Source organism: Sarcophilus harrisii, chromosome 4, assembly GCF_902635505.1.
Source record: "Sarcophilus harrisii chromosome 4, mSarHar1.11, whole genome shotgun sequence".
Lineage (NCBI taxonomy): Eukaryota > Metazoa > Chordata > Mammalia > Dasyuromorphia > Dasyuridae > Sarcophilus > Sarcophilus harrisii.
Window position 1 is genome coordinate 245,323,036 of NC_045429.1, and position 288,358 is coordinate 245,611,393.

General features: G+C 32.4%; 1 protein-coding gene across 1 annotated transcript; it reads left to right on the forward strand.

Moving 5' to 3' along the window:
• Positions 1-13,178: 13,178 nt before the first annotated feature.
• On the forward strand, positions 13,179-212,896 carry EYS (eyes shut homolog). The gene is made up of 5 exons (XM_031968612.1): positions 13,179-13,938; positions 34,073-34,184; positions 187,521-187,716; positions 189,057-189,184; positions 212,764-212,896. The coding sequence occupies exons 1-5, from the start codon at positions 13,185-13,187 to the stop codon at positions 212,894-212,896; spliced, it is 1,323 nt and encodes a 440-aa protein (XP_031824472.1). The 5' UTR covers positions 13,179-13,184.
• Positions 212,897-288,358: the final 75,462 nt, after the last annotated feature.

The following is a 288,358-nucleotide window of genomic DNA, read 5'->3' on the forward strand; positions in this document are numbered from 1 at the left end:
AAAAGAACTAAACAAAATTTGATCTCCAAAGAATAGAACTCAAGAGATGCAGAAAAAAAATAACTCTTGAGTTGTATTTTTTTTGGATATCAAAAGAATACAATTTTTGATTGTCGATAAACAAAAAAAAGGAATTGGAAAAGGGATGATGGCAGAATAAGGTGGGAAGGAGGGATGGAAACCACATCCCACAAAGAGGCTAAGAAACTTATCTTCGGGGAATTTAGAGGGGGAGGAACATTGTGTGTCTTCCTCATCAAGTTGCTCAAAAAAAATAATTGACATTTGTTTTGGAAAATTCCTCTGCCCATTAAAAAGGGGAGGAAAAGGGAAAAGAAAAAGAGTAATAAGGGAAGGAAGGGAAAGACTCGGGGGAGGAGGGATTATAAAGAGGATAATATCGTATCAAGAGGGTTTATGTTTAAAAGGGGAAAGAGGGTTGGGGAGGCAAAATAAGTAAAGCACAATCTGGAGTTATTAGGATGGCAGGAAATAAGATTTATAATTCTAACCAAATGTAAATGGGATGAACTCCCCCATAAAGAGGGGCAATGAGACTGGTCAAAGTCAGAACCCTACAATATTTGTTTACAAAAACACATTTAAAAGAGGGGCATCATATAGGAAAAAGTAAAAGGCTGGAAAAATCATTTCTTGGGAGTCAAAAAAGGGGTACCATCCATCTCAGATCAAGCAAAGTAAAAAAATTAAAAGAATAAGGAAGGTAACTACATCCGCTGTTTAAATAAACAACGAAGCAATTAATATTAAACATATATGCCCAAGTGGTTGGCCTCAACTTCCTAAAGGAAAGTTAAGAGGTTCAAGAAGAAATGACAACAAAACGTAAAAGTAGGAGATCTCAACCTTGCCTCTAGATTAGAAAAACAAACCCAAAAAAATAAGAAAGAAATTAAAAAGTAAATAGAATATTGAAAATTGGGTATGTTGGATCTTTGGAGAAAATTGAATGGAGATGAAAAGAATATACTTTCTTTCACGTTCATGGAACCTATTCAAAAATTGACCCATATAAGGACAAAGACCCAAATTAAATCGAAAGCAGAAATAGTAAATCTTTCTTTTCCATGATGCAATAAAACTACATTCAAACAAAAGTTGGGGAAATAGACCAAAAGTAATTGGAAACAAACAACCCATCTTAAAGAATGATTGGGTGAACAGCAAATTAAGATACAATTAATAATTTCCTAAAGAAATGATGAGACATCATACCCAAAATTTGTGGGATGCAGCCAAAGCGTAATGGGGAATTTTATTCTAAGGCTTACTTGAATCAGAGAAAAAGATTAATGAATTGGGCCAAACTAAAAGAACTAAAAAGACCAAATTAAAACCCCAATCAAATATAAATTGGAAATTCTAAATTAAAAGGAAAAATTTATTGGTAAAAACTATTGAACTAATTAATAAAACTAAGGTTGGTTCTATGAAAAACCAATAAAATAAAAACCTTTGGTAAATCTGATTAGAAAAAGGAGGGGGAAAATAAATTAGTATTTAAAATGAAAAGGAGAACTTTCCACCAATGAAGAAAAGAAATAATAAGGAGTTATTTTTTCAACTTTACCAATAAAATTTGATAACCTAATGAAATGGATGACCTCCAAAAATACAGACTTCCCAGACTAACAGAGGAGGAAAATTGGAATAGTCCCATTTCAGAAAAAGAAATAGAACAGGCAATTAAACAACTCTGAAAAATCCCCAGGACCAGATGGATTTAATGTGAATTTTTTAAAACATTTAAAGCAATTGGGAAGGTATTATTATTTGTAAAATAGGGAATGAAGGGTCCTACCTTCCTTCTATGAACAGACATGCTACGATACCCCTAAACCAGGTGGCTGAAAACAGAGAAAGAAAATTATGACCCTCCCTAATGAATTGATGTAAAATCTTAAATAAGATAGCAAAAGACTAAAAATCATCTCAAATAAAACACTATAATCAAGTAGGTTTATACCAGGAATGAGGGTGGTTCAAATTAGGAAAACTATCAATATAATTGGCCGTTAACCAAATTAACAAAACCATATGATCATCTCTGTCAGAAAAAGCATTTGATAAAACCAACATCCATTCCTATTAAAAAACACTTGGAGTATAGGGTAAATGGACTTTTCTAAAATAATCAGCAGCATCTATTTAAAACCATCAAAGCATCATATTAATGGAGACAAACCAACCATTTCCAAAAGATCTGGGGAAACAAGGTTCCCACCGTTACTTTTATTTTAAAATATCAAAATAAAAATTTAAAAACAATAAACTTTTCCTTTGGTAATAAAACCGAAAAATTAAAAAAATTAAATTTACAAAGTTGCTGGTTATAAAAAACCCATAAGTCTACTTCTTATATATCAAAACAAAATCCACATCAGGTTACAAAGAAATTCCATTTAAAGTAACTACTGATAATATAAAATATTTGGAATCTACTAAGGGAAAATCAAACTTTAGAGCAAATTTGACCACTTTTCACAAATTAAGTCTGATCTACAATTGGAAAATATTAAATGTTTGGATGGGCAAAAATAAAAAGATGACAATTTACAAATTTTATTTGGCTTACCAATCAGACTCCCAAAAATCTATTTTAATGACCAGGGAAAAATAACAAGTTCATATGGAAAATAAAAGGTCAAAATTTCAAGGGAATTAATAAAAAAAAAATCAAATGTGGTGGCTTAGCTGTACCAGATTAAAAACAAATAAAAGGGATTCCAAAACTTTGGTATTGGCTAAGGAATGATTAGTTGATCAGTGGAATAGATTAGGTTCAAGGGATAAAACATAAAAATATACAACCTGTCTTTGACAAACCCAAAGATCCCAGCTTTTGGGATAAGAACTTACTGTTTGATAAAAATTGCTGGGAAAATTGGAAACTAATATGGCAGAAACAGGCATTGATCCATTTAAATCCTACACCAAGATAAGGTCAAAATGGGTTCCATGACCTAGGCATAAATAATGAAATTATTAATAAATTAGAGGAACATGGTTTTACCTCTAACCTTTGCAAGGGAAGGTTTTTGACCAAAGCAGAACTAGAATCTTACGATCACAAAATAGAAAATTTCATTATACCAAACTGAAAGTTTTTGTACAAACAAAACAATGCAGACAAGATTGAAGGAAGCAAAATGGGAAAATATTTTTACAGTCAAAAGGTTCGATAAACCCTCATTTCCAAAATATAGAAATTAACCAATTTATAAAAAATAAGCCTTCTCCAATTGAAAAATGGTACGGATATGAACAACAATTTCAGATGAAGAAATTGAAACATTTCATATATGAAAAGATCCAAGTCAATTAATGGAAATGCAAATTAAGACCCTGAATCCACTACACACCTGTCAGATTGGAAGTGAGGAAAAAATAATGATGATTGTTGGAGGGATGTGGGAAAACTGGGACATTGATTCATTGTTGGTGGAGTTGTGAACGAATCCAACCATTTTGGAGAGTGTTTGGAATATGCTCAAAAAGTGATCAAACTGTGCATCCCTGATCCACAGTTTTTACGGGTTATATCCCAAAAGTTATAAAAAGGAAAGGGACCTTATGTGCACGAATTTTTGGGAGCCCTTTTTGAGTGGTAGAAACTGGAAACTGAATGGATGTCCATCAGTTGGAGAATGGCTGAATAAATTGTGGTATATAGAAATTGGAATATTACTGTTCTGTAAGAAATGAAACAGGATGATTTCAGAAAGGCCTGGAGGACTTAAAGAACTGATGCTAAGTGAAATAGCGGACCGGGAATCATTATACTTCAACAAAATATGATATACCAGTCCTGATGGACGGCCATCCCCAAAATCAACCAAATCATTTCAATGGGAGAATGAACAACTAAATACCCAGAAAGAATTAATCTAAAACCATTACTTGAATTCCCAGTCCCCTTATTTAACCCACTTTTTCCTTCACCAATTGTCAATAATTCGAGTCTGATTCTTTTGTCACAAAATAAATTTTTGCATACTTATTTGTATTAAGTTATATTTTAAAATTTAACACCATCCTGCCATTTAGGGAAAAGGGGGGAAGGTAAAAAATGGAACAAGAGGTTTGGCAATTGTTTGCTGTAAAGTTACCCATTATATATCCCAAATTAAAGGCTATTAAATTTAAAAAAAAAAAAAAAAAAAAAAGATAAAAAAAAAAAAGCTAAAAAAAAGAACAAATTAAAACCTTCAAATAAATGCCAAATTTGACATTCTGAAAACAAAAGGGGAGATTAATAAAAATGAAAGTAAGAAGACAATTATTAAATTAATAAATACAACTAAGAGTTGGTTTTATGAAAAAACAATAAAATTAATAAACCTTTAGTTAATTTGATCAGAAAAAGAAAAGAAGAAAATCAAATTGTTAGTTTTGAAAATTAAAAAGGAGAACTTTCCACCAATGAAATTAGAGCAATAATTAAGAGTTATTTTGCCCCACTTTTTGTCAACAAATTTAATAATCTAATAGAAGTAGAGTAATTTAAAAATATAAATTGCCCAGGTTAACAGAAAAGGAAATAAATTGTTTAAATAGTCTTATTTTAGAAAAGAAATAGAACACGCTAAAAATCATCTCCCTAAGAAAAAAATGTCCAGGGCCAGATAGAATTAAATGTGAATTCTACCAAACATTTAAAGAACAATTAATTCCTTTTTTTTCTACATGACCAAACCGTTATTTTGCTGTACAAAAAGAATCAGACTCTGAAATATTGTACAATTAGCTTGTGAAGGAAATCAAAAATGCAGGTGGGCATAAATAAGGGATTGGGGTTCAATGTTGGTTTAGTATCACCCAGAGTTCTTTCTTGGCAGCTGTTCAGTTCATTACTCCCATTGGAAATAATTTGGTTGATCTCCTTGCTGAGGATGGCCAGGTCCATCAGAACTGGTCATCATATAGTATTGTTTTAAGTATATAATGATCTCCTGGTCCTCTCATTTCACTCAGCATCAGTTCGTTAATCTCCAGGCCTTTCTGAAATCATCCTTTGGTCATTTCTACGAACAATAATATTCCTTAAATTCATATAACAATTTATTCAGCCATTCTCCAACTGTGGGCATCCATTTCGTTGCCGCCTAACCACTCAAAGAGGGCTGCCAAACACCTACTACGGTCCCTTTCCCTTCTTTATAATTTCTTTGGGATATAAGCCCAGTAGTAACACTGCTGGATCAAAGGGTCTGGTTTGATAACCCGAGCATAGTTCCAAACTGTTCCAGAATGGTTGGATTCTTCACAACTCCACCAACAATGCATCAGTGTCCCAGTTCCCCATCCTCCAACAATCATTTTTTTTTCCTTTCCCTTACCAACCAGGTGTGTGGTATCTTGGTTGTCTTAATTTGCATTTTCTGATTAATAATGACTTGGGCATCTTTTTTAAGCTAGAAATAGTTTCAATTTCTTCATCGGGTTGTCTGTTCAATCCGAATTTTTTCAATTGGGAATGGCAATTTTTTTATAAATTAGGTTTTTCTTATATTTTAAATAGGCCTTTTAAATCTTTTGACTGTAAAAAATATTTTAGTTTTGCTTCCTTCTAATCTTGTCTGCATTGTTTTGTTTTCAAAACTTTTCAGTTTGGTATAATCGAAATTTTCTTTTTGGATATAATGATCTCTAATTCTCTTTGGTCATAAAGTCCTTCCCCTTCCACAGGTCGGGTAAACATCCTGTGTTCCTTTTATTAATAATTTCTTCTTTATCCTAGGTCATGAACCCATTTTGACCTTATCTTGGTTTACGGTGTTAAATGTGGATCAATGCCTAGTTTCTGCCATATTAGTTTCCATTGTTCCCAGAAATTTTTATCGAACAGTAAGTTCTAAAGAACAATTAATTCCAATTCTATATAAACTATTTGAAAAAAATAGGGAAAGAAAGACTCCTACCAAATTCCTTTTATGACACAGATATGCTAATGATACCTAAACCAGGTAGGGTAAAAATAGATAAGGAAAATTATAAACCAATTTCCCTAATGGATATTGATGCAAAAATCTTAAATAAAATATTAGCAATGATATTACAGAAAGTCATCCCCAAGATAATACATTATGACCAAGTAGTATTTATACCAGGAATGCAGAGCTTGTTCAATATTAGAAAAACTATTAGCATAATTTATTATATCAATAACTAAACTAACAAAAATCATACAATTATCTCAATAGATGCAGAAAAAACATTTCATGTTTGGTCAATAGCATCTATTTAAAACCATCAGCAAGTATCATATGTAATGTCAACAAACTAGAATCATTCGCAGTAAGATCAGGAGTGAAACAAGATTGCCCACTATCATCACCATTACTATTCAATAGTGTTTTAGAAATGTTATCTTTGGCAATAAGAGAAAAAAAAAGAGATTAAAGGAATTAGAATAGGTAATGAGGAAACCAAATTATCACTCTTTGCACATGATGTGAGGCATTCTTAGACAACTGTAGTGAATCAACTAAAAAATTACAAGAAACAATACAGACATTTAGAAAAGTAAATCCACATAAATTATCTACATTTTTATATATTAACAACAAAGTCCAGCATCAAAAGATACAAGGAAAAATTCCATTCAAAATAACTGTCAAAAATATAAAATATCTGGGAATCTAATTGGCAAGAGAACACCAGGAACTATATGAACACAATTTCATACAGATAAAGTCAGATCTAATCATCTTGAAAAAGATAAAGTGCTCATGAGTAGTCTGAAGCAATATAATAAAATGATAATACTACCCAAATTAATGTGTTTATTTAGTGTCATACCAGTCAAATTCCCAAGGAATTATTTTACAGATCCAGAAAAAAAAATAATAACAAAGTAATCTGAAAGAACAAAAGGTCAAGAATTTCTAGGGAATTAAAGAAAAATGAATACCAATGAAGGTGGCCTACCTACCAGATCTAATACTATATTACATATTTTCAGGTATTTCAATTTTCAAAAAATTAAAAACATTTCTAGTAATATGAAAAGGTACTCTAAATCATTATTGATCAGAAAAATACAAACTAAGACAACTCTAAGATTCCACTATACACCTCTCAGATTGGCTAAAATGACAGGAAAAGATAATGACAAATGTTTGAGGGGATATGAAAAACTGGAACAAGTTGGAATTGTGAATAGATCCAGTCATTCTGGAGATAAATTTAAAACTATGCTAAAAAAAGTTATCAAACTGTGTATGCCCTTTGATCCAACAATGTTTCTTATATACTAAATGGGCTTATATACTAAATGGGCTTATATACTAAAGAGAGGGAGAGGGACCCACATGTTAAAAAATGTTTGTGGCAGCCTTTTTGTAGTGGCTAGAAACTGGAAGTGGATGCCCATCAGTTGAAGAATGGCTGAATAAGTTATGGTATATGTATGTTATGGAATATTATTTTTGTATAAGAAACAATAAGCAGGATGATTTTAGAGAGGCCTGGAGAGACTAATATGAACTAATGTTAAGTAAAATGAGCAGAACCAGTATATCATTATATGTGGCAGCAAGAAGATTATATGTTCATCAATTCTGATAGAAGTGACTTTTTCCAATAATGGGATGATTTAGGCCAGTTGTAATGATTTTGTGATAAAAAGAGCCATCTACATCCAGAGACAGTACTATGGGGACCAACATAGCATTTTCACTTTTACTGTTATTGTTTGCTTGCATTTTGTTTTCTTTCTCATTTATTCCTTTTTGATCCAATTTTTCTTGTACAGAAAGGTAATTGCATATATATATATATATATATATATATATATATATATATACATACATACATACATATATTGGATTTAACACATAGTTTAACATGTTAATAAACATATTGGATTGCCTGCTGTCTAGGAGAGGTGTTGAGAGGGAGATGGTGAGGGGAAGTAGGAGAAAATTTGGAATACAGGGTGTTGCAAGAATCAATATTGACAATATATCCATGCATATGTTTTGAAAATAAAAAAGCATTAATAATAAAGGAACCAAGTGGTTGATTAGTGGAAAAATTATATACACATTACACAATAACCAAAGCCTATAGCAGTCTAGTATTTGATAATCCCTCAAACTCCAGCTTCTGGAATAAGAACTCACTACTTGACAAAAATTGCTGAGAAAATTGGAAAATATTTCAGAAACTCTGCACATTTCACACCTCATACAAAAATAAGATCAAAATGATACATGATTTGGGGATAACAGATGATACCATAAGCAAATTAGGAGAACAAGGGATAATTTACCTATAAGAGCTTTCTAGAAGGAGGGATTTATAACCAAAGAATAACTAGAGAATATTATGAAAATTAAAATGGAGTGCTTTGATTACATTAAACTTAATTTTTTTTACACAAACAAAACCAACAGAAATAAGATTAAAAGGGAAACACAAAGCTAGAAACAATCTTTACAGCCAGTATTTCTGATAAAGGTCTAATTTCTTAAATTTATGAAGAACTGAGTCAAATTTATAAGAATACAAGTCATTCCCCAATTGATAAATGGTTAAAGGATATGAATAGATAATTTTCAAATGATAAAATTAAAGCCATCTGTAATCATATGAAAAAATGCTCTAAATCACTAATGATTAGAGAAATGCAAATTAAAAGAACTCTGAGATACTACCTCACAAATTGCATATTGTCTAGGATTTCAGGAAGTGCTGATTTGGGAAAACTGGGATACTAATTCATTTTTAGGGGAGTTGTGAAATGATCCAAATATTCTAAAGAGCATTCTGGAGCTATGCCCAAGGTCTATCAAATTGTATATACCCTTTGACCCAGTACTGAGTCTGTAATCCAAGGAAATCATAAAGGAAGAAAAGTGATTTAAAAAATGGCTGTAGCAGCTCTTTTTGTGGTAGCAAAGAATTGGAAAATGATTTGTGCCCATCAATTAGGTATGTCTGAACAAGATGTAGTATATGAAAGTAATGTTATATGAATTTTGTTCTACAAAAATGGTGAACAAGCTCATTTTAGAAAGGCCTGGAAAGATTTAAAAGAACTGATTCTGACCGAAACAAAAAGAACCAGGAATACATTGTATACAATATCATTAAGAATGTTCAATGATCAATTATGAAAAACCTGCTTCTTCTTAGAGGTTTAGTGATTCAGAACAATTTTAATAGATTTTGAACAGAAAATCCCATCTGTATCCAGAAAAAGATGTAAAGAGACTGAATTCTTTTTTCTTTTTTTTTTAAATCTCTCACATGGATTTTTCCTTTTGCTCTGATTTTTCTCTCCCAACATGATTCATAAAGCAGCATGTGTCCAAAAACAAATAAATAAATTTTTATAAAAGAAAATAGATTCCTCAATGTTTATTATAATGTTAATATTGTTAAAATAAATAATGTTAAGACTTTTTTTATAAACTAATGAAATGAGAACCAGAGAAGAATTTCCAGATATAACCATATAGTAGAGATAAACAGTCTTAGAGCTATGAAAATCTATGATCCCAAAGGACAGATGATGAAATATATTATCTACTTCCTGACAAAGAGGCAAAAAATTTAAGGTATACAATTAGATCTGTGTCTCTATGTCTCTATCTATCTACCTATCAATCAACTATCAACATAATCAATTGTCCAAATAGATAGATAATTGAAAAAAGTAGATAAATATAAATATATTTGTATAATTAATGAGGAAATTTGTTTTACTTGTATTTCCCTTATCAAAAATATGTTACATAATGTGTTTTTACATGTATATAATTTTATAAGAAATATCTTTCTTTCTTTTTGTTTAATAAATAGGAAGGAGACATTATTAATTAATAATAAGAATGGAGAGATAGAAGGTGCTATAGATGCATAATAATGCATTTGCTTCCAGATGAATTTTGGTCAACCTGCCATCTGGGGGAGGGGGTAGGAAGAAGGGGAAGAAAAATTGGAACAAAAGGTCTGGCAATTGTCAATGCTGTAAAATTACCCATGCATAACTTGTAAATAAAAAGCTATAAAAATTTTTAAAAATTAAAAAATTCAATTTTGATCACATATTTACTAAGAAATTTTTAATATTTTCAGTTATAGTGGCATTATGAAGACATTTATGCAATCAAAATTGTTGAGTTTTTCCTTTAACAGTTAAATTCTGTTCAGATTCCAAGCTTGTTTGTTTGTTTGTTTAGTTTTACTCTCCTACAAATTAATACTGGATTTATCTCTCCTTAATTCACTTTGCTCTGCCAGTAACATTAGCAGAAATTAGGGGCAAAGAATCTTTTTTATTAATGTTTTAGTACAAAGCTTAATATTTTCTTGGTATATCTGACATAGAGATTTTGAAAGATCTGTAATTATATTAGTCTGGCTACATTCTCCACCAATGCAGATTATGATAATTTCTTGTTTTTATTTTTTTAATCCATTGTAATACATGTATTTTCTCTCATAACTCATCTTAGAACTTATACTGAACATCCTGGAATCTTATCTCTGACACTTACAACTTTTATCAACTTATTACTTAGCCTTCCTGAGCTTCAGTTTCATCTTTAAAATGTGGATTTGGACAAGATGACTTCTGATATCAACTTAATATCAGTGATTTCTTTAATTTATGATATGTTATCCATATACTCTTATATGCATACATATATATGTAAATGTACATTGGTAGATATACAATATATCCCCAAAGGCTTAATGTATTTTTAACCTTTAAAAAAGTAAAAATAAGTTGTTAATTTTAGTTTACTAGATTAAATCTATTATGTATCCTTGTTATCTCATTCAATTTAAAGGCTACCTTGTAATCTTTCTGTAGTTCTCTGACTGATATGGATGGGCTAATTCAATGACATACAATCAAAGGCATGTTTAACGTATGCAATATTCATTTTTAATCCACTTTGTTTTTTTAAGCATGAATTACTATAGATGTTTGATAAGTGTCTACTCTCTGGTTGATAGTTTTTTGATGGTGTCCATTTATATGATTTAAGTTTTAATTGTTATTAGATATTATTATTATTAATTAAATATTTAAATTAAATTAAATAATTAAAATATTAATCATTTTAGCAGAGGTAAAATTGAATTAAGAAAATAAAGAAATGAAGTAATAACTATGTTTCCTAGTTAACTCATTAAATGCATTATTTATAATATTCAAATAAACATTTCATCTTAGAATCATAGTTATGCGTTGTAAAGAACCTTAGAGGCAATTAAGCCAATCCTTTTATTTTGTGGATGAAAAAGTTGAGGTAATGGTGGATTCATAAATACAAATATTTGTATTATATATACACATATTTATATATGTACAAACTCACATAATATTTACAATATCCAAGTGCATATATACAAATACATCTTTGTGTACTTATCAATAATATTTAAACAATTACACTCAAAGATAAAAATATATTTAAATATAAACAACATTTTAATAGATTGAAGTTTTATATTACAACATAGCATTTTAAAGCTATTTCTAAATTGATGGATGATATGCAAATATTACATATAATGTTATATATATATTATAGTCAATTATATTCATTAAGTTAGTAAACAGTTTAAACACCTCTTACAGAATATTTGTATATGATAGAGGATAATAAAAATGTTTAAATAAGACACCATATTTCTTCCCTTATATTCTTGGATCTCTCACTCTCCATCTCCTTTTCCCCTTCATTTGATTATTATCCCAAATCACTCCACTCTTCTCATTCTCCCTAGATATGTGTTTATAGCTTGGTGATTAAACAACATTTCATTTGTGAAATTATGATATGCTTTTAGTGCCCCCCAAACTGATATTTTAAAAGCCCATATCTTTAACAAAAATATTTTGGTTTAATTATGTCATATTATAATTTTTAAAATGTTGAAATTCCCTAATGAGCATTGAAATATTATATACTAGAAACACATGTGCTTATTTGGTTTTGTATTCACCTAAGTTCAAAATTGATTATATTAATGTCATATCAATAAATCTTAGAGTATGTCTTTTATTGAGGGATACAAGATGCAGGCATATATGTAAGAGAAATGTAAAGCAAAATAAAAGAGATTTTGATGAGGATAGAGATTATTAAGATTTGACTAAGGAATGATGAAACATAAAATGTATATGTATGTATATATCTATATCTATCTATATATTAGCATCTTTATGGAGTTTGGAATTCAAGAAGATAGAGTTGAAGGTGGAGAGCATTCTAAGTGTAATAATAAACTATGAAAAAGAATGGAGGTAATCAACTGAATGTAATATACACAGAACAGATAACAGGCCAATATTATGAAATCTAAGATTGTGAGAGAAAATGCTATGAAATATAAGTAGAAATTAGATGAGATCCAGATTGTGAAGTTTATTAAACATCAAGTTGAAGATTTTCTGTTTTAACCTGTAAATCAAAGGGAGCCGCTGAAGATTAAGCAATATAATTTGATCTGTGTTTCAGAAAAAAAAAATAATTTACAAACTTTCTGTAGATGGGATTGAATAAAGGAAAGACTAGAAAAAAGTAACCAAATAGATAATACCAACTTACCCCCAGGAAAAAAAAAAAAAAAAAAAAAAGATCTGAAAAGAGTATGATATAATGGATCAAGTCAAAGCTACCTTAATTCAAGGCCTTTTCCTAACATTTGTGACTTTGCAGAACATTATTTAATTTTTAATTTTTTCTAAATAATTCTCTATCACTGAAATGTCTGGATAAGTTGCCAGTTTGCATCTTTAGAGAGAGAAATTTCAATTGAGAAGCTCTTTTTACTAACTATAATTACTAATTTAGTTGCTACCCACCAAAATAAAATAAAATATATAATTGATGATAATGATGAACATAATATAGGATGCAGAAATATTAGCAATGTTGATATTTCTCTAAGATAGATTCAAAGTATTAATTGATTAATTTGATCTGAAATATAATATTTCATGTGTTTGTTCTATTTAAGCATATAATTTCATTAACATCAGTTCGAATACTTGTTTTGTTTTTATCCTGAAGGTGGATTTCTAAAAGCATCAATATCAGTGCTCATCTCTGAAGAAAATTGAAGTCATAGCCACAGAAAATAACGTGATTTCTGAACATTTTCAAAGACTGTTTTTTTAAATACATTGACCAACAATGCTAATCAAACCTGCAGTTGTTGCAATTCTATTTTTTCTGAAAACCTCTGTTACTAGTGAACATATAGTATGTAAGAGAGAGAAAATTATAGAATGGTATCCAGAACCTAAAATGGTTACAGTGAATTGGACTCTAAAAGAAAATATCTGCATTGATTTTTATAAAGAATGTTGGACAAATAGTTCTAACACTCAAAATACTTCTTCATCCCATCAAGGACTTAATATTCCACAAATTTGTCCCTTGCAGCTTCAAGTTGGGGACACACTTATTATTTCTTATGAACCATTTTCTCAATTTCTTGGAATGAATCTGATTAATGTTTCCAAAGAGGCTTTCATTAACTGTCTGCAAAATGACAGTACTCAAGATCAGCTGCTTTTTAACTGCAAACTAAAAGGAACACATGAGGTTAACTCTCAATGGCTTAGCATTGGAACACATTACTTCCTCACAAAAATGAAAGGAGACCCATTACTCTGCAAACTTGGCCTTCGTTTGAATGTAACAGTTAAACAACAATTTTGTCAGGCATCTCAGAATGCAACAGTTTGCTCTGGACATGGCAGATGTCTAACTGAAGTGTGGAACAAGACATATGTCTGTCATTGTCACCCTCCATACTCAGGGGAGTTTTGCCAGGAGGTTGATGAATGCTTTCAAAACCCATGTCATAACAATGGAACTTGCATTAATAAAAGAGAAGAACTTGGGGATTCCTATGATTGTATCTGTTATCAAGAATTCACAGGTCAGTATTGTGGATGTGTGTGTGTTTTTTCCCTAATAAACTAAATTCATAAATTAATAATTACAAATGGAGATGTATTTTCTTCATAAAAAAGGATATATTCTACTGAAAATTGAATTTGCAAGAGTCACATAGTATAAAGGGTAGAATTTGTTTTATAACATGACCCTATTTATGTATTCTAACATGACCCTTTATATATTACATTTAACTTACATCTTTTATATCATTTCTGACAAAATATGCTAAGACGTACCATGGTTGACAGTATATGTAGCATTCTATTCGTATAGTTAGTCCACTAACTCACAAACAAAACAAAATGGTAAGAGTAGTATTTCTATAAAGTTCAAAATGGATGGTTACAATTATTCACTGTGAGGCATTTTTCTCTTATTTCTTTAGTTTTTCTTGTAGTCATTATGCATATTATTTGGGTTCTGATTATTCCATTTGGCATCACTTCATCCAAGACACTTCATTTTATAATCATATTTTTTCTAAAAAGAAGAAAGAATCTACTTGGTCAGGAAGTAAATGAGAGGTGTATGTATTATATGTTTACATATGTGTGTTTGTGTGTATGTGATATGTTGGACACACAGGTATTTTGATAAATAATTTGAATAATAAGTGTGATGTTTCCATTATTACTTAGAACTTTAGCTCTCTTGAGAAGACCTATATAAAGTTGCTTTAAATCTTTCAATACTTTTTGTTTGCCTATCTATCATTTCTCTGAGTAATATTTGATGTGTCAGGGACAATGTGGATAAAGAGGATGTTTTCCTTTGGCCCAGAAAAAGAAGGTATAAAAAGAAAAAAATGATAAGCTCATTGAAGTTTACTTGTTAAAAATAGTTAAGGAAGCAGTGAGCACTTAAAGTATGTTAACTTAAACAATGAGAAAATGTGCTAAGCAAGGATAAGTCCTATTAAGGAATGTATAGCTGTTCTACCCATTTCTACATTTCTCTTTGTAGACATTTTCTTTGGTATAATGCCCAACATCTAGCAATCATTTAATTGTACAAGCTTGCGGATTTGACTATAATTCATATGTTTAATTATTGTAATATATTTCATTGCCATAATTTATTAAAAATTAAAAATAAGTCTTATATTTCTTGGCTTGATTCAGAATTCTTTTTGAGAGAAGTCAGCTACTGCAAAGTCTTAAGATCTTTCCCAAATTTTGTTTTCTCTTTTCTATTCTAAACTACCTTTAATCCTAGATGAACATAAAAATCATTAAATCTACATTATATCCATAATGTTCTCTAAATTTGTTATCTCTGACAGAATAACACATTGTATAAGTCAATATTTTATAACTTAAAAGAAACAGAACAATTTGCAGCATGATAAAACAATTTACAACTAAAATTCAATTAAGGCATCAAGTACCACAAATATAAACTAGGCAAATATATATGTATATATTACAAAAATTATGTGAATCATTTGTCTTTTGTACCTGGCTGTTTCCAGAATTAGAAAATGATTATAACTCTTTTGCTTCAGAATATATTCATACTTTCAATTAGTACTTTGCAAGTTATATTCCGCAATTTATTGAGAGTTTTCTCATTTACATCTCTATTTAAAATTATTGCTTGAAAGATATTTTATATAAAATTTTTAGCTATCTTTAAATGGACACATAATTTAACAGTAAAATAATTACATAATGCCCTATGGTGACGTATTAACTCATCATGACATCAAAAAATGATCTTTATGATAACCAAACAAAACTTTTGGACTTCTGTGTGTTGGGAAAGTTTAACAAGCATTTGATAAATTCATGAGAAAAGCATCTGAAGATTTTGGTGGTCTATTAGATTAATTTGAGTCAATAGCATAATATAGCATCAAAAAGATAAAATGATATTAATCTCTGTAGCGGAAAATTTAGTCCCCTGAAAAGGAGTGCTTTTGTCTTGGGAGATATTATCTGAATTTATTTAATCAGTTCTAGGTGCCACATTATATATAAGCTATTGTTTGGCATCATATTGAAACCATTAATATGAGGTGAGCATGGAAGTAAAAGCATTTGAATACATGTAATATGTGAATTGTTTGAAGAAAAAGGCAAATTTTGTATTCTATGAAGATAAATTTTGTTTGTCCTAACTTCCTATAGTCATGATAAGCATTCATAAAAAAAATCAATAAGTTAATTCTCCAATATTAGTTGAAGAAGCTAATAAACAACATTATTAACTCTTTGGACTTTGCCTTTAAGTTACTGCAAAACTATGCAAGTGACAAGGAGACATAGAAAATTTTGATTATTTTATATATTAATAAGTAAACTGATAATAGGCTACTTTATATAAACTTATCAAAATTAACATAGAAAATGAACAAACCCAAATATCAAGGAAAAAATAAAAAAGGAGAATCTAAATGGTTCTGTATAAATATATTATAATAAAATATGTGATTATATGAAGATATGATTGAATGTATCATGTTAAATATACAAATAATAATGTCAATCAAACTGATGTTAATCCAGAAATAGAAATGATTATGCTCCAATATAACAAACATAAAGTAACAGAAATGTCATTAAGAAAAGTTTAGAAAAGTATGTAGGGTTGTGATAAAAATGGAGTTCTACTGTACTTAGTTACCATGTGATTAGTTACCACCATTCCAAATAAACAGTGATCTAAATTTAAAAACTGCAAATGAAACATAAGAATAAGGTAAAATATATTCTTATAATTTGAGAGTGGAATAGCACTATTAATAAGCTGAATTTCTTGTAAGATTCATTTATTCATATTATAATAAACAACAAAAGAAAATTTAATTTAGAATAATAGGAAAATCAACAAGATTTTTGAAAAGTGTTATCTTTTATTTAAGAAGAAAAATAATCCTTTATCTACAAAAGAATCATTAAAAACAAAAAAAAAAAAAATAGAAAAGACATATTTAAGAGATATTTGAGCTTTCCAAACACCAGATAATCTTTTTTAGATATTTTTTACCTACTCAGATTTCCCCTTACCTCCAAAATAAGATGTCTAAATTTACACACAACCTGCTTGATGGATTTCTAAACATTTTTTTACACTTAATAATCATGAACTATGTATGATACAGTCAAAGAAAGAGGATTTGTTTAAGAAACTGGAAGCTTTTGACTGAAAACATATATTCACATATAATTTAAGACTTTAGTAACAAAACAGCTATGGTTTTGTGGATGTAATTTTAAGAGTAAAGTCTGCTATTACCTTACTAGTTCTGGATATTATGAGTGTCTTATAGAGGCCACCGTGTGTGTGTGTGTGTGTGTGTGTGTGTGTGTGTACATGCATATGTATATTCACATATATGCATATATGTGTATATATATAAACTATATTTATTTAAGGTGTATATTCATTTTTAACATTTATAGATTTTTAAAATGTTGAATTCCAAATTTTCTACATGTTTCTCTTCCATACTCTTTTATTGGGAAGACAAGTAATTTGATTTAGAGTATACAGATACAATTATGCAAAATATATTTTTATATTGGTCATTTGGTAATGAAAATACAGATGAAAGAAAAAATAAAAACACAAGAAAAATTATGTTGTCTTTGTTAAAATTATTCTTTAAACTGCTTTTAGACTATCAATTTTTCTCTGGAGATGGATAGAATTTTCACCATCATTTTCATTTTTTGATTGAAATTGTCTTTTATAATTGCATTGCAGCTAAGTTACTTACAGTTGATTATTATACAGTAGTGTCATTATTGTGTATAACATCCTCCTGGTTCTGCTCATTTTGCTCATTTATCTTTTTATCATTTCATGTAAGATTTCCCAGGTTTTCCTGAGAATACCCTGTTCCTCATTTCTTATAGCACAAGAGTGTTCTATCACAATCTTACAACACAACTTTTTCAGTCATTCTCCAATTGATGGGAAGGCCTCTCCCCTTCCTTCCTTCCTCTCCCCTCCCCTCCCCTGCCATCTTCTCTTCTCTTGTCTTTTATCTTCTCTTCTCTTTTCTTTCATCTTCTTTTCTTTTCTTTCCTTTTCTTTTTGTCTCTTTGGTACATGGATTTAGTAGTGCTACTGCTGCCTAAAAGGGTAAACCATTTATTCTTAATTCCAAAACGCTGTATAGAATGTTTGAATCAGTTCACAACTCCACCAGACAGTGAACTGTCTCAGTGTATCTCACTATTCCTACATCCCCTCCAACATTTATTATTTTTAGCTTTAGTATTAGCCAATCTGATAGTTTTGTAGTGGTACATCAGAATTCAATTAATTTGTATTTATCTAATTAATAGCCATTTAAAACTTTGTTGTATTATTATTGATAGTTTTTGATTACTTTGTCCAAAAGCTGCCTGTTCATATGCTTTGACAATTTATTAATTGGGAAACACTTCTAATTTTTTTTAATAAATTTGACTCATTACTACATCATGAGGTCTCTATGAAAAAAAACTTACTTTAATTTATCTTCAACTGGGGCATCTAGTTGGTGTAATGGATGGAGCACTCCAGCTTTCTTTTGATTTAGAACATAGGTGGTCATGACCTCCCTGACTTCTCAAGGAGGTGAGAATCCCTAAAAAGAAGGTGATCACACCTTCCCAGACTGCTCAAAAAAGAAGTGAAAATACCATAAAAAGAAGGTGGTTACACCCTCCTTGACACCTCAGCAATGGAGATGAAAACACCAAAGGAAATAGGAAATCAAATCAGATTAGCAGGTTTCTAAAGGGGCTCACTTGAAACAGGTATACATAAATCCATCAATATGATAGGCATTACACATAATTTACATAAGCACATACACAATATAGCACAGGCTAGTAGTAATGTAACAAATAACATGAATAAACATGAGAATTTATACATGTCCATAAGTCCTAGAAATAGTCCAAAAGGATCCATTGTCCATTAGTTCAAGTGCCAGGAATCCAATAATTCCTGTAAGCTTTGAAGTACTGCAATAGTCTCATCAACAATTTTTCATCTCAAGGAATCCAATGATTCCTGCTGGTTTTTGTTCATCTTGTATTAGGGAATCCAATGATTCCTGAAGATTTTAAAGTTCTTTTGACAGTCTCATTGTCAGCCACACTCTTTCAGTGTCAGATGTTTCTTAAATCTTCTCCTTTGTTTTGAAGTTTTTCTGCTTTTTCTGTTTCTCTCTGATAGACAAGGTGAATATGGCTCATTGGCACCCATCTGATTCCTTCTCCATCTGTAGAAATACAAGCAAACCCTCTCTGCCAGGAAGTTAATCTATCTCACTCCCTTCTACTTACCACTTTGGGATTTCTCCTAATCATCTGGTAATTACATTGGAGCTGTTTGCACTGGACACTTCTATAGTGGGTTAAAAAGCCTGTATTCTCCCCAACTGTAATCCTGATTGTTTTTCTGTTGGCTGATCACATCAGAGTCCTCAACTTCTAAAGACTCTCTGGGTGTAACCTCAGCTGCTATTATGCCCCATCTGTCTTTTGATTGATATCTTGAGGCTGGGCCCTGCCTCTCATTTTGCTGGGTCAATCTACATTCTGAGGCCCAGTGGAAGCCCTTGTGGCATTTTGGGCATGGGGTCTTGGGTTTTATTCTCTCAACCTGTCCTCTCACTCTATTTCTATATCTACACTGAGCTCTCAAATGTCCAACTTTTCCACACTGAAAACATCGACAATTTTCTCTAGAATTCCCTTGCCAACAGGGACCTTGTCTTTCCATGTTCGTCATAGTTTGGGTATAATAAACATTTGTGGCCACTGTGGCACAGCACCTTATGATTTCCTCTAACGAAGTATCTTTGTGTAGTCCCCATATAATTCTTTTGCAAGCCTCATTGCCATTTTCCTTAGTCAGACATCTGGTCATTATTTTTATAGCTGCATTATCTTCAATGGTTGTTATTACAGCTGTTTACAAATGTCCCACAAAAGCCGCAAAAGGTTCATTGAGACCTTGCTCTATTTTTGTGAAGGCTTTACATCCATCTTTCTGTCCAGGGAGAGAACTCCAAGCTTTTATTGGTCTTAGTAATTTGTTCATACACTGGTATGGGAAAACAAATCTGTTCTGAATTCTCTTTATACTGACCTTCACCAGCTAGTTGGTCAAAAGCTATTTGTACATTAGCTCCTGTTTGCCTATTTCATTGGGTTTGAATCCTACATAATTCATGAAACTCTGAAAGCCACAACACATTTTGTCCAGGTTCTAAACATGTTCTAGGTATGGATTTCCAATCATTCATTATGAAATAATTAATATTTCATAAGACAAATTATCTAGTAACAGCTTAATATAAGAGGATGTAGCCCCATAAAGAGTGCAACCTTTTTTCAAATCTTTAATTTTGTCCAAATTAAAAGGAGTGTATTTTCTCTCTTTTTGACCTAAAGAGTCAAGCTTTTCAATCACAGGATATGCATTTATAAAATCAGATATATCTTCTCCTTCATTTTTTGCCTTAATTAATGCTTTTTTAAATCTTGTCATATTCTGCTTCACAGGAGATGCTGATTGTGTTTTTGCCTCTCTCCCTCCCTCTTCTTCCTCTACCCATAAAGGGTTAATTGAGGGGGGAGGGTCATGACATGTGGAATGATCTAATTTCTCCTGCTGTGAAGTATCACACTCAGAATTGTACTTAACTCCATTCTTCTCTGTTCCTCCTTTTCACCTAGTTTAGTTGGCACCTCTCCTTCTTGCTCTTTCTTCTTTTTCTTCATTCTAACACTTAAATAATTTCTTATAGCCGGTTGTATTAAATTGTATATATAAAGTATATTTTGGAAATTGAATTTGGATGAGAATTGTATTCACCCAGTTGCTCTCCTATTAATTTCCATTCATCTAGATCCAATTCTTTTTCCATAGAGAACCAAGAACATATATGCTTTACAGTTTCTAAAGGTTCAGTGATCTTTTCCAAAATTCTAACCAAACCTTGGCTTTCCATAACCTTGACAATGCTCTCTAAACATTTTCCTTGAACAGAAACAGAAGCCTGTTTTCTAAACATCTGCATATTTTAGCTGAAATTCTACTTTAACTCTTAACAAAATTTCTTGGTTGTACTCACCCTAATTTCCAGGTTGAGGAGACTTTTCTACTAGATTCAGGATCAGAGATTTTTCCACTGAGATCAGAATTTATCAGCCCCACGTTGAGCACCAAAATGTGGTGTTCTCTTCTTTAAGATATAATGGTTCTCTCTGAGAGCAGGTTTCTCGGGGTGGTTTCTAGAGGCAGCCTTAGTTTCAGTTCCTAGTAATTATCACTCCAAACACAGCCAGCTGATAAAATCCAGATGTTTATTTTCTCCTTCCTTGGGCCCGGTTAGCTTTAATAGAGACCTATCTCTCTCTTTGGTTCTAAGAGTTCCCTCCAAATGTCTCCAAATCCAAAGGTTTGTCCTTCAAACTCCAGCCAGCACAAAGGTGGAAGATGGAATGAATCTGACTCACCTCCAAGAGTGGGCTTGTGGGCTTCCTCCCAGAGTGCTCCTCTCCAACTCCTGGCAATGTTCCATACTGACTCTGACTGATTCACTGAAGCTCTTTTTATGTTTGGTGTAAAAGGTTGACTCCTCCTCCAAGAGTGGGATTATGGGATCTGAGAGTGGGATTATGGGTTTCTAACTTGTGAATCTCATACTGAATACTGAATTGTGAATCTCCCAAAAGTGTGAACTCCAATGAGTACTTAAATACATTAGTGAGCTAGAGGATTTGCTAAGTACCATGCTAAATTAGGCAACTGATTTATCACTTTGTAAGGATTCGCTCTAAGGTGTGAACCAATAAGCATTGTATCAATTCTATTGAGTTAACACTAAGTTTCTAACATCTCCCTTGAATTATCACCTTATTTCAAGTTCGGGCTCATAACAAAGCATCTGTCCTAAATTCAAGAGGAACTGAGTTCAAGTCTGGCCTCAGATATTTAACATTTACTGACTGTGTGACCCTGGGTAAGTCACTTAACTCCAATTGCCTCAGCAAAAAAAAAAAAAAGAAAGAAAGAAAAAAAAAAGAAAAAAAAAACTTCATTTATGATAACTAAGTATTTCCACTATCCTGTCCCCTCACCCCATTTATCTTCCTCATTTCAAATTTATATCCTCAAAAATATTTTGCTTCTAACTACCACCTTTCCAAATCTATTCTTCCTTCTATTATACTATCTTTCTCTTACACCATCTCACTCTTTCTTTCCATTAAGCTAAGACAAATTTATATGTAAACCAATTTTGGTGAGAATAATATTCAAGTGCTAACTCCCAAAAAGGCAGGCACAAGTGCTCAGTGTGTCCATGTATATCTGTGGAAATGCAGTGTAACTTCATTGTAAAAGCTCTTTAGCACCTCATTTATATGAAATAGTATACTCCATTCTACTTATCCCTTGACATTTCTCTTAATACATTTTAATTTCTCACATTCTATTTTTTTTTACATTATACTATTATATTCAACTCACACCCATAACCTCTGTTTATGTATACTCCCTTTAACTGCGCTAAGTGTGCCTAAAGTTGTTAGGAATTGCAAATATCATCTTCCAGTGAATGATTGTAAACAGTTTAAATTTGTCAAATCCCTTATTTCCCTTTCTTTCTTTCTTTCTTTCTTTCTTTCTTTTTTTTTTTTTTTTTTTTGTTTCTCTTGAATTTTGTATTATATGTTAGATTTTCTATTCAGCTCTGGTCTTTTCATCATAAATGCTTAAACGTTCTCTTTCATTTTTGCCTACAAGGATTATGCTCAGTGATTCTAGTAGGTGATTTTGGTTGTAATTTTAGTTGCTTTGCTTTCTGAAATATCATTCCATGCCTTCCAATACTTTAATGTGGAAACTGCTAAATACTATTTTATCCTGAATATTGATCTATTATATTTTTATTATTCCTTTCTGGATGCTCGTAATATTTTCTCCTTGACCAGAAAATTAATATTATAACAACAGAAACAGCAAAAAAATTGGCTGAAAAAATCTTTTGAGTCTAATTAACTTGCAAAAAAGATAATAAAAGTTCATCTCATTTTTGTAAAAGGAGAACATAGTGCAGCGCAGGAAGCAGCTCTGCAAGATAGCAGCAAACAACATCTTAACAAACTACTGGGGGATTCTGAGTTTCAATATGTAGTACAGGCAAATGCCAACAATATCACCCCCTTATGCCTCAGCATGGCAAGAGGAATGAGCAGACTACAGCTCTGAGATCCACCACCTATTTCAGAACAGCTCCTGGCAAAATGCATTCTCCAGTGGCTAGACTTCCACATGTTTCATCATAGTCTGGAGAAAATAGGCAGTTCTTAGGGGGCATAACTCTATGTGCTGTTTCAATGTAGCCTTGGGAAACAAGCAGCCAACTGTGATCAGACCACTAAGTTTCTTTTTTTATATATTATAGCTTTTTATTTACAAGATATATGCATGGGTATTTTTTCAGCATTGACAATTGCAAAACCTTTTGTTCCAACTTTTCCTCTCCTTCTCCCCACCCCTTCCCCCAGATGGCAGGTTGACCAATGCATGTTAAATATGTTGAAGTATAAATTAAATACAACATATGTATACATGTCCAAACAGTTATTTTGCTATACAAAAAGAATCAGACTTTGAAATAGTGTACAATTAGCTTGTGAAGGAAATAAAAAATGCAAGCAAACAAAAATAGAGGGATTGGGAATTCTATGTAGTAATTCATAGTCATTTCCCAGAGTTCTTTCATTGGGTGTAGCTGGTTCAGTTCATTACTGATCTGTTGGAACTGATTTGGTTCATCTCATTTTTGAAGAGGGCCATGTCCATTAGGATTGATCATCATATAGTAGTGTTGTTGAAGTATATAATGATCTCCTGGTCTTGCTCATTTCACTCAGCATCAGTTTATATAAGTCTCTCCAGGCCTTTCTGAAATCATCCTGCTGCTCATTTCTTACAGAACAATAATATTCCATAATATTCATAAACCACAATTTATTCAGCCATTCTCCAATTGAAGGGCATCCACTCAGTTTCCAGTTTCTGGCCACTACAAAGAGCCGCCAAGTGTTTCAATGAGTACATGCAGAAATGCAGAAATACTCTACTGGCCTCAATATAAACCAGACAACATGACTATGACCTTGACTTAGCACCAGTTAAGCTGACAGACATTCAGGATCTCGAGCAGTTCCAGTCACTCCTCAAATGCATCCCCTTAGCAAAGAAATAAACTTGAAGGTCCCAGGAAATCCTCAACCAATGCAGTATCAGCTAAATAGTAAAAACCTACAACCACTGACTCCAGAAACCTGAGACAATATCCCTTCTATTTTAGGAGTTCAGCTCAACTTTTTTTTTTTTAAAGGTGTAAAAAGATTTAAAAATGATGACAAAAAAAATTTGACTATAGAAAGTTAAAATGATAACAGAGAAAATCAAATTAAACTCAAAAAAGATCAAAACTTTTGAAATACTTATCAGCAACCCCCCCCCCCCAAGAGGAAGTGGTCTCAAACTCAGAAAGAAATTATGAAAGAACTCAAAAGGAGTTTAAATATGACAGATTAAATTACAATGGGAAATGAAATGACAGTCATGGAAAAGAATTATATAAAAATGTCAGCAGTTTTGAAAAAGAAAATAACTGCTTAAAAAGTAGAGTTTTCCATATGAAAAAATTATATACAGAAATCACTGCAAAAAAATCAACTCATTAAAAAGTACAATTATTCAAATAGAAAAGAAAGTTGTTTTTTTTTAACAGCCAATTAAAAATGCAACTCCTTAAAAATTAGAATTTGACAAGTAGGAGACTAATGACTCAAAAATACATCAAAAAACAATCAAACAAATTCATATAAAAAAACATATAAAAAATATAAAATACCTGATTAAAAAAAATCTGACCAGGAAAAAAGATCCAACAGAAATACTGCCAGAATTATGGAACCACCTGAAAACCATAATCAACAAGAGGACCTGGACAAAACTTATAAGCTTATAAGTTTTAAGAACTTATGAAAGAAAATTGTCCCCATGACCTGGTATCAGATGGCAACATAGGCATTGAGAAGATCCACTGATCATCTCAGGAAAGAAATCTTCCCATATAGGGATGTAAATATTTAAACCTTTAAATAGTAATTTTTTTTTCTTTCTTGTTTACCTTTCTATGCTTCTTTTGAATTTTGTATTTGTAGATCAAATTTTCTTTTTAGTTCTGTACTTTTCAATAGAAATGATTGAAAGTCACCTAGTTTACTAAAGATCCTTCTCCTCACCTGAAAGATAATGCTCAGTCTTACTGGTAATTGATTCTTAATTCTTTGTCTTCAAAAATATGGTATTTCAGACTCTCTGATACTTTATTGTAGAAAGGGCCAAATTCTGGGCAATCCTGATTGTGGTTACAAGAGATTTGATTTTGCGTGTGTGTGTGTGTGTGTGTGTGTGTGTGTGTGTGGTTTTTCCTGGCAGTCTTCATGCTCTTTTCCTTGAAATTATAGTTCTGAAATTTTGCAACATTGTTTCTTGGAGTTTTCCTTGTGTTATCTCTTTCCAGAAGTGATTACTACATTCTTTCAAGTCTATTTTGCCCTCTGCTTCTACTATGTCAGGATAATGTTCCTTGGTCTTTTGAAAATTGGTGTCTAAAATCTTTCTTTGTGACCTTTAAGTAGTTGAATAATTTTAAAATTGTCTCTCCTGTATCTATTTTCAAGTTCAACTGTTTTTCCACTAAGGAATTTTATATTTTCTTCCATTTAATTTTTTTTTTTTAGTTTCTTTGACTGATGCATAGTTAAACATCCATTTATCCAGTTTTAATTTTTAATGTATCATTTTTCAGTTAGTTTTTTATCTACTTTTCAATTTGATTAATTATAATTTTAAAGGTATTGTTTTCTTCAGTGGTCATTTTGTTGTTGTTGCATTTTTTAAGAAATTAATTTCTTAATATCAAGTGACTTGGATAGATCGAGCAAATATAATAAAGATGACAATACTCCCTAGACTAATGTATTTGTTTAGTGATATACCAATCAAACTCCCAAGAAACTATTTTACTGACCTAAAAAAAATAACAACAAAATTCATATGAAAGAACAAAAGATCAAGAATTTCAAAGGAATTAATGAAGAGAAAAGCAAATAAAGGTGGCATAGCTGTACCAGATCTAAAACTATATTATAAAGCAGTTATCAAAACCATTTGGTACTAGCTAAGAAATAGAGAAGTTGATCAGTGAAATAGGTTAGGTTCACAGAACAAAATAGTTAATGACTACAGCAATCTAGTATTTGACAAACTTAAAGGCCCCAGCTTTCAGGATAAACATTCACTATTTGACAAAAAACTGCTGGGAAAATTGGAAACTAGTATGGCAGAAAGTAGATTTAGACCCACACCTAACACCATATACCACGATAAGGTCAAAATTGGTTCATGAGCTAGACATAAAGAATGATATGGTAAACAAATTAGAAGAACATAGGGTAGTTTACCTCTCAGATTAGTGGAGGAAGAAGGAATTTGTGATTAAAGAAGAGCTAGAGATCGTTACTGATCACAAAATAGATAATTTTGATTATATTAAAATGTTTTTGTACAAACAAAACTAATGCAGACAAGATTAGAAGGGAAGCAATAAATTGGGAAAATATTTTTACATCCAAAGGATCTGATAAAGGCCTTATTTCTAAAACATATAGAGAATTGGCTCAAATTTATAATAGTTCAAGCTATTGTCCAAGTGATAAATGGTCAAAATATATGAAGAATTTTCAGATGAAGAAATTGAAACTATATGTAGTCATATGAAAAGGTGCTCCAAATCACTATTGATCAGAGAAATATAAATTAAGACAACTCTGAGATACCACTACACACCTGTCACATTGGGTAAGATGACAGAAAAAGATAATGACAAATGTTGGAGGGGATGTGGGAAAACTGCGACAATGCTACATTGTTGGTGGAACTATGAATGGATCCAACCATTCTGGAGAGCAGTTTGGAATTATGTTCAAAAAGTTATCAAACTGGACATATCCTTTGATCCAGCAATGTTTCTACTAGGTTTATATCCCAAAGAGAGGGAAAAGGGACTCATATGTGCAAAAATGTTTGTGGCAGCCCTTTTTGTGGTGGTTAGAAAATGGAAACTAAATGGATGCCCAAAAATTGGAGAATGGCTGAGTAAATTATGATATATTAATGTTATGCAATATTATTATTATGTAAGAAAACGATTAGCAAGATGATTTTGGAGAGGCCTGGAGAGACTTTCATGAAATGATGCTAAGTGAAATGAGCAGAACCAGAAGATCATCATACACGGCAACAACATGATTATACAATGATTAATTCTGAATGATGCTCTTCAATAATAAGATGATTCAAAGCAGTTCCAATTGTTCAGTGATGAAGAGAGCCATAGAGAGAGAGGACTGCAGGCATTTTCAATCATTCTGTTGATTTTTGCTTGCATTTTGTTTACTTTCTCAGTTCTTTTTTCCCTTCTTGATCTGATTTTTCTTGTGCAACAAAATAACTGTATAAATATGTATGCATATATATGATTTAACATGTATTTCAACATATTTAACATGTATTGGACTATCTGCCAGCTAGGGGAGGAGGTTGGAGTAAAGAGGGGAAAATTTCTTTTGCAAGGATCAATTTTGGAAAAATTCCCCATTTACATGCTTTGCAAATAAATAAATAAATACATTTAAAAAATAAAATGAAAATAGGGGAAAAAAGAAATAAAAAAAAAAAGAAATTGATTTCTTGGCCTCAGGGCTGGTGCTTTATTCACTGTGCCATTTAGCTGCCCCAAATTTTCATGTCCAAGATTTCAGCTGAAGCCTAATTTCTAAAACATACAGAGAATAAACTCAAATTTATATAAAAAATACAAACCATTCTACAATAGATAGTCAAAAGACATGAATAGATAATTTTCAGATGAAAAAATTAAATCCATTTCTAGCCATGAAAAATGCTCTAAAACACTATTGATCAGAGAAATTCAAATTAAGACAACTCTGAGGTTCTATTTCACACTTCTCAAATTGGCTAAGAGGACAGGAAATAGTAATGATAAATGTTAGAAGGGATGTGGGAAAACTAGGACACTAATACCTCGTTGGTGGAATTGTGAAGTGATCCAACCGTTCTGGAACTAGTTTCAAAGGGCTATCAAACACTGTATATCCTTTGATCCAGCAATATTTCTATTGGATCTGTGACCCAAAAAGATGATATAAAAAGGAAAAGGACCCACATGTGCAAAAAATGTTTGTGGCAGCCCTTTTTTGTAGTCAAGGAATTGGAAACTAAGTGGATGCCCATCAATTGAGGAATGACTGAATAAGTTATGGTATGTAAATTTAATGGAATACTATTGTTCTATGAGAAATGAGCAATGGGATGATTTCAGAAAGGCCTAGAGAGACTTACATGAACTGATGCTAATTGAAAGGAGCAGAACCAGGAGATCATTGTACATGGCAAAAAACAATATTATGTGTTGACCAACTTTGATGGATGTAACTCTTTTCATCAATGAAGTGATTTAGCACAATTTCAATAGTCATGATGGAGAGAGCTATCTGCATCCAGAGAGAAGACTATGGGGACTGACTGTGTATTCCAATAAAGTATTTTTTACTTTTGTTGTTGTTCTTTGCTCACATTTTTTTTCTTTCTTTCTAATTTTTCTGATTATTTTTATGATCTGATTATTTTTATGCAATATGTTAAATGTAGAAATATGTTTAGAAGAATTGCACAAGTTTAATCTATACTTGTTCTCTCTGAGGGATGGGAAAGGAAAGAGAAAAATTTGGAACACAAGGTTTTACAAGTGTGAATGTTGAAAATTATCTTTGCATATATTTCTTTTTTTTTGTTGCTGAGGTAATTGGGATTAAGTGACTTGTCCAGAGTCACACAGTCAGGAAGTGTTAAGTGTCTGAGGTCAGATTTGAACTCAGGTCCAGCTGATTTCAGGGCTAGTGCTCTATCCACTACACCAACAAGCTTCCCCTTTTTGTATTTATTTCAAAAAATAAAAAGTTATTATTATAAAAAATTAAAAAAAATTAAAGACCAGATTGGAGAAGAATGGCAAGATCAGATCATATAAGGTTTAAAGTACTGGGAATGTTTAGTCTGGAAAAAATAAAAAATATAAGCTTAAAGGAATATGTATTATAGCTCTCTTTTTAGAATTTGAAAAGTTGTTATATGGAAGAGGGATTAGAACTGCTGTTATAGTTCTTAGAGGGGAAAATTGGTAGGTTCAAAATTGTAAATAAGTTTTATTAGTCTTTGTGAAGGTTTTCTGGAGGCAGCCTTAGTTTCAGTTATAATCAATAATTACTCCAAAATGCAGCCAGTTGGTAAAAATGCAAACGTTTATTTCTCCTTCCAAAATAGCATGGTTAGTTGAGGCCTAACTCTCTACTTGCTTCCAAGAGATCTTGCAGCTTTGTCCTTGGCTTCTGCCTCTGCTTTCTTCAGCCTCCAGCCAGCACCAAGTTGGAAGATGCAATGAATCTCTTGCCTCGAAGATAGGGCTTGAGGGTTCCAAGAGCTCTCTCTGACTCCAAATAAAACTCTCTTGAGGTCCCAGATTTTCTAGTAACTCCTGAAGTAACTAACTCAAATCTGTCACCAAGCTCCAAGAGCTTCCTCTATATATGTGATCTCCCAAAGGTTAACTTCGCCTTCTGGAGGGAGAGGGATTTTGGGTTATTTCCCAGAGTGCTCTTTGGCCCTAAGGGAGGTGTGAATTTGATTATCTCATTCTAAACCCTGACTTTCCCAAACGTGTGAACTCCATTGAGTACTTAGATACTTATGAGCTCTCTAAAGGTGTGAACACAAGCAATATTTTTGTCAGTTCCACTTAGTACCTTGTTTCAAGTTCTGGCCTAAAATCTCTCTTTCTAAAATCAAATCAATCACACTGAACCATGCCAAAGCAGATAACTATTGTCTCTATCAACTCCAATGTCTTAACACTTTGTAAAGATTCCAACAAGTCTTGATGGAGAAGAATACAAGAAAATTAAGAAACAAACCCTAACATTCTATCAAGTACATAGTTATACAAAAGTGAAATGGCATGACTGAAAAAAAGTAATGGTTCTCTCTTACCACAGACATTAAAGTGAAAACAAAATGATCATTTTTTCAAGTATGTTAAATGGAAGAATAATTGTCCACTTTCTAATATGTATACTAAGATATGCTTTTGAGAATCTTTGATTTGGGAATATTTCTGTCTTGATTACTCTAATATTAATCAAGAAACACCTGTTTTTCTCAAGCACAAATTTTTTTAGTAAAGTATGGACACAAATAATATTTAGAGTAAACCAAAATGATGATAAAAAAAAGAAAGTGATTTCTTTAGTACTTTTTTGTTTGTTTTGCTTTTGACCCTTGTATTTCTTAAAGAATTCTTCTTCTTTTTTTTTTTTTGTTGTTGTTACAAAATTTTTTTTTTTTAAATCTGGTTTATGTAATACATTTTCTCCTGTTTTTCTCATGATATGAGAAAGTAAAAGGTAGGTAATTAATTCTAAAATACAATCTTGCTCTACTATTCTTGATCCTGCTTCCCTTACACAAATTATTCACTGATAATCTTTCCTAGTTTACTCAAACCTATTATGCATCCTTCCATTGATGCTTTGGTTATTGTAAACTTTGCCATCTATATCCTTAAGAAATAACATAATATATAATTTTTGTAACTTGACAAAGATAATATTTTAATTACATCACAGCCATAATGAAGGAGACCTAGCACAGACAGAAACTAATTATTCAGAATATTCTCACCAATCTTTTTAAAAGAAAAAAAATCTTCATAATCTTTGGGAAAAATAATGGTGACTATGAAGTATTAAAATCCCCCTGAAATATTTTAAAGGGAAATACTAATGTATCACTGTAAAAATTGTAAAAATTTGATTGTAAAAATTTACAAAAGCAAATTAAACAAGATAGCAAATTATTTCATTAACTTTTATGGAAAGAAATATCTAGCCTTCATATAATCATTTGCAGGGATTACATGCCTTTAGAATTACCACAAAATTTGTTCTAGGATTTTAAAGTACTAAAATCATAATTCTATGGATATTTAGACTTGTAGATATATTAGCAGTTTGATTGATTGATGGTATTTTTAAATAAGAAAATCTAATATTAACAGTGTTTTGGATAAAAGCCATTCATTTATATAATGCATCAAGATGTGAATGTATAGAATATTTTGTTAAACCCCCAAATATATTTAAAACTAGTCATACTGTTTAAATCTATTATCTGTTTTCTACAATTAGATCATTAAACATTAAAAGGAAAATGCAGTTACATAAACCAGATTAAAAAAAAAAAACTTTTTTGTAACAACAAAAATGAGGACAAATTTCATGTTTCCAGTGGTTGGGGAATTAACAGATTGTGCATATTAGTTTATAAACACAGGAATACAGAAAATAGTATGAACTATTAGTAAAGTATAAACCAAGCTTTCTCTCTCTTTTCTTTCACTCTTGCTCTTACTTTACTTATTAGATATAGATATGGAGAGAGAAATATATATACTATATATATATACACACACATATAGAAATGGAGATAGATATATATTTCTATATAAATATCAAGGGAGGGTGCTCAACTATAGATAAATACATATATATATATATGAATAGATATAGATAGATTGATCTATCTGCCTATCTATTTATCTATCTATCAAATGTTCCAAAAAATCTTGAGAAGAAAAAACTTCTTAATAATGGCACATGGGGGAAATGTGACATTTCCCCCTTTCTTGTGAGCACTAATATGTCTTATCCTCTTTCTTTTAAATAAACTATATACAATATCAATTTATGTTTTCATATATGTTTATTTCAATTATTTTTAGTGAAGCTGAGTTCATATTTTTGAAAGTTATTTTGTTTGGAAAATTCTTTTCAAATATCTGAGCATCATAAAAAGTATCTTATGTCAAAACATGAAAAGAAAAAAAATGCTTACCTCTAAAGATTTTGCTTTTGACCCTTGTATTTCTTAAAGAATTCTTCTTCTTTTTTTTTTTTTGTTGTTGTTACAAAAAAGTTTTTTTTTTTTTAAATCTGGTTTATGTAACACATTTTCTCCTGTTTTTCTCATGATTTGAGAAAGTAAAAGGTAATTAATTCTAAAATACAATCTTGCTTTGCTATTCTTAATCCTGCTTCTCTTACACAAATTATTCACTGATAATCTTTTCTAGTTTACTCACACCTATTATGCATCCTTCCATTGATGCTTTGGTTATTGTAAACTTTGCCATCTATATCCTTAGGAAATAATATAACATAACATATTTTTAAAATTACATATCTTATTTAGTAGATAGTATGAAATCTTCTGTTCTTTGTATTTTAGATTGGTCTTGCTAAAATAAAATTCAGTTTCAAAGGCTTTCCTTATAAAAGGTAATGACACATGTTAAAATTAAATTAATTTCTAAAATGGCTTGAAATATCAAAACAATTTAATTTAGTAATTCACTGAATATTGTTTTAAATTAATGTTAACTTGAACTCCAAAGAACACTGGTATGGAACTCTTTTTCAATGGCAGAAATAAATGCCCTGACTCTGAATGAGGTAGAGTTAGGGAAATGAGAAGATTCTGTATTTTGAATTTTTTTGGATCTCTTGAGTTGTTCTGGTTTCCAGTTTCCAGGGAGGAAATGAATCATAATGGGTAGCTTATGAGGAAAAAGACTCTAGGAAGAAGCTCACATGAGGAAGTGGAAATTTTCCTCTTGTCCATTTGCACAGCATTTTATGCAAAACATTTAGGGAAATTTCTCTTTTTGTGAGTTACAATATTCTTTCTTGGTTGAACTGATTTAGTTTTCTCCTGTGATGGATGAATATTCTTTGTATTGCATGGCATTTATTCCTATAGGTATATTTACCTGATTTTAATTTTGTTGATTTCTTTGGTTTTACTTGTGATTGCTCATTACAAATCTAATGTTTAGTGGAAGGGAGTCAAGCCTTTGTTACAAAACTTAACAGTTTTCCTTTTGTCATTAATGAATTGCAATCAGAGTTTAGTTTGGATTTAAAAATATATATCACTTAAAATAATAATGCTGAATGGAAAAGACTGATATTACAGTAGTCTGGTACCCCCTCTCTTTGAGGAAAATAAATGGTAAATCTCTGCCCTCTACCAGTAGCTTTTCTTTCTGGAAAAATTAAGTTATTCTTTGGAGAACAATTGAGGAAGATAAGGCTAAAAATATCTATTATTTCTTTTCCATGAGTCATACATGATTCCCCATGCTACTTGTGGGAGACAGTTTTGCTATATGAGCATTACAATAGTATTATCCTGTCATAAAATAAGTCCTGCTAAACAGAAGAACTGGAAAAAGTAAAGTTCTCTAAATCCCTTAGAGATATCATTACACTAATTGAAGAAATTTTTAATTCACTAAGAAAGTATTTCAAGTAAAATGAGTGAACTTTTATAAGCAACTTAGTTTTTTGTCTTTCTCCTCTACTTTCCCTGGAATAGAAACACTCCCTGTCATCCATATATGTGAATATAAGATTGAAAACCTTTGGTGAATCTTAAATTATCTTGTTACCTTATGATAGCTAAGGAGAAGTCTGACTTAACAACCTTGAGAGTCATATCTACTTTAACTCAGGGTCAGGTATTTTTTTCTCCTTTTTCTTTATTTTTCTCTGCATAATTCTTCTGACAAGTAGGAAATCAACATTTGTTTTTCCAAAGAAGGCAGCATTATGCTAATGACAAATATGTGTATTTCTTATAATCTGTTGTATTAATTTTTACAAAAAAATCAGATATCTTATATTTCTTAAGTTTGTTCCTAAAGTTTACTTTTATAATGTAGAAATAATTCATATAAATACTGGTTCTTTAAAACCCTTTTGAATTTTCTTAATTTGGACTTTAGAAAACCTTGTGATATGCCTTTACATAACTTAAACTAGTGACACATAATTATAAATAACCGATTGTCTTAAAAAACTATTTTATTTCATTTTCAATAGGCAAAAATTGTGCAGAAATAATTGGACAATGTCAACCACATCTCTGTCTCTATGGGAACTGCAGAAATGTGACACCAAATACATTCATTTGTGAATGTGATGAACAATTTACAGGAAAAACAAATGATTTTTTATTTTTAACACTATTTTTGACTTTTCAGCCTTTGTCTTTTATTTTAGAATGTTTATGTTTAGAATGTTGGAATTCTGTTGAATATTGAATCATAGCATTTTAATACTAAAAGTAAATTTACCACCTCATTCAGTGTTGGTTTTATTCCTTGGATTAACATAATTGAACACCTATTTTTTTAATAGATAATTTAAGAATTAGTTGTTGTTATTTTAAAGGTACTTTCCCCAAAATTTAAAACTTTATTGTGAGTTTAATAATAACATATTCTAAAATTTATTAAGAATCATGTAGGGCGGAGCCAAGATGGCGGAGAAGACTCACGCGACTTTCTAAGCTCTTCTCTTACCCTCTTTATCAATATTATATCGAGCCTCAAAAATAGTCTTGACTGCTACAATTCGTAAAGATAAGAAATAGAACAACTCACCGGCCGAAGAAAATCGCAGTCTCGCCAAAAAAGGTTGGTTCCGGGGCCAGGGAGATCGGGCAGAAGGGAGAGAAATTAGGGTTCCGAGGAGAGTCTCAAACCGAGGGAGAAAGCACAGATCTCAGCACGCGCGCAGGCCCCAACCCGCAAGGGCTTTTCCTTGGGGCAGTTGGATCCTGCACCGCAGGAGGACGCAGCCCGGGTTAGCCTTCCATTCTGCACAGTGGGGAGCCTCGGCTTGCCATAGAGCTTTTCCAGGGCCGAGGATTGGGCAGAGACACTGGGGCAGAGTTCCAGGCGGTCTGCAGTCTGTGCTCAGCTGCTAATACTCACAGTCCCACAAGAGGCTCCGGCCTGGGCAGGACACTTCACCACTTAATTCTAGCCGAGGGCAATCGATAATCCACTCAGCCCTACTAAGCCAGTTTGATAGCTCGGCCAGTGCTGAATCCACTTCCTGTTGGGGAAGGGAAAACTCTCACCTGGGCACTCCCATACCTTGGAGCCGGAAATCGGTTTACATCTCCCTGCCTGCAGAGGAAGCTGGTAACCCCTGCCTAGGAGACCTCCCCTAAGGCTTTAAAACATGAATAAAAGATGAAAAGAACGATAGACAGCTTCTATGCAGAAAAAGAGCAGGTCAGCAAACCTGAAGAGACCTCAAACAGCAAAAATGCATCAGACTGTCCCTTTAAAATGCCTCATAGAAGAGACCATTAAAAGTCTCCAAAGAGAGTTAGAAGATAAATGGGAAAGGAAAGAGAAGCCAAAGAGCAACAACTTCCTGAAATACGAATTGGAAAAGTTAAAAATTCTGGAAGTGCAGGGAAACAAAATTGTGAATTGAAAAATAAAAATCTCAGGAAAGTAAGAATTATGAATTGAAAAATAAAGAATTACTAGAAAGTAGGATTTGTGGAATTGGAAAAGACAAAGAACCTGCAAGAAAGTAGGATCCGTGAATTGAAAGACAAAGAACACGCAAGAAAGTAGGATCTGTGAATTGAAAAAGAAAATAATTCACTAAAAAAAAAATTAGTGAAATGGAAAAATTCCACAGACCAAAAAATCATTCAAAAACTCAATTGGACATATACAGAAAGAAGTAAAAAAGCTAATGAAGAAAATAATTCTTTAAAAAATTAGAACTGAACAAATTGAAACTAATGATGCATTGAGACAGCAAGAATCAGTCAAGCAAAACCAAAAAATGACAAACTGGAAAAACCATGAATTATCTATTGCTAAAATGACAGACTTGGAAAATAGATCTAGGAGAGATAATTTGAGGATTATTGGACTTCCGAAAACTATGATGAAAAGAGCCTAGATACATTTTACAAGAAATCATCAAAGAGAACTGCCCAGATGTAATAGAATCAGAAGGTAAAATAGGATTGAAAGAATTATCGAACACCTTCTGAAAGAAACCCAAAATAAAAACCCCAAGGAATATTGTGGCAAAATTTCAGAACTATCAGATTAAGGAAAAATTTTACAAGCAGCCAAAACCATTTAAATACCGAGGTGCCACAATAGGATCACCCAAGATCTGGCTGCTCTACATTAAAGAAAGAAGGGCCTGGAATATGATATTCGAAAGGCAAGAACTTGGGATGCAGCCAAGAATAAACTACCTCAGCTGAGCATTTTCTTCCAGGGAAGAAGATGGACATTTAATGAAACAAATGAATTCCATTTGTTTCTGAAGAAAACCAGAACTAAACAAAAAATTTGATCTCCAAGAATAGAACCCAAGAGATGCAGAAAAAGGTAAAATAACTCTTGAGAATTGTATTTCTGTTGTGGATATACAAAAAATACATGTAAAATTTGATAGTATTGATATAACATAAAAAAGGGAAGTAGATATGGAAAAGGATGATGGCAGAATAAGGTGGGAAGGAGGGATAAAAAGAGGGAACCAATCCCACAAAAGAGGCTAAGGAAACTTATCATATCTGAGGGAATTTAGAGGGGAGGAACATTGTGTGAATCTTACTCTCATCAGAGTTGGCTCAAAGGAAAAATAATTGACATTTGTTTTAGAGAAAATTCCTCTCGCCTCATTAAAAACGGGGAGAGGAAAAGGGAAAAAGAGTAATAAGGGAAGGAAGGGGAAAGACTCAAGGGGGGAGGGGGATTATAAAGAGGATAAGTATCGTGATACAAGAGGGGTACATAAGTTTAAAAGGGGAAAGAGGGTTGGGGAGGCAAGAATAAGTAAAGCACAATCTGGGGGTTATTAGGGATGGCAGGAAATACAGATTTAGTAATTCTAACGAAAGTGAATGGGATGAACTCCCCCAAAAGAGGAGACAGATAGCAGACTGGATCAAAGTCAGAACCTACAATATGTTGTTTACAAGAAACACATTTAAAGCAGGGGGATACATATAGAGTAAAGGTAAAAGGCTGGAGCAAAATCTATTATGCTTCAGGTGAATCAAAAAGAGGGTAGCCCTCCATTCAGATCAAGCAAAAGAAAATTGATCTAATTAAAAGAGAAAGGAAGGAAACTACATCCCGCTAAAGGGAGCATAAACAACGAAGCAATATCAATATTAATATATATGCACCAAGTGGTATGGCACTCAGCTTCCTAAAGGAGAAGTTAAGAGAGTTGCAAGAAGAAATAGACAACAAAACTGTAATAGTAGGAGATCTCAACCTTGCACTCTAGGAATTAGACAACCAAACCACAAAACAAATAAGAAAGAAATTAAAGAAGTAAACAGAATATTAGAAAAATTAGGTATGTTGGATCTTGAGAAAATTGAACGGAGATAGAAGGAATATACTTTCTTCTCAGCAGTTCATGGAACCTATTCAAAAATTGACCATATATTAGGACATAAAGACCCAAATTAAATGCAAGAAGCAGAAATAGTAAATGCTTTCTTTCAGATCATGATGCAATAAAAACCACATTCAACAAAAAATTAGGGGAAATAGACCAGAAAGTAATTGGAAACTAAACAACTTCATCTTAAAGAATGATTGGTGAAGCAGCAAATTATAGATACAAATTAATAATTTCACTCAAGATAACAATGATGAGACATCATACCAAAATTTGTGGATGCAGCCAAAGCGGTAATAAGAGGGAATTTTATCCTTAGAGGCTTACTTGAATAAAACAGAAAAGAAAAGATTAATGAATTGGCTTGCAATAAAAAACTAAAAAGACCAAATTAAAACCCCAATCAAATACTAAATTGGAAATTCTAAAATTAAAAGGAGAAATTAAAAATATTGAAAGTAAAAAATCTATTGAACTAATTAATAAAACTAAGAGTTGGTTCAGAAAAGCCAATAAAATAGATAAGCCTTTGGTAAATCTGATTAGAAAAAGGAGGGAGGAAAATGAAATTAGTAGTCTTAAAATGAAAAGGGAGAACTTTCCACGAAGAGGAAATTAGAGAAATAATAAGAGTTATTTTGCTCAACTTTATGCCAATAAATTTGATAACCTAAGTGAAATGGATGACTACCTCCAAAATATAGACTTCCAGATTAACAGAGGAGGAAGTAAATTGCTTGAATAGTCCCATTTCAGAAAAAGAAATAGAACAGGCAATTAAACAACTCCCTAAGAAAAATTCAGGACCAGATGGGATTTACTGAATTTTACCAAACATTTAAAGAACAATTGGCCCTAATGGTATATAAATTATTTGATAAAATAGGGAATGAAGGAGTCCTACCAAATTCCTTCTATGACACAGGCATTAATACCTTAAACCAGGTAGGCTGAAAACAGAAAGAAAATTATAGACCAATCTTCCTAATGAATATTGATGCTAAAATCTTAAATAAGATATTAGCAAAAAGACTACAGAAAATCATCTCCAAGATAATACACTATGATCAAGTGGATTTATACCAGGAATGCAGGGTGGTTCAATATTAGAAAACTATCAATATAATTGCTATGTTAATAACCAAATTAACAAAAACCATATGATCATCCTCAATAGATGCAGAAAAGCATTTGATAAAATCCAACATCCATTCCTATTAAAAACACTTGAGGTTGAAAAATGGACTTTTCCTTAAAATAATCAGCAGCATCATTTAAAACCATCAGTAAGCATCATATGTTTGAGACAAACTGCAACCCAATAAGATCTGGAGTGAAACAAGGTTGCCCACTATCACCGTTACTATTTAATATTGTTTAGAAACGCTAGCTATAGCAATAAGAGCTGAGAAAAGGATTAAAGGAATAAGAATAGGCAATGAGGAAGCCAAATTATCCTTTTGCCGATGACATGATGGTATACTTAGAGAACCCCAGAGATTCTGCTAAAAGTTATTAGAAATAATCCACAACTTTAGCAAAGTTGCTGGTTATAAATAAACCCACATAAGTCATCAGCATTCTTATATATCACTAACAAATCCAACAGTCAGAGTTACAAAGAAATTCATTTAAAGTAACTACTGATAATATAAAATATTTAGGAATCCATCTGCCAAGGAAAATCAGAAACTTTATGAGCAAAATTACAGACCACTTTAACACAAATTAAGTCTGATCTAACCAATTGGAAAATATTAAATGCTCTTGGATAGGGCGAGCAAAATAATAAAGATGACAATACCTAAACTAATCTATTTATTTAGCGCTTACCAATCAGACTCCCAAAAACTATTTTAATGACCTAGAAAAATAAAAACAAAGTTCATATGGAAAACAAAAGGTCAAGAATTTCAAGGAATTAATGAAAAAAAATCAAATGATGGTGGCTTAGCTGTACCAGATCTAAAACTATACTATAGAGCAGCAGTTACCAAAACTATTTGTATTGGCTAAGGAATAGATTAGTTGATCAGTGGAATAGATAGGTTAAGGGATAAAACAGTCAACAAATATAGCAACCTAGTCTTTGAAAATCCCAAAGATCCCAGCTTTGGGATAAGAACTTACTGTTTGATAAAATTGCTGGGAAAATTGGAAACTAATAGGCAGAAACTAGGCATTGATCCATACTTAACGCCGTACACCAAGATAAGGTCAAAATGGGTTCATGACCTAGGCATAAAGAATAATTATTAATAAATTAGAGGAACATAGGATAGTTTAATCCTCAGACCTGTGGAAGGGGAAGGTTTTATGACCAAAGAGAACTAGAGATCATTACGATCACAAAATAGAAAATTTGATTATACCAAATGAAAGTTTTGTACAAACAAAACTAATGCAGACAAGATTAGAAGGGAAGCAATAAACTGGGAAAATATTTTACAGTCAAAGGTTCTGATAAAAGGCCTCATTTCAAAATATATAGAGAATTAACTCTAATTTATAAAAAATCAGCCATTCTCCAATTGAAAAATGGTCAAAGGATATGAACAGACAATTCTCAGATGAAGAAATTGAAACTATTTCTAGTCATAAAAGATGCTCCAAGTCATTATTAATCAGAGAAATGCAAATTAAGACAACTCTAAGATACCTACCACACACCGTCGATTGGCTAAGATGACAGGAAAAATAATGATGATTGTTGGAGGGGATGTGGGAAAACTTGGGACATTGATTCATTGTTGGTGGAGTTGGAACGAATCCAACCATTTTGGAGAGAAGTTTGAACTATGCTCAAAAAGATCAAACTGTGCATACCCTTTGATCCAGCAGTGTTACTACTGGGATTATATCCCAAAGAGATTATAAAGAAGGGAAAGGGACCTGTATGTGCACGAATGTTTGTGGCAGCCTTTGTAGTGGCTGAAACTGGAAACTGAATGGATGTCCATCAGTTGGAGAAGCTGAATAAATTGTGGTATATGAAAATTATGGAATATTACTGTTCTGTAAGAAATGACCAACAGGATGATTTCAGAAAGGCCTGAGAGACTTACGAACTGATGCTAAGTGAAATGAGCAGGACCAGGAGATCATTATATACTTCAAACAATAATAGATGATGACCAGTCCCTGATGGATCAGGCCATCCTCAGCAACAGATCAACCAAATCATTTCTAATGGAGCAGTAATGAACTGAACTAGCTATACCCAGAAAAGAACTCTGGGAGATGACTAAAACCACTACATTGAATTCTAGTCCCTATATTTATGCACACCTGCATCTTTGATTTCCTTCACAAGCTAATTGTACAATAATTCAGAGTCTGATTCTTTTGTAAGCAAAATAATGTTGTGGTCATGTATACTTATTGTGTATCTAAGTTATATTTTAATATATTTAACATCTACTGGTCATCCTGCCATTTAGGGAGGGGTGGGGGTGGGTAAGAGGTGAAAAATTGAACAAGAGGTTTGGCAATTGCTGTAAAGTTACCCATGTATATATATCCTGTAAATTAAAGGCTATTAAATAAAAAAAAAAAAAAAGAAAAAAAAAAAAAAAAAAAAGAATCATGTAAGTTATACACACAATTCTCATCTAACCTGTCAGATGATGACAATTCTGTTCTATTATTCATATTAGCCAAAACAATTTTTCACATATACTCCTCCCCCCTCAACACACAAATACCACCTGGGTTTATTCTAAAGTATTACCACTACTATTTACTTAGCCTAGAAAAAAAATAATTGATTATATTTTTTAAAATACTGTGAATTATTATTAGAATAGTGACGCCCATTCATTGTTTGGCAATACCTCAAGTATAAGTAACTTTTTTTCTTTAAAAGACAGATCTAGTTCATACTTTACAACCATTACCAAATAAACTCCAACCTCTCTCCCCCCTATTTTTTAGAGATAAATTACAAAAAACTCTATTTGGCATTTACACCTCTTCATAGTGGTTCCTCTTATTACATTTCCAGTCTTCTTCCTCATAGTAATGTAAAAACTCCCTCCTCTCACTATGTGATTTACTACTGCTTTGCAGACATGATGCTTCCTTTTCTCTATGCTTTTGCATAGGTGCTCTTATTCTCTAATATAACTTTTCCTTATCAGTTCCACTTGGAAATCCTGAATCTTTTTTTTTAAGATTCAGTTTATGTCACCTTTTATTTGAAATTTTTCTTGATCTCTACCAACCCCAGTGGCTATCATCCACAAGTCTACATATGCATTTATTTTGTATACTTAATGTATATACTTATATGTGTCCATGTTGTCTCCAAAATTAGGTTGAAATTTCCTTTGGATTAGAGACTATTTCACTTGTATCCTTGCTTTCTCACTACTACCACATAGTAACTGTTTAAACATATATGGAATGATGGGGGAAAAATATGCACATAGATATACTCAAACTCTTTCAAATACATATCTACACAATGAAAATGGAGAAAATGTCAAATAATTAAAATAAAACTTATATCACATGCTTTGCTGATAGTAGGTTTGGTTCCAAAATGGGTTCAGTAGAAATCTCATTTCATTCCTTCCATTGGAGTTTAAACATGAGCAATAACACTATATAACAATAGTCTAGGAGATATTCCTAGTGAAAAAGAAATCATATAATGTGGTTTTACTTAAGTCAGAGTATGTGGTAGGGGAAAAGGAAACAGGTTCAAGTCTCTCCTTTGACACATACTAATTGTGTTCTCTAGAAAACTTTCTGAGACTATAAGTTGCAAGAGAAGGTAAAGGGAATTTCCTCATCCCAAAACAATAAAATAGTAGTTTCGATCTCTATTGCTTATCTCTTTAAATCATTCCAGAATGTCTCCAGTGAGGATTGTTTTCAACCAGCAAGAAAAAATAACTCTCCTTCATCTCAAAAGTTACTGCATTTCCTAATGCAGTATTTCCTAATAAAATGTAGAAATAGAAGTAAGTTAAACATGTTGCTACAACAGCAGGGAAACTGCTATTCTTAATAACAGAGCAGGATAGTCTGATAGTTTTGAGACCAAATAAGAATGATTATAGCTATTCCACAATTCAAATCTGAGGAGACAAACAAAGATGGTGTGTGTGTGTGTGTGTTTGTGTGTGTTACTGATTTTTGATATCCAACTATATTATAAGGGTTCTTGGAATACCAGAAACTAAGAAGGTTTTTATGATCTTATAAATATAATAGGGACAGCTAGGTGGCACAGTGGATAGAGCATCAACTCTGAAGTCAGGAGGACCTGAGTTAAAATCTGGTCTTAGACACTTAACACTTCCTAGCTTTTGTGACCGTGGGCAAGTTACTTAACCCTAATTGCCTCAGCAATATAATAGATATAATTGGGACTTCAAGAAGTGACATAAAAAGTTTAAGAAATAAGATTTTATTTAGTATTTTCTTTATTATTAATTAAAATAGCCAGAAAGTATGACTGAATATAACAAAGTCATGTTAAATAATAAGATTTAATATATAGAGCTAAGGGGAGAAAACCATGGAAGAAAACTTCAGTGTGCAAAAGTGGTATCACAAAAGAATGAAGAAGGGAATGCAGAAAACAGTGGTTCACTGGCTTTAAATGTGAGTCACTGAATTACATTAGGATTCACTAACATAGTTAAATTAGATGCCTTTAATAGAAATCTAGTATTTAGGGTGAAATACAATAGTTGATATGGCAAACAGAATACAGGAATTGGGAATTAGGGAAATCTGAGATCAAATCCTCTGTCAGATATAGGCTAGCTATGTCACCCTCACAAGTTAAAATTTCTTGTAGTCTCAGTTTCTTTCTATATAAAATAAGGAAAATAAAAGCATGCACCTTATAGAATTTTTGAAGGGTTACAAAATAAAGTACTTTGAAAACTTTAAAAACTGTATTATTATTATTATTATTATTATAAATTATTATTAAAATTGCACTGATACCTCCTCCTTAGAACACATTTAAATGTTCTTTTGTCTAATTCTGGCATCAATTTTCAAAATATTTTTTGGCAAAGGAGAGGTTACTGTAATATGGAAAGGTAGCATGTAAAGAAAACAAGAAATCACCCCATGATAATAAATTTAAAGATCTAGAAATAGTTAATCTTGAGAAGGGGGAACATTGAAAGGATTATAATAGATGTCTTTTAAAGTGGGGAAGAGATTAGATTCATTCTACTTGGACTTGGGAGAAGAAGTACAATGAAAATATTACAGGGATAAATATTATAGCTCTACATTAGGAAAAATTACCTAATGATATGGAACAAAACTAAGGTGATATATATCAGATTGATAATGAATTCTGTGTTACTATATTTTTTCTAAATAATTATATGTACTTATTTGTCTGAGGAATTTGTAAATTTACTTGGGATAAGGTTGGTTGAATTTTGAGTTTATATCATTATTTTATGTCTGCGAAATCTTTATTTACTTTTCAACTACAAAAAAAAATTGAAAATATTTGTCCTGACAGAAACAACAATATTGTATTCATTTAGATAAATATAATGTTATTGGCAGCCATAATATCTGTGTAGCCACAAGGCCGTAGTCAATTAAAAAAAAAAGTGATTTTTTTATCTTCCCCTACAAATTTTAGTGTAGTCTTATTATAACATTTATAAGAGGCATAATATATTCATGAAATATTGTCAATTTTTGGTTTAATTTTCTGTTTTTTGAAGGAATGGTATCCGTTTGTTCAGTTAGGTAGGGGAAAAAATAGATGAAGGGAAAAGGCCATTTCCAAATCTTACATTCAGGCAACTGACCAGGGAAAGGGGGAATGGAAGGGAATAAGTATTTATTAAAACTATCTGTCATGCACTGTGTTAAGTGTTTCACAAGGCAAATATTGTTATAATTCCCATTTTTACAATTGAAATGATATGCTCAGGATCATGCAATTGAGTTTGTACACGTGCCTTCTATACTCCAGACCTCATTCGATCTACTGTGCCAACAAACTGCCTAAATGTTCTTCATCTTGATAGTCAAAGTAAATCCATTTTCAGGACTCAAAAATCAACTTAAAATTTATTGCCTTCCTATTGTCTGGTAGCTTCTCTGTATGAAAATACAGTGCTTTAAAAATCAGTAGAAATAGTAGTTTAATAATTATTAATCTTACTTTAAATTAATTTTAGCTTTTTTTCAAGAGTATCCTTTAAATTATGTATTAGATTTTTTATTAGATTTATTGCTTTATAACTCTTGAGTATTAATGAGAAGTACTGAGTCCTTAATTATCTGTACAAGAAAGTAGAAATAATGATTCTAATGTCTAGTAAAACTCTTTTTTCCTCTCCTTCACTCTCTTAACTCTCTCTCTCTCTCTCTCCCCCAAGCCCCTCTGTCTTCATATATATCTGACTGTGTGTGTGTATACCCATACATACGTCAAAGAATTATCTTTAGAATTTGATTTAGAAATGAGTTAATTAGATGAAAGAACTTTAAAAAGTGCCCATTGTTACTTGGGATAAACTCATTTCTGATGTGTTATTAAAGCTATCAAGCCAGAACAAACTTTCATGACCTATAACTAACCTTCGAGGTATCTTAGAGGTATCAGTTAGACATAATATTGACCCACCAATTCAAAATGAAAATTAGTAGGCTTTTTGGATGATAAATTCCACAATTTTTGGGAAGATCCATCTCATTAGTTAATGAAATGAAAATGGGATAATTAGTCACAAAATCAGAAAGTGACTTGTAACATTATAAAAATACAATGAAAGTGTCATTGTTAATCAAAGATATTATAAAAATATATTCCTCCTTGGAGCTCTGAAATAATTTTTTTTGTATAAGATCATATTTCCAAGAGAAAATGAATAGCTCTATTTTTCTACCTTCATAAGATGTAGTTCAAGAGACAACATTTATTATCTTTCAGACAGTGGGTGAAACCATTCAGTTTCAGATATAAATGTAATCATTTCCTGTCATACATTTTCTAAACTTTTTCAATGTGAATTTAAGCAGGATAAAAGGGATTATGTAATAAAAAACATTCTCTTAGTCCTAATATTTATTAACATTAAAAATGTATGATATTTTTAAAGCTTGGCATCAATTAGTGAAATATAAACAATAATAACAATATCCTCAGGGAAGGGAATAAGCATTTGCAGGACACTTGGTACTTTTCAAACATTGTACTAAGAACTTATCAAATGTTATATCAGTTGATACAACAACCTTGAATTTAGATGCTGTTATAATCCCTATTTACAGTTCAGGGAAAAGATGCAAACAGAGATTAAGTGATTTACCTATGATTATAGCTATTTAAATATTTCAGGATGAATTCGAACTCAGGTCTTCCAGAATAGGATAGGGTAGGGTAGGGTAAGATAAGATAAGGCAAAGTAGAGAAGGATAGGATGGTATAGGACCAGATAGGATGGATAGAAATTAGAGTAGAATAGACATGAGAAGAGAGGAGAAGGGATGGGTGGAGAAGAGGAGAGGGAAGAAAAGGGGAGGGGAAGGAAAGAGAAAAGAAGAGAAAACAAAATTAGAATACAAAGGAATCAAGAAAAAACATGACAAACAATAAATATGATTGGATGTCATAAGATCTGCATTTAAATATCAGTTCTGTCACTGTGTCTTTGTAACCTTGGACAAATTATTTGAGCACTAAAAATTCCATATTCCTCAATTGCAAAATAATTCTATTAATGTCTAGAATGTCAGAATTGTTTTAGAAAGAACACTTTACAAAATTTGATACATATTACCTTTTTGACTATATGTGAAAATGTCATATTAGATCCTTTTCTATTTTAATAGTAAGATAACAGGAAAGCAGAAGTTCCAGGAAAAGAGGATGAAAATTCAGGATAAATAGAAAAGAGAGTATGAGACATATAAGAGTAAAATAAATGTATGATCAAATACATTGGATTGAATTGAATTTTGTATAGTGAAAGTAAAACTGTATATAGAATTCATCCTAAATGTCAGATAAACCTTAGATGATATCCTGGTAGCAGACCTCAGTATCAGGTTTGGAGATGATGTCAATAAAATAGATAATTCAATAAGAATTTCTTCAACTCTTATTTCTATAAAAAATCAGTTATATTTATGCATTCTAATGGGAAGGAAGTACAATCCAGGGCAAAGAGTATGAAGACAGATATTTTAAGGGATGTATGATAAAGAATCAATCAGACTGGTTGGTATGGAGGTTGAACAAGGAACAAAGAAAAAACTTGAACTTTGCTTTTTGTTAATTTGGTTATTGATTGTTGGAAGGGATGTGGGAAAACAGGGACACTAATACATTGTTGGTGGAACTGTGAATACATCCAACCATTCTGGAGAGCAATTTGGAACTATGCTCAAAAAGTTATCAAACTGTGCATACCCTTTGATCCAGCAGTGTTACTACTGGGTTTACTTCCCAAAGAGATCATAAAGAAGGGAAAGGGACCTGTATGTGCAAGAATGTTTGTGGCAGCCCTCTTTGTAGTGGCTAGAAACTGGAAACTGAATGGATGCCCATCAGTTGGAGAATGGCTGAATAAATTGTGGTATATGAATATTATGGAATATTATTGTTCTGTAAAAAATGACCAACAGGATGATTTCAAAAAGGCCTGGAGAGACTTACACGAACTGATACTGAGTGAAACGAACAGGGCCAAGAGATCATTATATACTTCAATAACAATTCTATATAATGACCAATTCTGATGGACTTGGCCATCCTCAGCAATGAGATCAACCAAATCATTTCCAATGGAGCAGTAATGAACTGAACCAGCTACACTCAGCGAAAGAACTCTGGGAGATGACTAAAAACCATTACATTGAATTCCCAATCCCTATATTTTTGCCCACCTGCATTTTGGATTTCCTTCACAGGCTAATTGTACAATATTTCAGAGTCTGATTCTTTTTCTACAGCAAAATAACAGTTTGGTCATGTATATTTATTGTGTATCTAATTTATATTTTAATATATTTAACATCTACTGATCATCCTGCCATTTGGGGATGGGGGTGGAGGAAAAGAGGGGAAAAATTAGAACAAGAGGTTTGACAATTGTCAATGCTGTAAAATTACCCATACATATAACCTGTAAATAAAAGGCTATTAAATAAATTTAAAAAAATGGTTATTGATATAGTCAATTATACCAATAGTTTTTCTAATATTGAAGTAGCCCTGCATTCTTGCTATAAATCCTATGTGGTCATAGTGTAGTATTCTGGGGATGATTATCTGTAATCTCTTTACTAATATTTATTTAAGCTTTTTTATCAATATTCATTAGGGTAATTGGTCTATAATGTTATTTCCCTGTTTTCATCCAGCCTGGTTTAGGTATCAATACCATATCTGTGTCATAAAAAGAATTTGGTAGAAGTTCTTTATTCCCTATTTTTTTTCCAATAGATTTTATAGTATTGGAGTTAATTGTTCTTTAAACATTTGGTCGAATTCACATGTAAATCCATCTTACCCTGGGGATTTTTTCTTAGGGAGTTTTAATAGCTTTTTCTATTTCTTTTTCTGAAACAGAACTATTTATGTAATGTATTTCCTTTTCTGTTAATCTGGGTAATCTATATTTTATAGGTATTTCTCCATTTCCCTTAAGTTATCAAATTTATTGGCATAAAGTTGGGCAAAATAACTCTCACTTTTCGTTGTTTGCATTTTTCCTTCTATTTAGCCTATCTCTTCCCTTTTTCCCTTTCCCTTCCCACTTTTCTATAAGGCAAAAGAAGTTTCTCTATGAAACCAAATATGTCTAATATTCTTGCTTTGAACTAAATATGACAGGAATAAGATTCTACCAATGTTCATTGCCCTTTTTTACCCTCAATTTTAATAGGTTTTCTTTGCCTCTTCATGAGATGTAATTTCCCTCATTTTACCTCACTTTCCTCTTTTTCCAGTACAATCACCTTTCCACGTTTAATTTCTTTTTTATATTAAAACAGTAAAATCAAACTATACATGTGATCTTTATTTATACCTATAGTAGAAATACAGTTCTTAAGAGTTTTTTTTTTTCATTTTACTTTTTTATATTTCTCTTGAGTTCTATATTTGGAGGTCAAATTTTTTGTTTAGCTCTGGACTTTTAATCAGAAATAAGTGGAAATCACTTGTTTTGTTGAATTCCCATCTTCTTCCCTGAAAGAAAAATGCTAAGTTTTATGGGGTAATTTGTTCTTGGCTGCATTCCAAGTTTCTTACCCTTCAAAATATCATATTTTGGATCCTTCAGTCTTTTAAGGTGGAAGCTATTAGGTTCTGGCAATCTTTTTTTGTAGCTCCTCAATATGTGAATTGGTTTTTTTTTTTTCCCCCAGCTGCTTGCAATATTTTTTCCTTCGTCTGATAGTTCTGAAATTTAGCCACAGTATTTTTTGGAGTTTTAATTTTGGGGTTTCTTCCAAGAGATGTTTGGTGAATTTCTTCAATGATTATTTTAACTTCTGATTCTATGACATCCATGTAGTTCTCTTTGATGATTTCCTGAAAAATAGTGTCTAGGCTCTTTTTTTCATCATGGTTTTCAGGAAATCCAATAATCCTTAGATTGTCTCTCCTAGATCTATTTTACACGTCAGCTGTTTTTCCAACTTTTTTTTTCTATTTTTTTCTTTTTTCTTTTTTTGATTTTGCTTGACTTATTCTATTTGTTTCATTGAATCATTCATTTCCATTTGTTCAATTCTGATTTTTAGTGAATTATTTTCTTAGCTTATTACTTTTTACTTCTTTTTGTATTTGTCCAATTGAATTTTTAGATGAGTTGTTTTGTTCAATGGATTTTTTCCCCCATTTCACAAATTCTGTTTTCAGGGAGTTGTTTTCTCTTTCCATTTTGTCAAATCTATCTTTTAATGAGTTATATGCTTTTTCCATTTCACTAAGTCTATTTTATAGTGAATTTTCTTCAGATAATTTCTGTGTTGTCTTTTTGTAATCCCCTTGCAAAGTTTTCATTTCCTTTCCCTATTTTTCTTCTAGGTGTCTTTTAATTTCTTCTAGGAGAGCCTTGTATGATGGGGACCAATTTATGTAACCCTATGGGGCAACATCTGGAGACAATCTCTATTTAGTTTCCTCAGGGTTTGAAATTACTTCTTCTCTTTCACTCTAAAAAATATCTATGGTCAGAGTTCTTTTTGATTTCTTACTCACTTTTTTTTTTAAATTTAAGATCTGCTTTTAGGACATGGGATGTTGTCCAAGTTTTCTCTCCAAGAAGCAGAGGCTGTGCTGGGTCAGTGCTAATTCACTTTTGGTGCTGGGTGAATGTGACCAGGTCCCATAAAATTCTGGCATTTCAGGATTCATTATTTATCTTTTGTGTTTTTGTTGGATGTTTTATAATTTCTTTGGTGATCTTCTGGATTGCAGCTGAGACAGAGTAGCCAACAATGCTGTAGATTCCTCCTTGTAGATTCTCAGTATGCAGAGACCTCACCTCCAGGTCTGCACTGTTTGCACTGGAGTCTGTGATTGGCCTACTTGCATTTGGCCCACCTCCTTCTGAGCCCAATTTAAAGAGACCTTTTCTGGAGAGCTTTGAAATTATCTTCTGCTGGTAATTTGTTACACTCCCAATATTCATGGATTCTGCCAGTCCAGAATTAATTCAAAGGTTGGATTTGCTAATTAGTTTAAGGGACATGGGATGAGGTTAGAAAGAAATGTGTGTCCTGTCCACCATCTTGGCTCCACCCATCTCTATTTCATACTGGGATTTTCAAATGTGATTTTTTTGAATAAAATAAATAACATATATATGTGTATATATATATATATATATATATATATATATATATATATATATATCAACTCAGAGTGATCTCTAAAAGTAAATAGTTTCAAGTTTTATTGGGCATCCAAAAATATTTATTTTACCTAAAAATTGAAATACATACTTTTAAATTTTTCATGTTACAGCTCAACAAAAGAGAACCCTAATGTAATTTCTACAAACAGTGAAAAATTCACTAGAGATTAATTGTAGCCATACATTTCAGGATTGGGAATGTTTGTGATTTTTATATAAACATATTTAAATTTTCTGAAAAAAAAAGTTTCTGGAGTTTCAGATTATTGGAGTTGGTCAGAGAATTCTGTTAGCATATATGTAATAAATTTGTGCCCTGAGAGTTTGCTTCAGTAGATTGTCTAGGGATATGGCTAATTATTGTCAGTAGCAGAATTTGAAAGCATGTTTACCTGATAATAAACAAAGTATTATTCTATATTCCAAGTTATGCTAGCTTTCTCAAAGTTTAATTAATCCAAACAATATTCCAAGCCCTCTTTTTTGTTGTTTTCTAAGTGAACATTTTTGTTAAGATTTGGTTGAAATGCTCCTGAAAGATTTCAATAATTTGGTTTATATGTTAATGTACACATTTCTTAGATTTTTTTTCCAATGAAAAAATATTTTCTTTGCTTCCACTTATTCTCTAAAACTCATTCTGGAAAAGGGGAAACAACTTTAAAAAATGCATTATTAAGCCAAATTTTGTCTTATGCTTTCTGAAATCATGGGTGGTTATTGTCATGATAAGAGTTATAAAGTCTTTCAAATTTGTCATTTTAGACATTATTCTTCTAGTTCTGTTCACTTCAGTCTAGTACACTTCATTTGAGTGTTTCAAGGTTCCTTTTATATTGTTCATTTCTTTGTTTTTATGCTATGATAATATCCCATTACATTTATATACCAATATTTCTTTTGGTATTACTCTACTGAATGGACACTTGGTATCCAGTTCTGTGCCATCACAGAAAAAAAAAAAAAAAAGAATTGGTTGTAATTTTTTTTTGGTTGTTTGTTTACCTATGGGTCTCCATCTGCTAACTTGATTTCTTTAGGATACAAATATGTTGGTGATATTCCTTAATAAAACAATATGTACAACATAGTAAGGTTTTGTCCCAAGGATGCATATTATAGTAATAATCTTTCTACTCAGTATCAGAGGAGAAATGACTACTTGTTAATTAGATTTAAATATTTAATACTATCACATAGCTGGAATAGCATCTAAAAAATTGAGAGGAGTAAAAGTTTTAAAGGAAATTTTGTGAGTGTGGGACTTAGAAGGGAGACAATTCCTGGATTTTGTTTTCACTGACATATGACACTATTCTGTGTACATTGGGGCAAAGATATATACATATAAACTCAATGTATGATATTTGTTTATATGTTTTATATAAAAAAATTGTACAATAGACAGTTATAAAAATATCAGCTGTATGTATTTCTTTTTCTCATTCAATGAAAGTAAGGAGAATGATTTAAATTTTGCATGTATAAATTATAAAATTGCAATTATCTAAGATTCCTGCCAGCATTAATAACTGAAAAGAAAGGATGCCTCTGATTGGCAACCTTATCTGTATCAGTTTTCTCATGACATCCTAAGTGTGTATTCCCAGAAGAACAAATTTTAGAGTTTGAACTAAGAATAAAAATCCATAAAATATAGCTATAACCAAAAACAAAATTGTCTCTCCAATATACTGGACAAATGGTTGTTCATAAACAGCTTCACTGAAAACTCTTAAAATTAAACTTTGATATTTTCTCTCTCTCTCTCTCTCTCTCTTTTTCTTAAGCAATTGGAGTTGAGTGACTTGCCCAGGGTCACACAACTAGGAAGTGTTAAGTGTCTGTTTGAGACCTGATTTGACCTCAGGTCTTTCTCACTTAAAGACTGGTGCTCTATCCAGTGTGAGATGTAGATGCCCCTTTCATTGTATCTTGATGCTACTTGATTCATTTTAAGTGTTTCTTCTTAGGAAGATTTCCTTTTTTTCCTTCTCATTTTGACATTAAATCTAAATATGATGATTTCAAATTTTTATACAATGTTTACAGTTTTGATTTTCAAAACAAACAAAACCCATCTATTAATATTTTCAGATGACATAATATTTCAGTTTACACTCCAAATGGTTTGTTTTGGTCTGTATGGATATCCAAGTCACATAAGAATAAGTTGGAATTAGAGATATTTAAATTAGAAAAAAAAAAGGAAAAATGTAGAGGATATATCTTTGTTCAACCAAATAAAAGAAATATTGAATGTAATATAGAAAGGATATTAGGTGGTTTGTGATTAGCTCTAGAGGGTAAAACTTTGAGCCTTGTGTAGAAGTTTCAGAGTTTCAGTATGTGTGCGTATATATATATATATATATGTGTGTGTGTGTGTGTGTGTGTGTGTGTGTGTATGTGTGTGGGTATATATATATATATATATATATATATATATATGTGCGTATTAATGTAAATATGCATGTTTGCATATTTATACATAAATAATATGAAGGTTTAATCACAAATTTATTTCTTCCTATAATACACTAAAAAAGAATCTTGCCAATTGAATCTTTTTATATTACATAAAGCTTCATTTTTCAAAATGGCTTGTAAATAACCTAGAATTCCTCTTCCTAAAATTTCTTACATAATAAGTATTATATTTTCCATAAATACCTTCACTTTGACCATTTCATCATATATCATAAGATATAGTCTTCAGAATATTGATGTCAGTGCTGAAGACGAAATTCTATAACTTTGGAAAGCAACATGATTCATTTTTCCTATGCAGAAAGATGTATTTCTAGGAATTCAATTTAGCTATTCTGTTGTGGTTCCTTCCTTCCTTCCTTCCTTCCTTCCTTCCTTCCTTCCTTCCTTCCTTCCTTCCTTCCTTCTTTCCTTCCTTCCTTCCTTCTTTCCTTCCTTCCTTCCTTCCTTCCTTCCTTCCTTCCTTCCTTCTCAAATTTCTCTCTGTTTCTTTCTATATCTTTCTTTCCTTTTCACTTTTTCTTTTTCCTTCTGAAGAATTTCAGTTTAATAGTACCAAATGAAACTATTCCTTAAAAATAATCATCTGTGTTTTATCTCAAAATTAATCCCCCTATTCTGTCTTATTTTTATGTATTCCATGAACCAATGATGGGTTTTGTTATTGTTTATAATGTTATTAGAAAATAATAAGATGAACTCTAAGTAATTTAGCTTATATTTACCTTTTGAGTTTAGATTTACAAAATTATTTTTATGGAAAAGAACGTTTTTTAAATTTTTATTTACTAACTTATTATAGCTTTTTATTTACAAGATAAATGCATGGGTAAATTTTCAGCATTGACAATTGCAAAACCTTTTGTTCCAAATTTTCCCCTCCTTCCCCCACCCTTTCCCCAGATGGCAGATTGACCAATACATGTAAAATAGCTTAAAGTATAAGTTAAATACTATATATATATATATATATATATATATATATATGTGTGTGTGTGTATGTGTGTGTGTGTGTGTGTGTATACATGTCCATACAGTTATTTTGCTGTACAAAAGAAATCGGACTACAATGAGCCTGTGAAGGAAATCAAAAATGCAGGTAGACAAAAACAGATGGATTGGGAATTCTATGTAGTAGTTCATAGTAATCTCCCAGATTTCTTTCACTAGGTGTAGATGGTTCAATTTATTACTGCTCTATTGGAAATGATTTGGTTCATCTCATTGTTGAAGAGGGTCAAGCCCATCAGAATTGATCATCATATAGTATTGCTGTTGAAGTATACAATGATCTCCTGGTCCTGCTCATTTCACTCAGCATCAGTTCATGTAAGTCTCTCCAGGCCTGGAAAAGAATATTTTTTTTTAAATGAGCAATGGAAACTAAGTTAACATATAATGTTGATTAAATAAAATCTTCTAAATATAAAGGGAAATGTCAAATAATTATAACACAAGGCATTATAACGAAAAGAGTATAATTCAATAAGAGTACTGTTTTACCATTTTTGCTGGTCACATTTTGCGTCTTTAAATGCACTATTTTTCTCCTTTGACCTAAAAATTGTAAAAAAAATTATATTTTTCTATTGTTTTTCTAAAAAAATATCAAGGTTTTAGACACTATCTTGAGATGTCTAAATATCATGGCAATTATCTCCATTCAAGTTTCTGAGAGTATATAAAAATATTTCATATACTCAAATTTGAGTTTCTCCTTTTTCTCTCAGTATATAATGTGGAATGGGTATGTCTGTTTCTGTAAGTTGAATATAAAAGAGATGTTATAATTAATATTCCTCTAAACCTAAGAAAAACTTTGCCTCTTGTCTGTCCAAGGCAATTTTAGAAGGTATTTTTTTTATTCCCTTGAATTTTTTATTTCCTTGAAATTTTTCTCTTTGTTACATTTATTATAAAGTCAGCATTCTTCAACTAAAAAACAAGAGTAATGTCAGGTGAAATTTAAATTGTAATCTTCCAAAAAAGAAATGAAAATTCATCATTAAGGCTGATTCTGTAAGGAGAAATGACTAATTTCCCCCATATATCTCATAATGTTCTCCTTCCATTAGTTCTAACTCAATATTGAAGGAATAAGTTATTTAATCCTTTTTGAATTTCACAATACTTTTTCCAGACTATCAAGCCACTATATACCTTTTAAAGTCCATGTTAGTTTCATATGTTCATTAATCATTTTGACTCTTCTCTCCTTTTGTGTATTCAATTTCCCAGTTAATTTCAGATCCTAAGCTGAAATTTTCCTTCCAACCTTACATTCTGGCAAATTCTGGAGCTTCACCAGTCATTCATTTTTATCCAACAGGGCCTTATTCTAGAGCTTATCAGCATTTTGACTCTATACCTGTTCCAATCTGATCTGCTACTCCCCTCCCCCCATTTTCCTAAGCCATTTGTATCTGTTTCTTGAATATACTGAGCCATTCAAAATCTCTACTCAAACCATAACTCACATTCATTACATAATTAGCTCCATTTTGGGGGTAAATTTTTAATATTGTTTTTAAGAGTATAATCCAGGTGTTAAATAATTAAGGGAAATGAAATACTAACCTGGAGATAGAAATAAGCAACAAGATCAGGATAATATAAAGTCATTAGATCATAGATTTAGTTTTCAAGTGACCCTATAGAATATAGTCTTTTTTAACTGTATGTCAAAATCTTTTTTGAGGCCTCCAAATAGCAAAGGACATAGTTTCAAAGGGTGGTTTTGACAATTAGTGTGTGTGTGTGTGTGTGTGTGTGTGTGTGTGTGTGAGAGAGAGAGAGAGAGAGAGAGAGAGAGAGAGAGAGAGAGAGAGAGAGAGAGAGATTGGGGGAAAGTCATTTAATCTCCTGGCTCTTGTTTTCCTTACCTATAAAATAGGAAAATTAGAGGGGATTTTAATAGTTGGTCTTCAAATTATTTCTGGTTCTACATCTAGGAATGCTATGCTTTGATTCTAGGACTTAATTTATGCCATACTTAAGACCTAAAATAGCTTTCTTCCCTCTTTGTTTTTGTTTTTTCCTGATGAATTTATGTTCATAATTTAATTTCTATTTTAATACATCATCCTCTGTAACTCCATAAATCATTCCTTGAACAAGATATAGTATTTAAAAGTTACTTCCACTCTTCTTTCCTCCCTCCCTCACTTCCCTCCTTCCTCTTCCTTTCTCTCTCCTACTTTCTCTCCCTTGATCCTTCTCTCTCTCCCCATCCCTCTTTCCCTTCTTCCTTCCTTCCTTCCATCCTTCCTTCCTTCCTTTCTTTCTTTTTCTTAAAGAGTACTCCAATTCTTTCTTCTAAAACCATTTTATTTGTTATGTGATGCTATAGTGCCCAACATTATACAAGACAACTGGAAGGTAGCAGAGAATAATGATTGAATCTTAAACTTATAATCAGGAAGACCTGTGTCTATAATCTGCTTCTGATATATAATTATGTGTAGGTGGAGATGTATTATCAGCTATGAAACAAAACCAAAACCACAACAAAACCACCTTTGCAGACTTAGGTCAACATTATTCAGCTATTATTTCTGATTTTTTTTATAATGCTTATAACTGCTACTAGGTATTGTCATTGACATTTCATACTGTGGTCTACACTTTAATATGGTTGTTTTAAGAAGAATGAGAATTTTGAGATATTTAGTTGCAATGCTAGCAAGAGTTTAGAACCATATACCTTGAAAAGAAACCGAGCACATAGTATGCACTTAATAAATTTTGTGCAATTGTGATTTTAAAACTATGTACATTGGAAATTATTTTCCATTATTAAATATTGATATACAAATGAGAGAGCTATAATATAGCTCTTCTCTTAATAGAGAAGCTTAAATAATTTGTCTTTTTCATCTCTTCATAAATATATTTCCTAAGTAAAATTATAAAAGTATTTTAGCCAAGAAATATAATGAAAAACATTTAATTAGTCTTTTAAAGAGGCATAAAGATTTAAAATTAAAAAGTCAGATTAGGGAATTAAACAGGAAGATCAACTTTTCCATATCTTACCCATTAATACCTAATTGACTGTTGTATTTCCTCAGACATTTTTACCAAAGATTTCACTTACTTAGCCAAAAACTTATTGGAGGAAAAAGATTATTTCCATAACCTCATCTTCTAATAATTTACATTATTTACTATCTTTTCCTTTGCTTATCTATGTACAAACAGGAAATACGATGGTATCTCAATATCCATCATAAATTGGGTCTAAAAGGCATGATTAGTGTTCAAATTTATGAGTAGTGAAAAAAATTTTCCCACAAGGAGTACATCATCCTTTCCACAGCTTAACCATCCTTCCCCACCAAAAACTCCAAAGGCATAAGCGGGGTTTCCAGCAGCTGAGAAAAAAGCCAATTGAGCCTAGCCCACCCTTCTTGATTCAACTCACTTTCTAAGAGAAACCATTATCTTTATATTCTCCCCTTATCTCAAGCTATCCAAGTTTCCTTGGGGTGGAAGGTGAGAGGGAAGATGTGGATATGGAGGCACAAGTTAAACTCTCATATCCTCTGGCCCTACCCTGGCTTGGAATTGATTGCCAGAAGTCCTGAGTCCTCTGGGGTTCTTGCCTCTGCTTTTTATGCTACTGCTCATGTTATTGCTGTGATTCCTGCTCCTGCTCCAGCTGATTCTCTTGCTAATGAGCACATTGGCCTCTCTGTTCCACTTCAAGTACTACTGTTTGGGATGGTAGGAGACTATATGCTGCAGTACATTGTCCTGAAAGAGCTGCTCTACTACCTACCCATTGATACGCAACCATAGCTTCATGGACTACTTTAACTTATAGACCTGCATACCACTGCCTTCATTGTGGAAGAACTTCCATGGCCAAGGGCTAATAACAGAAGCAGAGAAGGCTGGATGATATTCTTTGCCAACATCACATTTCTAATGCTCAATCAAGACAATAACTAAGTTCTTCAGGTGCTGAGAAATATGATAAAGCATATTTTTTCCCTCATAAAAATGCATGAAGCACCAAGTTTGATGAGTTTTTCAACAGGTACTGCCAAGGTACCAGTGCTTCAAATTTTTAATTCATATTATCTTACCAAATGATACAACTCACTGAGCACCTTTTTTCTATCTTAAAAAAGAAAAACAATACCAATCATTTACAATAAAAACATCATGTTACAACATTGAAATATACATCCAAGAGAGAGAAATACTTTTAATGTCAAAATTTTGTTATTTATATATATTATATATATATATATATAATATTATATATTAAATTATAAATATAAATTAAAAAATTAAAATTAAAATATATATATATAAATTAAATGTAATATATATTAAATTTAAATCAGTATATTCGTCGATTTATCTATACTTTTTTGTGTTTCAAGGAAGGTGTTTTTTTTGTTTTGTTTTGTTTTTATTTTTGTTTTTCCTCAGTTCAGATTTGAACTCAGGTCTTCCCAACTTCAGGGCTGGTGCTCTATCCACTGTACCACCTAACTGTCCTTCAAAAAGTTTTTTTTTTAAATAATGATAATTTTGCTATGGAGACTGACTGTGGATCAAAGCACCGTATTTTCATGTTTGTTGTTATTTGCTTACTTGGTTTTTTTTTTTCCTTGTGTTTTCTTTTTCCCTCTTGATCTGATTTTTCTTGTTCATCATGATGAATATGGTTATATTTAGGAGAATTGTACTTTTAATGTATATAAGATTTCTTGCTGTATTGGGAAGGGAGAGGAAGGGAAAGGGAGAAAAAATGTGGAACCCAAGATTTTGCAGAGAAGAATGTTGAAAATTAATTTGCATATATTTGGAAAAAATAAAAATGCTATTAAAAAGAGGTTAACTCTTCACCAAGAAAGAAAATAATGAAACTTTTAATTTTTCAAAATAAGATAGTTTTTAACATTCACCCTTGCAAAACCTCATTTTTAATCTTTTCTCTTTACCTTCTCTCTTTCCCCTATTTCTCTAGACTGCAAGGAATCCAATATAGGTTAAACAAGTTCAGTTCCTCTAAACATATTTCCACATTTGTCATGCTGCAAAAGAAAAATCAAATCAAAAGGGGAAAAATCCCCAAGAAACAAACTATAGCAACAAAAAAGTGAAAATACTGTACCTAGATTTACATTCAGTCTCCACAGTTCTCTCTCTGGATGTGGATGGCTGTTTGTAGCTCAAATCTATTGGAATTGTCTTGGATCAAAACATGTTGAAAAGAGCAGAATCCAGCACAACTGTTCATTACATAACCTAGCTGTTACTGTGTATGATATCCTCTTGATTCTAGTCACTCCATTTAGGTTCAGTTCATATAAGTCTTTCTAGGTTTTTCTGAAAAAAATTCCTTCTCATCATTTCATATAGAGCAATAATATTCCATTACATTCTTAAATCATAACTTGTTCAGCTATTCCACAGCTGATAGGAATCCACTTAGTTTTAGTTCCTTGCCAGTATAATTAGGGTTTCAACAAACATTTTTGTGCACATGGTTTTCTCTTTTTTATGATCTCTTTGGGTTACAAACCTAGGAGAGACAAACCTGGATACAAAGTATGCAAAGTTTGATAGCCATTTGGTCATACTTCCAAAACAGTCTCCAGAATGGTTTTATCAGTTCACAACTCCACCAATAACATATCAATGTCACAGTTTTCCCACATCCTCTCACACAATTATAATTATTTGTTCCTGTCATTTTAGCTAATCCGAGAGGTATGTAGTGATACCTCAGAATTTTCTTAATTCATATTTCTCTAATAAATAGTGATTTAGATCCTTTTCTTTTTTCATATGAGTAGAAATGGTTTTGATCAGTGCTGCTTTAGAATGGTGTGGTACACCTGGGCCACTTTTGTTTGCTTTTTTTTTCTTTTTTTCTTTTTCATTAATTCCCTTGAAATTCTTCAACTTTTGTTTTTCCAGATGAACTTTACTAGATTTTCTAGCTCTATAAAGCAATTTTTTGGCAATTTGACTGGTATAACACTGAATAATTGGTTAATTTAGGTGGAATTGTCGTTTTTATTTTATTAGCTCAACTTAACCATGAGGACATGATATTCTTCCAGTTATTTAGGTCTAACTTTATTTGTGTGAAAAGTGTTTTGTAATTGTTCATGTAATTTCTGGCTTTGTCTTTGCAGATAGACACCAAAATATTTTATTTTGTCTACAGTTATTTTTTTTTATTTTTTTAGTAAAGCATTTTTATTTACAAAATATATGCATGGGTAATTGTTCAACAATGACCCTTGCAAAACTTTGTTTCAAATTTTTCCCTCCTTTCCCCCACTCCTCCCTAGATTGCAGGCAGTCTAAAACATGTTAAATATGTTAAAATATATGTTAAATCCAACATATGTATACATATTTAAACAGTTAACTTGCTGCACAAGATAAAAATTATATCTAGAAAGAAAATAAACCTGAGAAGGAAAACAAAATTCAAGCAAACATCAACAGAAAACATGGAAATGCTATCTTGTGATTCATACTCAGTTTCCACAGGCCTCTCTTGCTCTCTTCATCATTGAACAATTGGAACTGGTTTGAATTATTTCACTATTAAAGACAGCCATGTCCATCAGAATTGTTCATCATTTAGTCTTGTTGCCGTGTATAATGATCTCCTGGATCTGCTCATTTTACTTGGCATTAGTTCAAATAGGTCTCTCCAAGACTCTCTGAAATCACCTTGCTCATTGTTTCTTACAGAACAACAATATTCCACAACATTCATATACCAAAATTTATTCAGCCATTTTCCAATTGATGGGCATCCATTCAGTTTCCAGTTTCTAGCCACTACAAAAAAGGGCCAACACAAACATTTTTGCTCATGTGGCTTCCTTTCCCTCCTTTAAGATCGCTTTGGGATATAAGCTCAGTAGAAACATTGCTGGATCAAGGGATATGTGCAGTTTGATAACTTTTTGAGCATAGTCAGAATTGCTCTCCAGAATGGCTGGATCTGTTTACAGTTCCAATGACAATGTATTAGTGTCCCAGTTTTCCCACATTCCCTCTAACATTCACCATTGTCTTTTCCTGTCATCTTAGCCAATGTGACGGGTGTGTAGGGGCATCTCAAAGTTGTCTTAATTCACATTACTCTGATCAATAATGATTTGGAGCACCTTTTCATGTGGCTACAAATCGTTTAAATTTCTTCATTGGAAAATTGTCTGTTCATGTCCTTTGACCATTTATCAAGTGGAGAAAGGCTTGAATTCTTATAACTTTGAGTTAATTCTCTATGTATTTTAGATTTGATTACTTCAAGAAGTAATCAGTGGATTTTTTCAATGGCTGTTTTATACTCTGTTTCTGGGATGTCAGTTTTCCTTGATGATTTATTTAAAGATGTTGTCCAACTAATACATTTTTGGTGGAATTGTGAATACATCCAGCCATTCTGGAGAGCAATTTGGAACTATGCTCAAAAAGTTGTCAAACTGTGCATACCCTTTGACCAGCAGTGTTACTACTGGGCTTATATCCCAAAGAGATCTTAAAAAAGGGAAAGGGACCTGTATGTGCAAGAATGTTTGTGGCAGCCCTGTTTATAATGGCCAGAAACTGGAAACTGAGTAGATGCCCATCAGTTGGAGAATGGCTGAATAAATTGTGGTATATGAATATTATGCAATATTATTGTTTGGTAAGGATGATTTCAGAAAGACCTGGAGAGACTTAAATGAACTGATGCTGAGTAAAATGAGTAGGACCAGGAGATCATTGTATACTTCAACAACAATACTATATGAGGATCAATTCTGATGGACCTGCCCATCTTCAGCAATGAGATGAACCAAATCAGTTCTAATGGAGCAGTAATGAAGTGAACCAGCTACACCCAATGAAAGAACTCTGGGAGATGACTAAAGAACCATTACATTGAATTCCCAATCCCTATATTTTTGCCCGCCTGCATTGTTGATTTCCTTCACACGCTAGTTGTACAATATTTCGGAGTCCAATTCTTTTTGTGTAGCAAAATAATGGTTTGGACATGTATACTTATTTTGTATTTAATTAATACTTTAATATATTTAACATGTATTGGTCATCCTGCCATCAAGGGGAGAAGGTGAGGGGAAGGAGAGGAAAAATTGGAACAAAAGGTTTGGCAATTGTCAATGCTACAAAATTACCCATGCATATAACTTGTAAATAAAAAGCTATTGAAATTAAAAAAAAAAAAGATGTCCAATTTTTTTTTCATTGTGACTTTCAGATAGTCAAATAATTTGATTGTATCTCTTGGATATATTTTTGAGGTCAGTTGTTTTTCCATTGAGATATTTTAAATCTCCTTCAATTTTTATTTTTTTTTGTTTTGTTTGACTGATGTTATTTACTTCCATTTTTCCAATTTTAATTTTTATTGAATTATTTTCTTTAGTTAACCTTTTTAACCTCTTTTGTATTTGTCCAATAGTACTTTTAAAGGAGTTTTTTATTCATTAAAGATTTTTTTTTTGTTTTTGCTTTTTTACATTTCACCAATTCTACTTTTCAAGTGGGTTGTTTTCTTTTTCCATTTCACCAAATTGATTTTTAAATAAATTGTTTTCTTCAGTACATTTTTTTTTCTATTTCAACATTTTAAAAAATGTTTTCTTTAGTCAGGTTCTGTTTACTTTTCCACTCTCCAGCAAAACTCTCTTTTCTTTTCTTTTCTTTTTTTTTTCATTTTTCTTCTAATTCTCTTTTAAGATTCTTTTTGACAAGAAGTTGGAGACCTGCTCATGTCCCACTTTGAGGCTTCTTGTGAAGGTGTTTTCCCTGTTCTATTTTCATTCTGGGTTTATATTCTATTCTTCCCTGTCTTCATAGTAGCTCTCTATGGTCAAAGCTCTTTTTGCTTTTTTCCTCATTTTAAAAGGTTGATGTTTGCTCCTAGGGCACAAGGGAGATTATTCTGAACTTTATCTACAGGCAAACCTGAAGTTTCTCATTGATTACACTGGGGCTGGCAATGCTACACTCTTCCTCACTGCACTGAGTGGGCCTTTCCAAGCTCCACTTTTTATGCTAGGGCTCACTGGTTCACACCAATGTAGTTGCATTGGAGGTCTCACACCTAGTTTGTCAATCTGCTGGTCTTCTGTACCAGGACATAGTTGCTTATTTTGGCTAAAAGTCTCCTACTACATTCCCTTTGTAGAACCTGTCTGCCTTGGGCTTCCCTAGGCTGAGTCATTTCCCTCTGCCCAATGGAGAAATATTTTTCCTGAATTCCTATTTATCGGCATGTTTGTAGAAGCTATAAACAAAGATGAGGACATAGTGATTGATGATCAATGTAGAGATAATATAAGTGGAAATCTACTAGATAAGTTACATTGATATATGATATCATGTGTATGAAGAGGACATTGTCAGGGTGAGAGACAAAAGGGAAAGGGGTAGATTGAATGAAGAACAGCAATGCTACATACAGATATTATTTAATAAAATTTTATTGCTACTCATAAAGAGAGCAAGACATGTCAACAGAAGTATAGCTATGCAGGCCCCATTTCCACACAATAAAATAGCATTTGAAGAGTGGTTTGGATACATAGTGGTGTGCATACCCTTGCTAAAGGGACAGAACTACTCAGAGCTTAAATGTAAATAGAAGTTATTTATTTGTTTTTGTTTTTGTTAACAAAGAACTGTGATGTAACCAACATAACTGTTCTGTCATCATAAGAACAAGTCAAAGTATGAGTGTGGGCTAGTCAGATTAGGTAATCTGAGTTTTCTGATAAGGAGAAAGGAATGAGTGGTAAGGAGTCATGAAATATTTCTGTCACAACATGCAACCAGATGTAGGAATGGGGAGGGAGAATAATCCTTAGTCTTTAAATTGGTTAAATCTTAATATACATAATTCACAAGCTTTATTAGGGAATGGGGTAAATTAATCAAAACAAGTTTGTTAGCTTTATAACAATAAGGATTAATTCTTCATGTAAAGCATGAAAAATAGTGAGATAAATGAAATAGTGAGATAGTGAAGGAAGCATTCCAATGATAGGAGATAAAGAGGAAATGATGAAAGACAAATGTCCTCCATTTTTCTTCTGGAGCAAGAAGCAGGGTACTCAGCAGAGTAAGTTAAGGGAAAGGAAGCTTGAGAAGATATGGAAAAGTTATGTAAATATTTTGATAACTGAACAAATAAACTCCATCTAAAAAGATTATATTAAGTGAGTCACATACATTCCTGCATTTGGGTTCATGATATTAATTGTACAAGAGAGAATGGGGGCAACATGGTTAGAAAACAACTTACAGAATAATCACCTTGAGTTTTTGATGGACTTGATCAGAATTATCTAATAGTATAATGGAACAGACAAAATTTATATAGAAAATATGGCAGCTATTTGAATATAGAAATTATGATGATTAGAAATCCAATATGTTATGGCAATGATAATATATTTATAGCATTTTTAAGATTTGTAAAGAAAGTTTCATATGGTATCTAGTTTGACCCTTACAACAAGCCTGTATCAAAGTTATTGCAAGATTTCTGCTATCTTAAAGATAGAAAAGAAATCCAAAAATAAGGTTCAAAGAAGTAGAGGGACCTGTTGTGTCCATATAACTTGCAAATATCATAGGAGGTAGGATTATATTTCAAACATGACTTAATCCAATAGTAGAAAACTATTTTCTTAAATAGTTTTCTGAATCCTAAAGCCTCCCCAAAAAAGCTTTAAAATTTCAATTGGATTTTTTGTATGGGTGCAGTTGATATACATAATCATTACATTAAAATGACTCAGAACTTCAGTTAACTACTGATGGGTCCATGATGTCATTTTTTCAATCATCACAGTAGGATAGAAATCCCAGGTTGAAAAACAATAAGGTTGAATGCATAATAAATTAGAAAATGTGCCAAGTCTGAAAGATTAAGAGAAGCAATAAAGAAGAATTAAGAGAAGCAATATTGCATACAATATACAGGAAAATATATTTTCCTATATTTTCCAAACCATAGGATGTTCTTCTCTATTCTTTCCCTTTTCTCTTTCAGCTTTAAGTGCTCTATTACTTTCCTTGAAAACTGAAAAAATAGCATCACTCATTAGGACATGGAAAATAACAATGCAAGAACATATTGCATTTTTAATGTTAGATTTGTAAGAGCTTTTTAAAAAAATAACTTACATATGAAATGATTGGATAGTGGCACCACCACCATGTCTCAAGGGTTACCTATAAAATAGGTGAAATAGAAGTGTGAATATAAATAGGATATCTGATATATACATATTCCCCAATATATATGAGAACTTCCCAAGTGCCATGTGAGGAAAGCATGTGTGGCATTATTTTATGTGATAAAAAGCAGCGATACAATCTGGCATTTTCTAAACTTAGGCTGGAAGCTAAAGTTTTAAATCGTTGTAAAATTACTTAAATCATTTCCTTAGCAGATGCTTGGCAGAAGAGGTATCTATGTATAGCTAAGGAGGCAAGTACTTTGAGAAGAGTGTGATATTATTCAGATATGGATGCCTCAGTCTTATTCCAAGCCAAATTCTTCTGTTTTTTGAAAATGTTCAGTAGGGCTCATGAAAGAACCATTTTTTCTCCTAAAACTCTTAAGTAGATGTTTTTGTCACTAAAACTGCATAAATTGGGAAAAGATTTTGAAACAGAAAAAAGAAGTAATTTTGCAGAATGGAAAGCTGATTTAGAATCAGTAAGAGATGGGTTTAAGTATTATCTTTGACACATACATGATGAGTGACCCTGCACAAATCAGTTAACTTTTCAGTCCTCCCATGCTTTTAATACAATGAATTGTTAACTGCCATTCTGCAAGTTTAGAAGTCATCTCACCATGGAAATCTTTGGTTCTACACTGGTCCAAATTCAGAAATTTCACATTCAACTGGATCTGCAAAGGGCTCTCATTGTTCTCTATAGGGTATGGGTTATCTCTCTGGACGACTTTGGGGTCAGCCAGACTCAGGGTTAAAGTCCTTGGTCTTTAGGGGGAGAAGTGAAAGAGGCAGACAACCAGAATCCTGGATTTGGGAGTCTGGAGTCACCAACTTCTCTCCTCCCTGTCCTGCTACAAGTGAGTGCCTCTCTGGTCCCTCTCCCTCTTCCCTCCACTCCTTGCCTATTATTATCTTAACACCAACCATTCAGCAAGCATCAATAGTGAGAAGAGCCATTTATCCAAACATATGCTAATAGAGCTGTTGTCTCACATCAAATAAATAATCAGCCATAAGTGCTCAGTTGTCTGATTCAAGCATATCTTTTTGGAGTTTTAGCTCTCTACAATTCTCTAGTTGGCAATTAGATGGCAAATTTTAGGCTAGAATTTCAGCACTCAACACCACCTGAATGACACAAGAAGAAACCAGAGTCAGACTTTAGTGAAGGGCCTATATATGAAACAGAGGATAATGAAAACCAAATTCCATACATTCCTGTTAATTCCCCTGATATTTCATTTTAATTGGGAATATATTATAAATAATTGATCTTTCTCTTTAAGGAAATGACTGACAAGTTTCATATAGAATCTGTAATTTTTTTTTCCAGTAAGATTTCTAGTGTCACTTTTAACCAAAAACAAAACAAAGCAAACAAACAAACAAGCGCCCTTAGAAACATAGATATTTGGAGTGGAGGCAAAATGATGGAGAGGAAACATCTTTATTTGAGCTCTTCTTGATGTCCCTCAGATCAATACCAAATCAAGCCTCTAAATCGGTTTTGGAATGAGAGAATATGCAAATATTTGAAGTGTAACACATTTCCAGTAGAAGATATTTTGGAAAAAACTTCAGAAAAGGTCTTTTTCAATCAGGCACTGTGGGGAGGTAGGCAAGTGCAGGTGTAACACAGGGAGCCAGAGTGGTGTAGCAACTGCAGACCAGGCGAATTTACTGGGATACATTTATCCAAAATAGAGCAGAATTAACTACTTTCTCCTGGTTACAAGCCAGTTGATCAGCTGATTACCTATGATATATCCAACACAAAAACAAAAAGCAAATAATGAGGCTCTGAACAACAGAGTAAGGCAAGATCTAGCCATGCCCACCCAGTACCAGCAACCCAGTGTAGCCTATCACCTGTAGAGGAATTTTGGGATTATCTCCCCATTTGCCCTAAGAGTAGACCTCAATCTTTTTTAAAAAATGAGCAAAAAGGCAAAAAGAACTCTGAACATAGATAGTGTTTTATGGAGAGAGAGAAAAACATTTCAAACCCTAAGGACACTGAAAGCAAATCATCTCCAGATGAAGCCCCAAAGATTGATATGAGTTGGTTCCCATCTCACAAGGCGCTCTTTGAAGGATTCAAAAAGGGTCTGAAAAGAGATTTAGAAGAAAAATGGGGAAAGAAAATTAGAGCATTGCAGTAGATTTTAGGAGAGGAAACAGAAATTATCAAAAGAAATCTCCTTATAAAATAGATTGAATGAAATGGGAAAAGCATATGATTCCTTACAAAACAGATTTGACAAAATAGAAAAAGAAAACAAGTCTTTGAAAAAACAGAATTTGTGAAATAGAAAAAAATAGCATTGAGCAAAGCAACTCACTTCAATTCAACTGGCCAAATGCAAAAGGAGCTAAAAAAGGTAACTGAAGAAAATAATTCACTAAAAATTAGAATTGAACAAATGAAAGTGAATATCAGTGAGATATCAAGAATCAGTCAAATAAAACCAAAAAGAAAAAAGAAAAAAATAGAAGAAAATGTAAGAGCATTTGAATAGAAGTAGTAGGTTTAAGGTATAAAAAAGTGGGGGAGCTGAAAAAGGGGAGGACTGTCTGAGGGAGGTAGTGGTCAAAAGCAAATACTGGGGAGGATGGAAAGGGGGAAAGGAAGGATAAAGTACAACTTAGGGAAAACAAGATGACAGAAAATATAGAATTAGTAATTTTAACTGTAAATGTGAATGGAATGAACTCTCCCATAAAATTGAAATTGACATCAGGCTTGATTAAAAGCTAGAACCCTACAATATGTTTTATACAAGAAACATATTTAAAGCACTGTGATACAAATGGAGTAAAGGTAAAGGGATGGAGCAGAAATATCAATACTAAACATATATACACCAAGTGGTAGCATCATTGGGGTTAGATAAATTTCTATACATCAAGTTTCAGACAATGCTCATGCACCTCTGTTTTTTTTCCCTCCATTATTATAGGTATTTTGAGCTTCTTGTGGTGAACTAATTGTCCCTTTATAGCTCTTATTTCTTCTTTTTTTTCCCCAGAACACACTTTTCCCCACCACTTAATGTATTTTACTTTGATGTCATCACATCAGAATCCATTCATAATTGCACCCTTAGTCTATGTGATGTCCCTCTCTGTCTACCTCAATGACAGATATTGTTCTAAAGGGTTACAGATATCATTTTCTTGTCTAGAGATGTAAATATTTTAACCATTAAATAATATATATTTCCCCTCTTTAACTTTCTATGAGTCACTGGAGTCCTGTATTGTAGAGTTAATTTTCTGTTTAGTTCTGGTTTTTCAATAGAAATGATTGAAAATCTCTTATCTCATTGAAATTCTATTGTTTCCCTTGAAAATTTATACTGAGTCTAGCTGGGTAGTTTATTAATGGTTGTAATCTTAGGTCCTTTATCTTCCAGAATATGGTATTCCAGGCCCTCTAATCCTTTATTGTAGAAGCTGCCAGATCCTGGGTAATCCTGATTATTTCCCCCCTTTATTTCAATTGTTTTTCTCTGGCAGCTTGCAATATTTTTTCCTTGAGATTGTAGTTCTGGAGTTTTGCAACCATTTTGGGATTTTTTCCTGTGGAATCTCTTTCTGAAGATGATTGATATATTCTTTAAATAAGCATTTCCCCTTCTGTTTCTAGAAAATTGAGGCAGTTTTCTTTAATGATCTCTTGAAGAATGATATCCAGACTCTTTTTCAGTCATGACCTTGATGTAGAACAATAATTTTTAAATTGTGTCTGCATATATTTTTTAAGTTGACTATTTTCCCAACGAGATATTTTACATTTTCTTCTCTTTTTTTCATTCTTTTTAGTTTGACATTTTCTTACTGTCTCACAAACTCATTAGCTTCTATTTACCCTGTTCTAGTTTTTAGTGTGTGGTCTTTTTCAGTTAGCTTTTGTATCTTTTTTTTCTATTTGGTTAATTCTATTTTTTAAGAAATTGTTTTCTTCAGACAATATTTTCCTTTCATTTTCAAAGCTGTTTACTATCTCATGCTTACCTCTCAGTTCCTTTCTCATTTTTTTTTCTTCTACTTCTATTATATGCCTTTTAAAGTCTTTTATGAACACTTCTAAGAAGTCTTTTTGGGCATGAGACCAAGTAATATCACTCTTTGAGATGTCTTCTGTGAATATTTTGTCCTCATCTGAGTTGTTTTGTTCTGTCCTGTCACCATAATAACTTGCTTTGGTCTGGGTACTTTTTATTTCTTGCTCCTTTTCTTTCCTTTACTTTTGGTATTTCCTCTTTTTAAATTTTATGGTTGAGTTCTGCTCCTGCAGCAAAATGCAGAGCTTCCTATATGGCTCTGAGCCTTGACATTAAATGCAGGGATCCCCTGTGTTTGCGGGAGGTATCATTGCCTGCTCTTTTCAGGAAACAGCCAGGTTTCCCAGAGTTTGCCTTCTGGGGTCTGAAAGCTGCCCCACTAATTCGCTTCTCTCCTGAGGCAGGATTGAGGATTTTAGTTATTGATTTTCTGTGATTAAAATCCTCTCACTGGCTTTCCCAGAATATATCTGAGCTGGGATGAACACGCTTTATATCCCAGTAAGACTGGACTTTCTTGAATTTTTTTTCCATTCTCTCTTGATTTAGAACATAGTTTTGTCCAACTCTTCATCATCCCATTTGGGGTTTTCTTGGCAAAGATACTATAGTGGTTTGCCAATTCTTTAACCAGCTCATTTTACAGGTGAGGAACTGAAGTATACAGGCTTAAATGACTTGCTCTGGGTCACTTTCATAGTGAAGTATCTAAAGCTAAATTTGAATTTAGGAAGATGTGTCTTCCTGACTTCAGACCTGGTACCCTATCTATTAAGTCACTAGAAGGAGTTACATACATCAACACTATTGCCAATCCATTGGGATATTGGGAAGAGCTTTAGGTGCAGAAAAATCCCTTATCTAAATAGCTCTACAGCTTCATTCTGATGGTATAGGAAATTTGCCCAGGAAAGGGAAAAGTGAAGTGACTTTTGTCAGTCCCCTAATAGTCAATATCCTTAAAATTAATGACTTGACTTCAAGCCTTCCAAAATGCCTTTATAGGTCCACTGATCTGTATTCCAAGGTACTTTTATATCTATATCTATATAAAGCCTCACTTTTTATACACATAGAAATCTGTAGGCACTGGAATGAAAAGATCTGGGTGTAAATGTGACTTCTTACACTCATTAGACAAGTCACTTCCTTGTGCCTCAATAGCTTTATATATACAAATGAAGGGGTTACATTAATTGGTTCTTTCCAGCTCTAATTCTTCTATGCTATGATTATACATGATGGTACAATTCACTGTTATATATCATCTCTAAAATGTGGAGCATTATTAATGATATTTGGCATCTTTATGTACTATTTTTTCTTCTTCCCACTTTGTAAGGGGCCCTATCTAATTAATTAGAAACATATTCATGGAGAAATTAGCTTGCAAGTCAAGCCTTTGCTGTCTAAGATACAAGTTAATTATTGAATAATAGAAAATAAACATTCAGAATAATAAACAAAAAATAAGATGTTAAATTGGATAAAGTGGATACATGATGCTTAATTCTGACAGATTGACAAACCAAATATTAAGTATAGGTAAAGAGCAAAAGAGTAGTAATATATTGTAATATATAAATTGAAGTTGTGACAATATAAAAATCTTTTCTCAGAAAATAGCTCTCATGGTTCTAAATTATACACATAAAAGGTGCTGCAAAATTTTAGCAAGCCCTGGTGTGAAATTTTATCTATGGCTTTCTTTTTCCACTGTATTTGAGCAGCTGGTTTATGAAGGAGGGGGCATTAAATTTGTAATGGTGAAACAGAATTCAGAGAGAGGGAAAAAGCTATGGCTATATTTGATGACTGCAATAATGCTACTTTTCACCTACTTTGTCAAAATATTTTGCAAAATTTTCTTAAACCGTGGAAAACTGTCAAGGAAAGTAAGGTGCAGAAGAAAATTCATGCAGACAAGAATGAGTAATAACTGGAAAAGATGACATTATGGAGACATTCTTCAGAAGATTTCAATACCTTTCTACCACCTGTTACAACAAGAATCTTTTATAAAGAAGACCATTAGAACATACAAACTTTTTTATTGTCGTGTTTTGAAAGTTCTTTGAACACAATCTATCATTCATTTAAAATGGCTATTTTTCCAATGCATGATAGATTACAAAATATGTAAATTGTCACATTTTTATACAGAAAAGAAGATGCCCTTATTAACCTAATTTGAATTGTTTTTCTAGCTATGGTAATAAATTTGTATTGAGATAACTATATATCATTCTGACCCTTCTCCTGAAAACTGTCTTCCAGATGCTGTACTGATGTAATTTATATTTAACATTTTAAAAAGATAAAGAAAATGTAAAATCACAAAGCAACAATAGAAAACACATGCAAAATTTAATTTGGCAGCAAGCAAAGCTGCTAAAAGGAAGTGTGTGTAGGAAAACAAGGGAGTAGAGTAAAGACAGGAGCTCACCAGAGTTCTCTCTCAAACCCCTCCAAATAAATTTAAATAAGGATTCTAAATAAATTCTACAGTGGCAAATCCAGCAAAAAGATAGAATGAAACAATTTTCCAGTGCAAGACAACTTATAACACAGGTCTGGCAAGAGCGCACTGGACCCCAAAAACAGATATCTGGAAGACTGAATCAGTGGCAGCAGAAGTGGTTTCTAGGATTCTCAGGCCACAGAAGCCAAAGGCAACTTAGAAAATCAACAGAAAAGATCTGAATTACCAGGTTGAAAGTGGAACACAGTCTATCACAAGTCCACTTTGATGATCCTAGCCCCATCAAAACAGGAGAAGGCTCTAGAAGCCACTGAAACAAAAGTGGCACTGGCTGTTTCTGGAGCTTTCAGCCCATAGATAAGTAAAAATGTCAGACAGGTGGTCAAAAGGAGATTACAAGGGTCTCTTTCCTAGCAATGTGGCAAGACTCAGTTTCTTTGCCCATATTCAATTCTAGGTCAAAGTCCTTGGCAGCAGTTTCAGAATGAGGAGAAGCACTAGTTACACCAGAGCTTCCAGTCAGAGTGAAGTATGGACCCTCTTTCTTATTCCAACATAAAAAGAGTACTTGTGGTCGCTTATAAGCCAGAGGCCAGCAGAATAGTAAACACCTTTCCTTAGATCACACTACTTTAAGAGAAGTGAACACTTATAGGTCCTTAGAAAAATCTCTAAAAACAGTTGGACAAAATCCCTGAAGCTTGTAAAGGTGCACCCTTCACCATGGAAATAGAGTACTACTTTAGCAATGAGTAAAAAGCCAAGAAATAAACTGAGTAAATGAGTAAACAACAAGGGAAAAGATTCTGGTCATAGAAAGTTACTATTGTCATAATGAAGGTCAAAACATACACTCGGAAAAAAGATAACAAAGTCAAAACTCCTCCATTCAAATCGTCAAGAAAAATATGACTTGGTCTCAGGCCATGGAAAAGCTCAAAAAGGATTTTGAAAAGTAAGAGAGGTGAAAAAATTGGGAAGAGGAATGAGTGATACAAGAAAATCGGGGCGGAGCCAAGATGGCGGAGAAGACACACGCGTCTTTCTAAGCTCTTCTCTTACCCTCTTTATCAATATTATATCGAGCCCTCAAAATAGTCTTGATTGCTACAACGTAAAGATAAGAGCTAGAACAACCACCGGCCGAAGAAAATCTGCAGTCTCGCCAAAAAGGTTGGTTCCGGGCCAGGGGAGATCGGCGCAGACGGGAGAGAAATTAGTTCCGAGGAGAGTCTCAAACCGAGGGTGAAGGCACAGATCTCAGCACAAGCGCGAATCCCCAACCCGCAAGGGCTTCTTGGGTTGTGATCCCGCACGGCAGGAGGACGCCCGGTTAGCCTCCAATCTGGCAGGGGAGCTCGGCTTGGGGCCAAGAGCTTTTCCAGGGCTGATTTGCTTCGCAGGAGAGCGCTGGCAGAGTTTGTGGCTGTCTGCATTCCGCGGTCTGCACCTCAGCGCATACTCACAGTCCCACAAGAGGCTCCGGCTCAGGTGACACTTCACCACTTATCCTAGCCGAGGGCAATCGATAACCACCCAGCACTAAGCAGTTTGATAGCTCGGCCAGTGCTGAACCACTTCCTGTTGGGTGAAGGGAAAACCCCACCCAGAGCACCCCATACTCGGAGCCGGAAATCGGTTTACATCTTCCCGTTCTCAGAGGAAGCTGGTAACCCCTGCCTAGGAGAACCCACCAAAGGCTTTAAAACATGAATAAAAGATGAAAAGAACCATCGACAGCTTCATGCAGAAAGAGAAGGTCAAAACCTGAAGAGACATCAAACAGCAAAATGCATCAGACTGTCCCTCTTACATAATGTTCTCATAGAAGAGACCATTAAAAGTCCAAAAGAGAGTTAGAAGATAAATGGGGAAAGGAAAGAGAAGCTCTTAAAGAGAGCAAACAACTTCCTGAAATACGAATTGAAAAGTTAAAAATCCAGGAAGTGCAGGAAACAAAATTGTGAATTGAAAAATAAAAAATCAGGAAAGTAAGAATTGTGAATTGAAAAAAAAGAATTCACTAGAAAGAGGATCTGTGAATTGGAAAACAAAGAACCTGCAAGAAAGTAGGATCCGTGAATTGAAAAGACAAAGAACACGCAAGAAAGTAGGATCGGAATTGGAAAGAAAAATAATTCACTAAAAAAAATTAGTGAAATGGAAAAATCTACAGACCAAAAACAATACATTCAAAACTCAATTGACATATACAAAAGAAGTAAAAAAGCTATTGAAGAAAATAATTTTAAAAATTAGAACTGAACAAATTGAAACTTAATGATTCATTGAGACAGCAAGAACAGTCAACAAAAAAAAAAAATGACAAACTGAAAACCACGAATTATCTACTTGAAAACGACAGACTTGGAAAATAGATCTAGGAGAGACAATCTAAGCTTTTTTGGACTTCTGGAAAACTATGACAAAAAAAGAGCCTAGCCATTATTTTCCAAGAAATTATTAAAGAGAACTGCCCAGATGTCATAGAATAAGAAGGTAAAATAGGCATTGAAAGAATTCATCGAACACCTTCTGAAAGAAACCCTAAAATAAAAACCCCAAGGAATATTGTGGCAAAATTTCAGAACTATAAGATTAAGGAAAAAATTTTACAAGCAGCCAAAACCATTTAAATACCGAGGTGCCACAATAAGGATCACCAAGATCTGGCTGCCTCTTACATTAAAGGAAAGAAGGCCCTGAATATGATATCTGAAAGGCAAAGAACTTGAGATGCAGCCAAGAATAAACTACCCAGCTAAGCTGAGCATTTTCTTCCAGGGAAGAAGATGGAATTTTAATGAAACAAATGAATTCCATTTGTTTCTGAAGAAAAACCAGAAACTAAACAAAAATTGATCTCCAAGAATAGAACTCAAGAGATGCAGAAAAGGTAAAATAACTCTTGAGAATTGTATTTCTGTTGTGGATATAAAAAGAATACATGTATAATTTGATTGTACTGATATAAATAAAAAAGGGAAGTAGATATGGAAAAGGATGATGGCAGAAGAAGGTGGGAAGGAGGGATAAAAAGAGGGAACCAAATCCCACAAAGAGGCTAAGGAAACTTATCATATCTGAGGGAATTTAGAGGGGGAGGAACATTGTGAATCTTACTCCTCATCAGAGTTGGCTCAAAGAAAAAATAATTGACATTTGTTTTAGAGAAAATTCTCTCGCCTCATTAAAAAAAGGGGAGAGGAAAAAGGGAAAAAAGAGTAATAAGGAAGGAAGGGGAAAAGACTCAAAGGGGGAGGGAGGGATTACAAAGAGGATAAGATCGTGAACAAGAGGGTACATAAGTTTAAAGGGAAAGAGGGTTGGGGGAGGCAAGAATAAGTAAGGCACAATCTGGGGTTATTAGGATGGCAGGAAATACAGATTTAGTAATTCTAACTGAAATGTAAATGGATGAACTCCCACAAAGAGGAGGCAGATAGCAGACTGGATCAAAAGTCAGAACCCACAATATGTTGTTTACAAGAAACACATTTAAAGCAGGGATGCTATAGAGTAAAAGTAAAAGGCTGAGCAAAATCTATTATGCTTCAGGTGAAGTCAAAAAGAGGTAGCCATCCATCTCAGATCAAGCAAAAGTAAAATTGATCTAATTAAAAGAGATAAGGAAGGTAACTACATCCTGCTAAAGGGTAGCATAAACAACGAAGCAATATCAATATTAAACATATATGCACCAAGGAATGGCACTCAACTTCCTAAAGGAGAAGTTAAGAGAGTTGCAAGAAGAAATAGACAACAAAACTGTAATAGTAGGAGATCCTCAACCTGCACCTAGAATTAGACAAATCAAACCACAAACAAATAAGAAAGAAATTAAAGAAGTAAATATAATATTAGAAAAATTAGGTATGTTGGATCTTTGGAGAAAATTGAATGGAGATAGAAGAGAATATACTTTTCCTTCAGCAGTTCATGGAACCTATTCAAAATTGACCATATATTAGGACATAAAGACTAAATTAAATGCAAGAAAGCAGAAATAGTAAATGCTTTCTTTTCCAGATCATGATGCAATAAAACTACATTCAACAAAAGTTAGGGGGAAGACCAAAAAGTAATTGAAACTAAACAATCTCATCTTAAAGAATGATTGGGTGAAGCAGCAAATTATAGATACAATTAATAATTTCACTCAAGATAATGACAATGATGAGACATCATACCAAAATTTGTGGATGCAGCCAAAGCGTAATAAGAGGGAATTTTATATCCTTAGAGGCTTACTTGAATAAAACAGAGAAAGAAAAGATTAATGAATTGGCTTGCAACTAAAAACTAAAAAGACCAAATTAAAACCCCAATCAAATACTAAATTGGAAATTTAAAATTAAAAGGAGAAATTAAAAATATTGAAAGTAAAAACTATTGAACTAATTAATAAAACTAAGAGTTGGTTCTATGAAAAGCCAATAAAATAGATGTTTGTAAATCTGATTAGAAAAAGGAGGGAGGAAATGAAATTAGTAGTCTTAAAAATGAAAAGGGAGAACTTTCCACCAATGAAGAGGAAATTAAGAAATAATAATGGTATTTTGCTCAACTTTATGCCAATAAATTTGATAACCCTAAATGAAATGGATGACTACCTCAAAAATACAGACTTCCCAGACTAAAGAGGAAGAAATTGTTTGAATAGTCCCATTTTCAGAAAAGAAATAGAACAGGATTAAACAACTCCCTAAGAAAACCCCAGGACCAGATGGATTTACATGTGAATTTTACCAAACATTTAAAGAACAATTATCCCAACTATATAAATTATTTGATAAAATAGGGAATGAAGGAGTCCTACCAAATCCTTCTATGAACAGACATGGTACTGATACCTAAACCGGTAGGCTGGAAAAAGAGAAAGAAAATTATAGACCAATCTCCCTAATGAATATTGATGCAAAACTTAAATAAGATATTAGCAAAAGACTTGAAAATCATCTCCAAGATAATACACTATGATCATAGGATTTATACCAGGAATGCAGACTGGTTCAATATTAGGAAAACTATCAATATAATTGGCCATGTCAAAACCAAATTAAAAAACCATATGATCATCCTTAATAGATGCAGAAAAGCATTTGATAAAAATCCAACATCCATTCCTATTAAAACACTTGAGAGTATAGGAAAAATGGACTCTTCCCTTAAAATAATCAGCAGCATCTATTTAAAACCATCAGTAAGCATCATAGTAATGGAGAAAACTGCAAACCATTCCTAATAAGATCTGAGGAAACAAGGTTTCCCACTATCACCGTTATTATTTAATATTGTATTAGAAACGCTAGCTATAGCAAAAGAGCTGAGAAAGATTAAAGGAATAAGAATAGGCAATGAGGAAGCCAATTATCACTCTTTGCTGATGACATGATGGTATACTTTTAGAAACCCCAGAGATTCTAAAAAGTTATTAGAAATAATCCACAACTTTAGCAAAGTTGTTATAAATAAAACCCACAAAGTCACCAGCATTCTTATATATCACTAATAAAATCCAACAGTCAGAGTTACAAAGAGAAATTCCATTTAAAGTAACTACGATAATATAAAATATTTAGGAATCCATCTGCCAAGGGAAAATCGAAACTTTTATGAGCAAAATTAAGACCACTTTTCACACAAATTAAGTCTGATCTAACCAATTGAAAATATTAAATGCTCTTGGATAGGCGAGCAAAATAATAAAGATGACAATATTACCTAAACTCATCTATTTATTTAGCGCCATACCAATCAGAGACCCCAAAAACTATTTTAATGACCTAGAAAAAATAACAACAAAGTTCATATGGAAAACAAAAGGTCAAGAATTTCAAGGGAATTAATAAAAAAAAATCAAATGATGGTGGCTTAGCTGTACCAGATCTAAAACTATACTAGAGCAGCAGTTAACAAAACTATTTGGTATTGGCTAAGGAATAGATTAGTTGATCAGTGGAATAGATTAGGTTCAAGGGATAAAACAGTCAACAAATATAGCAACCTAGTTCTTGATAAACCCAAAGATCCCAGCTTTTGGATAAGAACTTAATGTTTGATAAAATTGCTGGGAAAATTGGAAACTAATGGCAGAAACTAGTATTGAATCCATACTTAACGCCACACCAAGATAAGGTCAAAATGGGTTCATGACCTAGGCATAAAGAATGAAATTATTAATAAATTAGAGGAACACAGGATAGTTTACCTCTCAGACCTGTGGAAGGGGAAGGTCTTTATGACCAAAGTAGAACAGAGATCATTATACACAAATAGAAAATTTGATTATACTAAACTGAAAAGTTTTGTACAAACAAAACTAATGCAGACAAGATTAGAAGGGAAGCAAATAAACTGGGAAAATATTTTCAGTGGTTCTGATAAAGGCCCCATTTCCAAAATATATAGAGAATTAACTCTAATTTATAAAAATCAAGCCATTCTCCAATTGAAAATGGTCAGTGATATGAACAGACAACTCAGATGAAGAAATTGAAACTATTTCTAGTCATATGAAAAGATGCCCAAGTCATTATTAATCGAGAAATGCAAATTAAGACAACTCTAAGATACCATTTACACACCCGTCAGATTTAAGATGACAGGAAAAATAATGATGATTGTTGAGGGATGGGAAAACGGGACATTGATTATTGTTGGTGGAGTTGTGAACGAATCCAACCATTTGAGAGAAGTTTGAACTATGCTCAAAAGTTATCAAACTGTGCATACCCTTGATCCAGCAGTGTTACCACTGGATTATATCCCAAAGAGATTATAAAGAAGGGAAAGGGACCTGTATGTGCACGAATGTTTGTGGCGCCCTTTTAGTGGCTAGAAACTGGAAACTGAATGGATGTCCATCAGTTGAGAATGGCTGAATAAATTGTGGTATATGAAAATTATGGAATATTACTGTTCTGTAAGAAATGACCAACAGGATGATTTCAGAAAGGCCTGGAGAGACCTTAAGAACTGATGCTAAGTGAAATGAGCAGGACCAGAGATCATTATATACTTAAAACAATACTAGATGATGACCAGTCCTGATGGATCAGGCCATCCTCAGCAACGAGATCAACCAAACCATTTCTAATGGAGCAGGAAATGAACTGAACCAGCTATACCCAGAAAAAGAACTCTGGGAGATGACTAAAAATTACATTGAATTCTAGTCCCTATATTTATGCACACCTGCATCTTTGATTTCCTTCACAAGCTTAATTGTACAATAATTCAGAGTCTGATTCTTTTGTACAGCAAAATAATGTTTTGGTCATGTATACTATTGTGTATCTAAGTTATATTTTAATATATTTAACATCTACTGGTCATCCTGCCATTTAGGGAGGGGTGGGGGAAGAGGTGAAAATTGGAACAAGAGGTTTGCAATTGTTAAGCTGTAAAGTTACCCATGTATATATCCTGTAAATTAAAGCATAAATAAATAAAAAAAAAAAAAAAAAAAAAAAAAAAAAAGATACAAGAAAATCATGAAAAATAAGTCAACAAAACTATAAAGGAAAAATACATAGAGAGAAATAAACAGAAATACTAAAGAAAATAACACCTTAAAAAGATCAGGTTTAATGGTGAAAAGAAATAAAAAAATAATAAGAAGAATCCCTTAAAAAAACAGAATTGGCCAAATGGAAAGGGATGTACAAAACTTAATTGAATGAAAAATAAAATAAAACTACTCGTGGAATTGGCCAAGTGAAAAGGAAGATGCATGAGCTTATGTCAAAAAACAAAATTCCTAAAAAGTTACAATTAACCAAATGGAAGCTAATGGCTTTATGAGAAATCAAAAAACAATAAAAAAATGAAAAGAATGAAAACAAAATATGATATATTGTAAAATATCTCTATGGAAAAATAAGTAACCTGGAAAATGGATATGAGGCAAATAATTTATAAACTAGCAGTACATGATATCCATGATACAAAAGAAAGCCTAAACATTATCTTTCAAATAATAATCAAGAAAAAACTCTCCTGATACTCTAGAACCAGACGATAAAACAGAAATTGAAAAAAATCCAGCCATTATTTCTTGAAAGAGATCCCAAGAAGAAAACATCCAGAAAATTTATGGCAGGTAAATAAAAAATATTGCAAGTATCCAGAAAGAAACAAGTCAACTATACTGGAGCCACAGTTAGAATAAGGCAAGCTTCCAAAGGGCTGGAGGGCTTGGATGATATTATGAAGAGCAAAGTAGGTAGCATTACAACTCACCTATGCAACAAAGTTGAGCATAGTCCTTCAGAAGAAAAGATGGAGATTCAATTAAATAGAGAACTTTCAAGCATTTGTGTTCAAAAGCCCACAGCTCAATAGAAAATCTGACTTTCAAATATAGGGCTCCAATAAAGTATAAGAAGGTAATCAGGAAAATAATATTATAAGGGCCTTAATAAGATATTTTTAATATTCCTATATGGAAGTATGACATTTGTAACTTATAAAAACATCCTTGTTATTACAGCACTTAGAAGGAGTATATATATAGATAGAGCACACATATGTGAGTTTAATAGTAAGGGATAATATCTAAAAAATAAAATTAAGGAATAGGAAAGGAATATACTAAGAGAAAGGGAAAGAGAGGGGTAGAATGCCATAATTAATATACCACAACAAAGCAAGAAAAAGCTTTTAAAGTGGTGGAGAATGGGGTAAGTGAATCTTCCTCTCATCAGAATTGACTCAAAGAGGAAATAACAAACACATTGAATATGGGTATTGAAGTCAATCTTACCTTGAAGTTAGAGAGGAAACAAGGAAAGTGATAGAAGAAAAGACATATTGGGAAGGGGTGATGAGAATCAAAATAATTTTGAGGAAGGAGACAGTGAGAGGAGAGAATGGTAAATTTGGGGGGAGGGAGATATAGTTAGCAATAGTAATTATGAAAACAATTTTGAAACAAGTTTCTTTCATTAAAGCATCATTTCTTAAACATATAGGAAACTTTGAAATATATGGCAAATAAGAGCCTTTTCCTACTGATAAATGATCAAAACAAAGAATGATTGGATGAAACAGCAAATCAAAGGCATAATTAATAACTTCCTCCAAGAAAATGACAATAATGAAATGTCATACCAAAATGTGTGGGATGCAGCCAAAGCAATATTAAGGGGAAATTTCATATCTCTAGAGGCCTACTTGCATAAAATAGAGAAGGAGAAGGTCAATGAATTGGATTTGCAACTAAAAATGCTAGAAAATGAGCAAATTAAAAATCCCCAGTCAAACACTAAACTTGAAATTGTAAAAATGAAAGGAGAGATCAATAAAATTAAAAGTAAAAAAAAAAAAAAAAAAACCTATTGAATTAATTAATAAATTAAGAGTTGGTTCAATGAAAAAACCAACAAAATAGACAAACCCTTAGTAAATCTGATTAAAAAAAGGAAAGAGGAAAATCAAATTGTTAGTCATAAAAATGAAAAGGGAGAACTCACCACTAATGAAGAGGAAATTAGAGCAATAATAAGGAGTAATTTTGCCCAACTTGATGCCAATAAATTTGACAACTTAAATGGAATGGAAAAATACTTTCAAAAATATAGCTTGCCCAGATTAACAGAGGAAGAAGAAAATAGACTAAACAGTCCCATTTTAGAAAAAAGAAATAGAACAAGCTATTAACCAACTCCCGAAGAAAAAATCCCCAGGACCAGATGAATTTATATGTAAATTCTACCATTAATTCCAATTCTATATAAACTATTTGAAAAAATAGGGATTGAAGGAGTCCTACCAAAATCCTTTTATGACACAGACATGGTATTGATACCTAAACCAGGTAGGTTGAAAACAGAGAAAGAAAATTATTGACCAATCTCCCTAATGAATATTGATGTTAAAATCTTAAATAAAATATTAGCAAAAAGATTACAGAAAATCATCCCCAGGATAATACACTACCTCCAAGTAGGATTTATACCAGGAATGCAGGGCTGGTTCAATATTACAAAAACTATTAGCACAATTGAATATATCAATAACCAAATTAACAAAAACCATATGATCATCTCAATAGATGCAGAAAAAGCATTTGATAAAATCCAACACCCATTCCTAATAAAAACACTTAAGAGGATAGGACTAAATGGACTTTTCCTCAAAATAGTCAGTAGCATATATTTAAAATCATCAGTAAGCATCATATGCAATGGGGAAAAACTGGAACCTTTCCTAGTAAGATCAGGAGTGAAACAAGGTTGCCCACTATAATCATTATTGTTCAATATTGTATTAGAAATGCTAGCCTCAGCAATAAGAGTCAAGGAAGAAATTAAAGGAATTAGAGTAGGTAATGAGAAACCAAACTATCACTCTTTGCAGATGATATGATGGTATAGTTAGAGAATCCCAGAAATTCTACTAAAAAGCTATTAGAAATAATTCATAACATTAGCAAAGTTGCAGGATACAAAATAAATTCACATAAATCCTCAGCATTTTTATACATCACCAAAAAAATCCAACAGTAAGAGATACAAAGAGAAATTCCATTCAAAATAACTGTTGACAGCATAAAGTATTTGGGAATCTAACTCTCCAAAGGAAAGTCAGCAATGAGCAAACTTACAATGAGCAAAATTACAAAACATTTTCCACACAAATAAAGTCAGATTTAAATAACTGGAAAAAAATTAAGTGCTCTTGGATAGGTCGAGAGAATATAATAAAGATGACAACACTCCCTAAACTAATCTATTTATTTAGTGCTATATCAATCAAACTCCCAAGAAAATATTTTAATGACACAGAAAAAAATAACAACAAAATTCATATGGAAGAAAAAAATTTCAAGAATCTCAAAGGAATTAATGAAAAAAAAGTCAAATGAAGGTGGCCTAGCTGTACCTGATGTAAAACTGTATTATAAAGCAGCAGTCACCAAAACCATTTGGTATTGGCTAAGAAATAGACTACTTAATCAGTGGAATAGGTTAGTTTCACAAGACAAAATAGTCAACTACAGCAATCTAGTGTTTGACAAACCCAAAGATCCTAACTTTTAGGATAAGAATTCATTATTTGGCAAAAACTGCTGGGAAAACTGGAAATTAGATGGCAGAAATTAGGCATGGACCCACACTTTAACACTGTGCACCAAAATAAGATCAAAATGGGTCCATGATTTAGGCATAAAGAACAAGATTATAAATAAATTAGAGGAACATAAGATAGTTTATCTCTCAGACCTGTGGAGGAGGAAGCAATATGTGACCAAAGATGAACTAGAGACCATTATTGATCACAAAACAGAAAATATTGATTACATCAAATTAAAAAGCCTTTGTACAAACAAACATAATGCAAATAAGATTAGAAGGGAAGCAACAAACTCAGAAAACATTTTCACAGTTAAAAGTTCTGATAAAAGCCTCATTTCCAAAATATATAAAGAATTGACTCTAATTTATAAGAAATCAAGCCATTCTCTAATTTATAAAAGGTCAAAGGATATGAACAGACAATTTTCAGATGGAAACTGAAACTATTTCCACCAATGAAAAAACCCAAATACCATTAATCAGAGAAATGGAAATTAAAACAATCCTGAGATACTACTACACCTGGATTCTAAGACAGGAAAAAAAGTGAATGTTGAGGGGATGGGGAAAAATGAGACTGAGCATTATTGTGAGTTGGAACGAATGCAACCTTCTGGAGAGAATCTGAATTATGCCCCAAAAGTTATCAAATTGTATACCCTTTGATCCAGAGGATTGGGTTTATATCCCAAAGAGATACAAAGAAGGAAAGGAACCTGTTGCAAAATGGGCTGCCCTTTAAATAGTGGCAGAAATGGAAAATTTAATGTGCCCATAATCAAGAATGTTTGATAAAGGGATATGAAATAAATTGGACATAGAAATGACCACAGAACTGGAGGGTTAAACTTACGAACTGTTCTAGAAATGCCAGAACCAGGAGATCATTATTCACCTCAACAACGACACTGTATGAGAATGTATTCTGATGAAAGTAAATTTATTTGACAAAGAGAAGATCTAACTCAATTTCAATTGATTAATGATGTACAGAAACAGCTATACCCAAAGAAAGAACACTGGGAAATGAATGTAAATTGTTTGCATGCTGAAACTTACAGGAATAAGAAACACAGGGGCATAGAACAAAAAATCACTTCATTTGAAAATATGATGTAATCCAAGTCAATTTCCTAAAATTCTAACGACCTTGTAGCAAACTTAGGACCGGCGGACAAGATGGCGGAGAAGTCGAATGAGACTCTCTAAGCTTCTCTACCCTCTTTATCAATAATTATATCGAGCCCCCCAAAAAGTCTCTTGATGCTACAATCTGTAAAGATAAAGAGAACAACTCACCGCAAAGAAAATCTGCAGTCCGCCAAAAAGGTGGTTCTGGGGCCAGGGGGATCGGCAGACGGGGGAGAAAATTAGGTTCCGAGGAGGTCTCAAAACTGAGGGTGAAGGCACAACCAGCACAAGGCACAGCCCCAACCTGCAACAGGGCTTCCCCTTGGGCACTGGATCCTGTAAGCAAGGAGGACGCACGGTTACCTCCAATCCGCAGGGGACCTGGCTTGGTTAAGAGCTTTTCCAGGGCCATGTATGGCAGAGACACTAGGCAGAGTTTGTGGCGGTCGCATTCCAGCCTGGGCCACACACCAAAGTCCCACAAGAGCTTAGGCCTGGGGCAGTGACACTTCACATTTAGTTCTAGCCAAGGGCAATCGATAATCCACCCAGCCCACTAACAGTTTGATAGCTTGGCCAGTGCTGAATCCAACTTCCTGTTGGGGAAAGGGGAAAACCTCACCCAGAGCACCCCATACCCGGAGCGAAATCGGTTTACATCTTTCCCTGCTCTGCAAGAGGAAGCTGGTAACCCCTGCCTAGGAGACCTACCCTAAAAGCTTTAAAACATGAATCAAAAAGATGAAAAGAACAATTGACAGCTTCTATGCAAAAAGAGCAGTAGCAAACCTGAAGAGACCTCAAACAAGCAAAATGCATCAGACTTCCTCCCTTTAATTAATGTCCTAAGAGAGACCATTAAAAGTCTCAAAAGGAGTTAGAAGATAAATGGGGAAAGGAAAGAGAAGCCTACAAGAGAGCAACAACTTCCTGAATACGAATTGAAAAGTAAAAATCTCAGGAAAGTAAGAATTGTGAATTGGAAAAATAAAGAATCATAGAAAGTAGGATTTGTGAATTGAAAAGACAAAGAACCTGCAAGAAGTAATCCGTGGAATTGGAAAAGACAAAGAACAAGAAAGTAGGATCTTGAATTGAAAAAGAAATAATCTACCAAAAAATTAGTGAAATGGAAAAAAAATTCACAGACCAAAACAATACATTCAAAAAACCAATTGGCCACATACAGAAAGAAGTAAAAAGCATTGAAGAAAATAATTTTTAAAAAATTAGAACTGAAACAAATTGAAACTAATGATCATTGAGACACAAGAACCAGTCAAGCAAAACAAAATGACAAACTGAAAAAAACCACGAATTATCTATTGCAAAACGACAGACTTGGAAAATAGATCTAGGAGAGTAATTGAGGATTTTGACTTCTGAAAACTATGATGAAAAAGAGCCTAGATATTTTTAAAAAGAAACATCAAAGAGAACTGCCCAGATGAATAGAATCAGAAGGTAAAATAGGCATTGAAAGAATTCTGAACACCTCTGAAAGATACCCTAAAAATAAAAACCCGGCCATATGTCAAAATTCAGAACTATAAGATTAAGGAAAAAAATTTTTAAACAGCCAAAACCATTTAAAATACCGAGGTGCCACAATAAGGATCACCCAAGATCTGGTGCCCTACAAAAGGAAAGAAGGCCTGAATATGATATTGAAAGGCACAAGAACTTGAGATGCACAAGAATAAACTACCCAGCTAATTGAGCATTTTCTTCCAGGAAGAAGATGAATTTAATGAACAAATGAATTCCATTTGTTTCTGAAGAAAAAACAGAACTAAACAAAAATTTGATTCAAGAATAGAACCCAAGAGATCAGAAAGGTAAAATAACTCTTTGAGAATTTTTCTTGTGGATATACAAAAGAATACATGTATAATTTGATTGTACTGATATAACATAAAAAGGGAAGTAGATAAGGAAAAGGGATGATGGCAGAATAAGGTGGAAGGAGGGATAAAAAGAGGGAAACCATCCACAAAGAGGCTAAAGGAAACTTATAAATCTGAGGGAATTTAGAGAGGGGAGGAACATTTGTGAATCTTACTCCTCATCAGAGTTGGCTCAAAGAAAAAAATAATTGACATTTGTTTTGAGAAAATTTTCTCGCCTCATTAAAAACGGGGAGAGGAAAAGGGAAAAGAAAAGAGTAATAAGGAAGGAAGGGAAAAGAACTCAAAGGGGAGGGAGGGATGAAAAGAGGGATAAGCACGTGATACAAGAGGGGCAAATAAGTTGGGGAAAGAGGGTTGGGGGAGGCAAGAATAAGTAAAGCACAATCTGGGGTTATTAGGATGGCAAAGAAATACAGATTTAGTAATCTAACTGAAATGTGAATGGGATGAACCCCCAAAAAGAGGAGGGATAGCAGACTGGATCAAGTCAGAACCTACAATATGTTGTTTACAAGAAACACATTTAAAGCAGGATGCATAGAGTAAAAGTAAATGGCTGGAGCAAAATCTATTATGCTTCAGGTGAAGTCAAAAAGAGGGTAGCCATCCTTATCTCAGATCAAGCAAAAGTAAAAATTGATCTAATTAAAGAGATAAGGAAGGTAACTACATCCTGTTAAAGGGTAGATAAAAACGAAGCAATATCAATATTAAACATATATGCACCAAGTGGTATGGCACTCAACTTCCTAAAGGAGAAGTTAAGAGGTTGCAAGACGAAATACAAACAAAACTGTAATAGTAGGAGATCTCATCCTTGCACCTCAGAATTAGGACAAATCAAACCACAAACAAATAAGAAAAAATTAAAGAAGTAAATAGAATATTAGAAAAATTAGGTATGTTGGATCTTTGGAGAAAATTGAATGGAGAAGAAGGGAATAACTTTCTCTCAGCAGTTCATGGAACCTATTCAAAAATTGACCATATATTAGGACATAAAGACTCTAAAATTAAATGCAAGAAAGCAGAAATAGTAAATGCTTTCTTTTCAGATCATGGATGCAATAAAACTACATTAACAAAAAGTTAGGGGAAATAGACCAAAAGTAATTGAAACTAAAACAACTTCATCTTAAAATGATTGGTGAAGCAGCAAATTATAGATACAATTAATAATTTCACTCAAGATAATGACAATGATGAGACATCATACCAAAATTTGTGGGATGCAGCCAAAGGTAATAAGAGGGAATTTTATATCCTTAGAGGCTTATTTGAATAAAACAGAGAAAGAAGAGATTAATGAATTGGGCTTTGAAATAAAAAACTAAAAAAGACCAAATTAAAACCCCAATCAAAATACTAAATTGGAAATTTAAAATTAAAGGAGAAATTAAAATATTGAAAGTAAAAAAACTATTGAACTAATTAATAAAACTAAGAGTTGGTTCTATGAAAAGCCAATAAAATAGATACGCCTTTGGTAAATCCTGATTAGAAAAATGAGGGAGGAAAATGAAATTAGTAGTCTTAAAATGAAAAGGAGAACTTTCCACCAATGAAAGGAAATTAGAGAAATAATAAGGAGTTATTTTGCTCAACTTTATGCCAATAAATTTGATAACCTAAGTGAAATGGATGACTACCTCCAAAAACAGACTTCCAGACTAACAGAGGGAGAAGAATTTTGAATAGTCCCATTTCAGAAAAAGAAATAGAACAGGCAATTAAACAACTCCCAAGAAAAACCCTAGACTAGATGGATTTACATGTGAATTTTACCAAACATTTAAAGAACAATTCCCTAATGCTATATAAATTATTTGATAAAATGGAATGAAGGAGTCCTACCAAATTCCTTCTAATGACACAAGACATGGTAATTGATTCCAAACCAGGTAGGCTGAAAACAGAGAAAGAAAATTATAGACCAATCTCCTAATGAATATTGATGCTAAAAATCTTAAATAAGATATTAGCAAAAAGACTACAGAAAATCATCTCCAAGATAATACACTATGATCAAGTAGATTTATACCAGGAAATGAGGTTTTAATATTAGAAAACTATCAATATAATTGGCCATGTTAAAACCAAATTAACAAAACCATATGATCATCTCAATAGATGCAGAAAAGCATTTGATAAAATCCAACATCCATTCCTATTAAAAACACTTGAGAGTATAGGAATAAATGGACTTTTCCTTAAAATAATCAGCAGCATCTATTTAAAACCATCAGTAAGCATCATATGTAATGGAGACAAACTGCAACCATTCCCAATAAGATCTGAGTGAAACAAGGTTGCCCACTATCACCGTTACTATTTAATATTGTATTAGAAACGCTAGCTATAGCAATAAGAGCTGAGAAAGAGATTAAAGGAATAAGAATAGGCAATGAGGAAGCCAAATTATCACTCTTTGCCGATGACATGATGGTATACTTAGAGAACCCCAGAGATTCTGCTAAAAAGTTATTAGAAATAATCCACAACTTTAGCAAAGTTGCTGGTTATAAAATAAACCCACATAAGTCATCAGCATTCTTATATATCACTAACAAAATCCAACAGTCAGAGTTACAAAGAGAAATTCCATTTAAAGTAACTACTGATAATATAAAATATTTAGGAATTATCTGCCAAGGGAAATTCAGAAACTTTATGAGCAAAATTACAGACCACTTTTCACAAAATTAAGTCTGATCTAACCAATTGAAAATATTAAATGCTTTTGGATAGGGCGAGCAAAATATAATAAAGATGAAATATTACCTAAACTAATCTATTTATTTAAGGCCATACCAATCAGACTCCCAAAAACTATTTTAATGACCTAGAAAAAATAACAACAAAGTTCATATGGAAAAACAAAAGGTCAAGAATTTCAAGGGAATTAATGAAAAAAAAATCAAATGATGGTGGCTTAGCTGTACCAGATAAAAATTATATTATAGAGCAGCAGTTACCAAAACTATTTGGTATTGGCTAAGGAATAGATTAGTTGATCAGTGGAATAGATTAGGTTCAAGGGATAAAACAGTAAACAAATATAGCAACCTAGTCTTTGACAAACCCAAAGATCCCAGCTTTTGGGATAAGAACTTACTGTTTGATAAAAATTGCTGGGAAAATTGGAAACTAATATGGCAGAAACTAGGCATTGATCCATACTTAACGCCGTACACCAAGATAAGGTCAAAATGGGTTCATGACCTAGGCATAAAGAATGAAATTATTAATAAATTAGAGGAACATAGGATAGTTTACCTCTCAGACCTGTGGAAGGGGAAGGTCTTTATGACCAAAGCAGAACTAGAGATCATTACTGATCACAAAATAGAAAATTTCGATTATACCAAACTGAAAAGTTTTTGTACAAACAAAACTAATGCAGACAAGATTAGAAGGGAAGCAATAAACTGGGAAAATATTTTTACAGTCAAAGGTTCTGATAAAGGCCTCATTTCCAAAATATATAGAGAATTAACTCTAATTTATAAAAAATCAAGCCATTCTCCAATTGAAAAATGGTCAAAGGATATGAACAGACAATTCTCAGATGAAGAAATTGAAACTATTTCTAGTCATATGAAAAGATGCTCCAAGTCATTATTAATCAGAGAAATGCAAATTAAGACAACTCTAAGATACCACTACACACCTGTCAGATTGGCTAAGATGACAGGAAAAAATAATGATGATTGTTGGAGGGGATGCGGGAAAACTGGGACATTGATGCATTGTTGGTGGAGTTGTGAACGAATCCAACCATTTTGGAGAGTAGTTTGGAACTATGCTCAAAAAGTTATCAAACTGTGCATACCCTTTGATCCAGCAGTGTTACTACTGGGATTATATCCCAAAGAGATTATAAAGAAGGGAAAGGGACCTGTATGTGCACGAATGTTTGTGGCAGCCCTTTTTGTAGTGGCTAGAAACTGGAAACTGAATGGATGTCCATCAGTTGGAGAATGGCTGAATAAATTGTGGTATATGAAAATTATGGAATATTACTGTTCTGTAAGAAATGACCAACAGGATGATTTCAGAAAGGCCTGGAGAGACTTACACGAACTGATGCTAAGTGAAATGAGCAGGACCAGGAGATCATTATATACTTCAACAACAATACTAGATGATGACCAGTCCTGATGGATCAGGCCATCCTCAGCAACGAGATCAACCAAATCATTTCTAATGGAGCAGTAATGAACTGAACTAGCTATACCCAGAAAAAGAACTCTGGGAGATGACTAAAAAACCACTACATTGAATTCCCAGTCCCTATATTTATGCACACCTGCATCTTTGATTTCCTTCACAAGCTAATTGTACAATAATTCAGAGTCTGATTCTTTTTGTACAGCAAAATAATGTTTTGGTCATGTATACTTATTGTGTATCTAAGTTATATTTTAATATATTTAACATCTACTGGTCATCCTGCCATTTAGGGGAGGGGGTGGGGGGGTAAGAGGTGAAAAATTGGAACAAGAGGTTTGGCAATTGTTAATGCTGTAAAGTTACCCATGTATATATCCTGTAAATAAAAGGCTATTAAATAAAAAAAAAAAAAAAACTTGGGACCTCAATATTGGAGGTGAATTCAGGAAGCATCTTGTTTAAAATATAACTAGATGCCATCTCCTCTCTGATAATTATAATGGAATTTTGATTTCATCTATTTGGGAGTTCTCTCCATGGTTACATATATTTTATTGTTACATTTATTATATCCTTGACAAATGAATGGTCTCTATATCAAGCTACATTATTTGTAGTGGCCAGAAACTGGAAACAGAGTGGATGCCAATCAATTGGAGAATGGCTGAATAAATTGTGGTATATGAATATTATGAAATATGATTGTTCTGTAAGAAATGACCAGTGGGGTGATTTCAGAAAGGCCTGGAGAGATTTACATGAATTGATGCTGAGTGAAATGAGCAGGACCAGGAGATCATTATATACTTCAAGAACAATACTATATGATGATCAATTGTGACAGACATAGCCCTCTTCAACAATGAGATGAACCAAATTAGTTCCAATAGGTTAGTAATGAATTGAACCAGCTACACATCAGTGAAAGAACTCTAGGAGATGACTATGAACCAATACATAGAAGTCCTAATCCCTCTATTTTTGTCTGCCTGTATTTTTTATTTCCTTCACAGATTAATTGTACACTATTTCAAAGTCTTTCTTTTTGTACGGCAAAATAACTATATGGACATGTATACAATATATGTTTTGCAAAAGTAATATGTATTATATATGTAAATCAATATATTTTATTTATACTTTTACATATTTAACATCTATTGGTCAACCTGCCATCTAGGAGAGGGTATGGGGGAAGGAGGGGAAAAATTGGAACAAAAGATTTTGCAGTTGTCAATGCTGAAAAATTACCCATGCATATATCTTGTCAATAAAAAAGCTATAATAAAAAAGTATATCTCAATTTCTCCTCAAAAAGGCCATTTCAATTTTTGATAAATTTCTCAATAGTCAAATTATATTACCATTTATTTATTTATAGGCATATGCCTGTGTAAACCTGCAACCTTCTACTCATATATACACACACACTCAAGTTCTCTTCCCTTCTCTTTTGAGTTTGTCTTACAGTCTTTTCCTCCTTAACCTCAAGGTACAATGACTCAAATGGAGTGGAATTTGAGTTTTTCTTATTGATTGTATAATTAACATAAATCAGTTGATATAGCAGTTAAAAACAGTGATTAGGTAATATAACAAGTGATGTGTAGAAAGGAGATAATAATCTATCTGTATTCTGACTTGACAAAAACTCAATATTGACTTATGTTCTTTTTAAATTTTTAATTTAAAACCAAAATAGGAAATGGAAAGGAATTAATAGAAAAACAAAAATAAAACAAAGACAAAAATAAAAAAAATACTGTCACATACACAGCACAACACATGGGAAAATTCAAAATACATAACAATAAATTTCCATTTAAAATAAGCACATATAATGATTAAGCACATTTGTTTTTCAAAACTGTCCATCTCTTCTTTGCTTTCTTGTACATTTTCTTTTTTGTCTTCTGTGTACTTTTTTTTATTATTTTTCCCCTTTTTTTTAATCTTGCCTCCCCCCAACAGACTATAGTTTAAATAGTATACGTACACACACTTGCACATATGCAAACATACATGCACACAAATACATTCACGCTTTTTTCCCCCTATTTCTTCTAACTCTTCTACTTTATTTATATCCATTCACTTGCTTTCCTATCTTCTCTCACCACCAGAACAAAAATCCCTGCTATATCCCTTCTTCTACTAATTGGTGACCTTTCTCACTAATCTATATGCATTATCCCACTTCTGCAAATCTACATACCTTTCAATACTCAATCTTATCCTATTCCCTCCTCCTCTAATTTCTCTACACTTTTGTCATATATATGTATGTATATGTATTGTTCCTTCTTTAATCCATTCCTGCTGTGAGTAGAATTTCAGAACTAATAGACCTGGTTTACCAGGTAATTCCTCTGTGACAATTCATTTGAGTAAGCATTTTGACCTTTTCTTAAATGGTTCTGCTTTTTATAATCACATCACATTCAATTCTACCCCAATTTTTCTGTTGGACTAACCAATTACAAATGACAGTCTTAGAGAGATGGTTTACATTCTCATATTTGAAACATAAACAATTTATCTTTTTTGAATCCTTTGAAATTAATCCTTGATGTTGTCTCATATATGTTAAATTTTCTATTGTAGTCTAATTTAATTTTTTTTTTTTGGTAACAAAATCTTGAAAATCTAACTATTTGTTAAATATCCCTTTCACTTAATATTGTGCTTAATTTTTCTGGATATAATATTTTTGGCTGCAACCTCATTTCTTTTGATTGTTGACATATAATATTCCTGGATCTGTAGTTTTTTTATTGTAGCTGGTGGTAGATCTTATGTGACTCTAATTGTACCTCCAGCAAATATGTTTTTGTTGCTGTTGCTTATAAAATTACCTTTCTGATCTGGGGGTTTCAAAACTTAAGATTGCTATTCCTCTATATTTTGCTTACAGTATCTCAAGTGGTGATCAGTGCATTTTATCTATTTTTATTTTCTCATTTTATTCTATCATTTCAGAATGATTTTATTTGATAATTTCTTATATTATTATATCAAGGCATTTTTATTTTTTCAAACATTTTATACAGTCTACTTTTTCTTATATTTTCTTTCCCTGATTTGTTTGTCAGATGTAAGGGTTTTCTTATGATATAACTCATATTCTCTTCCAATTTTTCTCATTCTTTATTGTTTGTTTTATTATTTCTTGGTCTTTTAGAACTACAAAAGTTTTATCTTGCCCAATCCTAATTTTCAAAGATTTATTTTCTTCTTTAAGAGTCTGCATCTCTTTTTATACTTGATTGTTTATTTTTATTCTCAGAATCTTATTGTTTTTCTTGGATTGCTCTTTTTTGTTTCAATTTTTCCTCATTCTCTCTTATTTGATTTTCAAAATCTTTTTTGAATTCTTATATGAATTGCTTTTGGTCTTCTACATCCCTCACATGAGTAACTAAACATTTAAGTTTCTCTTTGGGGTAGAATTGTTTTTTTTTTTTTATTAATCAATTATTTATTTATTTATTTACTTATTCATCCCTTCTTTCATTTATTTACTTATTTATTCATTTTGTACATCATCATCTTCCTCTGAAGATAAACCCACATCTGAGTTCCCCTATCCCTATTCCCAAAGTAACTATCTATAGTGGGATTTTTTTCTCCTTTTCCTGTTCACTAAAAAACAAAACAAAACAAAAAGATCTTATTATTGTAATTCCTTCTAATTTTGGTGTAGGGAAATCATACTTCTAGTTTCTGGTCTTTCTTCAGTTCCCCTCTGGTCTGAAACCCCAACTAAACACTTCACTCTGCTATAAGTGCCCACATACAGAAGCTTTCTTACCCCACTGCTTCTGTATTTATCACACAGACATATCTTGATTCCCTTTTGCCCAGAGCCACATTTCCACATCACTTCTGAGCTTGACATTCCTTATCAGCAGATCTTCCTTTATGCTTTATAGATTCAAATCCCTGACTATCCACCCTGTGTGGAAAATAAAAATTTCTATGGTAAAGGCTGAGGCTACCTCTGAAACACACAAGGCTCTCTGCTTGGCTTTTCAAAGGAACAAACCTGGAGGTGTTTACATTTCACTTTGGCCAAACTTTTGTGTCAATACTTTTCTGTATCTTCTTCTGTTGTCCCAGCTAGAACTCTGTTCTGCCCCATCTTATTTGTTTTCCCTGGTCTACATTCACCCCAAGGTCCAGTTTGTTTGTTTTTTTTTCTTATTTTGTGGGGAAAATCTGGATAGCTTGGAATTTCCTCATCTATTCTGCCATCTTTTCAGAATCTTCTTCCCTTGGCTTATGGTCTGACACCCACATTGGATAAATGACATTGACAAGAAGTCACCCAAGAGCTGTGGAGGAAGAGAGAAAGTTCAATCTGGAGTTAGAAAAACAAGGTTCAATCCTTGGATCTCTGATCTACATATTAAGTTCTTTTCCCTAATCTGTAATATATTGTTGGACTAGATTATTCTTAGATTTCTTTCCAACTCTATATCTGTATTTCTAAACTGGAACACATTTAAAGGAGAGTAATCAAGATTAAAAAAAATTTAAAGACATATTTTATATATATCTACTTGCATATAGTAAATCTTTTCAAGTATTTAAGGACTGAGAAAGGATAATGATTATATTTCTGGTTTCCAGAGTGAAAGTTTAGGAAAAATAAGAAAAATAATTTAAATCTAGACAATGGCTCATTATGAGTCAATATGAGAAATTAAAAGCTATCTAAGAATTTTAGGTATCCAAGAGTATAATGATTATGTGGACATCTTTCTTTATTTAACATTTTTATTATTTCCAGTTTCTCTACAATTTTTAATATTTTTTTTAAACTTTGAGTTCCAGGTTCTCTCCCTTCCTCCCTGCACTAAACCTCCATTAACAAGACATATGTGAAGTTATGCAAAAGTCATGTTATGAAAGAATGCATAGATTGCAACCCCCTTAAAAAAATTGAGAAAAATAAAATTTTAAAAATTTGTTTCCGTTTTAGATATAATTCCTTTCTCACACCTTACTTTTATTTTTAATATATTTTCCCTTCATATATAACTCAGACCTGTACCCTCTATCTATATATACTTCTTGTAACATCCATAATAATAAGAATATTCTTATGAGTTACAAGTGCATACTTACATTGAGGAATGTAAGCAGACAAATATAATTAATCCCTTATGATAGCACTTTTTGGATTACCTCTTTATGCTTCTCCTGAGATCTGCATTTGAAAATCAAATTTTCTTTTCAGCTCTGGTCTTTTCATCATGAATGCTTAAAAGTTCTCTTTTTCACTGAATATTTGCATTCTCCTCTGAAGAATAACACACATTTATTCTGGGTAGGTGATCTTGGTAGTAAGCCTATATTCCTTGCCCTCTAGAATATCATATTCTAAGCCCTCGGTCTTTAATGTAGAAGATACTAAATCTTCTGTTATCATGGCTATGACTCCATTATATTTGAATTGTTACTTTCTAGATGCTTGCAATATTTTCATCTTGACCTGGGAGTTCTGGAATTTGGCTATAATAGTCTTGAGAGTTTTCATCTTTTAGAAAGAGATATTTGATGAATTCTTTCAATTTCCATTTGACTCTGATTCTAAAATATCAGGTCATTGTTTTCTTGATGATTTCTTGAAGAGTGATGTCTAGGTTATTTTTTTTATCATGACTTTCAGATAGATTAATACTTTTAAAATTATCTCTCCTGGATTTATATTCCAGGTCAGTTGTTTTTCCAATGACATTATAGTTTTCTATATTTTGATTCTTTTGGTTTTGTTTCATTGTTTCTTGATTTGCCATGAAGTCATCAGCTTTTATTTGCTCAATTCTCATTTTCAGGGAATCATTTTTCAGAGTGAATTTTAGTGCCTCCTTTCCCATTTCACCAGTTTTGCTTTTTGTGGCATTCTTTTCCTCATTAGCTATTTGTATTTCTTTTTAGAAATAAAATATCACTCTCATTTCTCTTCTTAATTTTTCCTCTCTCATTTTTGTTGTTGTTGTTGTTGTTTTGTTTGGTATTGTGAATTCTTCTTTTAAGCTTTTTATTTTCAAAACATAGGTATGGATAATTTGTCAACATTGACCCTTACATAGCCTCATGTTTCAGATTCTCCACTCCTTCCCCCACTCCCTCTCCTCGATGGCCAGCAGTCTAATATAAATTATACATGTTAAAATATGTGCTAAATCCAATATGTGTGAAAATATTTATACAATTATCTTGCTGTACAAGAAAAATCACATCAAAAAGGAAAGAAAATGAGTAAGAAAACAAAATGAAAGTGAACAACAAAAAGAATGAGAATTATATGTTGTGATCCATATTCAGTTCCTACAATCCTTTCTTTGGGTGTAGATGGTTCTCTTCATCACAAGATCATTGGAATTGGCATCAATCATCTAATTGTTGAAAAGACAATCACATTTACCAGAATTGATTTTCCTATAATATTGATGTTGTCATTTATAATGATCTACTGGTTCTGCTCATTTCACTTAGCATCAGTTTACTTTAGCCTTCCAGGACTCTCTAAAATCATCCTCCTGATTGCTTCTTATAGAACAATAACATTCCATAACATTCATATACCATAATTTGTTCAATCATTCTCCAACTGTTGGTCATCCACTCAATTTCCAGTTTCTTGCCACTATGAAAAGGGCTGCCACAAACATTTTTGCACGTGTGGGTCAATTTCTTTCCTTAAAGATCTCTTTGGGATATAGGCCCAGTAAAACAGTGTTGGGTCACAAGATATGCACTATTTGATAACTTTTAAAACATAGTTTTAAATTGTTCTCCAAATTGGCTGGATCCATTCACAGTTCCATCAATAATATATTATTGTCCCAGTTTTCCCACATCCCCTCCAACATTAGTCATTTTCTTTTCCTGTCATCTTTGTCAATCTTAGAAGTATGTAATAGTATCTCAGAATTCTCTTAATTTGCATTTCTCTGATCAATAGTGATTTAGAACATTTTTCATATCATTAGAAATGGTTTTAATTTCTTCATCTTAAAACTGTCTGTTCATATCCTTTGACCATTTAGCAGTTGGATAATAGCTTGAATTCTTATAAATTTGAGTCAATTCTCTATATGTGTTAGAAATGAGGTCTTTATCAGAACCCTTAAATGTAATTTTTTTCCAATTTATTGTTTTCCATCTAATCTTTTCTGTATTAGCTTTGTTTGTACAAAACCTTTTTAACTCAATATAATCAAAATTATCTATCTGGTCTTCAACTATGAGTTCCATTTGTTCTTTGGACACAAAGTTCTTCCTTTTCAACAGATCTGAGAGGTAAAGTATCCTATATCCTTTTAATTTGCTTATAATATCACTCTTTATGTCTGAATCATGAACCCATTTTGACCTTATCTTGGTATATGGTGTTAATTGTGGGTCAATGCATAATTTCTTTCACACTACTTTCCAATTTTCCAAGCAGTTTTTGTCAAATAGTGAGTTCTTACCCCAAATGCTGGGGTCTTTGGATTTTTCAAATAATAGATTGCTATAGTTATTGACTATTTTGTACTGTGATCTTAAGGTATTCCACTAATCAACTTCTCAATTTCTTAGCCAGTAACAAATGGGTTTGATGATGCAGCTTTATAATATAGTTTTAGGTCTAGCACAGGTAGGCCACATTTAATGGCATTAATTCCCTTGAAATTCTTGACTTTTGTTCTTCCAGATGAACTTTGTAATTATATTTTCTAGATCTGTAAAATAATTTCTTGGGAGTTTTATTGGTATGGCAATAAATAAGTAGATTAATTTTGGTAGTATTGTAATTTTTATTATATTCTCTTAGCTTATTCATTAGCACTTGATAGTTTTCCAATTGATAAGATCTGACTTTATTTGTATGGAAACAGTTTTGTAGTTGTGTTCCTATAGTTCCTGACTTTGTTTTTATTTTATGTTTTATACTATTGACAGTTATTTTGAATGGAAATCTTTTTGTATCTCTTGCTGCTGAACTTTATTGATAATATGTAAAAATGCTGATAATTTATGTGGATTTGTTTTATAGACAGCAACTTTGCTAGTTGTGAATTGTTTCTAGTAGGTTTTTATTTGATTCTCTAGGGTTCTCTAAGTATATCATCATATCATCTGCAAAAAGTGATAATTTGATTTTCTTTAATCTTTCTTCTCTTACTGCCAAACCTAAAATTTGTAATATAATATTTAATAGTAATAGTGATAGTGCGCAACCTTGTTTCACTCCTGATTTTTTTCATAATAGTTCTAGTTTGTCTCCATTACATATGATACTTTCTCATGATTTTAAACATATGCTACTCATCATTTTAAGGAAAAGCCCCTTTATTCCTATATTCTCTAGTGTTTTTAATAGTAATGGGTGTTGAATTTTATCAAATTTTTTCTGCCTCTATTGAGATAATTATATGATTTTTGTTAGCTTAGTTATTGATATAGTCAATTATGCTAATAGTTTTAATAATATAGAACCAGCCTTGCATTCCTGAATCTCATTGATAATATTTTATTTAAGAATTTTTCATTAATATTCATTTGGGAAATTGGTTTATAAATTTCTTTCTCTGTTTTCACCCTACTTGCGTTAGCTAGCAGCACCATATCTGTGTCATAAAAGGAATTTGGGTAGTATTACTTTCCCTGTTTTTTGAAATGGTTTATATAATATTGTAATTAATTGTTCTTTAAATTTTGGGTAGAATTCATATGCAAATCCATCTGGCCCTAGAGGTTCTTTTTTGTTGTTGTTGTTGTTAATGGAGTTGATTAATAGCTTGTTCTATTTCTTTTTTTTTTCTAAAATAGTTATTTAAACAATTCATTTCCTCTTCTATTAAGTTGGATAACCTATATTTTTGTAGATATACCTCCATTTCACTTAGATTATAAGATTTATTGGCATATAGTTGGGCAAAATAACTCCTATTTATTGCTCTAATTTTCTTTTCATTGGTGGAAAATTCTCCTTTTTCACTTTTGAGACTAACAGTTGTGATACAGGAGCCACCTGCCAGTGGCTGCTGGAGATGCAACTCAGCCCAGGAGAACTAACTTTTTAATTTTCTTCTTTCCTTTTTTTAATCAAATTAACTAAAATTTTATCTATTTGTTGTTTTTTTTATAGAACCAATTCTTAGTTTTATTTATTAATTCAATAATCTTTTTTATCAGTTTTATTAATCTTCCTTTTCTTTTCAGAATTTCAAATTTGTTATTTAATTGATGGTTTTTATTTTTTTTATATATATATCTAGTTTATTTAGTTGAAAGACCAGTTCATTTATCTTCTCTTTCTCTACTTTATGCAAATAAGCATCTAGAGATATAAAATTTCCCCTAATAACTGCTGTAGCTGCATCCCACAAAATTTGGTATGTTATCTCATTATTGTCATTTTCTTGGATGAAGTTGTTGATTGTGCCTATGATTTGTTATTTCACCCATTCTTTCTTTTGGATTAGATTATTTAATTTCCAATCAATTTTTGGACAATTTTCTCCTGGCCTTATATTGCATGCAATTTTTATTGCATCATGATTTGAAAAAATGCATTTATTATTTCTTCCTTTCTACATTTTATTTTGAGGTTTTTGTGCCCTAATACATAGTCAATTTTTGTATAGGTTCCATGAACCACTGAGAAAAAGGTAAATTTCTTTCTGTCTCTTCAATTTTCTCCAAAGATCTATTATACCTAAGTTGTCTAGCATTCTATTTATCTCCTTAATTTCTTTCTTTTTTATTTTGTGGTTCAATTTATCTAGCTCTGAGAGAGCAAGGTTGAGATCCCCGACTGGTATAATTTTGCCATCTATTTCTTCTTGCATTTCTCTTAACTTCTCTAGCAATTTGGATGCTATGCCACTTGGTGGATATATGTTTGGTATTGATATTGCTTCATTATGTGTGATTCCCTTTAGTAAAATATAGTTTCATTTCTTATCTCTTTAAATTAGATCTGCCTTTGCCTGTACTTGATCTGAGATCAGGATTGTTACCCCTGTTTTCTTTTTTTTTTTTTTTTTTTTTTTTTTTGTTCTTCACCTGAAACATAGTAGATTTGGCTCCAGTTCTTTATTTTCACTCAGTATGTATCACTCTGCTTTAAAATGTTTTTCTTATAAGCCATATTTAGGATTCTGGCTTTTAATCCAGTCTGCTATCTGCTTCTGTTTTATGGGAGAATTCATCCTAGTCATATTTCCATGAAACAACTAATTCTATATTTCCTGCCATCTCAGGATTTGAGGTTTGTTCTTCTCTTTCTAGATAAAATCTGTTTATGGTTAGAGGCTTTTTGCTCATTTTTTTTAAGGCTTGGGATCTGCTCTCAATGAAAAAAATGGATTGATGCTTTAGTTTGTCCTGTGTAATGCTCTAGTTAGCTTTCTAGAGGTCCTCCTAATGGACCTTGGTCTATTCTGTCTATCTCTGAGTCTGTTTTCTTTCTCAGACCTCTTAGCTTTTATATAGTCTAAGTACATCATCATAGGTGTCAATCTTGTAGAATAGGTATCAACTTCTAGATCTGTACTAAGTACTAAGTATATGCAAACTAGAGAATCATTATCTTAATTCCACTGAGTTAATACCTTGTTGTAAGATTACTTGTTTCAAGTACACTTGGCCCTGGGGTAGTTCTGGTGCTGAGTAAGCATGGCTAGGTATCATGTTCTTCTGGGGCTCCCTGGTTTACAATTTGCCTTTTATAGCAAATGTGCTGGACTACTTGTTTGCAGCCAGGACAGAATAGCCTAAGAGGCTCAGAGCAGATTCCCAGGTGTGTGGAAGCTGCAAAGCTCTGACTTCCAGTCCCAGCTCTTTGCCCTGTCTCCCTATGCTTCGGTCTGGGCTTGACAGATGGACATGTCCCTCTGTCCATTTGAAAAAGACCTTTTCTTAAGTTCTTCCAAGGTATCTTCTTCTGGAAATGTGTTGTACTCTGAATATTTGTGGGTTTTTTACTCCAAAACTAATTTAGAAGTTTAATCTATTGTTGGTTTGAGAGAAAGTCAGAGAAGGTTACAGAAAGTTGTGTCTGCTCTCTGCCATCTTGGCTACACTCCCTTTTCCTCCATTTTTCTTAGTAATTTTCAAAATCCTTTTTCCATAATCTGAGATCAATTCCTATTTTTCTTGGAGGGTTTGGAAATAGGAGCTTTGATTTTGTTATGTTCTACTGAGTGTGTGCTTTAATCTTTCCCATCACAATAGTTATTTTCTATGATCAGAATCTTTTTTTCCCCTATTTTTTACTCATTTCTCCAATCTATTACTTGACTTTTAACTCTGATCAAGTAGGCTTCTTTTTCCAAAATGAAGGGTTTAAAGTTCCAAGACTCAATGGTTTTGTACAGCAGTTTTAAGAGATCATTCTATGAATTTGATCACAAACATTCTTCCCTATTCTGGAATTGAGAGGAGGTTCTCCATTCCACTGTGGATGTAAGTTCTAGTGTGTTAAAACAACAGAATCCATGTCGATGTTAATAAAGGAGACCTCCTATGAGCTGAGGTCTCTGGATGCTGCAACTGTCACTGACTGCTCCTGCTGTGGCGGTTTTGCCTTCTTACCCCTAGTTAAGACAAACCTTCCTTCAGACCTGACAAGTTTTATTTGATATCTATAGGCTGAGAAGTATGAAACCTGCCAATACTGACTGATGTATCAGTCTCAGGATCCACTCTGCTTTACTAGTGACCTATTCAGGACTAGGAGCAGGACTGTGCTGGTGTGGCCTGTGTCAGCATTGTACTTGACTCCCATCCTAATGCCAAAGTCCTTTCCTATTTATCTTTTAAGTTCTTTTTGGCTGGAAAATTTTTTCTCTTCATATTTTTGCCTATTATAACAGTAAAATTTATGTAGATTCATTATTTAAAAGAATTTGGAGGTGTTTGGGGAGAGCTCAAGCATGTACCTACTTTTATTTTGTTATCTTGTCTCTGTCTCCCCAGTAATTTTGATAAATAATAACTATCTCCACATAGTAAAGTTTCAAATTGACTTTTCAAAAAAAAATGAGCAATTATTGTCTTGCAATGTTTTCCCATAATAAATTTGTGATTTAAAAAAAATCTTAATTTGGATATTTAAATAGAAATTTTGCACATGGAGTCTAACTTAAATGGATTTCATGCCTCATTACTTTTTTACTTCTTTCTGGATCCCAATTCTATTTTCCAAAATTCTACCAATCACATTAAATTTATTTTTATCTGCACATTTGATATTTTTTCATCTACTTTAGGTCATTAATTGATAAACATTAAAAAATGGCACCGAATAAAGTAAAAATTGTATACTAGAATTTTTCCCAAATATATTTCCTACAGTTAGATATTAACTCATTATTTTTTTTTCTTTAGGTCTACATTTTCTAAGACTTTTGAAATCTGATTAAATATGGAATAAACCTGCCTATATCTTATCTTCTCCAAAGGGACATAAAAAATAACTGATTATGATAAATGTTTCTCTTATTTCAAAGTATACTACAACTATAGATTTCCCTTTATCTGGGTGCCTAATAAAATAAGGCTTATGATTATTGCTTTTCTCTTTTAATTATCTCTTAAGAAGACAATGTCATTAAAATGCATCAAATATGAACATCAGGTTCTTGCTATCCATTATTCTCTTTATAAAAAATTGCTTGCATTTGATATATAACAATGGAAATGAAGCCTTATCCAACAAGAACTATTTTTTTTCAGAGTAATGAGCAAAATTATGGAGTTGTAATACATATGAACAAACATGTAAATATGGGTCCGGAAAAGCAAATATTTCATAATTTCTCCTAAGTGGAATGTTATTTGAAGGTCCTCAGTCATTTCTGACATAGAATTCAAAGCATCGGTTTTTCATGAAATTATACACTTTTATACCTGGCCTTTCAAACTTTTTTCATGATCTAGTTTTACAAATTCATTAATGGCAGAATTTAATTGTTACAGAGAGAAAAAAATAACAATATATTCAAGCTTTTTATTTAATTTTTTTTTACAAATACGTATATGTGTACATAAAGTGTATACATAAGCATATTCAGGTAAGTTTGAATAAAATCCTTGAAACTGTTTGTATTTCTTTTTTATGGTTTTTATAGCTTTTTGTTTACAAGATATATGCATAGGTAATTTTTCAGCATTGACAATTGCAAATCCTTTTATTCCAATTTTTTCCCTTCTTTCTCCCACCTTTTTCCCCAGATGGCAAGTTGACCAATACATGTTAAATATGTTAAAGTATCAATTAAATACAATATATGTAAACATATCCAAACAGTTATTTTGTTGTATAAAAAAGAGTCGGACTTTGAAATAGTGTACAGTTAGACTGTGAAGGAAATCAAAAACGCAGGTGGACAAAAATAGAGGGATTGAGAATTCTACGTAGTGATTCATAGTCATCTCCCAGAGTTCTTTCCCTGGGTGTAGCAGGTTCAGTTCATTACTGCTCTATTGGAAGTGATTTGGTTCATCTTCATTGTTAAAGAATGACACATCCATCAGAATTGATCATCATGTAATATTGTTGTTGAAATATATAATGATCTTCTGGTCCTGCTCATTTCACTCAGCATCAGTTCATGGAAGTCTCTCCAGGCCTTTCTGAAATCATCCTGTTGGTCATTTCTTACAGAAAAATAATATTCCATAATATTGATAAACCACAATTTATTCAGCCATTCTCCAATTGATGGGCATCCAATCAGTTTCCTGTTTCTGGCCACTACAAAGAGGGCTGCCACAAACATTCGTGCACATACAGCTCCCTTTCCCTTCTTTAAAAATGTCTTTGGGATATAAGCCCAATAATAGCACTGCTGGATCAAAAGGTATGCGCAGTTTGATAGCTCTTTGAGCATAGTTCCAAATTGCTCTCCAGAATGGCTGAATGTATTCACAATTCCACCAACAATGTATCAGTGTCCCTGTTTTCCCACATCCCTGCCAACATACCACATTATCTTTCCCTGTCATTCTAGCCAAGCTGACAGGTGTGTAGTGGTATCTCAGAGTTGTCTTAATTTGCATTTCTCTGATTAATAATGATTTGGAGCATCTTTTCATATGGCTAAAAATAGTTTCAATTTCTTCATCTGAGAATTGTCTGTTCCTATGTTTTGACCATTTATCAATTGGAGAATGGCTTGATTTCTTATAAATTAGAGTCAGTTCTCTATATATTCTGGAAATGAGGCCTTTATCAGAACTTTTGACTGCAAAAATGTTTTCCCAGTTTATTGTTTCCCTTCTAATCTTGTCTGCATTAGTTTTGTTTGTACAAAAACTTTTCAATTTGATATAATCAAAATTTTGTATTTTGTAGTCAATAGTGATCTCTAGTTCTTCTTTGATCATAAATTCCTTCCTCTTCCACAGGTCTGAGAGGTAAACTATACTATGCTCTTCCAGTTTATTTATAATTTCATTCGTTATGCCTAGGTCATGAACCTATTTTGACCTTATTTTCGTGTACAGTATTAAGTGTGTCAATGCCTAATTTCTGCCATACTAATTTCCAATTTTCCCACCAATTTTTTCAAACAGTGAGTCCTTATCCCAAAAGCAGGGGTCATTGGGTTACAACTCTTTGTAACTCTAACTGTTGGATTTTGTTAGTGATATATAAAAATGTTGTTGACTTATGTGGATTTATTTTGTATCCTGCAACTGTGGTAAAGGTGTGGATTATTTCTAATAGCTTTTTAGTAGAATCTCTTGGGTTCTCTAAGTATACCATCATATCATCAGCAAAGAGTGATAATTTGGTTTCCTCATGACCTAGTCTAATTCCTTTAATCTCTTTCTTGACTTATTGCCAAAGCTAGCATTTCTAATATAATATTGAATAGTAATGGTCACAGTGGGCAAGCTTGTTTCACTCCTGATCTTATTGAGAATGGTTGCAGTTTATCCCCATTACATATGATGCTTACTGATGGTTTTAAAATAGATACTACAGATTATTTTAAGGGAAAGACCATTTATTCCTATACTCTTAAGGTTTTTTTTTTTAATAGGAATGGATGTTGGATATAATCAAATGCTTTTTCTGCATCTATTGAGATGATCATATGGTTTTTGTTATTTTGGTTATTGATATGGTCAATTATACTAATACTTTTCCTAATATTGAACCAGCTCTGCATTCCTGGTATAAATCCTACTTGATCATGGTGTATTATCCTGAGGATGATTTTCTGTAGCCTTTTTGCTAATGTGTTATTTAAGATTTTAGCATCAATATTCATTAGGGGGATTGGTTTATAATTTTCTTTCTCTTTTTTCAACCTATCTGGTTTAGGTATCAGTACCATGTCTGTGTCATAAAAGGAATTTGGTAGGACTCCTTCATTCCCTATTTTTTCAAATAGTTTATATAGCATTGGGACTAATTGTCTTTAAATATTTCGAATTCACATGTAAATCCATCTGGTGCTTGGGATTTTTTCTTAGGGAGATAGGTCTATTGTTCTATTTATTTTTCTGAGATGGGACTATTTAAGCAATTTATTTCCTCCTTTGTTAATCTGGGAAGCCTATATTTTTGGAGGTAATCATCATTTTACTTAGGTTATCAAAAATATTGGCATAAAGTTGGGCAAAGTAACTCCTAATTATTGCTCTAATTTCCTCTTCATTGGTGGAAAGTTCTGTCTTTTCATTTTTAAAACTAACAATTTGATTTGCCTCTTTCCTCTTTCTAATCAGATTTACCAAAGGTTTATCTACTTTATTGGTTTTTTCATAAAACCATCTCTTAGTTTTATTTATTAATTCTATAGTTTTTTTTAACTTGCATTATCATTAATTTCTCCTTTTAATTTTAGAATTTCACATTTAGTATTTGATTGGGGGTTTTTAATTTGGTCTTTTTCCAGCTTTTTTAGTTGGAAGCCCAATTCATTGATTTTCTTTTTCTCTATTTTATTCAAGTAAGCCTCTAAAGATATAAAATTTCCCCTTATTCCTGCTTTGGCTTCATCCCACAAATTTTGGTATGATATCATTGGCATTATCTTGAATGAAGTTATTAATTGTGTCTATAATTTGCTGTTTCACCCAATCCTTCTTTAAGATAAATTATTTACATTTTCCAATTCATATTTGAGGAAGTTGTTGCTCTCTTGCAAAGTTTCTCTTTCCTTTCCTCATTTTTCTTCTAACTCTTTTTTGAGACTTTAATGGTCTCTTCTATGAGAGCATTATGTAAAAGGGGACAGGCAATATTCCCCTTTGGGATATTGTCTGATGCCTGTTTGCTATTAGTGTCTTTGGGGTTGCAGACCTGCTTTTTTCTGTATAGAAGCTTTTGATCATCCTTTTCATTTTTTTATTCATTTTTTGAAGCCTTTAGGGTATGCCTTCAGGTCAAGAGGGTTACCAGCTTCCTCTGCAGAGCAGGGAGAGTTGTAAACCGTCTTCTGGCTCTGAGGTATAGGAGTGCTCTGAGTGAAAGTTTCCCCTTCCCCCAACTGGAGGAGATTTAGCACTGGCTGAGCTATCCAAGGGCCCAGTTGAACTGAGTGGTTTAGCAACTGCCCTAAAGCTAGAGACTAAGAGGTGAAAGTGTCACTTCCCCAGGCCAGAGCCCCATGTGGGGCTGTGGGTATTAGCAGCTGACCAGTGAATAGACTGGCTGGGACCAGAAGCCTCTGCCTGGAGGCAAATTGCCTTGCAAAAGCTCTATTGCCCCAAGCTGAGCCCTCTACTATGCAGATTAGAGACTGCACTGGGCTGTGCCCCCCTGCCATGCAGGTTCACAATTACCCCAAGGAAAGCCCAGTACTGCGGGGTGGGGCTGTGAGCTTGTGCTGTGATCTGTGCTCTCACCTCTGGTTTGGGCTCCACTGGTCCAGTCCTCTCCCTGTTTGTGTTGATCTTCTTTCTGGCCCTGAGGACAAACCTTTTCTGGCAAGACTCCAAATTATTTTTGGTTGGTGAGTTGTTATACTTCTAATCTTTATGAGTTGTAGCAGTGAAGCCTATTTTTGAGGCTGAATATAATATTGATAGTGAGGGTAAGAGAAGAGCTTAGAAAGTCTTGTGTGCCTTCTTCGCCATCTTGGCTCTGCCCCCTAGCCTGCAATATTTTTTCCCTTGTGATTATACTTCTGGAGTTTTACAACAGTGTTTCTTGAAGTTTGCCTTGTGAGATATCTTTCAGAAAGTGAATGATGGATTCTTTCAATGACTATTTTGCCTTCTGCTATTAGTGTTCCAGGAAAATTTTCCTTGATGATCTCTTGAAGAATGCTGTCCTGACTCTTTTTTGTTCATGAGCTTTAGGTAGCCCAATTGTCTCTCCTGAAACTATTTTCTAGGTCATCTCTTTGGTCAATGAGATATTTTACATTTTTTTTTTTATTCTTTTACATTTATTTGACTGATTCTTGATATCTCTTAAATTCATTGGCTTCCATTTGCCCAGTTCTAGTTTTTAATGTATAATTGTCCTTAGTTAGCATTGGTATTTCCTTATCCATCTGATTAATTCTACTTTTATATGTAAAGTTTTCTTCAATGGAATTTTTTTTTTGTATTTGACCTATTGTATTTTAAAGGAATTGTTCACTTCCCCAAGTCATTGACTCTCTCTTGAATACCTCTCATTTCCCAATTTTTATCCCACCTCTTTAATTTGATTTACACTATCCTTTATGACCTTTTCCAAGAAAATTCTTTCAGCTTGAGACCCATTCATATTCCTCTTTGAGAGTTCATACATTGGAATTTTGTCATCTTCTCAGTTGGAATTCTGACCTTTTCTATCATCATATTAGCTTTCTATGGTCAAGATTCTTTTTTGTTTCATCCTTCCTTCTTTCCTTCCTTCCTTCCTTCCTTCTTTCCTTCCTTCCTTCCTTTGTTCTTTCCTTCCTTCCTTCCTTCCTTCTTTTCTTCCCTCTCTTCCTTCCTTCCTTCTTTCCTTCCTTCCTTCTTTTCTTCCTTCTCTTCCTTCCTTCCTTCCTTCCTTCCCTTTCTTCTTTTCTTCCTTCCTTCCCTCCCTCCCTCCCTCCCTCCCTTCGTTCCTTCCTTCTTTCATTCTTTCCTTCTTTCCTTTGTAGGCTGTCATTCTAGACTCTGGTCAGAGTTTTAGTTTCATGTGGTTTTATAGGGAACCTGGGAGGGCTTTCGGGCTTAACTGTGCCATCTTGGTTCTGCCTCTCTCAGGCTTATACTTTTACTCAATACTCCATAGTATTCATTGGCTTTATACCTTTGACTAACCTTTAAAAAACAACAAAAAGCAATATAGCTTCACCAATTCTCTTACATTTCTGAATGGGATTAAACTACTTAAAACACTGTGTGAACTAAAACAAATCAACCTACTACAGACACATACCTATAAAACATTTATTTCCTAATGTCATGTGTGATTGAGATTTTACACTATAAAGTAAATCTTAGGTGCACACCTCACTCTTAATATTCAGGGGAATTCCAATGGCAAAAATGTTTGTTCACATTTTCTAAAAAGTTCCATATTCCTTCCTTCTGATTCTTGTCTGTGGCATACATAGTCAAGGATGTGTATGATCTTTCAGAAGACAAAAGAACCAGGATCAGCTATCTCATATTCTTAATCTAGAAAATGAAGGCATAATTTACACAACTCAGAGATATCATCACACACCTCTCACACTGGCTAAGATGACAGGAAAATATAATGATGAATGATGAAGGAAATATGAGAAAACTATGACACTAATACAATGTTGGTGGAATTGTGAATGGATTCAACCATGCTGGAGAACATTTTAGAATTATGTCCAAAGAATTATCAAACTTTGCACACCCTTTGATAGAGCAGTGTTTCTAGTAGGCTTTTATTTCAAAGAGATCTTAAAAGAGGGAAAGGGACACACATGTGCACAAATATTTGTGGCACCTTTTTGTAGTGGCTAGAAACTGGAAAGTGAGTGGATGTTCATCAGTTGGAAAATGGCTGACTAAGTTATGGTATATGAATGTTATGGAATATTATTGTTCTGTAAGAAATGATTAGCAGGATCATTTCAGAGAAGATTGGAAAGACTTGCCCTCTGATAAATGAAATGAGCAGAACCAGGAGATCATTGAACACAGAAATACAAATATTATACAGTGATCAGTTCTGATAGATGTGATTCTCTTCAACCATGAGTTGAGTTGATTCCTACCAGTTCCAATGATCTTGTGATGAAGAGAGCCATGTGCACCCAGAAAAAGGAATGTGGAAACTGATTGTGGTTCATTACATAGCATTTTAAGTCTTTTTATTGTTGTTTGCTTGTATTTTTTCCTCATTTTTCCCAGTTTGATTTGATTTTTCTTGTTCAGCAAGATAATTGTATAAATGTGTACAGATATATTGTATTTAACATATATTTCTAGCATGTTTAACATATATTGGATTACTTGGCATCTGGCCAGGGAGTTGGGGAAGGAGTGAAAAAATGGAACACCAGGTTTTGAAAATGTTAATGTTGAAAAATTATCCATGCATAGTTTTTTTTTTTTAAATAGCTTTTTATTTACAAGATATATGTGTGTAGTGATATCTCAGAGTTGTCATAATTTGCATATCTCTGATTAATAATGACTTGGAGCATCTTTTCATATGGCTAGAAATTATTTCAATTTCTTCATCTGAGAATTGCCTGTTCATATCCTTTGACCATTTATCAATTGGAGAATGCATGCATATGTTTTGAAAATAAAAAAAAGCTTTAATCAAAAAAAAATAATAAAAAAGACTGATCAACTGCTAAAAAAAGAAAATAAAGGCATGAAATTTCTTAGTAATCAGACATTGTAGTCCTATGTAATGTGTATGGCAAAGAATTGATATGAAATAGGGGAAAATTAAAAGGTAAAGATAATTCAAAAATGTACAGCGGAGGGAATTGCATCTTAAGTATATAATTTAATCTTTTTATATCTTGAACAATTAATGACTCATGATTTTTCCTATCTTGCAGTTCTAATAGTATTCTTATTTTTATTTACATTTCTGATATCTGTAGTAAACTATCTTTTGGACCTCAAGAAAGGTATTCACTAATATCATCAACAAGGACAGCATGGTTATAACTAACATCTGGAATATTTATAAGTGCCTTTGAAGTTGAAAATATTAAGAAGATCCAGCTCTAATAACCTTTATCAGACAAGAAAGGAAATTAACAAAAGCTAGCAATGTTTTCAAATCATATTAGAATGGCATAATTAGATATGCACTGTGAGAATAAAATAAGTGTAAAATGTAGACACATATCTTGTTTTTCACACATCCATTAAAAGATAGCAAAATCCTCAGCATATTCAGTTCTACAATTGAACTATTGTCAAATCTGCCTGGAATTACAGAATTTTTTTAATGTGTTAAAGTGTTAATAATACTCAACTTTTAAATTTTCAATTAGCAAGTGTTAATTGGCATCTGAAATGAGGAAATAGATCCAAAAAGATTGTAAAAGTAATTCAGGATAGAAAGGAATAGAATGATGGAAACAAATGAAGATTTTCTTTTAAAAGCAGGGAATATAAGGATAGGCAGATAGAGTATATATGGAAGGGGGGAAGAGAAGTCAAAAGGAGATAAAGTAGAAGGAAACATAGAATGAGTTAAGAGAATGGGACAAAGAGATAGAAGCATGAATGAAGAAAAGAAGAGAGAGCAAAGAAAAGAGGAGTGAAGAAAGAAGAAATTCATTTAATCTAAACACAAATATGTGTGTATGCACATATATACATACATATGTATAATCTAATTATACATAATTTATTAGTGTTTTAAATAATAAATTTTAATTTCAAAATACATGCAAAGATAGTTTTTCAGTATTCATCTTTGCAAAACATTTTGTTCCAAAATGTTTTTGCCTCTCTTCCCCACAAACTTTCCCTTAGACAGCAAGAAACCTAATATATGTTAAACATGTACAGTTATTCTATATATATTTCCACATTTATCATGGTGCTTAAGAAACATCAGATCAAAAAGGAGGAAAAATGAGAAAGAAAACCAAAAACAAACAAAAAGAACAAAAAAGATGAAAATACTCAGTTGTGATCCACATTCAGTCCCCACAGTCATCTTTTTAGATACAGATGACTCTCTCCAACACAAATCTATTGGAATTTGTCTGAATCATCTCATTGTTGAAAAGGATTACTATCATCAGAATTGAAATTCAGGTAATCTTGTTACCGTGTATAATGTTCTCTTGGTTCTACTCAATTTACTTCGCATCAGTTCAAGTAAGTCTCTGCAGATCTCTCTGAAATTATCCTACTGATTGTTTCTTAAATAATAATAATATTCTGTAACATTCACATACCATAACTTATTCAGCCATTACCTAACTGAGAGACATCCACTCAATTTCAGTTTTTTTGCCACTACAAAAAGGACTGCTACAAACATTTTTACAATGTGGGTACTTTTCTCATTTTTCTTATCTCTTTGTGATTCAGGCCCAGTGATAGCCTTTTGAGCATACTTCCAAATTCCTCTCCAAAATAGTTGGATCAGGTCACAACTCCACCAGTAATGTATTAGTTTCCCAATTTTCCCATATTCCCTTCAACATTTATCATTATCTTTACCTGCCATGTTAGCCAATCTGGGAAATGTATAGTGCTTCTTCAAAGTTGTCTTAATTTGCATTCTCTGATCAATAGTGATTTATAGCATTTTAATATGACTAAAATGGTTTTAATTGATTCATCTGAAAATTGTTTACATCCTTTGACTATCAATGGAGAATGGCTTGAATTCTTATAAATTTGAGTTAGTTCTCTATATATGTGAGAAATGAGGCTTTTACCAGAATGTTTGAATATAAAAAAAATTCCCCCCAGTTACCTGCTTCTCTTATAATCTTGTCTACATTAGTTTTGTTTGTACAAAAACTTTTTAATTTAGTATCATCAAAATTATCCATTGTGCATTTCATAATGACCTCTAGATATTCTTGGCCAGAAATTATTTCTTTCTTCAAAGATCTTAGAAGTAGTCCATTTTTATTCTTCTAATTTGCTTATAGTATCCCTTTTTATGTCTAAATCATGAATCCATTTAGACATTATTTTGGTATAAAGTGCTAGGTGTTGTTCAATGCCTAGTTTCTGTCACATTATTTTCGAATTTTTCCATCAATTTTTTTCAAATAATGAAACCATAATCACAGGAGCTTGGGTCTTTGGATTTATCAACTACTAGATTGTTATAGTTAGTAACTATTGTGTCTTGTTAAACTAACCTATTCCACCAATCAAATACACATTTAGCCAATACCAAATGGTTTTCACAATGGTTGCTTTATAATAGAGCTTTAGGTCTGATACAGGTAGGTCATATTCATTTGCATTTTTTATCATTAATTTTATTGAAATTTTGGATCTTTTGTCCTTCCAGATAAACTTTGTCTTTTAGCTCTGTAAAGTAATTTCTTGGCAGTTTGATTGGCATGGAAATTAATAGATACATTAATTTAGGTAGAATTGTCATTTTTATTATATTAAGTTGGCCCATCCATGAATACAAGATATTATTCTAGTTGTTTAAATCTGACACTATTTGTGTATAAAATATTTTGTAATTGTGCTCATATAGTTCCTATCTTTGTCTTGACAAGTAGTCTCCCAAATATTTTCTATTATCTACAATTCATTTAAATAGAATTCTCATTGTATTTCTTATGACTGGATGATGGTAATATATAGCAATGTTGATTATTTGTGTGGATTTATTTTGTATCTTCCAACTCTGGTAAAATTGTGAATTGTTTCTACTAGTTTTTTTTTTTTTTTTTTAACTTAATCTCTAAGATTCTCTAAGTATACCACTATAACATCTGCAAAGATAACTTGGTTTCCCCATTACTTACTCTAATTCCTTTGATTCCTTTTTCTTTTATTATTGCTAAAACTAACACTTCTAATATGATATTGAAAAGTAATGGTGATACTGGCAAATTTGTTTCACCCCTAATCTTATTGGGAATGGTTCTATTTTTTCCCCATTACATATTATGCTACTGATCATTTTGAGGAAAACTCCATTTATTCCTATTATCTCTAATGTTTTTATAGGAGTGGATATTGATTTTTGTCAAAATTTTTTTCTGTCTCTGGAGACAACCATAAAATTTGTGTTAGTTTGGTTCTTGATATAGTCAATTACGCTAATAGTTTCTCTAATATTGAACCAGCCTTGCATTCCTGGTGTAAATCCTATTTGGTCATGGTATATTTTATCCTGGTGATAATCTTTTTGTTATTATGTTACTAAAGATTTTTGCATCAATATTCACAAAAGATATTGGTCTATAATTTTCTTTTTCTGTTTTGTCCCTACTTGGTTTAGGGATCAGTGCCATATATGTGTCATAAAAAGAATTTGGTAGGAATCCTTCTTAACCTATTTTTTTCAAAATATTTGCATAGTATTAGAATTTATTGTTCTTAAAATGTTTAGTAAAATTCACGTGTAAATCTATCTAGTCCTAGAGATTTATTCTTAGGGAACGTGATTAATAGCTTGTTCAAATTCTTTTTCCTAAAATGGGACCATTTAAGTAATCCATCTCTTCTGTCAATATGGACAATCTATATTTTTGTAACTATTAATTCATTTCACTTAAATTATCATATTTATTGGCATATAGCTAAGCAAAATAGCTCCTAAATATTGCTCTAATTTCCTTTTGATTGGTGGAAAGTTCACCCTTTCCATTTTTTATACTAGCACTTTGATTTTTTATTTTTTTTCTAATCAAATTACCTAAAGGTTTATCTATTTTGTTTTTTTTTTTCTTTTCATAAAAGTTAATTTTTTTATTTGTTCCATAGTTTTCCTACTTTCAATTTACTAATCTCCCCTTTTATTTTTAGAATTTCAAATTTGGTATTTAATTATGGGTTTTTAATTTGTTCTTTTTGGGGGGTTTTGTTGTTGTTGTTGTTGTTTTTTATTATTATACCTTTTTATTTACAAGTTATATGCATTTGTAATTTTATAGCATTGACAATTGCCAAAGCTTTTGTTCCAATTTTTCCCTCCTTCCCCCCACCCTTTCCCCAGATAGTAGGTTGACCAATACATGTTAAATATGTTAAAGTATAAATTAAATACAATATTAGTATACATGTCTGAACAGTTATTTTGCTGTTCAAAAAGAATCGGCCATTAGCCTATGAAGGAAATAAAAAATGCAGGCAGACAAAGGTCGAGGAAATGGGAATTCTATGCAATGGTTCATAGTCATCTCTCAAAGTTCTTTTGCTGGGTGTAGCTGGTTCAATTCATTAATGCTCTATTGGAGTTGATTTCGTTCATCTCATTGTTGAAGATGGCCATGTCCATCAGAATTGATCATCATATAGTATTGTTGTTGAAATGTATAATGATCTCCTGGTCCTGCTCATTTCACTCAGCATCAGTTCATGGAAGTCTCTCCAGGCTTTTCTGAAATCAATCTGTTGGTCATTTCTTACCGAACAATAATATTCCATAATATTGATAAACCACAATTTTTTCAGCCATTGTCCAATTGATGGACATCCACTCAGTTTCCAGTTTCTGGCCACTACAAGGAGGGCTGCCACAAATATTCTTGCATACACAGGTCTCTTTCCCTTCTTTAAAATCTCTTTGGGATATAAGCCCAGTAATAACACTGCTGGATCAAAGGGTATGCACAGTTTGATAGCTTTTTGAGCATTGTTCAAAATTGCTCTCCAGAATGGCTGAATGTATTCACAATTCCACCAACAATGTATCAGTGTCTCTGTTTTCCCACATCCCCTCCAACATTTTGCATTATCTTTCCCTGTCATTCTAGCCAATCTGACAGGTGTGTAGTGGTATCTCAGAGTTGTCTTAATTTGCATTTCTCTGATTAATTATGACTTGCAGCATCTTTTCATATGGCTAGAAATAGTTTCAATTTATTTGTCTGAGAATTGTCTGTTCATATCCTTTGACCATTTATCAATTGGAGAATGCCTTGCTTTCTTATAAATTAGAGTCAATTTTCTATATATTTTGGAAATGAGGCCTTTATCAGAACTTTTGACTGCCAAAATGTTTTCCCAGTTTATTGCTTCCCTTCTAATCTTGTCTGCATTAGTTTTGTTTGTACAAAAACTTTTCAATTTGATATAATCAAAATTTTCTATTTTGTAATCAATAATTATCTCTAATTCTTCTTTGGTCATAAAATCCCTCATCTTCCACAGGTCTGAGAGGTAAACTATCCTATGTTCTTCTAATTTATTTATAATCTCATTCTTTATGCCTAGTTCATGAACCCATTTTGACCTTATCTTCGTGGATAAAGGCCTAATTACAAGCTTCCTCTGCAAAGTAGAAATAAGTGTAGGACTTGTAAGGAATTGTAGCTGTCCTGCTAATCAGCTAAAAGAGCAGTAAGTTATGAGAGTGCTCTGGGAAAGAATTTTCCCCCTCCCCCAAGTAACTCAGTCCTGCACAGGTGAGCTGTGGAAGTGCCCTGCTAAGAACCCTGCTTTGCAGATTAGCAACTGCCCTGAGGCTAGAAGCTATGTGGTGAAAGTGTCACTACCCCAAGCCAAAGCCCACTTTGGGTCTATGGATATTAGCAGCTGACCAGCAAAGAGCCTGCACAGACCAGAACTGTCTCTGCCCCAGGAAGCACAGTCTTGCTGTGGAAGTTCTATTGCCCCAGGATTAGCCCCACACTGTGCAGGTTAGAGCCTCCCTTGGGCTGTGCCCAACTGCTATGTTGATTTGTAACTGCCCTGAGCAAGCTCTAAAGCTGCAGAGCTGTGTTACAGTCTGCATTGAGTCATTTCTGATTTTGGGTGGGTATAGCCAGATCCTGTTAAATTCTGGCATTTTTTAGAGTACCCTCTATCTTTGGCTTTGATTTCTCTGCTGATCTGTTGTTTTGCAAGCAGAGCAGAGCAATCAGCCTATGCCAGAGTCATCTCTGTAACTTTTCTGACCACAGAGGCCACCTCCTCCCCCACCTGCTCTGTTTGGTACCCTCTCTTATTTCCTGTTTGTGCTGATCTGCTCTGGCCCCTCAGGACAAAATTTTTTTGACAAACTTCCAGATTATCCTTGGCTAGTAAGTTGTTGTACTTCTAATCTTCCTGGGTTTTACCAGTCCAATGCTATTTTTGAGGATGAATTTAATAATTGGTTATGAGGGTATGAGAGAGCTTAGAAAATCAACTGTGCCTTCTCTGCCATCTTGGTTCTGTCCCCCCTGCTGTCTTTTTTTGTTTGTTTGTTTTTTTGTTTGCCCAATTAATTGAGCTTTTTTTATTTTATTCAAGCGAGCATCTAGAGGTATAAAATTTCCCCTAAAACTCTTTTGTATAAATTTTAATATGCTGTTTCATTATTGTCATTCTCTTGGATGAAATTATTGATTATTTCTATGATTTGTTGTTCACTCACTTATTCATTAAGTTTACATTATGAAGTTTTGAATTTATTTTTGTTCTGTTTTTTTCCCTGGTCCTTTATTACATGTAATTTTTATTGCACCACAGATGTTTGTTGCAGGTCTCTTTGTAGTGGCCAGAAACTGGAAGCTGAGTGGATGTCCACCAAATGGAGAATGGCTGAACAAATTGTGGTATATGAATAATATGGAATATTATTGTTCAGTAAGAAATGACCAGCAGGAGGATTTCAGAAAGGCCTGGAGAGACTTATGTGAACTGATGCTGAGTAAAATGAGCAGGACCAGAAGATCATTATATAATTCAACAACAGTACTATATGATGATAAATTCTGATGGACGTGGCCATCTTCAGTAATGAGATGAACCAAATCAGTTCCAATAGAGCAGTAATGAACTGAACACATTACACCCAATGAAAGAACTCTGGGAGATGATTATGAACCATCACATAGAATTCCCAACCCCTCTCTTTTTGTCCACTTACATTTATTATTTCCTTCACGGGCTAATAGTACACTATTTTAAACTCCAATTCTTTTTGTACAGCAAAATAAATGTTAGGACATATATGCTTTAACATACTTAACATGTATTGATCAACCTGCCATCTGGGGGAGTGGATGGGAAAGAAGGAGGGGAAAAATTGGAACAAAAGGTTTGGCAATTGTCAATGCTGTAAAATTACCCATGCATACACCTTGTAAATAAAAAGCTATAATTAAAAAAAAAATAAGCAGGATGTGTGTTCATATCGCAAAGCAGTGTAGAATCAAGTCATCATCTCCTAACCCTCCGGGAGAACTGCAAGAGCTGTCCTCATGCTTTGAAGCCAAAAAGAAAATAATCTAAAGGAAAGGATGGCTCTTTTAGTATATCCGTTAAGTTCTGGTCCAAAGAGAAGTCACATTTGGCCAGAAGTCACATCACTTTCAAACTTCCATGTAGTCATGTGGACTAGTGACTGAACATACTTCCAAAAAAGAAGGAAGTATCTGCTGCACATAAAACCATATGATCATCTCAATAGATGCAGAAAAAAAACATTTGATAATAATCCAACATCCATTCCTAATAAAATACTTGAGAGGATAGGAATAAATGGACTTTTCCATAAAATAGTCAGGAGCACATATTTAAAACCATCAGTAAGCATCATATGCAATGGGGAAAAACTGGAATCTTTCCCAATAAGATCTGGAGTGAAGCAAGATTGCCCATTATCACCATTATTATTCAATATTGTATTAGAAACGCTAGCCTCAGCAATAAGAGCTAAGAACGAGATTAAATGAATTAGAGTAAGTAATGAGGAAACCAAACTATCACTCTTTGCAGATGATATGACAGTATACTTAGAGAACCCCAGAGATTCTACTAAAAAGCTAATAGAAATAATTCATAACTTTAGCAAAGTTGCAGGATACAAAATAAATCCCCATAAATCCTTAGCATTTTTATATATCACCAAGAAAATCCGACAGGAAGAGTTACAAAGAGAAATTCCATTTAAAATAACTGTTGATACCATAAAATATTTGGGAATCTATCTACCAAAGGGAAGTCAGGAATTATATGAGCAAAATTACAAAAAAAAAACTTTTACACACAAATAAAGTCAGATTTAAATAATTGGAAAAATATTAAGTCCTCTTGGATAGGCCGAGTGAATATAATAAAGATGACAATACTCCCTAAACTAATCTATTTATTTAGTGCTATACCAATCAATTTAGTGCTATCCCAAGAAAATATTTTAATGATCTAGAAAAAATAACAACAAAATTCATATGGAAGAACAAAAGGTCGAAAATCTCAAGAGAATTAATGAAAAAAAAATTAAATGAAGGTGACCTAGCTGTACCTGATCTAAAACTATATTATAAAGCAGCAGTCACCAAAACCATTTAGTATTGGCTAAGACATAGATTAGTTGATCAGTGGAATAGGTTAGGTTCACAAAACAGAATAGTCAACTATAGCAATCTAGTGTTTGACATACCCAAAGATCCTAACTTTTGGGAGAAGAATTCATTATTTGGCAGAAACTGCTGGGAAAACTGGAAATTAGTATGGCAGAAATTAGGTATGGACACCCACTTAACACCGTATACCAAGAGAAGATCAAAATGGGTCCATGATTAAGCATAAAGAACGAAATTATAAATAAATTAGAGGAAAATAGGATAGTTTATCTCTCAGACTTGTGGAGGAAGAAGAAATATGTGACCAAAGATGAACTAGAGATCATTATTGACACAAAATAAAAAATTTTGATTATAACAAATTAAAAAGCCTTTGTACAAACAAAGCTAATACAAACAAGATTAGAAGGGAAGCACCAAACTGGGAAAACATCTTCACAGTTAAAGGTTTTGATAAAGGCCTCATTTACAAAATATATAGAGAATTGACTCTAATTTATAAGAAATCAAGCCATTCTCCAATTGATAAATGGTCAAAGGATATGAACAGACAATTTTCAGATGATGAAATTGAAACTATTACCACTCATATGAAAGAGTGATCCAAAACACTATTGATCAGAGAAATGAAAATTAAGACAACTCTGAGATACCATTACATACCTGTCAGATTGGCTAAGATGACAGGAAAAATAATGGTGAACGTTGGAGGGGATGCTGGAAAACTGGGATATTGATGCATTGTTGGTGGAGTTGTGAAAGAATCCAACCATTCTGGAGAACAATCTGGAATTATGCCCAAAAAGTTATCACATTGTGCATACCCTTTGATCCAGCAGTGCTACTACTGGGCTTATACCCCAAAGAGATACTAAAGAAGAGAAAGAGATTGTGCCAAAATGTTTGTGGCAGCCCTGTTTATAATGTCTAGAAACTGGGAAATGAATGAATGCCCATCAACTGGAAAATGGTTGGGTAAATTGTGGTATATGAATGTTATGGAATATTATTGTTCTATAAGAAATGACCAGCAAGATGAATACAGAGAGGCTTGTAGAGATTTACATGAACTTATGCTAAGTGAAATGAACAGAACCAGGAGATCATTATATACTTCAACAATACTGTATTGAGGATGTATTGTGATGGAAGTGGATTTTTTTCAATAAAGAGAAGATGTAATTCACTTCCAATTGATCAATGATCGACAGAAGCAGCTACAACCAAAGAAAGAACACTTGGAAATGAGTGTAAACTGTTTGCATTTTTTTTTCTTCCCGGGTTATTTTTAACCTTCTGAATCCAATTCTTCCTGTGCAACAAGAGAGCTGTTTTGGCTCTGTATTGTATCTAGGATACACTGAGACATATTTAACATGTATAGAATTGCTTGCCATCTGGGCAAGGGGGTGGAAGGAGGGATGCGAAAAGTCGGAACAGAAGTGAGTGCAAGGAATAATGTTGTAAAAAAATTACCTAGGCATGGGTTCTGTCAATAAATAGTTACAATTATTAAAAAAAAATAAAAATAAAAAATAAAAAAATAAAAATAAAATTGTGCACTATTAAAAAAATAAAAAAAAAATATTTGATTACTTGCCATCCATGGGAGATGGTTAGTGGAAGGGCCAATGTTGAAAAATTATCCATACATGTGTTTTGAAATAAAAAAGTTTTTTTTTTTTTTTTTTGAAAAAAGAAAGATGTGGCCTAAGCTCTTTTTTTCATCATGGTTTTCAGGTAGTCCCATAAATCTTATATTATATCTTCAGAATCTATTTTTCAGAATCATTATTTTTCACATAGTGTATTTTACATTTTCTTCATTTTTTTCATTCGTTTTGTTTTGTTTCATTAATTCTTTATTCCTCAGTCACTATTCACTTCCAATTGTTTAATTCTAATTTTTAGTGAATTATTTTCTTCAGTTAGCTTTTTCATCTTCTGCATTTGAACAATTGAACTTTTAATTGATTTTTTTCCCATTTCACAAATCAGGAATTGTTTTCTTTTTCCATTTCATTAACACCATTTTGAAGGAGTGACTTTCTTCAAAAAATATTCCTGTCTCCTTTTCCAAAGTTCTCACTTTCTTTCTCCATTTTTCTTCTAGCTCTCTTTTGACACCTTTTTGATTTCTTCCAAGAGAGCTTTTTGAGGTGGAGATCAACTTGTGAAGTTTGGACGAGTTCCTTGGAGGGCCTTGGGGTCAGCCAAAGTCAGGATAAATTAAAGGCCTTGGTTTTTAGAGGGAGAAGTGAATGAGACGACAGTCACTAGGCTTGCCAAAGATGTATCCTGGATTTTTCATTCCAAAGGCACCAGCTTCTCCCCTCCTCATCACTCCCTCTCCATCACAAAATGACTCTCTACCTCCCTCTCCTCCAATCCTTGCCTATGATTATCTTAATACCAAATATTCAGGTAGCACTCAATAGCCAGAAGAGCCATTTATCCAAACATATGATAATAGAGTCATTGTCTCACATCGAATAGGCATCTTGTCTGATTCAAGCATACCTTTCCGGAGTTTCAGCCCTATACACTCTTTGATGCTTCATCTGGAGACTTTTTGCCTTTAATATCCTCAGGGTTTGAAGTCTATTCTTCTCTTTCTCCATAAAATCTTATTATTATCAGAACTTTACTTTTGATTTTTTTTGCACATTTCTAGAAGTTGAGATCTGCTCTAAAGATAAGTAGAAGTCACAGCAAAATTTAAGCATGGCCTATACATCTTCTTGGACAGTAATTTATACTAAAGGAATATTTGTTGTGTGACCAAAGCAAAAATACTTTTGTTTAAATGGCTCATTCTGAATATTTGTAACAATACTATTATTAGGACAATTGCAGAAACCTTCAAGACATGACAGATCAATTCTATGAAAGACACAATAAGACCATGCAAATTAAATATTAAAATATTTAAAACATAGTTCTTTAAAATGTAAATAAAGGATTTCAAAACATTAACGAAAATTTCCAGAAACTTCTATTGTGAAATGGCATATTTTAAAATTTTGTACCTTTGTGGTATGGTGAATACAATGATGAACTTCACATCAGAAAAAAATCTGAATTCAAATCTTGTTCTGATATTTCTTAGCTGTGGGTCCATGGACAATTCATTAATTATTGTTTTTTCCCCAGTTTTCTCAGATGTTAAAGGAGTATAATAATAATAACAATTATAATTATAATAATTTTCATACCTACCTGACAGAATTGTTCTGAGGATCAAATGAGATGTTTGTAAAATGTTTATGCAAGTCAGTGGCACAGGGTAGGTTCATAATTAATCCTCATTTCCTCCCCTACTTTTCACATCAGTATGGTTTTAAAATTAGATGAAAGGATAATAGAGCCAAGAGCCAGTTTCTTACAAAATAATAAACAAAGTGAAATAGAAAGATGAATTCAGGACTAACCATTCAGTAGAAGATGAATACCTGGAAATTAAGAAGATCAAGGTGTCTTTTAAGTAATAATTTTGTTTATTTAGTGATCATTAAACATTAAACAAAGGCCCTTTTTAAATGACATCATTATACTGTATAACATAGCTTTGATAACTGCATGTATATGTACATGGATAACTACACTTTTTAAGAATTATTATTATAGATTGGTTCCTTTTGTGGGTGAATAGAATTCATTATTGACATAAAATATGTTATTAAAAATGTAAGACTTAAAAGGGAGATACATCACAAAAAAGAAAGTTAAGGAAACCTGATTGGCAAGCTCCCTTAGTTTTAATTATTTGAGACACAACATGAATATATTATCTACTTTGGAATATTTATGAGAACTTATAAAAAAAAAAAAGATAAAGCCTCAGATGGTGTACATTGGTTTTTATTTGTGCACATTTATTTATACATGAGTATGTATGTATATATATATCTATGTGTATATATACATAAACATATACATATATATATATATAGAAAGGAGATTTAATTTAATTTTTATTTCATCTTACAGTTGAAATTTTCATTTCAATATGCATTTAATCAAAATCATATAATCCATAACTATAACTTTTCAGTCCTCATTGTCAAATATGTATCAGCAATTAATGACACAATCTGTACTCAATGTTCCTGCCCAGGGAAGTGATGATCGTTAGTTTTCTTTATTTATTAAAACAAAATATGCAGATACATTTGATAATTCCAGGAATTGTCATGATTAAACAGATCTGAAAATGAACCTACAACCATTTACTCTCTTCTCTTTGCCTATATCTCTTAAGACTTAACAAAACTTTCATAGACCACATGTGAACCCAATAAGGTTAAAGTCATAACAATTCCCGTAAGCAATTTTAAACAATCAGCTAATCCTTCAAAGGAAGAAATTCAAAATTAACTGGAGAAAAACAGTACATCACCAAGGACGTCATTTTAGCTGGTTTGATAACAGAATAAAGTCTAAATTTCATAAGGCGAAATAGAGCAGATGGCCCTAGAATCCTATGAGCTGTTATTTTTGTTCTGAGTCCATTTCTTGGAGATAGAAGGCAAACACTTTGGGAATGAAGTAACTATAGTGCATATGGATGTGGGTGTTAGTTTCTTAAGGTGGAATCATATTCATAGTCTAACAGTCAATTCTGTTATTTCTAACTAGTTTTTTGACTTAAAACTCCAATATGGCCTCTTAGAAAAAGCATTTTTTTCAAAGAAAACGTGTTGAGATTTCATGTCAAATGCAAAGGAAGAATAAACTTTAAGATTGAAAAAGAAAGAGTTATTCTAGAACCCCTTTCCAAATGTCAAAAATAAGATTTTTAAGTTAGGATATTGAAATTGAAATCATTGTGGTTATTTTTCAGTTGTAAGTTTTTTTTCAGCTGTATTCACCTCTTTGTGACTGCATGACTGCATGTGAGTTTTTCTTATTAAAGATACTGAAATTGCCTTTACTCTGAGATGGCCCTGAAACCAAGAAAGAATTGCTTTTCTCCTCTCCCCTCATTATAACAGAAGCCAAACTAAGGCTTTGAAGACCTAGAAGGTAATTTTTAAATATGTGCATAGCCATAAAAAGAAGATCCAAACATCCCCCATTTTATGGAGATGTAAAATACTAAGACTTTGAACACAGTCTAAATACCTTCAGAAAAGTGTGCCTCAGAGAAACAAGCTTGACCACTATGCCACCATAAAGTTTCCCTTGAACACTGAATCTACTATAAAGAAGATTGAGAAAAATAACACCCTCATCTCTATTGTGGAAATCAAAGCCAACAAGCATAAGATCAAGTAGCAGTAAAGAAGTTCTACAACATCAGAATGAGCAAGGTCAATACACTGATGCAGTCTGATGGGGAGAAGAAGACCTATATCTGCTTTGCTCTAGACTAGGGTGCCCTATATATTGCCAACAAAATTGGAATCATCTAAACTATGTCTAGTTCTCCAATTTCACCTACAATAAAGTTATCCAGTATAAAAAGTAAAGATGCTGAAATACTTTACCACTTTTTTCTCTAGCTCATTTTTATAGATGACAACCTGAAATAACATTATTAAGTGACTTGCTCAGGGTCACATAGCTAGTAAGAGTCTGAGGTCAGATTTTAATCTAAGAAAAATCTCCCAGACACCAAGCCTAATGCTCTATTCACTGTGTCACCTAGTTGCTTTAAAATAGTTATGGGACCTGTAATTTTATTAGTCTAAGATACTCTTAATGATATGCCTCCCTCTTTGAAGACAAATGAGCACCAACTTGCAACTTATATCCTAATTATTGAAAAGATAAATGTAGGGCTTTGTAGTGGCAGCACTAATGTTTATGTCTACTTGCCTAATGGAATTTTTTCATCTACAAAAAGGAAATTATTATTTTTTATTTTCTTGCTTTTCTTTTCTTATTTTTTCTATTCTTATTTTTATTTTCACATCACGTTCATGTGTAGATGCAACTAATGTGACACTTCGAAATTCTAACTTTGGTGATAAGAACAATTGTCACTTTAAAAAATAAATAGTATTTTATTTCTTCAATTACATATTAAGAGAGTTTTCAACAATAGTTTGCACAAGATTTTAAGTTCCAAATATTTCTCTCCCTCCCTCGTTTATATACCTCCACTCTAAGAAAGTGGTCAATCTGGTCTAGATTATACATGCATAGAATTTTAAACACATTTCCTTATTAATCATTTTGTGAAAGAAAAATCAGAATAAAAGGCAGGTGCAAATGAGAAAAAAAGCAAACAAGCAAACAAACAAACAATAAACAAAGGTGAAAAGAGTATGTTTTGAAGAACATTAAGTTTCCATAGATCTCTCACTGAATGCAGATGGCATTTTCCATCCCAAGTCTATTGGAATTGTCTTAGAATACAATATTGCTTAGAAAAGCCAAAGCTATCACAGTTGATCATGAAATTATCTTGCTACTACTATGTACACCGTTCTCCTGGTTCAGCTTACCTTACTTAGCACCAGTTAATGTAAATCTTTCCAGGCTTTCTGAAATCATCCTAATCATTCTTTCTTACAAAACAATAATAATTAATTCAACCATTCCCCAATTGATGGGCATCCACTCATTTTCCAGTTCTTTGCCACCACAAAAGAAGCTGCTACACATTTTTTTTTGCTCATGTCAGATATTTTCCTCTCTTTTATGATATCTTTGGGATAAAGAACCAGTAAAGATATTGCTGCATCAAAGTGTATGCATAGTTTTATAGCCCTAGGCGCTCTTTAGAATGACTACATCACTTTATCACTTGACCAACAATGCATTGGTGTCCAAGTTTTCCCTTCCAACATTCATCATTATTTTTCCCATTCATCTTACCCAATCTGAAAGGTTTGAGGTGGTATCTCAGAGTTGTTTTAATTTGAAATTCGATAATCAATATTTTCTGAAAAAAATTATGACTTTTTAAAATTTTGTAATAACTTTTCATTTATGTTATATGCATAAGTAATTTTAAATATATGATTTTAAGTGGCTTTAATTACTTCCTCTGAAAATTGTCTATTCATATCCTTTGACCATTTATCATTGGCAAATGGCTTGTATTTGTATAAATTTTAGTCAGTTCAATATGCATTTTAGAAATTAAGCCTTTATAAGACTGTAAGACTATAAAAATTGTTTCCAGTTGACTGCTTCTCTTGTAATCTTGGTTTCTTTGGTTTTGTTTGTGCAAAAAATAATTTAATATAATCAACATTATAAATTTTGCATTTTATAATGTTCTCTATTTTTTGTTTTGTCATAAATTCCTCCCTTCTACAAAGGTCCATCAGGTACATTATCCCTTGCTGTCCTAATTTTCTATATCTTTTATGTCTACATCATGTAGTCATTTTGACCTTATCTCAGTATAGGATGTGAGATATTGGTCTATGCCTAATTTCTGCCATTCTGTTTTCCAATATTATCAGCAATTTTTGTTAAATGCTGAGTTCTAGTCCCAGAAGCTATAGTCTTTGAGTTTTATTAAATGTTAGTTTACAATATTCATTGGCTTTTGAGAATTGTGCACATAACCTATTCCACTGATCCAATAATCTATTTCTTAGCCAGTACCAAATTGATAACAGACATTTTATAATATATTTTTACATCTGGTACATAAAGATCATCATTCTTTGATTCTTTGTATTTTTTTAAACTAATCCCCTTGATATTCTTGATCTTTTCTTCTTCCAGATGAATTTTGTTGTTATTTTTTTCTTGCTCTATATAAATATTTTTGGCAGTTTGATTGGTATGGTACTGATTAAGTTGATTATTTATGTAGAAATGTCATTTTTATTATATCAGTATGACCAACCCATGTGCACTTGATACTTTTTCAATTTATAGATCTGATTTTATCCACATGAAAAGTGTTCTGAAATTGTGTTCATAAAATTCCTGAGTTTGTCTTGGCAGATAGACTCCCAAATATTTTATATTAGCTATAGTTGTTTTAAATGGAAGTTCTTTATCTCTTGTTATTAAGTTTTGCTGATAAAATACATAAATGGCCATGCTTTATGTGGGTTTATTTTATAGCCTACAACTTTGATAAAGTTGATAAAAGTTTCAAATAACTTTTTAACTTCATTCTCTAGCATGCTCAAAATATACAATTTTGCCATTTGCAAAGAGTGATTTTTGTTTTCTCATTAGATAACATTTATAGCAAAATATTGAATAATAGTGGTGATAGTCTGTGATGACCACATTAGCACCCAGGATACTTTAGAATCAGCAGGAGTCAGGATCAGCAAAAGTCCTTGATCTTTATTCTTTTTGCACATGAACAGAATGGCAATTCCAAGTGAAAGCAATCACTACACAAATCTGGCCAGGAGTCACTCTGGCTTTCTCACTCCACCCTTTTTTACCTCCTCAAAAAATCTCTCTATAAGCCAACAAATCAAGCCAGCACAGAATGGTGGGGCAGGTCATTTTCCAAACAACTGCTAATAGAGTATTATCCAATTGGTAATTAGCCTTAAGTGCTCAGACCTCAGTGCATCTGCTCATTTTCAGCCCATTAAATTAGTCAAACCAACTGTCATTTACCAACTGGTAATGATTCTTCTTATTATTATTTTTTAATTGTTTTTAGCATTTTATTTTCAAAATATATGCATAGACAGTTTTCAACATTTAGCCTTGAAAAACTTTGTGTTTCAATTTTTTCTCCTTCCCTTCCTCCAACTCTTTCCTTTTGACAGCAAATAATCCAACATATGTTAAACATGTGTAATTCTTCTATGCAAATTTCCAAAATTATCATGTGGCATAAGAAAAATCAAATCAAAAAGAAAAGAAAATGAGAAAGAAAACAAAAAGGCAAGTAAAAATAACAACAAAAATGTGAAAATATTATGTTGTGATCCACATTCAGTCCCCTTTACAAATGTGAGAAGTAAATTATCCTATATTTTTCTAATTTGTTTATAATATCATTTGATATGTTTAGATCACTTAATCTAGACATAAACTATGATCTATGTCACCTATTTTTAGATAACCTGATCTTGGTATATAATATTAGGTGTGAGTCCAATCCTTTTTATTTGTTTCTTTTATTTTGTTTTTTTGTTTTTGTAACTTTTTATTGACAGTACATATGCATGCATAATTTTTTTGCAACATCATCACTTGCACTCACTTCTGTTCTGATTTTTGCCTTCCCACTCTCTACCCCCTCCTCTAAATGGCAGGAAGTCTTATACATGTTAAATAAGTTATAGTATATCCTAGATACAATATATATGTGCAGAACCAAATAGTTCTGTTATTGTACAGGAAGAATTGGATTCAGAAGGTAAAAATAACCTGGAAAGAAAAACAAAAATGCAAACAGTTTTCACTCATTTCCCAGTTTTCCTTCTCTGGGTATAGCTGCTTCTGTCCAAATTGATCAATTGGAACTGAATTAGATATTCTCTTTGTTGAAGATATCCACTTCCATCAGAATCCATACTCATACAATATTGTTGTTAAAGTATATAATGATCTCCTGGTTCTGCTCATGTCACTTAGCATCAGTTCAAGTAAGTCATTCCAAACCATGCTAAATTCATCCTGCTGGTCATTTCTTACAGAAAAATATTATTCCATAATATTCATATACCACAATTTACCCAATCATTCTCCAGTTGTTGGACATCCATTCATTTTCCAGTTTCTGGCCACTACAAACAGGACTGCCATAAACATTCTTGCACATACAGATCCTTTTCCCTTCTTTAGTATCTCTTTGGGATATAAGTCCAGTAGTGACACTGTTAGATCAAAGGGTATGCACAGTTTGATATCTTTTTGAGCATGATTCCAAATTGCTTTCCAGAATAGTTAGATTTGTTCACAACTCCACCAACAATGGATTAACGTCCCTGTTTTCCCAAATCCCCGCCAACATTTATCATTATTCTTTCATGTCATCTCAGTCAATCTGACAGGTGTGTAGTGGTATCTCAGAATTTTCTTAATTTGCATTTATCTGATTAATAATGACTTGGACCATCTTTTCATATGGCTAAAAATAGTTTCAATTTCTTCATCTGAGAATTATCTTTTCATATCCTTTGACCATTTATCAGTTGGAGAATGACTTGATTTATTATAAATTAGTCAATTCTCTCTATATTTTGGAAATCAGGCCTTTTTCAGAACCTTTCACTGTAAAAATACTTTCCCAGTTTATTGCTTCCCTTTTAATCTTCTCTGCATTACTTTTGTTTGTACAAAAACTTTTCAATTTGCTGTAATCAAATTTATCTCTTTTGTGATCAATAACGATATATAGTTCTTCTTTGGTCATAAATTCCTTCCTCTTCCACAGGTCTGAGAGATAAACTATCATATGTTCTTCCAATTTATTTATAATCTCACTCTTTATGCCTACATCATGACCCCATTTTGACCTTATCTTGGTGTATGGTGTTAAGTGTGGGTCAATGCCTAGTTTCTGCCATACAACTTTCTAATTTTCCCAGCATTTTTTGTCAAACAGTGAGTTCTTATCCCAAAAGGTGGGGTCTTTGGCTTTATCAAACATTAGAGTATTAAAGTTATTGAATGTTTTGTCGTTTGAACCTAACCTATTCCACTGATCAACTGGTCTATTTCTTAGCCAATACCAAATGCTTTTGGTAACCGCTGCTCTATAATATAGTTTTAGATTTGGTACAGCTAAGCCATCTTCATTTGATTTTTTTTTCATTAATTCCCTTGAAATTCTTGACCTTTTGCTTTATTGTTATTTTTTATTTTATTTTATTTTATTTATTTTGTTATATTTTCTAAGTCATTAAACTAGTTTTTTGGGAGTCTAATTGGTGTAGTGCTAAATCAATAGATTAGTTTAGGTAGTATTGTCATCTTTATTATATTTGTTCACCCTATCCAAGAGCATTTAATATGTTTCCAATTGGTTAGATAAGACTTAATTTGCATGCAAAATGTTTTGTAGTTTTGCTCATAAAGTTTCTGATTTCCCCTTGGCAGACAGATTCTTAAGTATTTTATACTATCAGTAGTTACTTTAAATGAAATTTCTCTTTGTAACTCTAACTGTTGGACTTTGTTAGTGATGCATAGGAATGCTGATGATTTATGTGGGTTTATTTTGTATCCTGCAACTTTGCTAAAAGTATGGATTATTTCTAATAACTTTTTAGTAGAATCTCCGGGGTTCTCTAAGTATACCATCATATCACCAGCAAAGAGTTATAATTGTGTTTCCTCGTGACTTACTCTAATTCCTTTAATCCCTTTCTTGACTCTTATTGCCAAAGCTAGCCTTTCTAATACAACATTGAATGGTACTGGTGATAGTGGGACACCTTGTTTCACTCCTGTTCTTATTGGGAATGGTTGCAGTTTGTTCCCATTGCCTATGATGCTTACTGTTGGTTTTAAATAGATGTTACTGATTATTTTAAGGAAAAGTTCATTTATTCCTTTACTCTCAAGTGTTTTTAATAGGAATTGATGTTGGATTTTATCAAATGCTTTCTCTGCATCTATTGAGATGATCATATGTTTTTTGTTAAATTGGTTATTAACATGGCCAATTATATTGATCGTTTTCCTAATATTGAGCCAGCCCTGAATTCCTGGTATAAATCCCACTTGATCCTACTTGTATTATACTGGGGATGATTTTCTGTAGTCTTTTTGCTAATATCTCATTTAAGATTTTAGCATCAATATTCATTAGGGAGATTGGTCTGTAATTTTCTTTATCTGCTTTCAACCTACCTCATTTACATATCAATACCATGTATGTGTCATAAAAGGAATTTGATAGGATTCCTTCATTCCCTACTTTTTTCAAATAGTTTATATAGCATTGGGACTAATTGTTCTTTAAATGTTTGGTAGAATTCACATGTAAATCCATCTAGTGCTGGGGATTTTTTCTTAGGGAGTTGATTAATAGCTTGTTCTATTTATTTTTCTTAAATAGGATTATTTAAGCAATTTACTTCCTCCTCTGTTGATCTGGCAAGCCTATATTTTTGGAGGTAGTCATCCATTTCACTTAGATTATCAAATTAATTTACATAAAGTTGGGCAAAGTAACTCCTTATTATTGCTCTAATTTCCTCTTCATTGGTGGAAAGTTCTCCTTTTTCATTTTTAAGACTACTAATTTGAGTTTTCTCTCCCTTTTTTCTAATCAGATTTACCAAAGGCTTATCTATTTTATTATTTTTTCCATAAAACGAACTCTTAGTTTTGTTTGTTAGTTCAATAGTTTTTTTTTTAATTTTCAATATTATTAATTTCTCCTTTTAATTTTAGAATTTCAAATTTAGTATTTGATTGGGGGTTTTTAATTTGGTCTTTTTTTAGTTTTTTTTTAGTTGCAAGCCCAATTCATTGATCTTCTCTTTCTCTGTTTTATTCAAGTAAGCCACTAAGGATATAAAATTTCCTCTTATTACTGTTTTGGCTGCATCCCACAAATTTTGGTATGATGTCTCATCGTTGTCATTATCTTGAGTGAAATTAATTGTATCTATAATTTGCTGTTTCACCCAATCATTCTTTAACATGAGATTGTTTAGTTTCCAATTACTTTTTGGTCTATTTACCCCTAACTTTTTGTTGAATGTAGTTTTTATTGCATTGTGATCTGAAAAGAAAGCATTTACTATTTCTGCCTTCTTGCTTTTTAATTTTGAGGTCTTTATGTCCTAATGTATGGTCAATTTTTATATAGGTTCCATGAATTGCTGACAAGTAAGTATACTCCTTTCTGTCACCATTCACCTTTCTCCAAAGACCTATCATACCTAATTTTTCTAATATTCTATTTACCTCTTTAATTTCTTTCTTATTTGTTTTGTGGTTTGATCTGTCTAATTCTGAGAGTGCAAGGTTGAGATCCCCCACTATTATAGTTTTGCTATTTCTTCTTGCAATTCTCTTAACTTCTTCTTTAGGAATTTAGATGCTATACCACTTGATGCATATATGTTTCCTTTTGATATTGCTTCATTGTCTATGCTACCCTTTAGCAAGATATAGTTTCCTTCCTTATCTCTTTGAATTAGATAAATTTTTGCTTTTGCTTGATCTGAGATAAGGATGGCTACTCCTGTTTTTTTTTTTTGTTTTTTGGTTTTTTTTTAACCTCACCTGAAGCATAATAGATTCTGTTCCAGCCTTTTACCTTTACTCTATATGGATCTCCCTGCTTTAAATGTTTTTACTGTAAACAATATATTGTAGAGTTCTGACTTTTGATCCAGTCTGCTATCTACCTCCTCTTTATGGGAGAGTTTATCCCATTCACATTTAGTTAAAATTACTAATTCTGTATTTCCTGCCATCTTATTATCCCCAGATTATGCTTTTCTTTTTCTTGCCACCCCCCCTTACCCCCTTTCCCAGTATTAAACTTATGGGCACCACTTGTGTCATGCAGCTCTCCTTCCTTGGGATCCCTCCCACCTCGTTTGAATCCCTTCCCCTTTCTTGTACCTTTCCCTTATTACTCTTTAACTTTTCCCTTTTCCTCTCCCACTTTTTAATGAGGTGAAAGGAGTTTCTCTGTTAATCAAATGTGTCAAATTTTTTCTCTTTGAGCCAAGTCTGATGAGAGTAAGATTTTCACAATATTCCTCCCACTCTCTAAATTCCCTCAGATACGATAGGTTTCCTTTGCCTCTTCATGGGAGGTAGTTTCCCTCTTTTTATTTCTCCTTCCCCACCCCCTTTTATTTTTGACACTTATTCCCTTTCCATTTTTACTTCCCTTTTTATGTTATATCAGTAAACTCAAATTATACATGTACTCTTTTTGTATATCCACAACAGAAATAGAGTTCTCAAGAGTTCTTTTTACCTTTTTCTGCTTCTTTTGAGTCCTATGGTTGGAGATCAAATTTTTTGTTAAGTTCTAGTTTTTTTTCTTAGAAACAAATGGAATCCATCTATTTCATTAAATGTCCATCTTCTTCCATGGAAGAAAATACTCAACTTAGCTGGGTAGTGTATGCTTGGCTACATTCCAAGTTCTTTTGCCTTTTTTCTGGCTGCTTGTAACACTTTTTTCATTATTATGATCATTCTGAAATTTAGCCATAATATTTCTTGAAGTTTTTATTTTGGGGTCTTTTTCAGAAGGTGTTTGATGAATTCTTTCAATGATTATTTTACCTTCTGATTCTATTCTATCTGGGCAGTTCTCTTTGATGATTTCCTGTAAAATAGTCTCTAATCTCTTTTTTTCATCATAATTTTCAGGAAGTCCAATAATCTTCAGATTATTTCTCCTAGATCTTTTTTCCTAGTCTTTTATTTTTCCAAGTAGATATTTAACATTTTTTCTAATTTTTCATTTTTTTTGGTTTTGCTTCACTGATTCCTGATCTTTCAATGAATCATTCATTTCTATTTGTTCAGTTCTGATTTTTAATGATTATTTTATTCATTAGCTTTTTTACTTCTTTTTTTTTTTACATGTCCAATTGAGGTTTTAAATGAGTTGTTTTGCTCTATGGAATTTTTTCTATTTCATTATTTTTTTTTATTGAGTTATTTTCTTTTTCCAATTCACAAATCCTACTTTTCTGGGAGTTCTTTACCTTTTTCAATTCACATTTCAGGAATTTGTTACCTCTTGCATAGCTTCTTCTTCCTTTCCCCATTTTTCTTCTCATTCTCTTTTAAGATTTTATTTTTATAGTTTCTTCTAGGAGAGCCTTGTGTGATGTGGATTAGGTTACATCCCCCTTTGGGATATTGTCTGGAGACTGTTTGCTATTAGTCTCCTTGGGGTTAAAAATTCCTCTCTTTCTGTATAGCAGGTATCAATCATCCTTTTGATTTTTTAACTTATTTTTTTAAACCCTTAGGATCTGCCTTTAGGGCATGGAGGTTGCCAGCTTCCTCTGCAGAGCAGAGATAGTTATATGGACAGTAGCTATGCTGCCAATGGGCTTCAAAGAGCTGCTGAGCTGCGGGGGGGCTCTGGGAAAAGTTCTACACTGGAAGTGACTCAGGCCTGCCTCCCATGGCTGAGCTGTGAAAGTGCCCTCTGAGGAGCCCCACTGTGAGCATTGGCAACAACTGCCTTGGGGCTAGAGGCTGAGCAGCAAAAGTATCACTGTCCCCTTCTCCCCCCACAAAAAAAAAAAAAAAAAAATCCTGCTTTAGGTATTAGCAGCTGCCCTTCCCCTCATGGCTCCAGAAGTGTCTCTTCCTCTGGATCACAGTCAGTGCTGAAAAAATTCTGTTGCCTCAGGTTGAGCCCCACACTGTGCAGATTTGAGACTGACCCGGGTTGCAGCCCCCTGCTGTACAGATTTGTGACTGCCCCTGAGAAAGTGTCTGCTACATGATGTTGCTGCATAGCTGTGTTTTGGCCTGTGCTAGTTCATTTACTTCTGGTTTTGGGTAGGTATAGTCAGATTCTGTTAGGTTCTGGCATTATTTTGAGTACCCTCTACCTTTGGCTTTCATTTCTCTGCTGGCCTACTGCTTTGCAATAAAAGCAGAACAGTCCAATCTATTGTAGAGTCCTCTCTGTAAATTTTCAAACCACAGAGATCATCCCTGTGCCTGGTCCCCTCCAGACGCTAGCCTCTGGTTGTATCCCAGCTTGCCCTGCTCTACTCCTGCCTACTTAGGGCAAACCTTTTCTGGTGATCTTCCAGATTATTTTTGGCTGGTAAATTGTTTTACTTCCAATCTTTGTGAATATTACCAATCAAGCTCTATGTTTGAGGATGATTTTAATAATTGGTAATGAGGGTATGAGAGAAGCAAAGAATGTCACATGTGCCTTCTCCACCATCTTGGCTCCACCCTCGTTAGTGTTCTTAATAGTGTTCTCTAATAGAAATGGGTGCTGTATTTTGTCAAAAAAAAAAATTTCTTTTTGTGTTGAGATTATTATATGATTTCTCTTTGGTTTTGTTATTGATATGGATGATTATGATAACAGTTTTCGTGATATTAATACAGCCCTGCATTCCTGCTATAAATCCTATTTGGTCATAATGTATTATCTTTCTGATAAATTGCTATAATCTCTTTGTTAATATTTTATTTAAAATTTTGTATCAATATCCGTTAGGGAGATTGGCCTATAATTTCCTGTGTTTTGATCCTTTTTTAGTTAAGTGTCAGTGCCATATTTCTGTCATAAAAAGGAATCCGGCAGTATTCCTTCTTTGCCCATTTTCCCAAATAGTTTACATAGTATTAGAATTAATTGTTCTTTAAATATTTGGTAGAATTAACAAGAATCCATCTGAGTAGTGCATTCCTGTTATTGAATGAGTTCTGCATTCATGGGATAAATTCCATTCGGTCATAGTGTATTATAACTTGTGGTAATCTCTTTGCTAATATATATATATATATATATATATATTTAATTTTGCATCAGCATTCATTAGGGAAATTGGTCTGTACTCCTCTTCGTTTTAGCTCTTCCTATTTTAGTTATCAGTATTATAACTCTGTCATAGAAGGAATATGATAGTACTCCTTTACCTATTTTTCCAAATAGTTCACATCATATTAGAATTAATTATTTTTAAATGTTTGGTAGAATTCACTTGTGAATTTAGCTCACCCTGGAGAATTTTTCTTGTTCAATTTCTCTTAGTAAAATAGTACTATTTAAGTAATTTATTTCCTCTTCTGTTAATTTAGACAATTTCTATTCCTGCAAATATTCATTTAGTTAGTTAGACTTGCTGCCATATACTTGGCATCCTAATTATTGTTTAACTTCTTTTGCATTGGTGGTAAGTTTGCCCCTTTCATTTCTGATGCTGGTGATTTGATTTTTTTTCTTTCCTTTTTCTGATCAAATTAACCAATTTGTTATCTATTTTGTTAGTTTTTTTTTTCTTTTATAAAACCAACTCTTAGTGTTTTTATTATTTAATAGTTTTCTTTGTCTATAGTTTTTGAGTTTCAAAATTTCTCATTAGATATTTAATTGTGAGTTTTTATTTTTTTATTTTTTAGCTTTTTAGTTGCATGCCCAATTCATCAATTTCCTCTTTCTCTATTTTCTTTATGGGGGTATTTAGAGATATAAAATTTCCCCTAAGAACAGTTTTGGCTGCATTCTACAGGTTTTTGGTATGCTGTTTCTTATTTTAATTTTCTTGGATAAAATTATAAATTGTATCTATGATTTGTTGCTCTTGCTTGACCCATTCTTTCTTTTGAATTATTTAATTACCAGTTAGTTCTTAGTCTATTTTTCCTTACCATTTATTGAATGTTATTTTATTGCATTGTGGTATGAATAGGAAGCATTTTACATTTCTGCCTTTTTGCATTTTATTGTGAGGTCTGTATTTCCTAATACATGGTTAATTTTTGGGTTATGTCATATACTGTTTGAGAAAAAAAGGTGTATTCTTTTCTGTCCTTCAATTTTCTCTGGAAGTCTATCATCTGTAGGTTATCTGGGATCCTATTAATGTCCTTAGTTTTTTTCTTGTTTATTTTGTGGTTAGATGTGTCTGATTTTGAGAGGGGAAGATTAAGGTTCCCCACTAGAATAATTTTGCTGTCTATTTCTTCCTCTAACTGGCTTAAAATGATCTCTAGGATTTTGGCTCTCTACCACTTGGGGCATACATATTTAGTATTATTAATACTTCATTCTTTACTGTAGACTTTATCAAGATGTATTTTCCTCCTTATCTCTGTTAATAAGATCTATTGTTACTTTTGCTTTATCTGAGATCAGCATTGCTGCTCCTTCCTTTTTTTTTTTTTTTTTATTGCATCTGAAGCATAATGCATTCTGTTCCAGCCTTTTACTTTACAGTCTATGTGTCTCTTTGTGTCAAATGTGTTTCTTGTAAATAGCATATTGTACCATTCTGTTTTTTAGTCTACTCTGCTATTTGCTTGGGTTTTATGGGAGAGTTCATCTCATTCACATTCTCAATTATGATTACCAGCACTGTATTTCCCTTCATCCTATTTTCTCCCCTGTATATACTTTTATTCTCTCTTTCCACCCTCTCTTTAATTGTGTTTTCTTTTATCCACCCCACCTATTATCTATATACTATCATCTTTCCTCCTTCTCTTAGTAGTGATTTTTTAAAACTCACTTCCCCCCCAAAAAAATACCTTGTATTCTATCAACCCTTTCCCCCCTCTCTTATCTTTTTCACTAGTGTTTCTGCCCTCCTTTCAATCCTGTCTCTCTTTTTCTTTTCCTCTTTCTCCTCCTACTTCTTTTTAGGATTAGATAAATTTCTACATCAAACTGAATGTTTGTTATGCCCTCTCAGAGCCAGAACTGATGAGATCAATCTTCAGACAATACTCGTTTCCCTCCCTTTACCCCCCTGGATTGTAAGAGGTCTTTTGAGCCTCTTGATATGAACTAATTGTTTCATTATACCTCCCCTTTTGTCTTTTTCTTGTACAGGCCATTTTCTACCCCTTGTCTTTTTCTTTGATATCATCACATCATAATCTATTCATAACCACACCCTTCTTCCATGTGATGCCTGCCTCTTTTTGCCCAGTGACAAATACAATTCTCAAGATTTACAGATATTATTTTCCCATCTAGTGATGTAAACATTTTAACCTTCAAATACACATACACACACACACACACACACACACACACACACATATCCTTTCTATTTGCCTTTCTGTGGTTCTCTTGAGTCTTATGATGGTAGATAAAATTTTCTGTTTAGTTCTGTTTTTTCACTAGAAATGATTGAAAGTTTCTCATTTCATTGAAGTTCTATCTCCTCTCCTGAAAGATAATCCTGAATCTCTCTGGGTAGTTAATTCTTAGTTGTAACCCCAGATCCTTTTTCTTCTGGAATATGTTATTCCAGGCCCTCTGATCCATTATCGTAGAACTTGACAGATCCTGGGTAATTCTGACTGTTGCTCTTTGCTATTTGAATTATTTTTGTCTGTCAACTTGCAGTATTTTTTCCTTTGAGATTATCCTTTTGGGATTTTGCAATAATGTGCCTTGAGATTTTCCTTGTGGGAATTTTTTCCAAAGGTGATCTACAGATTCTTTCAATGAATACTTCCCCCTCATTTTTTAGAATTTGGGAGCAGTTTTCCTTAATGATCTTTTGAAGAATGCTATCCAAGTTCAATTTTTCATCATAACCTTCAAATAAGCCCAATTTTAAAATTGTTTCTTCTGTATCTATGTTCCAGGTTGACTGTTTTGTCAATAAGGTATGTCACATTTTTGTCCATTTTTTTCATCCTTTTTAGTTTGTTTTGATTGATTTCTGCTGTCTCACAAAGCTTCCATTTGCCCTGTTCTAGTTTTTAATATATGATTTTCTTCAGTTATCTTTTTTCCCAATTTGGTTTATTCTATTGTTCACGTAGTTGGTTTTTTCAGGCAATTTTTTTCCTTTCTTTTCCAAGCTGTTGACTCTCTCATTCATACCTTTCATTTCATTTCTCATGTTTTTTCTATATCTCTTAATTGCCTTTTGGAATATTTTTTGAGCATTACTAAGAAGTCTCTTTGAACTTGAGACCAATTTATTTCACTCTTTGAGATTTATTCTGAGGATATTCTTTCTTCATATGAGTTTGTGTTTTGGTCTGCCATGTTACCGGAGTAGTTTTCTGTGGTCAAGAGTCTTTTCTGTTTCTTGTTCATTTTCTTTCTTTCTTTTTTGCTATTCTTCTTCTTCTTCTTCTCTTCTTCTTCTTCTTCTTCTTCTTCTTCTTCTTCTTCTTCTTCTTCTTCTTCTTCTTCTTCTTCTTCTTCTCCTTCTTCTTCTTCTTCTTCTTCTTCTTCTTCTTCTTCTTCTTCTTCTTCTTCTTCTCCTTCTCCTCTTTTACTTTTATGGTTGCACTCTGCTCCTGAAGCAAAGGGGGCACTGTCCCATGCTTCCTGTGCAGCTCTCAGCCTTGGCTTTGATAATTTCTTGAAGGATGATGTCTAGGCTCTTTTTTTTTTTTTTTTTTTTCCGATCACTTTCAAATTTCAGGGTTTCAGGTAGATCAACAAGTCTTAAATTATATCTCCTGGATCTATTTTCCCAGTAAGTTGCTTTTCCAGTGAGATATATACATACATACATATATATATATATATATATATATATATATATAGAGAGAGAGAGAGAGAGAGAGAGAGAGAGAAAGACACACACACACACACACAGAGACAGAGAGAGACAGAGACAGGGACAGACACACACACATACGAGAGAGAGAGAGAGAGAGAGAGAGATCTCTACATATATATATATATATTTAATTTTTTAATTTTTCTGGGTTTTGTTTTATTGTTTCTTAATTTTTCATAATGTCATTAGATTCCATTTGCTCAATTGTAATTTATAAGGAATCATTTTCTTCAGTGAGATTTTGTATTTTTTTTCCTCTTTGAGACAATTTTGCTTTTCCAGACATTTTTCTTCTCATTATTATATATATTTTTTACCCTTTTTCCTCTACCTCTCTTACTTATTTTCAAAATCCCTTTTGAACTCTACTTTAGCCTGAGACAAATTCCTATTTTTCTTGGAGGCTTTGGATATAGAAATATTGCTTTTAGTATCATCTTCAGAAAGTGTGTTCTAAGCATGTATCTTCCTTGTCACTATAGTACTTTTCTGTGGTCATAATTTTTTTTTAATAATATTTATCCATTTTAGTTATCTTCTCAGATTTATTGACATAATGTTGGATAAAATAGCTCTGAATTTTTGTTTTAATTTCCTCTTCTTTGGAGGCAAGTTCATTCTTTTCATTTTTGGTACTGGTAATTTATTCTTTTTTCCTTTTTCTAGTCAAATTAATCAAAATGGTATCTAATTGGTTTAGTTTTCATAAAAATAAGAGGATTTTATTTATTATTTCAGTAATTATCTAACTTTTGGCATCATTAAGCTCTCCTTTTATTTTCAAAATTTCTAATTTGGTGTTTAATTAGGAGTTTAAAATTTGTCCCTTTTCTAGATTTTTTTCATTGCATGACAAATTCATTGATTTTTTTTCCTTCTTTTATTCATGTAAGCATTTAGAGATATAAGATTTGCTCTAGAAATTCTTTGCTGCATCCCATAACTTTTGGTATGTTGTGTCATTATTGTTGTTGTCTTTAATGAACTTATTGTTTTGTCTCTATGATTTGTTCTTTAACTCACTCATTCTTTGGTATTGATCAGTTTTCAACTTATATTTTGTCTATCTTTCCATGGCCCTTTTTTTGCATGTAATCTTTATTATATTGAGATCAGAAAAGAATATATTTACTATTTCTGCCTTTATGAAATTTTTTGTGAGGTCATTATGTTTTAATATGTAGTTAATTGTTTAGGTTCCATGTACCACTCAGAAAAGATGCATTTCTTTCTGTTCCCATTAATTTTCTTCAGAGATTTTTAATACCTAACATTTTTAAAATTCGATCTGTCTCTTTAACTTCTGTCTTGTTTATTTTGTAGTTAGATGTATCTAATTCTGAGGGAGGTAGTAAAGTTTTCCAGCTAGTAAAGTTTTGCTGTCTATTTCTTCCTACGATATATTTAATTTCCACTCTAAGTGTTTGGATGCCATACTATTTTGTGAATATATGTTTACTATTGATAATACTTTATTATCTCAGGTACTCTTTAATAAAATGTACATTCCTTCTTTGATATAGTGCCTTATTTATACAAAAGATCAAGTTTATTTTAATAAAAACAAAAAAGTATATTATTTGTTTTTTTAAGATTTTTCATTTCTAGTTTCTCTCCCTGATCCCCAGTCACAAATAAGAAAATACATGTGAAATTATGTAAAACATTTCCATAAATTTCAAGTTATCAAAGAATCATAGATCTCTCACCCTAATCAAAATAAAAACCTTCAAAAAGTTAAATTAAAAATAAAGATATAAATGGAAAGAGAAAGTGAGAATGCTTCATTCTGTATTCAGACTCGATTAATTTCTTCTCTGAGTATGCAGTGATTTATCATCATAAATCCTTCAGAAAAGTTTTGGATGATTGCATTACTGAGAATAATACAATAATTTACTTTTTTATTCCTAATATTACTATTACTTTGTAAATAGTATATTTCACCTTGTTCATGTAAGACTTTCAGTTTTTATTTTTCTTGAGTGCTCTCTGATCATTAATTTCCAGAGAACTCTAATATTCCATCAGAGAAACTTGCTTCAACAATTTTTTAAAAATAATTATTATTGCTAATTATATTTCCCCCATTTATTCTCTTTCTCCTTTCACCATGTTACTCCACAGAAGCAGTTTATTACTGATTACTCCCTCCCCCAAAATCTCCTTTTTTATCACCCACTTCCATTCCCATATGCCATTCACTTCTTATTTTCCTGCAGGGCAAAATAGATTTTTTTAAATTTTAATAGTCTTTTATTTACAGGTCATATATATGGGTAACTTTACAGCACTGACAATTGCCAAACCTCTTGTTCCAATTTTTCCCCTCCTTTCCCCCACCCCCTTACCCAGATGACTGGATGACCAGTAGATGTTAAATATATTAAAATATAAATTAGATACACAATAATTATACATGACCAAACCGTTATGTAAAATAGATTTATATACCCCTATTCAGTATGTATGTTATTTCCTATTTGAACTATTTCAGATAAGAGTAAAGTTTATTCATGCACTCTCTCCTCCCCCACTTCTTCTCAAGAGCAAAATTTTTTTTCTTCCCTCTTTTTATTGAAAATAATTTGCATCATTTCACTTTTCCCTTTACCTTTCTCCCAGTACATTTCTCTCTCAACCCTTAATTTCATCATTTAAAAAAATATTATTCCTTCATATTCAACTCACACTCACATTCTACTGTCCATATAGACTCTTTCTAACTGCCATAATAATGAAAACGTTCTGAGTTGCAAGTGTCACACTTCCATTTAGAAATGTAAACAGATATAACCTTATTAAGTCCTTTGTGATATCACTTTCCTGATTACCTCTTTATGTTTCTCCAAAGTCCTTTATTTGAAAATGAAAATTTTCATTCAATTCTTATCTTTTCATTATGAATGCTTGAAAATCTTCTGTTTCATTGAATGACCACTTTTTACTCTGAAGGATTATTTCAGTTTTGCTGGGTATGTGATTCTTCATTTCAATTCTAAGTCCATTACTCTTAACAATATTATATTCTAAGTCCTCTGATCCTTTAATGTCGAAAATGCCAGATCTTGTATTTTCCTGACTGTGACTCCACCGTACTTGAATTGTTTCTTTCTGAATGCTTGAAATATTTTCTCCTTGATCTGAGAGTTCTGGAATTTGGCTATAATATTCCTGGGAATTTTTATTTTGTGATCTCTTTCAGGTGCTGATCAGTGGATTCTTTCAATTTCTATTTTACTCTTTGGTTCTAGCATATCAGGACAGTTTTCCTTGATACTTTTTTGAAAGATAATTTCCAGGCTCTTTTTTTGATCTTGACTTTCAGGTAGACCAATATTTTTTACATGATTTCATCTGGATTTATTTTCCGGGTTAGTTGTTTTTTTCTAAAGAGATAATTTATATTTTTCTTATTTATTTCATTTTTTGCTTTTCCTTATTGTATCTTGATTTCTCATAAAGTCATTAGCTTCTATTTCCTCAGTTCTATTTTTAAGGAAATATTTTCCTCAGTGAGCTTTTGTATCTAGGTCCTTTCCCAATTGGTCAATTTTACTTTTTAAGGCATTTTTCTCTTTATTATCTTTCTGCATTTTCTTTTGCACCTCTCTCAGTTATTTCCCTATTTTTTCCTCTATTTATCTTACTTGATTTTCAAATTCCCTTTTGAGCTCTTCCATAGTCTGAGCGCAATTCTTATTTTTCTTAGAGGCTTTGGATGTAGGAGCTTCAACTTTGTTATTTTCTGAGTGTGTGTTTTGATCTTCTTGTCATCATAATAACTTTCAACAGTCAAATTTTATTTTGTTTTGTTTTGTTTTCTATTCATTTTCCTAACCTATTCTTCTGTTTTCAACTCTTTGTTAAAGTAGGGCTCTATTTCTAGGGTGGAGAATGCATTGTCCCAAACTTCAGGGGTTTTATGAAGCTATTTTCAGAGATACTTCTAGGATTACAAGCGTTCTTTTCTGCTTTGGAGGTGTTAGATGTGTCCATCTCCACCGCAGCTGTAAGATCAAGTGTGCTGACTGGGACCAGGCCTCTGGTGACTACTGACTGGGGCTGCCATCCCACCTCTTCTGCTGGCTGAACTTTTAAATTGCCTTATGCTGGAAAATGTTCTACTCAATCTTTTTGAATGTTCTGATGCTTCAAAATTTGTTTAGAGTCATTATTCAAAGAAATTTGGAGCAGTTTGGGGGAGAGGTTTGGCAAGTTCCTGCCTTTACTCTGTCATGTTGGCTCTGCTTACTTTCCTCCTTTTTCCGTTTTAATTAGAACTATTTTTGCTTTTGGTTTGTCTGAGATCTGGATCACTACCACTACCTTTTTGTTTTGTTGTAGTTTTTTACTTAGCTGAAACACAATATATTCTGTTCCAATATTTTACATTTTTTCTATGTGTATCTCTCTGCTTTAGATGTGTTTCTTGTAAATGGCATATTATAAGAGTCTGGCTTTTATTTCAGTCTGCTATCTGATTCTTGTTTATAGGACAATTTCTCCCACTTATATTCACAGTAATGATACTAACTCTTTATTTCCCTCCATTCTATTTTCCCTAATTATAGTTTGTTCTCTCCTTTTACCTTTTCTTCTTCACCAGCTTTCTTCTCCCTACCTCCTTTCTATTAGTACTCCCTTTTATAACCCCTTTTTTTCCCCTTCTACTTATGTTCTTCCTTCTATCAACTTTCCCTCTTCCCTTTTTTTTCCCTCCTTTTTCCTCCTATTTCCCCATAAGGTAAGATACATTTTTATACCTAATTGAGTGTGTATATTATTCACTCTTTTAATCAAATGCAATACGATCAATGTTCAAACAATGCTCATCTTTCTCTCTTCTTTCCCACTACTATCATAAGTCTTTTATACCTCTTCATGTGATGTAATTTACCCCATTTCACTTTTTTTTTTACTCTTCTCTCATTATAAAGTTTTTTTCCTACTTCTTTTTTATATCATCACAAAACCCATTCCCTCTGTCTGTGAATACTCCTGCGAACTGTCCTAACAAAGACACACTTCTTCTTAAGAGTCACAAGTATTATTTTACTTATACGAGTATAAATTGTTTAACTTTTAAATAGCATTTTTTACTTTTCTCTTTGTCTTTTTATGTTTCTCTTGAGTCTCATATTTTAAGATCAATTCTCTGTTCAGTTTTGGAAATTTCTTCAGAAGTCTTTGAAAATCCCCTATTTAATTGAATGACCATCTTTTCTCCTTAAAGATTCACAAGTGTAGCCTGTGGGTTATATATTAATTTGAGCCTTTATGAATCTGACAATATAATATTTTAAATCACAATGTAAACTTTATAAACTTTTCCAAGATAAGATTATATGGCATGGTGGAAAGAGCACAAATTAGGTTCAAAATTGCATATCATTTAACTACTGTGGGCCTCAGTTTTCTCAACTGAAAAAAAGTGGGTAGGTGTCCTACTAGATGGTTTCCATAATTCCTACCAACTCTACATCTTTGAGATATGAGATAATTTTTTAAATGTATTCTATTTTTACTTATTGCTTACATAGAAAAGAGAAAATACACACTGATTTAGGAATAAGATCTTTGGGACAGTTGTGCAGATTTTATACTTGAATCTGGAGCAGATATAGTTAAGTCACATCAACAAGCATTTATTATGTTTTGCTATGGTTTTATTACTGTGCTAATAATTGCAGAGAATACAAATACAAATGGAAAATAGTCTCTGATCTCAAAGATTTAATGTTCTAGAGTGGGAAGACAACACATAAAATAAAAGAAGAGAGGTAATAGGGTATAAACACAGAGGCATGTTGGAGAAAAGTACAGAAAATGAAAAGGACACCATAGAGAGAGGAAAACATATATTTGACCTAGATGTTCTTTTCAAAATGGAGATACTAAAAGGAACCAAATACTAAAAGGAATCAGAGGAAAAGGCAAATGATATTTCCTTGTTGTTAAGTGCAGGGGTGATCTGTTTTCTTGGTGAAAAGGTTTCTTTGGCTTGGAAGTGAATGAAAATCTTGAGTATCCAGAATACAGCTTAGAGAGGAATGAAAACTTTACTGGTCTGGATCTGAAAATAGTAATGTTAGAAGAACTAGGAATTCAGAGGAAGAGCCTTCAGGGATTGTGAGTACTTGTAGTATGAAGTTGTGATATCTTCTTTGGGTAAAAAATGTTTCTTTGGCATGGTCAAAGAAATATGGAGAGTAAGAAGTGTAGACTGGAAAGAAATGCAAAAGGGCAAAGTACAAACACCGTATTTGACTTTATTGAACTTGAGTTTGGCAATCTGTTGCAAATAACTGCAATAACTTTCTGATAGCTTTAGCAAAATCTTCAGATGTGGCACTTCCATCTTTTAAAAAAAAAAAACTCTGCATTCTAAGAATTCCTTCAGTGAAATAATTCTGAAAAATCACATATGGACCAGAATTTTTTAATCTATCCCTCCTGAACACTGTGCCAGGTATGGAAAGTTTTGCTACAGGTTTTCTAATCTTTTCAATATCAAATTTAAATCCTGACCACTAAACCAATTTTGTAAATTGTTTTTCTGCGAATATTTATTGCACTATTGAAACAAGAAGGAATTTAAATAATGTCTGGTATAAACCATCATTTAAGAGAAGTGAAATGAGCAATTAAGGGATTCATCCTTACAAAGTCAAGACCCATATCCAGTTATCATTCTAGTCAAATGTTTAACTATTTCCTACATTTATACATAAGATATATTTGACTATAAATTGCCCAAGTGAAAGGATTTAAACATTTTAAACATACATGGACAGGGAACCTCAAGTCATTTTTTGAAGCATTTCACATACCAACAGTATTGTTCTGCATTTAAATACTTGTGTTGAGCATCTGATAATTTTAATTCTTCCATAACTCATCTTTGATTTCAAAATTTCCACCTTTGCAAATGTGATTATTAACATAAACATAATGTTCTATCAAACTTGTCATGACTCATCTACTTTCTTCAATTATAGAATAACTTTTATTGTCTGTTACAATCATTGACTATTTTCTTCTGTATCATGTAAAATACTTGTTCCCTTTTTGCATTCCAGAATTCTCCCTATAATCAACTGTTGTTCCACTGTTATGTCATATTTATTCTCATACCTGACTTTTGGTTGACCCTAGTTGACATTAACAGCACTACTTCATGTCAACTTTTGTAATACTTGTAGTAATAATACAGAAGATGTAATGTGAGGAAGACAAAATGATCAACTTCTGGAATAATGTGATTTTCTTAAAAAGGCACTATTTGTGTGCAGGATAGTAAGTTGGAAAACTGTGAACATCTTGATTTCTTTGAACAGTTGAGATTTTGCCTATTTATTTCATACCTAATTTATTTTTTTGTTCTACCTAGATCAAGTGCATTTATACAATTTAATTATTAATAACAGGTAGATCATAAAGATTCCAAAATTTCTTATTCAAATGGTAAAACTTACCTTGAATTTTGTGATTGATGAAATTTGATATCTTGATTTTATCAAGGACAACCTTATCTAATGAGGATGTCAATTACCCTCTTTAAATATATTATTTTTTTCTTAATTTCACTGATTTTTTTCACTTCCCATTTGACTCCCTGTGTCTAGCTTTTCCCGCAGCCATTGATAAAACAATGAATTTGGTATCCATTCTACATATGAAGATATACAAAGCATATTTTTACATTAGCCCCCCTCAAAAAAAGTTCCTGCCCTCCTCAAAAAAGTAAAGAGAATTTAAAAATTTAAGAAAATTTTAAAAAATTACTTCTGTAAACATTTTGGTTATTTCAGTTCTCTATCAGGAAATGGATGATATTTTCTATTATGTGTCCTATTTATTAGATTATTCTTTTGATAAGTTCTTTAGTCCTTCACAGTTAATCATCTTTACAGTGTTGCTAGTAGTATGTAGCTGTCTTCCTATTTTACTTTGGATTGGTTCATGATATTCTTCCCAGGTTTTTTTCTGAAACTATTGCAGTCATCATTTCTAATAACCCAAGAGTATCCCTTCATATTCATATGCCATAACTTGTTCAGGTATTCCCCAATTAATGGGTATCCTTTCAGTTTCCAACTTTTTGCCAACACAAAGAGCTGTTATAAATATTTTTATGCATATACATACTTTCTTTTTTTTTCCTTTGACCTTTTTGGTATCTGTACCTAGTAATGATTTTGCTGGCCCAAAGGTACACACAATGTAATACTCCTTTGGGAATAGTTTCAAATTGTTCCTCAAAATGATTAAATGAGTTAAAAACTCCATCATTAGTGGATTACTATACCAATTTTCCCATTCTGTAATTTTCTTACTCTGTCATGTAAGTCAATATGATAGGTGGGAAATGATATTTCCAAGTTGTTTTAATCTGTATTTAATTAGTAGTGATTTTATATTACTAGTGATAGCATTTCTGAAAATAGCCTGTTCATATCTTTTGACCATCTCTAATTTGGAGAATGACTCCAATTTGTTAAAAAACAATGGCTCAGTTCTTTATATAGCTGTAAAATTAGATATTTAACAGGGAAATTCGATGCAAAAATTGTCCCCCAGTTTCATACTTGAATTGCTAATTAATTTAGGAAATTACCAATTAAATCACAAATGAGACCACAGTGAGGTGCTGATTTAGTTGAGTTGGATTTAGATGGATGGATGTAGATGGATTTAGTTGAGACAGGGTACTCAGCAGAAGAGACTATGATGGCAAATGTTAAAAAATTGTCTTTAAAATAAGACTTTTTCCCTTCCCCAAATCATTTGAAACAATAGATTCTCCTCCAGTTTCTTATTTTAACTCTGTCTTTATGTTTCAAGTGTGTCCCTTATAATCATCATTATTTTGAATTGTTGTTTCCAATAGATTCTGCTGTCTGTGTCTATTTTGTGGGTCAGTTCATCTACTCCTCAAAAATATGTTTAGCTTGTAATCACTCTCTCCCTTGACCTACCCACTCTTTTAACTCTACTGCCTCTAAATATGTATATGTGCATTTTTTTTTCACTTTGAACCAAGTTAGATGAGAATTCTGTGTAAAATCACCCCAACATAATAGATTTATATCCATGCTAAGTAGTTTCCTTCTCTCATGATAATGACAGATTTCCTAAGAGTAACATATATTATCTTTCCATCTGAAAATGTAAATAATTTTTCCTTACTACCTTATAATTCTCATTAATATTTAGCTTTTATATTTCAGTTGGTGCTTATGTTTGAAAATCAAATATCTTTTTTTCTTATGCAGGATTATACTCTATTTAGCTGGGTAGATTATTGTGAGGCATAAATTTTAATTCCTTTGCTTTCTGAAACATCATATTCCAAGTCTTTTACTCCTTTTTGGAAGTAATTGTTCAATCTTGTGTGATCCTAATCAGCTCCATGACATTTCTTTCTATCTATATGCAGTGTCTTTTTCTTTGACATGGTAACTTGGAAATTTACATAATATACTCCTGTGACTTTGCATTTTGGGATCTCTTTCACAAGATGATTCATAAACTTTTACATTCTTATTCTATCTTCCAGTTCTAAGATAGCTGCGTACTTTTCCTCTATAATAATTTGATATATAATATTTAGGCTTTTTATCATAACTTTCAGGTAGTCTAATAGTCATTAAAATATCTGTCCTCAATCTATTTTCTAGATTAGTTGTTTCTCCTATGACATAATTCACATTTTCTTTTATTTTTCTTGGTCTTTTGAGCTTTTTTCTCCCTAAATGTTTTATGAAGTCATAAATTTTCGTTTGACCATTTATAATTTTAAGGATTTATTTGCAGAAATATTTTAAATCTCTTTTAACATTTTTCCAATTCATAATTAAAAATATTTACTTTAATATTTCTGTAACTCTTTTTTCAAGCTATTAAACTGTGCTTTTGCATTGTGCTCACTTTTAATTTTTTTTCCCATTATTATATTTTAATTTTTAAATTTTTTCTTTGTTCTTTTTTATGTCTTATTTTTAAAAACACTCTTCTTTGACTTAGTTCCAATCTGCATTTGTTCTTTGAGGTTTTTGCTTACAAATTATGTCAATTCATTTTTTTTTCCTTCTGGGTTTCTGTCTTGAGATTCTATATTGGCTTTTTTGGTCACATTATTATTATTATTATTATTTTGTAGTTGTTGTTTGCTCATGTATCTACTCTTTTTTTTTTCTTGTATTTGGACTATTTAGAGTTGAGATCTGTTCAACTCACTTGAGGATCTATAGCTTAATCTGTGGAGATTTCTGGTCACTCCCCTCCTGCGTTTTTATAAAAAATGTTTTTGTATGATTGCAAGCACTGTTTTCCGTCCAGAAACTGCTCTGCCCAGTAACGCATAATAGATGAAACAGGTGAAATGGTTCCCACTCCTGTTCCTGATATCAACAAAGAGCCCCAACATGCTCCTTCTTACAAGATGTCAGTCTCCTTGCTATACTTGGTTACTGGATAGCAGCATTGCCACTGTAGCTGTTTTCAATTTCAATTTAAAACCCCATTTATTTAATTTTAATTTCAAACCTCATGGCCATGAAATTTGAGCCATGCTCCCAGCCAGCCCTCACTCCAGTGGGCAAACTTACATTTTTTTGAATTCTTAAATTGTCCTGTGCTCTAAAAAGAGTTACTGTGACTCTTTCTTTTTTGGAATCCCAGCCAGAAGTTATTTTAATGCACTTTTAAAGTTATTGAAAGGACTAAGTTATAACTCCACAGAAATGCTGCGTTCATTCTGCTGTCTTAGTTCTGTCTCTTTATATCCTTTATAATAGCATATTTTAATATTAATAAAGTTCTATCTCATCATTAGTATCAGCACAATTGCAATCGCACATTGATGATACGTGATTCAAATATATATTATTGAAAAATGTCCAGGTTGTTATTTTTCTTCTTAAAGAAGATGTTAAATTTATAGCTTACAAATCAATAATTCTAATCTCTCAAATAAGAGCAAAGCATACTGCTCATAGGCAGATTTATAGAAAATACTTCCTCTTACAAACATATTCTTAGTTCCTTAAACTATTTCTTATATTTTAACATTGGCTTACAAAAAATGGGTTTTGTTTAAGCTATTATTCTTCTTGGTCTTTTGAATATCTTCTGGGGCTATGGTATGATTAAAATAATTATTTTGTTAGCCTTTTCTCTTTTAAAAATATTAAATTACCCTCAAATTTAAAGAACTTTAAGCTCAACATTTCAAAATGACATTTGTATGTATTAGAAATTTAATATATGTATGTTTAAATAAATGTATAACTGTAGAGGTAGATAGAAATATTTAGACCAGAAATGTGATTTCCTTGATTATATCGTCATAGGGAGTTTTCTCAAATTATCTCTGCTCTTTTGTCAATCAATGAATCAGTAATCATTGATTAAGCAGCTACTATGTGTCAGACAGTGGATTAAACACGGTCTTTTATCCAATTTATCAATGTACTTTAAAATATATTCTGAATATAATAAATATATTATGAAATGGGGATAACTGAGAAAGAAGAAACATACCCCAAATTGAAGACTTATGCTTTATGTACTTTAATGATTTAATAATTTTAACTTGTACTTTTCAAAATAATCTTATCATCTTTTTGATGCTGTAATTGCAATATTTTTGTCATCTCTCCCTCATTTCCTTGTAGCAAAAATAAGATAAAATTACATAATTATTTTTGGAAAATGCATTTCTCATTATGTTCCTTGATTTTGTCACATTATTGACTAGACTTCTTTTAGATTCTTATTGCAGTTTGTCTAGAAATATTTTTGTAGGTAGTTGTTGAAAATGAATGGCTTATCCAGGATTCCACTGTCAGTGTGTGTGTGTGTGTGTGTGTGTATATATATATATAGTATATTTTAGAAGTGTGGCATGACTTGAACTCTGATTTTTCTCATTCCAAAGTAATCCTGTTAAGGTACTGACACATTTACATTTATAAAGTCCCTGTGATTTTATGAACAACTCTATTTTGAGAAAGCCCTTCTTCTTGCTAATCCCATTCTAACAATTACATATTAAATGAATGCTAAGAAGTTATTTGTGTCTGATATAAGTTATGACCACCAGAACAACAGATCTATTGATTGTCAGAAGTAGGAATTGAGTTCAAATTTTCCTGAACATGAGCTTGGTATAGATATACTGTTTTACATAACTGGAAACATTTTTTTTACCACAGTTAGTTCATTGTATCCCTGGAATCTAAGGTCCACTCCAATTTATGTATATATGGTTATGTATATATGGTTATGTATATATGTCTGTATGTATGTACATACATATGCACATACATAATTTGTATAGTGTTTCTCAGGGCTATGTTGACCTATCTTCCTATTTTTATTCCCCTAGAGTATCAACAAGGTCAAGCTTCTCTTTCATTCTGTGCCCCTAAAGACATAGTTTTTAATCCCCAACTAGTACATGTAATTTAGCCAATTTAAATAATTAGTTCAAGTGAATGACATTTATTAAAATGATAAAAATGAGTAGATATCTCTTCCTTATATATACACACACATATATAATACATACACACATATGCTACTTGAGAAGTGCACATAAATTCAATAAACACAATAAAGGAAACTTCCATTTCCAACATTGCATTTCACTACTTTATTTTATCTTCCTATGTTTTTCTCCTGCTGGGTGCAGCATTATTGATTGCAAATTTCTTCACTGGGATTTTTGAAATGCTCATCTTTATTGCTCAACTTGAGTTCAGCTGAAGATATCAAGATTTTTGTTCACAGAGTCTTATCCAAGGAGAGTTTCTTCTCTGTAAGGAATGTTTTTCAATGAGGTGGGAGTGAGCAATTAGATGAGGTCTAGCAGAATACTAATCTTATTTAGTATTTACAACACTATGGAAGAGTTTTAAAAGACAAAGATGCATTCTCTTTCAAGAACTGTGTTCTTTCTCCACAATTCTTTTTTAAACTCTTTTCTTTTTCTTTCTTTCTTTTTCTTCCTTCCTTCCTCCCTCCCTCCCTTCCTTCCTTCCTTCCTTCCTTCCTTCCTTCCTTCCTTCCTTCCTTCCTTCCTTCCTTCCTTTCTTTTTTTCTTTCTTTTCTTTTCTTTTCTCTCTCTCTCTTTCTCTGTCTCTCTCTCTCTCTCTCTCTCTCTCTCTTTCTCTTTCCCCCTCCCTCCCTTCCTCCCTTGATATTTTTTAATGCCAGAGATAAAACTCTCACTATTTTTTTTTAGAAAATATGATATATACAGATGCATTTAGGTTTTAAAATGTCTTTCCTTTAAAAATTCCCTTGAATATCTTTATAAATAAGCTATAAATATGTTACTGGCCATTTTCTAGTTTTTACAGCCTGCAAATATGTCAGTCAAAATGCAAGTCAATGTTTCACCCCGTTACAAGCTGTGATGGTAATTAATCATGGTCTCAAAAAGAAAAACATTGACTTTTTTACCTTTAAAACTCTGTTGTCTGACTCTTACATCCTGCCAGTTTATCAAACAGGTTGATGAACTGTGAGAGAACTCAATGAATCAGCAGTCCTCTGATCAACTCCCTATAATATAAATACACAGAATATACATAATTCTCAAAATCTCCATTCTCTAATTTCTGTCTATCTGTCTGTCTCTGTCTGTCTGTCTCTGTTTCTTTTGAAAACTATATCTAAATATATATATGCATATATATATATATATATATACACATACATCTATATAGATATATATTTATAGGGAGAACATAATTAAAATTTGGAACAGAAACATTTAATAACAACAAATATTTAATAACAGTAAATATATCTTACCCAAATGGAATAAATGCATTCAGTGAATAGTTGCTTTTACCCTTTTAAGAAACTCTCCTCAATTCCCAGTGTATTTTTTGGTAAAATCTTTTTACTCATCTTTTCTATTAGGTAAGTAACAATTTAGGAAGAAGTTGTATAATCTCACATCAATTATTTTGTGTAAAGCAATAATAGGCCAAAAATAACTAGGAATATGACAGAAACAACACTTACAAATGAATGGCTAATGGATTCTTATTAGGAAACTGGAGATAACCTAAAACAATTCAGTGACAAAATTTTCTTCCTTTGGATACACAGATCTTATTACTATCTGGGAGGTGAATTGAGTTTTAGGTTTGTAAACTAAACTACACTTTTTTGATGTTATGTGATCTAAAAAGGAAATCTTGTTGGAAGTGAGTAAAAGATATAGTACCTCAATCAAGAAATTTTCCACTGAAACAGAAGAAGGTAGAATTATAAACAAACATTGAAAAGGAAAAAATGCAGTAGCAATGCTAAAAAACAAGGTGTGTATCTATATTCATATATATTCAGCCTGAAATACAACTAAATAAATATTGAAGAATAATTTATTTTTTTAATCAACATTAAAAGTATATTGTTTTATCTTATACTAGAGAGACTTTAGAGTCAAGGAGACAAAAGTTTAAAACCTAACATTTACTCATACAAGACATGTGACCAAGGGCAAGTAAACTCTCAGGGATTATGACTATTAGGTAAAAAATGAGTGTAGATAAAATTTCATCTTTAAAGAAAGTTTTTGCAAGAGAGATTCCTTTTACAGAAAAAAATACAAGATTCAAGACAAAATAACCATATCAAAAGAGGGATAAAAGAATATTTAAGATATATTTATTAGCTTTATTCCTATGTACATCTTATTATATAAATCACTGATTCTTGAAATTTCAGTTAAGTTTTAATATTTATTTTGAAATATTTATTTTTTTAAAGAAGAGCAAGCTAGCAACTTGTCACAAAACTTATTTATTATCTATTCTCTCCTATTTAAAGTCATCATTCATATTTCATATACTAGATAAATAAAGTTGCATCCATCTATATAATTATTTCTGTTGCATTTTCTTTATGCTTGTTTTATTTTGTCTGTATATGAAGTCCTAGAAAACAGGAGAAGTACTTTGAAATTCCTTTTGACACTTCCATATGGCTTCAGGAACACATCAAACTCCAATCAAGAAGAGTGCATCGCTTTCTTCCGCTCCTTTTGTTACTGTGACTTATTCTTTCCCTCTGGCTTTTTCAGCTTTCTCCTAAGTTAATGGGTTCTCAACTCTTAGATGCCTGATATCTTGTCTTGCCATTAATCACTGTGAAGTTAACAGCTCCTGCACCTTTCAGGACTATGTTGAGCTTAACTCTGTCCACACAGTAATGAATCAAAGTCATGAAAATATAGGATAGTACCTCTTCGAATGAAATCCCTTTTACTCTTTCATATCACTCAAATTCCACATTTAGAAAATCATTTTGATCAAAATGTATTCTCTTGGACTTAGAAAATTCCACTTTAAAATAACTTTAAAGACAAAAATAATTAGCTATATCCTTTGGAACCTGCTTTAATAAAGATAAAAAATGTTATTTATACATTTATTGTAAAAAAATTCATTCTGTATTTGTGTTTTCTTCTAATAATATGATTACTGCAAAACATTTTTTTCTTTCTATGTAGATATCCAGAATTAGAGTTCTAATGAAAAGTTAGAAAAAAGTTCATGAGAAATTGCTGATTCTGACTTGAAATTATTTTATATGTAAAAAAGCCAAACATTTAATCAATTATGTCATTCATATGGACTATTTGTCAATATGAATTATTAGCATCAGAATTCAACTATTCCTGCTAATGAATTTACACAGTCTTTCTACTCTAGATAAATGCTGCTCAACAAGTTGGCCTGAATAAAGTTTACTTCTGTCCTGAACTGATAGATAGTATTAACGGTAGAACAACATAAAATCTGACAAACAATTAGGAGGATTTTGCTTAGAAAACTTTTTTTGTATGTATGGAAGAGTAAAGCCTGAACAGGGGAAAAAAAAAACAAGGATAAAACTGTTTTGGGAATTAAGGCTAACCATTCTATATAAATTGCTTATTAGTAATACTTTATCAATTTCTCTGTTTAAAAAGTTAATAGAGTATGGAGCATAAAGTATGACTGATTTGAAAGCTGACATGAATGAGAAAACATCATATTTCAAGTCTACAGGACTTTGATTCATAAGATGTAGGTTAAAGTTTATCTGCTTCCCAAATATGATAAGTCATACAACCTCTTTGAGCTGTAATTTCTTCTCATATAAAGTTAGGGGATTGAACCAGATCATCTCTAAGTCTTCTTAAGGCTGTAAATGAAAGCCATTATACAGAAAACAAGAAAAGGAGTTTGCAAAAATACTGCTTCATATGCACTGATTTTTCTACATTTCTTGATAAGTTAGGTATAATGTTAAGTTCTATAGATTCACAAACTCAGCCAGAATCAGAATGAGGGAAGACAGAGAAGTGGTAGTGGTCCGCCTGCCTCCCCCACGGAAACCAAGACACATTCAGGAACTTTTAACTTATTAAATTATTTCCAAAATGTCTGTTCCTTCTTGAATAGAATTGGATTTAATGACATTTGAAATTGAATGAGTCAAATATGATAGCAGCATTAAAAATGTTAGCTGTAGACAGGTAAGAAAAATATTAAATTGAAAAAAATAACACATTATTTGGAATGTAACATTACTAGAATGTAGTAACTTTTTATATAAAGCTAAATTTAATGTTAATATAGTTATATCTAAAGAAAATGAGGAAAGAGATTTGCTTTTAATGATAAAAGTATAAACAATTCTGTTGGGAAAAATATTAGGATCGACATAATGTTTCTTTTTGTAAGACAAAATAAAAAGTAAAAATTGAGTTACATTGTGGGGCTAATACATTGGTCTTGGTTCTAAAGTTACCAAAAGTCCTATTTCATCTATGTTCACCAAGTAGGTAAAGAACTGTGGTTAATCAGGTTAAGTGGCAAAGCATCTAGTGCTGATACTATTCGAGCGGAGATTTAGAAGGCATGAAGTCCCCTGCTCATACAAAAGCTGACTGAAATCTTCTAGGTTATATGGCAAGAGATTATTTCCCCCAGTAGTTCAAGGATACCTCTGACCAAATGGTCAGAAAGAAAATAGGTTGTCCTGTGATCAAAGAGGACATCAAAGAGAGTTCCCTTAATCATCGGGAACAGGATTCTTTTAAGAGCCCTCTGACAGGCTGATCCTTCCCTAGAAAGATGGTTATCTACCTGAAAGCCAATGTGCTTTCAGAAAGTACCAAGGAACAGTTGATATTTTCTGCTCAACAAACCCAGGAAAAATGCCAGGAAGAAAACAGAGGTCTTTATGCAATCTTTGTTCATAGCTCTGATGCAGACTTTTATTATTGTCAGTCATGAGGACTAGTGGATGATCATTGCACAGTTTGGTTTCCTGAAGAAATTCATCAGTATTATGTGTAATGTTCTCTTTTGGGTTTTCTTGGAGTCTCTGGGAGCAACCTTCATTTCAGTTCAGTAATCACAAGTGCAGCCAGTAATTAAAAGTCCAAATCCTTTATTGTCTCCTTGCCTGGGGCCTGGCCAGCTTTCTTGAGGTCCTCCTGAACGTGTCTTGGTTTCTGTGGGGAAGGCAGGAGGACCACCACCACTTCTCTGTCTTCCCTCGTTCTGATTCTGGCTGAGTTTGTCAGAGCTTATATGCTCTCTTATCATAGATGTGAATCTTGTGGAACTATATTAAGTAGTAAGTACATGTACTGAACTAGAGAACTGTTAAGCACCATGCTAAATAAACATTGTCTCTATCAATTCCACTGACTTAGCACCTTGTAAGAATTCTTTGTTTCAAGTTCAAAGTTCTGGCCCATAACAATCATAACAATTACATGATGGCATGATAACATGGGTTCTGGATAATGGGCAATGCTCTCATGCTTTCCCAGTTCCCTATGGATTGAAGCAAGGCTGTGTGATTATTCCCATGGTTTTTAGCATGATATATTTAATGATGTTGTTGGATGCCACAGAACTATTGTGCTGACCTCATTGTTGTATGCTCTTAAACAACATTTTTACTTAATGTTCTCAGAACTAATCTAATGAAATTATAATCTATCAGTTTAAGAGGCTAAGGCATTAAAATCCTCCCACTTTTATGATTGAATCATTATTAAATAAAACCTACTTATGCTTTATTTATTCTATTTGTTGTCTACTTCCTAAAATATATATTAAGGAAAAAGAAAATAATTGAGTAATTTTGAATACAAAGAAGAAATGTTAACAATGTGAGGTTCAGTTTCTATTTTCATTAGTCAAATTATTTCTATTCCATCAAAATTAATGGAAGATATTTTTTTTTTAAATCAGAAAAATACTAATGGCATATTCTGAACTGATTCAGATTTGTCTGAATTATGATTCCACATGTTCCAGATAACACTACAGTATTTACATGTTTTAAATTTTCATAGTTAATATCTCAAAGGGCATTTTTTTCAATGAAAATATAGAAATATATCCCATTGACTAAATTATCTTTGGAACTGATTTAAATAAAGATAACAAAATGACTTAGCACACATTGTTGACTTTCATTGTCATTGTTTCTAGTACACTGATGTTCCTAAAAAAAAAAAAAAAAGCATAGAGTTAAGCTTCTAACAATCACATTTAGAAAGCAAAGGTCTGTTATATGAGCTTATAGACTATACAACTCATTAAGTAGCATGAGAGGAGTGGTTCAGTGTTGTAGTTTAGAGTCCTGGAACTTTCCAAGAATAATTCAGAATTACTGTCTGTAACAGCACAATATCTGTTGTTAGTTAAAAATAACAACAATGATTTCATCATGTCACCAATTTTAAATTTAGATAGTGGCAAAATGATGAGATAATGATCACATTTTTATTTTTAAGTATTTTATAAAGAATATTGAAATTTTCATTTTGCTTTTATTTAGTGCCATGTTCTCTGTACTTATTTCTTCAGTTTGGGAGGCAGAGATTTTTTTCTGAACAGCCTCCTTAACTCAATTAAAAAAAGAAATTCCAGCAGGGAACAACAACACTTTTTTTTTCCTTTTCAGGAAATATTATCTTAAAATAGGGAGGGAGAACTAATATATAGATTAATTTATCCATGAGAATACTAAGAATCTCTGGGAAAATTCAAATCTTTAAGTTATCTATACTCTCTGAATTTATAAACTTGTTCACTGAGAAACTCAGCAATCATTTTGTGCCACTAGTTCTCTCTAAAATTCCCTGACTTAGTCTAGGAATATCTGCCAACTTTATCATTGGATCATTGGAAAGGAACAACTTGTTTATTTGACATGACATATTACAAAAATTAGTCGTTTTTCAAATATCTATGTATCTGATAACTTGGACAATTTTAGAGCTGTTTTTGAAGTAGAGTTGGAGCTCTGAACTTGACTTTTATGGCTTTTCAAACTTCAAGGAAATTTTGTCGAATCAAGTTATCTTACTATTATATAAGAAGTGATGAGAACATAACAATAAAGGCAAATTTTGTGATATTTGTGGTGTATGTCTTAGACTTATGTATTTAAATAGTCCTTAGATTAATTCTTTTTTATTATAAATTTTTATTGACAGAACATATGCCTGGGTAATTTTTTTTACAACATTATCCCTTGCACTCACTTCTGTTCCAACATTTCCCTTCCCTCCCTTCACCCCCTCCCCTAGATGGCAAGCAGTCTTATACATATTTAATATGTTATAGTATTTCCTAGATATAATATAAGTGTGCAGAACCAAACTGCCCAGGGAGAATTGAATTCAGAAGGTAAAAATAACCTGGGAAGAAAAACAAAAATGCAAACAGTTTACACTAATTTCCCAGTGTTCTTTCTTTGGGTATAGCTTCTTCTGTCCATCATTGATCATATAATCAATGTATGACTGACACAATGTTGTGGAACTGAGTTAGATCTTCTCTTTGTCAAAGATATCCACTTCCATCAGACTACATCCTCATACAGTATAATTGTTGAAGTATATAATGATCTCCTGGTTCTGTTCATTTCACTTAGCATCAGGTCACGTAAGGATCTCCAATCCTCTCTGTATTCATCCTGCTAGTCATTTCTTACAGAACAATAATATTCCATAACATTCATATACCACAATTTACCCAGCATTCTCCAATTGAAGGGCATTCATTCATTTTCCAGTTTCTAGCCACTACAAAAAAGGCTGCCACAAACATTTTGGCACATACAGGTTCCTTTCCCTTCTTTAGTATCTCTTTGGGATATAAACACAGTAGTAACACTGCTGGATCAAAGGGTATGCACAGTTTGATAACTTTTTGGGCATGATTCCAGATTGCTGGCCAGCATGGTTGGATTCGTTCATAACTTCACCACCAATGCATCAGTGTCCCAGTTTTCCCACATCCCCTGCAACATTCATATTTATTCCTGTCATTTTAGCCAATCTGACAGGTATGTAGTGGGGTCTCAGAGTTATCTTAATCTGCATTTCTCTGATCAATAGTGATTTGCAACACTCTTTCATATAAGTGGAAATAGTTTCAATTTCATCATCTGAAAATTGTATGTTTATATCCTTAGATTAATCCTGATGAACTTTAGACTTTTCCTCTGATTTCCTCTGGTGTGATAGGTAATTTCCTCTCCCGTTATTTTGCTGACAATCAGGTTTCTAAACCAAAGATTCTTAAACTGTGGGTTATAATTCCATATGGGATCATGTCATTTAATGTGTGACGTTATGAAATTATGATTTATTTTTGGTGAATATTTGATTTTCATATATATTTTACATGCTTATATACCCAGGATCAAGTAAAAATTTCAAGAGTTGCATGTGAAAAATATTTAAAAAGTCCTGTTCTAGACTACTTCTTAGCCACAGCCTCCTCATTCTACCTTTTCCTTCCTTCCTTCTTCTCCTGTCTCCATTTGTATGTTGTTTTTCAATATTAGAATGCAAGATTTTAATGGCACATACTATTTTGCTTATCTGTATCTGTGTCCTTAATGTTCAATATAGTACATGGTGGATAGAAAGTACATAATGAATGGTTTATTTTCTCTCTGTGTGTCTCTGTCTCTGTCTCTCTGTCATAATAAATAATAACCTAGGAAAATCCCTGTATGATTCCTTTTTGCTGAAGATAAAAATTTTCAAATTATTCTGAAAGAGTATTGAATGAATAATCAATACACATTTATTAAGCACTTATATAGGATTTTTAATCAATAACTATTCTTTTTTATGGAAACTTATTTTAGGAAAAATAATATATACAAACATATAGATACTAAATGTATGCAAAATAATATGCATAAGGGAATACTTAGTGAACACATCCTCATGTTTTGTCTGTATTAGTCTTTGCATTTTAATTTTCAAAGTGAATAAAAAAGATGATTCACATTAACAATATAATTGGAGAGAACCTTTGTAGCTAACCTTTGAAATTGGCTTCCATATGGACAAAATACAGAAATAAGAACTTGTATGAGTTGTGAATAAAAATAGTTATCAGTGATATTGTAAGAAGAAAATAATTTTAAATATCACTAAAGTCATATTTATGTAAGTTGCTAAAAAGTGCTGAAAATGAAATTTATTTAATTTGTTTTATAACTATTCAAAATTTTATATTTGTTAAACAAGATGGTTAAATTTTGTTATAAAAATTTAAAAACATATAATGTAAAGAGCTGAAACTCTAGGGAAGCATACTTGAAACAAGTTGTTAACTCAGTGGAATTGATGAGATACTGGTTCTCTAATATACATATATTTACTACTTAGCATGGTGATGTAATGGCTCTCTATTTCACACATACTCAGTATACTGTAATGATGTAATTGTAATAGGGTATTTAAACTGGAAACAAAGTCAGATTCAGAGGGGACACTGGTTGAGCCTGACAAACTGTCAGACTACTAGAGGAGACTGGTTCAGATTGAGAACTGGGTCAGACTACCACAAACAGAATGTGTAAGAGACAATAAAGACTTTGGACTCTATTCTTGTCCATTCTCTTGGAATCTATTTTGCTGAGACCAAGGCCCTTCAGGAGGACCTCCAGAAAGCTAGCCCAGACATTGCAATATAATTTGTAATTTAATAATATTTTTCAAACTTCCTTGATTTAAAAGAAGACAATTCTTGATGGCAATTATACATGATAAATTTATGGTAAGTTCATATGACCACAAAGTATTATGGAAAATCAGGCACCATATTAAATAAAGCACAATGTAAAGTATCATTTGAATATAAAGAGTTATTAATGAATGAACAAAAAGGAATTTATTAAAATTTTACTACATGGTAAGCATTTAATTAAAGTGAAAAATAATATGATTTAAATTTGATATAAATGAAAGTTTGAGTTCATGGGGGAATAAAAGTTTTAAAATCCTTTAAATTTTATATATACTTTAAAAGAATTAAAATAGTATCAGTTAATTAAAAGAAAAATAATAACTACTGTGAAGACCGAGTTAGCACCCTGGATACCTTAGAATCAGCTGGAGTCAGGATAAGCAAAAGTCCTTGGTCTTTATTCTTGGTCTTTAGGAATAGAAGTGAATTGGATGGATGCAGGATCTCCTTTTTCCTTGTCTACCACCAAAGTGACCCTGGCTTATCTTACTCCACCCCCTAATCCTTCCCACAATTCTCTGTATACACCAAAAGACTGAACCAGCACAGAATAGGGGGAAGGGCCATTTTTCTAAGCATATGCTAATAGAGTTTTGTCCAATTGGTAATTAGCCTTAAGAACTCAGTTGTCCAAGCTCAGTGCATCAATGCACAGTTTCAGTCCTTTACAAAATACTAAAAGAAATAAAAATACTATGGTATTAAAGATTAAAGATTGATATAGGCTTCATAGTCTCACATTCTTCATGGTAAATTGTGCCAGGAAAGATGGATAAACTCTCAAAAAATGAAATTCTAGGCACAAAACAAATTATTTTAATCTAGGAAAAAACATGGATCCCCAGAAATTTTATCAATACTACATATCTCAATGCTACAGATTGTAATTATATTTCTATAGCTATAATTATAGCAATAACACATAACTATAATAGTATCCATATAGCTTAAGATATCAACATGTGTGGAAAATATATACGATTATATATAGATGATATAGATTGGCAGATTATGAAGATGCAGTATCATCTCTGGGTTATCCTATGAGTAGTGCTTATAGGTTATATATTCATAGAAGAAGTCCTAACTCATATTTCATAAATAAACTTGTGGATGAGCTTTTCAGTATTATAGCTCACAAACTCTCTACCAATATGTTTCTTATTAAAAATCATCTAGTAGACAATTCTTTTTAATAATAATAATAATAGCTTTTTATTTTTCAAAATATATGCAAAGATAGTTTAAAACAACCATCCTTGCAAAATCTTGAGTTCCAAATTTATCTCCATCCTTCCCCCTTTTATAACCTTTAGATAATAAGTAATACAATGTAGGTTGCATATGTGCAATTCTTCTAAACATATTTCCAATATATCATGCTGTCCAAAAAAAAAAATGTATCAAATGGGGAAAATTGAAGAAAGAAAAAACAAATCAACAACAGAAATAAGGTAAAATACTATATTGTGATATATATTAAGTCTATGTAGTCCTCTCTTTGGATGCAGATGGCTCTTTCCATCACAAATCTATTGAAATTTTCTTGAATTACCTCATTGTTGAAAAGAGTCAAGTCCATCATAGCTAATCATCACATAATCCTATTGCTATGATATGTAGTGTATTCTTGGTTCTACTCACTTTATTTAGCATCAATTCATTTAAGTTTTTCTGGGCTTTTCTGAAATCAACCTATTAATCATTTTGTATAGAACAATACTATTATATTACATTCATATATGGGCATCCATGAAGATTCCAATTTCTTGGAACTATAGAAAGAGCTGTTGCAAACATGTTTATACATGTGAGTTCTTTTTCCTTTGTATGATCTCTTTGGGATACAGATCCATTAGAGATATTGCTAGATCACAGGGTATGCACATTTTTATAATAATTTTTTATTTTTAAAATAAAAGCAAAAATAATTTTCAACATTCATCCTTAGAAAACCTTGTGTTCCAAGTTTTTCTCCCTCCCTTTCCCAGACTCCCTCATTTAGACAGCAAGAAACCCAATGTAGGCTAAACATGTGCAGTTCTTTTAAACATACTTTCACATTTATCATATTGCACTAGAAAAATAAGATCAAAAAGGGAAAAAAAGTGAAAAACACAAAGAAGCAAGCAAACAACAACAAAGTGAAAATACTGTTATGATTTGCATTCAGTACCTATAGTCATTTTCCTATATGGTATACACATTTTTTAAAAAATAATTATAACTTTTTATTGACAGAACCCATGACAGGGTAATTGTTTACATCATTATCCCTTGCACTCACTTCTGTTCTGATCTTTCCCCTCCCTCTCTGCACCCCCTCCCCCAGATGGCAAGCAGTCCTATACATGTTAAATATGTCACAGTATATCCTAGATATAATATATGTTTACAGAACCAAACAATTCTCTTGTTTCACAGGAAGAATTGGATTCAGAAACCAAAAATTACGTGGGAAGAAAAAAACAAACAAACATGCAAACAGTTTACATTCATTTCCCAGGGTTTTTTCTTTGGGTGTAGCTGCTTCTGTGCATCATTGATCAATTGAAACTGAGTTAGATCTTCTCTTTGTCAAAGAAATCCACTTCCATCAGAATACAACTTCATATAGTATCGTTATTGAAGTATACAATGATCTCTTGCTTTTGCTCATTTCACTTAGTATCAGTTCATGTAAGTCTCTCCAAGCCTCTCTGTATTCATCTTGTTGGTCATTTCTTACAGAACAATACTATTCCATAACATTCATATGGTATACATATTTTGATAGTCCTATAGTCATTGTTTCAAATTGCTCTCTAAAAGGGTTGGATCAGCTCAAGAATCCACCAATTTATTAGTGTTCCATTTTCCCCACATCCCATCCAACATTTATCATTACATTTTCCTGTCATCTTAGCCAATTTGAGAGGTGTTTCATGATACCTCAGAGTTGTCTTAATTTTCGTTTCTTTGACTGATAGTAATTTAGAGCATTTTAGATTAATAGAATTTTCTTTAATTTTTTCATCTGAAAAATGTCCATATCATTTAATCATTTATCAATTGAGGAAAGACTTATATTCTTATAAATTTTAATCAGTTCTCTACATATTTTAGAAATGAAGCCTTTAACAGAAACATTGGGCATAAACATTTTTTCTCCAGCTTTATATTTCCCTTCTCCTCTTGGTTGCATTGTTTTCTTTGTACAAAAACTTTTAATTAAATAATAATTAAAATTATCCACTTTGTATTACCTAATGTTCTCTAGTTCTTCTTTGGCCATAAATTCCTTCCTTCTCCACAGACCTCAGAAGCAAACTATTTTTTATTCTCCTAATGTGCTTATAGTATTAGCCTTTATGTCTTAACCATGAATCCATTTTAGCCTTGTCTTGGTATAAGGTATTAGGTATTTATCAATATTTAGTTGCTGTTAAAATATTTTCCAGCTTTTCTAGCAATTTTTGTCAACTAGTGAGTTCTTATCTCAGAAGCTAAAATCTTTGGGTTTATCCAACATTAGATTACTATTCCCATTGACTATTTGTTTTGTGAACTGAAACTATTCCACTGATCCACTACTGTAATTCTTCAAATGATTTTGAATACCATCACTTTATAATGTAGTCTTAGGTCTGGTAAGCTAGGGTTACCTTCTTTTGCATTTTTCATTAATTCACTTAAAATTCTTAATCATTTGTTCTTCCAGATGAATTTTTTTATTGTTTTTTCTAATTCTATCTATAAACAATTAATACTTTCAAAAAAGGTAGTTACTCAAATGATATTCTAAGAACAACAATTATACTTTCTCTCCAAACTCAATAAATCAGAGATTATATCTCCTGTAAATACACAAAAAGTATGTGAAAAGTAGCATCAAAATGAACAAGAGTAAGTAGGTGTAGTTGACAGAAAGGGACTGCAGTATTGAAGCAATTGTTCCCTGAGACAGGCAGGGAAGGACACTGATGGGGATCAATTTAACCTCATGGTCCCACACTTTGTGGAGGTCATAGGCAGTACCACCTTGGTACGTCCATTCATAACTTGTTATGCCAAACTCTTGGAGTTAAATTTACCCTAAAAAAATCTGCTCATGGCTCACTCCAATTTTGTTGAACACTTTTTAGGTTATGGTCCACCACGACAATCTGCCTCCTGGTATCTTTCTCCTTCCCTTCCCCTGACCACTTGGTATCTCTCCTTTCATCCCCCATCATAATTGTATTCTTTCTTCTTATAGGTAACTAACTCTTTTAGGATGCTAAATCTTTTTTTTTCTATTTAGCCTGTTAGTTAACTTCATAGGGTGTTCTCTTTCTCCTGTTTAATTGTAGTTCAATAGTGAATTTGTCCTATCCATCATTAATGGTTAAAACCTCTTTCCTTGCTAACTATGCTCTTCCAATTCTATTTCAGTAAGGTTATGCTTTGACTTGCACATGATTAGGTTTGAGTGAGACAGAACTGTGCAAAGTTGACAGCTTTTTTTCTCTTCCAGTCATCTAAGTCAAATGGCAAAGCAAAAATCAAGATGACTGGCTATGGCCTACGATATAGTAGATGACCTTAGCTTTTCTAAATTTACCAGGTTTCAATTTGTCTCAAGCTATGACCATTCAAGGGCTCTGACTTATTTAAGAATTGAATCAAAAGATTAATCAATTTAACTCCATAAAGATATCGATCTCAGAGTTCCTGGATAAAAAAGAAAAAATTGCTAATGCTATATATACTTATTCTTAGCCATTCAACCTAAACAAAAACCTTCAGAGGCTAGGGTTGTATACTATTATTGGTCATTCAATGAAATCCAGAATGATTTGGATTCTAAGACTCAAACAACTCTATTTAAAACACCATGGACTTGTTTAAAGTCTGCTTTTTCCAGTTACATTTCTAGAAATCAGAAATGAAAACTCTCCAGTACAAAAATAAATTGTCCCAAATTTATGAAAAACAATAAAAAAACAAAGAAGAAAAGGACAATAAAAAGAAAGAAGAGTAAGATAATTTAGCAACTTCTGCTCAGACTGGCAAAGCAAAAACTTCTATGGAATTCATTCCTCACAAATACATATAAGTTTGAGAGGTAGCTTAAAACCATAATAGTACGAAGGCACATGTGTAAAGAATATGTGTGACAAGATTTAACTTATCAACCTGTTCTGAAAGTCCCTTTGTATAAGGATCTTATAGTCGTTGTTCATCCTTTTTTTTTCCCTCAACGAAGATCAATAACATAACAAGTTTGATGTCATTTAAAAAATAGAATTTTATTTTCCCCAGTTACATGTAAAAACAATTTTATCTTACCTTTCATTTTTAATGTTTTGAGTGTCAGATTCTTTCCCTCCCTACCCCCACCCTCATTGAGAATGCAAGCAATTCAATATAGATTGTACATGTGCAGTAATGCAAAATATTTCCAAAATAGTCATGTTGTAAAAGAAAAAAAAAGACAAAAAAAACCCTCAAGGAAAATAAAAGAGGTTAAAAAAGTATGTTTTAATTGACATTCAAACACCAACAGCTATTTCTCTAGTTATGAATAGCAATTTTCTTCATAACTCCTTCAGAGTTGTTTTGGATCATTGTCTTTCTGAGAATAGCGATAGCATTCACAGCCAATCATCTTACAATATTGCTGTTACTTTGTATTTCACTTTACACAAGCTCATGGAAGTCTTTCCAGTTTTATCTGAGAGCATCCTGTTCATCATTTCTTATAACATGATAGTATTTTTTTTTTCATTTAATAGCCTTTTATTTACAGGATATATACAAGGGTAACTTTACAGCATTAACAATTGCCAAACCTCTTGTTCCAATTTTTCACCTCTTACCCCCCCCCACCCCCTCCCCTAGATGGCAGGATGAACAGTAGATGTTAAATATATTAAAATATAGATTAGATACACAATAAGTATACATGACCAAAACGTTATTTTGCTGTACATAAAGAATCAGACTCTGAAATATTGTACAATTAGCTTGTGAAGGAAATCAAAAATGCAGGTGTGCATAAATATAGGGATTGGGAATTCAATGTAATGGTTTTTAGTCATCTCCCAGAGTTCTTTTTCTGGGCATAGCTAGTTCAGTTCATTACTGCTCCATTAGAAATGATTTGGTTGATCTCGTTGCTGAGGATGGCCTGGTCCATCAGAACTGGTCATCATATAGTATTGTTGTTGAAGTATATAATGATCTCCTGGTCCTGCTCATTTCACTCAGCATCAGTTCGTGTAAGTCTCTCCAGTCCTTTCTGAAATTATCCTGTTGGTCATTTCTTACAGAACAGTAATATTCCATAATTTTCATATACCACAATTTATTCAACCATTCTCCAACTGATCAGTTTCCAGTTTTTAGCCACTACAAAAAGGGCTGCCACAAACATTCGTGCACATACAGGTCCCTTTCCCTTCTTTATAATCTCTTTGGGATATAATCCCAGTAGTAACACTGCTGGATCAAAGGGTATGCACAGTTTGATAACTTTTTGAGCATAGTTCCAAACTACTCTCCAAAATGGTTGGATTCGTTCACAACTCCACCAACAATGCATCAATGTCCCAGTTTTCCCGCATCCCCTCCAACAATCATCATTATTTTTTCCTGTCATCTTAACATGATAGTATTTCATCATATTCATCTACCACAATTTATTAAGACATTCCTTGTTTGACAGGCATCCCTTAATTTCTAACTTTTAGCTCCCTCCACAAGGGAAAAATAAAACTACTATTCTTTTTTGGACATAGAGGTCATTTCATGGGCTAGCCTCTGTGTTTTGCCTCCCTGTCTGTGCTGGGCTCCTCCCACCTCATCAACATAGACTTTTTCTAGTGATCTTCCAAGTTATCTTTGGTTAATAATTTGCTGTACTGCTGATATTCAGTGGATTTTACTGGTCAAGCACTATTTCTGAGGCTGAATTAGGTAATTGGTAAGTAAGGGTAGAAGGGAACTCAGAAAGAAGTATGTGTCCTCTCTGCCATTTTGACTCTGACCCCCCCCCCCCCTTTACAAATATTTTTATTTTATTTTTACTCATCAGAAATTTCTTTTTCCTGTTGAAATTAGATATAATGAAAATCATGATTCATTCCTGATATTTTTTCAACTATGGAAGGTTAATTTTCTATTTCTTTTGAATAGGAGCGTTTGGACTAGGTCACTTTGAATTAGCTCTTGCTTCTCAGAAACATGAGAAAATATTGAGTGACAAGATTAGAGAGGTATATTAACATCAGTCTACTTAATTCTGTTTGAGCTTGCTTATTGTTACCTTATCCATTTACATAAAAAAGCATTAAAGATTTTCAAATGAAAACAACTCTGAAGTACCACCTCACACTTATCAAACTGATTAATATGACAGGAAAGGAAAATGTTACATATTGGAGAAATTATGGGAAAATTGGGATGATATTAATATATTGCTGGTGGAGTTTCGATCTGATCCAAATATTTTGGAGAGCATTTTGGAACTTTAAAGCCAATATGTTACAAAACCATACATATCTTTTGATTTAGAAACACCATTATTGGTCCTGTATCCCTCAAAAAGGTTTTAAAAATAAATGGAAGAGGGCATACATGTGCAAAACTATCTATAGTTCCTTTTTTGTGGTGAGAAAAAATTGAAAATTGCTAAGATAAACATAATTTGGGAAATGACTAAAAAAGTTGTGGTATATAAATGTAATAGAATACTACTGTGCAATAAGAATTATAAAAAGGTTGATTCAGGGGAAAAGCAAACAAAGAAATAGAAGAAAAATCTTGCAACATTAATGAGTCTGATTAAAGAGAGAAGAATTAGAACATTTTATACAGTAACTAATATTTTATGATTATCAACTGATTGATTTAGCTCTTTTGAGAAATATAATGATTCAAGACAATTCCAAAGATTTGTGATGGGAAATACTATTGACATCTAAAGAAAGAATTGGGGAGTCTGAATGCACATTTTTGGCTTGTGTGCATGTGTTTTTCCTTTTGTTGGATTTCTTCTTTCACAACATGATTAATGTAGAAATGTTTTCATGATTGCACATATAAAATATATTGGATTGTTTGACATCTTGAGGAGGGAGAATAGGAGGTATGGGGGAAAATGGAACTCAAAAATTATTAAAAATGAATGTTCAAAAGTATTTCACATGTTATAGAAAAATAACATTTACATATATATGTATATATATATGTATATCAAAGCTTTTCATGGTAAACATCCATGTGAGTTAAATAAACAATAGTTAGACAAATATTTCTTTATAGAAATGGAACAGTTCTTGATAAGTTTGTTATCAAGGAACAGAACATAATTTCCATGAACTTGAAATTTTGTAAGGAAAGTTTAGAAGCATATCAGTGAATGTTGCAAAAATTGTTTATACTTTGTTGTTAAGGAGGACCATGACATCAGGGAGATGATGCCATGACATTCAAGTAAATTGGATTTAAGTGACAGTGAGTTGTGCAAAGTTGCCAGCTTTACTTTCTTCCCCAGTACCATCTGGATCCAGTATCAAAATATAGATTAGGATCACTAGGGATGGCCCTTGCCACAAAAAATAGAAACTATTAAATGCCTGAAAAAGAGTTCATTCAAAGTGAAACATTCAATTAAAAAAAGTAACCAATGATAAATCCCCTACTATAGATTTAGATCTAGCCTTGAGAATTCAAAGAATATATCATCCAAACAATGGAGTGTTATTACCAATTAAATTTTTGTAATTAGGTAGCATAATAGAGTGCTGTGTCTTTACTCATTAAGACCTAAGTTCAAATCCAGCTTCCAATATTTACTAGCCTTGTCATCGTGAGCAAGTTCACTTAATCTATACTTGCCTCAGTTTCCTAAGTTGCAAAATATCCATTATAATAGCATTTAGCTCTCAGAGTTATTCAGGGATCAAATGAGATTAATACTAGTAAAGCAATTAGCACAATGCCAGACACATAGTATGTGCTATATAAATGTATTCAACTTTCCCTCCACTCCCCTCCCCACACAGTTATCCAGACAAAACAATCAAACATAAAAAAAATTTAAGAACATCAGTTTTAAATAGACTTTTCCCGAACAAAACTCATTTTTCTCCCATTACATGAAATGAAAACTTGAAAAATATATTGAGGATGATAGATAAGAAGTGTGCTATAATTGTTAAAGTGATAGACGTTCAAAAAGACCTATTTCCATATCCTACTTCTGAAAACATATGAGATATATAACCAACAGCAAGTCATTTTACTTCTTTTAGCCACAGTTTCCTCATTTGTAAATTATGGTCAATAATGGTGTTAGTAATAACCTCTTAAAATGCTTAAAAATGTCAAGTGAGATGATAATTGTAAACAGTTAAAAATGTATAAAGATTAATATCAGCAAACTCTATGCCTGTCAAAAAATGTCACTGTGTTAGAACATAACACTATGACTAGTGATCTCACATGTTCCAATGTTGTCTGTACACCAGGATGGTCCCTGCTTGAAACAGGAATACAGTGAACACAGTGACAGCAGAACTGTGTATCCTTTGATCCAGCAATGCTACTATTGGCTTATACCCCAAAGAGATACTAAAGAAGGGAAAGGGTCCTGTATGTGCCAAAATGTTTGTGGCAGCCCTGTTTGTAGTGGCTAGAAACTGGAAAATGAATGGATGCCCACCAATTGGAGAATGGTTGGCTAAATTGTGGTTTATGAATGTTATGGAATATTATTGTTCTGTAAGAAATGACCAACAGAATGAATACAGAGAGGATTAGTGAGACGTACATGAACTGATGCTAAGTGAAATGAGCAGAACCAGATCATTATACACTTCAACAATGATATTGTATGAGGATGTATTCTGATGGAAGTGGATTTCTTCAACAAAGAGATCTAATTCAGTTTCAGTTGATCAAGGATGGACAGAAGCGCTACACCCAAAGAAAGAACACTGGGAAATGAATGTACTGTTTGCATTTTTGTTTTTCTTCCCGGGTTATTTTTACCTTCTGAAACCAATTCTTCCTGTGCAACAAGAAAACTGTTCGGTTCTGCACACATATATTGTATCTAGGATATACTGTGCCATATTTAACATGTATAAGACTGCTTGCCATCTGGGGGAGGGGGTGGAGGGAGGGAGGAGAAAAGTCGGAACAGAAGTGAGTGCAAGGGATAATGTAAAAAATTACCCTGGCATGGGTTCTGTCAATAAAAAGTTATAATTATGAAAAAAAATCTCAAAAAAAAAAAAAAAAGAAGGGTAAGATGGCCCAAGAGGAGATGGGGCAAATGTCTGGCATTATATACCAATATCTTCTCCAAATTTCCAGTTTCCTTCTTGTTATGGGCCAGAACTTGAAACAAGGTACTAAGTACAACTGATAGAAACAATGCTAGTGTTCACACCTTTAGAGAGTTCATATAAGCAAGAAATATTTAAGTACTCATTGGAGTTCACATGTTTGGGAGATTCACAAAAGTTACCTTTGTAATTTTGTGAATTCACACCTCCCTTAATCCCTGCCTCCAGAAGGTGGAGTCAACTTTTTACACTCAGCATAAATAGAGCTTCAGTGAGCCACTGGAGAGTTTTACTTCGGAATATTCCCAGGGGTTGGAGAGGCGCACTCTGGAAGGAAGCCCAGAAGCCCTCTCTCAGAGGCAAGAGAGATTCATTCCATTTTCCACTTCGCTGACTGGAGGCTGAAGGACAAACCTTTGGATTTGGAGACATTTGGAGGAAGCTCTTAGAACCAAGGAGAGAGAGAGGCCTCTAAGAAAAACTAAGCTGGCTATATTGAAGAACACAATAAAAGATCTGAATTTTTAACACCTGGCTGCATTTGGGTGATTATTTACTCTGAACCAAAACTAAGGCTGCCTCCAGAAAACCTCCCCAAGAAATCTGCTCCCAAAGAGAACCATTATATTATATTTAAAGAAGAAAGGTTTTTTCAATACTTCTGATCTTGGGTACATTTGTTTTAATTGTACAAAAGTCTATAAGTATAATAGAAATTATCCGTTTTATACCTAATTTTGTTTTTTATCTCTTGTTATTCATGAATTGTTCAATTGTCTACAAGTGTAAGTGATATATTCCATGTTCTCATTTTCTTGTAAACATCTCTTTATCTAGATTATGTATCCATTTTGATCTTATTTTGGTAAATGGTGTGAGATATTGTCCAGCTGCTACTATACTGTGTTCCAGTTTTCCCTATACTTTTTCCTAAATAACAAATTATCCTAAAATCTTAAGTCTCTACTTCTCACATACAAGGTTGTTAGATTTACCTGCTGTTGTAAGTTAGTATGTTTAATTTATTCCATTGACCTATCTTTCTTTTGCTCAGCCAGTATCAAATAAATTTGTTAATTACTACCTTCTAAAAAAAACAGCAGAACTGTGTAATGATCATTTATGATTGAATTAGCTCTTCTTAGCAGTACAATGATTGAAAATAATTCCAATAAATTCATGATGGAAAATTTTATGTACATTTGAAAAAAAAAAAAAAAGACCTGGTACCTGTATACACATTGATCCATACTATTTTCACATTCTTTATTTTGAATAGTTATATCCTTTTTTCCATTTCTTCTTTCTCAATATGCCAATATGAAAATGTTTTACATGTGTGCAAATATTTAATCTATATCAAATTGCTAACCATTTTAAGAAGAAAGTAAAAGTGGAAAGAAGGAAGCAATTCTGGATCTCTCTCTCTCTCTCTCTCCATAGAGATAAAGCAATTCAGACAATAACCTGCTTCCCTATTAATATCTTCCTAAAATAATCAACTCCCTCATTTCCAGGAAGCCATTATAAATCAATTATACATCAGTTTTGGTCTGTATGTTTTCCCTATACTGTTTTGCTTCATTTATTCATTCATGCAAGAACATATGAATTCATTTATTATTTTCATTTGTTTCTTTGTTTAATCATAAGATGTTATAGCCTACCCTCATCTTCATTCAATCATTCAGCCATCTATTTGCTTTATCAAGACACAGTACTATTGAAAACATCATTAGACTCTTTCCCTGCCTTCTTTTGTAGAGGACAAATAATCTGTCAAATTTCTTTTAATTCACTATAAACAGAGCAAATTTCCACAATGAAAAAAAGGATTTTAAGGAAAATCAGCATAATAAATTAGCTGCAAATTCACAGCTATAAGTTTCAAAGGCATGAGATGAATTTAATTTAAAATTATAGATTTTTTATAATAACAGAAGCAAAATGATAAACTACAAAGAACTATAAAACACTGGCACATTTATTAATCTTGTTTTTTAAATAAATTGCTCCATTGAAGTTATGGTTCTTTTTAAAGAATAAAATTCAATCTTCTTTTCTAGGCATTCAAAACATCTCCATGATATTTTCTTATTCATCTTTTTAATATAATCTAGTATGAGACATTAGGTCCTATCATTCACTTTATGCTCTAATCAAACTGCAGGCTGCAATTTAAAGAAAAAGGAACAGCAACTGATAACAAAATCCCCAGTTCTATTTTCAGATTTTGTCCTTTCCTCTCCCCTTATTAATAAGTTTAAATTCAATTTTTCAATATTCTTCTTCTCTACATTTATGGTAAGTTTTTTCTTCAAATCTCACATAATATATTATTTGATATCTATTTATTTATCATCATCATAATTATTCTTATATGTAAATTTCCTCTTCTAGACTACAGTTAGTAGGAAACCACAGTGCTTTACACAAAGCAATTATTTAAGTATGATTATTTAATTGTGAAAAAATAACTTTCAGATTTTTAAGTAGTGGAGGAGCAAGATATTTGGAATTGTGGTGAGGTCACTGGTATGTTTGAATGGATAAATAAATGCCTGAGGAGGGAAAAGAGATATTTATTTTTTGTTCATATTTCAGTCCTGTCCAATTCTCCATAACCATATTTGGATATTTTCTTTGCAAAAATACTGGAAAAGTTTGTCAGGTCCCTCTCAAGCTCATTTTACAGAAAAGTAATTAAGCCAAACAGGGTTAAGTGGCTTCTCCAGTGTCACAAAGCTAGTAAGTGTCTGAGAATGATTTTAACTCATGAAGATGAGTCTTCCTGATTTCAAGATCAGTGCTTCATCCACTGTGTTTCCTAGATGCTCTTATATGTAGTTAGAGTTGAGGAAATAAAGAATGTGTGGTTATAAACTATTGATTTGGGATTTTAACTAGTCATGCATCCTTAATATTTACTTTTTTGTGAATTAATTGAACTTTAGCTATCAGTTACATTTCTCTACTGATTATAAGTTGTTTTTGATTTGTTGTCAAAGCTTAATGAATTTATCACTAGACCCCACAAATTCTACATGAAAATATATCTCAAGGATAGACTGGGTATAATAATGATCTTCTGGCCTAGTGATCCCTGTATTGCCTAAAGGATATTTGTTCTATATTATTCCCATTTCTCAGGATTCTTTGATACTCTTATGAATTTGGGGGCCTTTCATCTTTACTATTGGCTCTTGTCCCTTCCTATAATTAAATCACCCAGTTTTAGGAGTCCAATTTAACCATCCATAACATAACTTTTACAGTAAATATTTCCTACTGAAGTATAGTAATAAAAATATACAAATGTATTTTCTCTATTTCCTGAGGATATCATTTCTCCCTGTATCACTTTAGACTTTGGGAGGTGAAAGATATTAAACTTACAGTTTGACTGACCTTCTATATAATATGAATTCTATGGAATTAAGTACAAAGAGCAGTTGGGCTAGATTCTAAGTAATCTGGATTCTCCTGGCCAATTGTAATATTCATCCTGGACTTCTGGAGTCCAAGATCTTCAGCAGTCAAATTACTCAGTCCAGAACTCTTATCCCCACACTTAGAAGTGACAAGGACAAATGAAAGAAGACCAAAACTCCAATCCATTTATCAGAGTCACATAGCCTAAGGGAAATGTGAAGGTGTCCTTTAAGCTCTTCCCCATTTATTTCATGAATCATTTCTCTGAGTAATTGAGGCTATATCTGGCAGCAGTTGGAAAAGAGACAATGATCTTGACTCAAGTAGATGTAAAGATGCAGACATTTACGTCTATGCAAACAACATAAAGAGACTGATCACAACTCTATGAGATGCTCATACATACTTCTAGGTCTCAGATGCAGGTCCCTAGAATTTCTCTCATTGTTTTCTCTATTTTAAGCATATGCCAATTACTAAACCAAAATCATAAATTTAGATATGAATTTAATATATTTCCTTATTTTAAAAATAAAAAGCAGCACATAAAAGGTGAAGACACTCAAAAGTTATAGAGATAGGTATGTAATAGAATTAATGATTGGACCAAGATCTTTTAACAACAAATCTGGCTCCCTTTCTTATGTATTCTTGCCCCTTCCAATTTAAATGAATAATAGGCTATTTCCTCTTTTATTTTAGCACTACTTTAGGAAAACACAGGCAAATGTAATGAAGAGTGGAGAAAGTCACCACCACTACAAGCACTAAAACTACCATCATGACAATCACCATCCCATCAGCAGCAGGAGCAGCATTTTAAAAGCACATATTACTTTTTGTCCAAACCTGGTCAGACAATTTCTAAAGCACAACATCATTTTGATTAAATCCAGGCTATTCATAGCAGCATGTTCATTGATGATTAATTTTTAAGTTTTTGTAGTTTTGTTCTTGCTGAAATAAAACTAATAAATCTGTGTTGCAGCAAATGACTGTGAGGAATCCAACCAACTGATTCCTGCTTTAATTTATTCTATTTTCTCTGTAATCGGTAAAATTCCAAAAGCTATTGAAGCTATTTTTCACATTCAGGTTTCTTAATTGTCCTTACCTAATAAGCTCTGGTTTTTCAAGCACTGCATTATCTTTCCCTAAGATGTGTGCATGATTTATTGTTGCTTCCAATGTCTAATCATATCATATCTAATCATATCATATACAGTGGAATGCAATACTGAGGTGTGGTAGTTATTCTGTTCATGCACTTCACCAGTTTGTATTATACAATGTGGCCTTCAAGAAAGGCCTACATGGAAAGACTCTTTCTCAGTATCACATTTGACCATTTATCAACTTTTTCCTTTCATCTACAGAATCGATTTTCACAAAAGACCCTTCACTCTCATCTTAAATAGAAATCTGTTTTACACAATGAACTGTTTCAAAAATTAGCATATTGTAAAGAAAAAATGATGTTTAATTTTTTAAATGGAAATTCAAAATTATCATAAGGTAAATTTTGTATTTGGAGAAGGAAGTGGCAAAGTTCCTTTTTCAGTATTTTTGCTAAGAAAATTCTATGGAGAACGTCCATAGCATCATGAAGCGTCAGATACAAGCTGAATAACTGAACATAAACACAAAGAAACAAATACTTTTATTATGCCAATGTTGTTTGTTTCTTTTTTATCTTTAAATTAGTCAAATTCAAACTTCTTTAATGAATGCTATTTAGGTTGATCAGACAAGCTTTAAGTATCTGCTGTGTTTCAGTTACTTTGCTAATTGCTATGGTTCCAGAGGAAGGCAAATGACAGTCCTTGCTCTTAAGATATTTATATTTTATTAATAGTAGATGATGAGATGCAGCAAGAAAGCAATCATGTACCAAAATTTTTTGACATCATAAATTAGAAATGATATATAAAAGAAATAAATTAGCATTAATGCAGGCTTCACCAAGGGGTCATAGATGATGAGATTTTATTTGGATCACCTTCCCTCCCGCCACCCCCCCTGCAATGTAATAGTATTTTTTAAAATTTTCTTTTCTAATTACATGTAAAGATAGTTCTTAACATTCACTTTTGTAAGTATTCCCTCATTTTTCCAGTTTTTTGCACATGTGGGTACTTTTGTATATATTTTTTCAATTATCTCTTTGGGATACAGACCTAAAAAGTACTGGTATCACTGGATCAGAGAGTATGCAGAATTTGATTAGTTTTATGTATAGATCCAAATTCCTCCCCAAAATACGAGGATTTGTTCTAACCACTACCAATAATGTTCCAATTTTTTCACATCTTCAAAATTTAACATTTTTCTTTTCTGTCAGATTAATTAATATCACAGATATAAAATGATATCTTAGAATTGTTTTAATTTGTGTTTCTCTAATCAATAATGATTTAGAGCATTTTTTCTATAATCATAGCTTTAATTTCTTCAAATGAAAACTGACCATTCTTATTCTTTGACCATTTAGCAACTGGGTCATGGATGATATTGTTATAAATTTGACTCAATTTCCCCCCCCAAATGTCTGTTCCCCTTAAAATCCTCAATTGGCTTTGTTTGAGCAAAATTTTCTAAATTTAATAAAATCAAAAATAACTATTTTGTATTTCATGATGTTCTTTATTCTATGGTCATAAATTCTACTCTTGTCCATGGATCTCATAGTTAAACTATTTCTTGCTCTAGTAGTTTGCTTATGTTATAACTCTTTTTATCTAAACAATATATCCATTTTGTTCTTATTTTAGTGTGTGGTGTGAGCTGTTGGTCTATGTCTAATATTTTCCATACTGTTTTCCAGTTTTCCCAGAAGTTTTTGTCAAATAGTGAGTTCTCTTTCCAGAAGTTGGAATCTTTGGATTTATCAAACAATAGATTACTGCAGTTATTTACTGAGATATCTTGTTTATCTCGCCTATTCCACTGATCCACCATTCTATATGAGCCATTCTATAGGTGCCACCATTAAATATATGCCAGTACCAATTAGTTTGCTGCTTTATAATGTAATTTTAGATCTAATTTGGCTAGGCCACCTTCCTACATATATTATTTTTTTTATTACTTTGATATTCTTGACTTTTTGTTTTTCTAGGTGAATTTTGTTTTAATTTTTTCAAGCTCTATTAAATAATTTTTTGGTTGTTTGGCATGGAATTGAATAAGTAAGTTAATTTGGATAGGGTTGTCATTTTTATTATTTTGAGTCAGTCTGCACATGAACCATTGTTTTTTTGTAGTTAATTAAATCAGATTTTATTTGCATGAAAAAATGTTTTGTAATTTGTTCATATAGTGTTATGGGCTAGAACTTGAAACAAGGTGCTAAGTCAGTGGAATTCATAGAGACAATAGTTATCTAATTTAACATGGTGCTTAACAGAGAGCATATGTAAGACAGGTGCCTCAGCCAGGATTCAGTTAGGCAGATTCAGAAGCCAGAGAAGGCAGCAGGAGCTCAGGCCCACAGAACCAAGGAGAGAGATAGGCCTACAAGAAAGCTAACCAGGCCACAGGAAAGAAGACAAAACTTGGAAAGAGACAATAAAAGATTTGAACTGTAACACCTGACAACATTTGGGGTGATTATTGAATTGAAATGAAGGCTGTCTCCAGAAGCCCCCCAAGAAACTTGCTCCCAGAGAACATTACATTTTAAAAAGAATATTAAATTTTGGCATCCAAAGTGGGACAGACACAATCCTGATTTCAGTGGAAAAGTCTGTGATCCTGATTTCAGTGGAAAAGTCTCCTTGAACCAGAAATTAGGGTGAGTACAAAAATAGACAAAGAAACTTTGTTAAAGGGCTAAACTAGTACTTCAACTAAAATGGGACAGATGTTTAGAAAACAGCCTTCTTTTCCAATTCAAGGAAAATGTGTAGAGAGCATTGTCAGACTTATGAAAAGCCAAGGTTGATTATAATTTGGGAGCAGATCACTGAACTTTTAGAAACTGTACAGTACAAATTTATTTGGTTCTCTAAGGAAAAAGAAAAGGATCTAGAGGAATGGAAATTAGTAGGAGACCAACTATGTTGATTCTACAATGAAAATGGACCTGAATCAATTTCCAAAGGTACACTCTATACATGCAAAGCCACAAGTAGTTTTGTCCAGGTTCTAGGCATACCCTTGTTATAGATTTCCAGTCATTAGGGGTCAAGATTTCTTTTTTTTTTCTTTTTTTTTTTTTTAAAGGGACCAAGTCCATCACAGTTTATCATCACATAATTTTCTTGTTGCTGTGTAAAATGTTCTTTTGGTTCTACTCCACTTCACTTAGGGTCAAGATTTCAAAAGCCAAATTCTGTAATAACATCTTAACATAAGCTGATGTAGCCCCATAAAGAGTGCAAGCCTTTTTCAGGTCTTTGAGGATTGCTATGTTAAAAGGAGCATATCTTCGACTTTCTTGACCTGAGGAATTAAACTGTTGTATTACGGGAAAAATGTGGGGTTGAAATTCTGCTACATCAATCCCTTCCACTTTGGCCTTAATTAGTACCTGTTGCGGTCTAGTCATAGGAGTAGTTGGATGCTGAGGGGGAGGTGCTGGTGCTGTCACTGCCCCCACCCCCCCACTACCCTTCTTCCCTCCATCCCAGAGGGTGGAGTTGATGAAGGCAAGTCAATTACTTGCTCCTCAGGTGAAGCTGCCTCAAATTCACCACGCCCTTGAAGCTCACTTAAGTCTCCATGTCCTGTGGGGATATGGTCATTAATCTCTTCATTGTCTTCCTCCTTAATCTCAGGCTTCCCCATCTGGCTATTTTTAGTAGGATTTTTTCTTTCTTGTATTAATTATTGGATTTCTTAGGGCTAACTGTATTATATTGTATAAATAGAATGCCTCCATGGAAATTGAATGAGGACCATTTTTGTTGTAATATGCAGAGAGCTGTTGCCCAATCAAAGTCCAATTATCTCGAGAGATTTGCTCTTCCTCTATGAACCAAGGGGAGGTGCGGTTTAATGTATCCAGAAGTCTAGCTATCTGTTCCCAAGTTATAAGTAGCCCTTGTCCTTCTATCAGCTTAAGCTTGCTTTCTATAGTGCCACTCCTGGGTGTGGTTGAAGGGGTTGGGGGCAGGGATGGGGAATCTTTAGCTACCATCTGTCCCATTTCAGCCAAAAAAAAAAAAAAGATTACTAGTTTAGTTTTTAAGAAAGTAAGTTTCCTGTTTGTCTATTAACAATACTCACCCAAGTTCCTGGTCACCGGAGACTTCTTCAGTGAAAGTTGGATCCTTGGTCCCCAGGCTTGGGCGGAAAGTGTGATGACTGTGTATTTTAAAATCAGCTGGAGTCAGGAATTCAGGTTAGGGGAAAATCTTCAATCTTTTATTCTCAGTAGAGATGAAGAAAAATCAGAGGTAGAAGGGAATCGGCAATAGCAATGTGTGCAGCTGAGTCAAGAAGCTAGCCACACCAGAAGCCATGAGACCAGCAGACACCAGAACTGAACCCACCCAGCCATCTCTCTCTGCCTCTCTTCCTGTCTCCCTGCCTCCACCCACCAAAATCGTCATTTCCTATACAACACATCAGGACTTCCACAGAGAGCGGGCGGGGATCATTCTTTCTAGTCCAATTACTATTTAGTCTCACGTGCTTGGGACCTCAGTGCATCAACTCAAGCCTCAGCCCATTACAAGTACTGATATTGCTTTATTATCTATAGTACCCTTTAGTAAAATATAGTTTCTTTCCTTATGTCTTTAATTTGATTTATCTTTGCTTTTACTTGATATGAGATCAGGATATTTTACTTCACCTGAAGAATATTAGATTCTGCTCCAGCCCTTTACCCTCACTCTGTATGTATCACTAAGCTTTAAATGTGTTTCTTGTAAATAACATATTGTAGGATTCTGGATTTTAATCTGGTTTGTTATCCACTTACATTTTATGGAAGTGTTCATCCCATTAATTCACAGTTAAAATTATGAATTCTGTGTTTCCTTCCATCTTTTTTTTTTTTTTTTCAATTATAATAGGTCTTCTTTGCATCTTCATGAAATGAAATTTCCCTCATTTTATTTCCATCTCCCTCACCTCTAGTTTCTTTTTCTTATTATCATAATAAAATCAAACTAAGCTCATACTCTCTAAGTATACACATAATAATAATATGATTCTCAAGAGTTCTTTCCTTTTTACCTTTTCATGTTTCTTGAGTTCTGTGTTTGGAGATCAATTTTTGTTTTCATTCAGTTCTGGTCTTTTCATAAGAAATAAGTGAGATTTACCTATATCATTGAATATCCATCTTCTTTCGTGAAAGATGATCCTCATTTCAGCTGTATAGCTTATTCTTGATTGTAATACAAGTTCCTCTGCCTTTTTCCATATCAGATTCTAGGACCTTTGATCCTTTAAGGAGTAAACTGCTGGGTCCTGGGTAATCCTAATTGTGACTCCTTGTGTTTAAATTGTTTCTTTCTGGCTACTTGCAATACCTTTTCCTTGTTGCAATAGTTCTGTAATTTAACCACAATATTTTGGGGGGATTTAATTTTGGTGTCTCTTTCAGCAGGTGATCTGTGAATTCTTTCAATGGCTATTTTACCTTCTGATTCTAAGATAGCAGGACTGTTTTTCTTTATAATTCTCTGTAAGATAATTTTTAGGTTCTTTTTTTTTAATCTTGGTTTTCAGGAAATACAATAATCCTTAGATTGTCTCTCCTAGGATTATTTCAGTTGTTTTTTCCTGGGAGGTATTTCATGTTTTCTTCTATTTTTTACCTTTTTGTTTTGTTTTTGTTTGTTTGATTTTTGAAGTCTTATTGAGTCATTCACTTCTGTTTGTTCAATTCTGATTTTTAGTATATTATTTTCTTCAATTACCTTTTTTAGCTCCTTAATAGGCCAATTGAATTTTTTTTTTCTTCATTTCATTCTTTTTCCATTTCACAAATTTTGTTTTTCAGTGAATTGGTGCTTTTTTATATCTATTTTATAGGGCATTATTTTTTTTTCCATTTTTTCTTGCAATCATCTCATTACATTTCCCCATTTTTTTCCTAATGGTCTTTTAAGATCCTTTATACAGTCTTGTAAGAATGCCTTGTGATTTGGGGACCAGTTCATATCTCCCTTTGCAACTTCATCTGGAATTGCTTGCCTTTAGGAATTTCAGTATTTGACATCTGTTCTTCTCTCCATAAAAGCTGGCTCTGGTGATAGTTCTTTTTGTTTTTTTTTACTCATTTTTTTAAGGCTTGAGGTCTGCTCAATGCAAAGGAGAGGCACCAGTTCACTGTTTGATTTCCGGTGCTGCATAATTAACTATGTCAGGTGTTCTTCCAGAGCTCAGTAATTTACAATTTTGTAGCAAATCTGCCAAATCAACTGCTTTTAACCAAGACAGAGTTGCCTAAGAGACTCACAGGAGATTTCCAGATGTGTCTAAGCTGGAACAGTCTGAATCCCCACCCCAGTTCCTTGCCCTAGTTTTCCTGTGCCATGGTCTGGGCTCAGCAGACTTTCCCCCTGCCTGTTTGAAACAGGCCTATTCTGAAGTTTTTCCAACATATTTTCTTCTGGGAATGTGTTGTACTCCAAATATTTGTGGGTTCTTTCACTCCAAAACTACTTTATTGGCTCAATCTGCTGTTGGTTTGAGGGAAGGTCAGAGGAGGTCAGAGAAAGTCATGTCTGCTCTCCTCCATATTTGCTTATTCCTTTGTTGTAAACTCTCAGGATGGAAATTTAGCACTCAGTGGTACATGTAGTCTCCAGAACACCATTAATACATATTGCAGTACAAGATAAAGAAAACACTGATCCATACAAGCACTGCTACTATTTCAAGTCATTTAATATTTTAATTTACCAGGTAAATTTGTAAGACTATTAGGCACAGATAAATTGTTGATTTGCATTAATAAAAGTAGTTGCCATATTAGGATTGCAGTTCCTGAGTAGCATCAGTGTTGTGGAGTGTATCTTCTCCCCAAATTTATAGCAATTTTGATGAACATAGTTCCTCGAGGGCAGGGATTGTGTCATTTAATTGATGATGATGATGAAGAATCTCCATACTTTAGCATGGTACTTACATAACTTCAAAAAAATGTGAATTAATATTTTAGGCAGATCAGAAGAAAAGTCATGAAAAAGTTTAAAAAAGGCAAAAATATTGAAAGAGGAGAGGTAGAATAAGGGAAATATGTAATCAAACTGAGGCTAAAAGAAATGATCCATGATCATACTATAAGCAAGTGACACAGAGAACAGAGATAGGAGCAAAGGATGGAACTATAATAAATTAATAAATTGTAATTTGATGTAATGAAAAACTCTTCAATATCTATTTCTATTAAAATTACTTGAAACAAAAAAAGCTAAAGACTGAGTGTATATATATATATATATATATATATATGTTTTGCAAATCATCTATTTGCATAATAAATGAAGTTATTTGATTTCTATATCAGAGGCAAAGAGTGATTTATAGAGCTGATTTTTAAAACAGAAGAGAGGAATTAGCCCCCCACACACACCCCCCCACACACACACTATACACAAAAAACGTTTTAGGATTAAGATTAGGAAAGTTTGGGAAATTAAAACTAGTCAGGTAACCTTGTTTTAATTTCCTGACTAGTTTTAATTTCCTAAACTTTATTAATCCAAAAGCCCTACAGGTGGTAACCATAACTAGAAAGCCTACTGAAAAAGGGCAATTTGTAGTTTGTAGTAAGTAGTCACCCCGACCCCCATTTTACAACTGCTAAATTTAGAAGATTTCATTACTCAATCTAAAAAAAAATAAATCAAAGTAATACATATAAGCTGGTTTCTCTGATTTGTATTTCATTTTTAAGAATGTTAGGACAATCTGGGGAAGATAATTTGTTCTCCCTCACATCAAATGAAATTCAAATATCCAGTTGTTGTAGAGAGCAATTTTATTCCAATGTAGGTTGACAGAAATTAAGACTTTGAGATTCTGTATGGCATATATTTGTTGTATAGGCTTTTGTCCCTTGAAAGGAGGAAAGTGAATAAGTACAGGAGAAACCTGGGCAATTTCTAGGAGACAAGTTTTTTCTGTAGCATAAACTGTAAAAATATAAAACATGAACCATGGGAAATTTGATCTAGCTAATAAAATAAGAACCATAACAAATATGATTACCTTCTCTTAGGCAGTAATATGCTGTATTGATTCTGGTATAAATGTAATGATGATTATAATTATGGGTATACAGGAAAAGCAGAAATGACTATAAGATAAACAAAATAAATAACTTTTTAAAGCACAGCATTCTGGAGATTTAAAAAAAAGATACCCTTTAAAATATAGCTTTTGTAAATGCCAATTTCAATATCAGAAAAGGATTAATTCTAGTTGGTAGATAATTTGTGATATGTAATTTGATATACATATATACATATTTATATCCACATACATATATTCAAAATAATTTTAAATGTTCCAAACAACTATAAAAGAATACACAGAATAAAATTTATAAAAATGCGGACATGTAATTGTAAAATATTACTCAGGGCTCATAAATACCTTTTTGAGAACTGAATGTTTTCAATAAAGTTTGTTAATTGAAGAAGTACTTACACTCTTTTTCCCTATTTTTTAAAATTTTATTTTTATTTATGGAATAAAATAAGCATTTTCATAATGGTACATTTACCTAGTTTCTACTACCATGTCATCATAGAGAAAGGCAATCAATAGAATGGGTGGGGAGGATATAATTGGAGAAAGTGCATAATGCCAACAAAGCTGAGATGATAGAGGGTGCTCAATGTAAATATACATAACAGATACAGTTCAATGCATCTCCTTGTGGACACATTTTAGTTGTTATCTGAACTTTATATTTTGTATTGAATTTACTTTGCATGTCATTATTAATCAGAGAAATGCAAATTAAGACAACATTGAGATACCACTACACACACCTGTCAGACTGGCTAGAATGACAGGGAAAGATAATGCAGAATGTTGGAAGGAATGTGGGAAAACAGGGACACTAATACATTGTTGGTGGAATTGTGAATACATCCAATCATTCTGGAGAGCAATTTGGAACTACGCTCAAAAAGTTATCAAACTGTGCATACCCTTTGATCCAGCAGTGTTACTACTGGGCTTATATCCCAAAGAGATCTTAAAGAAGGTAAAGGGACCTGTATGTGCAAGAATGTTTGTGGCAGCCCTCTTTGTAGTGGCCAGAAAGTGGAAACTGAGTGGATGCCCATCAATTGGAGAATGGCTGAATAAATTGTGATATATGAATATTATGGAATATTATTGTTCGGTAAGAAATGACCAACAGGATGATTTCAGAAAGGCCTGGAGAGACTTACACGAACTGATGCTGAGTGAAACGAGCAGGGCCAGGAGATCATTATATACTTCAGCAACAGTACTATATGATGACAAATTCTGATGGACCTGGCCATCCTCAGCAATGAGATGAACCAAATCAGTTCCAATGGAACAGTAATGAACTGAACCAGCTATGCCCAGCAAAAGAACTCTGGGAGATAACTAAGAGCCATTACATTGAATTCCCAATCCCTATATTTTTGCCCACCTGCATTTTTGATTTCCTTTAGAGGCTAATTGTACAATATTTCAGAGTCTGATTATTTTTGCACAGCAAAATAACAGTTTGGTCATGTATACTTATTGTATATCTAATTTATATTTTAATATATTTAACATCTACTGGTCATCCAGCCATCTGGGGGAGGAGGAGAGGGGAAGGAGGGGAAAAATTGGAACAAGAGGTTTGGCAATTGTCAATGATGTAAAGTTATCCATACATATAACCTGTAAATAAAAGGCTATTGAAATAAAAAAATAAATTTAAAAAAGCTGTTTTTAAAGTTTTTGAATGCCTAATTTTGCAATTTGCTCCCCCAATGGCTTGGAGCTTGGTGTGGCATAAATTTTTGTAGCACCATGCTGTGGGAAGCAAAATGATTACTAATAACAGGAAATCCTAAAAAGGTTTTATTCTATAAGTAGCATAGGTAATTTGAGATTACACATACACACATAAATACACAGCTATATATGTGTGTGTGTGTGTGTGTGTGTATATATGCTTTGATATGTATTTGTAAACAAACATGCACATATATGTATATACATATGAATATACACACGTATCTCACCCCAAGAAATAAGAGGATTGCGTTTATAGAGCCAATAACCTTCAGGAAATGTTTGTTGTATTCTTCACTCTAGAATTAATCAAAATCAAATTTCCTTCTGTAAATTACTAAGTAACATTCCATTTTTGATCTTGTTCAAATATTACTTCAGACATTTTCATTATCTGGTTTTGAAGCACAACGCTAAAATTTGGTTTTGAGGAGAAAAATATTCCATGTGCTTCATTATTTTATGAATAAACATAATGACCAGGTTCTAATAGAATTCAATTTTCAAAATGAGCCATCTGAATGCAATTATACTATTTGGTCACTTCACATACCAGAATGACATTTTGTTATTACATTTTTAAAGGATTCGTGTGTAGTCCAATTTTCATTTGCAGCCATTGGAGATTTCCTAAGTGGTATTTCTAACTTGTTTGTGGTTGCTAAATAACTTTCAATCCTTTGTAATTGGCAAATTTCTTAGTGTTTCCTCTTTAGGACTAACACCTGTTTTAGATATTGAAACTTATTTATTTATTTTGCAAAAAAAAATGGTCTAATACATTGTATAGTTACCATAGTCTAGGAGTATGAGTTGAAATTGTTATTTTTACAATAAATGACAAATTTATTTTTCTTACATTAAATATATAGAATCCAAACAGTTTCATATTTTGCAAACAGGTACTTTATGTTATGATTAGTAACTTTGTTATATATTTCTATGTAGAAGATTCAGTGATTTCAGTTATATAGCATTTGTGTTATTTAAGACAAAAAACATTAAGTTGAATATATAGATGTAGTAATCTATATTGAGTAATCATTGTATTAATGATAATAATTACATTAATAATAATGATAATAAGTTTTTTTTATAACATCTACTATGTGCCTGCCAGGGCTTGTTCTAAACACACATATAGTATGTCATTTGATGCTCATAATTTAGCCTAAGATGGAGGTGCTATTGTCACCTCCATTTTATAGATGAAACAAGTGAACAAACAGAAATTAATTGGATTGCCTAACATCACAAAGCTGGTGAGTGTCAGAAAGCAGATCTTCCTGACTCCAGGCCCTCTGCTCTAATCCAATGTGCCACCTGTGTAGTGCAGTATCATCAGTAACAATGGGAATTATGTTTAATAATCTAATGTCTAATAGAGAAAGAATCCTCTCACTGCCTAAAAATTATCTTTGACATGGGAGAATCCATGATGAGAAAAAAGCCACAGCATTTTTGATTTCCTTCACAGGGTAATTGTACAATATTTCAGAATCCAATTCTTTTAGTACAGCAAAATAACCGTTTGGTCATGTATACTTATTGTCTGTCTAATTTATACTTTAATATATTTAACATCTACTGGTCATCTTGCTATCTGGGGGAGAGAGTGGGGGGAAAGAGGGGAAAAATTAGAACAAGAGGTTTGACAATTGTCAATGCTGTAAAGTTACCCGTACATATAACATGTAAATAAAAGGCTATTAAAAAAATAAAGAAAAAAAAAGAGAAAAAAGACAGGGAAAGCAGAAAATAATTGCATATAATCCAAATAGTCTATTTAGATTCATAAATATTTTAATTTTGTCTTTTGTGACTTTTTGTTTGTTTTTTTACATACGTTTTATATATAGCATGATACAAAATAAATGCAATCCATTACCAAACACCAGTTACAATAGAAAAGTTAAAAAAAAGTGCGTACAATTTAAAAATGCTAGGCTGATTCTTATTGGTTTATCTAACCCCCTTACCAATTTCTCCCTTCAGTGAAATAGTAAAAAGGAATTTGGGGAAGATAATTAAATCTTCAAATTTCCATTCTATACATTAAATTAATTTTCCATTCATCAACTCTGATTAAATTTTAAAAGAGAATAATTGCAAATAGATACTTTTTTTATTAAATTTAAAAAAGTCATCAACTTCTCCCTGACCTTCCCTACAAATGTGACATTAATATTAACTAGTAAGAAGAAAATCTCATATTAATGGACATTGGGGTAAATTTAGATAGGTATTCATACACATTAGAAATATGTGTTTTGAGATCAGCCAAGATTATAATCATACTTCTGTCCTCACAAAAGGTCCATTTTGTGAGGAGTTGCTGAATCCTTGTCTTTCTCAACCATGCTGGAATGGAGGAACATGCCGTAATCAAATGCCAGATTGTATTTGTGATTGTCCTGTTGGCTTTCTTGGTCCAAAATGTGAAACCACTGTTGATGAATGCTCATCTCTGCCATGTCAGAATGAACCTGAATGCATTAATATGTCAAATGTAAGTCTTAACTAAAAAAAAAAAAGTTATTACAAACACTAGTATTTGTTTGTTTTGTATTCAAAATATTTAATATGTTGAAAAATTAAAAAGTTGGTAGGCTCAAAGATCTTTCTTGTCAAAATGTAGACTTAGAAATCAAAGGGGAAATAAGAAAACCCCTTAATTCAGTTGATTTTCATTTTTATTTACCTCCAGTGAAAGGAAAACTGAAAAACATAAACAATTGTTTAATTTCTTTTCTTTTGTTCCCATTAGATTCATTCTTTTTGAAGTGAGTAATTGTGCACAATTTCTTTATTATTTATTGTTTTTATTGTAATTTTTCTTGAAATAACAGTAGCACATTTTGTTCTGTTAAACATTTTTTTTTCAATTTGATGAGAAAATTCATGAGGCATAAGGAAAAATTTGATGACTTGAACAAATAAATTTATTGTTATTACGTACATTTCTGTTCAGCTTTCAATTCTTATGAGATTCTTATTTTTCTCTTCTTCCTTCAATTCCATAAATATTAGTTTCTAGAAAAAAAATAAAATGTATATGCTTTCTCTAGAGGAAACTAGTTTTCATTAAAATATATATATATATATATATATATATATATATATATATATATATATATCCAGAATATCTGGGTAATTCTGTCACTTATTCTATTTGACCTTGGATAAGTAATTTGATCTTATTAGACCCCAGTTCTCATTTTTGCAAAATGATTTATTCGCTTTATTTTCTATATTAACCGTGATCAATATAATTCTATGATCCATTACCTGTAGTTCAAATACAAAACAATCTTTGAGAATAGACAAAAACAAAGACAAATGCCATCAGAATGATAAATTCTATAAGACTGATCTATTTTAGACATGAGAATCAGTGTGTACCACTTTAAAATTAGGCACAATCACACCTGATGAGCATACAGTCATGTTGAATGACTGTGTTTATTTATGTTTAATTTGAAATAGCATATCCACTCATTTATGTCTTTTTTTTGCATGAATGAGACCTGTTTGCCTAATATGTATTACTCTCTTGAAACTGATTTAGAGTTTGTTTAATTTTGATTGGTTATTGATATGTTTCTATTCACTGATGATCTGTACTGGCTGAAGCTTATTTAAAGATTAATCATTGATTATCTCAAAATTCATTTTTCCATAACTAAGTTCAGATGTGGCCCTTTAGTTTATGTAACATTGTCTCATTTATGGAAATTTGTTCTTATGTTGGTTATGTGTTATCTATCATAGAACAAATCTCACAGAGAAAAGTCAATTCTATTTTCTTTTGAATAATGGATATTTTTCTATAATTGATATCTTTCCTAGGATATTACATGCATGTGTTTACCAGAATTCACAGGCAAGTTTTGTGACAAAATTCTAAGATCATGTCATTTAATACTTTGTGGAAAAAATGCCACTTGTGAAGAAGAAGACAAGAATTATCATTGCAGGTATGATAATTGGTGACTTCATTTCTATGTTTCTATTGTTTTTAAAACTTCATTCCTATATTTGTACTTAAAGTTTTTGTTTCATTCTCCCCTACAAAAAAGAAAGAAAATACTCTAGATTATAATAACCACATAGCACCAATTTAAATTTAATAATCTTCAATGAAAACAAAAACCTTCAATGATATGCATTATGAGATTAAGAATTTTTCCTAGAAGCTTTGATAACCACTCCTACACACAAAAAAGATGTCATCAATTCAGTAAAACCACAGTTTGGTTTTTTTTGTTGATTTGTTTTTTTTTTCCTCATAAATCCTAGAAGATAAAATATATAAATGACACTTTAGTAATAATAAAGACAACTTTTTTTTCCCAAAAAGGGTGAATATCATCAAAATGTTATCTTTCAAAAGTATAAAATAAGTCTTACTAAACTTAATTAATGGACCTATGTTGGTAGCTCTCAGTTTTTACCTTTTAGCAGAATATTAAAAAGTAATAATTTATTTAAATAGGAATATGCTCAAAATTACCCATTTGCAAATAACAGAACTCACCCAGATATATGGGTCTATAATTCTAGTACATTTTAAATAGCTTTATAGATATTTCCTCACACCATTAAGAAGTACAATTTGTCCTTTTCACACTTGCTTGACTTTTATCTGGCTGCTTAAAGTAGGTTCTGTTGGGCATTATTCAAGTGCAGTAAACAGCCTCAACATTTTAGGCAATTCATAAAAGCAGAAAAATAAAAGCTGCTATACATAAAAGCTTCAGAACACACTGTGAATCAACCTAAAATATGCATCGACATCACAGATGTACAGTACACAACAATTTCATCCTTTTGAAAAGATTCATAGTTGCCACATTTGAAATATATATTCAAAGTTATAAGTACAAATATCTGAAAGAAATTGAAAAAAGGAAAGTTAGAGGAAGCAGCATAATTGATATAAAACTCCTTGAAAACGAGCAACTCAGCACATAGGAACATATTGTGTCTCAGTCATGCACTAACAAAGCTTAGAATTAGCAGTTTGAATTTCAGTCTTCTACACATTACATTATTGTCTTGTGAACCAGCTTGAAAGGACGATTATAAGTTATGTGTGATGTTTTATTGTAACAATATGCATAACGTAAATCTTGCATCATTTACTTAATCACTGGTTAAATTTTTTGACTTTTTTATATTTATCATGAAGCATCTGTTATTAATCAAAAAAATTTATATCTTGAAAATGTATGCTTGGCAGAAAGAGGCTTAAAGTATTATTTATCTTAATTCACCCTGCCTCTGAAGCATTCTTGAAGCAACAAAAGAATACAATTAATAGAACCCTGCATTTGGAACTAGAGAGACCTTATTTCTATGCACTTTCTACCTGTGTGATCCTGGGTAAATAATTTCACACCTCTCAGCCTTAATTTTTTCTCTTTTGTAAAATGAGAAACAAGATAATACCATCTACTTAACAATTTTGGATTTTATTTTATTTTTGTTTTTTTTTAAATTTGTTTGTTTTGGTAACTATCAAATGATATCTTTTCTCATTTAAAACATATGTGCAGAAATATTTCTCTGTATTCCTTATACATTAATTTATATATGATATATGAATCAGTAAATGACACACACACACAAAAACACACATAAACACACACACACACACACACACACACACACACACACACACACCAAAGCAGATAGGAAGACCTTAATTCAAATCTAGCCTTAAACACTTAACTTGCCATGTAACTCTGGGTAAGCCTCAGTTTCATCTAAAAATGAGCTGGAGAAAGAAATAGGCAAACAATTCCAGTAATCTTTGACAGGAGAATCACAAATTGGGACATGAAGACTTGGACAATACATGAAACAAACAAATAAATAAATTTTAAAATGATAAAGTAATGTTTAATAATTCTGTAAAGGATCAGTAATTTTATTGGCATTGGAATTCATTCCACTTTACAAATCTCAACTGCTCTGTCTCTTTATTTATAGAATTAATTGAAAGTCTGAGGAGTCAGTGACTCTACTACACTGACACAGTTAACAAGTGGTAGAAGTGAGATGAACGTAGATCTCATGATTCTGTGGTTAGCACTCTGTCCACTATTTGCTGATAAATTGAGATACCTGCACAATATATGTTCTTGTTGGATGTGGTACATTTATTTTCAAAGAAGTGGACTTTAATTGTCTTGTAAAATTTTTCCACTTTGGTAACATCCTATGTTCTAGATCAATTAGAGATTTTAAAAGAGCAGGATAAAGGGTGGAATGGAATTATCATCGACTGTATCAATAGTAAAACTTAACCACTCTAAAGAGGAAAATGATTTAATCTAAAATTGGCTTATCATATTCTCAGAGATAAATAAGAGTGGAATAGAAAGTTGAACATTGTGACATTTTTTATTGTTATTATGGATCAAATATATAATATAAACTGAGTGTTTCTGCTAAAATTAAAAAAAAAAAAAACATAGTCTAAGCCAAATAATAAAAAAGGTTTTTGAAATTAAACAATATACTTTTTTTCCTCTAAGGGTATTTAATGAAGTAGTAACTTCATATTTGTTCTTGCAAGGGTAAGATAACAATATCTAAAATAGCCTATGAATGACACAGCAAGCCTTTATAATAAAGGCATTTGAAGACTCAGAGTCAAGCATTTGTGATTGATTTGCTGAGTCATTTTCTTTAAAGTTTAAAAGATTAAAAAAATCTTGGAAATGTTTTCCCATTGATAACAGAAGATTTGCCAAAACACAAAATTGTCTTGGAAGAACAAAACCACTCTTCTCCCCACATCAACATATATGAGCATAACATTTGAACATAACACCTGCTGCTAGCTAGGGGTAGTAAATGTCAAAGTAGTGAGTCAGAACTAAAGCAGTTGGGGAAGAAAGAAGAAAGGAGGATCATCAACTTTATGTCTTAGTTTTAATTCTTCTTGATTCTTCAGTTTCTGTCCTATATGTCTCAATTTTCAGCTACTAACAAGATTTTTTTAATTTTTATTTAAATGCTCATTTAAATTTTCTTGTATTTCTTTTAAGTTTGGAGTTTGGAGGTGAGAAACTGGAACAAGTGACATGTCTGAGGACTGAGGTACATAAGATGAGAAAACAATACCATGGAGAGAGAATAGCAAGTTCTCCACAGTAATCTGGGTTCCATTATTTTACCTTATGGAGAACTTTATGTTAAACAAAAAAAAAAACAAAAAAAAAAAAAGAAATTTTTTTTGAAGAGAGATATCTATGAAATTTAGCTATCTACCTTCTCTTCCATAAGCCCATTCCAAGACTTTCACTTGATTTTTAAAATTTTTCATCAGAGAAGTACTTTTGTATTTTTATTCTCATCTCACTAAGCCAATTTATGTCCCTTAAAATAATCAGATTCAATGATATTGTGAATAATTCAAAGCAAACTGCATTTTAGAATAAAAGAAATCAGCGGATTAGCAGAAAAATGTGAGGGTAGAATAGATTTTGGTGTCTGAATAAATGTTGAAAAATATAAATACTAAACTTTTAGGCTTTAGACAAAAGTAATTGTGAAATTTAATTGACATCCTTGAAATTTTATTAACTACTGTTTTCTCCTTTAGGTAAGATGAATTAAAAAAACTATATTCTATTAAAGAACTCAAAAAAAATTACAGACAGCAACTATGTCATGTGGAACTTTGAAAACAATTCAAAATGCTCTAGAATTATTATCTTCATAGATTTAATACTAAAAACCAATTTCTAATTGTTCAATATTATTTTGAGTTTTTTTTAGGATAATGGGATGACAATCATTGTTTGTCATGTATCTTATAATGGAAAGATATTTCTGCTATTCTTATAATACATTGATTTTACATTTTAAATAAGGATTATGTTTCAGAGAACTATTCAATATAATCAACTTTTTATCTCTTCAATAGAGATTCTTTCAATAAGAATGTAATATTTAAATAACCCATAAAATCATCAGAAAAGAATCTTCCAGCAGAAACATTAAAAAATGAATTGGACTTCTTGTGAAACAAAGAACTTAATTCCTAAGATAACTGAATTTTTAATATTCTTCTGATACTTATCATGTATCACTGATACACATGGCCATGTTGTATACTGAAAAAGGGCAGTTAAAGTCTCAGGGCTGAAAGTCTTATAAATTATCTTTTGTAGCCAAATTTCTTTCTTTTCAACAAAAAAAAATGTTTTGCTTAATTTTAAAGTGATTTTAAATTATCAAAAGGTGCTTTGTTTTATTATGCCACATTCACAGACTTTTTCTTCTTCCAGAGTTCTATTGATTATGCTTTTTGCTGCTAAAATGTCAACTCAGGTTATGAGTGCAAAATCTGTCAGAATCATTTTCACTGTTTCATTAGTCTATGTGATGAGTTGCTTAGTCTCAGAAATGAATGTCACAGCAACTTTTTGATTTACATTCAAGGGTAAAACATACACTATGACATGGAAATAGAGGTCTGTATCTATGGGAACCCACAAGTCACCAAATTTCCTTTACATTCAAGGTAGAAATTATGTCACTTCAAAATTTATTTACTTATTTTTCTTTCCACTCTACATATATTGATTATATATATGGAAAAATGAACTTCAGCTTAGGTATTTATTATCTCTGAATAAATTGGTAGCATTTTGTTCTGTAAACATTCACATCTTAAAATCATTTCCTAATTAATAGGAAATGACAATAACAGATTTTATCATCTTTATAACTGCCCTAGCCCACATTTTCATATACTCAAAAGCTATCTGACTAGGATACAATTTTAATCTTATATAAATCATGAGCAAGACAGGAGCAAAACTATCAATTGGAGAAGGTTGGGTAAATTGTGAAATATGAATGTTATGAAATATTATTGTTCCATAAGAAATGACTACCTGGATGAATACAGAAAGTCTTGGAAAGACTTATAGGAACTAATGTGGAGTGAAATGAGCACAACCAGGAGATTATTATATACTTCAACAACAATACCATATGAGGATGTATTCTGATGGAAGTGGATATCTTCCACAAAGAGAAGATCTAATTCAGTTACAGTTGATCAATTATGGACAGAATCAGCTATGTCCAGAGAAGGAACACTGGGAAACGAATGTGGACTGCTTGCATTTTTTGTTTTTCTTCCCAGGTTATTTTTACCTTCTGAATCCAATTCTTCATGTGCAACAAGAGAACTGTTAGGTTATGCACACATATATTTTATCTATAATATACTATAACATATTTAACATGTGTAAGACTGGCTGCCATCTAGGAGAGGGGGTGAAGGGAGGGAAGGGCAAAGTTAGAACAGAAGTGAGTGCAAGGGATAATGTAAAAAATTACTCATGCATATATTATGTCAATAAAAAGTTATAATAATAATAATGAGGAATAAAAGAGAAATGATATAGTTGGATGTTTTAAAATAATACATTATATAATTTCAATTGTTTCACTTGCACTGCTTCTTAAATTGAGTTGGATTTCATAGGTTACTATTAATTTTCACATTACCTGCAGGATATATGACCTTTTTTGTCATTTCCATGTCTTATATTGATTTTTATGTTATGACCATCATATATAAGGATTAGAATAAATTAGAGTAGAAGTGGAAATATTCTGAGTAGTTTCTACCTGTGATTCTTTCTGCTTCACTTACATGCTTGATTCTAGAGAACAGAAAAGCAATAGAAGTTTAATCTAATTCAATTTAGCAAGCATCATTTAAATTTCTTCTAAGTGTAAGGCATCCTGCTAAGTTCTAGGGCTACAAAGATGAACATTTAAAAATAAAGTTCTTGTCTTCAAGGAGATTATGTTATATTAGAAGAAATTAATACACATAAATAAAAGTAACTCTTAGATATATAATCTATGTTGTGTGGTTTGAATAAGACAGTAATTGTAAAGCACTTAGCACAGTGCCTGACACATTGTGATATATAACTGGTTATTGTTAAGAATTATTATCATTGTTATTCTGAGAACTTAGTAAGACAATCTACATAAAAAATCCAATGTTTAATTCAATTTTGAATTTATCTCATTGTCTATAAAGATCAAAAGCCAGTTATATTTTGTCATTTATACCTTTCCACTCATAGACTTCCAAACAAAATTACACAACCAAAGATATACTGGCAGATATTTAATGACTGGCTTTGAAAAAGCCAGAGAGGCAGAGAGGAGGCACACATCTACTTAAACTCTATGTTTTCTCTCAGAATTTAATTCATGACAAGCCTCAGAATTAGTGCTTGACTGAAAAAATAAAACCCACAAATAATTACCAAGAAAAGACATCCTTGAAATTTGCCAGGAAAGGTCTATTTTTTCTTGAGGGCAGGGAAGATTTTAGATCAGTTGCAGGCTGAGGGTAGGCAGCAGCAGTGAGAGCACAGCAAGTAGCTCATACTGAGCAGACCTGAGTGGGATGGCATGTGATCTCAGCCATCTTTTCGGGAGAGCTTTACTACAGTATTGGATACTTTGCCCTGGCAGCAAGCCAGTAGACAAGCATAGAAGCTAAAAACACTGGGGATGAAGACTATAACCCCAAAAAGCTAGTGTCTCTAGGGACCTGGCCACACCCACACACAGTGTCTGAGTACACTCTCAAAGTCTCAGAGCGCAGATGCAGCACAGCCATTGCTGTCCTTCCAGTGTCTCGCTGCTGCCCCCCACAGTCTGTAAAGGAAACTCGGTAACACCACCTAGCCAAAAAACAAACAAACAAACAAAAAAGATTCCATTTTTTTTGTTAGTTTGTATTCTTTGATCCTTATCTGACAAAATAAACAAAAAATTTAAACGGACCTTAACCATTGATAGCTTCTATATGGATAGAGAGCAGATTTTAAACCCTGAGGAGGCTAAAAACAGACTGTCTCCAGATGAATCCCCAAGGGAAGATATCATCTGGGCCTCAACACAGATGACTCTCATATAAGAAATTAAAAAGGCTTTCACAAGACAGCTAGAAGAAAAATGGGAAAAGGAAAGGGAAGCTTGGCAAGAGAGTCTGGATAAGTCATCCCACTCATTTAAAGATAGAGTGGATAAAGAAATCAAATCCCATGAAAAACAGAATTAGTGAACTGGAAAAAGAAAATAGCTCTCTAAAAAATAAAATTGGTGAAATGGAAAAAAAATCCATAGAACAAAACAACTCACTTAAAAACACAATTGGACAATTAGAAAACGATATAAAAAAGTGAGTGATGAAAATACTTCATTGAAAATCAGAATCAAACAAATGGAATTGAATGACTCAAGGAGACACCAAGAATCAGTCAACCAAACCAAAAAAGTGAAAAAATGGGAAAAAATGTCAAATACCTTCTTGTTAAAAGAACAGACCTGGAAAATAGATCTACGAGAGACGATCTGAGAATTATTGCACTCCCTGAAAAATATGATGAGAAAAAGAGCCTGGACACTATTTTCCAGGAAATTATCAAAGAGAACTGCCCAGAAGTTACAGAAACAGAGGGTAAAATAGACATTGAAAGAATTCATTATCACCTACTGAAAGGCATCCTAAAATCAAAACACCAAGAAATATAGTGGCCAAATGCCAGAACTATCAGACAAAAGAAAAAATACTGCAAGCTGCTACAAAAAAAAAACCAATTCAAATACAGAGGAGCCACAATTACCCAGGATCTAGCAACGTTCACATTAAAGGATCAAAGGGCCTGAAATATGATATTTTGAAAGGCTAAGGAACTTGGTATGCAACTCAAAATAACTTACCCAGCCAGGATGAGCATCTTTTTCCAGGGAAGAAGATGGACATTCAACGAAATAAGTGAATTTCTTCTGTTTTTTAATGAAAAAACCAGAATTTGACAAGAAATTTGATCTACAAATATAGAACTCAAGAGAAACTTAAAAGGTAAAAAGAAATTTTGGGAACTATATTTCTGCTATAAAGATATATAAGGAATACATGTATACCTTGTTCCAGAAACTAGAGATGGAAAGGAAACTGTCCCCAGAAAAGGATAAATTGGGGGTACTACATCTCATTAAGAGGCAAAGGAAACCTATCATATCTGAGAGAAAGAATGGAGGGGGATGAATACAGTGTGTATCTTACTGCCATCAGAATTGGGTAAAGGGAAAAATTTTAGACATATTGTATTTATGGTGAAACTTCTCCCACCTCATTGAAAAGTGGTAGAGGAAAACTGAAAAGGGAAAGAGTAAGCTAAGCAGAAGGGAATGCAGAAATTGTGAGGAAAAGGATTAAGATAGGGGGAGGAATTCTAAGGTGGGGAGGGAGGGCTATGAGAAGCAAGTGGTGCTCACAAGTTTAATACTGGGAAGGGGGATAAGAGGGAAAGAAGGGAGAAAAGCATAAACAGGGGTTAACAAGATGGCAAGTAATACAGAATTGGCTATTTTAACCATAAATGTGAATGGGGTAAACTCCCCCATAAAGAGGAAGCGGTTAGCAGAATGGATTAAAAGCCAGAATCCTACAATATGTTGTTTACAGGAAACACACCTGAAGCAGGGAGATACATGCATAGCAAAGGTAAAAGGTTGGAGCAAAATCTACTATGCTTCAGGTGAAATCAGAAAAGCAGGGGTAGCCATCCTGATCTCAGATCAAGCAAAAACAAAAATTGATCTAATTAAAAGAGATAAGAAAGGGCACTATATCTTGCTAAAGGGTAGCATAGATAATGAAGCAATATTGATATTAAACATATATGCACAAGTGGTGTAGCATCAGAGAGAGAGAGAGAGAGAGAGAGAGAGAGAGGGTTTTGGGGGGGGGCGAATGCAAGCCCCTCCTTCCCCCATTTAAAGGAGATGGGCGGGTGTGCAAATTTGTTTCTCCCAATGAGGACTGGGGGGGGGGAGAAAGGAAAGTGGGGAGTTGAGGGGGCGCGTGAAGCGCATGCCCCTCCCCACTCATGTTAAGGAGATTGGGGGGCAGGGGGAAAGGTCGAGGGGGCATACGAAGCACGCACCCTTCCCCTACCCCCATGTTAAGAAGATTGGGGGGGGCACGCATTAAGAGAGCTGAAAGAAGAAATAGACAGCAAAACTATAATATTGGGAGATTTCAACCTTGCACTCTCAGAATTAGATAAATCAAACCACAAAATAAATAAGAAAGAAGTCAAGGAGGTAAATAGAATACTAGAAAAGTTAGATATGATAGCCCTCTGGAGAAAACAAAATGGAGACAGAAAAGAGTATACTTTCTTTTCAGCAGTTCATGGAATCTATACAAAAATAGACTATATATTAGGACATAAAAACCTCAAACTCAAATGCAGTAAGGCAGAAATAGTAAATGCATCCTTTTCAGACCACGATGCAATGAAAATTACATTAAATAAAAAGCCAAGGCAAAATAGACCAAAAAATAATTGAAAACTAAATAATTAATAACTTCACCCAAGAAAATGATAATAATGAGACATCATACAAAAATGTGTGGGATGCAGTCAAAGCAATATTAAAGGGAAATTTCATATCTCTAGAGGCCTATTTGCATAAAATAGAGAAAGAGGTCAATGAATTGGGCTTGCAACTAAAAATGCTAGAAAAGGAACAAATTAAAATCCCTTAGTCAAACACTAAATTTGAAATTCTAAAAATAAAAGGAGAGATCAATAAAATTGAAAGTAAAAAAAAAAAAAAAACTACTGAATTAATTAATAAAACTAAAAATTGGTTCTATGAAAAAATGAACAAAATAGACAAACCCTTAGTAAATCTGATTAAAAAAAGGAAAGAGGAAAATCACATTGATAGTCTTAAAAATGAAAAGGGAGAACTCACCACTAATGAAGAGGAAATTAGAGCAATAATTAGGAGTTACTTTGCCCAACTTTATGCCAATAAATTTGACAACATAAATGAAATGGAAGAATACATTCAAAAATATAGCTTACCCAGATTAACAGAGGAAGAAGTAAATAGAATAAACAGTCCCATTTTAGAAAAAGAAATAGAACAAGCTATTAACCAACTCTGGAAGAAAAAATCCCTTGGACCAGATGGATTTACATATGAATTCTACCAAACATTTAAAGAATAATTAACTCCGATGCTGTATAAACTATTTGAAAAAATAGGGATTGAAGGAGTCCTACCAAATTCCTTTTGTGACACAGACATGGTACTGATACCTAAACCAAGAAGGTTGAAAACAGAAAGAAAATTATAGAGTAATCTCCCTAATAAATATTGATGCTAAAATCTTAAATAAAATACTAGCAAAAAGATTACAGAAAATTATCCCCAGGATAATACCCTATGACCAAGTAGGATTTATACCAGGAATGCAGGGCTTGTTCAATATTAGGAAAACTATTAGCATAATTGAGTATACCAATAACTAAATTAACAAAAACCATATGATCATCTCAATAGATGCAGAAAAAACATTTGATAAAATACAACATCCATTACTAATAAAAACACTTGAGAGGATAGGAATAAATGGACTTTTTCTTAAAATAGTTAGGAGCATATATTCAAAACCATTAGTAAGCATCATATATAATGGGAAAAACTGGAACCTTTCCCAATAAGATCAGAAGTGGAACAAGGTTTCCCACTATCATCATTATTGTTCAATACTGTATTAGAAACGCTAGCCTCAGCAGTAAGAGTCGAGAAAGAAATTAAAGGAATTAGAGTAGGTAATGAGGAAACCAAAATTTCACTCTTTGCAGATGATATGATGGTATACGTAGAGAACCCCAGACATTCTACTAAAAAGCTATTAGAAATAATTCATAACTTCAGCAAAGTTGCAGGATACAAAGTAAATCCACATAAATCCTCAGACTTTTTATACATCACCAACAAAATCAAACAGCAGGAGATACAAAGACGAATTCCATTCAAAATATTTATTGAGAGCATAAAATATTTGGGAATCTATCTACCAGAGGAAAGTCAGGAATTATATGAGAAAATTACAAAACACTTTCCACACAAACAAAATCAGATTTAAATAATTGGAAAAATATTAAATGTTCTTGCTTAGGCCAAGCAAATGTAACAAAGATCATAATACTCCCTAACCTAATCTATTTATTTAGTGCTATACAAATCAGACTTCCAGGAAAATATTTTAATGACCTAGAAAAAAATAACAAAAAAAAATTCATATGGAAGAACAAAAGGTAGAGAATCTCAAGCAATTAATGAAAAAAAAAATCAAATGAAGGTGGCCTAGGCTGTACCTGATCTAAAACTATAGTATAAAGCAGCAGTCACCAAAATCATTTGGTATTGGCTAAGAAATAGATTAGTTGATCAGTGGAACAGATTATGTTCACAAGACAAAATAGTCAACTATAGCAATCTAGTGTTTGATAAACTCAAAGATCCTAACTTTTGGCATAAGAATGCATTACTTGACAAAAACTGCTGGGAAAACTGGAAATTAGTATGGGAGAAATTAGGCATGGACCCACACTTAACACCTTAAACCAGATAAGATCAAAATGGGTCCATGATTTAGGCATAAAGAATGAGATTATAAATAAATTAGAGGAACATAAGATAGTTTACCTCTCAGACTTGTGGAGGAGGAAGGAATTTGTAACCAAAGATGAACTAGAGATCATTATTCATCACAAAATATAAAAATTTGATTATATCAAATTAAAAAGCCTTCATAATAGAAATAAGATTAGAAGGGAAGCAACAAACTGGGAAAACATTTTCACAGTTAAACGTTTTGATAAGGGCTTCATTTCCAAAATATATAGAGAATTAACTCTAATTTATAAGAAATCAAGTCATTCTCCAATTGATAGTCAAAGGACATGAACAGACAATTTTCAGATGATGAAATTGAAACTATTTCCACTCATATGAAAGAGTGTTTCAAATCACTTTTGATGAGACAAATGCCAATTAAGACAACTCAGATGTACTACTACACACCTTTCAGATTGAATAAGATGACAGGAATAAATAATGATGAATGTTGGAGAGGATGTGGAAAAACTGGGATATTGATGCATTGTTTGTGGAATTCTGAACGAATCCAACCATTCTAGAAAGAAATCTGTAATTATGCCCCAAAAGTTATCAAACTGTGCATATCCTTTGATTCAGCAGTGCTACTACTGGGCTTATATCCCAAAGAGATATTAAAGAAGGGAAAGGGACCTGTATGTGCCAACATGTTTGTGACAGTCCTTTTTGTAGTGGTTAGAAACTGGAAAATGAATGGATACCCATCAATTGGAGAATGGTTGGGTAAATTGTGGTATATGAATGTTATAGAATGTTATTGTTCTGTAAGAGATGACCAGCAGGATGAATACAGAGAGACTTGGAGAAACTTACATGAAGTCATGCTGAGTGAAATGAGCAGAACCAGGAGACCAATATATATTTCAACAACGATACTTTATGAAGATGTATTCTGATGGAAGTGGATTTCTTTGACAAAGAGAAGATCTAATTCAGTTTCAATTGATCAATGATGGACAAAAGCAGCTACACCCAAAGAAAGAACACTGGGAAATGAATGTAAACTGTTTGCTTGTTTGTTTTTCTTCCCTGGTTATTTTTACCTTCTGAATCCAATACTTCCTGTGCAACAAGAGAACTGTTCAGTTCTGCACTCAAATATTGTACCTAAGATATACTGTGACATATTAAATATATTTAACTGCTTACCATCTGGGGGAGTGGATGGAGGGAGGGAGGGGAAAAGTCAGAACAGAAGTGAGTGCAAGGGATAATGTAAAAAATTACCCAGGCATGGGTTCTGTTAATAAAAAGTTAATTATTATAAAATAAATTAGTAAACTCAAGAAATACTTTAAAATAAATAAAATTTAAAATTTAAACACAAAATTTTTTTTAGAGAACAACTAGCCATTGAAAGGAAGAACAAATGTATTGTGTTATCTTTTCAGTGTAAGATATTTAGCATACTGTTATTCAGTTTTTTCTGATTTTTTTTTTGATACCATTTACCATATAATCCATGGGATTTTTTTTTGTCAATGATACTGGAATGAATTACCATATTCTTTACTAGTGCATTAAAGCAAATAGAGATTAAGTGACTTGCCTACGATCTCACAGTTTATGTGTGTCTGAGGCCATATTTGAATTCAAGTCATCCTAAATCCAGGTCTAGAACTCTATTCACTGAATAACCTAATTAACTCCTAGGAAAACAGACATAAGTGACTTGCCAAGCACACATAACTAGTAAGCATTTGAGGCTAATTTGAACTGTTCTTTATAACATGAGGTCCAACACTCTATCTACTAACACATCTACATGATCTACACATCATATTCTAATTTTTTTTATTTTAAATATTTTAAATTACTTTGAAGTTAGGAATGTAACACAGTTAGCAGTAGAAAGAACAAGTTAAAGATGGTGCTAAATATCTATCATTTTGGATTATTTCTACTGGTAATGATTTTTGGACCACTTCATTATATGAACAATATTTGCTATAAATATCTTAAGAGAATTATGATGTACTGTGTACAAACTGAAACTAATTATCCCATGAGAATATAAGCTTCATGATCATAGTTCACACATATAAAAAAGTAAAAAAACAAAAACAAACAAACAAACAATAAAACACCCAATATGCTCATATGTAAAGTTAAGAAAACATAAGGAGAATTAACCTCCTCAATAAAAAAAAAAAAAAAAAAAAAAAAAAAAAAACAGTCAATGAATGGTAGATTTTTTAGTTAATATGTCAAGTGCTTCTATTCTAACCATATTAAAGGATGTGTGTGTTGTTTAATAGGATAAGCAACTCTTTTTAAATGATTTTTTATTAAAGCTTTTTTATTTACAAAACACATGCATGAGTAAATTTTCAACACTGACCCTTCCAAAACCTTGTGTTCCAAATTTTCCCCTCCTTTCCCCACCCTCTCCCCTAGATGGGAGGTAATTCAATATATGTTAAATATGGTAAAAATATGTTAAATCCAATATATGTAATCATATTTATAGCATTATCTTACTGCACACACAAACACACACACACACACACACACACACACACACACACACACAAAATAGGATCAAGAAGAAAAAAAACTGAGAAAGAAAACAAAATGCAATCAAACAATAACAGAAAGAGTGAAAATGCTTTGTTGTGGTCCACACTCAGTTCCTCAGTTCTCTTTTTGAGTGTAGTTCTTTCTTCATCACAAGACAATTGGAACTGATTTGAATCATCTCATTGTTGGAAAGAGCCACATCCATCAGAATGATCAACACCTCTTTTATAAGGAAATTCCAAGCAATTTTTGAATCCATCTAATTCATCCAACTGGGACTTGTGACTCTAAATCCTGTACAATTGTCACAAGCCAGTTAACTGTTTTGGCATATGTGCTAAACCAGTTAAAGGGTACTTTTCTTTTCTTTTTTTTTTTTATTTAATAGCTTTTTATTTACAGGTTATATGTATGGGTAACTTTACAGCATTAACAATTGCCAGACCTCTTGTTCCAATTTTTCACCTCTTACCCCCTACCCCCTTCCCCAGATGGCAGGATGACCAGTAGATGTTAAATATATTAATATATAAATTAGATACACAATAAGTATACATGACCAAACTGTTATTTTGCTGTACAAAAAGAATCGGACTCTGAAATATTGTACAATTACCTTGTGAAGGACATCAAAAATGCAGGTGGTTTTATTAATATATAAATTAGATACACAATAAGTATACATGACCAAACTGTTATTTTGCTGTACAAAAAGAATCGGACTCTGAAATATTGTACAATTACCTTGTGAAGGACATCAAAAATGCAGGTGGGCATGAATATAGGGATTGGGAATTCAATGTAATGGCTTTTAGTTATCTCCCAGAGTTCTTTCTCTGGGCGTAGCTGGTTCAGTTCATTACTGCTCCATTGGAAATGATTTGGTTGTTCTCATTGCTGAGGATGGCCAGGTCCGTCAGAACTGGTCATCATATAGTATTGTTGTTGAAGTATATAATGATCTCCTGGTCCTGCTCGTTTCACTCAGCATCAGTTCGTGTAAGTCTCTCCAGGCCTTTCTGAAATCATCCTGTTGGTCATTTCTTACAGAACAGTAATATTCCATAATTTTCATATACCACAATTTATTCAGCCATTCTCCAACTGATGGACATCCATTCAGTTTCCAGTTTCTAGCCACTACAAAAAGGGCTGCCACAAACATTCGTGCACATACAGGTCCCTTTCCCTTCTTTATAATCTCTTTGGGATATAATCCCAGTAGTAACACTGCTGGATCAAAGGGTATGCACAGTTTGATAACTTTTTGAGCATAGTTCCAAACTACTCTCCAAAATGGTTGGATTCGTTCACAACTCCACCAACAATGCATCAATGTCCCAGTTTTCCCACATCCCCTCCAACAATCATCATTATTTTTTCCTGTCATCTTAGCCAATCTGACAGGTGTGTAGTGGTATCTTAGAGTTGTCTTAATTTGCATTTCTCTGATTAATAATGACTTGGAGCATCTTTTCATATGACTAGAAATAGTTTCAATTTCTTCATCTGAGAATTGTTTGTTCATATCCTTTGACCATTTTTCAATTGGAGAATGGCTTGATTGTTTATAAATTAGAGTTAATTCTCTATATATTTTGGAAATGAGGCCTTTATCAGAACCTTTGACTGTAAAAATATTTTCCCAGTTTATTGCTTCCCTTCTAATCTTGTCTGCATTAGTTTTGTTTGTACAAAAAATTTTCAGTTTGGTATAGTCGAAATTTTCTATTTTGTGATCAGTAATGATGTCTAGTTCTTCTTTGGTCATAAAATCCTTCCCCTTCCACAGGTCTGAGAGGTAAACTATCCTATGTTCCTCTAATTTATTAATAATTTCATTCTTTATGCCTAGGTCATGAACCTATTTTGACCTTATCTTGGTGTAGGGTGTTAAGTGTGGATCAATGCCTAGTTTCTGCCATATTAGTTTCCAATTTTCCCAGCAATTTTTGTCAAACAGTAAGTTCTTATCCCAAAAGCTGGGGTCTTTGGGTTTGTCAAAGACTAGGTTGCTATAGTTGTTGACTGTTTTTTCCCTTGAACCTAACCTATTCCACTGATCAACTATACTATTCTAAAGGGTACTTTTCTGTCCTTAAACCTGCCAGTACATCAGGGGATATCTACCCTAAGCATATGAAGAATTTCCATGGTTAAATGGATCGATGAAAATAGTTTGTTCCAGCAGCCATGAAAGCAGTTAATGGAGGTGCTTGGAAGTGCTTAGAACTTGGAAATATCATCCACTACAACTTTAAGCATTGCAAGATATTTTGGTGTTTGCCCTGCACTGGACGTTTAATGACACTGGAAGTGAGAATGTTGCTGATAAGTCTGGCAGTTATAACTAGTTTAAATTCAATTTCTATGCAAGCCAATAAGTTACCAATGTTGTCATGGGTCCTCTTTGAAAATCAGGATGAACCCCAACTATGCAAAGCAGTAATTTCATAAATTCAGTGGCAGTGCCAATAAAAGCTCACGAGTGCCATTTTATAAATTACAACGTACTTTTCTGTGGATCAAACATGTAAATGTTATTGACCTCATTTAGTAAATGAAGAAATTAAGGATCAGGATACAGGCAAAATGAAATGATAAGATCTCTGCATTTTAATTCACAGGAACTATTCATAATACTGATTCTGCTACTTACTGTCTAAATGATATTAGGCAAGATACTTGTAGTATTTAAAAAGAATCAAGAGAGTGTTTTTTTGTCCTAGATAATTTAATCATTTTATTAATAAGGCTAGCTTATTTAGTAATAAAAGGATAGTCATTTGACTGTCTCTCTTAAACCAAAAACAGTTATGACTGCAGGCTAATGGTTTATATGTCCCTTTGGAAGAGAAATGTTCAAGAGGATGCCAATCATCTTTGAGCTAACAGTTAATAAGAGAAGGAATGTTACAAGAAGGGGCAGGGATTGAACTTTGATTTTTTCATCCATTTAATTTTTTCTCATCATTGGACAATATTTCAAAAAAATTTTTGCTCCAGCCAGGCCTAAGCAGAATATAATGGCTGCCCCAATGGAAAAGATGAGGACTGAAGAAAAAGTTTAATCTCAATTCTAATAATGTTCTTCAAGAGATAGAACTTTTAAAATCAGGAATTTGGAGAAAGGGAGAATTCTGGATCTTTGTAGATGATTTATTTTTAATTATCATTTCTCACATTTTACCCACAGTCCTCAATTTACTCAATAGGAAAATAAATAGTTGGACAAGAACCCCAAAATCAAACATTTCAGAAGTATCAGAGAGAAATCATAAAATGTATTTTTCTTGACTTTCAATCCAATATTCTCTTCACTACAATACATTACCCTTTTAGATCCCATAGACAAACTACCTTCTTATTCTCTATTTACTACTAAGGGAAAAAAGCCACAACAGTAATAAAAACAATAGCAACTTACCATATTGCTAGAAAGAATTAAAATATCTTTGATTAAAACTCACTTAGACATTTCTATTCTTCTGTTATTAAATAAAAGTATATTATTAACCAATTGGAATGAAATTTCACATTCCATAAATGTGAATTTTTCACATTAATAATCTGCCATTTTGCATTTGCTTACATTTTTGGTTTAAAATAAATTGCTGAAATAACTCTTTACAAACGAAATTTGGAGCATCAATAGACAATAATATAATACAAATTTAAGCTACAATTTTCTGTGTTGAAAACAAATTATCATGAATTTATTTTTTTTAACTGGTGATGTAATTTTAATTAGTTTTCTGGAATTTTAAGAAATTCAAAAACAGAAAGTTGACAACATTTACAGTAGTTACAAAGACAAATACATTAGATAAAATCCATTGTTTTGGAAAATATAATTTATTTCTATAATCAAAGCAAAATATTTTATGCCAATGAAGATGAAATTATTGTTATATGTATTTAAAAGTCACAATGCTATGAATAACCTAATTTTAGAAATTACGGAATTTAAAAATCATCATACTTTATTCTTAACGTATTTTGATTCATAGTTCCACATAGTTGTATATATTCATATATCTCAGTTACTGAAATATAATAATTGTTTAAATTTATTCATAAGTTAGACTTTCTGATATTCAATTTTTTATAAAAATAAAGGAATTAAACTACATGATTAAAACAAAAATCTTTCAAAAGCTTTCTGTTGTGAAGACCATGTATTTTTGAATCAGCAGGAGTCAGGAATTCAGGTTAGGGGAAAATCGTCAGTCTATTCTCAGTGAAGAAGGATCAGAGGTAGAAGATAATCGGCGATAGCAATGTGTGCAGCTGAGTCAAGAAGCTAGCTAGATCAGCAGCCACACAACCAGCAGCTAGGAGTATCGAACCCAGGCCCAATCTCTCCCAGCTTCTCTTCCTGTCTCTCTCTCTCTGCCTCCACCCACCAAAATCGTCATTTCCTATACAACACATCACGACTTGCAAGGAGAGTGGGCAGGGACCATTCTTTATCCAATCATGTATATTAATAGAGTATAGCCCAATTACTATTTAGCCTCACCCACTTGGGACCTCAGTGCATCAACTCAAACCTCAGCCCATTACATTCTGTCTTTCTGATTCTCTTTCATCCAACATGCTTTCATGACAATAATAGTAATATAGTATTTAATATACATGAAATAAGAAGGAAATAGGGTCTTTCAGTCAACCAATCAGCCCACACTTAATAAGTATTTGTTAAGTGCAGGTAACTAAGCTATGGGTTGGATATACTAAAAAGGCAAATGATCCCTTCAAATAAAAGTAAAACTTATTACTTTAATATAAATTATTAATTTAATAAACATTAATTTAAATAAGTCTAAAGGAAATTTTTCACCTTTTCAAAATTTACAAGAGTAGTCACCAATAATCAAATCTGTTTTGACATAAATTATAACATATAGCTATAAAACTACAAATTTAAACATGATAGGATTAACTAGTGTCAAATTCTACTGTGAGTAGAGAGCAAAAAAAACAAAAAACAAAAAACTGATATGTTTAATCTGTTCTCTCTCAATATGAGATTTATTAACCCCTCCTAAAGTCTTAATACCCTTATAATTGATCCAAATATATATTACTCAACTATTCTTTAAGGTACAATGAAGAAAGAAGGGCAATTCTTTAGCTAGAAAGGATCCTGCAAGGGAGGAGTGTAGGAAGATGGCAGAATAGGTCAGTAAATTTCAAGCTCTCCAGTTTTCTCCACAAACAGAACAAATTTGTATCTCAGGGAAGCAGACATAGACTAGTTTTACTAGTAGTCTTACTAGTAGTAAGATTTGATGCAGAATGGGGTCTTTTGGGTTCAATTCAAGGCTTTTCAGAAGAAAGACCTCAGACCAGGGATTAACCAATGTAAACTCTTAACAGCTCAGGCTAGCTCAGAAGAAACACCAAATGAGGAACCCTGGGGCTAACTGGGTTTATCTGAGGCCTTAACAGGAACCACACCTATTTTCACTTCCTGGGCTGTGTGGGGCATTAAGGATGTAAGTCCAAGAAAACTGAGGGAAATTCAGCTGATCAGGAATGCCAGGCAAATCTATTCTGCAGACACAGCACTAAATGAAAAGGAGTGCAGAGGCAGTGGGAAATGAGGGGTGGAGTTTTTGCTTTGGTGTTCTAGGTCAGAAAGGATTGCTAGAAGCATCATCTCCCCACCCCAAGATTTGAGATGCTTACATTAACATTTCTCATTAAAAAAAATAATAAACTGGTGAAAAAAGCCGAATCCAATCATGGAATATTATTATGGGAACAAGGAAGACTGGGGTTCCTCTTCAGAGAATTGCCCTTAAGCAAAAAAAAAAAAAAAAAAAAAAAAAAAAAAAAAAAAAAAAAAAAAAGCTTCTTTTACCCCAAAGAGTAATGTTAAATGGCTCCCTGCCAAGAAAATTTATAGAAGAACTCAAATATGAATTTAAAAATCACATAATAGATATTGAGGGAAAAATTTTAAAAATTAATAATTAAATTAAAAAACATCTAAAAACAAGAAGATTATGAAAAAAAATTAGCCAATTAGAAAAAAAGATAATGAATCTTAAAAATGAAAATAACTCTTTAAAAATTAGAATTGGGCAAAAGGAAGGTATAAGGTAAAGTTATAAAAGACCAAGAAATAAAAAAAAAAAATACCAGAATATAAAGAATGAAAAAAAAGAAAGAATGGCATGAGAAACATAAGAAAAACAACAGATCTGGGGAACAAATTAAGGAGAGAAATATGTGAATAAGTGGACTAACTGAAAGCTGTGAACCAAAAAAAAAAAAAAAAAATAGTGTCTTGATATAAATGCAAGAAATGATCCAAGAAAATTTCCCTAGAGTGATAGAACATCAGGGGAAAGTAGAAATAGAAAAAAAAAAAATCACCAATCACTATCTCAAAGCAGTTGTCTGTGGAATACAGATAGGAATATCGTTGCAGAATTGCAAAATCCTCAGATCAAAGAGACAATTTTGCAAGAAACAGGAAAAAAATGCAATTCAAATAGGATGAAATTGCATAGGACTTAGCAGCAGTCACAATATAAGGCTCCAGGTCTTGGAATCATATATACTGGCAATCAAAGGAATTAGATCTGTAGCCAAATATATCATATCCACCAAAATATTGAACAATATTGAATGAAAAAAATGGACATTCAAAGAACTTGTACATTTTCAGGACTTTCTTTTAACCAAACCCCAGCTCAATAGAAAATTTAACATGTAAGAGAAAATATCAAAGATTACTTTCAAAGAACTTAATATGGAAAAATTATTTATGCTTTTTACATGAAAACACATACCATGTGTTTAAAATTAACACCAGCAATTGGGTAGCTCAAAAGAAAAATTAGGCCAAAGTTGAGTATGTTCTGTTCTAAAAACCAAAACTGGCTAGGAAAATGTAAAAATTCTAATTATATTATGCAAATGTGGAGCAGAGACATTAGAGGAATGAATAGGAATTGTAATTCTGAAAATCTATTTACATTGGGAATGGTTTAAGTAGGCAACACCAAATATATACCATGAAGGGTATCTAAAATCTATAAAAAAATAAAGGATTAGACAGGGATGGGCTGAGGGAAGGAAATAATGGGGGATGAAGACAAGGAAGAGATTCATGGTAAGGCATAGATTAAGTAATAACAAGGTAAGTTAAGGAGCAGAATTAAAGTAGAAGCGTTCCCAAGGATAGGAAAGAAGAGATATAAACAAACTTCACAAGTATCGGAAGTAGAATTTATTAGGAAAAAATGTACAACTAGTAACCATTTATTGTAGACAAAATCAAATTTAAAGATTCAATCAAGAGAGAAGTCTACAATATATATCAGCCATTCTATTATTGTTTTATATGCATGTTTAGACATGAGTAAATGAATCTGTGTATATATTGTATGTGTGTATACACACATATATGTATGTGTATGTGTATATATATATATATGTGTGTGTGTGTGTGCGTGTATGTATGTTGCTTTTTGTATATGTCTATATAGATATTTGTATATGTGGGTACGTCTGTGGATAGGTGTGATTGCAAATGTGTGTGTATATATATCTATAAATGTATATATAAATATGTCTATGATTAAGTATAGCTTGCTTGGGGGGGATGGGAGGATCAATATGAGAAAAATAAAATAAAAGCAAATATGCAACAGAGAACAAGAGAACAACCTACAAGGAAGCAAAATAAAGATGGATACTCATGAATATAATTTCTTTTACTATTATAGATCCTTTCTTGAAATGGAAATTTATTGTTATATATTTTGAATCTTCCTTGATGGTCTTCGGGGCACATGACAATGCTCTTTTGTTTTATTTTCATTTTCTGTCTTTCTTTTTTCTATTCTTTTATAAAAAATAAATAGAAAAAAAAGGGAAAAAATGAGGGCATATATTAGAGTTTTGGACTTTTCTGGAGAAATGAAGCCAATCCATCTTCATTGATCATTGTAATATCAAGATGTTTCCTAATTGTAACCTAGAAAGGACAGTGGTATAAGGGAGTCATAAAGCTTAATTGTCATGTGGTGTTTTCATCATTGCTGTTACACTGTTAAAAACATATTGAGTAATTCTTTTACCTTCCAAATTATAATTTGGTTTAATGTTTCTTTTAATATCAATATGAAAAAATGGTTTTATATATGTGTATATATATATATATATATATATATATTTACTCTTTATATATTCAACAACTACTTCAAAAACTTAATGGCATAGTATTTTATCTTATCAAATAAAGTAAATATTGAAACTTAAGTAGGTTTCCATCCTCTTAATAACAATGTGAGAGAGAGGGAGGTGGGAAGAGAGAGAGAGATAAAAATAAATAGAGACAGGGACTATAAAAGATAGAAAAAGCCTATTGAAAGTGACTTAGATGACAAAGAGGTGGAGTGGGAATTCTTAGGAACTAATAAGAAAGAGAGAATAGGAAGCCAGGCCAAGTACCCATGTTCAGAGGCTTCACATCATCTCTGGGCACCATATAGAGTAGAACTAATGAACAACTGGAGAAGAGAATATTAACTTCTTTCTTTAAAGGGAATCTATAATTATAATTAAACAAACCCACTGTGGTCATGCTATTATTCTCAACATTGGCTCCCCACACTATTTCTTCAAACTCAAATATGCCATTATTGTCTCCTACTAGCTAATCATTAATGCATAATGACTCTGCTAACAGGTCTCATTTGTCATCATTCTCCCCTCAATTTCTTAGCATTAGACTCATTTTTCCTAATAGCTTTTAAAAACCTATAGTTTATTGTTAAATATCACTTTAGCTCAAGGTTGATTTTACACATGAATTCACAAAAGATAACATTAAAACTATCTGTTAAAACAGTGTTTTCGATGATTCTTTCTGAAAAAAAATGATTTTTTCTTTCCCATAAAAATACATAAAAAATAAACAAAGTTACCAGTATTTCAAAAAAGAGTTTGGTTAAATGTTAGGCAAATAGTAACTAACACAGGAAGACTGTGTTTAAATTCCACATCTGGCATGTCCTATCACCACTCTAAGATTATAAACTGGAGAAAATATCAATTTATATATATCAACTTATATAGTTATTTTCTTTATCTCAAAGTTCCCTATACCAGTAGGGATAAATTTAAATAGGAATGGCTGCCTGCAGGCTGTGCATTGTCTTAGAAAACCACAAAACTGCATTATCTAAATTGTAAGCTATTTTTAATGCATTTTGTCAAATATTTTCCCAATTATATTTCAATCTGGTTCTCACTGAAATTTGATACTTCTGTGTCACATTAATGAAATCAAAGGTACAGTTCTTATCCCCAATAACAAATTATAAAAATAAATTATGTATCAGGTACATAACAAAATTATTCTTAGTCTTGGAAGAATAGCATTTAATTGTAACTTTTGAATGCAATGGGATGAAAGTATATTTTAAAATGTGTTTCTTCTGAAACATATTCATGATTTTTGCAGGTGTATGCTAAGATTTACTGGAAGGAACTGTGAAGAAGTAATTGACTACTGTAGAATTCTCAGCATCAACTGTCTGAATGAAGGTCTATGTTTCAGTATAATTGGAGGAGTCAGAGTAAGTAATTTAATATAAGGCAAGCTAATTCAATACCTCAAAATATAAAAGCTTCAGCTAGACACAACTACAAAAAAATTTGTCCATCTAAGTGCTTAAAGAAACATATCTTTGCATGTGCATTATTTATTTAAATCAGAAACTTCTAGTAATATACATTTTTGTGCATTTCACAAAAAGAATTAGATTCTGTGGAGCAGTCCCTTTTTTTTTTTTTTTTTTTTTACAAAAGGAAAATATCGCTAATTGCATTATGGTATAATAAACCTACATAGATAAAAATCACATATGTTGGTGCTTTTAACTTTATAAATCAGATCACAAATTATTAAAATCAATTTTTAAAAACAAACAAATAAAAATACTTTGGATGCATATTAATAATGTTTAGTTTGGGATGTTGAACCCAGGATCACAATGTATAGAGTGAATAGTAAAATAGAAATGAAAGAAGGCTGAAATTCAACTCCAAACAGTTTAATTGTGATAGTGCATCTTGATATAGGAAAATGGTTCTTGAAAATTAAAGACTATAGACGTTCAATGTTTCCTTGCCTGTCAAGCATAGTCACTTTTTCAATGAATTTTCTAACTATTTTTTCTGGGATGTTCTCAATCTTTAAACAAATCAATGCACATTTGTTAAGTGCCTACTATTTGCCAGGCACTATACAAGGGATAGAAATATAAAGAATGAAATAAACACTATGCTGAAGGTATTTACTTTCTAATAAGGAATGGATAAGAGGGGTGTGTGTGTGTGTGTGTGTGTGTGTGTGTGTGTTTGTGAGCGCGCATGCACTTGTCTCTGTGTTTGAGAGAGACAGAATAGGTTTATTTTATAATAACCATAGCTTTTAAATAGTTATTTTATAAGTTATAAATATACAGATATAGATATGTGCATACACACACTCATGGTAAAAGATAAATGCACACACTTATAAAATATGAACAGCATATATATCTGCATGTGTATATATGTTCATATGTATGTATGTGTGTGCATGTATATGTAATCATATTCATGTGTCATTTATATACAAAATTTGCTCTATAATTCCCTAATCCTGGTCATATCATTTATTCTAGTTTTAGTTTTCAGAAGTAGTCCTAGAATGACCACGTTTGTACAAATGAGTCCTTTCTTGTTCTTATGGGGAATAAACTCAATAGTAAGATTTCTTGGTGAAAAGAATTAAACTTATCAGCTATAGACTGAACCTCCTAGGTGTTAGTATTCTCCACAGTCCATGCCCCATTGAAACATTTACTTTGCATATGCTTTGTAGCTTTTTATACAGACATGCAAGTGCCAGAGTAGACAAACAGGATTGTATTTAGGAAGACTTGAGGGGAAATCATTCTATAAACATTTACTAATTATTTTTATCCTAGCCAAGTAACATAACTTCTATCTGCCTCTATATTTTAATATTTAAAATAAAATTAATAGTAGCATCTACCTTGAAGATTTTTTTAAATATAAAAAACAAAAGAATTGGAAATGCTGTGTAGTGGTTCACGCTCATTTCCCAGAGTTCTTTTGCTGGGTGTAGCTGGTTCTATTCATTATTAAATAATTGGAACTGATTTGGTTCATCTCATTGTTGAAGAGAGCCACATCCATCAGAATTGATCATCGTATAATATTGTTGTTGAAGTATATAATCTCCTGGTCCTGCTCATTTCACTCAGCATCAGCTCATGTAAGTCTCTCCAGGCCTTTCTGAAATCATCCTGTTGGTCATTTCTTACAGAAAAATAATAGTCCATAAACATTCAAATAGCACAATTTATTCAGCTTTTCTCCAATTGATGGCCATCCACTCAGTTTTCAGTTTCTGGCCACTACAAAGAGGGCTGCCACAAACATTTTTGCACATACCGTCTCCTTTCCCTTCTTTAAGATCTCTTTGTGATATAAGCCCAATAGTAAGACTGCTGGGTCAAAGGGTATGCACAGTTTGATAACTTTTTGAGCATAGTTCCAAATTGCTCTCCAGAATGGTTGGATTCATTCACAATTCCACCAACAATGTATCAATGTCCCAGTTTTCCTACATCCCGTCCAACATTCAGCATTATCTTTTTTCCTGTCATCCTAGCCAATCTGACAGGTGTGTAGTGGTATCTCAGAGTTGTCTTAATTTGCATTTCTCTGATTAATAATGATAGCACTTTTCATATGACTAGAAATAATTTCAATTTCTTCATCTGAGAATTGTCTGTTCATATCCTTTGACCATTTATTAATTGGAAAATAGCTTAATTTCTTATAAATTAGAGCCAATTCACTATATATTTTAGAAATGAGGTCTTTATCAAAACATTTGACTATGAAAATGTTTTCCCAGTTTATTGTTTCCCTTCTAATCTTGTCTGCATTAGTTATGTTTGTACAAAAGCTTTTCAATGTAATATAAGCAAAATTTTCAAATTTGTGATCAATAATGATCTCTAGTTCTTCTTTGGTCACAAATTCCTTCCACCTCTACAGGTCTGAGAGGTAAAATATCCTATGTTCTTCTAATTTATTTATAATCTCATTCTTTATGCCTAGATCATGAACCCATTTTGACCTTATTTTTGTGTATGGTGTTAAGTGTGGGTGAATGCCTACTTTCTGCCATACTAATTTCCAGTTTTCCCAGTATTTTTTTTGTCAAACAGTGAATTCTTATCCCAAAAGCTGGGGTTTGCTGGTCATTTCTTACAGAACAATAATATTCCATAACATTCATATACCACAATTTATTCATCCATTCTCCAAATGATGGGCATCTATTCCTTTTCCAGTTTCTTGCTACTACAAAAAGGACTTGCTACTACAAAAAGGACTACCACATATACTCTTGCACACCCTTTACCTCCTTTAAGATCTCCTTGGGATATAAGTCCAGTAGAAATACTGTTGGATCAAAGCTATTTCTATTTCTATTTACTCTTCTTTTTAGCTTATTTTTTCCATTTTTGCCTTTCCTCTAATATTTTCTATAAAGTGAGAGAAGGTTCTGGTACAATAGCCTTTGCACCTCTAGTTTCTTTTTTTATATTATAAGAGTAAGATCAAATTATATATGCACTATCTATGTATACCCCAAAAAGAAATACAGTTATTCAAGAGTTCTTTTCTTTTTACCTTTTTATGCTTCTCTTGAGTTTGATATTTGGAGGTCAAATTTTTTGTTGAGCTCTTGTCTTTTCATCAGAAATCAATGGAATTCACCTGTTTCATTAAATTTCCATCTTCTTCCCTGAAAGAAAATGCTCAGTTTAGTGAAGAGGTTTATTCTTGGTTGCATTCCAAGTTCCTTTGCCTTTTGGAATATTAGATTCAGGCCCTTGTGTCCTTTAAAGTGGAAGCTGTTAGTTCCTGGGTAATCCTTATTGTGTCTTCTCTGTATTTGATTTTTCTTTGTGTGTTTTCGCTTTTTGATTGCTTCTAATATTTTTCCTTGTTCTGAAACTAGCCACCATATTCCTTGGAATTTTACGTTTGGGGTCTCTTTCATGGGTTTTAAGTGAATTTTTTCAATGGCTATTTTACCTTGGTATTTACCAATACCTATTTTACCTTATATGACATTCTGGTAATTCTCTTTCAGAATTTCCTGAAAAATAATATCTGGGCTATTTTTTTCCTCATGCTTTACTGGAAGTCCAATAATCCTTAGATTGTCTCTCCTAGATCTATTTTCCAAGTCAGTTGTTTTCCCAAGTAGATATTTTACTTTTTTATTTCTTCTTCTTCTTCTTCATCTTCATCTTCTTTTTTTTTTTTTTTGGTTTTGCTTGACTGATTCTTGATGTCTCATGGATTCATTCATTTCTTTTTTCATGTCTTTTTTTTTGTTTGCTTTTTGTATTTGTCCAATTCAATTTTGAAATGAGGTGCTTTGTCCTATGGAACTTTTTCCATTTCACAAATTCTGTTTGTTAAGGAATTATTTTCTTTTTACATTTCACAAATTCTCTTTCTCAGGGAGTTCTTTTATTTTTTCCATTTAGTGAAATCTATTTTTAAGGAGATATATGATTTTTCCATTTCACTATATTGTAGTGAATTTTATTCAGATTATTTATTTCTTTATTGCCTTTTCCAAACCCTCTTGTAAAGTTCTCATTTCATTTCCCCATTTTTCTTCCAACTGTCTTTTTAGATTTTTTTATAATTTCTTCAGGGAGAGCCTTGTGTAATGTCACTCTTTAAGATTTCATCCGGAGACAATCTGCTTTTAGTCTCCTAAGGGTTTGAAATTTTCTTTCATCATAAAAATTATCTATAGTCAGAATTCTTTTTGTTTTTTTTTTATTCTTTCTTTATTCTTTTTTTTTTTTTTTTAGTCTATGTCATTTAAGTTTCAGCTGGCTGCTTGAATTTATTTATTTGTTTTTTTTTTTGTATTGTTATTAAAACATTTTATTTACAAAGCATACAGATGGGTAATTTTTCCAACATTGATCCTTGTATAACTTTTTGTTCCAAATTTTCTTGAGTCTGTGATGTCTGTTCTTGGCCTGCACCATCTCCCTCTGTGCCTGATTGAAACAGACCTTTCCAGCCAATGTTTGAACTTATCTTCTTCTGGTAATTTGTTGCACTCTGAATATTTGTGGATTCTGTCACCCCAGAACTAATTCAGATGTTGGATTTGGTAATTAGTGTCAGGGTTGTGGGAGAAGGTCAGGAACAATTTGTTCATGTTAATTTTTTAAAAATTCATATTTCATATGGGCTCTTATATATTAATTTTTTTGTTAGCTCTGGGTTTGGTTGAAAGAAAGTCCTGAAAATCTGCAAGTTCAGTGAATGTTCATTTTTTTCTCACTCAAATTTATAAATAATTTTGCTGGATATGATGTTTTTGGCCTCAGTCGTAGTTGTTTTGATTGTTGGTAGATATGTTTCCAGGACCTGTGTCTTTTATTGTAGCTGCTACTAAATCTTGTGCAATTCCATTTGTAGCTCCAGTGTATTTGAATTTTTTTTCTTGTTTTTTGCAAAATTTGATATGAGGGTTTCAAAATTTGGCAATAATATTCCTATGTGTTTTCCACAAAGGATTTCTTTTCAGGTGGTGTTCAGTGAAATTTTTTTCACTTTTTACTTTCCCCTCATGTTCTGTCACTCCAGGGTAATTTTCTTGGATTAGTTCCTGCATTATCAGTTTTGCCCAGAGCTGTCTGGCAGCCTAATTATTCTTATATTTTCTCTTCTTGATCTGTTCTCCAAATCTGTAATGTTTAAATAAGACATTCTGTCCTATTTTCTTATTCTTTATCATTTGTTTTGTTATTTCTTTGTCACTCTGGCTTTCCTTTGCTGAAATCTAATTTTCCATATTTGAGACTCTGTACTTCCTTTTCTGGTTGGTTAACTTTCTTTTCATAATCTTGTTTTTCTTGGATAGTTTTTATTTTTCTTTTTAGTTTTTCCTCAGTGTCTCTCATTTGACTTTTAAATTATCTTGTGAGTTGTTCTTTATAAATTCTCTTTGGACAGGGAGCCATTTCACTTTGGAGTAGAAGCTTTTTTTCTTTTCTCTAACTAATTCAATCTCTTCTGAAAATAAATCCCAGTCTTCCCTGTTCCTGTAATGTTTCGATGGTGGAGGGTTGTTTTTTTTTTTTTTTTTTTTTTTTGGTTCATTTTTGTTTTAATAAGCAATTCTAATCATGGCATGGGAGGATGGTGCCTCAAGCTTTCTATTAAGCTTTCCCCTCTGATCAGGAACCCCAAACCAAGAGCTCCACTTTCCTATAGGTACCTGGAGCCAGCAGTGGTCATGTCACACAGTTTCTGCATTCACTACTTTTGGTTTCTTCTCTCCTAAGGTTACATCTCAGAAATTCAGCTAAGCCTGGAGTTCCCAACAGCCCAGGTATCCACAGTCTTCCTGGACTCAGGCCTTGAGTGCACAAATAATGCAGAAGATGAAAGTCTCTGTGGTCGCTAATGTGGCTCCAGACATACCCAGGGAGCCTGAGGGTTCCCAATTTAGTATATTTGGGAAGCTAGCCTGGTGATGTTTGCACTTCAGATAGCTTAATCCCCAACCCAGGGGTCTTCATTTCTTCTTTGATTGTATTAGGAGGACCCCTAGTTATGCCCCAAGTTTTCTTGCTTTTTCAGAAGTTTATGCTTATCCTGAGGCACAAATTTCTTCTATTTGTGGGGGAAATCTGGAGAGCTTGAAATTTACCAATCTATTCTGCCATCTTCCCAGAATCCTCTGTAAAATACAGTTTGAACACCATCTAGACTATCTTATTTTTGAAATAAATAAATTGAAGACTAAAGATTAAATGAATTGGAATTCAAAGTAGGTAAGAATTAGTAAGATACTTTGCCAATATTAAGTTGCTAGCAAATGTCTTATAAATGATGAATGAATTATTGATCATTAAAAGAATTTAAAGGTCCAATTAAGAAAAGAAAAAAATACTCCTGTAATTTGAGCCAAGGATAACAAGCTGATTCCAGCTATCATGCTCAAGAAATAAAAATAAATTCAAACACTTTTTTTTACTTCTAAAAATTAAGTGAATATTTCAGCTTTTACATACATCAAAGCCTAAATAGAAAAAGCAAGTTTCTCAAAAATAGCAAATGTCGGTATATCTAAGAAAGAAGCATTACAAGCATGTTTTTCCTGTAGAACTTTTCAATGACTATGGGCAACCTTTAAAATAAATTGAATCCAGATTCCTAATTTAGAAGTTCCATCAAGAGAAGTGGATTGTTATAGCAACACTTAGTATCATACAAGCATCAGTAAAATTGAGAGTCCCTCTCTCAATATATATAGATATACTTGTATCTATATATCTATATATACATAGATATACTTACATATATATACAAGAGATATACTTATATATTATATACAAATAGATATGCTTATATATATATACACATGTACACATGTACATTCAAACATATATCTATAAGACTATAATGTGCTTATTTCTACCTGTCATCTGTTTCTCTGAAGGTGGATAGAATCTTCCTTAATAAGTCCAAGTTTTTCCATGTTTTTCTAAATCAACCAGCTCATCATTTTCTGCACTAAAATAACATTTCAATTTAATCTCAACCTATCTGAGAGATTGTCTTTGAAACATTTTCCCAAAAAAATGTTCTGAATTCCTACTACTCATGGTCACAAAATATATTTATATATGAAGCTTTTAATTGAAAATAATTGAAATTTTTCTTTTTACACTTCAACAATCCTCTTTCTTATAATATAGTATAAGGTCTGATACTACTGAATCTACTTCCTCCATATCTTTGTTTGTTTGTTTGTTTTTGAAATTCTGAAACTTTTACTGTGCCAAATAAGTTTTGTTATTTTTTTCCCTAACTCAATACAATATGCTTTTTGGTGACATAAATAGGATATTATCAAAATGGATTAGTTAGATAAAACTGTCATTTAAAAAATCTTATTTTTATATTCATATAGTTCCTGCATCTGTTTTGGCATGTATATGACCAATTATTTTATATTGTCTAGACATTTCAAATGGTTTAAATTAAATAGTCCAAAGGAATATTGATAATATTGCTGAAAGTGTGGTTTTACTATTTTCACTTTCTATTATTTTTTTTGAACTTCAACTTTAAAATCATGACTACTACCCCTACTTTTTTATATAATATATTCCACTGAACTTTATTTTATGTTTGTATGAACCTATCATTTCTATAATTCTTGAAAGCAAAACATTATTAAATTAATATTTTAATGTGCTATAAATTTCTATTTTATGACTAAATTCATCCCATTCAACATTCTAAGCTATTATTACTTGTGTATTTTACTTCTCCCTATTTTCCTAACTATTCTTCTCACCCTTTTTATCCTATCTCTCCTCATACCTCCACTTCAGTTTTACTTTCTAGTTTCCCCTCCTATTCCTTAAGTTACCCCCCAAAAGTCCTTCCTTTATCCTCTTCTTCCACTTTATCCCCCTGTCCTCTTATTTAGAATGTGTATATGTGTAAATTTGTGTGTGTGTGTGTGGATGTGTGTGGGTGCTTTTCAGAATATAGTAGTTCAATATCTATCTATACAATCTATAATTCAGCTGCTAGGTTTTATGTAATCCTTATTGCAGTTTTGTGATGTTAATATGTTTCTTCCTGTTTCCAATATTTTCTCTTTAATCTGGATTCTTTGAAACTTGGAATATCTTTCAGGCAGTAATTAGTATATATATTATTTTATATTTATTTGTATGAATATTTCTTGTTTTAGTTGGTATAATATAATCTTTTTAAGAACAAAGTCTGTTTACATATATATATATATATATATATATATATATATATAATTTATTTCTGCTTTGTCTTCTACTTCTAGAACCTCAAGATATTTTTCCCTTGACAACTTCTTTTAATCTTATATTAAGATTCTTTTTTAATCATAATGCTCTGGTGGTAAAACTATTTTATAGTATTTCTCCTTGATCTCTTCTCCAGATAACCTGTTTTGCTGATTGTAAAGCCCTGGAACTCTGAAAAGGTATACTTGAATCAAGGACAGCATGGTGCTTATACTATATACTTATACTCAGCGTGAGATAATGGTTCTTTAAATGATGATGTAATGGTTGTACATGCTCAGTGTGCTCTACTGATGTGATCATACTGTGGTATTTAAGGGAGTCTCAGAAAGAGACTTCAGGCTCCAGATTCAAGACTCTGGACTCCATCTTTGACATGCCTCATGGTGGCCCTTCTGCTTCCTTCACTCTTCCACTAAGCCCAAGGACTTGGGCTGATCCCAAGGTCCTCTAGAGAACTACATTTTGGTAGAGGACTGCAGATATTGGGAAACTCTGAGAAAAGTATACTTGAAGCAAAGATAATTACAGCAGGGTGTTTATTCAGTGTGACTGATGAGATAACAATTCTCTAGTTTACATATACTTACTACCTAGTATGGTGATGTAATGGTTCTACAATTGGCACATGCTCAGTGTACTGTAGTGATGTAATTGTACTAAAGTATATAAGGACTGAGAGGACTTGAAATAACCAGACTCAAGTGTGTGTGTGTGCTGGAGATTGAGATCAGATACAGACACAGAGTAGACATAGACAAGGACTCAGACACAGAGGAGACACAGAAGACAGTGACAGAAACAGAGATCCTCAAGAAAACTAGACTGGACATTGTGATTCCTCTGGTGACTGCAAACTATAGCTGTCTTCTCTGCCCTGGAATTGAAACCAGATTCTTTGTCCTCTGCCCAAAGCCAACTGAGTCCCTGCCCCTCAGCTACTGCACTCACAAAAGGGGATTCTAACTCTTTCTAGCACCAGGCACAACACAGGATGGGTCTAGTCAGTACAATTGTGCTTAGCATTCTTCTTCAACAGTGGAAAATCCTTCATCTTCCTCTGTTTAGCTGTCAGATCTTCATATTGCCTGTGAAAAGAATCCAGCTTCTTCTAGAGTCTGTTTGTTAAATTTTCTGAATTGAACTAGATGTGTTTGCACTTCACTCAAGCTCATCCCCTGCTCCTGGAGGTTAGACCTTTTCTAGGGTCTTCTCACATTGTCTTAGGAGGAAAACTGCTTTACCTCATATTTCTACTCTTATGATGTAATACACAGTGGAAAACCTAAATCTTTTGACCTATTCTGCCATCTTTGCAGAATCTTCTCTAAAAATAAATTTTAATATTATTAAAAAACTTAGATCATCTATATTTCCCTTGTATTCTATCCTCTTCAGTTATATAAAACTGTCTTTTAATAATATGTTCTTGAGGAATAAGGAAAGTGTCAGCTAAAACAGTCAATATAATGAAAATACCTGATGTCATATTCAATGGTAAACACTATTGAAAACTCATTCATGCAAAGGAGAAGAGAGAAGTACTTTTTTTCATATTTCTTCCTTGGAATCAAATTTCATCTTAAGATTTTGTAAGTACAGGTTTAATTATATTGTGGATTCTTTTCCGTTAACTTTTTTCATTTATATTTATGAACATTTGCACTTCCTGTTTTAGCTTAATTAATTTTTCTCTGGATCAAAACAATCTGTCCTACAGCTCTATAGTCACCAAGTTCATTCTGTTTTAAAACATTATAATAATCCATTACAAATGTTTGCCACATTTTGTTTATCCATTGTAAACATTTATTTGGTTGCCATGCTTTTGCTATCATTAAAAAAATCTTGTTTTAAATATTTTTGGTAAAAAAGGAGTCCCCTTTTATAAGTTATTTTTGGGGTGATGTCAGGCTGATAGTAGTAACAGAGCTAAAGTATATAAACATTTTAATAATTTTATTTGCATAATTCTACATTGTTTTTAAGAAGAGTTGTGACAATTCTGAACTCCATTAACAATTAATTAGTGAACCTGTCTTTCTTTCTATCCTCAGCACTGAGAATTGCTGCCTTTTGTCATCTTAGCCAATTTGCTGGTTCTAAGATAAAACTCATACACATATAATTTAAATTTTTTCTTATTAATATTGATTACAGTTTAACCCAAATGGATGGAAGGAGGAAAGAAAAAGGAGAAAGAACATACCTATCAACAACTTTCCCTCATTACTCAGGAGAGAAGTAAATGTTTGAAAAACCCACTAGGTACCAGTAGTACTAAAAACTAGTCACATTCAGGAAAACACGTTCTTTCTAGAAAGAGTGTTCATAAAAGATTTCTGCATATCAAACAATGATGCATATTTTCATAATTTTGATCAATTGCTGAGTCTCTCCAGGAAAATGATGTCTTTCATTTGCTATTAGCACATACCTCTGATGTGTCCTCATCTTCTGTTTCTTCTCCAAGATTTATGGGTCTCAGAATCATTCAGTCTCTTCTTTCATTTAGAAAAACTATACATTCCAGAAATCCCTGCTCTCTATTTCAAGGTGTACAATATACAGGAAAAAAAGACTGGGGAAGAATATTATTGATCAGACATCAATTATTTTAAAAGTTGTCAGCATTGTTAAGCTTTTATTTGAATTAATTTAATTTTATATTTTAATAAAATTATCTTTGCAATTTTTCCTTTTAAAATTCCTTTGTAAAATTACCTTGAAACCTACCTATGAAAGATATTTTACTTTGTTGTTGTTTTAAAAGTTAAAATAAACAGAGCTTCACTGGGAAAAGAAACCAATTTTGATTAGCAAAATACATGGCAATTATAAATAAAAACATAAAATAAGATATTTTAGTAATTTTTGTTTGTTTGGTTTGTTTTGCTTTGTTATCTGCTGTGGATGAATTTCTCTGAGAGACTTTCACTGTGAAGCACTACTTGTATTCCAGGTAGAAAAGATCATCCATAGGGGTCTTTTTCAATAGCATTTGTTTCATAGCATTATGAGACAATTGTGTGCTATGCAGGTTATAAAAGAAAGATGAAGATATCAACTGCAGGAAAAAGGAAGAGTCTGGCTTTTATTGCAGGTATTACATGTAATCATTTCCACTGCCTTGGAACATTAAGTACAGATCCAAGACTTTCAAACCCATTTCTGAAATGGAATGACATTTGGAATGCAAAGCCATGAAAAGAGTAAAACACAGCAATCTGGGCTAAGCTTTGAAGCTCAGACATTTTTATCCTGGCAGGTAAAAGTTGATTTAGCAGAGAAGGCCATCAATCCATTTCCATAGTTCTTTGAGAGAGAATAACTTGCTGATCAAAAGAAAAGAGTGACTTCCCATGTTTAAGGATGACTATGAATTTCTTAATTTTTCTTTTCCTTAACGTGAAGCTAAAAGCTTGAAGACAGTCTCTTTATTTTAGGATTTAAAGTAACTTATCAAAAAAAAAATGAAAATAAATAAATAAAAACACTCTAGTAAGAGCAATTTTATTAGGAACTGTTGCTCTAAAAAATGTTATCATAATTAGCATTTTTTCATGCAGATATGTAATGACTCATGTTAGAAGCAGAAAGAAGTGGCAATGGTGTTTAAAGAAAAATATATTTGTAGAAAAACATTTAAAATATATTGTGACTAATTTTGGTCAAGCAATTCTGATTTGTACCACTTAAGTTGCATAACAATAGAATAGATAGCAACATTTTAACTGATGGCTTATGTGTGTATATGTGTATACCTTTCAATTTAAGACAGTGTATTTACTTTTGATTCCTCTGGGTTTTTCCCTCACAAATATATCTGACTAAATGGAAGGGATCATTCATTTGACAGCGGTGGACATATTCTTCTTCAATGATCACTAACCATCATTTCTGTCTGAATGATGCTTTTACAACACAGCAGGAATGAGATAGGGCTCTTCTATTGAGGTTCTATGGATACCTCTACCAGAAAAGCAGAGTAGTGAGAAAAAATGTCCAGAAAATAGTAAAAACAAAGGAAAGAAGAAATCAACAATTATCAGAAGTCAATTTTCCATTTTTTTTACTCTCCAATGCCTTCCATTTTGGCTGTGACATTTTGATGATAAGCTTAGCAAACTTGCTATTGCAATGAAGTTGAAAATTATAAGCAATATGTGAGAAAACTAAGTTGTTGGGAGAGATCTTGACATGTAAGAATTATTTGCCAAATCTAGTATGGTAAAGTTTTATGAAGGCAATTTAGAGAGTTATTCATATATTCTAGAACATTTTAATTCTGCAACTATAGAAAGAGAAGGGTATGCCTGGATAACTTCTGGGGTTACAAAAGGGTGTAATGAAACATAATCTCAATGTAAGTCAATAGAGAGTCAATGTAGGAAAAAATGTGAACGGGGGGAAACTACCCAAATTTCAGGATGAATTTAAAAAGGCTGTACAGAATGGAAAATGACATTCTAATCTGACCACGCTACATGCAGAATATTGTGTTTCATTGTTTATAGGGGAAAATTAGCAAGTTGAAGAATATCTAGGAAAAGCAATCAGAATGCTGTAAATCATGAAATACCAGAAATTGGAAAAGGAATATTTATGTTTGAATGAAGAACAAAAGATTTAGGCACCCAAGACAGTCATGTTTGAATATTTGTAGGGCTTTCATGAGAAAGACAAAAATATTCCATATTAATAATTCCAGAAAGCAGCTATTTGAGCAAATACATACAAGTAGAGCAATATATTTATTTTTGATACTAGATAAAATTAGCTAGCAAATCAGTAAAGTCTGAACGGTTAATTGGTTTTCTGTAGTGGTGCTGCAGTGAAGACTGGATGAGCAATTGTTAGGATCTTTTAGAAAGAATCCTTAGTCAGATGTAGTTTAGATTTAATAATTTTTATATTACTTTTGTGGAATCATATGTGTATATGATTTGTTTTGGCTTTAGTGTACTAGTAATCATAGAATATTTTGCATAATTTATGAATCTTGATCACAAAAAATGCTACATTGATGCTAATATAGTTAACAAATAGATTATTTCTTCTTTGTTTTGTTTTAGCACCACAGCTTGTGAAAACATCTTTGTTTAATCGTTTTTCAGTCAAATCTGACTCTTTGTGACTCCATTTGTTTGTTTATTTTATTTTTTATTTTTGGCAAAGATACTGGAATGATTTGCCATTTCCTTTTCTAGTTCATTTTAGAGATAAGGAAACCGAGGCAAATACGATTAGGTGATTTACTCAATATCACACAATTAGTAGGTGTCTGAATACAAAAAATAAGTCCTTTTGACTTCAAGTCTGGGACACTATTCACCCTATGACCTGATTTTGCCACAACAAAATAAACAATAATCTTTTTTTTTTTTAAATAAAGCTTTTTATTTTCAAAATAAATTCATAGACAATTTTGATCTTTCACCTTTGGGAAACCTTGTATTTCAATTATTTTGGTCCTTCCCTGATCTCTCCCCTAGATGACAAGTAATCTAATGTTTTAAGCATGTGCAATTCTGATATACAGATTTCCACAATCACCATGGTGCACAAAAAAAAAAAAAAAAAAAAAAAAAAAAAAAAAAAAAAAAAAAAAATCAGATCAAAAATGAAAAAAAAAAGAAAAAGAAAAAGAAAACAAATTGAAAGCAAACAGTAAAAAAGATGAAAATACTATGTTGTGATCCACACATAGTACCCATAGTCCTCTCCCTGGGTGCAAATGACTGTCTTCATCAACAATTTTGTTTCAATTTATTGGGAACTAGGTGTGCTAGGATACTTCGTGGAATATATTTTTAACAAAAACTATTCTATTCCATACCAATTCTACTTTCCATCTTATACTGTATTAAAGCCATTTTAATGATGTCTTTAATATCTATGATTCTTTTTTTTTCTTCCAAGAATTATTTGTTGTCCTAGCTGTCTTTTTTTCTATCTAATTGTTGCTAAATTGAATTGTATTACTTTCTTATTAACCACCAGACCAAAATGCCTATTTCAGAAATGTATAGATGAAAAATATTTTTGACACTTTTTCATTTTAGAGATGAGGATATTCAGTCTAGAGTAATTATGTCAGAAAATCACAGCATTATAGAATTAATATAGCTTAAAGTCACTCATATTTAGTCTATTTTTTATTTATTAGCAAATTTCTTTACAATAATCCCTACAAATGTTCATCCAATCTTCTCTTGAATATCTGCAGTCTTGGAAAACCCAATATATACCCATTCTGTCATCTCACATTGAGATACTAATGTTATGCCACAGTTCTCTTTAACTGTTATGACTTGGTTTCCCTGAACTAATTTCCTTTGTCTCAGTTTCCTTAACTACTCTGTCAATCCCCTTAGTTGTAAAAACCCACTCTGGTCCATTAAGACTGGGAACCGTTTACTCTAAGGTTATATATTGCTAGCAAGATAAACAAGAAATCAAAACTCCTGTCCTCAAGAATTTACAATATCCCTCTAAAATATTCCAAGATACCTCACTGACATCTTTATCTCTGGGTATTCAGACATCCTGTCTCTGGGCTTTTAGGAGTTATGGTCTCCCCCCCAACCTGACAGAAGTCTTCCTGCCTTTTTTACTTTCTTTGTCTCTAAAGAATATTTAAGGTCCTGAGATACACCCATTCTGGGCTGCATTCTTTGAGATGACAGCCCTGGGACCAACATGGATTCCTTGGTCCCAGTATATCTTTATCTCTATCTGACTGGATAATTTGAGACAAGAGTCTTGTCCAGTCAATTATACTCTCCAATTGATAAACTATTGAAAGCTCTCTAATCTCTCTCCTGCCTCAGTTTCTCCGGAATTACACTAATTATTATTTTGTTTTTACATTTTCCTTTCACTATGTCTTTCTGAAGTAACTAAAGCAAATCCAATTCATTACTCCCAGCTATAATTCTTGAAGTCAAGAAGAACTATTCTCTATCAGAGATTTGAAGATACTTTCATATACCACTGTAATTTTCTCTTCTCCAGGCTAATACCCTCACCTAACTCAATTCCAGCTGTAGCCTACTTTTTTGTAGTCAGAAATAGGATAAAGTTCTCTTTACTTCTAGCTATTGCTAGCATATTGCTCTTCTTTCCTTCTTTGATATCCATTTGTACTACTTTTCTAAATACCAAAATTTACATTTTATTGCCAAGGACCCTGGGGAAATCCTTGATTTACATAGGTTATAAATTTTAGAAATAATAAATTTTAATAACATTCAGGACATTATGTTCCCCTGTAATAGGTCCCCTATTAGACTCTGAGCTCCTTCGTGCACATTGTCTGATGCAGGAGATTGTGTGCTTTTTGGGAACAGTGACTGCCATTTTGATTTTTTTTGTATCCTGAATAAGGAAAAGAGAATTAGATTTATGTACCACCTATTTACCAAGTATTTTGCTAAACAATTTTTACAGTTACATCTTTTGATCCTTATAACAATTTTATAAGGTAGGTATTATTGTTATTAATATCCTCATCTTATAATTGAAGAAGCTAAAACAAAGAAAGATTAAGCGACTTGATCAGCCAAACAGATAGTGAGTGAAGTTGAATTTGAACTCAGGTCTTCATGAATCAAGGCCCAGTGCTCTCTCCAGTGAACTACCAGGTACTTAATTGTTAACAGTGCCTGACACATAGAAAGTACTTAATTAATATTTATTGATTCACCAAGGACTAGATAACTGATTTTTAAAAATGTTTAATAAAACCCTGGGAAAGTATGGATTAAACTATGATTTTGGTGATAATGGGAGCTCTCAGATGAGGGAATTTGTGCTATAGCAAATACATCAGGAACTTCTCTTGTATTTTGTCTTCTTATCTCAGAGATAAGCATTGAAATCCTTAGACAACTTGTGTATGTCAGAGATGGGACATGAATTCTGATAATTCTGGGTTCAAAGCCAGATCTTTATTCACTTATGTCATTCTTGCTTTCTTGTGTTAACAAGACAAAAATGATAGTTTGATAATTTCCAATGATAGCAATAATGATGATAATGATGATGAAGATGATAAACTAAGATAATGGTTATTATTTTATAGCACTTTAAGTGCAAATGTTTAATCCTCACAAAACCTAGAAGACAGATGTTGTTATTGTCCTCATTTTACAGATAAAGAAACTGAGACAAACCATGGATGAAAATAATTTGGCAAGGATTAAGCCATTACCAAATGTCTGAGGCAGAATTTGAATTCAGATTTTCTTAACTATTGGTCCAGTGTTTTGTCCAATATGCCACATAGTTGCCTGAAAACTTACATCTTCATAATAATCAGTGGATTTTTTCCTCTGGAAACACCTTATTATTTCCTAGTATTTATAGATTTACCTGGAGTCAATAAAAATTTTAAAATATAGTGAATACATTCGACAGCACAGACTGCATAAAGCCAGATTTAATGAATTGTAACACACTTCTTATAATTCAAATAATTCATCAGCAGATGTCCAGTTTTACTTTACCAAGGTAGGGGTGGGGAGGTGGGGAGAGGAACTTTCATGTGGTATCATATTTTACAAACAGAGAATATTGCTATTTTGGTTTCAGAAAAAAATATGGGAAAACATGAACATTTGAAATCTGTTCCCAATCCTGCTACTAATTTTCTCAGTAACCTTCTGTAAACCATTTTCAAAGAGCTTAAAAGAAGTGGATGACAGACACAGGATGTGAGTGATAACTACTCTTAGTTGTTCTGAAGCATAAACACACCAAACCTTCAGCTTACTGGCTTGTCATATATCTATTAGCTGATAAAGATCTTATCCAAATTTGTTGTTGCTGTTCATTCAGTCATTTGTGTGAGTGTGTGAGCATATTACACACACACACACACACACACACACACACACATATATATATATATATATATATATATATATGCATATGCATATGTTACTGGATAACACAACACATATCCTAACTTTTAACAAAGATATGTAATGACAAGCCCCCAGGTCTCCACATTCATAGAAGGTGGCAAAATCATTACCAGCAGCATCTAGTTCCTCAGGTTTAAAGTACTACATACCTTGTTACTAGTGGCTGACAAGGTATTTAGCCAATCAATTAATGTAGTTTTCTATTATATCTACAATCTTATTCATGGTCTCCATGCCTAAGAATTAAAATGTATCTTGATTAACTAATGACAGGCAATGTAATTAACTCCTTAGTGTCCAAATCTTGGACAGAACATGTAGAGCTGTTACTAGGGAGCACAGGAAGAAATCATCATTCAAAGAAATTAGATGGGTTGGGTGGAATCTATCAAGGCTCTATGGAAAAGGAGTCAAACTCAAACTTGAAGGAACAAAAAGATTCTGAGAGGCAAAAATGAGGAGAATTCTAGAATGAGGGATATATGACAACAATTGTTTAGATATGTAAGTTGAAGGAGAGGGAAAATTCAAGGTGCGTACAAAATTTTGAACCTAGATAAGTAGAAATATGGTGCATCAGTTCATACATACATTTTATTGCTTCCTCTATAGTTTATTTGCAGAAGCAAATGGATGATGAGCCAGATAATTTATAGAAAATAATTGGAAAAATGCATAAGAAATTGTTGAAATGGCTACCATCAGTCTGTACAAGTAATCTGTATTGATTTGTTTTTGTTTGAATTTTGATAAAACTACATTATAGATTGATAAGAAACTACATTTTGTAATATTATGTATTATAAAATGAAACAAGGTACATTTAGGAGTTCATAATATTTCCTGCTTATCAAAATTCCAGGAAGGATGGGTCTCTCTCTAGTTTGGAAGCCAAATCTCCAAGTCCTGCTAAAAATTCCTCTAAGCTGTCTTTTTAGATTCCCTACACTATTGTCTTATTATTCACAAAACTTCCATCCTAGGGCTATTGTACGGGATAAACTGTGTGACACACAGAGCAATACAGAAGTTAAAGAAGAATAACGTCTTCTTTTAGCAGAAAACTCCAAATTTGTTATTGGCCATATTGACCATATTTGTCATTTAGATTTCAAAGTGAATAGAGTGCAGGATGTGCAATTAGAAGGAACTAAATTTGAATCATGTCTAATGCTTATTTTCCGTGTGTCCCTGGAATGATCACTTAATCTCTCTATCTCTTTTTCTACATTTGTGAAATGAAGCTAATAATGGCATCTACCTCATAATGTTATCTTGAGGATCAAATTAGCTAAAATGTATGAATCACTTTGCAAAACATCAAGTATCATACAAATATATTCCTCCTTCTATTCCTCCTCCTATTGCCTCTCCTCCTGCTTTTCTTCCTTCTCCTCAATATCATATTATGATTTTATTTTGTTTAAAATAAGCATATGGAAGAAGGATATAAATAACTGAACATTATTTGACATTCCCCTTCTTCATTTAAGGGAGCCTCATTCCAAAATTTTTTGCAATTTTAAATGTATTTAGAAAATTATCTATCTATCCATCTGTCTGTCTGTCTGTCTATCTATTTATCTATATATTTGGCATGCCTGTGGTATAGCACTGATTCATAACAATATATTGAGGAAATAAGAAGAAAATATATGAAAACATACTCTTCAAAAGAATCACAATTTTATTCTTAGAAATTTTGGTTATTTTAAAAATAAGGCCTTTTATTCTTCTTGCTAGTTCTTTTTTCTTCTCCTGAAAGTTGTTGTTCTCCAAAATTATATTCCCTGTCCTCAGATCTCTTTTATCCATATATTAATTTCCTTCGCTTCAACACATACATCTATAGCATATAAATACTAGAGAAGTAATACAAAAATAAAATACCCCCTATCCTCAGAAGATTAATATTTTATCATGGAAAACAACATGTATATTAATGAATGAAAGAATGTGTCAATGAATTAACAAGGAAGAATTCTGGGAAGATGGCAGAGTAGGTGAAAAAAAATTCCAAGCTCTCTAGCTTTCTCCAACAAACAAAACAAAATTGCACCTCAGGGCAAACATAAACCAGTGAAAAATTAATAAGATTAGTGCAGAACCGAAGTCTCCCAGAGCAACCAAAGAATACTTGAAGAAAGACAAGAATGATCAAGATTAACAGGGTGTGAAATCTGAACATATCCAGGCTAGTTCAATTGAAACAGCAAGGGGGAAGCCCTACAGCTGTGTTCAGTCCAAAATACAAGAAATTTCACCTCCTAGGCAACATGGGGAGCCCAGGCTTAAGTATGGAAAAATTGAGGAAACCTCAGGTGATTAGAAATCCAGTGCCCAGCTGTGTTGCTGAGACACTATCTTGTATGAGAAGAACTAGAACATCAGGTGAGTGCAGAAGCAGTGGGGCAGAGTTCTGCTGGCTCTGGGCACAAAACAGGAGAACAGAGTTCTTGGTTTTGGGTTCTACTCAAAAGGGGAGAATTGAAATGAAGCCAAAGGCACCATCCCCTCCCCTTGCTGTTCTCAGGATTACAGGTTGTACACAAATAATTTTTTTGTTAAAAAAAAATAGCAGGCAAAGGAGAAAGAACTTGACCATAGAAACTTATTATGGGAATAGGGAAGTCAGAGTTTATCTTCAGAGGAGGCCATTTGAAGTTAAAAAAAAAAAAAAAAAAAGCCTCTTCTCCCCCAAAGTGTAATGTTAAATGACTATCTGCCCAGAAAGAATTTATAGAAGAATTCAAAAAAGAATTTGTAAATCAGAGACATTCAAGAAAAATAAAATTTTTTTTAATCCAAGAACAAGAACATTTAAAAAATTATACAATTAGAAAATGAGACAGAGTCTTAAAGAAGAATAATTAGGCATGCATATGTTTTTACCTTAAAAGTATTTATTTTCCAATTACATGTAATTGTTTTTCAATATTCACTTTTATAAAAATTTTACTTCCATTTTTCTCTTACCTTTCCAAATACCCCCTTTCCCTGAATGGAAAATAGTCTGATATAGTTATAACTGTATGGAAACATATCAAACATTTCCACATTAGCCATGGTATGAATAAAAAATCAGAGCAAAGGAAGAAGGGGAGACTATGAAAAAGAAAAACAAACAAATAAACATGAAATGTAATAGTAGGCTCCAATCTGTTGCATTCATATTGTTTCATTTATACTCTAGCATTTTCTATTATGAGTCTTTCAGAAATATCTTGGATCATTGTATTGCTGAGAACAGTTGCATATCTTGGTTGATCATTAAAGAATGTTTTTACTATGTACAATGTTCTCCTGATTCTGCTCACTTTACTCAGCATTACTTCATGAAAGTCTTTCTAGATTTTTCTGAAATCTGTCTGCTGATTTAAATTTGACCATATCTTGGTATATTGTTGGAGAAGTTCATGTATGCCTGGTTTCTGCCATACAGTTTTCTAGTTTTCCAATCAGTTTTTGTCAAGTTCTTATCACAGATACCAGAGTCTTTGGGCTTATCAAACAGCAGATTATTCAATCATTTATTATAGTCTCTTGTGTACCTAACCTATTCCACTGATCCACTATATGTTATTTTTAGCCACCATCAATTTTTTTTGATGATTGATGCTTTATAACATAGTTTTGATCCACTTTGGTTTGTCCCACTTTCCTTTGCATTTTTATTAGCTCCCTTGTTATTCTGGACATTTTGTTCTTCCAGGTGAATTTTGTCCTAGCTCTATATTTAAACATTTTTGGTAGCATAATGAGTATGGAACTGCATAAATAAAGTAATTCAGGTGGAAATGCCTTTTTTTTATTATATTATTTCAGACCACCCATGAACATGCAGATTTTTATAATGGTTTAGATCTTACTTTATTTATGTGAAAAGTACATAATAATTGTATTCATATAGCATCTGGGTTCTTTTGTTGTTGTAGTTTGGTTGGTTTTTGGATGCCAGGGAGACTCCCAAGTATTTTGTATTGCTTACAATTATTTTGAGTGAAATTTCTCTTTCAACTCTTGTTTCTGGGTTTTATTGGTAAAATATAGAAATGCTAATTTATGGGTTTTGATTTTATATTCTACATCTTTGCAATACTTGTTAATTTCATGAGTTCTTTAGTTGATTCTCTAGGATTCTTAAGTATACTATCATTCCATTTACACTTTTTTCCTCCTCTTTGCCTATTGCAAGTCCTTCCAGTTCTGTTCCTTCTCATATTTTAAAGCAAATATGTCTAGTACTATATTGAATAGTACTGCAGATAATGAGTGGCCTTGTTTCACCCCTTAACTTACTGAGAAAACTTCTATTTTGTCCCCATTGCATATAATGCTTATTATTGGTTTTTGATAAATAACATTTATTTAAAGGAACCTTCAAGTGGCTTAGCTGTACCAGATCTAAAATTATATTATAGAGCAGCAGTTACCAAAACCATTTGGTATTGGCTAAGAAATAGATTAGTTGATCAGTGGAATAGGTTAGGTTCAAGGGACAAAACAGTCAACAACTATAGCAACCTAGTCTTTGACAAACCCAAAGACCCCAGCTTTTGGGATAAGAACTTACTGTCTGACAAAAATTGCTGGGAAAATTGGAAACTAATATGGCAGAAACTAAGCATTGGTCCACACTTAACACCATACACCAAGATAAGGTCAAAAAGGGTTCATGATCTAGGCATAAAGAATGAGATTATAAATAAATTAGAGACAAACCGGATAGTTTACCTCTCAGACCTGTGGACCCTCAGACCTCATAAAAGGAATTTATGACCAAAGAAGAACTAGAGACCATTACTGATCACAAAATAGAAAATTTCGACTATGCCAAACTGAAAAGGTTTTGTACAAACAAAACTAATGCAGAGAAGATTAGAAGGGAAACAATAAACTGGGAAAATATTTTTACAGTCAAAGGTTCTGATAAAAGCCTCACTTCCAAAATCTATAGAGAATTGACTCTAATTTATAAAAAATCAAGCCATTCTCCAATTGATAATGGTCAAAGGATATGAACAGACAATTCTCAGATGAAGAAATTGAAACTATTTCTAGCCATATGAAAAGATGTTCCAAGTCATTATTAATCAGAGAAATATAAATTAAGACAACTCTGAGACACCACTACACACCTGTCAGATTGGCTAGAATGACAGGGAAAGATAATGCAGAATGTTGGAAGGGATGTGGGAAAACAGGAACACTAATACATTGTTGGTGGAACTGTGAATACATCCAACCATTCTGGAAAGCAATTTGGAACTATGCTCAAAAAGTTATCAAACTGTGCATACCCTTTGATCCAGCAGTGTTACTACTGGGCTTATATCCCAAAGAGATGATAAAGAAGGGAAGGGGACCTGTATGTGCAAAAATGTTTGTGGCAGCCCTCTTTGTAGTGGCTAGAAACTGGAAATTGAATGGATGCCCATCAGTTGGAGAATGGCTGAATAAATTGTGGTATATGAATATTATGGAATATTATTTTTCTGTAAGAAATGACCAACAGGGTGATTTCAGAAAGGCCTGGAGAAACTTACGAACTGATGCTAGAGTGAAACAAGCAGAGGACCAAAGAGATCATTATATACTTCAACAACAATACTATATGATGACCAATTCTGATGGACTTGGCCATCCTCAGCAATGAGATCAACCAAATCATTTCCAATGGAGCAGTAATGAATTGAACCAACTATGCCCAGCGAAAGAACTCTGGGAGATGACTAAGAACCATTACGTTGAATTCCCAATCCCTATATTTTTGCCCACCTGCCTTTTTGATTTCCTTCACAGGCTAATTGTAAAATATTTCAGAGTCTGATTCTTTTTGTATAGCAAAATAATGGTTTGGTCATGTATACTTATTGTGTATCTAATTTATATTTTAATATATTTAACATCTACTGGTCATCCTGCTATCTGGGGGAGGGGGTGAGGTGAAAGAGGGGAAAAATTGAAACAAGAGATTTGGCAACTGTCAATGCTGTAAAGTGACCCATACATATAACCTGTAAATAAAAGGCTATTAAATAAAAAAATAAAATAAAATAAAAATAATAATAATCTTATGTTCTCTAGTATTTTTAATTGGAGTAGGTGTTATATTTTGATGAAATTATTTTTGGCATTTATCAGGATAATCATATGATTTTCAATAACTTTATCAGTGATATTATTAATTATCCTGATAGTTTTCCCAAGATGGCATAAATCCCACAGGAGCATAATGTGTTATTCTGATGATAAATTTCTTAAATAACTTTGCTACCATTTTATATGAATTTTTTCATCAATATTCATTAGAAAAATTGGTCTATAATTGTCTTTTTCTATTTTAGGTCTTCCTAGTTTAGGCATCAAAATCAACTTTTTTTGGATGACTGCTTCCATATCAATTTTCCCCCAAATATTTTATAAAGTATTGAAATTAATTGTTCTTTAAGTGTTTGGGAGGCATATGAGAAAAATGTTTGTGACAGCCCTTTTTGTAGTGGCAAGAAACTGAAAACTGAATGGATGCCCATCAATTGGGAAATGGGTGAATAATGGTCTATGAATGTTATGGAATATTATTTTTTCTGTAAGAAACGACCAGCAGGAGGATTTCAGAGAGGCTTGGGGATACTTGCATGAATTTATGCTAACTGAAATGAGCAGAAACAGGAGATCATTATACACAGCAACAAGAAGATTATAAGATGATCAATTGTGATGGACATGGATCTCTTCAACAATGAGATGATTCAAACCAGTACCAATTGTTCAGTAATGAAGAGAGCCATCTACACCCAATGGGAGGATTATGGGAATTGAGTGTGGAACACAACATAGCATTCTCACTCTTTCTGTTATTATTTGCTTGTGTTTTGTTTTCTTTCTCAATTTTTTTTTCCTTCTTGATCCCATTTTTCTTGTGAAGCAAGATAATTGTGTGTGTGTATGTATATATATATATATATATATATATATATATATATATATATATATATACATATATATATATATATATGTTTATGCACACACATATATTGAATTTAACATACATTTTTAATTTACATGTATTAGACTACCTGCCATCTAGGGGAGGGAATGGGATAAAGCATGGGACAATTTGGAATAGAAGGTTTTACAAGGGTCAGTGTTGAAAAATTACCTATGCATATGTTTTATAAAATAAAAAAAAAAATTAATTACAAAAAAAAGTAAAAAAAAAAGAAATGTTTAATAGAATTCTATTGTAAATTCATCTGGTCCTGGAGATTTTTTTCTTAGCAAGTTGATGAATGATTTATTTAATTAATTTATTTTTAAAAATTTTTCTAAAGTGGGGTTAAGTATTTTGTTTCAACTTCTATTAATGTGGATAATTTAAATTTTTGTAAGTCTCATTTATTTCACAGTTTCAGATTTATTGGCATATGGTTGGACAAAATAAGTTCTAATTTTTATTTTTATTTCTTCTTGATTGATAGTGATTCCATCCATTTAATTTTTGATTAAAATAATTTGGTTTTCTCTCTTTTTTTCTAAACCAAATCAATAAAATGTTTGCCTATTTTGTTTATTTTTTCTCATAAAACTAGGTTTTACTAGTTCATATTATTTTCTTAATTTCTTAAAAAAATTAATTTTTTTCTCTCATTTGAGTTTTAAAATTTTGAAGTTGGTCTTTAAGTGAAGATTTTCTTTTTTTCTTTTTTTTTTATTATAGCTTTTTGTTTACCAGATATATGCATGGGTATTTTTTCATCATTGACAATTGCAAAACCTTTTATTCCAATTTTTCTTGTCCTTCCCCCTACTCTTCCCCCAGATGGCAGGTTGACCAATATATATTAAATATGTTAAAGTATAAGTTAAATACAATACATGTATACATGTCCAAACAGTTATTTTGCTGTACAAAAAGAATCAGACTTTGAAATAATGTACAATTAGCCTTGAAGGAAATAAAAAATGCAGATTGACAAAAATAAAGGTATTGGGAATTCTATGTAGTGGTTCATAGTTCATCTCCCAGAGTTCTTTCACTGGGTATAGCTGGTTCAGTTCATTACTGCTCTATTGGAACTGATTTGGTTCATCTCATTGTTGAAGATGGCCAGGTCCATCAGAATTGATCATCATATAGTATTGTTGTTGAAGTATATAATGATCTCCTGGTCCTGCTCATTTCATTCAGCATCAGTTCGTGTAAGTCTCTCTAAGCTTTTCTAAAATCATCCTGTTGGTCATTTCTTACAGAACAATAATGTTTCATAATATTCATAAACCACAATTTATTCAGCCATTTTCCAATTGATGGGCATCCACTCAGTTTCCAATTTCTGGCTACTACAAAGAGGGCTGCCTAAGTGGAAATTTTCAGTATGTTCTGTTTCTAGGTATGTTGGATGCATGCCTAATTCATTAATCTCTTTTTTCTTTAATTTATTCACATAAGCATCTTTAAATATCTTTAAATGTAAAATTTCCCTTAGAACATTTTGGCAATATTCCATAGGTTATGATATATTATCTCATTATTTTCATTTTTTATAAAATATTAGTTACTTTTATGATATTTTTGATGTACTCATTCTTTTATTTGGGATTATTTATTTTCAATTATTTATTTTAATTAATATATTCAATTATATATATATATATATATATTTAATCTCTTTCCATAACACTTTATTGCATAGAATTTGATTTTTTTTGCATTTGATTTTCTTGCATCATCATCTGAAAATAATATATTTCATATATTTCATACTTTCTGCATTTGATTTTTAGGATTTCATAGCCTAATGCATAGTAAATTTCCGCACATGTATCATGTACCATTAAAAAAGATACCTATTCCTGAAGAAAGAGCCAAGATGATAATGGCTTGTGATTATGCTTGTGATTTCCTCCTAGCCTCTGGCATCAGAACTCACAAAAAGGTAGAGTGAAGCAATTTTTCAGCCCAAGCAACTTGGACCATCAGTAGCGAAGTTCTCTCACACCAAGGTGAAAATACAGCTATAGCAAACTAGACATTAAAAGCCTGTGAATCAGCAGTAGCAGCAGTGACTTTTAGTTCTTTCTGTACACAGATGATAAGTTCAAAGAACTAGTCAGAAGGAAATTACTTTGCTACCAGTGAGGTACAACTTTGTTACTTTGCCACTGATCAGATCTGAGTCTCAGTCCTGGGTGACAATCCCAACCCAGAGAAAGCAGGACTAAAACATTAGAATTTACAACTACAATGGGGCGAGTACCTTCCTTACAATTCCAGGGCAGAAAAGAATGCTTGTAATTACTCATAGACCAGAGCAAAGGCCAGGAGAATAGTAAACATACACAATTAGAATTGTGTTAATTAAAGGACCAGGAAAAGATAGACTAAAAACCAATTGGCAATTAAATAATCTAATTCTAAATAATGAGGGGGTCAAATAACAAATCACAAAACCAATAAAAAAATTCATCCAAGACAATGACAATAATCTATACTGCCTCTCATCTGAGCAACAGAAATGTTTGAGTTATAAATATATAAATCCTGGAATGTGCTGAGGAGAGAGAGGGAGACTTACAGAGAAAGAAAGAAAAAAAGAAAGATATGTGAATAGAGAGATATGGTATTTGAATAAAGCTTTATGTTCTGCCTTAAATCCTAAGGTCATGTGACCTGGAAAACATATTTAAAGTGCTCAGTATACTTATATAAATTTATAAATCTCTAAAGAGGAAAATAGTTGCTAATTTGCATTTGTACAAGAAAGTATTTTATCAAGATCTTTATTGATGAGATTTGAGAGAGATTCCTATACAAAAACATAAATATAGAGTTGTCATCTAGCTAACTGTCTATGTCTTTGTAACTATATATGCATTGAGAGAGAGAAAGAAAAATGAGAGGCAGATACTGGAAAAGAGGGAAAGAATGTGGGAGAAAGACTGGATAGTCGAAGATACTAGGGGGTGATCCAGGCAAATTTCATATTATCAGGATTTCTTCAGAATGTTGCCAAGGTAATAAGAAATGCAGAGATATTAAAATTTAAAATAGTCACACAGAAATGAATCTTAAAAATTAAAAGTAATAACCTTATTTTACATGTGAAGAAACTAAGGTCCTAAAATAGTTTGACAGACTTTTATTGGATCATTATGTTTTAAATAACCTTTCTACTAGGAAAACTGCAAAATTTATTTTCACTTGGGATATATAATATAGCCTCCATGGGGGCAGGGAGAGGAGGAGGAAAGCATAATCAATTATCCCATTCTGCTGCTCCCCTTCTTCTTCTCTTAGTACAATAATTTTCCAAACATTATTTTTTTAATATAATCACATCAAAGTCAACTTATACCCACACTACCTATATATGGTGAAAAGGAGAAGTTTGTTGACCAAGTGATTAGTCAGAAAGTTTAGATGAGGTATAGGATATTCAAACACCAAAATTATTTGGAATTTGGTATATGGAAATGGAATTTATGAACTGGAGAAAACTGAGCATAGAAAAGTACTTTTTGACAATTTTTGAACTTTTGAAAAAATGAGAGTCTTGTAAATTAAAACATGTTTGCATGTTCAACCACACAACTTAGTATTTAAGGACAAATATTTACTCTTTTTAATGGCTTTTTTCCTTATAGTGTTTATGTGCTTCAGGATGGATGGGAGATTTCTGCCAGTTTATGAAAAATGCCTCTGCCATTTATCCAGACAAATGCTACAATGGAACAACTTGTGTTGTGGGTAGCCATCCTAACCAGAACCCTCTGTTTCAATGTATATGCCAAGTGGTCCTTACAGGTAATCACTGATTTTAATTGCATTTCCTTTTCAGCTTTACCTTGAATTTAAGAAAACCAGATAAGAAAAAAAATATTCTCACTACTGATTTGTTCTCCACACATTTTCAGCACATTTCCGTATTTATAACTCAAAGATTTATATTACTCACCTGCAAGTCAGAATGGAGCAATGTACAGAGAGAGCTGGCTTTGGAATCAGGGTTCAAGTTCTGCTTAAAATCCTAAGACTATGTGACTTTGAAAACATCACTTAATTTCTCAATGTATATTGACAAATTTCCAAAGCTTTAAATTGCAGACAAGTTATTAATTTGCATTTTAGAAGGAGTTTCCTTTTCAGAAATTTTCTATACTGGTAAGATCAAGGGTCTAGAATTTAAACTTACTAGAAAAAGATATGTTAAAATCATATTTTCCCTATTTTTTCTTAAAAACTAACTTTTAGTAAGCTATCAAAAATTGAATGCAATACTCATTCAAATAGACATTAAACCATGCAAAACCCATTTACTGAAAATGAAATCATTTTTGATTTAATATTAATCTCTTGGTAGAAATGAAATCATTGCATAACTTTTTAAAGAAACTGAGAATTCCTGACTTTATATTAACTATTTTGGTAATTATGAACCCCTTGGTCTTGAGTCACATTTATACAGACTATGTAACACAGCCAATACACATTAATTAGGGTTGTAAAAATAGAGATTGTTCTAATTTTTTGCTGCATATTTTTTTTATTTTAAACACATTTCTTTTGGAAGCAAGATATGTTACCAATAAAGTTTATCAATGATTAGATTATAAACAGATTTGATATATTTATTCTCAATTAATGGCTCATTTTATTCAACAGAAGAATGTTATCCTTAGAAAAACTTGTTTTTATTAAATAAAAAACTCATAAGAAAACAACAATTAGGCTTGGAAATATAAGTAAGCAGAATTTATTTTGTGAAGTTGAGAAACTAATGTGTTAAAGCCAGTCTCACTTCTGTTAAGGAAATAAATCATCATTTAAATAAGCAAATCAAAAACTGCCTGCTAACCACAGAACAAACTTTTGACTGAAAATGAGAGAGGAGGCAAGCTGAGTAAGAGCATTATCATTATCATTCTTAATGGTGTTAAGGGCCAGAACTCTGAACTTGAAATAAGGATTTTAACAAGGTGTTGTCAGTGGAATTGATAAAGAGAATGGTTATCTACTTTAGCATGGTGCTTAACAGTTTTATAGTTCAGTACATGTACTTAGTACTTATTATAGTTTTACAAGATTTACACCTATGATAATGTAATTATAAGAGAGCACATAAGTTGGGACAAAGTCAGCCAGAGTGTGAGAGCCAGAGAAGACAAGTGGACTGGAGGCAGGAGCTCAGACTCTCGGAGTCAAGCAGAGAAAGATTCATTCCATCATCCACCTTTGTGGTGGCTGGAGGCTGAAGCACAAGCCTTTGGACTCAGAGAGTTTCATTCCATCTTCATCAGCCTCCTGGTGGTTGGCCTGTCTTCCTGCTTACCCCACAGAGACCAGGGCCCATCTGAAAGGCTGTCAAGAAAGCTAGCTGAAGCCCCAGGAAAGGAGACAACACTTTGAAGGAGACAATAAAGGATCTGGACTTTAGCACTGGCTATTATCATGTAGATTACTCAACTGAAGTGAAGGCTGCTCCAAGACCTCCAGAAAACTTTATCATTTTATCACTAAAGTGATGGCAGATGTGATTGGCCACCATCAGTGATATTTGGAAGAAGAAAATGGGAGAGATGCCTCAAAGTTAATAAAAAAGATCTATTCATGGCACTGTATTGCTTAATTTCAAAAAAAACATTGACCTGAATAAAGTGTGGATAAAAAGTTCATCAAATTTTGCAAATGGCATAAGGTGAGGGGCATTGCTAAAACACTGGATGGCAATGTGTAAAAGGATCTTGACAAATAGAACATTGTGCTAAATATAAGATGAAAACCAATATGAATATATATATATATATATATATATATATATATATATATATACCTATATACACACATAGTTTTGCTCAAAAGTATGAAAATAAATCAGCTTTACAAGTACAAAATAGAAGAAGAAAAAATGTGGATTTGGAGACCTAGCAAGCTCAATATGAATAAGCATTTGGCTATGGCAGACAAAAAATAAGCAATAAAATTTTTATGATAATGATTGAGTGAGGTATGTTCAGATGAGGGTAAGAAGAAAATTGAAAGACCTTAAGTCTATGTCATGTGAGTATTGATTGAAACAATTGTGCTTGCTTTGGATAAGGAGAGAATGTGGATAGAACTCATACCTATCTTTTGATATTTGAAAAACTGTCTTGTAGAAAAACAAATAGAGTTATATATTTATTTGGTCTATAAAGGAGGAACCAAGGACAATATAAGAAATTCCAAGGTGGGAAATTAATGCTTGATATCAGAAAGAAAAAAAAAAACTCCCAAAGAATTAAAAGTGTCTGATAGTGGAATGATGGAATGGGATTCCTCGAGAACTAGTGATTTACCCTTACTTAGAGGTCATCAAGGATAGATTTATTGTTAAGGTATGCTACAGTGATGGTTCTATTGGGTGTGAATGTGTGTGTCCTTAGTCTATTCTCCACTCATCTATCATAGAAGTATTCTTAAAACTCAGTTATAACTATATCATCAACCTAATAAATGAATTATAGTGGCTCCCTACTATTTCTACAATCTAATAAAAAATCCTCTGGCATATAAAGTACTGCAAAACCTGCTCTTCTCCTCTTTCCATTTGTCTCACATCTTACAGACCCTTTGCCCATTCTACTCCATGCACAGTTATTCTGCAATACAAGCATTTTCACTGGCTATCTCCAATGCCTAGAATTTTCTCCTATTTAATCTCAACTTCTGACTTCCTTCAAGTTTACCTTCTACAACAAGCCTTTCCTAATCTGCTTGATTTATATTGTCTTTTTTGATTATTTTCAATTTATCCTGAATAATCTTATTTACATATGTGTTTCCATACTATTTCTCCCATTAGACTATGACATCCTTAAAACTAGGGACTTTGTGTATATGTATGCATGTGTGTATGTGTGTAAATACATAAATGCATTGCATGCACACATGTGTGCATGTATATATACACATACCTATATGCACATGTACATATGCATATGTGTATATATGTATGTATATGTGTGTATATACACACATGTATGTACATGTATGTGTGTTTATAATCCCTAAAACTTACCATAATGCTTGGCATAAAGTTTGAGTTTAATAAATGTTTATTGAGTTCATTGACTGACAGAAAAGACCCAAGTTGAGAATTTTTCAATTTTCAAATTCCACTATTCTTTGATTTAACGATATTTATAGCTAAAGAATTAAAATTTAGGAATTGCCACCAGGCTTTTGTTAAAGTATTAAAAATCAGGAAAATTGCTAATTCTTTTCCCAGCCTTAAAGTAAATTTAGCTAATGGCTTCAACTGAATTCAGAACTGATTTGATGTCCATATAAATAAACAATCAAGAGCATTAAATTTCTATTTTCCAAATCTTTTCAGGGAAGTACAGTCGAAATAGTGGAGTAAAGGTAAGAGCTAACCCAGTCTCACCCCAAAACTTCTCCAAATTCATTTATATAATGATTCTAAACAAATATTGGAGCATCAGAATACCTAAAAAGATGGTGTAGAACATTTTTCAGGTGACAGCAACTTAGAAGGTCAGTAGAAAAATTCTATGACATCAGGGTGGGAGTCCATCATGCAGTTCTGGTGGAGGTCATGTAGCCCTGCTTGGCTCCAGCCCAACTTTGGAAACAGCAGCAGTACTGGTACTTTAAAACCTCTCAGCCCATATTTAACAAAGGGAACTTAAAGTATCAGCAAAAAAGTCTGTAGAACAAGAGTGGGAGATCACCATGCAACTCTAGTGCAGGCTGTGCCAGTCCAGCTCAGCCCCAGCTCTGGAATGGACCTCCGCTGTCAGTGAGGTGGAACCTCTGAATCAGCAGTAGTGCCAGGGGTTTCTGGACCTCTTGGTCTGGGGACACCTAGGAGGAATTGGCAAATCAGCAGAGAGGGGCTGTGGAAATGAAGTGGGAGTCTAGTGTGCAATCCCAGTGCCAGAAGGCACCAGCATTGGTCAAGAAGAACTCTGTTACTTTATTAACTAGATTTTACAGCTACAGTGGGCCAGGCTCACTCCTAACAGTTCCAGGGCAGAAAAGAATGATTGCGGTCAGGTTTCTGGAAGGACTTCTGAAAACTGCTACATGACACTTCTGAAGCTGAGGAAAATGCACACTCCACCCTAGAAACCAAGCTCTACTTTATTTTTTTTTAATTATGGCACTTTCATAAATAACCATTTTATTTTATTTTAAATTTTAATAACAGCTCTTTATTTTCAAAATACATGCAAATAGAGTTTTCAACATTCACCTTTGCAAAACCTTGTTTCATTTTTTTTCCTCCCTCCCATTCCCTTAGACAGAAAGAAATCCAATATAGGTAAAAATGTAAAATTCTTCTAAACATATTTCCACATTTATCATCACATCCCTACTTTAGCAAAGAGTTAAAAGCCTAGCAATAGGGTAGGAAAATGAGCAAACAACAAATCACCTCAGTCTTATGGACAGGGCTTTTGGCCATTTGACCTTATTTGCATCTGTTCTGAATAAATGTAAGAATATTTTCTCATGGTTAGAGCCAAAAATGGTGAATTAGAGGCAACATCCACAGTCAAATTTTTCCAGTATTTCATCCAAAAAAACCCTTTAAAATAATGACCCATGTTGAATTTTGCACATACAGTGCCAACAAATGTCAGGACGAGGCATGTCCCTACCCCAATACAACATATATGCTTGATCAGAGAGATCTGTGATACAAAGGTGGGGACAGTATGAAGTACGTGTCATGGTAGCAACATGACAGGCTTAATAAGAGGTTTTGACAGCAGCATCTTCAGGAGCTCTCAGACCAGAAAGTGTTAGGGGGTCATACAGTTAATCACAAAGAGATTACTGGGGATCTTTGCTAGCAATGGACACTGATTGGCAATTCTATGGTCCAGATGCAATTCTAGATGACAGTGCCAAAGCATAAAGGAGAACATATGGTCATCATAAAAAAGACAAAGCTCTGTTCATTGTTGCAAAGCAGAGAGGAACTGTGCAGAGGCAAAAGGGCAGAGAGTAAAGAGATCCTTGTCTGATTCCTCTTGGCTTCCCTGAAGGGGATTTGCAGTGACAGAACCCACAAATATTTGGATTGTAACAAATTTTCTGCAGAAGATATTTTAGAAGACCTTCAGAAAAGTTCTGTCTCAATTGATTGGGAGGATTGGGTCCTTACACCTTGAGGACACTAAAGTAAAAAGTATCTCCAGATAAAGCCTCAAAAAGAGATATAAATTGGTCTCCATAAGACTTTTTGGGAAGATTCAAAAGTTATCTTAAAAGACAGAAGAAAAATGAGAAAAGGAAATGAGAACTTTGCAGAAGAGTTTGAGCAAAGAAACATAGAAATTATACTTTTGAAGTATTTTCACCATCATAGAACTAATTAGGTTGTGGGTAATATACAAAAAAAAACTAAAACACTTTTCTTCTGTCGTTCAGAAATGATTTGTCTTCTTTATTGTTATTTTTGCTACTGTTATTATTCTTGTTATTATTCATTATATTCTTTTTACAATGTTTGGAATTTATAAGCGTTTAGTCTGGTGACATATATTAAAATATTGTTCTTAAAGTTATGTCTAGGTGATTGTCGGCAGCACTTTTGTCAGTAACAATCCTATTTTTTATTGAGTGATTTGAATTCCATATTTTTTCATTTATGTGCTAAAATATCATTTTCTTGCAGGTTCCTTCTTGTAAAAAACGTTTAAGGCAGGAAACCCTTAATTTTTTTCCCTATAACATTAAATTTAATATTTCTTATTGGTAAAGTAATGATAAGGGGTAAATAAGTGAATCAGAGAAGGGTTTAGTATTGAAATGTAAAGCAAGAGAGAACTGATCACCAAATTATTACCATAAACATCATTGTTATTAAGCTATTGGTATACAGGAAGAATTTCTGTCTTGGGATTTCTCAGAATCATTCTATTTTTAAGTACAGTTTATTGGTTGAATTCTCAAGGATATTTTTATTATTCATTTCATTCTTCTCATCTTTTTCTTTGGAGTTTAAACAAAAAAAAAATATCTGCTATCAACAACAACAACAAAATACATGATTTGCTTACTTTTCAAGGTAGCAGCAAATTCTTAGACATTTATTCTAAAAACAGACACATTTGAACCTTTATTCACTGGAATATATTGAGGATCTGTTATGTTTAGATCACTGATATGCTTGAATAAGTAAATGAACAAATAAGCCTTTCTCAAGTGCTTATTATTTGACAAGGAAGACTTAAGCCCTTTAGTAAAAAATATAAAAACAAAAGCTATCCTTGACCTTAAGTATCTAATATTCTATGAGAAGAGATATACAAAGATACAGAAAATCGCTTGGAGTTGTCACTCCAGCTGAAAAATTTCCTAAAATGCAGAATAAGGCTATTGGCAAGTAAAGTGAGAGAAGTCTGGAAAATATGCTTCTTAAATAAAATTATTATCAGTTTTGAATACTGGGAAGAAAATTGATAATCAGCCTTTCTCAGAGTTCTTTAACTACTTGATTTTTGTTTTCTTTTGTGTGTATTGTCATGATATTACTAAATTTAAAGATTATTTGAAATTTGTTTCATTTTATTTTGGGCAGGAAAAAGCAGAGAATGAGATTAAATTATCATTTTCCTATGTATATGCTAAAGTTCAGTTGCTCTTTTTGTTTTGTTTGTTTGTTTAGTTTCTCTATAATCTCCTCACACATAGGCCTTTCTCTGGAAGTCTTCTTATAGTGTTATACCAGGCTTTTCATTAGACCTGGCATTTACACATTTGATCAAGGATTTGTTTGCATTTAAAAATCATAGAACTGAAAATTCAAGTTTTAGTAACTTAGAAATGACTCAATCCATTTCCTTATGTTACAAAAGAAGAAATGGAGATCTTGAAATATTAAGCAATTTGTCTATATGTAATATCCATTTATTGGTAGAAGTGCATTTTTTCATTCCCAATTCAACACTCTATTAGAAACATCACATAGGATCGTTCAACAAATGGTGCTGATGTCTGCTCACCAATTTAAGAACACAAAGCAAACTCATGTGTCCCTGTGCAATTTATGGGTTCCATTATCAGATTCAATTAAAATAAATTATGAGATTAATGTTTCCTAGCAATCTATGTCTACATGCACAGTTAGTTTTTCCATGTTGATATTTATAAGCTTGCACTTTATTTTCATCTATTTTACTGCTTGCATTTTAATGAGTTTTTTTCAGACAAGTAAACTAGCTTATATAAAGGTATATCAGCATTGACTATTTAATGGGATGGATCTGAAGGTTAGAATGCCTTTGAAGTAATAAAAACTTCATTCCTGTCATTTAGATCAAAGTCCTTTTTCATTTAGTACATACTAAAATAAAACTTTCACACAAAAGTACTGACAAAATTCCAGCTCAATGCAGTTACAGAGAAGTAAATTAAATAAAACCTTATAAGGTACTTAAGAACTTGAAGATTTTTTTACAAGGAAAATTAGAAGAATGGTTAAAAGTTAATTGAAATATGACCAGAAAGAGGTAAAAGATATTATTTTCTTGTGACATGCCATAATAGAGCAAGGGTTCTTAATCTTTGGCCTATGAGCTTTAAATATTTCTTTCCAAAAGTGAGCAATATAAAACCAGAATCATACAGGTTATTTACAGATGTTCCTGCTTATGGACTATGAGCTTTAAAAAAAGAATGAAAGATAAATACATGAATAGACTTGCCATATTTCAATGTAGTGGCAAACTATCTTATTTTCTTATTTTTTCTATCCAGTTTTCTAAAAGAATCCCTTTCACTAACTATTCTCAGCTTCTGAAAATTCTGAGACAATGATGATAACTAGGGAAGAAAATTTTCTTCATACTTGGGCATCAGGGAAAAGGCAGATATCTCTATGAACTTTCAGTAGAAGTCATGTATTACCTATCATTAGTTTGCTTAGAATAACTATGTCATGAAGAGCTCAGCACAATAAGACTGGGCTCACCTAAAAACCCTAAGCCATGTAGCTAGTGGTTAAGTGTCTACCTTAACATTCTGCTCATTTTTCTTTCTGATTAAAAAAACAAAAACAAAAACAAAACTTATTCATCACCTCAGCACTGGGAAATTTTCTACTCTCTCTGCTTGGTGTTCCACTGAATCTGGTTACTTGACTCCTTTCTAATTCAAATGTATCCTGCTAATTCTATTCTTTCTGTTGTCTCATTTTGTTTCATGGAGCAAGAGGGGATGCACAGAGACCCTTGGACACCTACTAAATTTGTTTAGGTTTCTTTTTCTAACTTAATATACCCAGAAACATAGCTCCTTATTTTTTTTTTTTTTGGTATTCCAAAAAGCCCTTTAAAAATATAGCTCCAATTTTTCTTCAAATCAGATTATCCTCTCCAAAACGCTCATCATTATAACCAATTTTGTCTAATTGCTTTCCTCTATATATGGCATTTATTTTTTTTTCCATATCTTTTTGTAGGATATCACGCCTCCACAACCTCAGTTTTCTAGAATACTTTTCCTCTTCACTTCTGCTATTTTGATTTCTAGTCTCTATTCAAGTTTTGATTCAATTTTTTTCATTGCACTTTTTAATTGCATGAGTAATTTTAAATAATAAAATGGAGAAAGCACTCATGTTCGCATTATCCAACTGTACCTAATGGAAAATCAAATCTTTCCAGTAGCTAATTTCTCTCCTTATACAAACAAACTAAAGGACTTTATTAAACAAAAAGGCAAAATAAAAAAAAAGAAGTCGATTTCCAATTCCTATCTTATCAGGTGGTAATATTTAAAAATAAAGGAATCCAAAAACAAAATAAAGGAAAGTTAGAACATTTCAATGGTTTTGGGGTAATTTATAAATAAATGGATCAAAAGTTGTTTTGGCTTTGAAATCTTAGGTGCTTTTCCCAATTAAATTTGGTTTTGGGGAAATTCTTTTATAAAAATTTTAAAAATTATGTTTTTCAAAATCCTGGAATCAAGCCCTCCATTTCTATGTTTCCCTTGTCAAGTTCCCTTGAAAAAACTTATAATTTTATTGTTGTCAACATTGCAGAGTCATATATATTCTCCTTTTTTTTTTTTTTTTTATTAATTAAAAGCCTTTTTTTGGATATATACATGGGTACTTTGCTTAAATTGACTTTCTTGTTATTTTTCACCTCTTCCCCACCCACCAAATGGCAGATGATATAGATTTAAATATATTAAAATATAATTAGATACATATAATAATTAAATATTTTTTTGTCTAAAAGAAAGACTTCGGGTTATACAATTAGTTGTAAGGATAAATGAGGTGTATAAATATAGGGATGAAATGTAATGGTTTTAGTATTCCCAGAGTTCTTTTTCTGGATAGCTGTTGTTCTTACTGTCTTAAAATGATTGGTTATTTGTTGTGAGGATGGTGATATAGAACTGGTATCATCTTGTATTATGTTGAAGTATATAATGTTCTGTCGTTTTCATAGCATAGTTGTGTGTCTTCCTTTCTGAAATATCTTGTTGGTATTTTTCAGAACAGTAATATTTGTTTTATATACAAATTTTTGGCATTTCAATTGATGACATTTCGGTTTAATTTCAGTTTTACTACAAAAAGGTTGCTAAAAATTCGTACAAAGGTCCTTTTTTTTATAATTTTTGGGTTATATTTGTGTAACATGTGGATTAAAGGGGTTAAGTTTGATCTTTTTGGATAGTTTCAAATCTTCAAAATGGTTGGATTGTTCACAATCCCAAAATGAATTAATGTTGTTTTTCTTTCCTAAATATATGTATTTTTTTCTGCTGTTGCAATACAGGTGTGTGTGGTATTTAAGTTGTTTATTGGGCTTTTATTAATAATGATTGGAGAATTTTTTATGACGTAGTTTATTTCTTCATTAGAATTTTGTTTTACATTTTTCAATTGGAGAATGGTTGATTTTTTTATAAATTAGAGTTAATTTCTATATATTTTTGGAAATGAGGTTTATAATTTTTGATGTAAATATTTTTTGGTTTATTTTTTCTAATTTTGGCTTGGTTTGTTTGACAAAATTTTAGTTTGGTATAATTAAATTTTTTTTGTGTAATGTTTTAGTTTTTTGGTATTAAGTTTTCCTTCCAGGTTGAGATGTAAATATTCCTATGTTTTCAATTTTTAATGATTTTTTTGTCTTAGGTTGACCATTTTGGATTTTATTTGGTTATGGTTAAGTATGGATAATCTATTTTCTATATGTTTCCATTTTCCAGCAATTTTATCAAAGTGTTTTATCCAAAGGGGATTTTAGGTTTAATAAGATAGTTTCTATATTTGTTGTTTTTATTGGAATCTTTATTCCATTGTAACTAATTTTTAGCAATAATGTTTTGTATTGTGTTATAATAAATTTTTAGATTGGTACAGCTAAGTTTTTGGTTTTTTTTTAAAATTTTTAAATTTTGGACCTTTGTTTTTCATATTGATTTGTTGTTTTTTTCTAGGTGATTAAAATAGTTTTTTGGATTGTTGTATAGCTTTTAAAAAATAGTTAGTTTGGTAATTGTTTTTTTTTTGTTTGGCTTCGGTTATTAATATTTTCATTGTAGATAGACTTAATTTGTGTGAAAGTGGTTTTATTTGTTAAGTTTTGATTTTTTTGAGATAGATTTTAATATTTTATATTTCAGTAGTTTTTAAATGAATTTCTTTTGTAACTTGGACTTTTGGGTTTTGTTAGTGATATATAGAATTTTGATGATTTGGTGGTTTTATTTTATAAAGCAATTTTTGTTGGGTTTTTTTAACTTTTAGAATTGGGTTTCAAGTATAAACATGTTCGGAAGATAGGATTTGGCTTCCTTTTGCCTTTGTTTTAATTTTTCGGTTAATTTGTGCGTTTTAATAAATAAATAGTAGGTGGATTTGTTTTCTAGTTTTGTTGGAATGGTTTAGTTTTTCTTCATATGAGCTTGATGGTTTTTAGATTGCGATTATTTTAGGAAAGTCATTTGGTTCTATATTTTAAATGTTTTTTAGGAATGGATGTTGGATTTTATCAAATCTTTTCTGCATCTATTTGGATATCATATGTTTTTTAATTTTTTAACAGGCAATTATTTGATAGTTTCCTAATTTGGCCTGATTTCTTGGTATAATCCTCTTGATTGGTATTATCTTGAGATGATTTTCGGTCTTTTGCTAATTCTTTAAGATTTTGCATCAATATTCATGGAGTTGGTATAATTTTCTTTCTGTTTTGAGCTACCTGGTTTTGGGTATCAGATTGTCTGGCTAGAAGGAATTTGGTGGACTTTCATTCCTTATTTATCAATATTTATATCTAGGAATTGTTTCTTTAATGTTTGGTAAATTAGTAAATCCTTGGTCTGGGATTTTTTAGGAGTTGTTTATTTGCTGTTCTATTTCTTTTTCTGAATGGGATATTGCAATTTACTTTCCTCTTTTATTGGGAAGTTATTTTTTTGGGTGTCATCATTTTATGGTTATAATTTATTAGTGTTAGCAAATATTTTTTTTTTATTTCCTTCTTGGTGGAAGGTTCTCCTTTTCTTTTAAGATTTTTTTTTTCTTCTTTTTCCTAATCATTTAAAAGGCTTATCTTTTTTTTGGCTTTTTCATAGAACCAGTCTTAGTTTTTTAATGTTCATAGATTTTTTTTAAATTTTTTAATTTCTCTTTTATTTTTAGATTTCATTTAGTTTTGATTGGGGTTTTAATTTGGTCTTTTTTGTTTTTTTTAAGTCAATTTTAATCTTTTTCTGTTTTATTGTAAGCTCTTGGATATAAAATTTTTTTACTGTGTAATTTCTGTTGTGTTTCTCATTGTTTTTATCTTATTGAAATTATTAATTGTATTAATTTTGTTCCAATTTTTTAAGATGAGTTGTTTAGTTTCTTGCTTTTTGGTCTATTTTATTTTTGTGTGTGTTTTTTTTGCATTTTGATTGAAAAGAAAGATTTATTTCTTGCTTTCTTATTTTTGAGTCTTTATGTCCTAATATATGGTATTTTTGAATAGGTTCCAGAACTGCTGGGAGGTATTTTTCTATTATTCATTTTTCCAAAGATCAAATATTAATTTTTTTATTTTCTTTTTAATTTCTTTCTTTTTGTTTTGTGGTTTGATTTCTAATTCTGAGGTGTAAGTTGAGATTCTGTTTACAGTTTTTTGTTTCTATTTTCTGAACTTTTAATTCTCTTTAGGAAGTGAGTGCCATACCATTGGTGCATTATATGTTAAGTATACTTGTTGTTTATGTTACTTAGTAGATGTGTTTTTCCTTATTCTTTTAATTAGATCAATTTACTTTGCTTGATCTGAATAGGTATCCCTTTTTTTGACTTCACCTAAATAGATTTGCTCCAGCCATTTACTTTTTACTCAATAGTATCCCCTGCTTTTAAATTGTTCTTGTAACAATAATTGTAGGGTTCTGATTTGCCATCTGCTATCTGCCTTCCTCTTTATGGGAGTTCATTATTCAATTTAGGTTAGAATTACTAAATCTATTCCTGCCATCCTAATAACCCCAGATTGTGCTTTCTTATTCTTGCTCCCCTAACCTTCTTTTTCTTTTTAAATGTATCCTCTTGTTCACGATATTATCCTCTTTATAATCCTCCCTCCCTTTGAGTCTTTTCCTTCCTTCCTTATTACTTCTTTTCTTTTTCCTTTCCTCTCCCCGTTTTTAAGGGCGAGGGAGAATTTTCTAAACAAATGTCAATTATTTTTCCTTTTGAGCAATTTGTGAGAGTAGATTAACAATGTTCCTCCCTCTCTAAATTCCCTCAGATATGATAAGTTTCTTCTTTTGTGGGATGTGGTTTCCTTTTTTATCCCTCCTTCCCACCTTATTCTGCATCATCCTTTTCCATATTCTTCCTTTTTATTTATATCAGTACTATCAAAATTTTACATTATTTTTTATATCCACAAATACAATTCAAGAGTTATTTTATTTTTCTGCATCTTGAGTTCTATTCTTGGAATCAAATTTTTGTTTAATTCTGGTTTTCTTCAGAAACAAATGGAATCTATTTGTTTTCATTAAATTCATCTTCTTCCCTGGAAGAAAATGCTCACTTAGTGTAGTTTATTCTTGGCTGATCCGGTTATTGTGCCTTTCGAATATCATATTCAGGCCTTCTTTCCTTTAATGAGAGGCAGCTGATCTTGGTGATCCTTTTGTACCCTTCGGTATTTAAATTTTTTTTTGGTTCTTTGTAAATTTTTCCTTAATCTGATAGTTCTGAATTTTCACAATATTCTTGGGTTTTTATTTTAGGTTTTTTAGAAGGTGTTCGATGAATTTTTAATGCTATTTTTACCTTCTGATTCTATTATATCTAGTTCTTTTGATGATTTCTTTGTAAAATAGTATCTAGGCTCTTTTTTCATCATAGTTTTGGAAAGTCCAATAATCCTCAATTCTTCTCCTAGATCTATTTTCAAGTCTGTCATTTTATAAGTAGATAATTCATGTTTTTTCCAGTTTGTCATTTTTTGGTTTGCTTGATGATTCTTGCTGTTCCAATGCATCATTAGTTTCAATTTGTCAGTTCTAATTTTTAAAGAATTATTTCTTATTAGCTTTTTATTTTCTGTATATGTCTAATTAGTTTTGAATGTATTGTTTGGTCTGTGGAATTTTTTCCATTTCACTAATTTTTTTTTAGTGAATTATTTTTTTCAATTCACCGATCCTATTTCTTTGTGTCTTTGTCTTTTCCAATTCACGGATCCTACTTTCTATGTTTTTATTTTTTCCAATTCAACTTATTTCCTGTGATTTTTATTTTTCCATTCACTAATTTATTCCTGGAATTTTTAACTTTTCCAACGTATTTCAGGAAGTTGTTGTTCCTTGTAAGGCTTCTCTTTCCTTTTCCCTCATTTTTCTAACTTCTTTTGAGACTTTTAATGGTCTTTAGAGAGATTATGTAAGGAGGGGTCTGATGCATTTTTGCTGTTTGAGGTCTCTTTTCAGGTTTCTGAATTGTTTTTTTGATAGAAGCTGTTGATCGTTCTTTTCATCTTTTATTCATGTTTTAAAGCCTTTAGGTGGTCTCCTAGGAAGGTTAATTCCTTGAGAGAGGAAAGATTTAAAAGGATTTGACCTGAGGATGGAGTTCTAGGAGTTTTCCTTCCCCAACAGGAAGTGGATTCAGCACTGGCGAGCTATCAAATGGCTAGTAGGGCTGAGTGAATTATTGATTGCCTAGGCTAGAGACTAAGTGGTGAAAGTGTTACTGTTCTAGGCCGGAGCCTCTTGTGGGACTGTAGTTGCAGCTGAGGAGTGCAGCCGCCTGGAACTCTGCCCCAGTGTTCTCTGCCCAATGCAAATCGGCCCTGGAAAGTTTAGGCTAAGCGAGCTCCCACTGTAGATTGAGGCTAACCGGGTGTCCTCCTGCCATGCAGGATCAAATCCCGGAAATTTCTTCGGTTGGGGCTGCATTGTGCTGAGATCTTTTTCACCCGGTTTGAGACTCTCTTGAAACTAATTCTCTCCCTTTCGCCTACTCCCCTGGCCCGAACAACCTTTTGGCAAGATGAGATTTTCTTGCGGTGAGTTGTTCTATCTTATCTTACGATTGAGCAGTCAGACTATTTTGAGGCTCGATATAATATTGATAAAGAGGGTAAGAGAAGAGCTTAGAAAGTCGCGTGTGTCTTCTCCGCCATCTTGGCTCCGCCCCCCATATCCATATTTCTCGACTTTCTAGTTGATCGTACTAAGTAAGTTAACAGTAGTAATAAAATTATCTTTCCTATAAATAAATGCTTGCTAATTTGAATTATCATCTACAAATTGTTAAAATGTAATACAGATCCACTGAAGACTTATGCTGGCAAACTAGAAAAAGCCTATGCAAATGCAAATTGTGTGAGGATATTCAAATACTGGTTCATATGTTATGTCCTGGCAGGAATGATGAAGCAAAATGGCACTGACTTTATTTAAGTGAATTGGATTATGTATGTGTGAATGAACAGACTGTAACATTGGGTACATCCATTACCATATGTGATATTGCAATGTGATATCAGATAAAAAGAGAAAGAAAAAAAGTGATACAATGATGTAAATTGATTTTTAAAAGTTATTATAAATAATAATTTAAAAGATTATTTTGCATTGAAAATGGTATAAAGGGCATGTGTGTGTGTGAGTGTGTGTATGTGTTTGGCTGTCTGATTTCTAATTCCTGACATACTATTTTAAAGTTAATAATTATTTGAGAATTTACATAAAAGATGAAGTCATTTTATTCAAAATTGCCACAAGCTTTTATATGATACCAGAATCTTTGAGAGAGTTAATAATTATTTTCCAAAATGAAATGCTTTCCAAAATATAATTTTAGAAATAATAGATAATGTGAATCAAATAGTATAATACTTGAAGAAAAGAAACACAATGACGAGTACTTATATAATTAAAATTTCATCCTAAAACTCTCCATTCTGTCATGTCACAGGAATCATGAGTAAGGGATAAATCCTATACTCAGAAGAATAAAAGACTTCAAGTGGTGCCTTTGATACATGATAACTGGATGACTCATAGTTAGGTATTGAAGTTTTACCCTCAGGGTACTCTGAGATTGCAAATTGCAGGACACTACCAGCTAATCTATATTGCTGAAGGGAATTTCCACAGTGTACATTTAATATGCTGGAAAAAAAATGCCTGAAACAAACAAAATCATTGAGTGGAAAGGGGAGAGAAAAACACATGTTTATGAACTAGACAATGAAGGAGTAATGATATTACTATTTTTAGAGATGAAGAGATTGACTCATAAGAGTTAAAAATTGCATAGATATAAGTGGCAAAGCCAGTATTTAAACAAAAACATTTTGACTATGTACAAATCAGTCTGTCAACAAAATTTTTATTATGTGCCAAGTACTATGCCATGATCTGGGAATACAAATATAAACAAAAAGAAAGACAGAGCCTATTCTTAAGGTGTTCATATTCTAATGTGTGAAGAGGCCACATAAAAGAAAATAAAACTAAACAAACAAAAAACTTGTGGAATGGGGGAAGGTATCAACCCAAGTTGGGATAGCTAGTCTAAGTTATTTTCTAAAAATTGAGATTCTGAGAACTCAAAATTGAGATAAGGGTCTGAGAGGAGTTTAGAGCTAGAAGGGGGTGGAGAAAAAACTGAAGAGTGAAGAAATTATAATTATAATTAACTATAAAATAGGTATTCCAGAGATCACACTAGAAAGAATAGGTGACTTTGGATAGGACAATGGTGGAATCAGGTTGAGAGATATAGGAATAAAGAAGAGGTCAAAGTGGGGACAGAGGAAAGGATTTGTAAAATGAAAGGAAGAGGTTCAGAATCAATGAGAAGGGAAGAAATGAGAGAATGATAATATGCTTATTGTTGATGAATGTCTTCAGACATCATTTATCAATAACTTGAAGACATCGCCATTGAGGGACAGAAGGGATTAGACATACTTAGGTACAGCATCATTGCTCAATTTCAACATTGTGGTGAGTAATATTGAGTTAGAGAAAGCCCAAGAGGCACACCTCACAGTGAGAAGTGAGAGGGTAGAAATGAGGAGGGGATAAGTCTGCACAAGAGAAAAAACTGATAATTAGAATTTGCTTTTGTCCAATAAAGGTCTTGAAAATACTGGATAAGTATATCATGTGAAGATAGAGGCCTTAGGCTTAAAATATATATTGAAGCTTGAAACCCTGGGAAGGTCCAGGAACAAACAGGTAAAAAGACAGGCTAATTATATCTAGATTGATAGAGGGTACACATCCAAAGTAAACATTGTTATTACCTATTATATGTTATGTCTTGCTATTTGCAAGACTAGGATCTTTTAACCTTCTTTTGCATGTCATCAACTCCTTTGGAGAAACTAATGAAACATTTAAAAAATAGAATAATACTTTTAAGACAAAGAATAAATTTCAGTTATGTGTTAACAAAAAGGATGAAATGATTTTTTTTTCTTTACTAGAAGTTTTTTTTTCTTTATTTCTTATGTGCTTTTCAACCCTTTCTTCATCTCTAGCATTTAAATTTTATGGGGAGTTAAAAAGTCTAGTCTTTTTGCCTTAAAATGCCAGCCAAAATTCCTGTAAGAATTATTTTGTTTTCACATATCCCTGGCCCATTCTCTGCCACTTGCCATATGAACATTTTCTTCATGTCCCTCTCCTTCTCCCTTTTCTCTTCCCTCTCCCTCTTCCTCTCACCCCCCCACTTCTTTCTGCTTCTCCTCCTCTCTGTCTCCTCTCCCCCTCCCTTTTCTCCTTTTCCTCTCCTTTCCCGCTCCATTCCTCCTCTTCTTCCTTCTCAGCCTCTCCCTCCACCTCTTCTTCTCTCTCTCTCTGTCTCTGTCTGTCTCTTTATTATACCCACACCCACACATACAAATACATACACACTCACATACAGACACATGCACTACAAATATAGCATAATTCAATATTTTGTGGCTTTTATTCTTCTTTCAAACATTAAATTAGGCAATCATACTACTCATATATCTTTTGGGAGACATACGATTGGGAATATTAAAGCAACTGACAAATAGGAAGAATTGTCAGTGTAACCTACACAGATTAAAAATTCCCTAATGCCATATTCACATCTGGCCTCAGAAAAATAATTGCTGTGAGACTGGCTAAAACAAAGTTTAGCTACTTTGTAGACAACATAGCTGAGTGGTTCAGTGAATAGAGTTCTGGGACTGGAGTCAGGAAGGTCTGAGTTCAAATGTGGCCTCAGATATTTACTATGGGACACTGGACAAGTAATTTATTGCATTAATAACATGCACTTGTCTACTGGAGAAGGGAATAGGAAATCCATTTAGTATCTTTGTTTAGAAACCCCATAGATGCTATGATCCAAAGCTGACTGCTTGCATTGCTGCTAGGACCCCTCTATCCTTTAGAGATCTGTTGCTGTAGTGAATGGAAGGAAATTCTTGGGAGAAAAGTTCTTATGCTATTCTTTTCCTTCTTTTCGTTCAATTTGTTCTTCTGAAAAAAATTGGTTAATCCATTTCCCTCCTTGTTTTTCACAGGTCATTGGATAATGACCTAGTTGACTCTACACTATTCCTTCCAATCTCTCCCTTTGTGTCTATCTCTCTGTCTCTGTATCTCTCCCTCTCATAGCAATCATGAAGTTCTTTAGTTCTTGTATTTTTGTACTTAACCATCTGACTCAATTATTCTCATCTCTAGAAGTTACTTATTGATCCTAGAATAAAATATAAACTGCTCTATTTAGTTTTTAAAGCACTATACAATTTGACCCTAACCTATTTTTTCTTAACTCACTGAATATTAACTCTTTGTATTCCTCCTATCAACACTCTGCCATCCAGTCAAACTAGCTTTCTCTCTGTTTTTTCTGTTATGAGTCTTTATATCCAACTTCTATGCTTTTATATTCGCTGTCCAAAATGATGTCTGCAATGTATTCCTTTCCAATTTCTGGCTCAAACATTCTCTTTATTTAAGATTTAGTTCAGACATTATCTTCATAAGCCTTTTTCTGATCTTCCTGTTAGCGTTCTCTCTCCTTTCATATCTTACATTTTCCTGTTTGTCTTTTGTGTTTTGACACATATAGACTTTCACATATCTATTAATATATACATACAATGTGTATGTCAGTGTCTAATATATACATATTTTATATACATATATATTTAAATTAATAATATTATTTTATATTTGCACATTTTATATATGCTTGTTTCTCCTGATAAATTGTAAGGTCATCATGATTAATGATCATTTCAATCTTTGTTTTTTATTGCCATCATCCAGCATAGTATCTGGTATATATTAGATGCTTAATATTAATTTCCTTATTAATTGTATATTGTATGAAATAAGCCATTCAGATAATTCACCTGTTTATCGCTTTCTCTTTCTCTAAATTTCTATCATAGTAGCACCTAACAGAATTTTCTTGATGCAGAATAATTTTTCTGTCATTAATGGCTGTCTTTCTTGTATGTTATAGGGCAGAGCCATGCTCTTTAGAATAGTCAGCTTCTTGTCAAGTCTTATCTCAACTTTTTTCATACCTTCCCTACAATATCCACATTGACACTCATACTCTCACCAGTACTCTTCTATCTAGTGAAAGGGACCTCTTTATTGTTCAGGAAAGACACTTCCCCTCCCAATTCTCACAGTTAATTTTAGAACTTTGAAAATAAGTAGTTAGTGTTTCTCTGGAGATATTTCTTGTCACTTCAAATAGAATTAGGGAAAATAAAATCAAAGGCATATAACATATGTATACTTTTTTCTAATGTAATTAAATATAAGCTCCTTGAAGGCAATGACTTCTTTGTTTTTAATTTTGGATCACTGCTATATTGCATAGTTTCTGGTATTTGGCAGACATATTATAAAAACCTGATCCAAACTTGAGAGCTGCATGAGAGCTATTTAATTTCTTTTATGCTACATTTTACAGATTTTATCATGGAGAGTACTTGGAGTCAAAGTTCTGCCAGCGCACATGCTCAAAAATTTTCACTTTGTAACAATATGACAGAAATGGGAGTGTATGTGATAGGAATCTATACTAACTGTTGAAGAGACATGAGTATTTCTAGAGAACAGTTTCTCCAAGATGAAGTTGTGTTTCTTGGTATTAGTTTCTACTAGGGGAACATTGGTTGGGAAGATAGAGGTTTTAAAGGAAAAATGGCCTAGCAACAAAATGGAAAAGTGATGAGAAACAAAAGAAATAGGAATGTTTTCCAAGTAACACTTCTCAATATCCTTTTAGCTCTGTTGAGAGTATATTAATATAATATTATGCAGTAAAAATGATAAATAGAAGGATTTCAGAGAAATATGAGATTTATATAAATCAACATACTGTGATATAAGCAGAAGTAAAAGAGAAATGTACATCATGACTACAACCACGTCATTGAAAAGAAATTCTAAAAGTAAACCAAACTCTGAGTAACAAATAAAAAGAAAAACAATAAGAAACAAAACAGTGGTGATACTGGAGAACAGTTAATCAAACATGTCTGCTTTCTCAATAGAGGAGTGGAAAAAGCTATTAGGGTGAAAAATATTTATTATTAAATGACACCATTTTATAAGATTCTTTTGTTTCACTACTTTTTGATAAGAAGAATGTTTTCATTTAGGAAAGAGGAATCTTCTGTTCCAAGAATGAACGTGATAACATAATAAAAGGCAAATATAAAGCATTAAAAAAAGAGTTAAAATATTGGAGACATGGGGAAATAGGATCCACATAGCAATGCAATTGCTGACAATTTGTTTTGATTGCATTCATAATTTGAAGATTTTATCATTATTTTAAACTTAATATATAATAAAAGCAGAACTTAGGAACATACATTTTTCAAACTGATTAGGTGAAAAAATTTAGAGTATTATTAAAATATTCTAAAAGTAGGTTTCCTAGGCTTCGAAAATGTGTAATTTAAAAAAAAAAATCACAGCGTATGAACTTTGAAATCAAGCTGATGCGTGTGCTGAGTATAATTTTGCCAACTGTAAAATTATTTTAATTAAAAGATTTTTCTACCAATAATGAAATGTTACACACCCAATCAATTCCTGCCAATGTGATTTCTCTACATAAAAAGTAGGATAGTAATTAATTAGAAGAAACTCATTCAAGGACAATTGTTCTACTCTGCACAATTTCAGAAAGAATTATTATGCCCTTTTTATTCTCAATGCCCCATCCGGGTTCATTGTATATATTATTAGGTTTGAGAGAAAGAAACACTGCCAGAGTAGATATTGAGATATAAAGTGAAATAAAATAATACAAAGCAGGATAAAAATGTTTGATTTATAAAAGATGCTATCAAAGAATGTCTCTATTTGTCCTTTCACCTTTTGAATAATTGATTAGTTCTATATGTAGTAATCCCAAATAGAAACATCATTTTAGAAATTTTATGTTTAAAATTATATGTCACCAATTTTTGGCTGATAGAACATTATTGTAACATGGCTGTATGACTGGACTTTATCAATAGCTAAAGGAAAAGGAAAGGGAAAGGAAAAAGTAAAGACATACCCAGAACATAGAATTCCTGAAAAATATCAAATAGAGATGAGATGTTATTAAATGAGTAATGCAAATAAAAATGAAAAAAAAACAAGATATTAATTCAGGAACATTACAGATATCAAGGAAATGTCTCATACACTGTGAAGTAAAAAAAAAATGATACCACAAAAGACAAAATTATTAAGGATTTAATGGAATTAGAATTTATTAAAAAGAAATAGAATAGAGGCAGCTAGGTGGCACAATGGATAGAGCACCGGCCCTGAAGTCAGGAGGACCTGAGTTAAAATCTGGTCTCAGAAACTTAAAGACTAAAGCTATGTGACACTGGGCAAGTCACTTAACCTCAATTGCCTCAAGAATATTATTACTGCTACCCTATTGGAAGTCTTATCAAGATCTAGTTCAGCACTTGAAGCCAGTAATCATGGAGCTGGAGAGACAGGAAAATGTATTGGTGATCTGCCATCAAGCTGTCATGTGCTGCCTTTTGGCCTATTTTCTAGATGAATACAGATGAAACGCTGTATTTGAAATGTCCCCTTCACACAGTTTGAAATTGACATCTGTGGCCTATGGTTGCCATGTGGAGTCCATTTATTTGAATGTGGAAAAATAAATACACATCAGGAAAGGACTGAGGAAGTAAAGAGGGGACCTAACCCTCTCATAAAATGAGATAGTGTTTCCCCCACTAGCCAGCACTGAGCCCACCAAAAAGACTTGAATCAACAGCCTTGAAGAGCATATGGCTTACACTCTTCTGTTGTCCTGTCCAGCTTCCTGCCCACACAAAACCTGAATAATTCACTGACTGAATTTTGACTATTCCTAGAACTCTAAAACAAATGAAACCAGATGCATCTTATTGCCATTTCTGAAGCTTGGATTATGTGCCTCCATTTAATCTGTTGCCCTGACAATTCCAGTTGCTTGTTCCATGAATCTGACCAAACTGTTGGGCTGAGGGGGTGGGCTTATCCTCTATTAACTCCCATCATTCAACCATCTTGTGACTTCAAGGCAGTGTATACCCCTCCTGGTATAAAGAATCCATCATTTTCCATTTTACTTATTTTTTCCCTCATCATTCCATTCTTCAGTCTCAATGGATGTCTCTGGCACCCTCTCTGGAAAGTCTTTGGGAGTGTTAAAAGGAGAAAATTAGCTTAGAAGGGAATGACTCTGCTTCTTTTTTTTTTTTTTTTTTTTTACCTTTTTACCTTAGCAGATATCTCAGGATGGCAGGTCAGAATTTCTTACAAGAAAATTCTAGATGGCTAGCCTCCTAAAAGAAACCATCTGGTTTTTGTCTTGCCCTCTGAAGACAGTACTTCATTAGGAGTAGAATCAGCATATAATGGCTTGGAGGTGGTCATATGCAAACAAAATTTGGATTTGGAGTAGTAGACCTCTTCTTCAGGAATTCCTGAGTCAAAAATCTGTCATTTGACTAAAACAAATATATTACTCTGTTTCATATGTTTTTATTTGGATCTCTATTCTTTCTCTAAACAGAATGTGAAATTGGGCACTCATCACCAATGGAAAGACACCCTTCTCTTTGAACTACTTGTATTTGCACCTTCCGTGAAAGAAGTAGGATGAGAAATCCATACCTTTGTACTACAGAACTTGAATGTTGGGTCATGGATCAGAGGAGCTGGGTCAGCTTGTGAGCTGGAAATATTGGCAGTTAGGAAACATATGAAGGGCAAAGCTTGTTTCCCAAAGAGTTGGGCAGCTCCAATTTGAGACTGGCTTAGTGCAAAGACTCTGTAGTCTTTTTAGAAAATAGACCAAGCAGCATAGTTACCAGATTGACCCTGAGGGCTGAGGAAGGAGAGCCTCTCAGGATTCTCTTCTCAGACTGGACAGAATAGCCAGTACCAGAAAGTTTTCCTGTTTTCGGTTCAATATTTTGCATTTGCTGTCTCCCTAGCATTGGTTCAGGTGCTATCCCTGTACTATCTAGAGTGCAGGGGTAGGGAAGACTTCCATAACACACAGATGGTCTTCATATGCCATCTTTTCTTAGCTCCACAAATAGGAACACACAGAGAGAAGCCCTTTGGGGAAATATATGTGTTTTGCTTCAGGGAAGAGGTAAAAAGCAGGTGGAAGGAGGAGAAACAGATCACAGTATCTCATAGGTTAATCAATAAGTAGGCTCTTCGGGGCCAGGAAATCATTATATACTTCAACAATAACACTATATGATGACCAATTCTGATGGACCTGGCCATCCTCAGCAGTGAGATGAACCAAATCAGTTCCAATGGAGCAGTAAGAACTGAACCAGCTACATCCAGCAAAAGAACTCTTGGAGATGAATATGAACCATTACATTGAATTCCCAATCCCTATATTTTTGCCCACTTGCATTTTTGATTTCTTTCACAGGCTAATTGTACAATATTTCAGATTCCGATTCTTTTTGTACAGCAAAATAACGGTTTGGTCATGTATACTTATTGTGCATCTAATTTACATTTTAATATATTTAACATGCATTGATCATCCTGCCATCTGGGGGAGAGAGTGGGGGGAAGGAGGGGAAAAATTGGAACAAGAGGTTTGGCAATTGTCAATGCTGTAAAGTTACCCATACATATAACCTGTAAATAAAAGACTATTAAAAAAATAAAAAAATAAAAAAAAAAGAACACCAGAGGGGGAAAAAAAATAAGTAGGCTCTTAAAGTGACTACTCTTTCCCAAGCATTGGGCTAAGTGCTGGGGTATAACAAGGGGTCTACTTTCCAGAGTTTAAGTTCCTGTGTATTCAGACTTGTTCTTGTGGGGACTCAGCTTATTCTAAAGTTCACATTTGATATTTATTGGCAGCCCAGTGACAAATAGACAGTCAGATTGTCATAAACATAAGTCTATGATCCTCCCCCCCTTTTTTAAACCATCTTGAGTCAAGTCAATCACCCACATTGTGGATATTCATGCAGGCACAAGTACATGTTTATGTGATCTGTACAGTTTTGAACTCACTTTATTCTTTGGTAGATATGCTGTAATATGCTTTCTTATACTCATTTCTGTTTTAAATTGACCAATAGTGTCCAAGAATAGAATTGTGTTTAATTAGTTCATCATTAGAATTCCTAGTATATTTGCTCTTTTTAAAAATTTAAAACAACAATCTAGCATTACCTAATGAGGATTTTAATTTGGGAAGATTGAGGAGGAATAAATCCAGAGATCCTATATATGATGTTTCTTACCTTAGAATCAAAGTAGTAGTAGTAGTAGTAGTAGTAGTAGTAGTAGTAGTAGTAGTAGTAATAGTAGTAGTAGTAGTAATAGAAGTAATAGCTTGAACTATCCTGAAGCATTTCATTAAGGAGATATGCTTCATGCAAAATGGGAGTCTTGCTTGTACTACTGACTTTTATTTTTACCATGTTTCTCTGGAACCAATTTTTGAATTCTGTATATTTGTTTGGGGGACACAGCTGTTCCCCTCATTCTATATCCTGAGAGTAGCAGAACTCTTTTTTTAAGAACTGAGAAAGAGTAGAAATGGAACTACATCCATGATACTGTTTTCATTTGTAATACTTGAAATTTATTTTTAAATGTTATTTTGATAGCAAAAATGCTATTTATTTATTTGATGTGTATAATGATTCCAGGTGAGACAGAAAAAGAGAGAAAGTGAGAGAGTGAGGGAGAGAGACAGAGACAGAGAGAAACACACACAAACACACACAGACAGAGAGAAACAAACACACACAGAGACAGACAGACAGAGAAAGAGAGAGAGGGAGAGAAAGAGAGAGAGAGAGAGAGATGTGTTTGGGGGGTTGGAGAAAGGTTTTTTCCTAAACCTGTGATTTATTAGGTGAGCTTTATCTTTGTCTTTAATAATCATCTGGAATAAAGCTCTGAGAGCTTGTAAACACAGTATACTTTTCAAAAATTCATATATTTTGTAGTTGGTAGACAAATAAAATATTTTGTTACAGTAAAAAACACAAAAAGAAACAATATATAGAACTACATAAGAAAGATCTTAATGTCACTTGATAATCCTGGATGATGTATTTGCTAATCTAAAGCTACATATCCTGGAGAGTGAAGTCCATTGAATCTTTTTTTTTTTTTTTTTTTCTAGTTCATTCTCTTTTTTTTTAATTTTTTTTTTTATTTAATAGCCTTTTATTTACAGGATATATGCATGGGTAACTTTACAGCATTAACAATTGCCAAACCTCTTGTTCCAATTTTTTACCTCTTACCCCCCCACCCCCTCCCCTAGATGGCAGGATGACCAGTAGATGTTAAATATATTAAAATATAAATTAGATACACAATAAGTATACATGACCAAAACGTTATTTTGCTGTACAAAAAGAATCAGACTCTGAAATATTGTACAATTAGCTTGTGAAGGAAATCAAAAATGCAGGTGTGCATAAATATAGGGATTGGGAATTCAATGTAATGGTTTTTAGTCATCTCCCAGAGTTCTTTTTCTGGGCATAGCTGGTTCAATTCATTACTGCTCCTTTGGAAATAATTTGGTTGATCTCATTGTTGAGGATGGCCTGGTCCATCAGAACTGGTCGTCATATAGTATTGTTGTTGAAGTATATAATGATCTCCTGGTCCTGCTCATTTCACTCAGCATCAGTTCGTGTAAGTCTCTCTAGGCCTTTCTGAAATCATCCTGTTGGTCATTTCTTACAGAACAGTAATATTCCATAATATTCATATACCACAATTTATTCAGCCATTCTCCAACTGATAAGTCCATTGAATCTTAAGAAGCACTGCTAATAATAAGCCTAGTAGGAAACACTGAATTCCACTTGAACTATTTAAAATTTTTAAAAATAATTCTATTAATTTATTTGCTGAAAATGCCAGGAAATTTGGAAAAGGTAATGGTGACAAATGAACTGAAAAAAGTTCAGTTTATATCCCAATCGTTTAAAAAGATAATGGCAAAGAATGTTGAAGTTATCAAACAAATACTCTCATTTCACATGGCAGCAATGTTATACTTAAATTACTGCAAAGTCAATCTTAAAAAGCCAAGATTGTGAATCTTAACTTCAGTAATATATGACTAGAGTAATATCAGAAGAGCAGGCTGGACGAATCAAAAACAAAAATAAAGTTATCAGAAGAAATATCAGCAGGTTCAGATGTAAAGATGATATAACACTGAAGATGGAATTTATTTTTTTTTCTTTTTTATTTTATTAAACCTTTTTATTTACAAATCAAATGCATGGGTAATTTTTCAACATTGGCCATTACAAAATATACTGGTCTAAAGTTTTCCTTCCTCCCTGTTCCCCAATGCCATCCCTAGATGGAAGGTAGTCCAATACATGTAAAATATGTGAAATATATGTTAAATCCAATATATATATATATATATATATATATATATTATACACACACATATTTATACAGTTATCTTGCTGCACAAGGAAATCAGATCAAGAAGGAAAAAAAATAGAGAAAGAAAACAAAATGTAAGCAAACATCAACAGAAAGAGTGAAAATGCTATGTTGTGGTCCACACTCAGTTTCCATAGTTATCTCTCTGGGTGTAGATGGCTCTCTTCATCACTGCACAATGGGAACTAGTTTGAATCATCTCATTGTTGAAGAGAGATACGTCCATCAGAATTGATTATTGTAATGCCTTGTTGTTGCCATGTATGATGATCTCTTTGTTCTGCTCATTTCACTTAGCATCAGTTTATGTAAGTCTCTTCAGGACTCTCTGAAATCATCCTTTTGGTCGTTTCTTACAGAACAATAATCCATAACATTCATATACCACAATTTATTCAGCCATTCTCCAACTTATGGACCTTCATTCAGTTCCAGTTTCCAGTCACTATAAAAGGGCTGCCACAAACATTTTTGTACATGTGAGTCCTTTTCCCTCCTTAAATATCTCTTTGGGATAAAATCCCAGTAGAAAGACTACTGTATCAAAGGGTAGGCACAGTTTGATAACTTTTTGAACATAGTTCCAAATTGCTCTCAAGAATGATTGGAACTGTTCACAATTGCACGAACAATGTATCAGTGTCGCAGTTGTTCCACATTTCTAGGTCTGTTTTTGTCCTATGAATCTAATCTATTCCATTGATCAACTAGTCTATTTCTTAGCCAGTACTAAATGGTCTGTAATTTTCTTTCTCTATTTTCATACCACTTGGTTTAAATATCAGTACTATGTCTGTGTCATAAAAGGAATTTGATAGGAGTCCTTGATTCCCTGTTTATAATTATTTCTCTAATTTCCTTTTCATTGGTGGAAAATTCTTTAGTAAAATATAATTTTCAATTTCTTTTTGGTCTATTCTTCACTGGCCCTTTATTGAATGTAATTTTTATTGCATCATGATCTGAAAAAATGCATTTTCTATTTCTGCCTTTCTGCATTTAATTTTGAGGTCTTTATGTCCCAATATATGGTCATTTTTTGGACTGCTGAGAAGAAAGTGTACTCCATTCTATTTTCATTCAATTTTCTCCAAAGATATCTCTTATCCAGTTTTCCTATTATTCTATTTACCTCTTTACCTTCTTTTTTATTTATTTTGTGGTTTGATTTATCTAATTCTGAGAGAGCAAGATTGATATCTTCCACTATTATGGTTTTTCTCTCTATTTCTTCTTGCAACTCTCTTACCTTTAAGAATTTAGATGTTGCATCACTTGATGCATATATGTTTAATTTTGGTATCATTTCTTTATCTATGGGTCCCTTTAGCAAGATATAGTTTTCTTCTTTATTTCATTTAATTAGATCAATTTTTGCTTTTGCTTGATCTGAGATCATGATGGCTAACCCTGCTTTTTTTTTTTCCTTCACCTGAAGTATAATAGATTCTGCTCCAGCCTTTTATTTTTACTGCTTATGTATTGCTCTGCTTTAAATGTGTTTCTTGTAAACAACATATTGCTGACTTCTGGCTTTTAATCCAGTCTGATATCAGCTTATGTTTTATGGGAAAGTTCACCCAATTAACATTTACAATTAAAGTTAATAATTTTGTATTTCCTGCCATTTTATTAACCCAAATTACATTTTTCTAGATTTCCTTTTCCCCCTTTCCTCCTCCCCAGTATTTTATTTATGACCACTACTTGCCTCAAGCAGTCCTCCCCTGTTAGAATCCCTTCCCCTTTCTGATACCTTGCCCCTAATATTTCTCTTTTCCCTTCTATTTATCCTACCTTTTTCCTTTTCCCCTTTCCCCTCCTACTTTTTTATAAGATGAGAAATGTTTCTTGGTAAAACCAAATATATCTAGTATTCCTTCTTTGAGCGAAATCTGATGAGAGTAAGATTCAAACAATATTTGTCACCCTTCCTTCTTTCCCTCAATTATAATATGTTTTCTTTGCCTCTTCCTGAGATGTAATATCTCTCATTATACCTCCATTTTTCCCTTTGTTTTATGTTACAATCCCCTTTACACCTCTAGGTTTTTGTTTTAATAACAGTAAAATTAGATTATATATGTACTCACTATATATAGCTATAAAATTAAAAAAAAGTTCTCAGGAGTTTTTTTTAACCTTTTTATGTTTCTTGAGTTTTATATTTGGAGGTCTTTTTTTTTTTTTGTTTAACTCTGGTAAACAAAAATAAATTTATCAAGAATAAATGGAATCCACCACTTTCATTGAATATCCATCTTCTTCCTTTAAAGAAAATGCTCAGTTTATCAGGGTAATTTGTGCTTGGCTGCATTCCAAGATCCTTCAACTTTCAGAATATCAGATTTCAGGTCCTTTGATCCTTTATAAGGTGGAACCTGCTAGGTCCTAAGTAATCCTTATTGTGGCTCTTCTATATTTGAATTTCTTCTTTCTGGCTACTTGTAATATTTTTTCCCTTGGTCTGATAGTTCTGAAATTTAGCCACAATACTCCTTGGGGTTTTAATTTTGGGGTCTCTTTCAGGAGGTGTTCAGTGAATTCTTTCAATAGCCATTTTATCCTCCATTTCTACGATATCTAGGGAGTTCTCTTTGATGATTTCCTGAAAGATATTGTCTAGACTCTTTTTTCATCATGTATTTCAGGGAGTCCAATAATCCTTAGATTGTCTATCCTAGATATATTTTCCAGTTCAGTTGTTTCCCCAATTAGTTATTTTACATTTTTTTCTATTAATTTCATTTTTTTGGTCTTGTTGTCTCATTGAATCATTTATTTCTTGTTCATTTCTGAATTTTAATGAATTATTTTCTTTATTTTCTTTTTTTTAATTTCTTTTTGTATTTGTCAAATTGAATTTTTAAATGAGTTGTTTCATTCTATTTTTTTCCATTTCAGAAATTCTGTTTTTTAAGGAGTTATTTTATTTTTTTCCATTTCACAAATTGTCTTTTTCTGGGAGTTGCTTTATTTTTCCATGTTATCAAATCTATCTTGTAATGAGTTATATGCCTTTTCCAAACCATCTTGTAAAGTTTTCATTTCCTTTTCCATTTTTCTTGTAACTTTCTTTTAAGATCTTTTGTAATTTCTTCTTGGAGAACCTTCTGTTATGGGGTCAGGTAATATCACCTTTGGGGGCTTCATTTGGAAATAATCTGCCTTTATTCTCTTCAGGTTGGAAATCTGTTCTTCTCTTTTGCCATAGAAGCTATCTATTATCAAAGTCCTCTTTGCTTTTTTACTCATTTATTTTAAATCAGTTGAGGTCTACTTTTAGGGCAGGGGTGTACATACCTCAACAACAATACTGTATGAGGATGTATTCTGATGGAAGTGGATTTCTTCAACAAAGAGATCTAACTCAGTTTCAACTGACCAAGGATGAAGAGAAGCAGCTATACCCAAAGAAGGAACACTGGGAAATGAATGTAAACTGCTTGCATTTTTGTCTTTCTTCCCAGGTTATTTTTACCTTGTGAATCCAATTCTTCCTGTACAACAAGAAAACTGTTCGGGTCTGCACACATATATCATATCTAGGATACACTGTGACATATTTAACTTGTATAGGGCTGCTTGCCTTCTGAGGGAGGAGGTAAAGAGAGGGAGGGGAAAAGTCAGAAAAGAAGTGAGTGAAAGGGATAATGTTGTAAAAAATTACCCAGGCATAGGCTCTGTCAAAAAAAGTTATAATAATAAAAAAAAAGTTTGTGGCAGCCCTCTTTGTAGTGAAGAAAAACTGGAAACTGAATGGCTTGATAAATTATGATATGTGAATGTTATGGAATACTATTGTTGTATAAGAAAGACCAGCAGGATGATTTCAGAGAGGCTTGGAGAGACTTACATGAACTGCTGCTAAGTGAAATGAGCAAAACCAGGAGATCATTATACACAGCAACAATAAGAGTATATAGTGATCAATTCTGATGGATGTGGCTCTCTTCAACATTGAGATGATTCAAACAAGTTCCACTTGTTCAGTGATGAAGAAAGCCATCTACTTCCAGAGACATAACCATGGGAACAGAGTTTCAAACACAATCTAGCATTCTCACTCTGTTATTTGCTTGCATTTTGTTTTTTTTTCTCAGTTTTTTTCTTCCTTTTTGATCTGATTTTGTTTGTGCATCAAGATAACTATAAATGTGTATATATATGTTGGATTTAACATTTATTGCAACCTATTCAACATACATTGGACTACCTGCGAGCTAGGTGAAGGAAGGGGGAAGGAGCAGAATTTGAAGTTTTGCAAGAGTCAATGTTGAAAAAATTACCCATGAATATACTTTGTAAATAAAATGCTTTAATAAAGAAAAAAAAAAGAAAAAGAAAAAATAAGACCATTGGGACTGTCCTGAATCACCTCATTGTTGAAGAAAGCCATGTCCATCAGAAATGATTATTGTATAATCTTGCTGTTGCCATGTGGAATAATCTCCTGGTTCTGCTCATTTTACTTAGCATCAGTTCATATGTTTCTCCAGCCATTTCTGAAATCATCTTGCTGACCATTTCTTATAGCACCATAATATTCTATAACAGTCATATACCATAACTTATTCAGCCATTCTCCAACTGATGGGCATCCATTAAGGTTTCACTTTCTTACCACTAGAAAAGAGACTGCCACAAACATTTTTTGGTTGCGTGGGTCCCTTTCCCTCCTTTATGATCTCTTTATGGTTCTTTATAATCTTCAATCCCAGTAGACACCAACACTACTGGATCAAAGGCTATGCATGATTTTATAGACCTTTGAGCATAGATCCAAATACCTCTCCAGAATGGTTGTATCTGTTCACAGTTCTACCACCAATGTATCAGTGTCTCAGTTTTCCCACATCCCCTCCAACATTCCTCATCATCTTGTCCTGTCATCTTAGCCAATCTGACAGGTGTGTAGTAGTATCTCAGAGTTTGTTAATTTGCATTTCTCTGATCAACAGTGATTTAGAGCACCTTTTTATGTGACTAAATATGGTTTTGATTCCTTCATCAGAAAATTATCTGTTCATATCCTTTGACCATTTATGAATTGTAGATACTTTCATTTACCTTGCTATACTTGTTTTATGCCAATACCTTTTATAACTGCTACATAAATTTGCATCCCCTTCTTCTATTCCCAAGTCTTAACTTAAATTATCTATTCCTGAAATGAATGTCCCCTTGATAAATTTATAAATATCCTTCTATTGTTTCAAGCAAGAAACCAGGTATTTCCTTTCATTTCCCTTTTGTTTCAGATCCCTCTTCATGAAAAGGATCTTTATCTTTTCAGATTTTGCATAGCATTTACATCTTTTTTCCTGTATACTTAGTGTACTCTTTACTAATCAATGTATATATGTCTTTATGTTAAGTTTTAAGCTCCTGAAGCATAGGCTTTGAATTAGATTCACTTTATTTAGCATTCTATTGTACCATATCAAGTGAATATTGCCCACAGGATTTTCTTGACAAAATAATGGTTTGACATTTAAGGGAAAGAATGATTCCATAACTTATTCAGAGTGACATACTTTTTTACATGTCTGAGGCAAGATTGGAACTCAGTTCTTCCTGGCTCTAGATGAACTATCTGCCACATGCATACACATAGTACATATATTTATTAAATTGAATTTGAATCTGTTAAATTGTAAAGATTTTCATGTGATGTATTAGACTGATGATTTACTACCATCAATCACTAATTTCAAAATGAGGCTTTTAAGTGTTAATTAAGTTTTTCATCTCTTGGCATTTGTAGGATTTGAAGGTGAGAAATATGAAGTGAATATTGATGCCTATCCATTACAGAAGGCAAACTGTTTGGCAAGAGTTTTGTTTATGAACAAATCAAATGGATGTCATTATATATATTGGTTCCAATGTTCAGAAAACATTGAGGTAAGTAAAGACAAAGACAATAATGTTTTGCCAAACATATTTTATCTAAAATATCTTACATCATAGTCATGAAACGATATTGAGAAAACTTATAGCACAAATGTAAACATAAAATGAGCTCACATAATTGAACATTTGAATCATATAAACAATTTTGGGATTAATTTCTCAAACTTGTTATATAAATAAACAATCTTGAAATTTGATATCCTTTTTAGAAACTATTCATACCTTTTGTGGATTAGGTTGATCTATCTCTGCTGAAAAGAGTGGAACATTTTGAAAAGCTAATCAAAACCAACATGGATGAAAGAGAAGTTTATAAGTTCTACTCTTCAACCCAGAAAATCTTATGAAATATTTGATTTCATGAGAAGAGACTGAGATTTGATGGTTTTAAAGAAATGTGTAAAAAATAATTAATGCCACATTATCCCTTCCCCAAATAATTTTATGTAATTAAGAGGTTTGTAGGTTTGACATTAATAATCACTCAACATTGAAGACTGGCTGTCAAATAAATATCAAAATGATTGTGATGTTGAGTTCAATTATGAAATGAAGTAAAATTCCCACAGTCTATTAAAAATAAACAAACAAACAAAAACAATAATAAACCTTCAAAAGTTAAGTTAAACAGAGTTCAACCTTTACCACTATAAAATGAGAACCATGAAGGTAACAATCAAGAGGTAGAGCTGAAGGCTAAGGGGAATCTCTAAGTTTCATGTCTTTTACCTTAAATGGTGAGGTGGAGTAGAATCTAAAGTACTAATCCCAAAGTAATGCTCTGTGGAAGAAATCATATACATGTTGGTTATTAAAATGGTCTGTCAAGAGATACAAACAAAACCTAAATGGCAGAAAATTAATGGAAAGAATCATTCCCAAATTTCCAAAACATTATGGAAGAAAAATTGCAACAAAAGAATAACTCCTTATTATGATGATGATTATTTTGTCTAGGAGTCAAAGCTTCCTAGAAAAACTTTAAATATCAATATAAACAATAAAGATCAACTGGAATTTAGACAAGCATGGCCAGTGAAAATGGATACATTTAGAAGTGGCCAATTCCGTTGCTCAAATGTAAATTAAATGATCATGCATCATTGAAACTGTTCAAAATGTTTTAACATTGAATAATTTAAACCTTAAAAGATTTGTTATTTCAATGGTATGAATGCTTCTTTTCCTAGAAGATTACAGCCTAGCCATGCATTAGTAGAAGATATCATGAATTTAAAATTAAATCCACTCTCTAAATCAGTTTGAGCATTCTCTGTGTGAGGGTGTTTTATTTGTTTGAATTAGGAGATTTGGCCTTTTTTTCTTATCCATGAAGAAACTCCTTGATAACTAAAAAAAGAATTCAGAAAGAATTGCCTCTTTAATCTTGGTGGATTTCAATTTTATTTCACATGGACGTTGATAAAGAGTTATTTGTGAACTAATAATATCCAGAAGATATCTCTATCTTCAGTATTTCAGTGTTATTAATAACTAACAGCCATTAGTTAAAAAGTTAAGCCCTTGATTCTCAAATACAAATATAATTTACCTTTTCACCCCCAAATTCTGGAAGTTATGTTTGCAACTAGCTCAATGAGCCCATATTTTTACCTAAATTTGGTGATATTAATTCTATGCAAGAATAGAATGAAAGCAGACCTACCATACCCTGACAAAGTTGACCAAGTTTGGAATATGTTTTAGATTAAGGGACATCCATACTTTGTTCTTCTTGAAGATTTGAAGTAAAAATCTCTTGGTAAAAATCTTGGTTAAAAGCTATGTTACATGGTTAATTGAAAATGAGATTGTTTTAGTTGCCTTTACTAGGAAAAAAAATTGCTGACATTGGTGTCAGTATAGAAGATATACCAACAAAGACTTCAGCATACCCTTCAAAGGAGGAAGTAATAGCACTTTCAGAGATTGAACTAAATTAATACTTAATTTGTTTTTAAAAAAACTTTATTCTGTGGCTTCAACATAAGTTTCACCAGATTGTCCAAGAATTCTGTGACAGAACAAAGGATAAAATGATAATCATTTAATGGAGCCTTCTGCAACATGTTAAAGCAAGGTAAAAAAGAAATTAACTAGTGGTCATCCCTCTAACAATAAAATTCAAAATATTTGCTGAAGCTGTTCCAATAGGAAGAACTTAGACCTATTTATCCAAAATTCTTATTTGCTAGTATATCCTCAGAAAACCTAGAATCAATCTCACACAATAATAAAGCATCAGATTAGAACTTCAGTGAAAATTAATATTTAATACATGTTCATGATCAACCATGGAATAATTAAATAAAAATATTTACTCATGGATTAATTCTATGTTTTGATTATTTTTGGAAATACATAAGGATCAAATTTTTTTTTATTTCTCTGGTATAAAGTAATCCTGGTGAAGAAAATCCCTCCACCAATGTAGTTTGGAACCATTTTTTATAGATAATAAGTTTGAATACTGAGGATTAAAATGATTTGTCCTATATAACACAGATATTATAAATCAGAAGTGGGACTTGAATGCAGGTTGTAGTGGCTCAGATTATAATTTTCTTTTTTTTTAGTTACTTGACATCTTAGTTAGACCCTAGAAAAATGATGTGACTATTAATAATAATAATAGTTATTATTATTATTATGTATAAAAGGGATACATTTCATAAAATTAACAATTACATTTACTAATATTGTTTTTTTTCTAAATGTTTGATAAATATTACTTATATTTTGTCATTCTTTGCTATTTGAAATAGAAGTTTTTATTTTTTTAATTGGAACCATCACACCTAAAAGTGGTTAAAAAAAAAAATTTCCACATGTTTATTGATCTATTGACATTCATATGATCATCTGCTTTTTTTCAAATATGAGTTCTGCTTGGTAAAAATTCTGCAATCTACTTGCAAAGGAAACAGGCCTTTTATCCATAACAAAGTGAATTATTCCATTACATTAATATTTTCAAGACATGTGAGACATCACCTATTCCTTTCAAAAACCTGCATAGAAATAACTTCTATTTTTAAGTGATGAATTTACCTATTGAAAAGCCCATAAAAATACACAGCATGGAGCAAACAATGAATATTTTTATGAAAAAAATAGTAAACATTCATTTTATCTTGAATTCCATGAGCCCACCATTCTTCAGTGAATGTCAAGTATATTACTAAAAAAATTACTGCCTCAAAGGTTTAAACTTGAATTGTTTAGCATCTGGTAAATTCTAGCATTTTTATGATTTGAAGTGCCATTTTGCAAGCAGATATTCTATACATGGCATAGCAATATAATGATACTATAATCATTATGGCTAGTTAGGATAGAAAGTGATGATGTGCTAAGGATGCTGATAGCAGCTACTAAAACATTTTAATGTAATATTTTCTTAAAAGTTCTCAGTCATAGCTAATCTATTCATATATTTCAGAGCATTCTGTAGATATGCAGGAGAACTATTCAATTCGTTTATAAAACTGTTTTAAAAGAGAACAGACATTTTACATATCCCACCAAGTATCTGTTATGTGTATTCATACTCAACTTATGTAATTTTATATATGTACAATTAATGCAGATATATAATTATTAAGTTTTACTTTTAAAATATTAATAAACAAATAAATGGCAAATGGAGGCAATGCTTAGGTAGACATATTGGCAAGTAGCAATTTAGAAGTAAATGTTATGTGTGTTAAAAAGGGGCAGAAATCAAGGATATAATAAGAAAAGAAATGTGTCTTTGTTAACAGCTGGGAGCAATATATCAATATTTCCTGGGATATGGATCAGTGGTACTATCCCCAGAGTCAATTTCAGACATTCATAAAAAGCCAATCAGAAACTACTCTCCCTTGAGATACCAGACTGGCCTCAATATTTCCAGATTTGCTACAATTCTGGTTGCTGAATTATGCTGAATTTAATTGGGAGTAATTTGAATCATGGATTCAGCATAACTAACACTCTTTTGATTGATTGTAGGTAATTCCCCCTTTCTAACTTGACTGAGTTTTGTTTAGTTCTCTACAGATTCCTTATTTAGGAATTGACTGAAAGTGGAACAAGGCATATTTCTTGGTTCTCTAAGGGAATTGAGGAACTCTAAAGAAGCTTAATTTATTTTCATGTGCTTATAATGTGTAGAGAAAAACTTAAGAAATTAATTCATTTCAGATAAATTAGAGTTAGAATTTATTTATAAAGAAAAGACACTCAAATATTTATGAGGAGAAGGCACACAGACAAAACTATCAACCTAGCTTGTGCCCTTTGTCAACAAGTTACACTGACTCCTAAATCCAGCACATGTGTATATGCCCCACAAAATGGAAAAACAAAACAAAACAAAACAAAACAAAAAAAAAAAAAAAAAAACAAAAACAAAAACAAAAAAAACCCACAGAGGTTCTGGCAAATGGAAGTTGTTTTTGTTTATTTTAATTATAGATTTAATGATTTGCTTGTTGCTTTGAATGAGCTATATAAATTAATTTGAAAAATAATCACACAATCCTACATTTTTTTGGGACATGTGTAGCATGAAGCATCACAAAAGGAAATATATCATCTATTCCATATACTTCATTTATAGGTGAAGAAACTGAAAAAAGAAGTTATAACAATTAAAATTCAAAATTGTTTTCTTAACTTTAGTGTTTTCAATTGTTTTCTTAAATTTAATTTTTAATTGTTTTTTAGTTTTTTATAGTTTTTGTTAGTTTTTATTTGTTTATAAAATTGAACATGTTTATATATGCCCACAATTCATGCCAAGTTTTCATGTTGTCATCTCTAATTATCTTCTTTTTTTCCCCTCTCTACATAGTCTCTCTTTTGTCTCTGAGCCTTTGAAAAACCAGACTCACCCCACTTCCCAATTTAATTTCTGTCTCTTGTGCAATGTCTCCTGTAAGAAAGGTGTTCTGATTCCCTTACTTCAATGATCTAATTAAATGATGTATTTATTTATTAAAAGGCCCCTAAAAATACACAGCATAGAGCAAACAATGACTAGTTTGTTTGTTTGTTTTTTTAATAAAAGAAGTGAACATTCATTTTATCTTGAATTTCATGAACCCACCATTTTCTGTGAATATCAAGTATATTACTGAGAAAACTTACTGCCTCAAAGGATTAAACTTAAATTGATAGCATTTGGTAAATTCTGACTTTTTTATGATTTGAAGTGCCATACTGCACGCAGATATTCTATATGTGGAATAGCAATATGATGATACCATAATCATTATGATTAATTAGGAAGGAAAACTCCTTAAAATTTATTTTGGATTGACTTATCTGCATGCTGGTTGTTTCATCACAACAGATTGTAAACTCTTTGAGGGAAATTGTTTGTTTTTGTGTATAGTCTAATATACAGCCTGGGATGATAATTAACATTTAATAAGATGCATGCTAAATTAAGTTTCCCTAGTTAATTAATGCAATTAATTAGGGAAAATCCACTTTATTATATTATTATAATCACCATTACAAGTTCAGTGAACATATGAGAATTATGTTTTTAAGAAAGTAAGAGCAAAGAGTAAATAGCTAAAAAGTGTAGCTAAGATAGTAGAGTAACAGGAATTCATTTAACAATCTACTAAATTTTCCAACAAACAACTTTTAAATAATCCCTCAAATTGAACTCTATAATGACAGAAACAAAGTCACAGGCAAAAAAAAACTTTTGTCGTCAAAAACAAATTAGTAAGTTGGCAGAAAATTTGGTCTCAAGGGACAGAAAGAAATACAGTTAATAACCATAACTCTGATTGTGAATAGGATAAATATATCCATAACACAGAAGCAATATCAAAGTGTCATAAAAAACAGAGAGCAAAGGCAGAGCTAAGACGGCAGAATAAAGGTAGGAACTCACCCAGTCTTTCCCCCAAAGTGTTCCAAGTTCCTTTGAAAAATAACTCAACAAATTATTGTGGTTTGCTTGAATTTTATTTTTTCTCATTTTTTTTTAACTTTTTGATCAGATTTTCCTTGTGGAGCAAGATAGTTGTATAAATGTATAAGCCTACACTGGATTTAACATATAATTTTGACCATATTTAACATATATTAAGAGTTAGCTAGGTGGCATAGTGTGTAGAGCACCAGCCCTGAAGTCAGGAAGACCTGAGTTCAGTTCAGATCTCAGACACTTAACACTTCCTAGCTATGTGACCCTAGCAAGTCATTTAACCCCAATTGCCTCAGCAGAAAAAAAAAATATATATATATATATATATATATATATATATATATATATATATATTAGATTACATGCCATCTACAAAAGGGGGTGGGAGGAAAGGGGGGAAATTGGAACATAAGGTTTTTCAAGGGTCAGTGTTGAAATATTACCCATACATATGTTTTGAAAAAACTTGCTTGAATAAAAAACTAAAAAACAAACAAACAAAAAAACTAGTCCCTCATAGGCATTCACTTTTTAGCAAGGTTTAGCTTTCCTTCAAGGACTATGATAATATTTAAACAAATAATTATAATTTGTGTTTTGGACCACTCTTTAAAGGAAATAAATGTGAGGTTACTAGGAAGTAACTTTCTTTTATTTCCCTACACATAACTTTAGTCTGCCTTGTCTAATTTCTATATCAAAGGTCTATACAGACATCTGAGTATATGGCAATATACTAAGAGTATTCCCCACGCAAGAAATATAATTAGGAGTAAATGTTGGTGAAACCCTTTTAATACAGATATTCCTAAGTACATGAAGCCTAATTCAAGTAGAAAGGAAACCACCTTGAAAATGCTTAATATATCATCTATGTTGATTCTGGCAGAGTTTGAATAACTGTCTTCCCTTGGATCTAGTCCCCTTACAAATGCTATTTTCAGAATAGTAAAGTAGAAACAGAAAAATATGGCATACTGACTTTTCTTCTTTTTCTTGTTTTTAAAATATTGTTTGGTTGATTTTTGTTACTTATTATTTTATGCCAAATATTCATGTGGAAAAAATAGTTAGATAATTTTCTGCCCAGATTATGTCTTTAGAAGAGAGGTAGGGATTCCTAAATAAATAATTCTATATGGGAGGGAAACAATAATTGTTCTTTAGTCTCAGAGCAAAGATACTATAAGCAGGTTAGCATGATTAAAAAGAAAAAAAAACCTACAGAGCAGTTTTGAAGTAGTCAAGTAGAATATTTTACCTACTCAGTTTTGCTTGTAAATAAGATATTGTTTGCTTCCAATATGACTTGTATTTCTTCTCCCAGCTTTTCCCACTCTATTAAGATACAACAACAAAGCAGTTAGTAAACACTGTTGTATTGCAGATCTCAGTTCCACTGGCAGAGAAAGGTCTTAATCAATAACATTTCCCAGTAGATAAAAGTCTGATTATATACCTCCATTCTCAATGTTTTAGCCTCTGAGCTTTGGCCAGAGTATTGATTACTGCTATAAAAAGAAGCAAATTTCTGATATGTTCACAGCTTGCTATCAGCTAATGTTGAACACTTTCTGGTTTACAGAAAGCTTTTTTTCCCCCTGATGTAGGGATTTCTGGTAAAGAAGCCCTTTCTGTCCATGATAATCTACAAATTCTTTGTAGCTTGAGCTTTAGAGAATTGTCTAGGGCAATGAAAGTTTAAGTGACTTGTCAATATTCATACAACCAGTATGCATCAAACATGAATTATCTTTTCTTTGTTTTAATTTTTTATTGATCCAATGTTCTTTTACATCACAAAAAAAAAATGGAAATTCAAACTAAGATTTGCTGGCTCTAAAGTTATTTGCTTACCATACTATTTGACTTCTCAATAGAAAAGTATTTATTCATAAAATAATATATTGAAATTATTTCAATTTACCATATCTTATTCAGAAACCCTTTTATACTTGCAAAAGAATCTCTTTGCTGAGTACTCAATCTGTTCATACAATCGTAGTGGACTATACTAAAGGAGGATATCTAATTCTGCTTTTCCCTAGTCAGAACTTAATATCTCCTGTGACATTTTGCTTGTATCATCATGGAGCCTTATCATATATATTATTTTATACTTGCATATATGACTGTAGCAGTTTTAAGATTTAAATCTCCATAATGAAAGTATTTATTCTGTGCATGCATTTTGATCTGTCAGTGTCTCTACTGGATCTGCATCCCAAAGATATCATAAAAAAGAGAAAAGGACCTTACATGTGCAAAAGCATTTGTAGCAGCCCTTTTTGTAGTGGCAAGAAATTGGAAACTGAGTGGATGTCCATAAGTGGGGAATGGCTGAATAAGTTGTGGTATATGAGTGTCATGAGTTATTATTTCTCTATAAGAAGTAATCAGCTAGATGATCTTCGAAAAACCTCAAGAGACTTACATGAATTGATGATAAGTGAAGTGAATAGAACAAAAAGAACATTGTGCACAACAACAAAAAAGATTATATGATAATCAATTCTGATAGAATTGGTTCTTTTCAATGATGAGGTTATTCAGGTCAATTCCAATGGACTTATGATGCTAAGAGCCATGTGCGTCCAGAAAGAAGATTGTAGAGACTGAATGTGGATCACAGCATAGTATGTTCACTTTTTTTGTTGCTGTTTACTTTGTGTTTTCTTTCACATTTTTTTCTTTTTTGATATGTTTTTTTTTTTTTTTTGTGCAGCATGATAAATGTGGAAATATTTATAGAAGAACATATATTGGATTGCTTGCTGTCTAGGAGAGGTGGTTGAGGGGAGGAAGGGAGAAAAATTTAGAACCAATATTTTTCAAGGGTAAATGTTGAAAATATATTGCATATATTTTTAAAATAAAAATCTATTATAAAAAAGAAATAAAGAAAAATAGAAATGATGAAAATAACTTTGAGATGTCACATCAAAAAATGAAAATATTTATTTATTATTTGAAATTTATTGCTCTCTTTGTAGTAAACACTGAATTTCAAATATGTTGGGCTAGATGCTTAAATTTTATGTTAAAGTGAATTAAAATGAGGAAAACTTAAACTTACAGTTAATTAAAATAAAAAGAAATCAAAAGAATGAAGCTTATGGTTGTTAAGATAGTTATCTGTAATACCTATAAATGTATGTTTATTTCAGCTAAATGACTGACAAATTATCACATATTTGAAAAAAAAACTAAGAAAGTTTGGTTTTATATTTGTACATCTTCTGTAACTACACAGAGCATCTTAGCAGAGTGCTTTAAAGATGGTTTTGAAAATAAGAACCAAAGTCTGTGTGAGTATTCTATTAATATGAGTATGCATAGGTATTTATTTAATATTCAATGTTGCTATTACAAAGGCAATATGAAAAGACTAAAGTTTATATTTATGCATAATTCTTCCTTTTTGCATCTTTAGATGTGTGTAAATTCAGGTACATGTTGCAATGATGAACACAATAATAGCTACCACTATGTATATACTTCTGGATGGATCATTAAAAAACACCTGGTGAATATGAATAATTGTGAAGAAAATGGATGCCAACATGGACCTACCTGTGAAAATGGAACTAATGACTATAGATATGACTACAGGTATTGACTCAACAAAAGAAACGTTGTTATATAACTTTAAAAATTGATAATAGTATTTATTTCAATTGGCCCATTATTCATTTCCCTTCTCTTCCCTTCCTTTTTTCTGAGAAGTATATGAATGCAATATTTCTTTTCTCTCACTCTCAGAATCTAGGATATGAAGTAACTCTGTCCTTTGCACCAGAACTCCTATAATCTCAGAAGTTGAAGGGGCATGTTAGAATTTTTTTTCTAATATTATAAGAAAAAAATTTAATATAATGAAGTTTTAATGATTGCCTAGAGCACCATCTTTGTGGCTGAGTGTAACCTTTTCCTATTGGTTTTATGGCAAAGTTAGCTGTATTACACTAATATTTTAGTAGCCTATAGGAGAGATTAATCAAAGGGTATGGTTGTTAATATTATTATGGGAGTGTGCTATAATGATATCTTAAGAGGCAAATGGAGGTTTGGAATAAAAGCTTCCTTTAAGGAGTTGATTTCCTTTTACAAGCTATTGACTCTCTCTTCCATGCTTCTCTTTTCTTTTCCCATTTTTTCTTCTACCTCTTTTACTTGGCTTCTAAAGGTTTTTTTGTTTGTTTGTTTGTTTGTTTGTTTGTTTTTAATGATCAGCCATTTTTATTGATTACTAACTCTTTTAATCAATTCCATACTCCTGGCTTAGTAATGTATTTAAAATATTCCAAATATCTAAGCATAATGAGAATAATAGGTACTTAATGTCTATTTAGAAAATGACTTTATATTTAAAATTAAGCCCCAACACAATAATATTAAGAATGATTAACATGCCATCTTCCAAAAAACATTTTAATCATGCTCTAATTCTATATAGTCAAATTCATATTTGTCATTCCTAACTAGGACTCAGCATGACTTGGAAGTAAAAGATGGAATTGTACCATGTCATAGTATTTTTTATTATAGCTTTTTATTTAGAAGATATATTCAGGACTTCCAGCCAAGATGGTGGAGAGAAGGCACATATCTACTTAAGCTCTGAGTTTTCTCTCAGAATTTAATTCATGATAAGCCTTGGAATCTTTATCTTTTCCAATTCACAAATTCTGTTTCCTTGAACTTCCCAGGAGTTTTTTAGATTTTCAAATTCACATTTCAGGAAGGTGTTCCACTCTTGCATGGCTTTTCTTTCCTTTCCCCATTTTATTGCTAGCTCTCTTTTAAGATTTTTAATAGTCTCTTCTATGAGAGCCTTTTGTGTTGAGGACCAACAGTTGTCTGGAGACTGTCTGCTATTAGTCTCCTCGGGGTTGAAAACCTGTTCTTTCTGTATAGAAGATATCAATAATCCTTTTAAATTTTTTACACATATTTTTAAAGCCTGTTGGGTCTGCCTTCAGGGAAAGGAGGTTACCAGCTTACTCTGCAGAGCAGTGACAGGTGTATGGATGGTAGCTGTCCTGCCAACAGTCTGCAAAGAGCAGTGAGGTACTGGAGTGCTCTGGGAAAAAAATTCCACACCAGAAGTAACTAGGCCTAGGTTGAGCTGTGGAAGTGCCTTGAAAAGAACCCTGCTGTGCAGATTAGCAACTGCCCTGGGGCTAGGGGCTGAGCAGTAAAGGTGTCACTACCCCAAGCCAAAACCACTGTGGGGCTGGGGGAATTGGCAGCTGTCCAGGGAATAGTCTTGTAGGGACTGGAAGTGTCTTTGCCCAGGGAAGCACAGTCATACTGCAGAAGTTCTATTGCCCCAGGCTGGGCCCCCCACTGTGCAAATTAGAAGCTGCCCCAGGATTCACCTCCCTTCCTTGCAGATTAGTGACTGCCTGCTAGAGCCTCATGCTGCAGAATGCCATTACAAAGCTTTACTGTAGTTTGTGCTGAGTCACTTCTGATTTTGGGTGTTTGTAGCCAGATATTGTTAGGTTCTGGCATTTTTAGAGTATCCTCTACCTTTGGCTTTAATTTCTCTGCTGGTCTGCTGTGTAATCAAGGCAGAACAGTCAGCCTATTACAGAGTCACCTCTATAGCTTTTCCTGACACAGAGGCCTCACCCACCCCTGGTCCACTCTGGTCACTAGTTTCTCCTATCTCCCTGCTTGTGCTGATCTGCTCTGGCCCCTCACAACAAACCTTTCCTGGCAATCTTCCAGATTATGTTTGGCTGGTACATTGTACTTCTAACCTTCATGGGTTTTAACAGTCAAGCACTATTTTTGAGGCTAGAGTTAATAATTGGTCATGGGGATAGGAGAGGAGCTTAGAAAGTTGCATGTGCCTTCTCTGCCATCATGGCTCCACCGTGATTTCTTAAAAGATGTTGTCCATGCTATTTAAAAAAATGTTGGCTTTCAGATAATCTAATGACTCATATATTATCACTTATGGATCTATTTTCCAAGCCAATTGTTTTTCAAATGAGGTATTTAATCTTTTTCTATTCTTAAAAAATTGTTTGGGGAAAAAAACGTGAAATATCTTCTTGGGAAAACAACAGACGTGGAAAATAGGTCTAGGCGAGACTATCTGAGAATTATTGGATTCCCAGAAAAATATGATGAAAAAAAGAGCCTGGACACTATTTTCTAGGAAATTATCAAAGAGAACTGCCCAGAAGTCATAGAAACAGAGGGTAAAATAGACATTGAAAGAATTCATTGATCATCTACTGAAAGGGATCCTAAAATGAAAACACCAAGAAATATAGTGGCCAAATGCCAGAACACTCAAATGAAAGAAAAATATATTCCAAGCAGCTAGAAAAACCCAATTCAAATATAGAGGATCCACAATAAGGATTACCCAAGATCTAGCAGCATCCACATTAAAAGATTGCAGGGCCTGGAATATGATATTCAGAAAGGCTAAGAAACTCAGTATGCAATGAAAAATAACTTACCCAGCCAGAATGAACATCTTTTTCCAGGGAAGCAGATGGTCATTCAACAAAATAAACAAATTTCACATATTTTTGATGAAAAAACCAGAACTTAACAAAAAGTTTGATCTACAAATATAGAACTCAAGAGAAACCTAAAAAGGTAAAAAGAAATCTTGGGAATTATATTTCTGCTATAAAGATGTATAAAGAATACATGTATACCTTGTTCTAGAAACTAGAGGTGGAAAGGACATTGTATCAGAAAAAGGGTAAAGAGGGGGTACTATATCTCACAAAGAGGCAAAGGAAACCTATTGTATCTGAGAGAAAGAATGGAGGGGATGAATATAGTGGGTACCTTACTGCCATCAGAATTGGCTTTAAGAGAAAAATTGTAGACATATTCAATTCATGGTGAAACTTCTCCCACCTCATTGAAAAGTGAGAAGGGAAAAGTGAAAAGATAAGGAATAAGCTAAGCAGAAGGGACTATGGAAACGGTGAGGAAAAGGAGTAAGATAGGGGGAGGAACTCTAAAGTGGTGGGAAGGGATACTAAAAAGGGAGGGCTGTGAGAAGCAAGTGATGCTCACAAGTCTACTACTGGGAAGGGGGGTAAGAGGGAAAGAAGGGAGAAAAACATAAACAGGGGTTAACAAGATGGCAAGTAATACAGAATTGGTAATTTTAACCATAAATGTGAATGGGGTAAACTCCCCGATAAAGAGGAAGCGGTTAGCAGAATGGATTAAAAGCCAAAATCCTACTATATGTTGTTTACAGGAAACACAGGGAGATAGATGCAGAGTAAAAGTAAAAGATTGGAGCAAAATCAACTATGCTTCAGGTGAAGTCAAAAAAGCAGGTGTCACCATCCTGATCTCAGATCAAGCAAAAGCAAAAATTGATCTAATTAAAAGAGATAAGGAAGGGCACTATGTCTTGCTAAAGGGTAGCATAGATAGTGAAGCAATATCAATATTAAACATATATGCACCAAGTGGTGCAGCATCTAAATTCTTTTTTTTATAATTTTATTTTTATTTTTATTTTTTTATTATAGTAACTTTTTATTGACAGAATCCATGCCAGGGTAATTTTTTAAAAACATTATGCCTTGCACTCACTTCTGTTCCGATTTTTCCCTCCCACCCTCCACCCCCTCCCCTAGATGGCAAGTAGTCCTATATATGTTGAATATGTCCTAGTATATCCTAGATATAATGTATGTGTGTAGATCCAAACAGTTTTCTTGTTGCACTGGGAGAATTGGATTCAGAAGGTAAAAATAACCCGGGAAGAAAACCAAAAATGCAAACAGTTTACATTCATTTCCAAGTGTTTTTAATTTGGGTGTAGCTGCTTCTGTCCATCATTGATCAATTGAAACTGAATTAGGTCTCTTTGTCAAAGAAATCCACTTCCATCAGATTACATCTTCATACAGTATCATTGTTGACGTATATAATGATCTCTTGGTTCTGCTCATTTCACTTAGCATCAGTTCATATAATTCTCTCCAAGCCTCTCTGTATTCATCCTGCTGGTCATTTCTTACAGAACAATAATATTCCGTAACATTCATATACCACAATTTATCCAACCATTCTCCAATTGACGAGCATTCTCTCAGTTTCCAGCTTCTAGCCACTATAAACAGGGCTAACACAAACATTTTGGCACATATTGGTCCCTTTCCCTTCTTTAGTATCTACTTGGGGCATAAGCCCAGTAGAAACACTGCTGGATCAAAGGGTATGCACAGTTTGATAACTTTTGGGGCATAATTCCAGATTGCTCTCCAGAATGGTTGGATTCGTTCACAACTCCACCAACAATGTATTAGTGTCCCAGTTTTCCCGCATCCCCTCCAACAATCATCATTATTTTTTCCTGTCATCTTAGCCAATCTGACAGATGTGTAGTGCTATCTCAGAGCTGTGTTAATTTGCATTTCTCTGATTAATAATGATTTGGAACACTCTTTCATATGAGTGGTAATAATTTCAATTTCATCATCTGAAAATTGTCTGTTCATATCCTTTGACCATTTGTCAATTGGAGAATGGCTTGGAGCATCTAAATTCTTAAAAGAGAAATTAAGAGAGCTGCAAGAAGAAATAGTCAGCAAAACTATAATAGTGGGAGATCTCAACCTGCACTCTCAGAATTAGATAAATCAAACCACAAAATAAATAAGAAAGAAGTCAAAGAGGTAAATAGAATACTAGAAAAGTTAGATATGATAGATCTCTGGAGAAAATGGAATGGACACAGAAAGGACACTTTCTTTTCAATAGTTCATGGAACCTATACAAAAATAGACCATATATTAGGACATAAAAACCTCAAACTCAAATGCAAT

Coding starts and splice junctions, on each gene's coding strand:
- EYS (XM_031968612.1), top strand. CDS start 13,185: ATGCTAATCAAACCTGCAGTTGTTGCAATTCTATTTTTTCTGAAAACC. Junction 13,939..34,072: donor CTGTTATCAAGAATTCACAG/GTCAGTATTGTG, acceptor CATTTTCAATAG/GCAAAAATTGTGCAGAAATA. Junction 189,185..212,763: donor GACAAGAATTATCATTGCAG/GTATGATAATTG, acceptor TGATTTTTGCAG/GTGTATGCTAAGATTTACTG.